This window comes from Neoarius graeffei, chromosome 17 (genome assembly GCF_027579695.1).
Source record: "Neoarius graeffei isolate fNeoGra1 chromosome 17, fNeoGra1.pri, whole genome shotgun sequence".
Taxonomy (NCBI): domain Eukaryota; kingdom Metazoa; phylum Chordata; class Actinopteri; order Siluriformes; family Ariidae; genus Neoarius; species Neoarius graeffei.
Genome location: NC_083585.1, coordinates 52,160,205 through 52,448,562, shown reverse-complemented (window position 1 = coordinate 52,448,562; position 288,358 = coordinate 52,160,205). Strand labels below are relative to the sequence as shown.

Sequence of the window (288,358 nt, the reverse complement as noted above, 5' to 3'; positions counted from 1 at the left end):
TGAACAAGTTGTGAACCAGCACCAGCACTGGCCCCGAACCAGCCCTGGAACTGAATTATAGCTCTAAATAAATACTGAAGTTTTTTTAAAGAATCCGTATAACTTTATTTGTACGCCCGTATACTACGTTTATTGAATCAAATCCATATAAAATACGGACATTCTGTATAGGTTGACATGTATGAGTTTATGAAATTTAAATGACTAGGCATACATAATCTCTCTGCCGCGTTTCATGAGATGCTACAACTCGGGTAAAATCGTTTTGCACAGATGAATGAAACAGCACGTGCTGTAAATGTGAAGCTATCATTGTGGACAGAACAATCCTCCTGGGCAAGTGAATGTCTGGATTTGTAGGAGGTCTGTAAAAATTGTGCATTGTCAAAGGAAATGTTTGTGATAGCTGCCTTTGACAAGCTTTAACGAGACTTGATGAACGTTCATCTGGGGATTTGCTGATTCCGCCATTCCTGTTAAGCATCTGTTTGATTCTGCATTACCACACTTTTCCACTGGGATTGCACGTTTTGTGGTTATGACTAATCACACAGACACGTTCACTGAGTTTTGATGAATTTGCCAACAGCTGTACTGGCAAGCGGATATTGAATTATCGAAATGATAATCAACAAATTATTTGGATTTGTTTCATAATTAGTCTCATGTTTAACTTGAGATTTTTGCATATTAAATTATTGCAGGCATTTTATAGCTGGGTTGTTTTTTAAGTGTGTAGCCTTTTCTGGTTTTGACCTCTGCCTTTGATTTTGAATGAGCTGAGCTGAACATGGATAGCTGTATTCTGAAAATGAAAAGGAAGGCTTATATTTAGGCTTCTATAAAATTACAAAATATTGCGATACAATAACAAGGCATGAATTAGAATTGACCATTACATATACACACATGGAAAACATTGGTCTGTATTAGTCTCAGGGATTCTTCCAAACACACACCCCCTATTGTCTCACAGTATAGTCATAGTGTCTGCATGATCAGTACACTGTAGTTTAAAACAGATGTCCATGTTTTATCAAAGGTTTCTTGGGAATCTTTTAAGTGAGAATTTTTCTCATTTAAAACACTGAAGTATCTCTCGTGTACACTCATGCATCATCCAATATGGCAATATCCAGTCCTTGCTCCTATTTATTACTTAGGGCTACTGTAGGTTCTGTATTTAAGAAATCAATTGATTTACAGATAATAGAGAAGAGCCATCTCTGACAGTCTGTCTGTAAAGTAAGTAAGTAAGTTTAATTTATATAGCACATTTAAAAACAGCAAGAACTGGCCAAAGTGCTGTACAGTGTCAAACTAAAAGACTAAAATTAAATAATAAAATGAACTAAAAGCGAGACATGGTCAAGCAGCAAGAATAAAATACATAAAATACAAAAAGCATTCCAACAGACAAGTGCAATAAAAAGGCTAGATAAAAAATAGGGATAAAAGAAAAAAAAACTAGGAGGCAAAGGCCAAGGAGTACAAATGTGTTTTGAGTCTGGATTTAAAAGTAGTAATTGTGGGAGCAGATCTGATGTCAGGAGGCAAACCATTCCAGAGACGTGGAGCTGCCACAGCAAAAGCATGGTCCCCTTTGTTTTTGAGGCGGGACCGGGCAACATGGAAGAGACCTTTGTCGGCAGATCTGAGGGACCTGGGTGCAGAGTAGTGCTGAAGCATGTCAGAGATGTACATAGGGGCCTGGCCGTGAAGTGACTTAAAAACCAAAAGTAGTATTTTAAATTGAATTCTAAAACAAATAGGAAGCCAGTGCAGAGAGGAGAGGACAGGGGTGATGTGTTCCTGCTTCTTTGTGCCTGTTAAAAGCCTAACAGCAGCATCCTGCACCAACTGCAGGCGAGCTAGCTGGGACTGGGGAGGCAAAAGTAAAGGGCGTTGCAGTAATCCAGCCGAGATGTTATGAAGGCATGGATAACTGTTTCCAGATCTTGAAAGGACAGTGAAGGCTTGAGCCGGGTGATCACCTCAGCTGATGGTAACTATTTTTAATGACAGTATTAATCTGTTTTTTAAAACACAAGTCAGACTCAAAGATAACCCCAAGGCTTTTAGCAGATGGCTTAACAAAGGAGGAGAGGTGAGATAGATTGTCAGTAACTGTGGGTATTGATTTAGAGGATCCAAAAATTACGACCTCGGTCTTGCTATCATTGAGTTGTAAGAAGTTGTTGGACATCCAATGCTTAATGGCCTCTATACAGTCTAGGAGAGATTGGGCAGACTCCTGTGTTGTTAATGGTAGATATAACCAGGGATGCACATAACTTTTTTAGTGAGTTACTCATATGAGTACCAGCAGATAGTGTTTGGTACTCACCTCATACGCGATAAGTCTTAAAAGTCCTCCTCACTGTCCTCCGCAGTGTCTCCTCCGTTGTCCTCCTCAGTGTCACCCCCACTGTCCTCTGCCTCAACTTCCTGTGTGGCAGATGATGCTGCTGCTGCAGACGCACCCCCTTGTCCTTGGTTGAGCCTCTGATTAGCTGTCTCCATCCACAGGTCAACAGCTGGCTTTGGGTCAAATGTCTCTGTGGTCTGCTTTGACAGGTGAATGTGCATCAGGGCTGAGAGACGAGCATGTGACAGACGGGATCTGTACTTGGTTTTTATTATGTTTAGATGTGAAAAACCTCTCTCACAAGCTGCACTGCTCAAAGGCAGTGTAAGAGACAGCTTAACCAGCTTATTGATGTTGGAGTAAGCATCCAGGTTACTTGGATTATTTACTATTTGGACTAAGTCATACACAGAAGATGCTCCCAGGCGTTTTGCTGCCTGCTTTAAGCGCATCCATTCTGTCAGAGTGATGTCTTTGTCAAGCTGCAGGGTGGCCTCATATTTTTGGAGAATGCTGCGAACTGTTGTGTTTCCAAAACTGTGGAGGTCTTGAATTTCCTGAGGCCATGTTGAAGGATCAAATATTAAGAAATTATCACATGACTTAAGGGAGTCATATATGGTTTCAAACTCCTCAATTAACCCCCTGAGTAAGTCTGTCTTGTCTCTGTCAGCATCAGCATTAGAAACAGTCTGTGCACTGTGGCCTTCGGCATCAAGCAGAAGTCTGAATTGCCCAATGGCCACCATGAGCTCGTCCTTACATTCTCCAATGGTCAGCTTTTCCTTCTGAAATCTGATTGATGTGGTCTTCAAAATGTTGCCAATGTCTAGCATGTGTGATAGAAAGCACCGAAAACGCTCTGTGCAGATATGCTGCAAGTCAGTGTTATGACTTGTAGCCAATTGCATTTTAATGGCTGGTAATAGTCTTGATATTTTTAACAGTACTTCATGACGCCATGCAGACCACCTGATATTATGAAACTTTCCCAATTTCACAAAGGAGATCCCATTTTCTTTGCATAGCTTCTGCAGTGCAGCTGTTTTTTTCGCGCCACCTTTCTGTAAATAAAACTGCAGCAGCTTGACCATAGACTGATTAAACGTCTTGCAGTATGGGACTTTGCGGTCAGCTGATTTTGCGCAATTCTCCAACGTGTGTGCAGTGCACAGAATGTGCACAAGAGAGTCTCCAATCGAAACTAGTCCTTTTAGTTTTGGCACAACACCGTTGTACACCCCGACGTTAACAGCTGCTCCGTCTGTGCACACAGCGACCAACTTTGTTGTCCAGTCATCCAAGCCTGCGTCGTGGAAAAGTTTCACAAGCCCATCTGTAATTGCCTGCGCGGTTCGGTCGGCACCCAATTCAATCAATCCGAGAAAGTCTGATGAAAACTCTCCATTGCTGGATACAGACACAGTGTAGACGATTTCCTGCTCAGTTTTTGTGATGTCCTCAGATCCGTCAAAAAGCAGTCCCCAAAATTCAGCAGCCTGCAAATTTGCTCTTAGCTCCCCACTGATGGTGTGAGCGATGCTCTGCATAATCCTTGTCCCCCCTTCACGGGAATGATCAGCAGCCCCGACATTTACTCCTAGCCGCTTCAGTAACGGAATATCCTCCGAAAATGACGACATAGGGCGTGTGTGTTTAGCTTTATGGAAAGCAAGGAGAAAAACATTAAAAAGGGCTTGCCTTTGTTCCTCAGTCAGCTTGTCTCTCCATCTGCTAAGTGGACGACTAGCTATTTCTTCTCGGCTAGCTTGTTTATTAGCAATGGCTTGCGCCACGTTAATGTGCTCCTTGCTCTTTTCGTGTTTGCTAAATAACGGATGGTTGAAATTCTTCGAGCCTTTATAAAACGCACCTGTTTTGTCTGCTAGCTGTGGATGTGCACGGCAAATCTTGCACCACATTTCAGTCCGCTCATCATTAGCCTCAAGCCACGGTACTTCTTGAAGCCACTTTTCGGGAAAAAGTCTTTTTTTCGTCTCTGGCTCCAGTTGCCGTTTCTTTGTTGGTGGCGAAACTCCAAAGAAACTGCTTACTGTTGTCTGTTTCTTTTTGGACATATTTGACTAGTTACCAACATTCAACATACACCAGCAACTTGAACAGTAATGTTTTTTTTTTCAGGAGGGATAGTCAGTACGCAAGAGCGCGGTAGTAATCCAAGTGGCATTACGCATTGCTTATTTTTGTCGCGCATGCGTACCTGCGTACCAGTTATGTGCACCCCTGGATATAACTGTGTGTCATCAGCGTAAAAGTGAAAAGAAACAAAGTGTTTATGGATAATGTCCCCTAGGGGGAGTATGTACAGGCAGAAGAGTATTGGCCCTAAAATTGATCCTTGGGGGACACCATAGGAGACCGGGGCAGAAGCAGATGAAGAATGACCGATGGAGACTGAGAAAGTTCTATATTGCAGATATGACTTAAACCAGAGTAGTGCTGTCCCTTTAATGCCCACCCACTCTTCAAGGCAGTTGAGGAGGATGTTATGATCCACGGTGTCAAAAGCTGCACTGAGATCCAGCAGGACCAGGACTGTAAAAGAAAGGAGAAAATAAATTTTTGAGTTGGACACTGCTCAGGGAACTGGGGAAGCTGTTTTTGTCTGACTTGAAAATAGCAAAAGAGGTGGCTGTGAAGATTCTCAGTCATCCAGGTCATATAATAGGAAACTGTGGGTGGTAAAAGAGAGCAACATTTACACAAGAACATTGTCATTCCCTACATTTCTGGTCTATCTGAGAAACTCAGGAGGATCTTCTACAAACACAACATTCCAGTACGTTTCAGACCCAGTAACACCCTGAAGCAGAAACTGGTCCATCCTAAGGACAGAATAGCCAGACACAAACGGGACAACATAGTGTATGCAATTCAGTGCAGTGAGGAATGCATGAACTCGCATATTGGGGAAACAAAACAACCACTTCACAGGCGCATGGCTCAACACAGGAGAGCCAGTTCCTCAGGCCAGGACTCTGCTGTCTATCTTCATCTTAACAACAAAGGACACTCATTTCAGGATTGCAATGTATGCATTCTAGCCAGAGAGAAGAAGAAAAAGAAGAAGAAACCTTTATTCGTCACATGCACACTTCAAGCACAGTGAAATTCATCCTCTGCATTTAACCCATCTGAAGCAGTGAACACACACACACACAGAGCAGTGGGCAGCCCAGAGCGCCCGGGGAGCAGTCAGGGGTTCGGTACCTTGCTCAAGGGCACCTCAGCCCAAGGCTGCCCCACATCAACCTAACTGCATGTTTTTGGATTGTGGGGGAAACCAGAGCACCCAGAGGAGTGCTCCAGAGAATCATTGGTATGAGCGAGGAGTTAAAGAAGCCATTTTTGTCAACCTGGAATGGCCATCACTGAACAGAGGTGGTGGTCTAAGACATCATTTATCAGCCACCTACAATGCAGTCCTTGGCACACTTCCCAGACAACTGAATGCACACCAAAACCCAGCTGTTTTCATTGACTCACAGGAAGACAGAGAGAACCAACGATCCTTTGATCACCCCAACGACTCTCTACGCCATTCACACCCAGCCCCCAGTGACCCACACCAACAGGATGACTTAACGACACCTTAGGATTACTTTTCATCCATGAGAGGATAAATACCTGATACTCCCTATTAGTCAGACAGAACTGAAGAAGCCTTTCGGATGAGAGGTGAAACGTCTTCAAGAATCTTCGAGCAAGTCCAGTTGCTCTCTTTTACCACCCACAGCAAAAGAGGTGGAAGTTTTGATCTGACAAGCTGAGCAAATGAGGAAAATATAATGGTCACCAATAGCCATGGACCAATGGTAAACCAGAGTTTAAACATAGGATTAGAGCAAGACGGAGAAAAACAATGGTTGGTTATGATTGGGGCAACAGTCGATAGTCTGTGTAAGCCAAACTGTGTTCAAAATTGAATCAATTATTTGATAGTATTCAAAATGATTGGGTTCTCAGGAGTGTTCTTGATGGTACAGGATAACTAGGATCAGATTAATGAGTGGGGCTAGTATTGTAAGGAGAACAGTTCCATACAGGCTCAATGAGGATAATCGTCTCCTGTGTGATTATTAACCCAGCTTACTGATGTTGTACTGGCAAAATGTAGGCAGTGCAAGGCTACTCTTGAGCTTCAGTAATTGGAGAAAAGCTCAACTACACTGTAAAAAATAGAATTACGCTTTGTTCAAGTAACTCCATATTCACAATTGAATGGACAAGAAAATATGAATAATTATTAACGAACAGAAAAATCCACATCAAACTGATAGGGTGCACCTCAATGATGTGTAAATATACAATAGTGAATAATCTGAATTGAAAATACATAAGGGCGGCACGGTGGTGTAGTGGTTAGCGCTGTCGCCTCACAGCAAGAAGGTCCGGGTTCGAGCCCCGTGGCCGGCGAGGGCCTTTCTGTGTGGAGTTTGCATGTTCTCCCCGTGTCTGCGTGGGTTTCCTCCGGGTGCTCCGGTTTCCCCCACAGTCCAAAGACATGCAGGTTAGGTTAACTGGTGACTCTAAATTGACCGTAGGTGTGAATGTGAGTGTGAATGGTTGTCTGTGATGACCTGGCGACTTGTCCAGGGTGTACCCCGCCTTTCGCCCGTAGTCAGCTGGGATAGGCTCCAGCTTGCCTGCGGCCCTGTAGAACGATAAAGCGGCTAGAGATAATGAGAATGAGATAATGAAAATGCATAATTGCCACAGGTGTTTATTCAGCGCATGCTCTTAATGACCAAGACATGAGGTTTCTTCTCCCAAATGCAAGGGCTGGGCAATGTGGTTCTCTCTCCGGTTGAAGTTGTGCAGGCCCATGTTCTGAACCAGCCAGTGTGTATTTAGGCTGTGCAGGGTCATGTTCTAAGTCAATCTGCATCTTAACAGTTAGAAGGGCCATGTCCCCCCCTTAAACATGAATGTTTTGACATGGATGTAGCTTGTGTTTCAGAGCAGCTAGATTAGAATGACAAGACACCCCAATTACAAGTGCACTTATTATTGCACTGTAGCTTGGCCTGTGAAACCAAGTTCAAGTACTGAAGGGCCATGTTTTGATTAAAGAAATGAAACCCCATGTAGCCTATTCATGCTTAAAAAGACGGAAAATAGATTGAACTCAGGGGGCATGCGCTGTAATTATACAAATACTTGATTTTGTTCAAAAGTGCTTATTGAAATAAAGTTTTTTAAAAAGTGTGAAGTTGGGGGTGTCATGGCTCAGGTGGATAAGGCACCATGCCATAAATCCGGGGACCTGGGTTTGATTCCAACCCGAGGTCATTTCTCAATCCCTCCTTGTCTCTCTCCCTCCCACTCATTTCCTGTCTCTACCCAATAAAGGTGAAAAAAGCCCCCCAAAAAGTGTGAAGTTTATTGTAAATTATTGAAGTTTTGTAATTGTGTAGAACAATGAACAAAGGCATGTATAGTTTAATGATAAATTGTGATAACCTCAATTGCCTTTTTGTACTACTGTGAATGCCACTGTTCAGCAAAAAGAGAAATCTATGTTGGCAGAATGAGGAATTGAAAATTGACTTAATTAAGAATTCTTAATAAAGATAACAGTGTTATCATAGTTTGGATTATCATGGGCACGTCGTTGGCAAAACATAAAATTCTTAATGAAGACGGTTGCCTTGAAATTTCAAGTATTCTCAACTATTCTTTTTTTACAGTGTAATATGTGTGCATGCTTGCTAAAGAAATGAGTCAACAAGGCAATTTAAAGAAGACAAGAAAGACGAATTGAGAAAGACTAGGATGTGTTGAAAAATGCATAAAATTGGGTGAGATGACCATTTTTATTAAGGGGATATAGAAAGTGTAGATCCTCTTGTGAGATCTGATTTTCATTTACCCAGTAAGCAAAGGAAATTTTGAGTAAACATGTCAATGAATGACTTGGCTACAGATACCCCGACATGCACAAAACTCTCTGTAGTCATTGAAAAAGGAAGTATTTAATTCATTCCATAAACAGCTTTCTAAACTGAGATTAAATATTTCTGGAGAAGCTGACTGTGGAGCCAGATAGCCTGTGACTCAAGAATAAGCAAATAATGGAACAATGAAAGGGGCGAGTCTGTACTGCAGTGGAGTGAAAGGGACATGAACTGCAAGCTGTTAGTGCAAACTGATGCAACAGGACCAAGATATAAAATTAGAACTGAATCCAAATTGGTTGAATGTTTAAAAAAAAAAGCCAAGCCAAGAAGCTTTTATTTGTCACACGTACACTCAAGCACAGACTTAAGCACACGGTAAAATTTAACCACTGCTTTTAACCCATCTGAAGCAGTGAACACATACATGCACACACAAGTGAGCAATGAGCACACATACATACCCGGAGCAGTGGGCAGCTATGCCACAGTGCCTGGGGAGCAGTTGTGGGTTAGGTGCCTCGCCCAAGGGCACTTCAGCCCAACCTCAGGCCATGGCTGCCCCATCTTAACCTAACTGTGTGTCTTTGAACAAATATTCCCATGATATCAAATGCCTTTTCAGCGTCTATGGATACCACCATTTCAGGAGAGTTGGAGCTAGGAAAAAAGAGACTGTTAAGCAGTCTTCTAATGTTAAAGAATGAATGCCCCCTCAGTTTAAACCTACTTAGTCAGGGAAGATTAAGAAGACATGACCTGCTCTTGACAGCCAGATAAAATGGCTAGGGTTAAAACATCAGCATTTAAGAGAGTGATGAGCATGTACCGTAGTTCCTGCAGAGGTGAGGGTGTATTTTATTCCCTTTTTGGGTTGTATGGAGATTGATGTATCCAACCTTCATGAAAAGCACTGTAGAATACTCTAGGTAACACTGGGGCCAGGGGAAGACAGAACATTTTATAAATCTCTACACTGACTCCCTCATGTCTCATTGACTTTCCTCGATTCTGGAAAACGCTAGTTGCTCAAGAGGGTTTAGGCCATCATATGCATCACAAAACTCTCTGTAGTCATTATAAAATGAATGTTTGTTTAATTCATTACATAAAAAAAGCTTTCCAAACTGATATTAAAGAGTCCTAGAGTAGCTGACTGTAGAGTAAACAGTCAAGTATTCAGAGGTGTAAAGTTTTGAATAGAAATTAGTGAAGATAATGTTTATCTCATTCAGGTCTGAAACCACACTGACTAATGATGATTAGATTCTAGGTATCAGTTTAACTGACTGCACATGCATGGTGTGCTAGATATTTGCCTGTTTTGATTATTTAAAAAAAAAAGGCACTGCTTGGTAATTAATACCAAGTCATGTTCTGAAGGGAGTTGTGGTTGCTTCTTCCAGAGAGTGGGGAAGGGTAAAGCCAATATTCAGCTATCTTGTTTCACAAAGTCATCTTGTTGACTCAGCCCTGCGATGGTCTGGCGACTTGTCCAGGGTGTACCCTGCCTCTCACCCATAGTCAGCTGGGATAGGCTCCAGCTTGCCTGTGACCCTGCACAGGATAAGCGGTTACAGATAATGGATGGATGGATGGATGGATGGATCTTGTTGACTCTTGCCCATTCTGCTTTTTTCATCTGTGAAACAAAAGATATAATCTGTCCACAGAGGTAGGATTTGAATACCTCCCATATGCTCCAAAGTATCTCGGGGTGCCATCAGTTTTGAAGAAGAATGTGATCTGGGGGCATGGTCTGAAATTGTTATGTGATGATACTCACAGGAATTGACAAAGCATCCCTATGAATGGTGAGCCCTCTTGCCAAATTGTAATACCACATACACTTACAATACAAGAGATATCCAGGGTGCAAATATATGATTCTTGTAAAGAATATACAGTATATCATTTTATATAGTGGTGTACATTACATTAATTTAGCAGACAATCTTAATCCAGAGTAACATACAATGTACCCAGTGCAGTTGGGGGTTAGTTGCCTTGCTCAAGGGCACGTCAGCCATTCCTGCTGGTTCAGGGAATTAAACCAGCAACTTTTTGGTCCCAAAGCTGCTTTTCTAACCTTTAGGCCATGGCTTCTCCATGTGGGCTGATGCCTTAATGAGCTTGGTGAGGTGGCTATTTAGGGAATATTGGGGAATGTAATTTTCTGAAATCTGATGTAATGTTGCCTGAGTAGAGTGTACAACAAGTGAACCCTGTACATTTCAGCCATAACCTCATTGTACTGGCCAGATTCTCAATGCTGTAGTCTTCATGGACTGCAGTTAAATGGTGATTGTACTATAGCTACCTTCTCCTCTTTCAGACATTGGAAAACCTTGTCTTTCAGCAGTGAAATTAGACAATGACAGCCCCAGGCCTCTCTGGCTCAGGTTTGGAGGTGAAGATCTGCTGACCCTAATCAAGTTCTGATGGAAATGACAACTCATCTTTCCCCAGCACCTCAGGAAAGAAAGCTGGAATGTAGGTACCCTCAATGGACTCTGTCAAACTAATGATATGAATGTTGTTCCTCCAGCTCTGGTTCCACAGTCCCGCAGTCATGGCTTTAAGCTTGGAGTTGCTGGTAGCCAGGGCCATGCAGAAACATTGCCTCAAGTGACTGCATGACTTCCATGGACACAATGTGATAAGCATGTTTGTCATTGTGGCTTGAGCATGGTCAAGTTTAGCCTCAAGCCATGTGATGGCCAACCTGAACTCTGCATAGTGGATTGTTAACATTTTTGTTGTTTATGGATGATTTCAGTGCCATTATACAGGGTATCTGAAACAACAAAAACAATAGGAATATGTTGAGCAAATATCCATCCATCCATTATCTGTAGCCAATTATCCTGTACAGGGTCGCAGGTAAGCTGGAGCCTATCCCAACTGACTATGGGCGAGAGACGGGGTACACCCTGGACAAGTCACCAGATCATCACAGGGCTGACACAGAGAGACAAACAACCATTCACACTCACATTCACACCTACGGTCAATTTAGAGCCACCAGTTAACCTAACCTGCATGTCTTTGGATTGTGGGGGAAACCGGAGCACCCAGAGGAAACCCACATGGGGACATGGGGAGAACATGCAAACTCCACACAGAAAGGCCCTTGTTGACTGCTGGGCTCGAACTCAGAACCTTCTTGCTGTGAAGCAACAGTGCTAACCACTACACCACTGTGCTGCCCGTTGAGCAAATATGTCAAGCCAAAAAATATTGAGCAAAATCCACAAAGACATGAGACAGTGCCTGAGAAAATGTGTAGAGCATAAGGTTGAACACAGGGAGCATGGTTTTAAATAACAAATACAAAATTAAATAGACTGTATTTAGTTTCCTGACTTTTCAGAAATCCTGTAGAGTAAGAAGGATTCAATGAATATGGAAGTATTGTGCAGTTCAAATTAAGCACATTAAAGCATAATTAAACTTAAACAGAAGCCTTATGATGATGTTCGTCCTCCGGGGTCGAAGATGACAATGACTTCAGTTTGGTGGGTGGAGGTTGTGGGTCCAGAGGTGACTGATGAGACCAATCTGGGCTTTGAAGGCACACCCACATTTCGGGTACACGTGGGTAGGTGCTGTAGTGGGGGTGGCGATAGTTCGAGCCTTCCATGCAGCTTGTTTCTTCTGGTTCTCTGTGATGCATTTCATGTCTGCTGCACATGCGCCACTGGTGAGCTTTGCTTGCCATGCTGGATAATCCTGAGCAAGTGACTCGCAGGAGTTGAGATTGATTTCTAGGGTTTTGAGGGATACTTTGAGATTATCCTTGAAGTGTTTCTTCTGCCCCCAGATAAGCGCTTGCCTTGGCACAGCTCTCCATATAAGAACTGTTTGGGCAGCTGACTTCCAAGAAGGGACAGAGCTGCGTCTTCTTACCGTGGAGGCTGAGGTCCTTTGATGTGTGTGTGATGAGATGCTGCACATATTTTATCACACTGTGGTGGCCGGTGTCCTCTTTTATGCTGCTGTGTGTTGGGGGTTCAGCTTGATGGACAAAAACACCAAGTGGCTGGACAAGCTGGTGAAAAAAGCCAGCTCGGTGCTTGGCAGGAGGCTGGACTCACTTAGAACTGTGGTGGAGAGGGGTACATTGAACAAACCGAAAGCTTTAATGGATAACAGCAGACACCCTCTCCACAGCCCCCTTGTTGAGCAGAGGAGCAGCAGTGGCAGGTGGCTCCTCTCACTGTGCTGCAGATCTGAGCGGTTCAGGAGGTCCTTTGTCCCCACTCCAATAAGACTTTTTAATGCCCTCTGACCCCCCCTTGCACTTTTTATCTATTTATTTATCATGTTGTTATCTTATTCATTTCCCCTATTTTTATTGTTATTTAATTGTTCTATTTATTGTAGTCTTTTTATGGTTATAACTGGTGGAAGATGATTTTTTTTCTTTTTTAATGAGCTGCTAGATATTTGAATTTCCCCTTGGGGATAAATAAAGTATTATCTGTTTGGCATCCTGACAACATGGCCAGTTCATCTGGCTTGGGCTTTCTGCAGAAGAGTGTTAATGCTGGGTAGTCCAGCCCATTTTGGGACCTCCGTGTCAGGGATTTTGTCCTGCCACTTGATATGAAAGAATTTATGGAAACAGGTCAAGCGGAAGTGACTGAGCTGCTTAGCAGGTCTGCTGTAGACAGTCCAGGCCTCACAGGTGTATTGCATGAGTGACTACTCAATACTCCATAAACTTTTAATGCAAATCAAGTATGAGAAATACAATTTAGACATTTATTTGTTACCATAACGACAGGCATCATCAGTTGGTGGACTACAGTCTGGATGCAGCTCCAACAAAGTATTGTATTTCAGTGGATCAAACTGGGTACTTGGAAAAAAAAATCTGTTGCAAGTTAGATCATCATATGAAAAAACCCAAGAAACAACACAAAACTGTAGTTCAGCAATTTATTTTTCTAAACATGAACCACCTCAGCATCTGTAACAGAGCCTGTGTTGGGGTTTATCCAATCACATGTGTTTATACAAATTATTTAACTGATTGCAGCTCATCAGACCATAGACGAGGTACAGGGTTTGTCATTATGTCCAAAAGGGGAGCATTACAGACTTTTACAACTTTTGTATTTATTTATTATTTTATTTAGCGGCTTAGCACACTGACAACACGGACTGTCGAAGGAAAAGCCAAGGACTAACACAGAGGGTGAACAGATGATTGAATTCTTCCTGCATCAAATTCACATCACATGCCTCATCTGGTCAGAGTTGATGACGCGAGTTAAAAGTGCAGTACAGAATACAAACACTTCAAATTGATGTGTGTTAAGGAAAGAAAGTTAAAGAAAGAGTACAATTTAAGCTTTTAATTCTAACTTTTCAAGCTATGAATGGTCTTGCACCAACTTATATACAGGTATGTAGCCTAGTTGAGGTAATGCATCCTAGTGCATACTCTTTATGTAGAAATAGTGATATCTTTCTTAAATCTGTTAATGCATGAACCAAGAGGACTCTTAGCGACAAGGCCTTTGCTGCTGCAGTGCCTAAATGTTTTAATGCTCTTCCTTGTGAAACCAGACACAAGAAGAATTGTGATAATTACAATTCTTTGGTTAGAATGTTTTTGTTTCGAGCTGCTTATGAATACAGTTTATATACTACAACATCATATTAATGTAGCATTATTATATTATATTTTATTATATCCACATTCACTGGATATGAGCAATCGCACACTCTGATTGGCTACTCTACTACTAGGATATCAGCTCATATACAGTACCATGAGTAGAGAAAAACAAAATGGCAGAGCACGTCAAGTCAGATGTATCACTTTGTTATCAAGTATTGCAAAGAAGCAGAAATAGCTAAAAGAATATAGTCCCCCCCCCCCCCCCCCATATCTGCTGTTCCTCACTCCAGCCCAGCTGGTGGTGCCAAACCACCAAAAATCTGAAAGAAGAAGAAGAAAATGGCGGACCCTGCTACTGAACCAACTGAGGACGAAATAAAAAGTCTACTTGAAAACAAAACAAAAAAAAAAAAAAATGGAATGAAAGTATTTGATGGTAATAATGCATCTTTTTTTTTTACTTTTCAAGAATTATTATGATAGCATTTTTCACAATTGCTCCTGTCATTTCACCAGTTTGTTTACATTCTAAGCAGAAATTATTTTGTCGGACGTTTTGTATAGGCGGCACAGTGGTGTAGTGGTTAGCGCTGTCGCCTCACAGCAAGAAGGTCCTGGGTTCGAGCCCTGTGGCCGGCGAGGGCCTTTCTGTGCGGAGTTTGCATGTTCTCCCCGTGTCCCCATGGGTTTCCTCCGGGTGCTCCGGTTTCCCCCACAGTCCAAAGACATGCAGGTTAGGTTAACTGGTGACTCTAAATTGACTGTAGGTGTGAATGTGAGTGTGAATGGTTGTCTGTGTCTACGGTATGTGTCAGCCCTGTGATGACCTGGCGACTTGTCCAGGGTGTACCCCGCCTTTCGCCCGTAGTCAGCTGGGATAGGCTCCAGCTTGCCTGCGACCCTGTAGAAGGATAAAGCGGCTACAGATAATGAGATGAGATGAGACGTTTTGTATAAAGTTTTTATTTATCGAATTTGCAAAAGGTAAAATAAAAACGCTCTGTTTCTCAAAATCCAGTGAATGTGGATAGAATAAAACAGTTATTCCACTCAATCTCATCATATATGGCTTATAGCAAACTCGACGCTACATGTCTTGTCAGCAATCAGCTCGTGTACAATTCAATTTTGTGGTATAACTGTTAATTATTTTATTATGAGCTATTTCTATCATATGCTGATTTTCTTTTATAGAAATATTTTATTAACTAATTTTACAACTGCAATATCTACATGATGATTACGATAAAAAAGTTTAGACAATAAGCAATATAAATGTGTTTTGCTTTCGATATTTTATGTTTTATGTACAGTAGGAATTCTTGTATATTTTTGTACAATAGACAATGCTTTGTAATTTAGCTATTTATTAAAGTCTGTAATGCACATTTGATCATATTTAAATGTTAATTTTTGTGAAATACGTATTTTATTATTATTATTATTATTATTATTATTATTATTATTATTATTATAAGTAGTAGTAGTAGTAGTAGTAGTTGTAGTAGTAGTAGTAGTGTTTTTTAATAGTCATAAACTAATCAGTAATAGTTTGGCATTAAAAAAAACAATTTGTCTCAATTTATTCATATTACACTGTAAAATATAATAAGTTGACTTTACTTAAAAAAAATATGCAAAGTCGTTGCCTCAAAAAAAGTCATTTATGTTGATTTAGATAAATTAGATTGGGTTAACTTATTTTTTGTGAGTTTGCAGTACTCAAATTAACTTAGATTAGTTTGATTACATTAACTTATTTATTTTGAGTTTGCAGTACTCACATAAACTTATATTAATTTGATTACATTAACTTATTTATTGTGAGTTTGCAGCACTCATCTTATATAATTTTGATTACATTAACTTATTTATTTTAAGTTTACAGTACTCAAATCAATGGTTTTCAGATATCTTTTTTCATAAATTTAACTTAATATTCATGAATTCCATTGATTTGAGTACTGTAAACTTAAAATAAATAAGTTAATGTAATCAAAATTATATAAGATGAGTACTGCAAACTCACAATAAATAAGTTAATGTAATCAAATTAATATAAGTTTATGTGAGTACTGCAAACTCAAAATAAATAAGTTAATGTAATCAAACTAATCTAAGTTAATTTGAGTACTGCAAACTCACAAAAAATAAGTTAACCCAATCTAATTTATCTAAATCAACATAAATGACTTTTTTTGAGGCAACGACTTTGCATATTTTTTTTAAGTAAAGTCAACTTATTATATTTTACAGTGTAGTTGCTCATCAGGACCAAAGAATTTTATATTACTGGACCTCTACAAACTTTAGTTAAATACTCCTGCCATAAACATTTATGTTCCTATGTAAATGATTTATTTTGAGATGGGAATTATAACAAATGTATGCACTGTTGAAAGTAAAATAAAAAGTAATAGATGGTTTATCCCAACCCCCAGATCCAAACCTCCCCACTTTATTTCCTTCTCCTTTTTTGGCCCCCAAAATACTTACATAATCCTTTGGACCCAAGGCAAACAAGAACTCGCTTGCCATGGCATGTCAGAGCAGGAAATCCCATACTGCCAAACAGGAGGTGATGCATACGATCCACCCCACAAAGGCTGTGTGTGGATGTGTGTCAATGTGGGTTTGTGTGCGTGTGTGGGCTGTTTCACAATCATGGTTGTCTTTTTGAATAACGCCAACTAACTCCTGCAACAAAGTCCTGTGTGTGTCTATATATATATATATATATATATATATATATATATATATATATATATATATAAAATGTGTGTGTGCTGGAGTTTCTTATACCTTATTTTACAGGGACACCCTACAGCTGTACCTACAGCACTAATGTCTTGTAAGTTCTTATAAATATGTCTGTAAGAATCAAATGCAGCTCAGTTTTGACCTTGTGGCCATTTCATTTAACTCTACTTTAATTATTGCACTTAGATTTTACTGTTTAAATTCAGAATTGCGTTTTTAGCATTAACTCAGTTTTACTTTGGGATGTATACAGCATTTTCATTCACAATAGAAAGATTTAAGTGGAGGTTACATTTTTTTGTCAACTAAATGCCTCTGACAGGATCCTTTGTCCATCAAAAATGTCCTGTCTGGAAAACACTCACCATATGATGAGGTTATAAATGATTTTTAAAGAAAACATTTGTCTCTTTTGAAGCAGAATACTCTGTTGCTGCTGCACAGTAAAAAAAAAAAAAAAAGGACTTGAAACAGATATGAGACACTTTTGCAGCAGAGCTTCACATGTGGTTGAAATGTGAGTCCGTCAAAGTATCATCTCCGGGAAACCACAAGTATCGTCACCACTTCAGTTGTTATTACAGTTACCACTGTGTACAAACATCGCTGCACAGAACTTGAAAATTTGTCCTTAAAATCACATCCATTTATGTGTTTTATTTTGTATGTTTTGCTCTTGTGGACTGTAAGAAAGTGGGTCAGTTTTAGAAATACACTCTATGCCGTCTTCCCACCACAAGTGCAACCCCAATTCCACAAAAAAAGTTGGGACACTGTGCAAACTGTAAATAAAAAACAGAATGCAATAATTTGCAAATCATGGAAACCCTATATTTCATTTAAAATAGCACAAAGACAACATATCAAATGCTGAAACTGAAAAATTTTATTGTTTTGTTTTTTTTTTAATTATGTGCTCATTTTGAATTTGATGTCAGCCAATCCGCTTTCTGCACATATTAAAACTGCATGGCTCTGTAGTAAAAGAGTCCGGGTGCTAAACTGGCCTGCCTGCAGTCCAAACATGTCTCCCATTTAAAACATTTGGCACATATGGCAAAGGAGACCCCGAACTGTTGAGCAACTGAAATTGTATATCAGACAAGAATGGGGCAACGTTTCTCTTTCAAAACTATAACTCCTCAATTCGTCTTCTCAGTTCCCAAATGTTTACAGTGTTGTTTAAAGTAGAGGTGATGCAACACAGTGGTAAACATGCCCCTGTTCCAACTTTTTTGAAACTTCTTGCTGACATCAAATTCAAAATGAGCATTTTATTTTTCAAAAAACAATAACACTTTCTCAGTTTCAACATTTGATCTGTTGTCTTTGTAGTATTTTCAATTAAATATAGGGTTTTCATGATTTGCAAATGTTCACATTATGTTTTGATTTATGTTTTACACAGTGCCCAAACCTTTTTAGAATTGGGGTTGTAACATGCCCAGTATATGGCCTGTTGCGCTGAAATTCTGCACAGTTCATTTCCATCTCAAAAGGTTATTATTGGCAGCAGAGAAACACAAGAATCTGAGGTTTGAGTTTTGGATTATTGTGGAAACGTACCCTGATTGTGAAACAGCCTGTGTATCTGTGCAATATTTGGAGAGCAGTTTGAGCTTTGGAAGAGGGACGCAGACAGAAGCTGGCTAGCTGCAGCTGCACGGAAACAGAACTAATCCTTTATATGTGTTACTTTCGCCTCTGAGGTTTATGCTGGCATCATTTATCCTGTACGGAAGTGTATTGCTGCTGTGCCAGAAAAATAAAAAACGGAGCATTATCTTGTTGTAAGGCAAAAAAGTTTACATTTTTCATCTTGTTTTAACAAGATATTTTCACATTATTACACACGACATATAAATTTATCACGTTATAACAAGAAACATCTCATCTCATTATCTCTAGCCGCTTTATCCTTCTACAGGGTCGGAGGCAAGCTGGAGCCTATCCCAGCTGACTACGGGCGAAAGGCGGGGTACACCCTGGACAAGTCGCCAGGTCATCACAGGGCTGACACATAGACACAGACAACCATTCACACTCACATTCACACCTACGGTCAATTTAGAGTCACCAGTTAACCTAACCTGCATGTCTTTGGACTGTGGGGGAAACCGGAGCACCCGGAGGAAACCCACGCGGACACGGGGAGAACATGCAAACTCCACACAGAAAGGCCCTCGCCGGCCACGGGGCTCGAACCCGGACCTTCTTGCTGTGAGGCGACAGCGCTAACCGCTACACCACCGTGCCGCCCAACAAGAAACATTTCACATTATAACAATAAACTATTTATCTTGTTACAACATGATAAATTATTGCTATAACATGATCACTTCTCTTGGAAAACAGGACATTTTTCACATGGTAACAAGATCATTTCTGTTGTTTGGCTATAAAGCTCATGTCTGAGGAAACAGTGTGTGTGTATGGAGAACCGATATACAAGGAATATGGCTCATTTACACAATTTGATGAAGTTCTACTTTATGTTTGGGTTGAGACATGGTGAGATTCTACTGTTATTAGTGATGCAGTGCCTAGTTGTTATTAGTATCCATCCATCCATCCATCCATCCATCCATCCATCCTTCCATTTTCTTCTGCTTATCTGAGGACGGGTCGTGGTGGCAGCAGGTTAATCAGGGTATTCCAGGCGTCCCTCACCCCAGCAACGCATTCCAGTTCCTCCTGGGGGATCCAAAGGTGAGATATATAATCTCTCCAGCATGTTCTGGGTTTACCCCAAGGTATCCTCTCAGTTGGACATGCCCGGAAAACCTCCAAAGGAAGGCGCCCAGGAGGCATCCTAATCAGATGCCTGAACCACCTCAGCTGACTCCTTACAACATGAAGAAGCATCAACTCTACTCCGAGATCCCTCTGGATGTCTGAGCTCCTCACCCTATCTCTAAGGATGAGCCCAGCTACCCTACGGAAAAAGCTCATTTCAGCCACTTGTATCCGTGATCTCATTCTTTCAGTCACTACCCAAAGCTCATGACCATAGGTGAGGGTTGGAGCATACCGTAGATTGACTGACTGGTAAATCAAAAGCTTTGGCTTCCAGCTCAGCTCCCTCTTCACCACAATGGACTGGTACAACACCCACATTACTGCTGACCCCACCCCAATCCGCCTGTCCAACTCACGTTCCATTTTACCATCACTCATGAACATGACCCCAAGATACTTGAATTCCTTCACTTGGGGCAGCAACTCACTCCTAACCTGGAGGGACCACTGGAGGTGCCAGGGGTGGATGAGATTCACCCTGAGATGCTGAAGGCTCTGGATATTGTCAGGCTGTTATTACTATGTGTAAGATAAATAGTATATTGTTATAATGAGAAGTTTCTTGTTATAACGTGAAAGAATACACTATCAGAAAAGAGGTACAGTAGGAATCCATTTCTGTCCCCCAAGGTACAATCTACACTAATGTACCCTCCAGGGCTCATTTCTGGACTTCAAGGTAACCATGTGTACCTTTTTAGAACCAAAAAGATACATATATATTCCCAAGCAGTATATAAAGGGTACAAATAAGTACCTTAGAGGGCAATGCCCCAGCAACAAGCCATTGTACCCCTAAAGGTACAGTAATGTACTTTATTTTCTGAGAGTGTCGTATGAAAATATCTTGTAATCACAATAAACTTTTCACATTACAATGCTATCGGCATGTTAGAAATACAATATCCATCTGGAATCCTGATTATTCATTGATTTTAATCCATGAAAAGGACTAGATAAATGTTTCCCATGGTTCGAATCTAAAGTCAGCAAACTCCTTTTAGTTACAATACAACAAAATTCCTGATAAAGGTTAAAAACCTTTATAACTCACTGAGGGAGGACAGCGATCATAAAAAGGATCATTTTCTGTCTTGTGCCTGAGAGACTCTGGCTTCCAGCTTGTCTCTAATATATGTGAAAGGAGGGAAAAAAGGAAAAAAAAAACATGTTCATGATTAAAATGGCAAATACGTTAATGAAATTGTTTATTGTATACCTTGTATGAAATTGTTTTAACTGCTTTTGAATTATTATTTTTTAAACATAGGCTGTTCAGTGAGTCTTTTGCTCACAGTTCTCTTTTTTTTCTGATGTAAATCATGAAAGTGAAATATTTACAGAAACAAAAATAATCCTAAGGCTCTACAAGACATGGCGTAGTACTTTTTTGGTGAATATCACAACCGGATGATTTGAAGTTGACCTCACATTCCCTCACACCTGGACTGGAGACAGCTTGAGTAATAGGCTGCTTTTCTGTTTTACCCATGTTCCTCTTCCCTGGAACAGCATTCCTCTTTTCACTTAATGGGCCTCATGTGGCACAATGGACACAAACAAATTTATCTTCAAAGTGTTCGCAGGAATGTTTACCGAGCACTCCTTGGTTTGTGTACATGTATGGTTAAGGAGATTCACTCTTGTGAATATTCCTGATCGGCTTCAAAGTGTATAAATGCCAGTGATTTATAGGTGGTATACAGTATATAAGCCGATGGATTGCGCTTATAAATTTAAATAGCTTAATGATTTGAAAGGAAACAATCCCAAACAAATCCATACTTTAGTCACAGACAAACACATAGGAGTCGGTGAATTAGAACCAAGAAACGGCACCATATAAAGTCAAGACCTGAGTATACTCAGTGCAGTGATCGAGTCTGTACTGCGGATTGTATGAAGATAAAGACAACTTTGCAATCTTACCAGCACTCCGAGGTTTCATTTCAGCTGTTGCGCATGATGCAGGTGTGCGGATACAAGTTCATGACTAAACCACTTGGTGGAAATTCTGGTGAAAAGTTTTAGTTCAGTTCGCTGGAAAACATTCATACGAACCTAATTCAAATGCTGTTTGTAAATGAGGTCCAGTTTTTCCACTGCAGTTAACGTTCTGCTCATGACTTTTTTCTTTTTTTTTTGGAAAACCATGTAATATGTTCCATCAGTGACATCTCATCTCATCTCATTATCTGTAGCTGCTTTATCCTTCTACAGGGTCGCAGGCAAGCTGGAGCCTATCCCAGCTGACTACGGGCGAAAGGCGGGGTACACCCTGGACAAGTCGCCGGGTCATCACAGGGCTGACACATAGACACAGACAACCATTCACACTCACATTCACACCTACGGTCAATTTAGAGTCACCAGTTAACCTAACCGGCATGTCTTTGGACTGTGGGGGAAACCGGAGCACCCGGAGGAAACCCACGCGGACACGGGGAGAACATGCAAACTCCACACAGAAAGGCCCTCGCCGGCCCCGGGGCTCGAACCCAGGACCTTCCTGCTGTGAGGCGACAGCTCTAACCACTACACCACCGTGCCGCCCACCATCAGTGACATTATTAAACATAATCCATGTATGGTGTTTAAAGTAAGTGTACGCACACATACACTTGTGTTCAGAAAATGATTGCTTAAAGGAGAACTGAAGGCAAATTCTTTATTATCAAAATTCTATTTATCTCATTTTATTAAATATCGGAATGCATTTTTGATCGCTATTTTGTCACTGCTATAGCAAGTTACAGTATGAGTGTTTGAAATATGCTCTGTAATATATCAGTCCATATGGCAAAGCAATGGCCGTAAACGAGATTCGCTGAGACCTGTGCGAGACATCGTAGGACGGAAGTAAAACGTACAGTGGAAATCAAAGCGACCGACATCTGCCAACGTTGTCAAAAGACGCGCACGCCCTCTTTCGAATGCTGACGTAATCAAGCCGGAAGTTTTGTTTGTTTTGATGGCAATCAGGAAAGTTTGAAAAAAGTCGGCAGTAATCGTCATTTAAACTCATTTTTGTGCAATATTTCATTTGGAAAACAGTTTTCAAAATGGCGGCACTGACACCTGGCTGACACTTCATGTTTCGAAGTCTTGCACAAGTCTCGTGAAGATCGCGTGGATAAGCGACGCCTGCCGTGGACCAAACCAACTAAATTCAACACGGCTAAAAACCAAATAGGCCGATAAGTATAATATTTAATTGCGATTAGTTGCCAATACGAGTCACGATATAAGGTTACTAAAACCGAAAACATAATTGAATAACACGTTAATTAAGAAATAAAGCAAGTTTAAAAATGACTTCAGTTCCCCTTTAATAGTAAACTGAACATGAGCATACATGCCACTTAAAGACCTGCTTAAAATGAAACCAATAAATCAGAATATTTATTTGCCAAGTACAAGACGTTCCAGGATTTATTAGTGCATAATACATGCTCATTATTAACTATTATTCTATCTACATTCACTGGATAGGAGCAATCGCATGCTCTGATTGGCTACTCTACTACTAGGATATCAGCTCATGTACCGTGAGTAGAGAAAAACAAAATGGTGGACCCTGTTACTGAACCCACCCAGGATGAAATAAAAACTCTACTCGAAAACAAACCACCCCCAAATACAAAAAAGCAGCAAAATATGGAATAAAAGTATTTGATGGTAAGAACGCATCTTTTATTTTTTATTTTTCAAGAATTATTATTATCATCACATTTTTCAAAAATTGCTTCCGTCAATTTGCCGGTTTGTTTACATTCTTCGTCTTTAAGCATTAAAATTTGTTGATTTTTTTTTTTTAAGACTGGTTCAAAAGCTCAAAGAAGTTTGAAAATTACAGAACTGTAATGTCCAAGGAAGAATTAAATAAACGTCTAAAGCTATTCTATACCTTGACAGCACGACAGCAAGACGGCACTTTCTACAAAAAACAAAACAAAACACCTAAAGTCAATTCATGCTGCCGTCGATAGGTTTTTAAGAAGTCCGTCTAAGCGGAAATTATTTTGTTGGACATTTTGTAGAAAGTTTTTATTTATTGAATTTGCAAAAAATAAAAATGCTTTTTCTCAAAATCCAGTGAATGTGGATAGAATAAAACAGTTATTCCACTCAATATCATGTACGACTTAATTTCATGGAATAATTGTTAATTGTAATATTAGGGTATACACACACTGGCCACTTTAATAGAAACTTGTTCTTGATTCTAAGATTCCTGTTCTTGGCTGCAGGAGTGGAACCCAATGTGGTCTTCTGCTGTTGTATGCTGAGATGCTTTTCTGCTCACCACAGTTGTAAAGAGTTGCTATGAGTTACTATATACTTCCTGTCAGCTTGAACCAATCTGGTAATTTTCCTCTGACCTCTCTTATCAACAAGGCATTTGTTTCCACCCACAGAACTGTCACTGCTTGCTCAGTCTTTTTTGTTTTTCGCACCATTCTGTGTAAAATCTATAGAGACTGTTGTGTGTGAAACCCCAGGAGATCAGCAGTTTCTGAAATACTCAAACCAGTCCATCTGGCTCAAACCAACACCCATGCCACAGTGAAAGAAAGTCACACTTTGAGATCACAATTTTTCCCATTCTGATGTTTGAACACTGAACATTAACTGAAGCTCTTGATTTGTATCTGTAGGATTTGATGCATTGTGCTGCTGTCGAGGGATTTCGATAACTGCATAAAACAGCAGGTGTACGTATGGGTGTTCTTCATAAAGTGGCCGGTGAGTGTATACATATAAAGTAAAAGAACAAAAGATCAGTGAAATAATTCCTTGTTTAGTTTGCGTTTATAAATACAAAAGAACCTGCTGCTCCGAAGAGCAGAACCTGAACCAGTGCAGAGTGAAAAAGTGATATATTAGTAAAACTTTGTCAATAATAATACATTTTTAAATACACTGCGAAAAAAAAATAGTACTGCTCAGGTCAAATACAGGGCTTAAAGTTTTCAGCATCATGAAAACTTTAAGCCCTATATTTAAGCCTGATTTGAGGCTGTAGCTGTTTTATCCCCTTCGGACACAAGGAAAATTGCTATGGAACGTCATGTGTTCAGTTGAACACGGTGTCCATGTTTCCCCCTGGACCACTTTTCACGCTCAGAATTTTAAAATCACATATTACGATAGATTGTATCCTGGGAAAACTGCTGATAGAACACTGCTCCCTCACCCACCCACCCACCCACCCATTGTCATTCCTGCATGTTGATTTTTTTTATAGGATAGTTTCTCTGGGGTGAGTCATCTCATGCTCGGTGCCAAACTTGAAAAAAAGCTGGACACCACATCTATCTGTGGCTCCTGATGCTGCTGTCTCTCTCTCTCTCTCTCTCTCTCATTTCCTCTCTTGTTTTTCTCCACTCAGGTCCCATGGCTGTCGATACTCTCTTCCCAAGTCTTGGATTTGACACCATGGCTAACTAGAAGAGCTGTCCTCCTTCGCTGCCTCTGCACTGTCGCTTTCCCAGTCTGTCTGAGTGCTGTCCTCATCCTCAATTTCATCTTTGTCTTCATCCTGAGCTTCATCATCCACCTGAATATCACTATCCAACCTGTTGAAAGTAGACTATGTGACTGTGCAGCTATTAAATTTCACCCTGTTGTGCATTTGCAGATATAAGCTAACGTTACCTTCACTTTGTCATGGAAGAGTTCAAGAAGGACATTGGTTCCACATATTTCTACTCCAATTTCTTGCTGGCCCACTGTCTACTTCTACCCTGTTCCTCTCTCTTGTTATGGACGGATGTGTCTCACGAGTCATTATACAAAACGAGGCAAATTAATAGCTGTCTAGAGCACAATTATTGCATTACATTAATGGCATTTAGCAGATGCTCTTATCCAGAGCGACATACAATATATCCAGAGTAGCTTGCTTGCTCAAGGGCACTTCAGCCATTCCTGCTGGTCCAGGGAATCGAACCAGTGACCTTTTGGGCCCAAAGCTGCCTCTCTAACCATTAAAGCCCAGTCCCACAATACCAGTAACTATAAGTAAATTGTTCCCCTGCAGTTTATGTGGTTGATGGTCACACCAGACTGCTAACGACACCTATAGCCCAGGCCTGGGTTTATCTGTATCGCTGAGATTGATTCTGGACCTGATCTGATAAAACATCTGACCAATCAGGTAACTGTTTACATGTGATGTTTTCTGAGCATGTGCTATTTTCCCCAGGCATCTTTGTACATCCTTGTTGCATCATGAAGGAGAAGCTGATAATAGACATGTCGAAGAATCTCATGCTTTATGACAAAAAGCACAAGATGTACAAAGATACAGCCAAAAAGGAAGATGTACTGTATGGAGTGGGTATGACCATACTGTATACGTATCTTTAAACTTTAAGTATATCTCCTTTTCTTCTTCTTTTGGCTTTGCCTTCTGTGCAAGATGAGCACCAGAAGCAGTTCTTCTTTGCTGTCACTGTCAGCCATTGTGTGCTGCTGAGTGCACTGGGTGTGCACACAAACAGCATACAACTACTACGTTTTCCCATGAAAACTAACAACCACGTATATTTATTTCTCTGAGTGGCAGGACCAACTGATATTATAGTTGTGGTGTGATTGCTCCAGACTGGAACTAAAATCAGGCATCGGGATAGTTATAGCTGTAGTTATACAGTGGTGCTTGAAAGTTTGTGAACCCTTTAGAATTTTCTATATTTCTGCATAATTATGACCTAAAACATCATCAGATTTTCACACAAGTCCTAAAAGTAGATAAAGAGAACCCAGTTAAACAAATGAAACAAAAATATTATACTTGGTCATTTATTTATTGAGGAAAATGATCCAATATTACATATCTGCGAGTGGCAAAAGTATGTGAACCTTTGCTTTCAGTATCTGGTGTGACCCCCTTGCGCAGCAATAACTGCAACTAAACGTTTCCGGTAACTGTTGATCAGTCCTGCACACTGGCTTGGAGGAATTTTAGCCCATTCCTCCGTACAGAACAGCTTCAATTCTGGGATGTTGGTGGGTTTCCTCACATGAACTGCTCGCTTCAGGTCCTTCCACAACATTTCAATTGGATTAAGGTCAGGGCTTTGACTTGGCCATTCCAAAACATTAACTTTATTCTTCTTTAACCATTCTTTGGTAGAACAACTTGTGTGCTTAGGGTCATTGTCTTGCTGCATGACCCACCTTCTCTGAGATTCAGTTCATGGACAGATGTCCTGACATTTTCCTTTAGAATTTGCTGGTATAATTCAGAATTCATTGTTCCATCAATGATGGCAAGCCGTCCTGGCCCAGATGCAGCAAAACAGGCCTGAACCATGATACTACCACCACCATGTTTTACAGATGAGATAAGGTTCTTATGCTGGAATGCAGTGTCTTCCTTTCTCCAAACATAACGCTTCTCATTTAAACCAAAAAGTTCTATTTTGGTCTCGTCCGCACACAAAACATTTTTCCAATAGCCTTCTGGCTTGTCCACGTGATCTTTAGCAAACTGCAGACGAGCAGCAATGTTCTTTTTGGAGAGCAGTGGCTTTCTCCTTGCAACTCTGCCATGCACACCATTGTTGTTCAGTGTTCTCCTGATGGTGGACTCATGAACATGAACATTAGCCAATGTGAGAGAGGCCTTCAGTTGCTTAGAAGTTACCCTGAGGTCCTTTGTGACCTCGCCAACTATTACACGCCTTGCTCTTGGAGCAATCTTTGTTGGTCGACCACTCCTGGGGAGGGTAACACTGGTCTTGAATTTCCTCCATTTATACACAATCTGTCTGACTGTGGATTGGTGGAGTCCAAACTCTTTAGAGATGGTTTTGTAACCTTTTCCAGCCTGATGAGCATCAACAACGCTTTTTCTGAGGTCCTCATCCCATTGATTGAAAACACCTGACTCTAATTTCACCTTCAAATTAACTGCTAATCCTAGAGGTTCACATACTTTTGCCACTCACAGATATGTAATATTGGATCATTTTCCTCAATAAATAAATGACCAAGTATAATATTTTTATCTCATTTGTTTAATTGGGTTCTCTTTATCTACTTTTAGGACTTGTGTGAAAATCTGATGATGTTTTAGGTCGTATTTATGCAGAAATATAGAAAATTCTAAAGGGTCCACAAACTTTCAAGCACCACTGTAGGTATAGTTATAGAGTTCTCTGTGTTGTGGGGCCAGGCCCTTAGGCCATCGCTTCCCATATCTTTCAATCACTACTGTCTAATCTTTCCTACATCCTTTGTTTTGCAGTTAGTACCTACCATCCTTAGATCCAAGCTGTTCTGCAATCACCTGCCACAATCTATTTTTCAATTCCGCATCTCGTCTTTACATTGTTTTTGGTGTGAAGCGCTTTGTTTGGGGAGATGAAGTAAATCAGTTTATCAGATGCCATTTTGGATAATGATGTTGGCATGGATGGGGGCTCTGAGTGGTCGAACAACCCTCTAAAATCTTTTGATGGATGTGGAAAAAATGCAGAAAATTGAATCTGAAAACTTTAATAACACTAAGTTTTGGAGTTGGTGTGTAAAATGATTGACTCAATATGAGGTCATATTTTCACAATCTGAAATGAAAAATATGGATTTCATGTCCAAAGTCCTTGAACAGGTTGCGAGATCACTCAGCATACTGACTCACAAAAGTTACTGCTCACTCTTGCTGCACGCACATGACCGGGCCGCATGCAACACGTTCATTCGCAACAGGAACAGTCTTGGAACGTTTGAATCATACATTGTATCCAGATGGGTGCAAATGTTTACACGTCCTGGGGATTCTGGGAGAAAAAAGGCAGATGTATTGTACTGAATAAAATCCCCAATGTTGAATTAGCACTTTGAGTGTTGAGATAATTCAGTTGCACATTAATTTAACACTGCAGTTACTGTGTAGCTCTATTTTACAGCTTATCTACAAATACCGTACAATTGAAATTGACATTCAAATTAAAACTGAAGTATTCTTGTGACTTTCCAAAACGTTCTCAGAGGTTAGAGGCTGTTATAGAGCTAGGATTTGCACAGCATTATAAGAGGGAGGAAGCCATGGCTTAAAGGTTAGAGAAGCAACTTTAGGATGAAAAGGCTGCTGGTTCAATTCCCTAAATCAGCAGGATTGGCTGAAATGCCCTTAAGCAAGGCACTTAACCCCCAACTGCTCCCCAGACTGCCCTGAGTATGTTGTACATCACTCTGGATAAGAGCATCTGCTAAATGCCATTAATGTAATGTCAGAGAATGTTTCTATGACATTTTTAAAAGGGAGATTCAAACATCTAAACTGATATCAATTTGATAATTTTTACTCTTAAAATGCATCATTTGGTGCTTGTGATAATGTTAAAACATCTGTGAGACTTTTTTTATGGCTCATAGATAAGTAATTCCATACAAACATCAAACATAACTTGGAAAAATAAAGTTGTGAGCAGAGGAACAAACCAAATTTGAAATGATCATTCGTATCTGCACTGAATATATCATAAGCTCTTGTTAAGTTACAGAGAAAATTGCATCGTTCATTGATCAGATATATACCGGTTCAGACATGTGACATTCATAACCTTTTTCTTCATGATGTATTCCCAAAACACATGTATTTTTCAAATGTATGGTTATTGCTGTTGGCTCTCTTGCGTCTTCGTAGACGATCTTGCTGCTTGTAGATGAACGACATGCACATTCGTCCAATGTTGGAGTGGCATAGGTGACTGCATTTGCAACAGGGGAAGACTGGCTCGAATGATGTTGAGGAGGAGGCAGCTCTGACCTTCCTGTGTTGTCTCATTGTTTCGTGGTTACTATGATGTTGTTTCTTGTATGCTGAGGCTCCCCTGTAGACCATTGCACTCCATTTGCTCCTGTCTTTAGCCATTCCCTCCCATGCGTCAAGGTTGATCTGGAGGTTCTTCACTGTGTCCTTGCACACATCTTTGTAGCGTGGTTTAAGGTGTCCTTGATTATGTTGTCCTCCAGAAAGAGCACCAAACAGAAGCTGCTTGGGGATGTGAGTGTCCTCCATTCTACTGACATGGCCCAGCCATCTCATTCTTTTCTTGCTCAGGATGGTAGGAATAGAGGACTGGCAAGCCATTTCAAGCACTCCGATGTTAGGCGCATGGTCCTGCCACTTGATGCCAGAGATTTTGTGTAGGCAGCAAAGATAGAAGGTGTTCAGCTTGTGTTCTTGGCTCTTGTATGTTCATCTCATTATCTCTAGCCGCTTTATCCTTCTACAGGGTCGCAGGCAAGCTGGAGCCTATCCCAGCTGACTATGGGCGAAAGGCGGGGTACACCCTGGACAAGTCGCCAGGTCATCACAGGGCTGACACATAGACACAGACAACTATTCACACTCACATTCACACCTACGGTCAATTTAGAGTCACCAGTTAACCTAACCTGCATGTTTTTGGACTGTGGGGGAAACCGGAGCACCCGGAGGAAACCCACGCGGACACGGGGAGAACATGCAAACTCCGCACAGAAAGGCCCTCGCCGGCCCCGGGGCTCGAACCCAGGACCTTCTTGCTGTGAGGCGACAGCGCTAACCACTACACCACCGTGCCGCCGGCTCTTGTATGTGGTCCATGTATCTGATGCATAGAGAAGGGCACTCAACACACATGCCTCATAAATCTGGATTCTGGTCTTTGTGGTAAGGTATTTGTTCTGCCACACTCATTTCGTCAGCTTGCTGAAAGTAGTGGCTGCTTTGCCAATCCTGCAGTTGATCTCCTCATCCAGAGACACAGAGGAGGTGACTGTAGATCCCAAGTAACAGAACTTATCTATGTTGTCGAGAGGCTTGTTGTTGAGTGCTATTGGCTCTGGGTCGCTGATTGTACCTTGGTGGAGCACAACGGTTTTCTTAACACTCACAACCAGGTAGAAGGCCTTGCAGGTTTCATTCAGGCTGTTGATCATCTCCTGGAGGATGTTGGGGTCGTGTGTAATGAGTGCGGCATCGTCTGCAAACAGCAGGTCGTGAAGCGTCAACTGTCTCACCTTGGTTTTGGCTTTGAGTTGAGCAAGATTAAACAAGGAGCCGTCAGTCCTCCAATGTAGAAGAACATCCCCTCGAGAGTCCTGGAATGCTGTTTCCAACAGGACCGCGAAGTAAATGCCAAAGAGGGTAGGTGCCAGTACGCATCCCTGCTTAACCCCACTTCTAATTTCGAAGGCCTCTGATCTTGCTTTATTGAATTGGATAGTGGCTTGCACCCCATCATGGAGGGAGGATATTAGCTTCAGCAGGTTTGGGGGACACCCAACAGCTCTGAGGACCTTGTATAATCCAGATCTGCTAACCATATCAAACACCTTAGTTAGGTCTACAAAGGCAATGTGGAGGGTCTTTTGCTGCTCCTGGCACTTTTCTTGTAACTGTCTTAAGGAGAAGATCATGTCAGTTGTTGAACATTTAGCACAAAAACCACACTGACTTTCGGGCAACACTCTCTCAGCTAACTGTTACAATCCTCTAAGGATGGCACGTGCAACGGCTTTGCCTGCGATGCTCAGTAGAGAGATCCCTTGGTGGTTATTGCAGTCTCCTTTATCGCCCTTCTGCTTGTAGAGAGTAATGATATTGGCGTCCTTCATAGCTGATGGCACTGATCCTTCTTGCCAGCACAGAATCAGAAGTTGATGTAAGTGTGGCAGGATGGCTGCTTTGTTCAGTTTAAACAATTCAGCAGGTATGGCATCAGTACCTGGGGCTTTGCCGCATGTGAGTTGGTCAATTGCTTTGCTCAGCTCCTCTATGGTTGGCACGGTATCAAGTTCAGACATCTCTGGGAAAGAGATCAGTGGTACGTGGTCTTCAGAATGGCGTTCCACTGAGTAGAGGTCCGAGTAGTGTTCTACCCAGTGCTCTAATGGCTTCTTCTTGTCCACTATGAGTTCACCAGTTTTAGACTTGATGGGAGCCACTTTGCTCTTGCTTGGTCCAACAGCAACCTTGATCTTTTCAAACATTGTATAAAACACATTTATTTTTTCAAATGTATGGTTATATGGTATATAATTTTCATATACATACATAGGGTGCTATATTAAACATCACAGGACTACAAATCTACATCTAATAAAGTGCAAGAGTGCAGCGAGTGCAAACATTGCAGACTATAAACTACACACAACATAACATGCAAACAACAAGGACAGTGCAAAAATGACAACTAGCACATACAGACAGTACAGTGCCAATCAGTACCTTTTACTGTGTGGCAGTGGGGGCGTGGTCAAGCATCGGTCTGTGACAGGAGGGCGGAGTCAGGGAAGGTAAGTGGCAGAATCACTACACCTGTCGTTAATTAATGTGTTTATGTGTCTTCCCAGTGACCGCACCCTATTTAAGGAGAGAGAGAGAGAGCAGAGGGAGCTCTCTCCTGAACCAGATGACTGATGTGTGTGTGTGTGTGTGTGTGTGTCTGAGTGTGTGTGAGAGTGAACATAGATGCTGAAAAGCTGAATAAACGCGAGTTTTGTGAACTCAGCTCTGTCCTGCCGTCCTTCTGTGCTCCAACCACCTACACGAACTATCACAGTGGTGCCGGAACCTGGGACGAGCACAGAAGAGAACAGCCCCATGGAGTCCACCCCCTTCGCCGACCTGATCCACGCCCTCACCACAGCCCAACAGAGCCAGCACCAGGCGCTGCTCGCCCTCCGAAAGGAGCAAGAACAACAGTTCGAGGCCCTGGTGCTGGCGCAACAGGAAGATCGTCGGGTGTTCCGGCACCTCCTCGCGTCAGTGGGGTCCACCATCTCCACTGCCGCAGGCTCTTCCCCCCTCACCCTCACGAAGATGGGCCCGCAGGACGACCCCGAGGCCTTCCTCACGCTCTTTGAGCAGGTAGCAGAGACCTCAGGGTGGCCAGTGGAACAGCACGCGGCGCGCCTCCTCCCCCTGCTAACGGGAGAGGCGCAGCTGGCCGCGCTACAGCTCCCTGCCGACCGCTGGCTAGCCTACGCGGACCTTCGCCGGGCCGTCCTCCAGTGGGTGGGACACACCCCTGAGCAACAACGTCAGCGCTTTCGCGCTCTGCGCTTGGAGGAAGTCGGCCGGCCGTTCGTGTTCGGCCAGCAACTCCAGGACGCCTGCTGGCAGTGGTTGAGGGACGACAACCGCGATGCCGAGGGACTCATCGACCAGGTGGTACTGGTGCAGTTCGTCGCGCACTTACCAGCGGGAACCGCAGAGTGGGTCCAGTGCCACCGCCCAGCGTCGCTGGATCAGGCAATCAAGCTGGCGGAGGACCATTTGGCGGCTGTCCCGACGGCAGGACAGCAGACGATCTCTTCTCTTCTCTCCTCTCTCTCTCTCTCTCTCTTCCTCCTGTGTCTCCTCCTTGCCCCATTCCCCCACCACAGAGGCGGGGGCCGGCGCCACCTCAGCCAGCCCGCCGCACCTGTGGTGCCCTCCCGTGTCTCCCTTCTGCATCTGTCTCTCCCCCCCCCCTCAGGTGAGTGAGCCCCAGAGCACTAGTGCAGAGAGGAAGCCCGGGCCGGTTTGCTGGCGCTGCGGGGAGCCGGGCCACCTCCAACAGCAGTGCTCGGTAATGGAGGTGGGCGCGGTGGTTCGGATCCCCGACGCGCCAGGAGCCGCCCTCGATCGGGCCGGAGCGTATCGCATACCGGTGAGTATCCAAGGGGATACATATCAGGCGTTGGTGGATTCTGGCTGTAATCAGACCTCAATCCACCAAAGCCTGGTGCAAGACGAGGCATTGGGGGGAACACAATTGGTGAAGGTGTTGTGTGTGCACGGGGATGTTCACAACTACCCTCTAGTAGTGATGGGAATTTCGGCTCTTTTTCGTGAGCCGGCTCTTTTCGCTCTTCTTACTATAAGGAGCCGGCTCATTCGGCTCCCAAACGGCTCCTGAGATTTTATTTTTGATCTAATTGCTGCAATTAACTAGTTAATTAATTACATTATTATTTATATTTTATCAATAGGATGTTTTCCATTTTATTTTTTAGTTTTTGTAGCCATTGTAAAGCTTTGTAAAGTATAGCAGTGTAACAATGTTCTAGCTATAGAAATAAAACTTACTTACCAATTAATAAATTATTTTCTCACAAACATAATGCAAAACTGTGTTATATTACCAATATAAAATACACAGAAGACATCAACTGTTTATCCTTTATGGCTTTATTTCACACTCGACCTTGAACAAAATGCCACAAAATAAATTATGAAGTATAAATCAGGCCTAAGAAACTATGAAGCAAAGTTGGAAATTATTTTAACAAACACAGAACAATGTGCAACAAAATCTCATCTCATCTCATTATCTCTAGCCGCTTTATCCTTCTACAGGGTCGCAGGCAAGCTGGAGCCTATCCCAGCTGACTACGGGCGAAAGGCGGGGTACACCCTGGACAAGTCGCCAGGTCATCACAGGGCTGACACATAGACACAGACAACCATTCACACTCACACCTACGGTCAATTTAGAGTCACCAGTTAACCTAACCTGCATGTCTTTGGACTGTGGGGGAAACCGGAGCACCCGGAGGAAACCCACGCGGACACGGGGAGAACATGCAAACTCCGCACAGAAAGGCCCTCGCCGGCCCCGGGGCTCGAACCCAGGACCTTCTTGCTGTGAGGCGACAGCGCTAACCACTACACCACCGTGCCGCCGTGCAACAAAATATTTTATTAAATAAAATATTAAATAAAATATTAAATAAGTATATAAAATAAGTATAAAAAGTATAAAGTACAATGAACAAAGAAGTAAAAATTACAAAGATGTGTCAATAACAAAAAACTATTTACATTAAGGCTGCACAAACTCCCAGAATAAGTCTTTAGTGGAGATTGGCATTGAGGAAAACCAAGTGTCTCAGCTTGGAAGGGCTGATTCTATTTCTCCTCTCAGTTATAATCTGTCCTGCTTTTGAAAAGATCCTCTCTGAGGGGACAGATGTTGCCACTATACACATCCTCCGTGCCATCACGTGTGTAAGCCATGGATAGAGTGCAGCCTTGGTCTCCCACCAGCTTAGTGGGTCTGCGTTTCGCTGTAACAGGGGCTCCTCAAGATAGGACCATACTTCCATTATGGAATCTGCCGTGGGATTCCTGTTTGCAGTGTCTCCACTGGCCCGCTCTTCAAAAAACCTCCACACAGCAGATGCTGACTCCTCCGGCACATCCTCTGCTGCTTCTTCTCCCTCTTGGCCCCCTTGTAGTGACCTGGGATGAAGTTCAGGGCACACGTGTAACTTGAGATGAGAGGAGACAGTCAGTGCGTTTACATGCACATAGAGAGAATTGAATTTCTGCCGTTGCTCAACTGAAATCGAAGTTCAAAATGCCATGTATACACCTTAATTCGGCTGAAATTGAACCGAACTTGATTTCTCGGAATCGAGCTACACGACCTAGATTATGCGATTTCTGCCGAGCTACTTAGTGCATGTACCGGTATACCCTATTGAGCTACGTATTCGAGCTACTTACTTCAGCACTGCCCCTTCCGGAAGTGACGAGTGACGAGACCACAAGGGAAACACAACAGCCTCGGTCGGCATGACAACGAATCATGACAACGGCATGAATCTTTTCTTTTTGTGGCATTGTTTGCACTGTTAAAATTTAGCTCACTTACTGTATCATCAAATACATCTGTACAGCTGTTGCATAGCTGTGAATTGTGTACATAAACAAGTCACTGTATTTGTGTGTGTGTGTATATATATATATATATATATATGTCCAACATCTGAAGAATGTCAATAAAAGCAAAACAATTGAACTTTTTGTGTGTTTATTAAGACATAAGTTAAATTGTAAGCAAATAAAAAATATTTTTTTGTAAGCAAAAAATGGACTTTAGAAAAATATTATTGTGCAAAATAAGTTGTCTTACAAAACAGTGGAGTGGTCTGCGCCAGACAGTTTGTAGCCATACAGTCTGTTAGAGCAAGCCTAACAGCTTGAACACGGAACTGCCAGTGTTGCCAGATTGGGGGTTTTAAGTGCATTTTAGCGGATATGAACATGTTTTGGGCTGGAATACATCAGCAGTATCTGGCAACACTATAGCTCTTCTTCATGACGACAACCAGAAGTGTACCAACACGATGGGGCGTGTAGCGCCACGTGTGGCTCGGGTGCACAATGCACCTTGCACAATAGCCCGATTTCACTTGTGCATGTAGGATTGGATTTCTCTGGCACCCCTGCTGGGACCCTTTGATCGATTACCGACAGCAGCTCGATTTGGACGTGCATGTAAACGTACTGATAGAGGCTCCTGAAATGGGAGGGGGGCTGGGCTGAGTGGCACCTTGAGCGCATGTAAAAAGAGAAAAAAGTGCCGCACTCTGCTCCACCAGTAATGAGAAGCCGCTGGAACAGCAAATATGCTCCTGTTATAATGACTGCTGTCTCGTTGTATACCGCAGATTAATCTGGCCATGCCAAGGCAGTTGCTGACCGAACCTGTCAATTTATGAGCGACAATTTATATCATGAGCTTTAGGAACTCACGGCAACAAAACAATGATCATGGTTGTCAAATAGACAACCATCCTTCAGCTGAGCTGAACTCTCTCTCTCTCTCTCTCTCTCTCTGTCTCTCTCTCTCTCTGAGGCACCTAAGGACAAAAAACTAATTCGGCTCCCCAACTTGGCTCCCACCGAAGAGCCAACTCCCGTCGTTCACTTCAAAGAGCCGGCTCTTTGAACTGGATTGTTCGCAACCGACACATCACTACCCTCTAGTGTCGGTCCACATTTTTTTTCGAGGGGAAAAATTTATAGTGAAGGTGGCGGTTAATCCTCGCCTTACCCACTCTCTAATTTTGGGGACTGATTGGCCGGGATTTCAGGACTTAATGACACATTTAGTGAAGAGTGGGTCCTGCCATCAGTTAACAGGGGGAGGTCCCAGTGTCGCATTGGCGGGAGCAGCTGTCACAGAGCCGTCTACGTCAGCTCCGCGTCAGAGTTAGGAGCCGCCGGCTCCTCCTCTCTCTGTTGGAGAATCCCTCGCGGATTTTCCATTAGAGCAGTCGCGAGACGAGACTCTGCGGCATGCGTTTGACCAAGTGAGAGTAATAGATGGTCAAATGCTCCAGCCAAACGCCACCCCGTCCTTCCCCTACTTCGCGATTATGAAGGATAGATTATACCGAGTGACACAGGACACTCAGACTAAAGAGCAAGTCACTCAGCTTTTAATTCCAAAGAGCCGCCAGGAATTGGTATTCCAGGTGGCTCACTTTAATCCCATGGCTGGACACTTAGGGCAGGATAAAACACTAGCCCGAATAATGGCCCAGTTCTATTGGCCAGGGATTCGTGGCGATGTCCGTAAGTGGTGTACAGCGTGCCATGAATGCCAGTTAGTCAATCCAGTGGCCATTCCAAAAGCACCTTTGCGCCCTCTACCGTTAATCGAGACCCCGTTCGAAAGAATTGGGATGGATCTCATCGGGCCATTAGATCGGTCAACACAAGGGTACCACTTTATATTAGTTCTAGTGGACTATGCAACGCGATACCCGGAAGCAGTGCCTCTTCGCAATATCTCAGCACGCAGTATTGCGGAGGCACTCTTCCGCGTTATCTCCTGAGTTGGAATCCCGAAAGAGATTCTGACTGACCAAGGCACCTCGTTTATGTCACGTACACTGAACGAACTGTATGGGTTGTTGGGTATTAAGCCGATACGCACCAGCGTGTATCACCCACAAACTGACGGCTTAGTTGAACGGTTCAATTGCACCCTCAAGAACATAATTAAAAAATTCGTAAGTGAGGACGCACATAATTGGGATAAATGGCTCGAACCCTTGCTCTTTGCAGTGCGAGAGGTCCCCCAAGCCTCCACGGGGTTCTCCCCGTTTGAATTGTTATACGGGCATAAGCCGCACAGCATTCTAGATGTGCTGCGGGAAAATTGGGAGGAGGGACCTTCACCAAGTAAAAATGAAATCCAATACGTTATTGACCTGCGCGCAAAACTCCACACACTCACGCACCTAACTCAGGAGAATTTGCGGCAGGCTCAAGAACGACAGACCCGCCTGTACGACAAGGGTACGTGCCTTAGGGAGTTCGCACTGGGAGATAAAGTACTCGTACTGTTGCCCACATCGAGCTCCAAATTAGTCGCCAAGTGGCAAGGACCCTTTGAGGTCAAACGGCGAGTCGGGGACGTTGACTATGAGGTGAGGCAAACGGATAGGGGTGGGGCGCTACAGGTTTACCACCTCAACCTGCTCAAACTCTGGAATGAGGAGGTCCCCGTGGCGTTGGTGTCGGTGGTTCCGGAGAAGGCGGAGCTGGGGCCGGAGGTTCAAAAAGGAACATTGGCATCGTGTACCTCTCCGGCCCCCTGTGGAGACCACCTCTCCCCGACCCAACTCACGGAGGTTGCCCAGTTGCAGACCGAGTTTTCGGATGTGTTCTCGCCCCTGCCCGGCCGCACCAACCTCATAGAGCACCACATTGAGACGCCCCTGGGGGTGGTAGTGCGTAGCCGCCCTTACAGGTTACCCGAGCACAAGAAAAAAGTAGTTCGGGAAGAACTCGAGGCCATGCTCGAAATGGGCATCGTCGAGGAGTCCCACAGTGACTGGAGCAGCCCAGTGGTCTTGGTACCCAAGGCCGATGGGTCGGTCCGGTTCTGTGTGGACTATAGAAAAGTCAACGAGGTGTCTAAATTCGATGCGTACCCAATGCCTCGTATTGATGAGTTGCTCGATCGGCTAGGCACGGCTCGTTTTTACTCGACACTGGATTTAACAAAGGGTTATTGGCAGATCCCCTTGACTCCATTATCCCGGGAAAAAACGGCCTTTTCCACACCGTTTGGCTTACACCAATTCGTCACACTTCCTTTTGGGCTGTTTGGGGCGCCTGCTATGTTTCAGCGGCTGATGGACAGGGTCCTCCGCCCCCACGCCACCTATGCAGCTGCCTACCTCGACGACATTATTATCTATAGTAATGACTGACCCAGGCACCTCGAACATCTGAGGGCCGTCATTAGGTCGCTGAGGCAAGCGGGTCTCACAGCCAACCCGAAGAAGTGTGCGATTGGGCGGGTGGAAGTACGGTATCTGGGCTTCCACTTGGGCAATGGGCAGGTGCGTCCCCAAATTAACAAGACAGCAGCAATTGTGGCCTGCCCGAGGCCCAAGACCAAAAAGGGGGTGAGACAGTTCCTGGGGCTGGCTGGCTATTATCATAGGTTTATACCTAATTATTCGGACGTCACCAGCCCGCTGACTGATCTGACTAAAAAGGGGGCACCAGATCCGGTCCAGTGGATGGAGCAATGCCAGCGGGCTTTTTCTAAGGTAAAGGCTGCACTGTGTGGGGGGCCACTTTTACACTCCCCTGACTTTTCTCTCCCCTTTATGTTGCAGACAGATGCGTCAGACAGAGGGCTGGGGGCCGTTTTGTCCCAGGAGGTGGGGGGGGGGAATCGCCCAGTCCTATACATCAGTCGCAAGCTGTTGGTGCGTGAGGGGCGCTACAGCACCATTGAGAAAGAGTGCCTGGCGATCAAGTGGGTGGTCCTCGCCCTCCGTTACTACCTGCTGGGACGCCCTTTCACCCTCTGTTCAGACCACGCGCCCCTCCAGTGGCTCCACCGCATGAAGGATGCCAACGCGCGGATCACCCGTTGGTATCTGGCACTCCAACCCTTTAACTTCAAGGTGATCCACAGGCCGGGGGCGCAGATGGTCGTGGCGGACTTCCTTTCCCATCGGGGGGGGGGAGTCGGCTGCAGGCTGGACGGCCGCCCGGCCTGAGTTGGGCGGTGGGGGTATGTGGCAGCGGGGGCGTGGTCAAGCATCGGTCTGTGACAGGAGGGCGGAGTCAGGGAAGGTAAGTGGCAGAATCACTACACCTGTCGTTAATTAATGTGTTTATGTGTCTTCCCAGTGACCGCACCCTATTTAAGGAGAGAGAACGAGAGCAGAGGGAGCTCTCTCCCGAACCAGACGACTGATGTATGTGCGTGTGTCTGAGTGTGTGTGAGAGTGAACATAGACGCTGAAAAGCTGAATAAACGCGAGTTTTGTGAACTCAGCTCTGTCCTGCCGTCCTTCTGTGCTCCACCCACCTACACGAACTATCACATACTGTTAATGTGCGGAAAGTTGAGTGTGCGTTTTGAGGTAGTATATGTAAATAAAATAAATAAATGTAAACCTTGTGTATGTGAGAAGCATTGTAAACATTGTAAAACGTGATGGTGCATTGTTCTTCATTGTGCAAAGACTGCAGTGGGAGTGGTGTGATCAACAGTCTGCGTGTATCAGGCCAGTCCCTCAGAGTTGAGGAGTCTGATAACATGTGGAAAGAAACTGTTACAGAGTCCGGCTGTGAAGGCCCGAATGCTTCGGTACCTTTTTCCAGATAACAGGAGGATGAAGAGATTGTGTGAGGGGTGTGTGGGGTTGACCACGATGCTGATAGCTTTCTGGATGCAGCGTGTGGTGTAAATGTCCCTGATGGAGGGAAGAGATACTCCAGTGATCTTCTCAGCTGTCATTCAACTCTCTTCCATGTTCTACATATGATACATAAAATGTACAGAGTTTAGTCTCCCAGAAAGGTTTGTCGCTTTGATGTCACATCCATAATGCTGATTAATGTGATGATTCTATGTATTTGAAAGGAGTTTTGAAGATTTGTCCGCACTGTCTTCGAGAGGTTAAATGATGACATGAAACGGTGATGTAATTTCCGGTTGAGTGTACAACATGCACGTTTGACTGGTGCTTCTCACCAGTGGTTTTGTTTTGTTGACTTTTCACTACTGTTTTTTTTTTTCTTCCTCCTGTAAAGCAAGCTCAGGCTATTGAAAGGTGCTATAGAAATGTAACCACCACCACCTTCTTCTTCTTCTTCTTCTTCTTCTTCTTACTGCATGGTGGTGCAGCGGTTAGCCCTGTTGCCTCACAGCAAGAAGGTTCTGGGTTTGAATCCAGCAGCTGACAGGGGCCTTTCTGTGTGGAGTTTGTATGTTCTCTCTGTGTCTGCATGGGTTTCCTCTGGGTGCTCTGGTTTCCCCCACAGTTCAAAGACATGCAGGTTAGGTAAAATACCAAGCCACTGGGGTTGCACAAGCCAGTGCTTACTTAGTGCTGGTCCCAAGCATGGATAGATTGGGGAGGATTGTGTCAGGAAGGCCATCCAGTGTAAAAGCTATACCAAATGGATCACAAATTGGATGATCTGCTGTGGTGACCCCAAACGGGAGCAGCTCAATGATGAAGCTTATTATTATTATTATTATTATTATTATTATTATTATTATTATTATTGAATGACAGCATCTGCAAGTTGACTGATTGCTTGTGGTAAACATGTCTCTGTGTGAGACACTGTTATTCAGTGTGAGTGTGTGCAAATATCACATCCTCAGCCCTGGGATTTCCATGGTTTAAAATACATTTCTTTGTCTTCATTTTGTTAAAAGACTGTACAGACTTTTAAACTCAACTATAAAATAAAAATGATCACAGTTGTCTCCTGTTTGGCTTCACATCCTGTCCTGGGTTCAGCTTTTTCATGATCCTGATAATAATTTACACCTGTGTTTCATGTGCGTCAGTGTAATTACCCTAATCATGACGCAGTGTTTCAGGTACAAATACTACTTTGTTTCTACACAGTTGTTCGCACCTGCTTGAGTTAAACTTAATTTGGACTTTTTTTTCCATGCTATACAGTACAGTATAAATCCATCCATTACCTCTAGCCGCTTTATCCTGTTCTACAGGGTCGCAGGCAAGCTGGAGCCTATCCCAGCTGACTACGGGTGAAAGGCGGGGTACACCCTGGACAAGTCGCCAGGTCATCACAGGGCTGACACATAGACAACCATTCACACTCACATTCACACCTACGGTCAATTTAGAGCCACCAGTTAACCTAACCTGCATGTCTTTGGACTGTGGGGGAAACCGGAGCACCCGGAGAAAACCCACGCGGACACGGGGAGAACATGCAAACTCCACACAGAAAGGCCCTCGCTAGCCGCTGGGCTCGAACCCAGGACCTTCTTGCTGTGAGGCGATAATGCTAACCCCTACACCACTGTGCTGCCCATCAGTACAGTATAAAACTCTAGTTAATTATCCCTATGATATTATACAGCAGAAAGAATGTTAAATATATTTATTGTACTTTTTTTTAATTGTGCACAGTTTTGCTGTCTGAGTGCCTAAAGAAAGTGTGTGACTATTTTTGCTGATTAATGATAATTAAATTCAGATATTAATTAAAATATAATTTTAAAGTCAAATTCGAGGTAGTGCTAACAGCTCATAAATGATTTGGCCTGCTGTTTGAGTGCTGAAAGAAATTAAATAATTAACAGTTATTCCATGAAATCGAGTCGTACATGAGCTGATAGCTGACGAGGCGCATAGCACCGAGTTCACTATAAGTTATGTATGATGAGATTGAGTGTAATAACTGTTTTATTCTATCCACATTCACTGGATTTTGAGAAACAGGGCATTTTTATTGTTACTTTTTGCAAATTCAATAAATAAAAACTTTACAAAAAACATCCGACAAAATAATTTCTGCTTAGAATGTAAACAAACTGGTGAAATGACAGGAGCAATTTGTGGAAAATGCTATAATAATAATTCTTGAAAAATAAAAATATATATACGTTCTGACCATCAAATACTTTTATTCGTTATTTTGTTGCTGTTTTTTTTTGTATGTTTTGGGTTTCTTCTTCTTCTTCTTTAGGGTTGTTTTGGCAGTTGGCAAACCAACTTAAAGGTGCATTACTGCCACCAGCTGGGCTGGAGTGTTGAATAGGCGATATTGGGAGGGAGAAAAACAAACTATATTCTTTTAGCTATTTCTGTTTCTTTTAAATACTTGATAATTTGGGGGGTTGTTTTTTAGTAGTTTTTATTTTGTCCTCAGTTAATGCAGCAACATGCTCCACCATTTTGTTTTTTTTTCTACTCATGGTATATGAGCTGATATCCTAGTAGTAGTGTAGCCAATCAGAGTGCACAATTGCTCATATCCAGTGAATGTGGGTAGAATAAAACAGAATATCATGATATCCATTATATAGACCATGAACGAAAAAATTGTTTTGCTTTCTTAATCCTGAAGCATAACTTCAAAATAATGAAGTCTCATCTTGATAAACTTGTTTCAGATTTCAGGATCATTTTGATGTATTGACATTAGATTCAAAACTGCCATCTTTATCACATCATCACCCAGGAATTGAATAAGCGACTTGTTTTAAGATTTTTATGAGCAAAATTCTAATCTTATATGTCTTCAATGAAGGGCGGCATGGTGGTGTAGTGGTTAGCACTGTCGCCTCACAGCAAGAAGGTCCGGGTTCAAGCCCCGTGGCCGGCGAGGGCCTTTCTGTGCGGAGTTTGCATGTTCTCCCCGTGTCTGCATGGGTTTCCTCCGGGTGCTCCGGTTTCCCCCAAAGACATGCAGGTTAGGTTAACTGGTGACTCTAAATTGACCGTAGGTGTGAATGGTTGTCTGTGTCTATGTGTCAGCCCTGTGATGACCTGGTGACTTGTCCAGGGTGTACCCTGCCTTTTGCCCGTAGTCAGCTGGGATAGGCTCCAGCTTGCCTGTGACCCTGTAGAACAGGATAAAGCGGCTAGAGATGATGAGATGTCTTCAATGACATGTATTTTGCAATTGCAGGATTTATATCAGCTGACTAAAAGTAGAATATTATATTTTTAACCTTTTTTTGCATTATGTAAATCTGAAATTCTAGCTTCTTTCTCAATGCATGTGACACTCAGTGGCACTTCAGTCATGAGAGAACGCTGTCTTTAACTCATTGGAAGAAATACACACTTTATACAAACCATGTGTGTGGCTGCATTTCTCAACAACAACAAGCTGACAGGCAAAATCCTAGAACGACAAAATGAGTCAGAGAGCACATAAAAACCTGACGCCTTGCCATTCAAGAGAAATGCACAAGAAAACACTTCATTTTTTTTTTTTTTTTAATACACACTGCCAAGCTATTCAGTGATGAAGCGCTGACAGACATCTGCAGTTGGCAGCTGGAATACAGGAGGTTTTTGTTTTGGAAGTGAGATCATCACAGAATGTGTGCATATCAGCTAATGCACACAAAATACCCACTAAAGTCAAGGGGTTTTAATTCATTTATTTATTTTTTTCCATTCGGTTTTCTGTTATTTTTTTAGATGTTTCTGTATGTCTTGAATATTTCCATGCCTCCATATAAAATCCAGCCAAAAATGTCCTTTGGGCATGATGAGAACTCGATGGAAAAGTAGGATTAGTGTGGATAATAATAAAAAATAAAAATAGTTTCTATTAAAGTAAAATTCCACCCTGAACCACTTGAATATAAATCTTTATACTTAATACCATTTTCAGTAGCATCCAAGATCTATGTAATGACTGGTATTACCAAGATTCACTTAATCCTTTTTTGGTTTGCATTTCTTTCATTGATGTGTGTGTGTGTGTGTGTGTGTATTTATACTTTTGGTTAACATTTCCCTACATTAGACACAATGTTGTTTGAATACCTACTGATAGTGGTGCACGAGGATTTTGCTCATTGCTTTATCTCTACATAAAGAGAGCAATTTAACGTCACTTTAGTCCTTTAGTTTGTCCAACTCTCTCACCTCATCATCTGTACATTGTGATTAAACATCCATCCATCCACCAACCTGTAGCTGCTTATCCTGTGTAGGGTCACAGGCAAGCTGGAGCCTATCCCAGCTGACTGTGGGCGAGAGGCGGGGTACACCCTGCACAAGTCGCCAGGCCATCGCAGGTGATTAAACATATCAGCTTCCAAAACTTAACCCTTAGAACCGTTAGATGGATGCAGATTGCTTCCAAATTCACATCCCAACAAAGTCTTGGTGGTATTATTCATGAAGTCTTCATCACAGCAAGATGGAGTATGTATCCCTTAAAATGGCTTGACTTGACTTGTCTGATGGGCACTTGTCTATGGGGGAAGTCATGGTCGAATGGTTAGTGAAGCAGCTTTGGGACCAAAAGGTTGCTGGTTTGATTCCCTGGACCAGCAAGAATGGCTAAAGTGCCCTTGAGCAAGGCATCTAACCTCCAACTGTTCCCCAGGCTGCTCTGGGTATGTTGTACAGTGCTCTGGATAAGAGTGTCTGATAAATGCCTTCAATGTAATGTTGTTAAGAAAAATACTTTTGAATTAACATCATAGTTACAATCAGCTGTGTCCATCTCTACACACATCACTTTTGTTAGAATTACTCATGAACTCATCACTGTAATGATGCTAGTAAGATATGTACAGTACTTGGACACACTAAATTAATCAGGTTGTCAAAACAGATCAAACTTCTGCAAAGTAATATCTTTACTACAACACCAGTTCCAAAAAAGTTAGGACACTGTGTAAAACATAAATGAAAACAGAATGTGAAGACTTCCAAATCGTGGAAGCTCTATATTTCATTGAAAATAGTACAAAGACAACATATCAAATGTTGAAACAGAAATGCTATTGGTTTTTGAAATGTATGCTCATTTTGAATTTGATGTCAGCAACAAGTTTCAGAAAAGTTGGAACAGGGGCAACAAAAGACTGAAAAAGTTGTGTAATGCTTAAAAAAACTAATTTGGTTAATTGGCAACAGATGACTAACATGATTGGGTATAAAAAAGAGCATCCCAAAGAGGTGGAGTCTCTCAGAAGTAAAGATGGGGAGGGGTTCACTGCTCTGTGAAAGACTGCATGGGCAAACAGTACAACAATTTAAGAATAACATTCCTCAATGTAAAATTGCAAAGAATTTGGGGATCACATCATCTATGGTACATAGTATCATTAAAAGATTCAGAGAATCTGGAGAAATCTCTGTATGCAAGAGACAAGGCTGATATTGGATGCCTGTGATCTTCAGGCCCTCAGGAGACAGTGCATTAAAAGCAGATATGTGTCTGTAGTGGAAATCGTTGTATGGGCTCAGGAACACTTCAGAAAACCATCGTCTGTGAAAACAGTTCATTACTGCATCCACAAACGCAAGTTAAAACCAGATATAAACAATGTCCAGAAACATCACCACCTTCTCTGGGCCCGAGCTCTTTTATGATGGACTGAGGCAAAGTGGAAAATTGTCCTGAGGTCTGAAGACTCAAAAATAGAAATTCTTTTTAGAAATCATGGACATCATTTCCTTCAGGTTAAAGAGGAGAGGGACCATCCGGCTTATCAGTGCACAGTTCAAAAGCCAGCACCTGTGATGGTATGAGGGGGCATTAGTGCACATGACATGGGTAGCTTGTACATCTGGGAAGGCATCATTAATGCTGAATGATATATACACATTTCAGAGCAACATGCTGCCATCCAGACAAAATCTTTTTCAAGGAAGGCCTTCCTTCTTTCAGCAAGACAATGCCAAACTGCTTTTTGCACATACTAAAACTGCATGGCTCCGTAGTAAAAGAGTAAGGGTGCTAAACTGGCCTGCCTGCAGTCTAGACCTGTCTCCCATTTAAAACATTTGGCATATTATGAAGCGCAAAATATGACCAAGGAGACCGTAAACTGTTGAGCAACTGAAATTGTATATCAGGCAAGAATGGGACAACATTTCTCTTTCAAAACTACAGCAATTGCTCTCATCATTTCCCAAATGTTTACAGTGTTGTTAAAAATAGAGGTGATGCAACATAGTGGTAAACAGAATCAGAATTACTTTTTATCCCCCGAGGGAAATTCAAAATTGCAACCAAGCTTCTGAATCAAGGAAGAAGTAAATATGTCTAAAAATAGAAGATAAAATAGTCCTTAAAAGGAATAAATAAAAATAAAATAAATTTAAATAAGTTCAATAACATGCCCTGTCTTAAATTTTTTGAACTGTGTTGCTGACATCAAATTCAAAATGAGCATATATTTTTCAAAAAACAATAAAATTTATCAGCTTCAACATTTGAAATGTTGTCTTTGTACTATTTTTTAATGAAATATAGAGTTTCCATGATTTTCAAATTATCACATTCTGTTTTTATTTACAGTTTACACAACATCCTAACTTTTTTGGAATTGGGGTTGTGGTTTCTTCACCCATTTTCACCCTCCTGATTCTTGGTTGGGGCGGCACGGTGGTGTAGTGGTTAGCGCTGTCACCTCACAGCAAGAAGGTCCGGGTTCGAGCCCTGTGGCCGGCGAGGGCCTTTCTGTGCGGAGTTTGCATGTTCTCCCCGTGTCCGCGTGGGTTTCCTCTGGGTGCTCCGGTTTCCCCCACAGTCCAAAGACATGCAGGTTAGGTTAACTGGTGACTCTAAATTGACCGTAGGTGTGAATGTGAGTGTGAATGGTTGTCTGTGTCTATGTGTCAGCCCTGTGATGACCTGGCAACTTGTCCAGGGTGTACCCCGCCTTTCGCCCGTAGTCAGCTGGGATAGGCTCCAGCTTGTCTGCGACCCTGTAGAAGGATAAAGTGGCTAGAGATAATGAGATGGGATGAGATGATTCTTGGTTGAATAAATAACAAAGTCTGTATTGCTTCTAATTGTACTGCATATCTAACAGAAGAATGTATCCTTTCCAGTGATATGAGGTGTTTCTTTGTTTCTCAGTAAATCAAACCACAACCTTTTTTTTTTCTCTGTTAGTCACTAAGCACATAATAAATTACTAAGCCATAAAATATCCCACCATCAGTGCTCTGATATGACCAGATTTCAAACAATATCTCCTACATAATGTTGAAAAAATATTTCTATTGTCAGTATTTTATGGTGAGATTCATATAAAAATATAATAATTTTATAAGGCACAATCCTTTTTCCATTGATATAAAGATTAATATAAAAATATGCAAGTATTATCATATCATATCAAATGATAGAAGATCTGGACAAGTTAAATAGACTTTTAATGACCAAGATAAGAGCTAAAATGTAAAGGTTGTGAAATCACCATGAAACTAGCCTAGGGTTCATTGGGAGTAAACTTTCATACTAATACCTCTATGCCATTGCACATGTTATCTCATAGATCACCATCTCTCCTGCAACTCAGCGCCACAGAGCTGCACTGCTTTCTGGAACTATGAGTCAGTGGTGATTTTAGGCTATTTTTAGGGGTGCTCAAGCACCCCTAAAAATTTTCTTAGCACCCCTAAAAATAAGTAGCCTGATTCAAATTTTGCCTCCTGATGGCCGCACCCGTGCTTCTCTGTCAGATTACTCGCGGCGTCTTTGTCACACAGATAGCATACGCATATCACATGAAACTGCACACTCCAAATCATAGGTCCAAATGGACCAATAAAATCTATTCCTCCTCCTTGCATGAATCAGAGCCTCTTCTGATTGGTTTGGGCGTCCGCGCAATTGCCTGATTGTTTATTCAAATGGACGCTACTGCAGAGTGCAGGCGTTAGTCAGTGCATCTGTGTGTAGTTGTCAACAACGCAGTGAGATGTAAAGATATGGCTATACTGTAGGAGTTGTGATTACATTACATTAAAATACAGATGCAATAGTAGTGTTCCCTGTAGACAATTATAAAAACAAAATCCCATTTATTACTGAGACCATTTTTGTGCACAACTGGGCAATGTTAACGTCGTTACAGAATTGGCCACCTAGCTCACCAACCGAATTTTAAGAAGTTAGACTATGTAGATAACGTTAGCTTATCTAGTGTTCACATTGGATGATCATTGTTTCATGTAAGCTAGGTCATTTACACTACCGTTCAAAAGTTTGGGGTCACCCAGACAATTTTGTGTTTTCCATGAAAAGTCACACTTTTATTTACCACCATAAGTTGTAAAATGAATAGAAAATATAGTTGTGGCAGTGGGGGCGTGGTCAAGCACCGGTCTGTGACAGGAGGGCGGAGTCAGGGAAGGTAAGTGGCAGATTCACTTCACCTGAGAGCAATTAACCTGTGTTTGTGTGTCTTCCCAGGGACCGCGCCCTATTTAGGGAGGGAGAGCGAGAGCAGAGGAGATCTCTCCCGAACCAGACACCTGATGTGTGTGTGTGCCTGCGTTAAACCTATTGTGTTCCCTGAAAAGTGGAACAATAAAACTGTTTGTTGAACCTGATCTCTGTCCTGCCGTCCTCTGTGCTCCACCCACACCTAGGGAAAGCTACAGTGGTGCCGAAACCCGGGAAATGGAGCACCAACCCAGCAGCCCCATGGAATCCTCCCCGTTCACCGACCTGGTCCACGCCCTCGCCACGGCTCAGCGAAGCCAGCACCAGGCGCTCGTCACACTCCGAAAGGAACAAGAGCGGCGCTTCGATGCCCTGGTGCTGGCCCAGCAAGAAGATCGCAAGGCGTTCCGGCGTCTCCTCGCGTCGGCGGGGCCCACCAGCGCTCCGGCCGCGGGCCCGTCTCCCCTCACCTTAACTAAGATGGGCCCGCAGGATGACCCCGAGGCTTTCTTCACGTTATTCGAGCAGGTCGCTGAAGCCTCGGGGTGGCCGATGGAGCAGCGCGCGGCGCGCCTCCTCCCCCTCCTGACGGGAGAGGCGCAGCTGGCTGCACTACAGCTCCCCGCCGATCGCCGGCTGGCCTACGCCGACCTTCGCCGGGCTGTCCTTCAGCGCGTGGGGCGCACGCCGGAGCAGCAGCGCCAGCGCTTCCGCGCGCTGCGGATGGAGGAAGTCGGCAGCCCGTTCGCGTTCGGCCAGCAGCTCCGGGACGCCTGCTGGCGGTGGCTGAGGGCCGAAGATCGCGACGCCGAGGGAATCGTCGATCAGGTGGTACTGGAACAGTTCATCGCCTGCTTACCAGCAGGAGCCGCGGAGTGGGTCCAGTGCCACCGCCCGGCGTCGCTGGATCAGGCAGTCAAGCTGGCGGAGGATCATCTGGCGGCTGTCTCGGCGGCAGGACAGCAGATGTCGACATCTCTTCTCTCCTCTTCTCTTTCTCTCTCTCTCCCCTCCTTCTGTGTCCCGTCCTCGCCCCATTCCCCCACCGCGGAGGCGGGGGCCGGCACCACCCCTGCCGGCCCGCCGCACCCGCGGTGCCCTCCCTTTTCTCCCTTCTGTGTCTGTCTCTCCCCCACCTCAGGTGAGTGAGCCCCAGAGCACCGGTGCAGAGGGGAAGCCCGGGCCGGTTTGCTGGCGCTGCGGGGAACCGGACCACCTTCAACAGCAGTGCACAGCAATGGAAGTGGGCGCAGTGGTTCGGATCCCCGATGCGCCAGAGGCCGCCCTCGATCGGGCCGGAGCGTATCGCATACCGGTGAGTATCCAAGGGGCTACATATCAGGCATTGGTGGATTCTGGTTGTAATCAGACCTCAATTCGCCAAAGCCTGGTTCAAAACGAGGCATTGGGGGGAGCACAAGGGGTGAAGGTTTTGTGTGTGCACGGGGATGTTCACAGCTACCCTTTGGTGTCGGTCCATATTATTTTCAGAGGGGAAAAATTTATAGTGAAGGCGGCGGTTAATCCTCGCCTTACCCACTCGTTAATTTTGGGGACTGATTGGCCGGGATTTCGGGGTTTAATGACGCGCCTAGTAGAGAGTGGGTCCTGCCAGTTGACAGGGGGAGGTCCCAGTGTCGTTTTGGCGGGAGCAGCTGTCGCGGAGCCGTCTACGTCATCTCCGCGTCAGGGTGAGGAGCCACCGGCTCCTCCTCTCTCTATTGGGGAATCCCTCGCGGATTTCCCATTAGAGCAGTCGCGAGACGAGACTCTGCGGCATGCGTTTGACCAAGTGAGAGTAATCGATGGTCAAACGCTCCCGCCGAACGCCACCCCGTCCTTCCCCTACTTCGCGATTATGAAGGATAGGTTATACCGAGTGACGCAGGACACTCAAACTAAAGAGCGAGTCACGCAGCTTTTGATTCCAAAGAGCCGCCGGGAATTGGTATTCCAGGCGGCTCACTTTAATCCCATGGCTGGACACTTAGGGCAGGATAAAACACTAGCCCGAATAATGGCCCGATTCTATTGGCCGGGGATTCGCGGCGATGTCCGTAGGTGGTGTACGGCATGCCGCGAATGCCAGTTAGTAAATCCAGCGGCCATTCCAAAAGCGCCATTGCGCCCTCTACCGTTAATCGAGACCCCGTTTGAAAGAATTGGGATGGATCTCGTCGGGCCATTAGATCGGTCAGCACGAGGGTACCGCTTTATATTAGTTCTAGTGGACTATGCAACGTGATACCCGGAAGCAGTGCCTCTGCGCAATATCTCAGCACGCAGTATTGCAGAGGCACTCTTCCACGTCATCTCCCGAGTTGGAATCCCGAAAGAGATTCTGACTGATCAAGGCACTACGTTTATGTCACGAACACTACGCGAACTGTATGGGTTATTGGGTATTAAGCCGATCCGCACCAGTGTATATCACCCACAAACGGACGGTTTAGTAGAACGGTTCAACCGCACCCTCAAAAATATCATTAAAAAATTCGTAAGTGAGGACGCACGTAATTGGGATAAGTGGCTCGAACCCTTGCTGTTCTCAGTGCGAGAGGTCCCTCAAGCCTCCACGGGGTTCTCCCCGTTCGAATTATTATATGGGCGTAAGCCGCGCGGCATCCTGGACGTGCTGCGGGAAAATTGGGAGGAGGGACCTTCACAAAGTAAGAATGAAATTCAGTACGTTATGGACCTGCGCGCAAAACTCCACACGCTCACCCACCTAACTCAGGAGAATTTGCGGCAGGCCCAGGAACGGCAAGCCCGCCTGTACAACAAGGGTACGCGCCTTAGAGAGTTCACACCGGGAGATAAAGTACTCGTACTCTTGCCCACGTCGAGCTCCAAATTAATCGCCAAGTGGCAAGGACCCTTTGAGGTCACACGGCGAGTCGGGGACGTCGACTATGAGGTGAGGCGAACAGACAGGGGTGGGGCGCTACAGATTTACCACCTCAATCTGCTCAAACTCTGGAACGAGGAGGTCCCCGTGGCGTTGGTGTCGGTAGTTCCGGAGAAGGCGGAGCTGGGGCCGGAGGTTCAAAAAGGGAATTTGGCATCACGTACCTCTCCGGTCCCCTGTGGAGACCACCTCTCCCCGACCCAACTCACGGAGGTCGCCCAGTTGCAGGCCGAGTTTTCGGATGTGTTCTCGCCCCTGCCCGGTCGCACTAACCTCATAGAACACCACATAGAGACACCCCCGGGGGTGGTAGTGCGTAGCCGCCCTTATAGACTACCCGAACACAAAAAAAAGGTGGTTCGGGAAGAACTTCAGGCCATGCTCGAAATGGGCATCGTCGAGGAGTCCCACAGCGACTGGAGCAGCCCGGTGGTCTTGGTTCCCAAGGCCGACGGCTCGGTCCGGTTCTGTGTGGACTATAGAAAAGTCAACGCGGTGTCTAAATTCGACGCGTACCCAATGCCTCGTATTGATGAGCTGCTCGATCGACTAGGCACGGCTCGCTTTTACTCGACACTGGATTTAACGAAGGGATATTGGCAGATCCCCTTGACTCCATTATCCCGGGAGAAAACGGCCTTTTCCACACCGTTCGGCTTACACCAGTTCGTCACACTTCCGTTTGGGCTGTTTGGGGCGCCCGCTACGTTTCAGCGGCTGATGGACCGGGTCCTCCGGCCCCACGCCACCTATGCGGCAGCCTACCTGGACGACATTATCGTTTATAGTAACGACTGGCAGCGGCACCTGCAACACCTGAGGGCCGTCCTTAGGTCGCTGAGACGGGCGGGACTCACGGCCAACCCAAAGAAGTGTGCGATTGGGCGGGTGGAAGTACGGTATCTGGGCTTCCACTTGGGCAACGGGCAGGTGCGTCCCCAAATTAACAAGACAGCAGCAATTGCGGCCTGCCCGAGGCCCAAGACCAAAAAGGGGGTGAGACAGTTCCTGGGGCTGGCTGGCTACTATCGTAGGTTTATACCTAATTATTTGGACGTCACCAGCCCGCTGACTGACCTCACTAAAAAGGGGGCGCCAGATCCGGTCCAGTGGACGGAGCAGTGCCAGCGGGCTTTCTCTGAGGTAAAGGCTGCACTGTGTGGGGGGCCACTTTTACACTCCCCTGACTTCTCTCTCCCTTTTATATTACAGACGGATGCGTCGGACAGAGGGCTGGGGGCCGTTTTGTCCCAGCAGGTGGAGGGGGAGGATCGCCCGGTCCTATACATCAGCCGGAAGCTGTCAGTGCGTGAGGGGCGCTACAGCACGATTGAGAAGGAGTGCCTGGCGATCAAATGGGCGGTCCTCGCCCTCCGGTACTACCTGCTGGGGCGCTCTTTCACCCTCTGTTCGGACCACGCGCCCCTCCAGTGGCTCCACCGCATGAAAGATGCCAACGCGCGGATCACCTGTTGGTATCTGGCGCTCCAACCCTTTAATTTCAAGGTGGTCCACAGGCCGGGGGCGCAGATGGTCGTGGCGGACTTCCTCTCCCGTCAAGGGGGGGGGGGAGTCGGCTGCGGGCCGGACGGCTGCCCGGCCTGAGTCGGGCGGTGGGGGTATGTGGCAGTGGGGGCGTGGTCAAGCACCGGTCTGTGACAGGAGGGCGGAGTCAGGGAAGGTAAGTGGCAGATTCACTTCACCTGAGAGCAATTAACCTGTGTTTGTGTGTCTTCCCAGGGACCGCGCCCTATTTAGGGAGGGAGAGCGAGAGCAGAGGAGATCTCTCCCGAACCAGACACCTGATGTGTGTGTGTGCCTGCGTTAAACCTATTGTGTTCCCTGAAAAGTGGAACAATAAAACTGTTTGTTGAACCTGATCTCTGTCCTGCCGTCCTCTGTGCTCCACCCACACCTAGGGAAAGCTACAATAGTCAAGACATTTTTTCTGGCCATTTTGAGCATTTAATCGACCCCACAAATGTGATGCTCCAGAAACTCAATCTGCTCAAAGGAAGGTCAGTTTTATAGCTTCTCTAAAGAGCTCAACTGTTTTCAGCTGTGCTAACATGATTGTACAAGGGTTTTCTAATCATCCATTAGCCTTCTGAGGCAATGAGCAAACACATTGTACCATTAGAACACTGGAGTGAGAGTTGCTGGAAATGGGCCTCTATACACCTATGGAGATATTGCACCAAAAACCAGACATTTGCAGCTAGAATAGTCATTTACCACATTAGCAATGTATAGAGTGGATTTCTGATTAGTTTAAAGTGATCTTCATTGAAAAGAACAGTGCTTTTCTTTCAAAAATAAGGACATTTCAAAGTGACCCCAAACTTTTGAACGGTAGTGTAGGTGACAATGTGGTTGGGCTATCATGTATTTATATGTTTCAGACAGATGTCAAAGTTTGCCTACTTTATGATACAGCTTCATACAGTAGGCTATTTTAAAAAGTTACCCTTCTTAGCCTAAGGATAGAGAGGGAATTAGTTGTAACACTGTGATAGCCTACAACATTCTAATGGCCCAGGTTGATTAAACTAGTGCCTTCTGAGGCCCATGTTCCTAGCCATCTATAGCACAGGAGAATGAAAATACAGGAGATTTTCCCACAGATGGAGAGGTCAATACAGTATGATCCAGGTCAATTTGTATCTCAGGTCTTATTTGAAAGGCAAATAGCCTACCTTGGTCAAAAAATGCCTGGTTCATTATGTATATAGACCTACCCCATGGATAATGTACTGAAACACTGGGAAAATCTGACCCATAAATGTCTGCTTTTCCATAGATGGACATACGTTCTTTTTTTAAGAGAATAGTACAGTCACGTTCAGGTGAGAAATTAATCCTACTAAGCACTTTACCATAGTCAAAAGAATGGTGAAGATAATGTTGATTACCATAGTCTCTGTAGATGAATTCTAACATTAGGCTACTTTTTTGATAGCACAAGGAGGAGAGGATGATAGAGAGGGGGGGAAGGAGAGAGAATATGATGAACCAGGTGAGAAAAATAATGGTAGCCTATTTAAGATAGCCTTTTGCCCATAATTATTGGGTCAGACTTGACTTTTGTTTTGCGTCTAAAACCGCACTTGCACTATGAACCTGCCATGCTGTTGACACTGTCTGTAGATTCTTACCAAGACCTTACATTTGCTGCATTTACTTCACGTTTTATTTATTTGAAGATGACTAGTAGCTCACCACAAAATGTTTGTATGTGTGCAAAGAGGAAGAGAGGATGGAGAGAGAGAGGGAGAGCAAAGAGCACAGGTGGAGAATAGAGATCTTGCACGTGACGTCACATCCGCTCCAGATTGTAAGCAGTCGCCATTTTGTCGGTCAAATGCCATATTTCCGCCGTCTTTCCAACACTGACTTTGTTTTTTTTTTCGCCCAAATCTTCAAATATTACCGTGCCACAATGCCGGAGAGTTGTATGGCATATAAATGCCACAACAGGAGAGGTCAGAAATCGGGAAGAAAGTTTCATAGGCTGCCATGGGACCCTGACAGGCGTGCAAAGTGGATTGCTGCTATCGGCCAAGCCGCTGCAAACAACAAGAACAAGGCATGGGAACCGACTGGAAAGAACGATCACTGGCGCCTGTGCAGTGACCATTTCATCTCAGGTTCGCCATGTATTTATTTCAGTATATCCATGTGGTTATTTGCAACATAAGTTTATGACTTGCTCTAATAAAAAATTCCGGGAAGTGGGAACCTGAGAAAAGGCTTGGGGCGGGGTGGATTGGGTCTTTAGTGGTGTGACAATCAATGTAAAAGCAAAAGAAATTTAAACTGGACAAATACGTTTTTATTTCATAAAGCAGGTATACCATTTATACAGTAATAGTGATAGACTACTGATACTTGATCTAACTGATAATATAAAATATTCAACCATAATCGGCTGGTCAGTGCTATACTAGATACTACTGATATATCTAGTATCAGCACTAGTACTCAATACTTAAGTGACTTACCCGTCCAATGAGGATTGTTATTTTCTTGTTTACAAGACGCCACATCTGAGGGGGGCTGACAAATCCTGAATTTCTGTAAAGATAACTGTCCAGAGATTTATAAGCACGCAGTGCTTCACCACTGAACAGCGAGGGAAAGTTTATGAGGTAATTATACACGTCTGGGTATTCCACCTCTGGCAGTTCAATATCCACTGACACGGTCGTGAAAACTACGTCCGGTAAGCCATAAGGGTCACTAATCCGTAGGTCGTTTATTTTAGACATATATCTAATTATCTGTTCATTAGAAAAATGAGCCGTGTAGTCCGTCGGTTGAAATTTATCCATTTTGTACATAAGTGCAGCAGTATTCAGCGGTGTTTTTTACAGACAAAATGGTGGCTGTGTACTTTCCGGTCACGTGACTGCAAGATCTCTATAGAGAGAGAGAGGACGAGGAGAGGGAGCAAGACCTGGAAGCAGAGCGAGAACAACAGGGAGAGTACAGTGAAGGTGAAAGGCAGCAGACCAGAGAGGTGCATGGAGAAACAGAACTACAAGAGCAGGCTGGAGAGTCTACAGACACCACTTTAGATTTAGGTAACAGGGAGAGTGGTCCTAAACAAGTAAAGCTGCCCCAGTACCCACAAGGTCTGTTTGGCACACAAAAGAGAGCCTTTCAATATAACTGGTTCCAGAGCTACAACTGGCTTGAATACTCCTATAGAAGGAATGCTGCATTCTGCTATGGTTGTAGGGTGTTTGGTAGGAATTTGTAAAAGGATGTATTTGTGACTGATGGGGTCAAAAATTGGAGGAAGGTGCTGAACTTGTTTCAGAAACATGAAACCACTCAGTCTCACAAAGACAATATAGTTTGCTGGCAAAGCTATCAAGCTAGTCTGTTAAAAGGCAGTGTTGTGCAGCAAATAGAGAGGGCATGTTCCTCTGAGATAAATGAGAGAAGGGAGTACTTGAAACGTGTTGTGGCAGTGACCTGCATGCTGGGTAAACAAGGTATTCCATTCAGAGGTCACGATGAATCATCTGAAAGCCACAACAAAGGGATTTTCTTGGCACGCATAGAACTTCTGAAACAGTTTGACCCTTTCATGCAAAGTTACACTCCTCCATCAAATACTATGTATCCTTCATCTGCTAGTCAGAATGAAATGATAGTGTTGTTCAGAGGAGGTAACTGCAGCTGTTGTAAGCAAGATGAAGGAGTCAAAGATGTATGCCATTATGGCTGATTGTGGCAGCGGGGGCGTGGTCAAGCGCCGGTCTGTGACAGGAGGGCGGAGTTGGGGAAGGTAAGTGGCAGAATTGCTACACCTGAGTGTAATTAACCTGTGTTTTGTGTGTGTTCTCCCCAGTAAACCGGGAAAGGGAAAGCGGAAGGGAGCTTCTTCCCCGGCAGAGACGACAGTGTGTGTGTGTGTGCGTGTCTCTGCCTATTTGGTTTAAATATTGTTAGACTGAAAAGTTCGGCAATAAAGCCTTCTGAGAACCTTGATCTCTGTCCTGCCGTCCTCTGTGCTCCACCCACACGCTATTCGCGCTACACTGATGAAGCCAGAGATGGAAAAGCGGAGCAGCTGTCACTCTGTGTTAGGTATGTTTCAGGGGATATAGTGAGAGAAAGGTTCCTAGCCCTTACAGAATTGACAAGTTTCGATGCTGCATCCATAACCACCACAATTGAGGATCAGTTGACAGTAAAAGGCATTGATGACTTGAAATGTGTGGCCCAAACCTATGATGGGGCGGCAGTCATGAGTGGGGCAGTGGGGGGTGTCCAGGCCCATTTTCGAAAGAAGAAGAAGAAGAAACCTTTATTCGTAACATGCATACTTCAAGCACAGTGAAATTCATCCTCTGCATTTAACCCATCTGAAGCAGTGAACACAGGCACACACTCAGAGCAGTGGGCAGCCACACCAGAGCGCCCGGGGAGCAGTCAGGGGTCAGGTACCTTGCTCAAGGGCACCTCAGCCCAAGGCCGCCCCACGTCAACCTAACTGCATGTCTTTGGATTGTGGGGGAAACCGGAGCACCCAGAGGAAACCCATGCAGACACGGGGAGAACATGCAAACTCCACACAGAAAGGCCTTTGCTGGCCACTGGGTTCGAACCCGGAACCTTGAAGAAGCACCCTGAAGCAATTTATGTGCATTGTTATGCCCATGAATTAAACCTTGTCTTATGTCACACATGCAGAGCCATTTCTGAGGCTAAAGAGTTTTTTGACATGCTGGAAAGTGTCCACTCTTTTTTTCAGTGTCTTACTTGTGAACCACCACAAGTTTGCAGACACACAAAAAAAGCTAGGGTTGCAGCCAAGTCAACTCGTCCAGTTGTCAAACACACGTTGGGCATGCCAACTTCATTCAGTGAATGCAGTACTTGACAACTTCCCTGCCATCATTGAATGCCTACTTGCCATCAACACACCTTTAGCAGTGGGACTGAGAGCAAAACTCTCTAAATTCTCATCAGTATATTTGCTGTTTGTTTTCCACTCTCTCCTGTCTGTAACAGCATGTTCACACATGTATCTGCAGAAAGAGACCATTGATCTTGCCCAAGCTGTGGAATACAAAAACGCAGTGATTGATTCCCTTAAGGAGAAACGCAGTGATGCCACTGATGCAGATCTTCATGCCAGAGCTATGGCCTTATGTGAGGCTAATGAGATATCCGTCCCAGATCCATCATCTAACCAGAAGCATACGGTAAGACAAAGCGAATGGAGGAATGTTGTTGAGTCTGCTTGTGGGGCAGGCAGTGAGGCTAGTGGTTCTTCAAAGTCAGAAGACCTTAAACAGCAGTTACTATTTCCTTGCTTGGATAGAATGGTAGCATAACTGGAAAAGCATTTTTCTGATGTTGGTGAGGAACTGCTCAATGGAATTCATGCATGCAGTCCAAAATCAGACCAATTCTTGTCTGAGCCACATTTGTCAGCACTAGCACTTCACTATCACATTGACCTTAAGTCAGAGGAGGTGATGATAGCCAAGAACTTTTTTTAGGCACAAGAGAGAGGCTAGTGATGTTGAGGACCTACTGACTGTGTACAACCTACTGGATGCTGACATGTTCCCTTCTCTTAAAGCTACTGTTCAGGCTGCTTTAACCATTCCTGTTAGCAGCTGTAGTTGCGAGAGGTCTTTCAGTGCCTTGCGTCGTCTCTGTACCTGGCTCAGGAGAACCATGGGGCAAAACAGACTCCATCATTTGGCTGTGATGTCAATTGAGAAGGAGCTACTTGACAGCATCAGTTATGAAAATGTGATTGATAGATTTGCCAGCTTTGAAGTGAGACGACACAGCTTAGTTCACCCAAAGTAGACGGGATGATTTGCTTAGTAAGCCAGAAGAAGAGAGGTTAGGTTTTGGTGTGGTATGTGTGGTATCATTATTATTATTATTATTATTATTATCTTTGACATCATGATTCAGTGTCTGTTTTAGAGTGTGAAGAATAAGTGGTTAATAGATATGCCACCCTTAAGGTGAGGCAACACAATTCACTTTTTTTTTCTCCCAAAGTTAGATGTTGTAAGTTGTATGCAAAAAGAATAGGGGAGATTTTGGTTTGAGATAGACCAGTATTTTTGACTTTGATTGATTGTTATTTGTTATTTATTGACCTTTCTGGCTTTATTACATCTCATCTCGTTATCTGTAGCCGCTTTATCCTGTTCTACAGGGTCGCAGGCAAGCTGGAGCCTATCCCAGCTGACTACGGGCGAGAGGCGGGGTACACCCTGGACAAGTCGCCAGGTCATCACAGGGCTGACACATAGACACAGACAACCATTCACACTCACATTCACACCTACGGTCAATTTAGAGTCACCAGTTAACCTAACCTGCATGTCTTTGGGGGAAACCGGAGCAAACCCACACAGACAACATGCAAACTCCACACAGAAGGGCCCACGCCGGCCACGGGGCTCGAACCCGGACCTTCTTGCTGTGAGGCGACAGCGCTAACCACTACACCACCGTGCCGCCGGCTTTATTACATGTTTTGCAAAACATAAGATGATTGTAAAAATATAAGTGATTGTATAGGCTACGTGATTTTGGCTTACCATTAAAGCAGTGGTGATTTTAGGCTATTTTTAGGGGTGCTTTAATGATTAAAGGTAGTTCTCTTAGATGAAAGGTGTTTTGGTCATATAATTGAATAATGAGGATATGCAATGATAAATTTCCCCCACCTGCTTCAGAGGAATTATTGCATTTGAGTTTTTGTATGAGTATAGGTTGACTTACTGTACAGTGAACCAACTACAACTAGCAACTAAGACAAAGAGCCGAGTGGTCCTTGGGTCAAGTTTTTCCTTACCACTTTACCACCACCACATTTCATCAGAGTATTAACACCCAGAAACTGACACAATGTTTTCTCATGCAGTAGGCCTATTACTCTTACTTACTTTGACATGACTAGCCTTGTCAGTTTATAATAAGCCTATTAATTCACTTTTGGAGAATGATGATGCATTCTCAACCATTACTATCATACACCCATTACCATTAGCCTAACCATTACTACAGTATCATACAGGTTTTACCAAACATTCTAGGTCTTATCTAGTGAAAACATTTAAATCTGCATGACAGTGCTTGTGGATGGGTAGATATTGTAGCTTGTTGGGCGAGCTTTTGTTTAAAAATTTGTCGATTCTAGAAATCTTAAATCTGGACTAAAAATGGAAAGCCTGTTGTTCAAGCCAGGAGCCACTGTCAACACTGGGGGCTGAGCACCACTAAAGGTCAGAACCTAGAATCGCCCCTGCTATGAGTTCAGCATTTTCTGACTCCATGACTTCTGTGCTGGATTTATCATTAATATGACAGTCAACGTCTCTGGAAAGTGGTAAGTGAGAAAAGATGCTCTGACAGCAATGCATGTATACACTTACTGGCCACTTTATTAGAAATGCCCATGCATCCACCTGCTGTTTTATGCAGTTCTCAAATCAGCCAATCCCTTGACAGCAGCACAATGCATAAGATCATACAGATACAAATGAAGAGCTTCAATTAACGTTCACAACGTTCAAACATCAGAATGGGAAAAATTGTGATCTCAAAGTGTGGCTTTCGCTGTGGCATGGGTGTCAGTTTGAGCCAGATGGACTGGTTTGAGTATTTCAGAAACTGCTGATCTTCTGGGGTTTCCACACACAACAGTCTCTAGAGTTTACACAGAATGGTGTGTGTGGCAGCGGGGGTGTGGCCAAGTGTCGGTCTGTGAATGGAGGGCGGAGTCAGGGAAGGTGAGTGGTTGAATCGCTACACCTGTTGTCAATTAACGTGCGTTTGTGTGTCTCTTGTAGTGACGGCGCCCCATAAAAGGAGTGAGAGGAATAGAGGAAGGGAGATTTTGGACCAGAACACGATGGTGTGTGTGTGTGTGTGTGTGTGTGTGTGTGTGTGTGTGTGTGTGTGTAATATGAATGTCCGTGTATGTCTCAACGTAAAGATTTGTGCTGAAAAGCCAATTAAATCAAGTTCGAAGCTAATAACAGCCTGCCGTACTTCTGTGCTCCACCCGCATCCGGGCAGATTCTACAGTGGTGCCGAAACCCGGGAGTGCAGAAGGGAACAACCCCATGGAGTCCTCGCCATTTAAAGATCTCATCCATGCCTTCGCCACAGCACAGCAGAACCAGCATCAAGCGCTGATTGCTCTCTGAAAGGAGCAGGAACAACAATTCGAAGCCTTGATGCTAGCCCAACAAGAAGACCACCAGGTGTTCCGGCACCTGCTTGTGTCAGCGGGATCCACAACTGCCACCAGAGCGGACCCTCCCCACCTCACCTTAAAGATGGGTCTGCATGATGATCCAGAAGCCTTTCTCGCGCTCTTTGAGCAAGCAGTGGAGGCATGGGGTTGGCCAGTCGATCAGCGCGCAACGCACCTCCTCCCCCTGCTGACTGGCAAGGCGCAGCTTGCCGCGCTGCAGCTCCCCTCTAACAGCCGGCTCGTATACGCGGACCTCAGAAGAGCCATCCTCCAGCATGTCAGCCACTCCCCGGAGCAACAGCGGCAGTGCTTCCGCTCGCTGCGCTTGGAGGAGGTCAGCCATTCGCGTTTGGCCAACAACTCCGGGATGCCTGCCAGCGGTGGCTGAGGGCAGATGATTGCGATGCCAAGGGAATTATCGACCTGGTAACACTAAAACAATTCATCGCGCGACTTCCGGAACAAACAACGAAGTGGGTCCAGTGTCATCGCCCGGCGTCGCTGGATCAAGCCATCGAGCTGGCAGAGGACCACATGGCGGCAGTTCCAATGGCAGGAAGATGTGCTTCTCCTTCTCCTCTTGCCTCTCTCTCTCCCTCTGCTTCCTGTCCTTGCCCCGTTCCCCCACCGTGGAGGCGGGGGCCAGCTCCCCCCCAGCCGGCCCGACGCACCTATGGTGTCCTCCTGTTTTCCCCTTCCTTGTCTGTGTCTTCTCCCCCCAGGTGAGTGATGTCCATAACACCAGTGCAGAGGGAGAGCCTGGGCCGGTGTGCTGGTGCTGTGGGGAGCCGGAACATCTCCAAAATCAGTGCTCCGCGATGGAGTTGGGCGCGGTGGTCCGGGTCCCCAATGCGCCAGAAACCGCCCTCAATCGGGCCGGAGCATATCATATACTGGTAAGTGTCCAAGGGGATACGTACCAGGCCTTGGTGGATTCCAGCTGTAACCAGACCTCAATCCACCAAAGTCTGGTGCAAGGTGAGGCATTGGGGAGAGCACAGGTGGTGAAGGTGTGTGCATGGGGATGTTCACAACTACCCTTTAGTGTCCATCCACATTCTATTTCAGGGAGAAAAGCATAGTGTAAAGGCGGTGGTTACCCTCGTGTCACCCACTCGCTGATTTTGGGGACTGATTGGCCAGGATTTAAGGAGTTAATGACACACATAGTAAGAAGTGGGTCCTGCAGTAATCCGTCTTGGGAAGACCACGGACTAGCATTGGCAGGAGAAGCTGTCACAGAGCCGTCTACATCAGCACCGCGTCAGGGCAATACGAGGAGTGAGGAGCACCTCGCCCCTCCACCCTCTCTCGGGGATTCCCTTGAGGATTTCCCATTAGAGCAGTCGCGAGACAAGACTCTGCGGCATGCCTTTGACCAAGTGAGAGTAATCGATGGTCAAATTCTCCAGCCAAATGCAATGCCGGCCTTACCCTACTTTTCTATTATCAAGGATAGGTTATACCGAGTGACACAGGACACTCAAACTGGTGAAAAGATAACACAGTTATTAATCCCAAAGAGCCACCGGGAACCCATATTCCAGGTGGCTCACTTTAGTCCCATGGCCGGACACTTAGGGCAGGACAAAACACTAGCCCAAATAATGGCCCAGTTCTATTGGCCAAGAAAGGGAAAGAGAAAGGGAGCACCAGATCCGGTCCAGTGGACAGAGCAATGCCAACAGGCTTTCTCTAGGGTAAAGGCTGCACTGTGTAGGGGCCACTTTTGCACTCCCCTGACTTCTCCCTCCCCATTATTTTGCAGACATGCATCGGACAGAGGGCTGGGGGCCGTTCTGTCCCAGAAGGTGGAGGGGGAGGAATGTCCGGTGCTGTACATTAGCCAGAAGCTGTTAATGCGTGAAGCCGGTACAGCACGATAGAGAAAGAGTGCCTAGCCATCAAGTGGGTGGTCCTCGCCCTCCGGTACTACCTACTGGGATGCGCTTTCACCCTCTGTTTGGACCATGCGCCCCTCCAGTGGCTCCACCGCATGAAGGATGCCAACGTGCGGATCACCCGTTGGTATCTCACCCTCCAGCCATTCAAATTCGAGGTGGTCCGCAGGCCGGGGGCGCAGATGGTGGTGGTGGACTTCCTGTCCTGTCGGGGGGGGGGGGAGTCCGCTGCAGGCCGGATGGCTCCCCTGCCTGAGTCAGGTGGTGGGGTTATGTGGCAGCGGGGGCGTGGCCGAGCGTCGGTCTATGAATGGAGGGCAGAGTCAGGGAAGGTGAGTGGTCGAATTGCTACATCTGTTGTCAATTAATGTGTGTTTGTGTGTCTCTTGTAGTGACGGCGCCCTATAAAAGGAGTGAGAGGAATAGAAGAAGGGGGATTTTGGACCAGAACACGACGGTGTGTGTGTGTGTGTGTGTGTGAATGTCTGTGTAGCGTATGTCTCAACATAAAGATTTGTGCTGAAAAGCCAATTAACCCTTTGATGCAAAACATGGGTCAAAAGTGACCCGGCTGAGTTTTTATCTTTGCAATAAATTAATTCCATCATTCAGTATTCAAGGTATTCCTCAATTAACTTGTTTTTGATCATCATACATCCTTATTTTATTTTTTCCTTTCTTACTTTTTGAATAAAAACCCTTTTTGTATCACTACCCTTCTAATGCACAACATGGGTCAAAAACGACCTGCATTCATTTTCCAGGTTATTTCATGTATGGCTGAGTGTTTCTATGATATAGTTTTGAAATAAATTCATTTTGTCATTTACTTTTCCAAATATGCAGTAAATATCTTGTTTTTGTTTAGCACAAATCATCATTTTTATTTTTCCTTTCTTAAGTTATGAACAAGCACAGCTTTTGTAATTCTACATCAAGTTTACACACATGGGTCAGAACCAACCCGCATGCATTTACTCCAGCGTTTGGTGGGAACTGTGAATTGTGCTTGTGTCAGACATTTCACAGCTCAGCACAGCGCCCTTTGCCCATCTAATACATGGAAGTAATGTTTTTCAATTGTTCTAACATTACCTTAGAAAAAAAACTGATGATGTTTAGGTTCCCTTGAGAGTGAGTAGATTACTTGTCAGAAAGTTACAAGTAATTACTATTACCGTATTTTTCGGACTATAAGTCGCACTTTTTTTCATGGTTCGGCTGGCAATGCGACTTAAACTCCGGTGCGACGTATATATGTTTTTGTTTTGTTTTTTCACCGCGGAATAACTGGAGCTGATGCCGAGTCTGACGACAGCCACGCAGAAGAAGAGGAAACGGCGCTTCATCTGCTGCTGGAGTTGGCAGAGTTGTTGAGAAGCGACACCGAGGATGAGGAATTCAATGGATTTGCTGATTTGGAGTGAAATCATCAGCTTGATAAACTTGATTGACCTGTGTTTTATTATTAATGATAGGCCTATAGTTATTTAAATAAGTTATGTAGTGATTTTAGGCAGTGCTTAATTTGTGAAGTGGGAGGTCCCAGAACGCAGGAGGTGGGTGGGTCCGGCGACTCAAAAAAAAAAAAAAGGCGGGGGATGGTTTATCTCCCATTATCTCTAGCCGCTTTATCCTTCTACAGGGTCGCAGGCAAGCTGGAGCCTATCCCAGCTGACTACGGGCGAAAGGCGGGGTACACCCTGGACAAGTCGCCAGGTCATCACAGGGCTGACACATAGACACAGACAACCATTCACACTCACATTCACACCTACGGTCAATTTAGAGTCACCAGTTAACCTAACCTGCATGTCTTTGGACTGTGGGGGAAACCGGAGCACCCGGAGGAAACCCACGCGGACACGGGGAGAACATGCAGACTCCACACAGAAAGGCCCTCGCCGGCCCCGGGGCTCGAACCCGGACCTTCTTGCTGTGAGGCGACAGCGCTAACCACTACACCACCGTGCCGCCCGGGGGATGGTTTACTATAACTTAAAGCACATGCGCTTATTGTGTGTGTAAAATAATAATAATAATATCAGACATTATGATCTTAGAAAACGCTTTAGTGACAAACAGTTACAGACAGTAATATGTCGTGATATTATATTATAAAATATTAATTTTTATTAGTCTATATATTAAATTATATATTACATTTATCTTCTAAAATAACAGACTGTACTCATCACAACCGGTTTATTTCACCATTGGAGATCAGATCACACAAGACATGAGTTAACTGACTCATTTTAAGGATTTAAGTAGGGGATTTAAAAGCGGTTGTTGTTTTTTTTTTTTCACTAGACGGTTGTTTTTACTACCGTACCTGTCTTTGGAGATGATATACCTATAGCCTACTTGATTTGATGAAATAAAATTCGACAAAAATGAAGAATGACACTCCTCGATGATGACTACAGCTTTAATAACACAGATGAAAGAGCCATGGGGCGATAATAAGCCCTACCGGTAAAAATAATCTAAAAGCAAACTGATTAATGCATCAGTAATAGGCTACTAATATTAGTTATAATAATAATATAGGCTATTAGTAATAACGATAGTGATAGTATTAAAGATAGTAGTAGATATTTAAAATAATCAGACTAGGGTACTTACAGGGCAAAGGGCGCGTTATCACTGCTCAGCTGTTCGTTTATTAAATAAACAATGCAGTCGCGCAGTAACCACACGCCGCTTATCAGATACAATCACAGATTCTATGGATAGAATAACCCTTCAAAAAAGTGCGACTTATAGTCCGGTGCGACGTATATATGTTTTTTTCGTCTTCATAATGCATTTTTTGGCTGATGCGACTTAAACTCCGGAGCGACGTATAGTCCGGAAAATACGGTAGCTACCGAGCTGTTGACATATTCTACTTTAGTTAGCTAATTTTATTGTAGTTGGCTTAGCGAACTACATAGTTAATAAATAAATAACTGGCCCCATTCACTGCTACAGTAATTACTTGAAAAAAAATATTATTATAGTATTAAGACATTTAATTTTAAATCACATTTGGATGACCCATGTGTAGTAATATAAAAAGTATTTTTGTTCATAAAGTAGGAAAGAAAAAAATAAATTAATGATTTGTGGTAATTAAAAACAAGATATTTAAAGAATACTTGGAATATTCAATCATAAAATAAATTTATTTCAAAAGATAGAGCAAAGAAAAACTCAGTCAGCATGAAATAACCTGGAAAATGAATGCGGGTCATTTTTGACCCATGCAGTGCATTAGAAGGGGTGTGCATATGTTTTGCATCAAAGGGTTAAACCGAGTTTGAAGCTAATAACAGCCTGCCGTAATTCTGTGCTCCACCCACATCTGGGCAGATTCTACAGTGTGAAAAACAAAAAAACATTGAGTGAGCAGTGACAGTTCTGTGGGTGGAAACAAACATCTTGTTGATAAGAGAGTTCAGAGGAAAATGGCCAGAATGGTTCGAGCTGCCAGGTAGGATTTAGTAACTCATAGCAACTCTTTACAACCGTGGTGAGCAGAAAAGCATCTCAGCATGCAACAGCAGAAGATTTTATTGGGTCCCACTCCAAGAACAGGAAACTTAAAGGAACAGTCCACTGTATTTCCATAATGAAATATGCTCTTATCTGAATTGAGACGAGCTGCTCCGTACCTATCCGAGCTTTGCGCGACCTCCCAGTCAGTCAGACACAGTCAGACGCGCTGTCACTCCTGTTAGCAATGTAGCTAGGCTCAGTATGGCCAATGGTATTTTTTGGGGCTGTAGTTACAGTAGATGCGACCAAACTCTTCCGCGTTTTTCCTGTTTACATAGGTTTATATGACCAGTGACATGAAACAAAGTTCAGTTACACAAATTGAAACGTAGCGATTTTCTATGCTATGGAAAGTCCGCACTATAATGACAGGCGTACTAACACCTTCTGCGCACTTCGGCAGCGCATTGATACAGAGCTCAGATATCGATGCGCTGCCGAAGCGCGCAGAAGGTGTTAGTACGCCTGTCATTATAGTGCGGACTTTCCATAGCATAGAAAATCGCTACGTTTCAATTTGTGTAACTGAACTTTGTTTCATATCACTGGTCATATAAACCTATGTAAACAGGAAAAACGCGGAAGAGTTTGGTCGCATCTAACTACAGCCCCAAAAAATACCATTGGCCATGCTGAGCCTAGCTACATTGCTAACAGGAGTGACAGCGCGTCTGACTGCGTCTGACTGACTGGGAGGTCGTGCAAAGCTCGGATAGGTACGGAGCAGCTCGTCTCAATTCAGATAAGAGCATATTTCATAATGGAAATACGGTGGACTGTTCCTTTAAATTGATGATACATGGGGCAATTTTTTTGGGCAATGTTCCTGGACAATTGTGCTTCGACACTTTCCCATTGAGATTGGGCAACATAATTTCTATCCGAACAATTTTGATTGTTTTGGGCAACTTTTTAAGATCATCCAAATCAGAGTGCTAGCAGTGAATCACATGACCACCTGAGAGCTTCTAAAGTTTTTACAAAGATGGCAGCATCTCAATGGCAGTGGAGTGAAGAAAAAGAAAGACAACATATCTTTTTATGCCGGGAAGTTATGTGTAAATCCAAAGTTGTGAATTTACCTAATCAAATGCTTAGAAAACCAACAGACGTCTATTTTTATGTGCTCAGGTTAGAATTAAGACATCGATTTATTTTTTTCAGCTAAGTGTAAGCTGCCATTAGCTAACCATAGAGATTAAATGGGATTTAGCTACCTAGCAGTTGTTTTTGCTAACATAGTTAGCTGAAAGTTATTGCTAGCTATAGGGATAATGTTAGCTCTCTTGCATCAAGTTAAAAGTCATTGGCAGCTCATGATTTTTTTTTTTTTTTTGTGAGTTGCTCTTATCTGATTGGTTGTTGCTAATTGTCTCTTGCCCGAATTAGTTGCCCTGTGTCTCACCTGGTCACCCATTGCTGGCAACATTAAAGTTGCCCCGTGTATCATCACCTTGAGAATCAAGAACAAGTTCCTATTAAAATGTATATCCTTTCTGTTACATTTGAGATTGAATTATTTGTCCTTTTAAGCATCATTGAAACTGTTCTAGGACTATCCTCATGTGACATTGGAGTGGCACACAACCCCTAACTACTCACAACAATTACGAAAATTCAGCTCCAGAGAAACAAATTAGCACCAGATTCACAAATATTTCAATAAAAATGCATATATATTTATTGTATTTAAGAATAGGATTTTCTTTCGAGTGCCTTTCAAGTGCTCGCCTCAAACCTGAACATGAGAAAAAAAGCACTGCTTTTTTATGATACGAGCGTCTTTTTTTTTCTTCAATTCTGTAGAATGTGACTTAGTAATCACCAACTCCAGCTGTGCGTCAAATAACAAAGAATCAAAAGCCTTTTCAGTTTAACGATGATTCTGAAAAGCTCATAATTTTTGTTTATCAGTGTGCTGGTTCATTGGCAAAGCGGTTTTATCTGGCAGAGAGCGCGCTTCTAAATATTCTTGAAGGCATGACTGTAAACCTTAATCATATCCATATGATTCTGATTATAATACACCACTGTGGTCCAAGAACTATAAGGCCTGCAAATTAGCTTTTGTTTTTATATCATACTTTGAAAGCACGGCTGAAGTAAAGCCTGAAAAAGTGCAATGTGCAATAAGAAGAGGTTTAATGTGTAAAATTATACATCATACTCAGACATCTGGGCGGCACAGTGGTGAAGTGGTTATCGCTGTCGCCTCACAGCAAGAAGGTCCGGGTTCGAGCCCCGTGGCCGGCGAGGGCCTTTCTCTGCGGAGTTTGCATGTTCTCCCCGTGTCCACGTGGGTTTCCTCCGGGTGCTCCGGTTTCCCCCACAGTCCAAAGACATGCAGGTTAGGTTAACTGGTGACTCTAAATTGATCGTAGGTGTGAGTGTGAATGGTTGTCTGTGTCTATGTGTCGGCCCTGTGATGACCTGGCGACTTGTCCAGGGTGTACCCCGCCTTTCGCCCGTAGTCAGCTGGGATAGGCTCCAGCTTGCCTGCGACCCTGTAGAACAGGATAAAGTGGCTAGAGATAATGAGATGAGATGAGACTCAGACATCTGATATAAATAAAAACACAAAATAATGTTGCCTTTTCCTATATTGATGGATTGATCAAATTGATTGATAAAGGATCCATCAAATACTGAAAAAATTACAATTTGTACCACTCATCTTGGATAATCCACCATAACCACAAGCATCTGTTCTCTTCTATAAGTTCAAAATGACAAATATGTGTCTTCATAGCTCAGTAATGAATTCAAGACAGACAAATTATTCTTCCAAAGGAAAATGAATGTTCTTCCAAGTAAGGATGAACAAAACATACTCCAGAATGTATGCTGTAATTAATTCTAGGTTACTCATTTGGATGGAGTTGTTGTTTGTTTGGGGTTTTTTTTTTTTTTAAACTACATTCACAGCACTGTTTTCAGAGTCCTCTGGCAGGTTTGTATTGAATAAAGCTTCTTATTTCACTATACTGCAAATGAAAATGACGTTATTACTATCAAACTGCCAAAGCTTGGCGTGTCTACGCTCAAAGGATTCATCAGATATGATGTCTTGGATAGGATCTGTGTGCTGAAGAAACAGCACAAACATCTTAGCTCAGTGCTGAAATCTCCAGAGGTTGAATCTATGACTTGTTAAAAAATATTTTATTCATTTTTCATTTCGTTTTTATATAACCGTCCTGTAATCTATCGAACAGGAGACAATCGGATTTTCAACAGTCACTACAGTAATTAATCAGTTTAAAAAATATTCAGTTCGGTCTGGTATTTCTCTCCCTGAGGTTCTTTCACCGAGATGTCTGGTTTCCTTCAGCTTCAAAAAAACATGGTGTGTGTGTGGAGGGGGCTCTGCAATGTACTGGCATCCATCCAGGGTGTATTCTGTCCTCATGCCCTGGGTCTACTGCACCTCTGATCAGGATAAAGTACTTCCTGAAAATTAATGAATGATTGGTTCCTGTAGAAGGAATACAGACATGCAATACTTGCCAGCACGGTGGTGTACTAGTTAGCACTGTCGCCTCACAGCAAGAAGGTTCTGGGTTCGAGCCCAATGGCCGACGGGGGCCTTTCTGTGTGGAGTTTGCATGTTCTCACCATGTCTGCATGGGTTTCCTCCAGGTGCTCCGGTTTCCCCCACAGTTCAAAGACAAGCAGTTAGGTTAATATGGAACGGCCTTGGACTGAAGTGCCCTTGAGCAAGGAACCTAACCCAGGCGCTGTAGCATAGCTACCCACTGCTCTGGGTATGTCTGTGTTCACTGCTTCAGATGGGTTAAATGCAGAGGAGGAATTTCACTGTGCTTAAGTCTGTGCTTGAGTGTATGTGTGATAAATAAAGACGACTTCTTGTCTGGGCGGCACGGTGGTGTAGTGGTTAGCGCTGTCGCCTCACAGCAAGAAGGTCCTGGGTTCGAGCCCCGGGGCCGGCGAGGGCCTTTCTGTGTGGAGTTTGCATGTTCTCCCCGTGTCCGTGTGGGTTTCCTCCGGGTGCTCCGGTTTCCCCCACAGTCCAAAGACATGCAGGTTAGGTTAACTGGTGACTCTAAATTGACCGTAGGTGTGAATGTGAGTGTGAATGGTTGTCTGTGTCTATGTGTCAGCCCTGTGATGACCTGGCGACTTGTCCAGGGTGTACCCCGCCTTTCGCCCGTAGTCAGCTGGGATAGGCTCCAGCTTGCCTGCGACCCTGTAGAAGGATAAAGCGGCTAGAGATAATGAGATGAGATGAGATGAGACTTCTTGTCTTGCTTCTTGTTCTTGTTTCTCTCCACACGTGGCCTAAAGGTTAGAGAAGCAACCTTGGGCCCAAATGGTCACCAGTTCAATTGCCAGGACTGGTAGGAAAAATGTGAGGGGAGTTGAGTGAATGAACAGCACTTTCCCCACCCTCTGTATCATGGCAGAAGTGGTCTTGAGCAAGGCACCTAACCCCCAACTGCTTCCCGGGTACTGTAGAAGAAGAAAAACAACTTTATTTATCGCATGTACACTTAAGCACTGTGGAATTCCTCTCTGCATTTAACCATTCTGAAGCAGTGAACACACACACACATGTGAGCAAATGAGCATACACACATACCCAGAGTAGTGGGCAGTTATGCTACAGCGCCCAGGGAGCAGTTGGAGGTTAGGTGTCTTGCTCAAGGGCACTTTAGCCTAAGGCCACCCTATGTTAGCCTAACCGCATGTCTTTGGACTGTGGGAGAAACTGGAGCACCCGGAGGAAACCCACGTAGACACAAGGAGATCATGCAAACTCCACACAGAAAGGCTTCCGCCGGCCCCTGGGCCGCTTGAACCCAGAACCTTCTTGCTGTGAGGCAGTGCTAACCACTACAGCACTGCGCTGCCCCACGGATAATGTAGATACCCACTGCTCTGGGTGTGTGTGTGCTCACTGCTCACTTGTGTGTGCATGCATGTGTACACTGCATCAGATGGGTTAAATGTAGAGGAGGAATTTCGCTGTGCTTGAGTGTATGTGTGATACATAAAGGCTTCTTCTTCTTCTCAGCTTTCTACAGTTTGTATAATTATGTTAAATTTGAACATTTTGGATACCCAACACATAAAACACACCTTATTCTCATGATAGAGCATTCAACTTCACTCAGTTCCTCCATAATAGGAGTTTTTACCTTACAGGCATTTAGCAGATGCTCTTATCCAGAGCACCATCCAACATACCCAGAGCAGCCTGGGGAGCAGTTAGGGGTTAGGTGCCTTGCTTAAGGACACTTCAGCCATTCCTGCTGGTCCAGGGACTTGAACCAGTGACCGTTTGTTTCCAAAGATGTTTCTCTAACCATTAGGCCATGGTTTTTGTTTGTTCATTTTTACTGTACCCTCAATGTCTGGTTGCAAAAGTAAAAATGTTCCTTCTACTAGTTCATTGTTCTGGGAAAACACTCCATCACAGGGCACCATACATAAACACATTCACACACTTATTCATCCCGAGGGGTAAATGTAGCATAGCCAATGCACCAGCATGCATGTTTTTTACAAGATAACTGGAGAACACTAAGAAAACCCACACAGACATGACGAGAACATGCAAAACTAAATACAGAGAATAACCTAAGGTCAGGGCGGCACGGTGGTGTAGTGGTTAGCGCTGTCGCCTCACAGCAAGAAGATCTGGGTTCGAGCCCCGTGGCCGGCGAGGGCCTTTCTGTGCGGAGTTTGCATGTTCTCCCCGTGTCCGCGTGGGTTTCCTCTGGGTGCTCCGGTTTCCCCCACAGTCCAAAGACATGCAGGTTAGGTTAACTGGTGACTCTAAATTGACCGTAGGTGTGAATGTGAGTGTGAATGGTTGTCTGTGTCTATGTGTCAGCCCTGTGATGACCTGGCGACTTGTCCAGGGTGTACCCCGCCTTTCGCCCATAGTCAGCTGGGATAGGCTCCAGCTTGCCTGCGACCCTGTAGAAGGATAAAGCGGCTAGAGATAATGAGATGAGATGAGAACCTAAGGTCAGGATTGAACTGGGGAACCTGCACTCTTTACCCCCACTGCATTACTATTACGCTGCCCATAACTAACAATTAGATTGAGTTTTTTTTTTTTAATGAAAACTATGAATAATCGGAGTGTATGCTGATATACAAGCATACATTCTATGAATTCAGACCAGCTCACGGCTTATTTTCAGCTCTTTCCTTTAAATTAAAGGCATACTGTTTGTCACGAGAGCACCATCCAACATACCCAGAGCAGCCTGGGGAGCAGTTAGGTGCCTTGCTTAAGGACACTTCAGCCATTCCTGCTGGTCCAGGGACTTGAACCAGTGACTGTTTGTTTCCAAAGATGCAAAGAAGTGTCCTTAAGCAAGGCACCTAACCCCTAACTGCTCCCCAGGCTGCTCTGGGTATGTTGGATGGTGCTCTGGATAAGAGCATCTGCTAAATGCCTGTAAGGTAAAAACTCCTATTATGGAGGAACTGAGTGAAGTTGAATGCTCTATCATGAGAATAAGGTGTGTTTTATGTGTTGGGTATCCAAAATGTTCAAATTTAACATAATTATACAAACTGTAGAAAGCTGAGAAGAAGAAGAAGCCTTTATTTATCACACATACACTCAAGCACAGCGAAATTCCTCCTCTACATTTAACCCATCTGATGCAGTGAGCACACACACACCCAGAGCAGTGGGTATCTACATTATCCGTGGGGCAGCGCAGTGTTGTAGTGGTTAGCACTGCCTCACAGCAAGAAGGTTCTGGGTTCAAGCGGCCCAGGGGCCGACGGAAGCCTTTCTGTGTGGCGTTTGCATGATCTCCTTGTGTCTACGTGGGTTTCCTCCGGGTGCTCCTATTATGGAGGAACTGAGTGAAGTTGAATGCTCTACCATGAGAATAAGGTGTGTTTTATGTGTTGGGTATCCAAAATGTTCAAATTTAACATAATTATACAAACTGTAGAAAGCTGAGAAGAAGAAGAAGCCTTTATTTTAATAGAATTGTAACATAACCACATAAGCAGTGTCTTGAATCAAATGGGAGTTAACCTTGGCTCCAGATTCAGAACATACTTTCCTAACCTAATCATATATCATCTGCTACATCTATATTTATTTCTATCTGAATGCGTACACAGGTGCTATTAACTGATGACAGAAATAAAGCATTTCAGGTCCTCGTCATTTTGCTCTTCTTCACTTTTCTAACATTTATTACCCAGTAAGTGCTGAAAACCTGACGCATCATCATATCCAGCTTTAACCTCAGGACATACCTTCTGTCTTAGCAGGTCATCAAAGTGTATAGGTCTTAGTGTGAACTCCAGAAGACATGGGAATCTGAAATGTATAATGATATTTAAGCACCAGTAAGCCCTAGGAGTGCAATTTTAGAAAACTTCTACTCCATTCTGATGATTTACTTAGTTGACCAATCATGTGTCAGAATGCATAACATCATGCAGATACAAATCAAAAGCTTCAGGAAACATTTACATCAAACATCAGAATTGGGACAAAAATCCAACTGGTTAAGGCTGGCAGGGAGGTCACAAACTGTCAGTTGTCAGAACACTCTACGAACGTACAGCAATCATAACCGATCCCACAGAACGTGCAACAGAAGAACAACATATATGGCAAGCTTTGATCACATGTCAATATCCACCATGGGCCATACACAAAGGCGCACAACAAATGAAAACAAAAGAAAAGACACAGACGAAAAAAGGAAGAAAACAGACAACCCAAAAACAAGAAAGCAAAGCAGTAGTGACTCTACCGTATGTCAGAGGAGTTACAGAACGAATCCAAAGAGCCATGAAAAAACAATATATAAACACCCGTGAAACCACACACCAAACTACGACAGCTACTAGTTCACCCTAAGGACAAAATCGACCAACACAATAAATGCAATGTCATATATGAAATACCATGCCAGTCATGCAATAAAACCTACATTGGGGAGACAGGAAGGAGTTTTAGCATATGAAAAAAGGAACATAAAAAGGAATGTGAAAAAGAAACAGAACAGAGACAAACAAGAGCAAAAAAAGATAAAGCCACGCAAGAGAACCTCAAATCAGCAATAACAGACCACTGCAGAAGGGAAAATCATATAATGGACTGGGACAATGCTCAAATCATACAACAAGAGAACAACAGATACCACCGTTGGATTAAGGAGTCAGTAGAAATCAGAAAGCGTAGCCCAGGAACAATAAACAGGGATGAGGGGGCATACATGCTCTCCCACACCTGGAGCGCCATCCTGAGGGGGCAACACTGACAGCGGGAGGCGTGACCGACCTGTCAATGTTAACAGGGAGGGCACACCTCCGTAACATCAGCTGATTACAAAAGCACGTCACACACCAACATCCGGGTGACCCTCTGATGAAGACGGAAGTTACACCATCGAAACATGTCAGGTAAAGGAAAAAACTTTTACATGTCTGTAACAAAAGAAAACTAATGACTAGATTGACGAATGGATCAATTCATTCATAGACTGATAAACGGACTGTTGATTTACTGGCCTTCGAACTACATACAGTATGAAGTGTTACCTACACTCTCAGAAAATAAAGTAAATTATTATACATACAGACTATGAGTTGGCCCTAGAGTGTCCACCTCTCGATCGGGAGATCGGGAGTTCTACTCATGGTCATACCAAAGACCATCATAACAATGGTACCTACTGCCGTCTGGCAAGACACACTGCAATACAGATGCGAGTGGGGAGTCAAACTCTTGTGGTTACCAGAGGACTAGCTCCCCACTGTAACCCTAGCTATATAATAGGCGAGAGGCCGAGGGCTATGAAAACGGGGATCGGCGCTGCCCTATGCGCCACATGGTGTGGGAAAGACTTTTTTGATTATACATACAGGACACTTTTTTGATGGAATAAAAGCATGTGTTCTATTCCCTTCTAGTGGGTTTCATTCATTTGGTTTGATAGCATGCAATATTGTTAGCATATCACTTATCCTACATGTATTACATCACTCTACCCAATGGAGAATGAGCATTGAATATGGTTTATAATATTGCATGGTTGGCAAGACAACATGATGTCACATATCGGAGAAGTAAAACTTCTGCGCTAGTGAGTGACTGTGACAATTTGTAAGCAAACATGGCCGCCAGGTTTGCTTCGTTAAATACAGAAGATTTTGAGAGAATTTTGAAAGAGAAAGACGCATTGAACACCCAAAAGGAATGTATAATAATAATAATAATAATAATAATATTGGCTGGCTTTTTTTCATGGTCTATCAGATATACCATCGTTGACTTGTTCAGTATCATGCTAGCTGAATGGGATATATCTGATATACCACTCAATGCCAGCCAATCTTATTTAAATATTATATGGGACAAGCTACTTCCGGTAAAATCGTGCACTCCGATTGGTTCCTTGGCAGGCAGAATTTTCCTGTCATGCTTGTGGGCAATTACAGGCTTTCTTTCCAAGGTGCCTGCTTTCAGTGTTGCAAAAAACCTAAAACAAAACGACAAAAAAAGACTAACTGGAACTCAAAACAGAATCAAAAATGCCTGAAACACAAAATACAAACAAGAGTCACTGAGTTATTAAGAAATGCATAATAAAGAGTATTTAGAAACTGATTATGGCTAACAGAAATTCAGTTTTGAAACCGCTAGCCAGTTATTCTGCTTGCGTGACTCAACTACATTCCAAATATGACGTGACTGAAAGCAGTGTCATGCCTCATTATAATGACCATCTATTTTAAGCTTAGAAAAAAAGGCATATAATAAACTCTTTATTAACCTCACTTACTCGGTCTTTACGGGAAAATATCAGACCTCGGCCCTTGCCTATGGTTCGATCCAAACTGTCAAGACTTCGATCTAATATTCTCTCATAAAAACCTCACACTCATTTAATAAGTAGTTATTATTGTACCTTTAGGGTACAACAGCTTGTCATTTGAGCAGTACCCTTTAAGGTACTGATTTGTACACTTTATATCCTGCTTGGGAACATATATGTACCTTTTTGGCCCTAAAAGTGTACACATATTTACCTCGAGGCCCAATGATGAGCCCTAAGTGGGTACATTAATGTAGGTTGTACCTTGGGGAACAGAAATGAACTCCTACTGTACCCCTCTTTCTAACAGTGTATGTGTGTGAAGGTGTTTCAACTCCCATAATTACTGATATAATTAATAGATGTTTCATACTAAACATGCTTGTTTGTTTCCTAAATTATGAAAAAAATGTCAAATGAAATACATTTGGGATTGTAAGAACAAATGAGCCACCCAAGAAGGCTGGCCTAGTGCCACCTGCATGATTCACTAATTTACCAGGAACTTCTGGATAAATTGTCTGCCAGAAATCCTCTGTTAGGCCATCGCTCCTGTGGAGAGCGGCCCCATGTGGACAGTTGGGGGTTGTACCTGGAGGATGCTCTGGACTCTTGCAGTGGTGCTTTTGTGGCTGGGGACTGCAGTTGACTTGCTGACTTTGGGACTGCAGTTGTCATGAACGGTTTTGCGCTCGGGTTTCTGTCGGTGAGGGGTTTATAGCATCAACAAAGCTGACTTTGTTAGGACTGTTAATGTTATAGTCATGTTGTCTGTTGTTGCCTGGATGGGGATGGGTTCCCTTTTGAGTCTGGTTCCTCTCAAGCTTTCTTCCTCGTGTCATCTGAGGGAGTTTTTCCTTGCCACCGTTGCCACAGGTGTGCTCATTGGGGATAGATTAGGGATAAAATTAGCTCATATTTTTAAGTCGTTCAAATTCTGTAAAGCTGCTTTGCGACAGTGTTTATTGTGAAAAGCGCTATACAAATAAACTTGACTTGACTTGTTAGGTCTGTTTCAGCCATATGGCAATGATGATAATTCTCCAAAGACATGCAGTTAGGTTAACATGGGGCAGCCTTGGGCTGAAGTGCCCTTGAGCAAGGTACTTAACCCCTGACTGCTCCCTGGGCGCTGTACTGTGGCTGCCCACTGCTTTGGGTGTGTGTGTGTGTGTGTGTGTGTGTGTTCGTGTTCACTGCTTCAGATGGGTTAAATGCAGAGGATGAATCTCACTGTGCTTGAAGTGTGCATGTGACAAATAAAGGCTTCTTCTTCTTCTTTTGTCCCTGGATCGTCTTGAAGAAAAAATAAATATTATCACCAGATGGCTGACTTATTCTTCATTATCAATACAGATTGAAGTGAGAACCCAGATGTTGGCCAGAACATGTTTTCTTTTGTTAGTAAACACCAATAAAGCATACCATGACTCTTACATGATTCATGGAAATAATCAATAGATTTTTTTTTCTACTCAAAGACCTAACAGGATGACACATCTCCGAAACATTTTCCAGAACAAAATCCTGATTCCAATAAAGACAAAATGTGTTACTCTGGTTGTGCTGAGGCTAACACGCTGTGGAAATCAAATTTATACCAACATATAGCATGGAGATATGTTGATACTGTGTTTTCATGACCAATATAGCACCTAGGATGTGATGTGAAGTCATTGATAAAGTGTCTTGCACAAGTATTCATCCCCCTTTCATGTTTGTCCTGATTTGTTGCAATACAAGCTGGAATTAAAATGGATTTTTTGGGGGTTATTATCATTTGATTTACCCGGCATGCCTACCACTATAAAGATGAAAATTGTTGTTTTATTCTGACACAAACAATAATTAAGATGAAAAAGGAACAGCTCGCCCCATCGATGGCAGGCCATGCGACCACGTCATGGTTGGTGAACACTGTCTGGATGTGGTGGATTCCTTTTGCTATCTAGGAGATACCATCTGTTTGGTGGTAGCTGTGAGGTTGCCACAATCATTAGGGTGAGAGCCACCTGGGGCAAATTCAGGGAGCTGCTGCCTATACTGTCTTGCAAGAGCTTGTCATTTCAAACATGGGGTAGGGTGTATGGTAGCTGTTTTAGGAGTGCCATGCTGTACGCCAGTGAGTGCTGGGCCCCTAGGAAGATCAACATGGCAAGGCAGAAGAGAAATGAGTGGGTGATGCTAAGGTGGATGTGTGGTGTCAAACCTGATGATGTTACTAGTGTGAGTGACCTACGCGCAAGGCTCGAGATGGTTGACCTCGTGACTGCTATCAGATGTAAGCGGCTGTGATGGTTTGGACATGTAGAAAGGACTGAGAGCTGTATTAACACCATAAGGAACATCCAGGTTGATGGGCAGAAAAGAAGGGGTAGGCCACGCAAAACATGGTGCAAAGTTGTCACAAACAACCCAAAGGTGGCCAACCTCACTGTAAATGACACAAGCGACCAAACAGCATGGAAAATGAGGGTGAAAGCCTATCATGCAACATCATACCTGCCGGCTGGTGGAAACTGATGTTAATGGATAGTGAGTGAGTGAGTGAGTGAGTGAGTGAGTGAGTGAGTGAGTGAGTGAGTGAGTGAGTGAGTGAGTGAGTGAAAAAACAGAAATCTGGAGTCTGCATGGGTATTCACCCCCTTTCATATGAAACCCCTAAATAAGAGCTGGTCCAACCAATTCACTTTATAAGTCACATATTTAGTTGATCAAGATCCACCTGTGTGCAATCAAAGTGTCACATGATCTGTCACATGATGTCTGTATAAATAAACCTGTTCTGGAAGGACCCTGACTCTGCAACACTACTAAGCAAGTAACATGAAAACCAAGGAGCACTCCAAACAGGTCAGAGACAAAGTTGTGGAGAAGTATATATCAGGATTGGGTTATAAAAAATATCCCAAACTTTAAATATCCCACAGAGCACCATTAAATCCATTATAGCAAAAGGGAAATAACATGGCACCACTACAAACCTAACAAGAGAAGGCCACTCACCAAAACTCATAGACCAGGCAAGGAGGGCATTAATCAGAGATGCAACAAAGACACCAATCATAACACCTAAGGAGCTGCAAAGGTCCACAGCAGAGATGGGAGTATCTGTCCATAGGACTACTTTAAGCCGTACACTCTACATAGCAGGGCTTTATGGAAAAGTGGCCAGAAAAAAGCCATTGCTTAAGAAAGCACATTTGGAGTTTGCCCAACAGCATGTGGCAGACTCCCCAAATACATGGGAGAAGATTCTCTGGTCAAATGAGACTAAAATTAATCTTTTTGGCCATCATAGGAAATGCCATGTGTGGCGCAAACCCAACACCCTGAGAACACCATTCCTACAGTGAAGCATGGTGGTGGCAGCATCATGCTGTGGGGATATTTTTCATCTGTAGGGACAGCAAAGCTGTTCAGAACATTTAACTGTCTTGGAATGGCCTAATCAAAGCCCAGACCTCAATCCAATTGAGAATCTGTGGCATAACTTGAAGATTGCTGGACACCAATGCAACCCATCTAACTTGAAGGAGTTGGAGCAGTTTTGCCTTGAGGAATGAGCAAAAATCTCAGTGCCTAGATGTGCTTAGTTAATAGAGACATACCCCAAGAGACTTGCAGCTGTAATTGCAGCAAAAGGTGGCTTTACAAAGTATTGACTTTGGGGTGTGTGAATACCTATGCACACTCCAGATTTCTGTTTTTTTCATCTTAATTATTGTTTGTGTCACAATAAAACATCAATTTTTACTTTTAAAGTTGTAGACATGTTATGTAAATCAAATGGTGCTAAGCCCCCCCAAAATTCATTTTAATTCCAGCTTGTAATGCAACAAAACAGGACAAACACCAAGGGAGATGAATACTTTTGCAAGACACTGTAGCCAGGTACTGGATGTTAAGAGTAGCTGATGTAAACATACTCATTCGCCTGAATTTAGTCAGATGAAAAAGAGATATATCTTCAAGTCAGCATGAACAATGGAGAAACCCGATATCTGTATGAACCTCGGAAAAAGGATTATCTGCATCTGGGAAACGATTTCAGCAGCGAATCAGCAGATGACACTAATGATAAAATCAGTGGTGCTTTGCAAGCACAAATGTAGGAAGGCAGGTCAAAGTGTTTGACAGCTATCTGGTGCCGATGTGCAAAGTGTGCCAAGTGAAAAACTGAAATTGAACGTGTTTGTTGTAAAGAGCACAAACTTTTATGTGATATAATGCAGGCACAGTCACTGAACTGTTTCACAGATAAACCCAGTTTGGAAACGTATGTCACACAAAAGCCTGCATTGGAAATGGACTGTATACAGATCCTGTTAGCCAGGCATGTGAGAGGGTCAGCACCAGATGGAGAACTCACAAATTGGTAAACAGCCTATTTTATATGTAGAAACTCAGTGTGTGCACGTTTATGTACAGTGGTGCTTGAAAGTTTGTGAACCCTTTAGAATTTTCGATATTTCTGCATAAATATGACCTAAAACATCATCAGATTTTCACACAAGTCCTAAAAGTAAATCAAGAGAACCCAGTTAAACAAATGAGACAGAAATATTATACTTGGTCATTTATGTATTGAGGAAAATGATCCAATATTACATATCTGTGAGTGGCAAAAGTATGTGAACCTCTAGCATTAGCAGGTAATTTGAAGGTGAAATTAGAGTCCGGTGTTTTCAATCAATGGGATGACAATCAGGTGTGAGTGGGCACCCGGTTTTATTTAAAGAACAGGGATCTATCAAAGTCTGATCTTCACAACACATGTTTGTGGAAGTGTATCATGGCACGAACAAAGGAGATTTCTGAGGACCTCAGAAAAAGCGTTGTTGATGCTCATCAGGCTGGAAAAGGTTACAAAAACATCTCTAAAGAGTTTGGACTCCACCAATCCACAGTCAGACAGATTGTGTACAAATGGAGGAAATTCAAGACCATTGTTACCCTCCCCAGGAGATCACTCTTGGAGATTACTCCAAGAGCAAGGCATGTAATAGTCACAAAGGACCCCAGGGTAACTTCTAAGCAACTGAAGGCCTCTCTCACATTGGCTAATGTTTATGTTCATGAGTCCACCATCAGGAGAACACTGAACAACAATGGTGTGCATGGCAGGGTTGCAAGGAGAAAGCCACTGCTCTCCAAAAAGAACATTGCTGTTTGTCTGCAGTTTGCTAAAGATCACGGGGACAAGCCAGAAGGCTATTGAAAAGTGTTTTGTGGATGGATGAGACCAAAATAGAACTTTTTGGTTTAAATGAGAAGCGTTATGTTTGGAGAAAGGAAAACACTGCATTCCAGCATGAGAACCTTATCCCATCTGTGAAACATGGTGGTGGTAGTATCATGGTTTGGGCCTGTTTTGCTGCATCTGGGCCAGGACGGCTTGCCATCATTGATGGAACAATGAATTCTGAACTATACCAGCGAATCCTAAAGGAAAATGTCAGGACATCTGTCCATGAACTGAATCTCATGAGAAGGTGGGTCATGCAGCAAGACAACGACCCTAAGCACACAAGTCGTTCTACCAAAGAATGATTAAAGAAGAATAAAGTTAATGTTTTGGAATGGCCAAGTCAAAGTCCTGACCTTAATCCAATGGAAATGTTGTGGAAGGACCTGAAACGAGCAGTTCATGTGAGGAAACCCACCAACATCCCAGAGTTGAAGCTGTTCTGTACGGAGGAATGGGCTAAAATTCTTCCAAGCCAGTGTGCAGGACTGATCAACAGTTACCGGAAACATTTAGTTGCAGTTATTGCTGCACAAGGGGGTCACACCAGATACTGAAAGCAAAGGTTCACATACTTTTGCCACTCACAGATATGTAATATTGGATCATTTTCCTCAATAAATAAATGACCAAGTCTAATATTTTTATCTCATTTGTTTAACTGGGTTCTCTTTATCTACTTTTAGGACTTGTGTGAAAATCTGATGTTTTAGGTCATAATTATGCAGAAATATAGAAAATTCTAAAGGGTTCACAAACTTTCAAGCACCACTGTATATGTGTGCATCCATACGAGCTATTAAGCCTGTGTGTGTGTGTGTGTGGGGGGGGGGGGGGGCATTGAGCATGTTTTGACTGCTTCAGACGGGTTGAATAAAGAGAAAGAACTTCACTGTGCTGTAATGTATATGTGACAAATAAAGGCTTCTGATTCTAAAAATCTCATCAGAAATTTTCTGTAGCCACGTGATTTTTACTGGCAACAAAATATGCAAATCAACAGACTTCACTTTTATAAAATCGGAATCTCACTTGGCTAGATAATGCATATGCAGTCCTGATACAGATACTAGTAGACAATGTACACTGACATAGCAATTAAATTCTTGCCGTCTACAAATATTGCTTTTCTCAGTGTATAAAAACAAACAAAAGCATGTCACATAAAATACAAGGAAAAATATGTTTTAGGAAAAAAAAAACACTGAGTAGTCAGCAATGTAGCGTTTATAGGCAGCGAAAGGCTCCCAAAGGCTGAGTATGAGTCTGCTCGCTGTTTACTTGTGTGTTAGAGAGAGAGATAGAGTGAGAGTGTTCACTACTTCAGTGACCGGGCTTATTTTTACAGCCAAATGCTTGACACTCAGGCATCTTTAGAGTTGTTTACAACAATGTAGAAGTGATATATCCAGGCCCGCCGACAGGGGGGGACAAACGGGTATGTTGTCCCGGGCCCAGGAATGGGGAGGGCCCAGAACTGGGCTCTCATGAAGTTGCGATTATTTTATTTCATTTCAAAATGTGTTGATTTGGGGGAGAAATGTGCTATATTTGCATTCGATAAATGATTTCTAGATCTTTTGCCTTTATTGTCTTTGAAAAAGGCGTCAAGAACCCCCTACCACCCCTAATGCAAAAATGGTTTGGTCTGACTCTTTGATTAAGGGGAAAAAACGACATCGTTCGATCATAGCGCTTCGACAATCAGCGTGCGTGCCATTTGCCAACATGCACAAGTCAGGAGCACAGAAAAGAAAAGAAAAGAGAAAAAGAGAGGAAGAAACCAAGAGACTCAGGGGCTCACTGCATAAATATTTAAAAAAAGATTCGGATGATGCAGCAGGTACTAGCAAAGGCAGTGGGGCAGCTGAGCCAGGTAAGACCAGTGTTGGGCACGTTACTTTCAAAAAGTAATTAGTTATAGTTACTAGTTACTTTTCCCAAAAAGTAACTGAGTTAGTAACGGAGTTACTTTGTCATAAAAGTAACTAATTACCAGGGAAAGTAATTATTCCGTTACATTTTGTTCCCCCTCAAAAAAAAAATCAAATTCAATTAGTGTAATCATAATAAAAGTGAATGTTAAATGTGTTTAATGACTGAAATGGACACTTAACAGAACCAATTAGTAACGTTATCTACACTATATTAATATTTTTGTGGGACAATGTGAGATAAGACATCCATCAAATGTAATATATTTTTGTAGTTATTAAAATTATGTTACTAATTACTGGCCACTGACGAGGATAAACGCTTTGTTCCTCGACATAATGTGCATTGCACGTAAACACTCTTGCCTTTTATTTCAAGTAATGAAAAATAATGGCTGTATTTCCAATGTGAAAGCGCAGTGCTGGGCTGACCGCTCGCCATCGCTGTGTCTTCCGATTGAAAGAGCGTGCAGTAGGCGTGGCCTACCTACGTATGTTGTCCAAATCTACTCTGATTGGCTGACTGTGCCGTTGTCTCGTGTCTCCCCGCCCCACACGAAAGCAGAGTAAAGAAAGGCTGAACGAGCAGTGTGCCAGATGAGAACAGCTTTAATAAAGTAACGCATAGTATTTTATTGTAAGTAATGGGAACGGCGTTATAACGATGTAAAAAGTAATTAGTTAGATTACTCGTTACTAAAAAAAGTAACGCCGTTAGTAACGCCGTTTATTTCTAACGCCTTTATTCCCATCACTGGGTAAGACACAGCCAACTTTTTCCAGCCCCGTAAAGTAACCCCAACCAAGGCACGCGCGGCACGCAATTCATGTTACAAACGATGGGAGAGCAAGTCACACTGAACACCATATCAAATGCACAGGGCATTGAATCATTTCATAACCACAACGGCTTAATAACATTGTGTTTCATATATCTGATTGAAGCTAAGAATATTCACATTAGCCCGCAATCATATCCCGCCGTTTCTCGAGCGGTGTGTTCTTCTCTGCTTTTCACACTGGACAGTACGCACGCACGCACAACAAAAGTCCGGCGCATTGCATTTCACACCTGAATAGTTGCAGACTAAGGAAATGTTAAAATGTTAAAACTGTAAAAATGGTGAAATGCTAAAATGAAATGGTTGTTGACCGGTTGAATGGTTTTTGAATACCTGCCATTTAAGGGTTGGAGTGAGTAGAGACTGGGATAAGAGAGGTGGGTGGGTGTTTGTGTGTTGGCCCGGGGGGGGCCCATTCAGAGCATTTTGTCCCGGGCCCAGCCAAAGCTGTCAGCGGCCCTGGATATATCCACTAGAATTCAGCCTCGGTAAGTCAAGTAGTGTGTAAGTGATGCCACAATCTCAGATTCTCTCACGTAATTTGTACTCAGAGAACAATATTTAAACCTCAAGGAGAGTATGATGGCCAAGGGTACCCAGGAACATTGTCTCATCTCATCTCATTATCTCTAGCCGCTTTATCCTTCTACAGGGTCGCAGGCAAGCTGGAGCCTATCCCAGCTGACTACGGGCGAAAGGCGGGGTACACCCTGGACAAGTCGCCAGGTCATCACAGGGCTGACACATAGACACAGACAACCATTCACACTCACATTCACACCTACGCTCAATTTAGAGTCACCAGTTAACCTAACCTGCATGTCTTTGGACTGTGGGGGAAACCGGAGCACCCGGAGGAAACCCACGCGGACACGGGGAGAACATGCAAACTCCACACAGAAAGGCCCTCGCCGGCCCCGGGGCTCGAACCCAGGACCTTCTTGCTGTGAGGCGACAGCGCTAACCACTACACCACCGTGCCACCCAGGAACATTGTCTTTCTTTTAAAATAAAATCTGTACCTGGTATACAGGTACAAATATGAACAAGTTAACACTCAAACATGTCTTACATGGACATTATCTGTCAGTATAAAAGGTTTTTGTGTTTTGTTAATCTTTAACCTTGTTCCATGATGCCTTGCACTCTGACCTTCATAGCTTCCTAACAAGCTAATATAGTCAATTCTCTGTAGTTGTAAGTGTGTATATATATAATATTAGAATGCTATGATAAAAGGGAAGCAACGGTAATTGAAATAACCACTCTTTACAACCCTGCTGAGCAGAAAAGCATCTCAGAACACACAACACTTTGAACCTTGAGGGGGAACAGGCTACAACAGTTGAAGACCACATCAGGTTCCACTCCTGTCAGCCAAGAGCAGGAACCTCAGGCTACAGTGGGCACAGGATCACCAAAACTGGACAGTTGATGGTGGGAAAAAGTTTTTGACTAGCAATATCTGGATTACTCAAATGGATACGATAACAGGATACTATGACATTTTGTGTCCAAATAATGTCCTTACCTGATTTCAAGAAATCTGGTAAAGACGACTGGATTTTACTCCAATAATTTATTAATCAGCATAGGCATCCATTAACCGTTTGGAAAGCATAAATACTGGAAAAAAGTACACTGTTAAATCAAACATATGGAAAAGCTATCAACTATTGTAACTACGATATAAACTGCTTTGTACTAATAGCGGAGTTGCTAAATTGCTCTTTATGGAATTGGAGCCGGCGGTTACAGAGCACTTCCAGGGGTTTGGTACAAGACGTTTCGAATAATTACTTCAGTGATTTTGAACACTGGGTGGTTTGTACACATCTTCAGAAGTGGAATAAAGTCTGTAAATATTCTTGCCTACTGAAAATGAGCTCCAGCTGTATTGTGTCTGAGCGACCACAACTAAGGCATGGTTTAAATAAGCAGATAATTAGTAAAGTGCAAGCAAAGGAAGAAAAAAGACTTTTGTCAGCAGAATGTACAGAAGTTCATCATCCAGGAACTGGAGAGATTAACCACCTATAGTATTAAATTAACATTTAGATTTATTCATATACATTTACAAATGGGCGGCACGGTGGTGTAGTGGTTAGCGCTGTCGCCTCACAGCAAGAAGGTCCTGGGTTCGAGCCCCGTGGCTGGCGAGGGCCTTTCTGTGTGGAGTTTGCATGTTCTCCCCGTGTCCGCGTGGGTTTCCTCCGGGTACTCCGGTTTCCCCCACAGTCCAAAGACATGCAGGTTAGGTTAACTGGTGACTCTAAATTGACCGTAGGTGTGAATGTGAGTGTGAATGGTTGTCTGTGTCTATGTGTCAGCCCTGTGATGACCTGGCGACTTGTCCAGGGTGTACCCCGCCTTTCGCCCGTAGTCAGCTGGGATAGGCTCCAGCTTGCCTGTGACCCTGTAGAAGGATAAAGTGGCTAGAGATAATGAGATGAGATGAGACATTTACAAATGAGAACTGGGGTCAAATCTCTCGTATTTCAGGCATTAAACAAGATACCAGTAATTTGAGGTTTAACCATGCAGAAGCCATTGGAAGATAAGAAGTGTAGCAAGGTAGTATAAACATTACTCAAATTTTAACATCATGAAATAACCAGGTTTATGAATATGCATTTTGGAAAGGTCTCCCTCAGCGTACTTGGCCCCCTCCCTTCCCCTGGTCAACTGGTGTAAAAAAAAAAAAAAAAAAAAAGGTTGACATGGTGCAAATGGTTGAAAAACACCTACGGTCAGTTGTATTCACCCCTTTTCTTTCGATTGTGTTTACCTGTTTTGTACTGTATTCATGTGCTTATTGATAGCATGGCGTTTCTTTCTTATTGCAAAGTTGCCTTGATTGCGCCTTCTGAGCCTCATTTCACATTTTCTATTTTCTCTTGTTTTGGCCCATTTATATCACTCACATTTTGTACATGACTGTGATTTACTTTGCCTGCTTGTGCACTGACCCCAGCTTTGACTTCAGTGATTCCTGGCTTGCCCTCAGTATCCTTCACACACTCATTTCCACAGAAGAGTCCATTATCAAGTTCCTCTGAAATTGTTTCACATCCCTGATAATGCATCATGAGAAACAGATTGAACTCTTGGGTTGGCAGGATTCCTTTGTGAGTCAGTGCTTCAGAGGAAGCAATGCAAAAAAAGGCAGAAATAGCTAGTGGATGGGAATCAGCATTGACTAAAATTTGGAGGAAAGTGGGATAAACAACTCCCCAAGGCCCCTCCAAAAATAGAGTAAAAGAAGCAAACAAGATACTTACCCAACTAATGCCATCTTCACTGGTTAACTATCCAGAATGACATGCCACATCTGTAACCATGAAGCTAACGCAGCTGCTCATAAGAGGTTAACCACACTCGCTGGTCACCTTATTAGGAATGCCTACCCACCTGCTGTTTTATGCAGTTCTCTAATCAGCCGATCCCTTAAGGGGCGGTCACACAGCACTCCGCATCTATATCACATACAAAAAGATACAAAAATCTGGTGGACGTGGTCGTAAGTGCTAATTTTTGGTCAATTTTGGCTTTGCCGTGCTTTGTACGGGGTATGGCCGTTGGCGGCTGTTTCACTGCTGCAGCACTGCCTAAGCACAGCTAACCAAGTCCAGCCACACACCCAGATGTTCCGTACCACCCTCCTCCTCCTCCTTCTTCTTCTCTCAGCAAGGATATGTTGAGCCTGTATCAGTTGGTTCTGTTGGTGCTGGAGCATTAAGATGAGGACATCACAGCGTTGAGGGTTCATGTTCACCCCTTGACATCTAGACTGCAAGTGCCGAGGTCTCAGAAAATTACGGTATTTATACATGCCGCAAATCAGAAGTGATGCAGAAGTGATTAGACAGTGATCAATCGAATTTAGAACTTGTTTGAGACGTCGTTTAACGGGCTTAGACAGTGCTATGTACGCGGAAAAATCCATTTCTCAGTGATAAGCCGCTAAACACACGCTATATCCCGTGATACCAACGCGTAACACCCGTCCGATGACCGTGCTCTGCCCGTGATAGACCGCCAAACTTTCGCGTCTTACCACGTCTCCCCAAGTTTTAATAACGGCCGGGACACTGATTATCACGTGTTTTTCACGTGTGTTGCACGTCTTTACCACGTGTGCCGGCCGTGGTTGTCCGCGGTCTAAAGTTTTGAGCAGTCCAAAACTTTTTGCCGCGTCCGACGCCGTTCCGATTTTCCCCTGCGTCCTGTCACGTCTGTATATCGACTGTAACACGTCTTAACTTCGACATCAACACGAACAACATCGTCTGCTTCACGGGAGAGCACTTTTTGACGGGTTTTGGCCGTGATAAAGCCGTAAAGCGCTGTGTGACCGGGCCTTTAAGAGCAGCACAATGCATAAAATCATACAGATACAAATCAAGAGCTTCATTAATGTTCACAATGTTCAAACATCAAAATGGGAAAAATTGTGATCTCAAAGTGTGACTTTCTTTCACTGTGGCATGGGTTTGAGCCAGATGGACTGGTTTATTTGAGTGTTTCAGAAACTGCTGATCTCCTGGGGTTTACACACATGCCCCTTTTCCACCAAAGCAGTTCCAGGGCTGGTTCGGGGCCAGTGCTTAGTTTGGAACCGGGCTTTCTGTTTCCACTGACAAAGAACTGGCTCTGGGGCCAGAAAAAACAGTTCCAGGCTAGCACCAACTCTCTGCTGGGCCAGAGGAAAGAACCGCTTACATCAGCGGGGGGGGGGGGGGGGGGGGGGGTGTTAAGACCAACAACAATAACAAGACCGCAAAAGATCGCCATTTTTAAGCGATGAGAAGCAGCAGTTGTACAAAAACGAAGTCTCATCTCATCTCATTATCTGTAGCCGCTTTATCCTGTTCTACAGGGTCGCAGGCAAGCTGGAGCCTATCCCAGCTGACTACGGGCGAAAGGCGGGGTACACCCTGGACAAGTCGCCAGGTCATCACAGGGCTGACACATAGACACAGACAACCATTCACACACTCACATTCACACCTACGGTCAATTTAGAGTCACCAGTTAACCTAACCTGCATGTCTTTGGACTGTGGGGGAAACCGGAGCACTCGGAGGAAACCCATGCGGACACGGGGAGAACATGCAAACTCCACACAGAAAGGCCCTCGCCGGCCCCGGGGCTCAAACCCGGACCTTCTTGCTGTGAGGCGACAGCACTAACCACTACACCACCGTGCCGCCCGAAACGCGAAGTCATCCATTATTATTGTTGTTGTTGTTGCTGCTGCTGCTTCCGTGTTGTTTTTGCTTCGATATTCGTGCCAAGGTTTATGCAAACGTAGCGACGTAACTGACGTATACAGCGACGTAATGATGTGGCTTCCCTTAGCACCGCGAGCTATGGAAAAGCAAACTGGTTCTCAGCTGGCTCGCAAGTTGAACGAGTTGTGAACCAGCCCTGGAACTGATTTGGTGGAAAAGGGGTAACAGTGGTGCAAAAAGCAAAAAAAAAAAAAAACATTGAGTGAGTGGGTGACAGTTCTGTGGGTGGAAACAAATGCCTTGCTGATAAGAGAGGTCAAAGGAAAATGGCCAGATTGGTTCGAGCTGACAGGAAGTATATAGCAACTCTTTACAACCATGGTGAGCAGAAAAGCATCTCAACATGCAACAGCAGAAGACCACATTGGGTTCCACTCCTGCAGCCAAGAACAGGAATCTTAGAATCAAGAACAAGTTTCTTTTAAAGTGGCCAGTGAGTGTATAACCACACAAGCCAAAGAGTAAATCTTAAACCACTCATTACTGGGCATGTGGTGCACTACATATAGTGTAAAGGCTATGATTCATTCCATATGCAGTGCGTTTCTATATGCCAAGTGGAGAATTTGGTCATTTGGAATTATGAAATACAAACTGGAGTGGCACGGTGGTGTAGTGGTTAGCACTGTCGCCGCACAGCAAGAAGGTCCTGGGTTTTATCCCAGTGGCCAATGGGGGCCTTTCTGTTTGGAGTTTGCATGTTCTCCCTGTGTCTGCGTGGGTTTCCTCCGGGTGCTCCGGTTTCCCCCACAGTCCAGAAACATGCAGGTTAGGCTAACTGGTGGCTCTAAATTGGCCGTAGGTGTGAATGTGAGTGTGAATGGTTGTTTGTCTCTATGTATTAGCTCTGTGATCATCTGGTGATTTGTCCAGGGTGTACCCTGCCTCTAGCCCATAGTCAGCTTGCCCACGACCCTGCACAGGATAAGTGGTTATGGATAATGGATGGATGGAAATACAAAATCAGTAGCATCTATCTATCTATCTATTTTTTTTTTTATTTGCCTGCATGCACCATTCTCCCACGTTCACCAATTTCTAAAGTAATGTATGCACAGTATCCTGTATACCAAATCACCTTTTTGTACTGTCACTCCTGCACACCTTGGCCCATGCATCAGATAGACTCTCGGGCGTGGTCCGGACAGCGCACGTGCCAAGCAGACTCTTGCACGTGTGCCGTAAATGACTCACACCTACACAGGATTAAGGCGCAATCAGCACACCTGTATAAAGACTGTGAAAGCACACTCACTTTGCAAAGTATTGAGTTGCATTGTTGACACTTTACTAAGCTGTGCTTGCATATTGTTTCTCCTGGTTTCCTGATCCCTGATTTCCTGTTTCTCATCTTTGATTCTGCCGAGTCTACAATAGCCTGTTTGTGCCTCGCCCGACCTATTGCCTGTTTCACTGTTTTACGATTTAGCCTGCCGTTCTGGATTGTTTGATTGTTGTCACTTTTATCAATAAAACTCTTATGCACATACACCCGACTCCTACCCATCCCTGATAGCATACTTCTCCCATCTGACATGTACCTTTCAGTGAATAATACAATGATAGCGGAGTTCATTCAGATGATTGGTCAGGCTCAGAAAATGCATTTGGATTGATCACATTTGGACTATCTGAAAGAAAATTGAAAGAAAATGTCCCCTCTCTGATTAGTATGTGGGGAAAGTGTGACGGTGTAAATACAATTTGGCATAGAAATGAGTTTGTATGCTGGCTGATGCTTCTTAATTAGCCAACGTAATTGTATCCACACATTATGCAAGTAGCATCATCAGTGCTTCCAAACTTACACTTTTTATGCCATGGTGTTCTCAAAATATTGGATCCAAACTATTTAAATGTTCTGCCGATAATTTAAATAACGTTCTACCTAAATATAGAACTTTTTTGAGTTCTGAAATATTCATCATCAGAACATAGTAGGTGCCTTGCAAAAGTATTCATCCCCCTTGGTGGTTGTCCTGTTTTGTTGCATTACAAGCTGGAATTAAAATTGATTTTGAGGGCTTAGCACCATTTGATTTACACAACATGCCTACAGTTTTAAAGATAAAAATTGTTGTTTTATTGATGACACAAAAAATAATTAAGATTAAAAAAAACAGAAATCTGGAGTGTGCATAGACATTGACCCCCCAAAGTCAATACTTTGTAGAGCTACCTTTTGCTGCAATTACAGCTGCAAATCTCTTGGGATAAATCTCTATTAGCTTAGCACATCTAGCCACTGGGATTTTTGTCCATTCCTCAAGGCAAAACTGCTCTAACTCCTTCGAGTTAGATGGGTTGCGTTGGTGTACAGCAATCTTCAAGTTATGTCACAGATTCTCAATTGGATTGAGGTATGGGCTTTGATTAGGCCATTCCAAGACATTTAAATGTTTCCCTTTAAACCACTCCAGTATAGCTTTAGCAATACGTTTAGGGTCATTGTCCTGCTGGAATGTGAATCTTCATCTGAGTCTCAAACCTCTGGCTGACTCAAACAGGTTTTCGTCCAGAATTGCCCTGTATTTAGTGCCATCCATATTTCCTTCAGTCCTGACCAGCTTTCCTGTCCCTACAGATGAAAAATATCCCCACAGCATGATGCTGCCACCACCATACTTCACTGTAGGAATGGTGTTCTCAGGGTGTTGGCTTTGCGCCACACATGGCATTTCCCATGATGGCCAAAAAGACCAATTTTAGTGTCATTTGACCAGAGAATCCTCTTCCATGTTTTTGGGGAGTCTGCCACATGCTGTTGGAGTCTTAAGCAATTCCTTTTTTCTGGCCACTCTTCCATAAAGCCCCATTCTGTGGAGTGTATGGCTTAAAGTGGTCCTATGGACAGATACTCCCATCTCCGCAGTGGATCTTTGCAGCTCCTTCAGTGTTATCTTTGGTGTCTTTGTTGCATCTCTGTTTAATGTCTTTGCCTGGTCTGTGAGTTTTGGTGGGCGGGGCCTTCTCTTGTCAGGTTTGTAGTGGTGCCATATTCTTTCCATTTTGCTATAATGGATTTAATGGTGCTCTGTGGGATAGTCAAAGTTTGGGATATTTTTTATAACCCAGCCCTGAGCTATACTTCTCCACAACTTTGTCACGATGCGCTGCAGAGTCTTGCAGCAGGACACAGTGCAGGCGCCATACCATATGGTGATGCAGCTGGTCAGGATGTTCTCAATGGTGCCTCTGTAGAAAGTGTGCATGATGGGGGCCGGGGCTCTTGCTCTCCTCAGTTTGCGGAGGAAGTACAGACGCTGTTGGGCTTTTTTGGCCAGTGATGCGGTGTTGTTGCTCCAGGACAGGTCTTCAGAGATGTGCACACCCAGAAAAAAAAAAAATTATATATATATATATATATATATATATATATATATATATATATATATATATATATATATAATTTATTGTATAATATATTGTATTGTATAATATATTGTATTTATTATTGAGTTCATACAGTTATCAGCATATATATATATATATATATATATATATATATATATATATATATATATATATATATGCTGATAACTGTATGAACTCAATAATAAATACAATATTTTATATTGTATATAATGAGTTGTGATTTCTTCTTACCATAGCCAACAAGTCTGTAAAGGCATCACTGGTGACATCTTAACAGTCCATTAGGGGTAATTTAGTGTAGCTGGTCCACCTTCTACCATGATTAATGAACAAATGTAATGTAACTAAAGGTTGAATACTACCAAGATCATGACTACCAGTGACAGGACATGCAAGAACCAAATACCATCAGAACAAGAGCACATGGTAAGTGCTATGATTGCAGTGAAGGTGTGGGTAATGGTGGTAGATAGCATTGTGTCCTTATTGGGCTGGGGAATAAGTCACAGATGTTAGTTTTCAGGCTAGGTGAAGTTCTGGGAAATGGAGTTTGTTACACAGGAACCCAAGTTCAGGCTCGAACTGGCAGACTTGCCAAAGGAATAATGCATAGTCCTGCACTGTAAAAAAAAAATCCCGTAGTTTTTATGGAAAAAAAACTGGCAGTTGGGGTTACCAGAATAATTCCGTAAAATATACAGCAAAACAGTAATTGCTTTTACTGCATAACATGTACATTTTACAGTTTAAACCAGCAAATATAACAGAAGTCCAGTGTGTTATATGCTGGTTTAAACTGCAAAATGTACATGTTATTCGGTAAAAGCAATTACTGTTTTGCTGTATATTTTATGGAATTGTTCTGGTAACCACAGCTGCCAGCTTTTTTTTTCCGTTAAAAAAACAACAACTGTATGGCTATTAAACATATTATTTCAGTAATTTTAGGTCCATTTGTTGTTTATTGTACATCAAAACCAATTTGATTTCACTAAAAAATAAACATTATTTTACTGCGAAATCACCATTATTAAATAGGACTACTATACTGGAATAGAAATCAAGGCATGTCACAGATATTCTGTTAACCACACAGACTTTATTGTAATAAACAATGAAAAAACAAAGCCCAACTTTTGTTCACCACAAGGCTGCCACAGAACCGTCATAGATAGGTATTATCTTAAGAACATTCATTCATTCATTTTGGTTCACTCAGAATCAAACATGTTCACACAGCATCAGAATCAAACATGCTTCGTGTGTGTGAGAGAGTATATGTCTGTGTTAGAGTGAGTCTGTGTGTGTGTGTGTGTGTGTGTGTGTGTGTGTGTGTGTGTGTAGATGTGAACATATGAGTGCATGTGGGGTAGCATGTGAGTGAGAGGATTGCCAAACGTGTGTGTATGTGTGTGTGTGTGAGAGAGCATGTCTCTCTCTCTCTCACACACACACACACACACACAGAGTGTTTGTCTAAGTCTGTGTATGCATGTTTGTACATGTGTGTGTGTATATGTATGTGTGTGTGTAATGCATGTTTTTGTGTATGTATGTGTCTGTACGTATGTATGTATGTTTGTGGGCGGATGAGAGAGAGAGAGAGAGAGAGAGAGAGAGAGGATCATTGAACAGTCTTACTGTGAGCACCATTCATGGTCAGACAGGTCTTGTATCAGTGTCAGAACTTTTGGGTTCACATGGAGGCGGGATTTGCTGGTCTTCTCCACCTTGGTCCCCTTCTCCGGATTGATGGAAAAGAAACATCTGGAGAACAGTGACAAACAAGAGAAAGAAAACCAGACTGTTAAAAGCACAAAGGCTTCATCAAAAAAATAAAAAATAAAAAATAATTAAAAATGCAAAAAATCTGCTCATTAACCATTTCCTCAACACCCAACAGCAAATTATACAAACTATAAAGTCAGTATATTTACTAAGGTTTATGCCAAATAACTAAGTTATTTTTTAATAATTTAATGATAAAAAAATAACCTCTGTAAGAACTCCAGCGTGGATCCGAGAGCTGCTGGATAGTGGATTGTGGCAGCGGGGGCGTGGTCAAGCGCCGGTCTGTGACAGGAGGGCGGAGTCAGGGAAGGTAAGTGGCAGAATCACTACACCTGACGGCAATTAACCTGTGTTTGTGTGTGTCTTCCCAGTGACCGCGCCCTATTTAAGTAGGGAGAGCAAGAGCAGAGGAGCTGATCCCCGAACTAGACGCCGGTTGTGTGTGTGTCTGTTTGGTGTTCAGATTGTTCACTGAAAAGTGTGGCAATAAAGCCTATTTTGAACCTGATCTCTGTCCTGCCGTCCTCTGTGCTCCACCCACGCATACTGAACTGCCACAGTGGTGCCAAAACCCGGGAAATTGGCGCGCAGCAGCTGATCAGCCCCATGGAGTCCTCCCCAATCACCGACCTGGTCCACACCCTTGCCATGGCCCAGCAAAGCCAGCACCAGGCGCTAGTCACCCTCCAAAAGGAACAAGAGCAGCGCTTCGAGGCCCTGGTGCTGGCCCAGCAAGAAGATCGAGAGGCGTTCCGGCACCTCCTCAAGTCGGCGGGGTCCACCAGCGCTCCCACCACAGGCCCGTCCCCCCTCACCCTAACCAAGATGGGTCCGCAGGATGACCCCGAGGCATTTATCATGCTCTTCGGGCAAGTAGCAGAGGCCTCGGGGTGGTCGATGGAGCAGCGCGCGGAGCACCTCCTCCCCCTGCTAATGGGAGAGGTGCAGCTGGCCGCGCTACAGCTCCCCGCTGACCACCGGCTGGCCTACGCGGACCTCCGCCGGGCCGTCCTCCAGTGTGTGGGGCGCACCCCAGAGCAGCAGCACCAGCGCTTCCGTGCTTTGCGCTTGGAGGAAGTCAGCTGGCCGTTCGCGTTTGGCCAGCAACTCCGGGACGCCTGCTGGTGGTGGCTGAGGGCCAACAACTGTGACGCCGAGGGAATCATCAACCAGGTGGTGCTGGAGCAGTTCATCGCGTGCCTGCCAACAGGAACCGCGGAGTGGGTCCAGTGCCACCGCCCGGCGTCGTTGGATCAGGCCATCGAGCTGGCGGAGGACCATTTGGCGGCTGTTCCGGTGGCAGGACAGCAGACAGCCTCTTCTCTTCTCTCCTCTTCTCTCTCTCTCTCTCTCTCCCTCTCTCTCCCCCTCCTCCTGTGTCCCGTCCTCGCCCCATTCCCCCACCGCGGAGGCGGGGGCCGGCACCTCCCCAGCCGGCCCGCCGCACCCGCGGTGCCCTCCCATTTCTCCTTTCTGTGTCTGTCTCTCTCCCCCCTCAGGTGAGTGAGCCCCAGAACACCGGTGCAGAGAGGAAGCCCGGGCCGGTTTGCTGGCGCTGCGGGGAACCGGGCCACCTCCAACAGCAGTGCACGGCAATGGAGGTGGGCGCGGTGGTTCGGATCCCCGACGTGCCAGGAGCCGCCCTCGATCTGGCTGGAGCGTATCGCATACCGGTGAGTATTCAAGGGGATACATATTAGGCGTTGGTGGATTCTGGTTGTAATCAGACCTCAATTCACCAAAGCCTGGTGCAAAACGAGGCATTGGGGGGAGCACAGGGGGTGAAGGTGTTGTTTGTGCATGGGGACGTTCACAGCTACCCTTTGGTGTCTGTCCACATTTTTTTCCGAGGGGAAAAATTTATAGTGAAGGCGGCGGTTAATCCTCGCCTTACTCACTCTTTAATTTTGGGGACTGATTGGCCGGGATTTCGGGATTTAATGACACACTTAGTAAAGAGTGGGTCCTGCCATTTAACAGGGGCAGGTCCCAGTGTCGCTTTGGCGGGAGCAGCTGTCACAGAGCCGTCTACATCATCTCCGCGTCAGAGTGAGAAGCTGCCGGCCCCTCCTCTCTCTGTTGGGGAATCCCTCGCAGATTTCCCATTAAAGCAGTCGCGAGACGAGACTCTGAGGCATGCATTTGACCAAGTGAGAATAATCGATAGTCAAACGCTCCAGCCGAACACCACCCCATCCTTCCCCTACTTCGTGATTATGAAGGACAGGTTATACCGAGTGACGCAGGACACTCAAACTAAAGAGCGAGTCATGCAACTTTTAATTCCGAAGAGCCGCCGGGAATTGGTATTCCAGGCGGCTCACTTTAATCCTATGGCTGGACACTTAGGGCAGGATAAGACACTAGCCCGAATAATGGCCCGATCCTATTGGCCGGGGATTCGCGGCGATGTTCGTAGGTGGTGTACGGCGTGCTGCGAATGCCAGTTAGTAAATCCAGCGGCCATTCCAAAAGCGCCTTTGTGCCCTCTACCATTAATCGAGACCCCGTTCGAAAGGATTGGGATGGATCTTGTCGGGCCATTAGATCGGTCAGCACGAGGGTACCGCTTTATATTAGTTCTGGTGGACTATGCAACGTGATACCCGGAAGCAGTGCCCCTGCGCAATATCTCAGCACGCAGTATTGCGGAGGCGCTCTTCCGCGTTATCTCCCAAGTTGGAATCTCGAAAGAGATTCTGACGGATCAAGGCACCACGTTTATGTCACAGACACTGCGTGAACTGTATGGGTTATTGGGGATTAAGCCGATCCGCACCAGCGTACATCACCCACAAATGGACAGTTTAGTGGAACGGCCCAATCGCACCCTCAAGAATATCATTAAAAAATTTGTAAGTGAGGACGCACATAATTGGGATAAGTGGCTCGAGCCCTTGTTGTTTTTAGTGCGAGAGGTCCCCCAAGCCTCCACGGGGTTCTCCCCATTCAAATTATTATATGGGCGTAAGCCGTGCAGCATTCTAGACGTGCTGCGGGAAAATTGGGAGGAGGGACCTTCACAAAGTAAAAACGAGATTCAATACGTTATGGACCTGCGCGCAAAACTCCACACGCTCACCCACCTAACCCAGGAGAATTTGTGGCAGGCCCAAGAACGGCAAGCCCGCCTGTACAACAAGGGTACGCGCCTTAGGGAGTTCACACTGGGAGATAAGGTACTCGTACTGTTGCCCACATCGAGCGCCAAATTGCTTGCCAAGTGGCAAGGACCCTTTGAGGTCACACGGCGAGTCGGGAACATCGACTACGAGGTGAGGTGAACGGACAGGGGTGGGGCGCTACAGATTTACCACCTCAATCTGCTTAAACTCTGGAATGAGGAGGTCCCCGTGGCATTGGTGTCGGTGGTTCCGGAGAAGGCGGAGCTGGGGCCGGAGGTTCAAAAAGGGGCATTGGCATCACATACCTCTCCGGTCCCCTGTGGAGACCACCTCTCCCCGACCCAACTCACGGAGGTCGCCCAGTTGCAGACCGAGTTTTCAGACATGTTCTCGCCCCTGCCTGGTCGCACCGACCTCATAGAGCACCACATTGAGATGCCCCCAGGGGTGGTAGTGCATAGCCGCCCTTACAGGCTACCCGAACACAAAAAAAAAAAGTGGTTCGGGAAGAACTCGAGGCCATGCTCGAAATGGGCATCGTCGAGGAGTCCCATAGTGACTGGAGCAGCCCGGTGGTCTTGGTACCCAAGGCCGACGGGTCGGTCCAGTTCTGTGTGGATTATAGAAAAGTCAACGCGGTGTCTAAATTCGACGCATACCCAATGCCTCGTATTGATGAGTTGCTCGATCGACTCAGCACTGCTCGCTTTTATTCGACACTGGATTTGACAAAGGGATATTGGCAGATCCCCTTGACTCCACTATCCCGAGAAAAAAAAAATGGCCTTTTCCACACCGTTTGGTTTACACCAATTCGTCACACTTCCGTTTGGGCTGTTTGGGGCGCCCGCTACGTTTCAGCGGCTGATGGACAGAGTCCTCCGCCCCCACGCCACTTATGCGGCCGCTTATCTAGATGATATCATCATCTATAGTAATGACTGGCCAAGGCACCTCGAACATCTGAGGGCCGTCCTTAGGTCGCTGAGGCAAGCGGGGTTCACAGCCAACCCAAAGAAGTGTGCGATTGGGCGGGTGGAAGTACGATATCTGGGCTTCCACTTGGGCAATGGGCAGGTGTGTCCCCAAATTAATAAGACGGCAGCAATTGCGGCCTGCCTGAGGCCCAAGACCAAAAAGGGGGTGAGACAGTTCCTGGGGCTGGCTGGCTATTACCATAGGTTTATACCTAATTATTCGGATGTCACCAGCCCGCTGACTGATCTCACTAAAAAGGGGGCACCAGATCCAGTCCAGTGGACAGAGCAATGCCAGTGGGCTTTTTCTGAGGTAAAGGCTACACTGTGTGGGGGGCCACTTTTACACTCCCCTGACTTTTCTCTCCCCTTTGTGTTGCAGACCGATGTGTCGGACAGAGGGCTGGGGGCGGTTTTATCCCAGGAGGTGGAGGGGGAGGACCGCCCCGTCCTCTACATCAGTAGGAAGCTGTCAGTGCGTGAGGGGCGCTACAGCACCATAGAAAAAGAGTGTCTGGCGATCAAGTGGGTGGTCCTCGCCCTCCGTTACTACCTGCTGGGGCGCCCTTTCACCCTCTGTTCGGACCACGCGCCCCTCCAATGGCTCCACCGCATGAAAGATGCCAACGCGTGGATCACCCATTGGTATCTGGCACTCCAACCCTTCAATTTTAAGGTGGTCCACAGGCCGGGGGCGCAGATGGTCGTGGCGGACTTCCTCTCCCGTCGGGGGGGAGTTGGCTGCAGGCCGGACAGCCGCCCGGCCTGAGTCGGGCGGTGGGGGTATGTGGCAGCGGGGGCGTGGTCAAGTGCCGGTCTGTGACAGGAGGGTGGAGTCAGGGAAGGTAAGTGGCAGAATCACTACACCTGACGGCAATTAACCTGTGTTTGTGTGTGTCTTCCCAGTGACCGTGCCCTATTTAGGTAGGGAGAGCGAGAGCAGAGGAGCTGATCCCCGAACTAGATGCCGGTTGTGTGTGTGTCTGTTTGGTGTTCAGATTGTTCACTGAAAAGTGTGGCAATAAAGCCTATTTTGAACCTGATCTCTGTCCTGCCGTCCTCTGTGCTCCACCCACGCATACTGAACTGCCACATGGATATTGAAGATATAGAAGCTGCCAAACATCAGACACAGGGCCGGTATGAATGTTGTGATACTGGGCTGTACAATCATTCGGTCCATACTCAGCATCCATCTCGTCGCCGAGAAGCACAATTGTCCTACAAAAACAAATACAATTAACAACAAAAAGGTGAGAGGACAATGGATGTGGGTGTGTTTGTGAGACAGAGTTTGGCATGTGTATGCATGTGTGAGAGAGCAACATGGTCAACTTACCACAGACAACAATGGTTGGTGTCAAGGGAACTTGGTCCATCTGCACCTCCTCCGCCAGGGATGTGTCTTCCACGTATGTGAACATCACGTCTTCCTTCTCGTCGAAGTAAGACAACAGGAGCAACACCATCTCCAACACATCATCTGATGGCCCTGTGTGCTCTCTCCTCATCAGCTGAATCTTGGTAAAAGCTTGGACTAGCCTCTTTGACTTGTTCACAGCAACTGTTTTCAAGTAATTTAAGAGTCGTTCCCCCTTTAGGTCCAAATTCCTAACAAATGTCTCTTTAAGACTAACTCCAGTGAGCTCTTCAAAGTGAACAGCCATGCCTATCTCATCAAACAAAAATGGCCAGTCTTCCAGTAAGTATTTGATTTCTTTTCCGTTGTTGACCTCTTTGCGGTGGGTGTAGAATGTCAACCTGGTGAGCTCTTTAACCACATCCTGGTTTGGGGTATTTTGTTTAGACAGGCTTTTCAGTTCATCTCTGCTCTGCTGTTGGCTCTCTGCAGTCTCCCCAAGGGGCATGCACTTCATTTCCCATTTGATGCAACCATAGGTATCCTGAATTGGAGCTCTTTTTTCAGCAGGCATTTCATCCGTGTCAGACTCTGTTTGCAGTTTTCTTTTTCTTGTTTTTGGTGTTGTGGAGCGTTTTGCATTTTCAATTTTATTTTGGAGCTGTTTTACAAGGGAATGGTACCCTGACCCAATTGTGTCCCCTTCAATGACATCCTGCAGCGATTTGGGATATGTAGCCACTATTTTTTTGGCCACAACAGTGGTGTGCCTTTTACTTATGTGCGATGACTTCTGCATCATTTCGTGTACCACAATCCTCACCATCTCCCTCCTCATCTGTGGACTTGGACGCTTCCCTCTCCCTAAGGACTGGGTCAATTCTTCTGGAAACTTCTTCCATGGAATGTCAAAAGTATCCGCCCAGTCAACATCTGGGCTGTGAGAGGTGCTGGAAGAGGTTGATATTGGTGAGAGAGACTGATACCCCTTTTCCACCAAATCAGTTCCAGGGCTGGTTCGGGGCCAGTGCTGGTGCTGGTTCACAACTCGTTCAACTTGCGAGCCAACTGAAAACCAGTTTGCTTTTCCATCGCTCGCGGTGCTAAGAGAAGGCACGTCATTACGTCGCTGTATACGTCAGTTACGTCGTTGTATATGTCATTACGTCACTGTATACGTCAGTTACGTCGCTACGCTTGCATAAACCTTGGTGCGAATATCGAAGCAAAAACACCGCGGAAGAAGCAGCAGCAGCAGCAGCAACAACAACAATAATAAAGGATGACTTCGCGTTTGTACAGCTGCTGCTTCTCGTCGCTTAAAAATGGCGATCTTTTGCGGTCTTGTTATTGTTGGTCTTAACAACTCCGCCCCCCGCTGACGTAAGCGGTTCTTTCCTCTGGCCCAGCAGAGAGTTGGTGCTAGCCTGGAACTGGTTTTTCTGGCCCCAGAGCCAGTTCTTTGTCAGTGGACACAGAAAACCCGGTTCCAAACTAAGCACTGGCCCCGAACCAGCCCTGGAACTGCTTTGGTGGAAAAGGGGCATGAGAGGATGAAGAAGGTCCTGTGAGACTGGGGGCAGAGATGAAGCACCGTCCTGGATGCTGAATGAACTGTTGCTATACTGGGTAGTATCCTGGCCTTTAAAATACACACAAACACACACAAGATTATTAGGGACATATACATTTCAGATCAATCTTATATTCCTTTTACAGCTGACTGCATCATACTTACATTTTACCTTCCATGCAGCCACACCTGTCCGTGCTTGAATGGGCCTTAATGTTGACAATAAATCTGCCTCTGTTATACTGTATACTTCAAGTCAGAGTATGTCTCTACCCCCTGTGCTAACAGTGTTTCCACTAACATGTCTTCTGCCACATCACATAGGTCAGGCAGGACCTCAAGGATGGCATCTTGTAGAAATGCCATTTCTGCATGATAGGGAAAAGAAAAAAAAATCATACATTTAGCTCAGATTTCTAGCAAGCATATTAACTATATACATAAGTGGGATACCTGCCATTATACCTATAACAAGTCATGCCTTACTGGTTGACGCAGTGTGTCTGATAGCATGCTGTAGATATACATTCTATCTACAGTACAGTGTGTGTGGAACTTCACTGTGACAATACACTGTGCTTTAATGGAATGACTCAGTGCCCATTGATGATGTATGACTTTAAGGGATAAAAATCTACCAAATTAGTGATGTTAAGGCAAAGCAACTGTGCAGTCAGTTTTGTTAGAGTACGGGTGATATTCATTGTGATACTCCGATGTTTGCATGTCCAACACAAAATAAACAGTTGCATTATGTTGGATTAAAACGACAACTAGCTCTCCAAACTCCATGGACTCCTCATTTTTTGTAACGAGGAAATCTCCCTTCTTATATGATGTGCCTTTATACTGGATGTCTGTGGAGACACATGTCATTTTCTGAAAAGCCAAAATCAGTAACAGCGTGCCTAATTGCATCACTGTAAAGGCTTGGGACAAAAGTACAACTGTTTTTCACCTGTAACAACTGACTGCATCCTAGTCCAGCCGATAGATATGCCTGAAACATTTGATGTCTTTCAGATAAAGTGAGACAGATGTTTTTAAAGTTTTTCAAATACCTTGCGCACCTTTTGAAATAGGCATGCTTGCTTTCAAACCGCATTGTCCATAATCTGATAAGTGGGCCAAATTTTAGAATTAGTGCGGGATAATGCCACAAGTAATGATGTTTCGGCTTTAGTTGACTCTCAGGAAACAAGCCCTTTCTTGAATCCAATTAGTCTTGGATTGTGATCTCAAGACAAGCTACCTGTGGCATGGAAATCTTCTGAGCACAAACCAAATCCACAACATCTTTAAGCTGTAGCGTTAACTGCCACACATCATCTGGATCTTACACCTTATCACCAATCAGCACAGGCAGCAACCTCAAAAAATTCCAATTTTGCACAGCCTGACCAGAGTTTGCATGCATCAGGGTTGACACTGCATGGCTTTGTGAGGGCATCAGATCCTCATCTCATCTCATCTCATCTCATTATCTCTAGCCGCTTTATCCTTCTACAGGGTCGCAGGCAAGCTGGAGCCTATCCCAGCTGACTACGGGCGAAAGGCGGGGTACACCCTGGACAAGTCGCCAGGTCATCACAGGGCTGACACATAGACACAGACAACCATTCACACTCACATTCACACCTACGGTCAATTTAGAGTCACCAGTTAACCTAACCTGCATGTCTTTGGACTGTGGGGGAAACCGGAGCACCCGGAGGAAACCCACGCGGACACGGGGAGAACATGCAAACTCCACACAGAAAGGCCCTCGCTGGCCCTGGGGCTCGAACCCAGGACCTTCTTGCTGTGAGGCGACAGCGCTAACCACTACACCACCGTGCCGCCCACATCAGATCCTTTGTATTTGAATTGTTTGATTCGCCGATTCAAAATTGAGTATGTAAACCATTTCTTTGTTTTTATGAAATACTTCAGGAAGAGTGCAACATCATAGGATACAACACCCTCAAAGAAGTCATGGCCCAAGCAAGGTGGAAGACCCGGCTGACATACATGAAAGGATTCCAAGTTATTGAAAACGGAATTTACCTTAATTCCTTTGACGTCTCGGATGCCTTCTGCTTGTAGGTGTCCAAGAGCTGCCTTGTAATTCTCTGGTTTGCGCTGTGGACCACAAACATGTGGGTCATCATGAAACTCACGTCGAGTAATTTCACAGTATCTGCAAAAGTACTGAGATTGACTAAAGTTTTCTGTAAACCCTCCAATACTGTGTGATCCCAAATTGTCACCAGCAACACAATACAAAGCCCCTTTGACTGTTTCACCACCAACAGTAATCCCATTTCCTTCCAGATCTTTTAAATCCTGTAACAACTCTGAAAAGATCTTACCAGGCCCAAAGTGTTTTACATCATTCTCACCACATAGTAAGACAAGGGACATGTGATCAGTGTTGGACCTCACATGAACAGGTAAGTTAGCAACAGAAAAGTAGACTGCAACAAGTTTGTGGTTTTTCTTTGCTGAGCCAAGAGGATTTGTGATTTCAAACGCATCCTGGTACAGAATCAGCTTAAGACACTGGATTTTCTTTGAAGAACTTGTTTGACTTGCAGATTTTTCCATCTTTTATATCACAAAGCACATCTGTATCTGAGTCACAAGACTGTTGCGGCATTGCATTTTTCCATAATTCTGATTCTAATAAGTTGGCCAATGTCTGCTTCACTGGAATGTAATAAGCAAACCTCTGTGTCAAATTTTCATCACCTTCCTAATGCGACCCTTGTAGGTTCTATGTACCGGAACATGCTTTTGAATGTCTGTGCTCTTGAATATATTGACCTCAGTGGGCCCTGGTGAGAGTTGGAGAAGAGATCTGAATCCCTCACACAGGCTGCAACTTTATCAATAGCATCATCTGTCAGACTCTTCCTCTCTCAAAAGTGTATGCAGTTTACTTAATATGTATTCCTGTCCCATTTCATGCACATTTTACATTTCTTCAACAATTATTTGTATGGTTGAAGCTGGAAGGAGAAGCTGGCCTTGCAACTTAAGATAGAACATGCACATATTTCTAAGAAAAGTCTCATCTCATCTCATTATCTCTAGCTGCTTTATCCTGTTCTACAGGGTTGCAGGCAAGCTGGAGCCCATCCCAGCTGACTACGGGCGAAAGGTGGGGTACACCCTGGACAAGTCGCCAGGTCATCACAGGGCTGACACATAGACACAGACAACCATTCACACTCACATTCACACCTACGCTCAATTTAGAGTCACCAGTTAACCTAACCTGCATGTCTTTGGACTGTGGGGGAAACCGGAGCACCCAGAGGAAACCCACGTGGACACGGGGAGAACATTCAAACTCCGCACAGAAAGGCCCTTGCCGGCCACAGGGCTCAAACCCGGACCTTCTTGCTGTGAGGCGACAGCACTAACCACTACACCACCGTGCCGCCCCTTGTAAGAAAAGTCTCGTTCAAATTCTAAAGCAAATCATCATTTGGCGCATCATCAGGGGCTAGATTCTGGGAGGCATCATGAAATGCAGCATCAGAGGACTGCGGTGTAACCTCTTTATAGATTTCACTGATGGTACTATCTGAACACTCCCTATGTTTCCTGGACATGTGAGCAGTAAAGGATGACTTTAAAGTAAATGTACTTTTGCAGCCTTTTACTGGACATGCCACAGGTCTCCCCTCCACAAGATGTTCTTTTAAGTGGGACAGAAGTTCTTTAACGGTCTGAAATTGGTGCGCACACAGTGGAATAGCACAAGCAAAATTTGAAACAATGGCTGATGTACCACAATCAGAAAGAACAGAAAGCGCGGGCGCATTGTGGTTGTGATAGAAATGACCCTTAAATGCTGAATATGTACAAAATGTCTGCTTGCAACCGGCGGATTCACATTTAAAAACACAACGGGGTTCATTCCTATGGATTCTACAGTGCAGTACATAACCTTTCAAACTTGCAAAATTTCGGTTGCAAAAACGGCAGACAACCATTTTAGCTAGTGCTAAACTCTCACATAACACCCAAAAGAATAGCTAACATTACCTCACCCAACTGACAAACACATATTTAAAAAACGTTGTACCTAAAAGGCAATACAGACTTACCACGCTATATAAGCAGGTAATATGGACAGACATTAATGTCTGTCCTCGTAGCACTTAATTTTCTATCAAGATTGTATAAAGTGTTGTAAACACCACGATGAGAAGAGATTTCTTGCTGAGGGCGCGCTGAAACAAAGTAGGCTCGCGGATCAGAACGTACGTTATGCGTAGTCGAACACATCCGGGATTTTACTTGTCTCACCTTGGCAACGAGTCAACGTTCATTTACCCAGCGTGTTTTGTTTGAACATTCCCCCTAAAATCATTGCTAAAACAATCCAAATACTGCTCACCTTTGAGATAAAAAATAACAGGCTAAATAAATGTTAGAAATAGGCAACATTGAAGTGGCAGTCTTTCTTGCAGCATTTTGGAAACCATGCATGTTTTTATTTAAGTCTACAGAATTGAATTGTAATTTTAACACAATATTATTGCCATTTAATATGTATTGCACTGTATTGCAAAAAAACAGTGTTTGTATGTCACAATAACATCAATAGGTCTTTTCAACAAAGAAATTATGTTTAAAAAACATCATTTTCATGTGGATTTTACAGTTACATTTAGTTTAACATTTTACTAAATTACACTGTATATTAAACAATGTTTTGGTGTAATTCCCTTTACAGTTTTTTAATGTTATTTTTACGAACATGCTAGGAGGTGAGGGGTTGGGGTGGTCACTAATAAATATAGGAATGTTAACTATGTCCATATTTAAGGTTAGCTAACTCAATATATCTTCTCATCTCATTATCTCTAGCCACTTTATCCTGTTCTACAGGGTCGTAGGCAAGCTGGAGCCTATCCCAGCTGACTACGGGCGAAAGGTGGGGTACACCCTGGACAAGTCGCCAGGTCATCACAGGGCTGACACATACTGTAGACACAGACAACCATTCACACTCACATTCACACCTACGGTCAATTTAGAGTCACCAGTTAACCTAACCTGCATGTCTTTGGACTGTGGGGGAAACCGGAGCACCCGGAGGAAACCCATGCGGACACGGGGAGAACATGCAAACTCCACACAGAAAGGCCGTCGCTGGCCATGGGGCTCGAACCCGGACCTTCTTGCTGTGAGGTGACAGCGCTAACCACTACACCACCGTGCTGCCCCAATATACCTTAAGATATTTTATTTTACATAAACTATTTCAAAATTTTCTACATTTACCTTGACAGAAAGCAAAGCTGCATCTTTCAAGGAAGAAATTCAAGTGAGATGACAGCATTGACTGGGGTGAGGGTTTCAGGGGGTGCCAGTATAATATTAGAGGGTTCAAAACATCTAGTCTACTGTCAGTCATTCCAAATTCATTTGTAGATTGGCTTATTGGACTTTTTTATTGGGTGGTGTGGGGTGGGATAAAGGGGAGTGTTGGTGTTGGACAGAAGACTCTTTAAGCATATTATTGAGGGGATATCTTGTAACAGTGTACTCCAAAGTTAAAATGCAGAGTGTCTACGCAAAGTACGTTGAACTGGGGACCCTGAAGCTAAAGTTCAATTGTTGGACAAATTGTTAGTATCATGACGACTGTCACAATATTGAATGGGAGGTCTAAAAATCTACTACCCATCTGAAACTCAGCTTTACTGTCATGAATCTTTGAGCCTTGAGCACAAGGTCTCATTGTAAGCATGAAACTATTATACAAGCACATACAAACAGGCACTACAGTACAACGTGATGACAGAAAATATCATCTTGAAGTGCCAAGAGTTCTGCAGCTTCTTGTTGTTTTGCTCCAAGATATTGCAGTGTTGTAATTTTTTTTTTTTTTATCACCCAGTGGAGCAAATGGATCATCATATACAGCTTTTGCTTGGAGCCATGCTTACGTCTTAAGTTGTTGATAAGGATGTGAAAGATATAAAAAACAGAACAGGCAATTCATCCATCCATTCATTATATATGCCATTTTTCAGCGTTGAAGGGGATGCTGGAGCCAATTCCAGATGATATCAGGACTCGCCAATTTGGGACCAATTGCCAATTTGGAATAGGCATTTCAAATAAAAAAGCAGTATGATTAAAGGAGCTATATTTAAGAATTTTAGTTTCAAACATTGAAAATTATCAACAGAAAGTGAAGAAATAAGTTTTGACGTTATATCAAAGACGTCTATGTAGTATGAGTGAGTAATAATTCTGTGAGCGTGGTAGTGGTGGTGTTGGGATGATGTGTCTGGGGGAAGGGGGGTTAGGAGGGGGTGTATTTCCTTGTTTCTTACAATAGGGGTGGACACCCCAACTTTCTGATGATATGCTGTCCCCAATTAGTTTGGAGTGTGGAGTATGAATTCGACACATAGCTACACATAGCACATTTAAAGTTCTTCTATTCTATTTTGTTTGCTTTTTTCATGCATTTTTATTTACCTAGAATCATCAAAGTGTATAAATCTCTCCACATTTATGTATTAATCATCATTGCTTGGTTGCTGGGGCGGCACGGTGGTGTAGTGGTTAGCGCTGTCGCCTCACAGCAAGAAGGTCCGGGTTCGAGCCCCGTGGCCGGTGAGGGCCTTTCTGTGCGGAGTTTGCATGTTCTCCCCATGTCCGCGTGGGTTTCCTCCGGGTGCTCCTGTTTCCCCCACAGTCCAAAGACATGCAGGTTAGGTTAACTGGTGACTCTAAATTGAGCGTAGGTGTGAATGTGAGTGTGAATGGTTGTCTGTGTCTATGTGTCAGCCCTGTGATGACCTGGTGACTTGTCCAGGGTGTACCCCGCCTTTCGCCCGTAGTCAGCTGGGATAGGCTCCAGCTTGCCTGCGACCCTGTAGAACAGGATAAAGCAGCTACAGATAATGAGATGAGAAAAAGAATTTTCCCCGACACCCAATTATTTTTGTTTAGTGAACTGAAAGCTACCAAATTTGAATCACAGACTTCCAATTTTATTTTATTTTATTTTTCCCACATAGAACAATTAATGAATTTGGGGCCATGTGGCTCTAAATTCTCCGCTATTTTTTCCTGCTTCACCATGACCCAATTCAAGATACTATGTCATGCATCACATGGTGGGCTTTCCCCATTCATGCAAGGCATTGTGGGATACAAATTTGAAGCAGGAGAGAAAAATGGAGGATGTGAGTGTGCGAATGAAATGTGAAAGGTCAACTACAATAATGGAAATCGAGAAGAAAAGGTGTTATGTTGCGAAGGAAAGGAAACGCAGGACCAAACTAATAAATATCGGCGCTCAGTGAGCATCCCAGTGTGATCAGCTGTTTGTTTAGCGACAGAATGATGGAACTGTCAGTGCACGGTCAAAGGTAAACCTGTACATGGCAGTATTGCAACACTGTGGATGCCAGCTGATGTAAAACCCAAAAGAAGAAGGTAAACCTGCGCATGCGCACACGGACTTCCTCTGTCTGCTTGACTGCACAAAGCGAGTGATTTCATGCATGCTATTTGCTTTAATCCCCTCAAATTAAATAACTTCCCAGCTACAGAATGGCCTGGGGTTTTTTTAGATATTGCAGAAATAAACAGATCACAGTGACCAAATTTCAGAGGGAACCAAATTTCACCAATTTTACGAAATCGAAAGGCCGTCTAGCTTTAAGCTTCAATTGATATAAAAAACCTACACAGTCTCATAAAGTTGCAGTTTATTCTGATGTTAAAAATTAAGCTCAGATAAATCATGTCAGATCTTTCTCGCTTTTACTGTGATATGATGACCAACAAAAACCAAGTGAAAAACAAATAGAAACAAAACAGAATAAAAAAGTACTTAAAAAAAACCCAGTTGCATAAGTTTGTATATCCTTTCATATTGGAAACTGTGCTCAGGAAGAACTAATCACATTCAAGCACATGTTCAAAAGTAATGTTCATACTTAGAAAAAAAAATCCAAGCCCACCTAAATTTTGGCAAAATTTGTTATGGACTGATGAGACCAATGTAGATTTCTTTTTTTTTTTCAGTATAATGAAATATATGCTGCAAAAACAAGACAGAAGGAACATCACCCAAAGAACATCATACTCATGGTGAAGCATAGTGGTGGCAGCATCATACTATGGACCTGCTTATCTTCAGCTGGAATGGGATTATAGATAAGATAGAGGGATTTATATCCAGCTTAGATTATAAATTTATTTTGGCACAAATTTATTTTCACCTTCCAGCAAAGGAACAACCCAAAGCACAAATCCAAGCCAACAATAGAATAGCTTCAGATGATGATGATGGACACTTTGGGATGGCCCAGTCAAAGTCCCAATCTGAGTTCTATCAAAAACCTGTAAGGTTTTTAGACATGGGTGTATGGTGTGTCAACATTTTATATCCACTTTACATGAACCTGATTCAGACAGTGCAACTAAAATATTATCCATCCATTATCCATAACCGCTTATTCTGTTCAGGGTCACATGCAAGCTGGAGCCTATCCCATCTGACTACGGGCGAAAGGCGGGGTACATCCTGGACAAATCACCAGATCATCACAGGGCCGACACATGGAGACAAACAACCATTCACACTCACATTCAAACCTACAGTCAATTTAGAGTCACCAGTTAACCTAACCTGCATGTCTTTGGACTGTGGGGGAAACCGGAGCACCCGGAGGAAACCCACGCGGACACGGGGAGAACATGCAAACTCCGCACAGAAAGGCCCCCGTCAGCCGCTGGACTCAAACCCAGAACCTTCTTGCTGTGAGGTGACAGTGCTAACCACTACACCACCGTGCTGCCCAACTAAAATATTATACACCCCCCCAAAAAATAATAATAATAATAATAATTAAATTAAAAAAAAGATAGAAGGTAACTATGCAAAAATTGAACCAAGGAGTCTTTTTCTTTATTAAAATCTTGCAAACTTTTATTTATTTATTTTTCCAGAAACTAATATTGAAAATGAGCACCATAAAATCTTTTGCCATGCAGAAGTAAACCTCAACCCAACAAAATCTGGATTCATGTTCCATCGTGGTTTAAGGAGTTAGTTATATGCTCCAAAATATTCTCTGAAACAGATCCACTAAGAGAACAAACTGAATGGAATTTGACTTGCTTTTTTTTTTGTTAAACATGTTTAAAAAAATACACGTGTGTAATTTCCACATCTTGTCTTTGACTTTTTTCCTTATTGGACTGAGTGAAATTTCAGTAACAGTCTGTTCCAAATGTAACCATTTTCAAAATAAAAATGATTAAAAAAAAACAACAACAACAGCAACAAAACAAAAAACTCTATAAAATATGTACACACAGAGGGACAATTTAATATTAAATTTCCTCTTGGGATTAACAAACAATCACTGACTGTCAATATAATTTAATCTCTGTTTGCTTCAATCCAAGGTCTAATTGGACTCATCCGAAAGTATGTTCATAAGAGAGGCCACTTTTTTCTTTTTTTTTTAACAAGCAATTCCCTTAAACCCTTGATTTCTTTTCAAACACTGAAGGGTGCATTTGTTTTTCCCATCTCACTGAGTCTTGGTCATCCTGGTTCTCCTTCTGACTCCAGCTGGAAAACACAAATGGAGAAAATGACATAATCTCATTTCTTCATCTTGTATGTGCATTTGTGTGTCTGTGTGTGTGTTTAACCTAAATAATTAATGGGTGACTGATATTAAATATGATTTATGCGTCCTGTTCACAAGTAGACAAATATTCTTACAAACAGTTGACTGCATTTGGTCTGCCATTCATTAAAATACTGTAGCATTAAAACTCAGTTTCCAATGTTTTTGAAAATGTATGTTTTTGAAAGTGCTGACATCACAACGTCTGCTTGTGCAAACTCGTTGTGGTCTTGTGTGTGTTATATATATGTGAAGTTTATCATGGCTGTGGACCAGATTGTTAGTTTGTGGTCTTTATGCTTGGTTCACACATTGGCCTTGCAGTCTTGCATATGTACAGCGTATTAGGATACGTGGCAGTAAGAAAAGAACATCACAGCATCGCCAGCTTATGTAGCTAATACTCTAGGCTGCGTAACATGATCTCCTTGTATGCCAGGGTGTGGCATATTTTTAAATCTGCACTGAAAAATCCATAGTACATACATACTATGTAGTAGCTTTGATACATCACACTTATGTCACATGTACACCGTAAAAATGAAAGCTACGCAGCGGGAATGTTGCTCGAACACCTCTTATGCCATGTGAACACTTTAGTTGGCATGTGTCTTATAATGAAGGTGGCTCTGGGGCTGGCTGGGTGGATGTGGTTGATGTCTTCCCTCTTTCCTTGCCCTTCTTGGGTCCTGACTTCTTTGCTGGCATGATGCTTTCTTGACTGTGACGAATGACAACGAACGCAGCATAGGGCCCCCTTTTATACCCACCTGTGAATGCCACAGATACACCGCAGGTACGCAGCAGCAATGTCACACATTAGAATGAAACGCCACGCCAACTAAACGGTTACACCGCAGCAACGCATCATACGCCATGCATACGCCTCAGTACGCCATAACTTTACATCCTCTGAACCCCATACAAACCCCAGATATGCCACAGGAATGCCACAGGAACATCACACATACACCGTGTATGTCACAGGACTTTAATTTTGGACAAAATACGCCTCATTTCTTGGCGTTTGATCTACATGCCACTTACGTGGCAAGACACAAGACAGTGTGATAGTAGCCTCACGTCTTTATGATTAAATTTTGCTTTTGTTTTCATTCTCCACCTTCACGCAGAGGCACCAGGATATATGTACTGTACTGCTCCTGAATCCACAACTTAAACCATATTAGGAACAGAGATTTTAGATATGTCCATGCATTTCACTTTCTCTACTGACCTTCCTTTCCAGAGCGTCCTTCTCTCGCTCTTATGTCATCCTCTTCAAGAATAACATTAACAACGCTCACATCATTTTTGCAGATTTATGTGAGACGTATATTTGCAAAATATGCTGTTCATGTGGCTAGGGATATTTATTTATTTAATTAATTAAAAGAAGGTTTAAAAACTACATTTTTATCCATATATATATATATATATATATATATATATATATATAGAGAGAGAGAGAGAGAGAGAGATAGCCCTGTGATGACCTGGCGACTTGTCCAGGGTGTACCCCGCCTTTCGCCCGTAGTCAGCTGGGATAGGCTCCAGCTTGCCTGCAACCCTGTAGAACAGGATAAAGCGGCTACAGATAATGATATATATATATACACACACACATACATTTTATATATATATATATATATATATATATATATATATATATATATATATATATATATGTGTGTGTGTGTGTATTTGACCTATGACTTATGACCTTGATTGCACTTTTAAAACCTATAGCTCTCCAATGTCTTTGAAGACAAGATACACTCAACCAGATGTTTTTAATTAAGTATTAAGTTCGTAAGTGTAAAACCGCAACCTCCCGGGAATTTTTTTTCTTAGAATTACAAGAATTCGGAACATTATTCCTGATGAACTAAATTTAAACATGGACAGTCTTACAGTGGTGCTTGAAAGTTTGTGAACCCTTTAGAATTTTCTACATATCTGCATAAATATGACCTAAAACATCATCAGATTTTCACACAAGTCCTAAAAGTAGATAAAGAGAACCCAGTTAAACAAATGAGAGAAAAATATTATACTTGGTCATTTATTTATTGAGGCGGCACGGTGGTGTAGTGGTTAGCGCTGTCGCCTCACAGCAAGAAGGTCCGGGTTCGAGCCCCGTGGCCGGCGAGGGCCTTTCTGTGTGGAGTTTGCATGTTGTCCGCGTGGGTTTCCTCTGGGTGCTCCGGTTTCCCCCACAGTCCAAAGACATGCAGGTTAGGTTAACTGGTGACTCTAAATTGACCGTAGGTGTGAATGTGAGTGTGAATGGTTGTCTGTGTCTATGTGTCAGCCCTGTGATGACCTGGCGACTTGTCCAGGGTGTACCCCGCCTTTCGCCCGTAGTCAGCTGGGATAGGCTCCAGCTTGCCTGCGACCCTGTAGAACAGGATAAAGCGGCTAGAGATAATGAGATGAGATTTAATTATTGAGGAAAATGATCCAATATTACAGATCTGTGAGTGCCAAAAGTATGTGATCCTTTGCTTTCAGTATCTGGTGTGACCCCCTTGTGAAGCAATAACTGCAACTAAACGTTTCTGGTAACTGTTGATCAGTCCTGCACACCAGCTTGGAGGAATTTTAGCCCGTTCCTCCGTACAGAACAACTTCAACTCTGGGATGTTGGTGGGTTTCCTCACATGAACTGCTCGCTTCAGGTCCTTCCACAACATTTCCATTGGATTAAGTTCAGGAATTTGACTTGGCCATTCCAAAACATTAACTTTATTCTTCTTTAACCATTCTTTAGTAGAACGACTTGTGTGGTTAGGGTTGTTGTCTTGCTGCATGACCCACCTTCTCTTGAGATTCAGTTCATGGACAGATGTCCTGACATTTTCCTTTAGAATTTGCTGGTATAATTCAGAATTCATTGTTCCATCAATGATGGCAAGCCATCCTGGCCCAGATGCAGCAAAACAGGCCCAAACCATGATACTACCACCACCATGTTTCACAGATGGGATAAGGTTCTTATGCTAGAATGCAGTGGTTTCCTTTCTCCAAACATAACGCTTCTCATTTAAACCAAAAAGTTCTATTTTGGTCTCATCCATCCACAAAACACTTTCCAATAGCCTTCTGGCTTGTCCACGTGATCTTTAGCAAACTGCAGATGAGCAGCAATGTTCTTTTTGGAGAGCAGTGGCTTTCTCCTTGCAACCCTGCCATGCACACCATTGTTGTTCAGTGTTCTCCTGATGGTGGACTCATGAACATAAACATTAGCCAATGTGAGAGAGGCCTTCAGTTGCTTAGAAGTTACTCTGGGGTCCTTTGTGACCTCACCGACTATTACATGCCTTGCTCTTGGAGTGATCTTTGTTGGTCGACCACTCCTGGGGAGGGTAACAATGGTCTTGAATTTCCTCCATTTGTACACAATCTGTCTGAATGTGAATTGGTGGAGTCCAAACTCTTTAGAGATGGTTTTGTAACCTTTTCCAGCCTGATGAGCATCAACAATGCTTTTTCTGAGGTCCTCAGAAATCTCCTTTGTTCGTGCCATGATACACTTCCACAAACATGTGTTGTGAAGATCAGACTTTGATAGATCCCTGTTCTTTAAATAAAACAGGGTGCCCACTCACACCTGATTGTCATCCCATTGATTGAAAACACCGGACTCTAATTTCACCTTCAAATTAACTGCTAGAGGTTCACATACTTTTGCTACTCACATATATGTAATATTGGATCATTTTCCTCACTAAACAAATGACCAAGTCTAATATTTTGTTTCATTTGTTTAACTGGGTTCTCTTTATCTACTTTTAGGACTTGTGTGAAAATCTGATGATGTTTTAGGTCATATTTATGCAGAAATATAGAAAATTCTAAAGGGTTCACAAACTTTCAAGCACCACTGTAGCTCTTTTAAATTGACCATGTGGAATCTTTTTTTTGTTTGTTTTAAATAATTATGACTGTAACAACCCTTGTACTTTTAAATCTACATGTCTGAAATGTAATTTAGTCTGCAGTCTTGCACGTCCTGTCTTATGTTGTCAGTAGACTACTTTTGTTTATAATATACAGCTGTCCTCTTCATCTTCTTCTTACTTCAAGCTCAGACTGATCTTTTATCAACATAATTATCATACAGGAGCGGATCATAACAAATGACCAAGGTTCCTGCAGTTCACACGCCTTACTACATTTGTCATATTCTTCTCAAAATTCTGGCTGTTCCCAAGAGTGCAGTTTTTTGCCACAACTCAGTTCGAATTTCAACACCAACCTTTGAGATCCAATTTTGGATCTTTTATGGAACCACACCAAAGGCTCCAACAACAATTGGAATAACCTCTGCTTTATTCATTTCCCAAATCTGCTTTGTTTTGAATTTCAAAGGCTGGTATTTATCGTCCTTCTCGTCCTCCTTCTCTGTAACCCTGTCAGCTCCTGGTATTGCAATGTCAATCAAGAGGTAGTGCTTTCTTTCTTTATCTGCCAGTATCAGATCTGGTCTTCTTGCTGTGATATTCTCATCACATTGAATACTGAAGTCCCAAAGGAGCTTCACACTTGCATTTTCCAGCATTGCCTTAGGCTTGTGTTCGTACCATTTCTCAGATCTCTCCAGCCCAAGCTTCCTCCACAATTCCCAGTGTACAATGCATGCAACATTGTCGTGCCTCCGCTTGTACTTCTTCTGTGCTAAAATAGTACATGCACTAACTATGTGGGTCACAGTTTCCCCTGTTGCTAATAATAATAATAATAATTATTATTATTATTATTATTATTATTATTATTATTATAGAACTTGAAGTTATTTATTTTATTTTTCTCTTCTTTTTTTTACTTTTTAAGCTCTAAATTAGGATAGGTTTTTATTTATTTTTTTTATTTACACTACCGTTCAAAAGTTTGGGGTCACCCAGATAATTTTGTGTTTTCCATGAAAAGTCACACTTTTATTTACCACCATAAGTTGTAAAATGAATAGAAAATACAGTCAAGACATTTTTCTGGCCATTTTGAGCATTTAATCGACCCCACAAATGTGATGCTCCAGAAACTCAATCTGCTCAAAGGAAGGTCAGTTTTATAGCTTCTCTAAAGAGCTCAACTGTTTTCAGCTGTGCTAACATGATTGTACAAGGGTTTTCTAATCATCCATTAGCCTTCTGAGGCAATGAGCAAACACATTGTACCATTAGAACACTGGAGTGAGAGTTGCTGGAAATGGGCCTCTATACACCTATGGAGATATTGCACCAAAAACCAGACATTTGCAGCTAGAATAGTCATTTACCACATTAGCAATGGATAGAGTGGATTTCTGATTAGTTTAAAGTGATCTTCATTGAAAAGAACAGTGCTTTTCTTTCAAAAATAAGGACATTTCAAAGTGACCCCAAACTTTTGAACGGTAGTGTACATATTCAGATTTTTTTTCTTAACACAATTTTGTATTTTTATATAGTTTTATTGTATGTGTGTGTGTGTATATATATATATATATATATATATATATATATATATATATATATATATATATATATATAGCTAAATTTTAGATTATTAATGTACCTATGTACATGGGTCTGAGCTGTGCCTTTGTTGCATTTGCATGCTGCTTTTGAAGTTTGAAATAAATTATTATTATTATTTTAAAAATTAACACTGATATTAAAGATTTATTATTACAATTTTTTTTAAAGAATACTGTGGTGCCACAGTAATTGGCTACCACCTTTGTGATCACCCTGCCACATACTGTATGTGTGTGTGTGTATATATATATATATATATATATATATATATATATATATATATATATATATATATATATATATTTATTTATTTATTTATTGAAGTAGGCTGCTTGGTAACCAGCTAAACTTGTTATTAACCTTCTGAAAAAAGTCAAACTAAAAAAAAAACTATATCCCAAGGCCTTACCTGGGACATGCCTTCCTGACACTCGTCTTCCATCTGTAAACAAATAAATCCAGCGTTATCTCTTGTCCCACAATGCATGGTATACTGAACAAATCCACTGCAGTTCAGAAGAATCTCACCTTGAATGCCGTGGATAATTTTCTTAGCATCTGCGTCCAAATCTATGAACTCAGTATGGGGTCCTGTATAGAAATAAATCAGAGTTGATAAATACAATATTATGGATGAAAAGTTTTGCAGGTTGTCCATTGTAAAGGGGACTGGGAGGGAAATCTGAGAAAGGAAAGAACAAAAGACTCTTGGGAAACAGCACCAGGTCTTTTTAATTTCCAAACCCAAGAAAGAAACAAAATGTAGGATTTCAATTCATAGGAAGTTTAATACTTCTGAAGGGTTAAGATTCAGGTTTTGGGTCATAGTACCACCACTCTGCTACTTTCTTTTGGATCGAAACAAATTAAAATCACTATCTCTTGCTGTAATGCCTATGAATTGTCCATCAGATACGTAGCATTGCAGGAGGAGTGTTAAAGAAAGAATGAAGAGTTGTTAACCCCTTTAAGTCACAGCTTAGTATTCATGAATTGATCTCAAAGCATACTATACCGTTCAGTTGCACTATGAATTTTTGGTAACTGCAGTAAAACTAAGGAAAGTAGTTATTTATGAGAGAGAGGCAAAATTGCATCTCTGCACACTGGGATTTTAAGGGGTTGATGGTAAAAGTTTATAAGAGGAAAACAGCAGAAAGACAAGGTTGAAAGTTTTCTAGCTCTAGCCCCACTAAATGCATGCACTGACAAAGTTTTGCGAGGGACATCGCACTACCATTGTGCTCCGTATCACCAAAGCTGGAGAATAAGACCTCAGGACCTGTTGATGCAGAATATTGAGCATGGTTATTTGCGTCCACGTTCCCAAATCACACCAGAAGTGCTGAATGCTGATGTAGCAAAAGAATAAAGTCTTGGGTTTTGGATGGCCTAACCCGCTTAATCTTGGTTAACCAAAGTTAACCTTTCTATATTTTGAATAGTTATACAAGCGTAAATAAACAATTCAGAAACTTTGGGCCATTGTATGTTTTGACCAGGTCACCTTTTTTCCACCATTGTTCCACGATAAACTGATGTTTTATGTCTATTACACAAGGGCTTCGTTTATCAAGCTTGGTATGGACGACTTCCACAGGAAAATCCAATTTGGTTGTTCAAATGTTTGTATCCTACAAGACCTCCTGAGATTGTATGAATAAATTTCCATAAGACTGAAATCTTATATTTGCAATGAGTTATTCCAATTTTATGAAGGGATTACATTGCATTACTCATTAGATAAGACTAGCCATTCAGTTAGGACAGAAGTGATGGCACCCTATAAAAGGATTAAGAGTTAGTGTGTTTAAATGGGAGCCGACAAGCTGCAATGGCTGAGCCGCATTAGTAGAAGATTTGACATATGCGACACTTACGAGGCACCCTTTCACCATTTAGTCATCATTTTACCATTTCCATCTCTCTTCTGTATGCAGATTTATGGACACCACTTATCCTCAAATTGCAGTGCCATGAACATGCTTAGTAATTTACAAGTCATTGGCATTAATCAACATACTGTATACATGTTAGGAACAAACTAACTCTGGCAGTAATTTTTAGTTCAGTTTGGCTTGTGAAAATATCGTGAAAATAACATGCACCTTGTAGACCGATCAGCCATAACATTATGAGCGCTGACAGGTGAAGTGAATAACATTGATTATCTCATTACAGTGGCACCTGTCAAGGGGTGGGATATATTAGGCAGCAAGAGAACTTGAAGTTGATGTGTTGGAAGCAGGAAAAATGGGCAAGTGTAAGGAGATGAGTAACTTTGACAAGGGCCTAATTGTGATATCTAGATGACTAGGTCCATTTGAGCGTCTCCAAAACGGCACATCTTGTGGGGTGTTCCCTGTATGCAGTGGTTAGTGCTGACCAAAAATGGTCCAAGGAAGGCAACCGGTGAACCGGTGACAGGGTCATGGGTCTCGAAGGCTCATTGATTCGTATGGGGCACGAAGGCTAGCCCATATGGTCCAATCCCACAGAATAGCTACTGTAACACAAACTGCTGAAAAGGTTAATGCTGACAAAAACAGAAAGGTGTCAGGATTAAATTTTTCAGCAGTTTGTGCTACAGTTGTGCCTTCGAGACCCATGACCCTGTCACTGGTTGTCCTTCCTTGGACCACTTTTGGTAGGTATCCATATTATCTATATCTATATATACACTGTATATAATATACAGTACCAGTCAAAAGTTTGGAAACACCTTCAAATTCTGTTTTTTCTTTATTTTAATTAACTAAAAGACACTCCGTGTCTTAAAGTAATGACTGACTGTTATTTCTCTTTACTTAGTCGAGTGGTTCTTGACATAATATGGATTACTACAGTTGTCAAACAGGGCTATTTACTGTATTTTTATTATTTACTCTCTACTAGTTGATGGTGTCAAATGCATTAAGAAGGCAAGAAATTCCATTTTTGACAAGACACACCTGTTAATTGAGAAGCATTCCAGGTGACTACCTCATGAAGCTGGTTCAGATAATGCCAATAGTGTGCAAAGCTGTTATCAAGGTAAATAGTGACGACTTTGAAGAATCTAAAAGAGGAAACGTTGTTTTTTTAACACTTTTGTTTACCATATAATTCCATATGTTCCATATGTTATTTCATAGTTTTGATGAGTTCAGTACAATGAGTTCCTAGCCTAGTAAACTAGACCCACCCGCCTAGCGGCCAAAAATATTTTTTGCCTAGCGAATGGGTCTAGCCTCGCACCATATAAACAAAAACACCCCGGGCATCAAATCGTGCCCGCCAATCACAACGCAAGGTTTTTGTTTGGATTCTTTGGGCGGGCTTTTGCAGGAGTGATGACAAAGCTGCGCGACGCTGGAGAAAGTGCAACAGGGAAGATGGCTACGGCTAGTGAACAGCGCGCGTTTGACTCCGCTTTGGAATCAGTTTTAGAAGAATTAGACTTGGAGTTTTCGTTGAAACATGAGCAGGAAGAGGCTCTCCGCTCATTCCTTTTCAAGAAGGACGTTTTCGCTGTTTTGCCGACCGGCTATGGCAAAAGTCTGATCTACCAGCTGGCTCCGCTCGTAGCCAAAAGGATGGGGCTAGTTTGTGCAGTACGAAGAATTAATAAACAGCTTTGAAACATTACTTTTTGATTGTTTCTTATTTTCCCGTTATTTTAAATTTAAGGGAAATTATTTCACCAAACATCACTAAATAAAAACTCTCAAAAACAGTTTAAGCAAACCCTTGAAAAACACTTGGAAAAAAATGTGTATGTGGTACAGACTCCAAACTTGTGGTCGTTATCTCCAAACTTCTTAATATCTAGAACCTGTTTATTAATTAATACGCATTTTGAAAAATTATTTATTTCAAGGCCTCCCCCACTGCTTTCTGTCGCTCTGACTACATCACAGTCACTGTTGCGCTGATTGGTCAGAGCGTTGGCCTATACGCACAGAGACAGTTTGAAAGACAGCGGTTTGTTCCTCCTACCCGCTTCGGAAATGTCTACGGATCGAGGCCAGACTAAATATTCACATTTAGTCTGGCTTGCCAGGCTAATAAGTTCCTACAATGTAGGAAAAAAAATTAACAAATAAAAACATCGAATTTGAAGGTGTTTCCAAACTTTTGACTGGTACTGTATGTATATATGTGTGCTCTGATTGGCTACTCTACTACTTGACTATCAGCTCACACACCATGAGGAGAGAAAAACAAAATAGCGGAGTGTGTTATTCAACCAACCGAGGATGAAATAAACATTCTACTCCAAAACAAAACCCCCAAAAAGCAACAAAATATGGAATGAAAGTATTTGATGGTAAGAATGTATCTGTTTTGTTGTTTTTCAAGAATTATTATCTCATCTCATCTCATTATCTCTAGCCGCTTTATCCTGTCCTACAGGGTCGCAGGCAAGCTGGAGCCTATCCCAGCTGACTACGGGCGAAAGGCGGGGTACACCCTGGACAAGTCGCCAGGTCATCACAGGGCTGACACATAGACACAGACAACCATTCACACTCACATTCACACCTACGCTCAATTTAGAGTCACCAGTTAACCTAACCTGCATGTCTTTGGACTGTGGAGGAAACTGGAGCACCCGGAGGAAACCCACGCGGACACGGGGAGAACATGCAAACTCCGCACAGAAAGGCCCTCGCCGGCCACGGGGCTCGAACCCGGACCTTCTTGCTGTGAGGCGACAGCACTAACCACTACACCACCATGCCGCCCAGAATTATTATTATCTCATTTTTCACAAATTGTTACTGTCATTTCGCTGGTTTGTTTACATTCTAAGTGGAAATGATTTGGTCGGGCGTTTTGTATAAAGTTTTTATTTATCAGATTTGCAAAAAATAAAAATAAAAATGCTCTGTTTCTCAAAATCCAGTGAATGTGGATAGAATAAAACAGTTTTTCCAATTAATCTCGTCATACATGACTTATAGCCAACTCAGTGCTACACGCCTCGTTGGCTATCAGCTCATGTACGACTCGATTTCGTGGAATAACTGTTCATTATATATGGCAAACATTCTGTTATTTAATCACATAAAAATGGAACTTTACCTTTAATAACTCTGGTCAATTTGGTAGTAGCTGGCTCTTGTATGAGTCTTGTCACCTTGGCAATGCTTGGCTCTCTGTGAGTATCATGGGTCACTCCAGGAACTACAAAGATATCCATGTAAGTGACAAATAAGAACTTTAGATCGAATGCATACTTTGCTTTCATGCATGCTGCATTGATGATCACCAGAGGGCAATACCTGTGATGACTCTTTCTGAAAAAGAATAAAAATAAAGCACACTGAGAAAAGATTGAGCACATTGTCATATTAACCAACAGTTTAAATACAATGTGGTCCACTGATGGGATTTGTTTAATCGAACTTACTGATGAATGTCAATGGAATCTCGTGAAATCTGTGGCCTGATGAATACTGTGTAAAAGAAAAGGATATATTCATGAGTGATTCAAGGATTCGTACCTCACTTGGATATCATTAGCTTAAAGATCAACCTAAAAACAAATCCACAGCTTAGTGGTCATTGAACATCCTCTGTGTTTCTCAGAAATGATGTAAACAACACTAGCAGCTAGTCAGTACTTACTTCATACTCGTAGTATAATATACTGGATCTTTGAGGATAAGATCGAAGTCCTTTGTTTACAACCCACTGGAAATCAGTGGAATGACAGTCACTCAGGTAAGGCGTTTCACTGGAGGAATTTTAACTAATGGCACTACTCAAGTAGTGTTGCCTTAATGCTAGCTCTCTCTATGGGGGTCTGAGGGTATTTTCTGGCACTCTAATAATTTTGGCATGCTCTGGTTTTGTTGTCAATTTCAACAAATCTAAACAGTATTTTCAAAGTCATATGACTTTTTTTGTATTCAGCACAAGTTCAGCTACAATAATATCTATGTAGTATAAATGTCATGATTGTACTTTAAAAAATGACAGATAAATGAAGATGTTGTAGAAAGCAGTTTTAGAACTGTATTGGAATGTGTGAAAAAACATGACTTTACCCATTGTGTCGAACTGTTTTGATCACTTGAGGTGATTCTGTTCAGTTTTAGGAATGTGTCAAGCCCAAAAACTTAAATCTGCTCCACTGATTTGGACAATTAACTGGCCATCAAAAAATGTATGTTCCTACTGTTTTGGGATAAAGGGTTGGCAGTGGGAGGGGTATTCAATGAGAAGGGTAAAACATTTCCATTCCATTCAATGAGAAGAGTGAAAACCCCTCCCACTGCCCATTTTTAATCCAATCAGATTAACTCTTAATTCCATCAGGTCAAGTTGTTCGTGTCTTACTTGTTTTTAACAACTATAATATAGTCAATGTGCTCTAGAAGCAGGTAAAGGTTGTTTTATTTTGTAGTTACATGAGGAGTTAAGGGGCAGCACGGTGGTGTAGTGGTTAGCGCTGTCGCCTCACAGTAAAAAGGTCCTGGGTTCGAGCCCCGGGGCCGGCAAGGGCCTTTCTGTGTGGAGTTTGCATGTTCTCCCCGTGTCCGCGTGGGTTTCCTCCGGGTGCTCTGGTTTCCCCCACAGTCCAAAGACACGCAGGTTAGGTTAACTGGTGACTCTAAATTGACCGTAGGTGTGAATGTGAGTGTGAATGGTTGTCTGTGTCTATGTGTCAGCCCTGTGATGACCTGGCGACTTGTCCAGGGTGTACCCCGCCTTTCGCCCGTAGTCAGCTGGGATAGGCTCCAGCTTGCCTGCGACCCTGTAGGACAGGATAAAGCGGCTAGAGATAATGAGATGAGATATTCTGCAGCTTGATGTCTATGAATCTTATTGTTAATGCTTCATGATAATAAATGTGTTGAAATCATAAATTGTCGTTCACTTATTTTGTGCCAAATAACATTTTTGTGTGTGTGTAGGATTTGAGGCATGTTATTTTTTTTAACACAATGCGTGTAGCCAAGAACATAATGTCACAAATGAGCTTTACACATCTTTGTGTTAACCTTCCTGACACATACACGGTGTTTAAAATCATTCATACAGTCAACATGTCAAAATTAACACAACAAGCTTCTTCTTTCAGCTGCTCCTCTTAGGGGTAGCCACAGCAGATCATCAAGATCTGTATATTTGATTTGGTATAGGTTTTCCACCAGATGCCCTTCCTGACACAACCCTCCCCAGTCTGTCCAGATTTGGGATCAGCACTAAGTATGCACTGGATTGTGTAATCCAAGTGGTTGGGTATTTTGCCTAATCTGCATTGTCTTTGAACTGTGCGAGGAAACCCTTGCTGAAAGGCCCCCATCAGCTGTAAGATTCAAACCTGGAACCTTCTTGCTGTGAGGCAACAGTGCTAACCACTGCACCACCATGCCACCGAAATGAACACAACAAGCATTGTCCCAAAACTCACCCATTGATATGTAAGCATTTAATGCAGTTTGTGTCTATTTTACCATCCTTTCTAAGTGTGCATTCAGTGTTTTTCCTTTTACCCCCTACATTTTGGTACCTTGATGTGGATGTGCTTGACGAACCGTCCGAGCAGTGTGAATAATTCCTGGTTTCCAACAGGAACATCTGTCCAAAGATTTTTAGATGAAATGAGTTTTCGTTGAAGATTAAAAGCTAGTAAAGTATTTATGTTCATTTGAATGCTACTGTGGTTAGTATTACAGTATGTATTATAGCAAGAAGTATTACAGTCCATACCTTCAGGGTACAGAAGGCTGTTGGTGATGTGAATGACTCCATTTGTTGCCATGAGGTCGGACTTGGGAATAAGAACAGAGTTCACATGCAAGCCGTCTTTCCCCTGGAAGAAAGTATTAATTAAATCAGTGTAGGGCAGTAATTCACACTATTTTTTTTTTCCAAAACAAATATAAGAACATTGAAGATTTTCATCTAAACAGTGATCAATTCCATAGAAAGGTTTTAAACATTTTTACTGCACAAAATTCTTGGACTTACCCAAGCTTTCAACTCCTTCAGGAGCCTTCATCAGGGATGGAAAGTGATGTCACTTCCCATCCCTGATGAAGGCTCCTGAAGGAGTTGAAAGCTTGGGTAGGTCCAAGAGTTTTGTGACATCAAAAGTTTTAAAAACTTTCTATGAAACGTAAGAACCTTTTGTCCTTTTGTTGTGTTGTCGTTTTTTCAACAACCTTTACTAGATTACCTTACCTATTCTGAAATATTTGATGAGTTTCTTTGTTTAAACAAGGACACCATATTGCCCTGTAGGCTATTTCTCCCTAAAAAGTGTGGAAATCTTCTATTCATTCCTTTGAAACCCAAGAAAAGGATAAAAAGCTTTGCAAGTAGAAACAGTAGTCTACTGTAGTATGCTGTGTGAAATGGTTTTGGCATGTAAGTTCAAGCAATCCGCACCCACCCGTAAAACATACAGACCTGTTCAACTTTTGAACCTCATTCATTTAAAATAAATCTATTCATATGCCTTCAGAAGGGCTTGCAGAGTTAATACCAGGCTTTCAAATGTGTTTGGTGGCAGATATAATAGAAGCCTGTACCTGGACACGAAAGGCATGAATCAGTAAGGAAGGGACAGTCCGGGTATTTTAAACACTTACAAACAAGAACTTGAGGTGACTGCCTTGGAGAGATTTGAGCAGATTCGTAACTCTGGACTCCAAGCCTGCTCCAATGAAGATGTCTTTGGTGAAGTGGTAGAGTAGGATGGCTTTGAGGGCATTGGGATCACCTGATCATGGGAAAGCGTGATGAATGATGAGTGCATTAAATACAGTACCCTGGTCCTGTAGGACCCCTATCCTGAAGACATTTTTTTTTTCCCTGACACACCAGAAACATCTCAGGTTCTGCAGAACAATCATTGGAAACCACTGGAATAAAGACAGGATGCAGGAGAAAGAACATCTGAGTGATACATACTCTTCAGAATATGGATGTCGTGGTCAGAGAGTCCAGCAAAAGCCTCATCGCTTGGGGCAAACAGGGTGAAATGTCCCTCCTGCTTCAGCAAATCAGTCAGACCAGCTTCCTCCATCAAGGACAAAAAGATCCTGCAACCATGGAGATCACCAATTCAAATGGAGATGCCAATTCTCATTATTTATTTTGCTCTAAAATGCCTATTTAGAAGTAATGTAAATAATTTTGATGGATGGTCTTTGAAATGTCCATTTTTGGAAACTATACAGCACCCCCTAGTGTGACCTCCAAAGACAACACTTCTAGTAAAATTGCCTTGAGCCAGAGCCTTTTCTGAAATAATCCAGGCAACATGAGTCATCTCATCTCATTATCTCTAGCCGCTTTATCCTGTTCTACAGGGTTGCAGGCAAGCTGGAGCCTATCCCAGCTGACTACGGGCGAAAGGCGGGGTACACCCTGGACAAGTCGCCAGGTCATCACAGGGCTGACACATAGACACAGACAACCATTCACACTCACATTCACACCTACGGTCAATTTAGAGTCATTAGTTAACCTAACCTGCATGTCTTTGGACTGTGGGGGAAACCGGAGCACCCGGAGGAAACCCACGCGGACACGGGGAGAACATGCAAACTCCACACAGAAAGGCCCTCGCCGGCCACGGGGCTCGAACCCGGACCTTCTTGCTGTGAGGCGACAGCGCTAACCACTACACCACCGTGCCGCCAACATGAGTCATAGGCAAGTAAAGATGCTTCGTTGTTCCACATCATTTTATCCTCACAGAGTGTTTACTGGGGCTCTGTGTATACCAGTGAGCAGATATTTTACTGAAGCTGTCAGAATGTGAGAATAACTTGGTCAAATATTAAAAAGAAAGAAAGAAAGAAACCTGACTGACATAAAACCCCCTGGACCTATCTTTGAGATACCAAAATGTGATACACAACCTGAGATTTATCACTGAGATCATATTCTTTTCAAAAAGAAAAAGATGGATTGCCTGATGGATGCATATACTAGACAAAATTTTGGGCACACTTGCTCATTAAAGAGTTTCCTCCATTTCTCATATTTCATACTTTTTTCGAATTATGATAAAACCTTTAACACTATGTAACATATTTTAACAGTTATTCCACAAAATCGAGTCGTACATGAGCTGATAGCCGACGAGGCGTGTAGCACCGAGTCGGCTATAAACCATGTATGATGAGTTTGAGTGGAATAACTGTTTTATTCTATCCACATTCACTGGATTTTGAGAAACAGAGCATTTTTTTTTATTTTTTGCAAATTCTATAAATAAAACTTTATACAAAACGTCCAACAAAATTATTTCCACTTGGAATATAAACAAACCAGCGAAATGACAGGAGCAATTTGTGAAAAATGTTATAATAATAATGATTCTTGAAAAATAAAAGATATATGTTAATACCATCAAATACTTTTGTTCCGTATTTTGCTGCTTTTTTTGTTGTTGTATTTTTGGGGTTTTGTTTTTGAGGAGAGTTTTCATTTTGTCCTCGGTTGGTTCAGCAGCACGCGCCGCCATTTTGTTTTTCTCTACTCATGGTATATGAGCTGATAGCCTAGTTGTTGAGTAGCCAATCAGAGTGTGTGAATGCTCATATCCAGTGAATGTGGATAGAATAAATGGAATTATGCTGAAACCAGGTAAAGTAATAAATGAAAGTGTTTTTTTTTTTTCCTTTCAATTCTTAACAGTAATTGTGAACTCATAAAGCTGTGAACACCCTTGGCGTGTTTTCAGCAGCTTCCTGAGAAGTGTCATCCATTCTACATTTCTTGAAATTCCCAAATTTAAGAGGATGAGTTACACACATGTCCTTCAGATGGTATCCTGTCCAGGTCTGAAAGTTAAAGACTTTACTGGACTGAAATACAGGTCAGCGGCATGGTGGTGTAGTGGTTAGTGCTGTCGCCTCACAGCAAGAAGGTCTGGGTTCGAGCCCCGTGGCCGGCAAGGGCCTTTCTGTGCGGAGTTTGCATGTTCTCCCTGTGTCCGCGTGGGTTTCCTCCGGGTGCTCCGGTTTCCCCCACAGTCCAAAGACATGCAGGTTAGGTTAACTGGTGACTCTAAATTGACCGTAGGTGTGAATGTGAGTGTGAATGGTTGTCTGTGTCTATGTGTCAGCCCTGTGATGACCTGGTGACTTGTCCAGGGTGTACCCCGCCTTTCGCCCGTAGTCAGCTGGGATAGGCTCCAGCTTGCCTGTGACCCTGTAGAACAGGATAAAGCAGCTAGAGATAATGAGATGAGATGAGAAATACGGGTCTCAAACCCAAGTAAAGGTTTATCATTTTTGCAAGATGACGAAGCTTGGAGCACACAGCCATTTTGATGATTGGTATCTAAATTACAAACTGAATTGATTAGGCTTATGTCCAGTTCTCTGTGGCTACCCAATGAGGAAATCACACTTAGCTTGTCGTCATCACTGCCCAACCTGATCCAGGCTTGAGGCGAACCATGTTTAGTTGACTTGGCCAGAGTTGCAGCAGTAGGGTGGCCAGTTCTTTTCCGCCCATTCACTCACACACATTCACACCTACAGGTAATTTAGAGTAGCCAGTTAATCTGACTGCATGTCTTTGAACTGTAGGGGAAACCGGATTACCCGAAGGAAACCCACACAGACATGGGGAGAACATGCAAATTCCACACAGAAAGTGGCCATCAGCCACTGACCTCTCATCAGTTCGAACCCAGAACCTTCTTGCTGTGAGGCGACAGTGCTAACCACTGCACCACCGTGCCACCCCCACGCTTAGCTAACAAGCTTTTAAACATCTTTAGGCAATCTTTTTTTGCAGTTTTTACCACAGAAATTATTAAACATTACAATACAATAAACATCTTAGCAAGAGAAAATGTCTTAAATCCATTTTGCTAGTATTTCCAATTCTGAGGTCACAATAAACAAAATACATGATTATTCAACCTATTTCAGGACACATTTACTGATTTCAAGGGTTAAATTTTGTTATTCTATGAGCAAATCATTTTGCTTCTTTCTAGAAATAAGTGCTTCAAATTTCAAGCTTGAAATTCATTTTCAAAATATATATAGAACAGAATTATTATATTCTTATAACAGGAAATATTAGACAAATTTGTCTATATTCATGATATTTTAACTTGCTGAGATGTCATGGTTATTTATTTATTTATTTATGCATGCTTCAAGAACTGATAGCAGACAGTATATTCATTGCTTCTTAAAGTGCAGGTGCCAGAATATACTCGTATTATAGGTAGGAAATATGTGTATTTCTCAAAACCTCACAAAATGACCAGAAACTAGCCCTTAAACATGGGCATTGGAAAAGAGAGATGACTTTCATCCCTTTTCCCAGTCTTTGCACGGAAAATGACTTCACCATGGTGAGCATGTTTGTTCTTTGCTGTATCAGCAGTTCACCATGCACAGCCATTATCTACTCCATAACCATTTTTTCCCCTCTGAAACCCTGTACATAGTAGATGCTGTCTGGATTTTACTTTCCCTTTGTTTCACTTTGCCATACCTAATGTTCGTAGAAATTCATTACACTTAATTCTGATTACTTGCTTCCAAACACAATCTTGGCAGTTGTGGACTGTTAAACTCGCCCAATAAACCGCCACCCATGGACCTGCTTTCCATACTCATAACCTTGTTCTAAATCTCTCCCCATTTGGTATAAAAATTATGACCAGGGTGTCCATTGTTGCATGTATGAAGAAAGTTCTTTAAGTGGCTGTGTCCACTTTTGACTTTTGACTCCTAATGTAAATCCATCCATCCATCCATCCATCCATTATCTGTAACTGCTTATCCTGTGCAGGGTCACAGGTGAGCTGGAGCCTATCCCAGCTGACTATGGGCGAGAGGCAGTGTACACCCTGGACAAGTCACCAGATCATCACAAGGCCAACACATAGAGACAAACAGAGATAAATCACGATCAATTTAGAGTCACCAGTTAACCTAACCTGCATGTCTTTGGACTGTGGAGGAAACCGGAGCACCTGGAGGAAACCCACTCGGACACGGGGAGAACATGCAAACTTCACACGGAAGGGCCCTCATTGGCTGCTGGGCTCAAACCCAGGACCTTCTTGCTGTGAGGCGACAGTGCTAACCACTACACCACCATGTCGCCCTCTAATGTAAATCCTAACTAGATAAAGCACTGTATTGAATGTCTAAGGTTCTTACTTGAAGCCTCCATGATCAGTCAGTAATTTGAACATGCTGGATTCACTTGGTTTGATCAGAGTCTTCATGAGATGAAGAGCACCGTTCTGCCCCTCTTTGCTTCCTCGAATCAAGCAGGCATTCTCAATGCAGACAGCCTTAAAGACACATAAAGGATTTTTTTTTAATTATCCTGGAAGTACGTGACACTGTTTATTTCTTTAGTTGTTGTTCTTGCATTAGCAGCTGATGCAGTTAATATTGTGCTATTTTTGACACGATCGGCTGCTTGTTTTGGATGGTTAGTGCCATTTCCAATATTTCACCTAATTTGTCATAGATTATTGGTGATTTTATAAAGAACGCAATTTTTTTATGTTTATAATGAAGTTAAATTGAGGTTCACCTGGAACAAGTCCAGGTTGGTTTCTGCAACCACTGAATTCAACTCAACCCACAAATTTCACATCTTTTCAAACAAGCCAAAAAAGTGAGGTGTTTTTTTTTTTTTCCTTTCAGCTAGTGTGCTGTGGATGGTGTAGCTGTAGATACTCACGGTACGGTAGACGAACACCCGGAGGAACTTTCCTCCCAGAGTCTCCAGACGTTGGCCATTAAATAGCTGACTCAATAAAATCTTTTTCTTCAGGATGTGGTTTTCCAGAATGATTCTCAGGTCACTATGGTCCATGGACATTATCTCCTCTATGGCAAACATCAGCAAGAAGAAGGACTGAGTTCCAGGAAATGCATTTCACTCTACTGTGACACTCTTATATGATGTACTAGTACATGGTCTTCTGCATCTTCATCATTCTTTAGAATAATTTTGGCTTTTGGAAAAATACAGGGGTTGGGATTGGAATTAGTGACTACACCTTTTTTCTAATTATTTAATTTGCATGAATTTGAATTTATGTATTTATTTTAAAATCTGCATTACGATTGGCATGGATTCTTTAGTCCTACAGGATTTTTTTTTTATTCAATTATATTTTTCAAAATGGCTCTGCATTTATTTTCCAGTACAAAACTTATTCGCCATGGTCCTTTTCTCTGTGTGACCCAAAGTATCCTAGACACAATTTTTCATAAGTCACCTCATATTTGTTCCCCAGTTAATCAGGAAGTCATGGATTACAGCTTGAACGTTCCTACACACTCCAATCAACTCACACATGTACAATTTAAATGGGAAACATGCTTCAGTTAGATTGTGTTCACTATAATTTCCGATAATAGTACCACATGTGCTCTTTGTTGAAAATAATTATTTCTTGATGAGGGATATGTTTTTCTCTGAATAAATTTATTTGAATTAAAGGTTGGATTTTTCTCATTTTTTTCAGTGTGAGGTGAACTGACTTCAGCAAAAGGTGGATTTTTTTTCTTACTACTCATCTTTACGAGGGGTCCTCATCCTCATCATGGGCTGTTTCGCAATCGTGGTTTCTTTTTGGAAAAACACCAGCTAGCTCTTGCAACTAGGTCCAGTATATATTATATATACAGTATATATATATACTGTATATATAATATATACTGCAACTAGGTCCAGTATATATTATATATACAGTGTATATATATATATATATATATACTGTATATATAATATATACTGGACCTAGTTGCAGGAGCTAGCTGGTAAGGTAGAAGAAACTCCAGCATATATGCTGGAGTTTCTTCTACCTTATTTTACAGGGACACACCTACAGCTCTACCTACAGCACTAATGTCTCTTATAAGTTCTTATAAATATGTTTAAGAGTCAGATACAGGCTCAGTTTTGACCTTGTGGTCATTTCATTGCATTCTACTTTAATTATTGCACTTAGAGTTTACTGGTTAAATTCAGAATTGTATTTTTTAGCACTAACTCGGTTTTACTTTGGGACGTATACTATACATTCATTCACAATAGAAAGATATTTAAGTGGAAGTTACAGTTTTTTGTAAACTAAATGCCTCTGACAGGATCCTTTGTCCGTCAAAAATGTCCTCTCGGGAAATCACTCACCATATGATGAGGTTGTAAATTATTTGTTTTTAAGAAAATATGTGTCTCTTTTGAATCAGAATACTCTGTTTTTGCTGTACAGTAAAAAAAACAAGACTTGAAACAGATGTGAGACACTTTTGCAGCGGAGCTTCACATATGGTTGAAATGTGAGCCTGTCAAAAAGTGTCCTCTCTGGAAAACCACAAGGATTATGGTCACCACTTCAGTTGTGATTACAGTTACGACCGTGTACAAACCGCTGCACAGAACTTGAAAATTTGTCCTGAAAATCACTCAACAGTTTTCCACTTTGTATCCCTTACTCTTGTCGACTATAAGAAAGGTGGTCAAATTTAGAAATACACCATGTATATGCCGTCTTCTCACCACAAGTAACATGCCCAGTATATATGATCTGTTGCTCTGAAATTCTGCGCAGTTCATTTCCATCTCAAAAGGTCATTTTTGGCAGCAGAGAAACAAACAAATAAAAATCTGAGGTTTGATTTTTGGACTATTGCAGACCCGAAACGTACACCCTGATTGTGAAACAGCCCATATCATTCCCTTTAACATCATAAAAACTATTGGTAATGAAGCAATAGTTTTCCATATCCATACAGAAATAAAAATGTACACATTTGATGTTTCATAAGCAGCAGCAATGTGAGTGAAAGAGAAAAATAGCATGTGCGAAGAATGAGACAGTAAAATTGAAAGAGAACATTGAACCAATAATTCAGTGAAGAAAAGACAGAGGACATGTTCGAATCCTGCCAAAAGTGACTGCGGCATCAGGAATTCATTTTGTGTAACATACCATTGAAGGCTATATTGTGGGGAGCCAGAAGTGTGTACTCAGCCTTCGGTCTCATGGCTGCTGACAGACCCAGCTCTGACACCATATCCCCAAAGGTGGACTCTGAATGGCCAATCAGCTCCAACACCTGTTTAGCTTGTAAGAGAAAGTGCCAACTGGGATGTTCAGAATTTAGTTTATGATGCATTCTCAGAGTGTGGTGGTTAGTTCTCAAATCATTTGAATAAAAATTCAAACAAGATATATAAGCTGCAGCTAACCTGAGTTTGGCATGAGCACCCGGTCAATCAGGTGGATAACTCCATTACTGGTGACAATGTCCTTCTTGTGCACCATCTTGACACCATTAACGGTAATGCTGTCTCCATCACAGCCAATTTCGATGTTGCTGCCCTCCACAGTCTCATGCGAGGTGCCACTCATGATGGCCTCTGAGCACTGGACTGAGTCCAAGAGGTGGTAATTGAACACGGCTGTGGAAGAGATGGCACTTTTAGTATTTTGTTATTGCTGTCAACCAGTTAATGGCTATTAGGGATGTAACTGAATAAAAATGTGTTATTTAGCATGAACAGATAAATGTGTACTAAACAGATACAAATACAGATATGAATAAAAGGCACACTATTCACTGGTTTGCCAGAAACATTACTCAGACTTCTGTTTTTACTTTTACATGGGTACGAGGGAGCAGTCACTTTTCTCACATATCAAGTTGAGACGAATCAAGAACTTGAGTGATCTGAAGCTGAGGAACGGTCAGAGTCAGAATTCACACACCATACTGACAGCGCTGACATTCTCATCTCATCTCATTATCTGTAGCCACTTTATCCTGTCCTACAGGGTCGCAGGCAAGCTGGAGCCTATCCCAGCTGACTACGGGCGAAAGGCGGGGTACACCCTGGACAAGTCGCCAGGTCATCACAGGGCTGACACATAGACACAGACAACCATTCACACTCACATTCACACCTACGGTCAATTTAGAGTCGCCAGTTAACCTAACCTGCATGTCTTTGGACTGTGGGGGAAACCGGAGCACCCGGAGGAAACCCACGCGGACACGGGGAGAACATGCAAACTCCGCACAGAAAGGCCCTCGCCGGCCACGGGGCTCGAACCCGGACCTTCTTGCTGTGAGGCGACAGCGCTAACCACTACACCACCGTGCCGCCCGCGCTGACATTCTACATGTTATTTTATTTATTTTTTAAATTTAATTTAATTTTTTCCCCAGTGGTTTATAGTGTTTCCAAGGGAATAGTGGTAACGTTCGTGTGTACTTAATAATAATAATAATAATAATTCAGGTTTAGACCACACCCACTTTGAGCTGAAATTCGAACAGAACCAAGTGGTGATGTGTTGCACACTTACTTGGAAGCATCGTGGACTGTTTCTAGTAGTCCTCTGCTAGATATTTTCTCTACCTTGTAATGTTTTCTTTCCACAAACAAACCACCCAAAACTCACTATGATGTAATTCATATCTCTTCCAGGCAGTAAATGCACCAAATGATGAACCCAAGGCTCCCTAGGAACCCTTGGATCCCTTGACAGTAAGCTTGTCAACAACTCCACACCATTCATCCTCAAGTGGAGGACACTTTCAAAGGACTAACATTGGAATATTTGAAATGCAATAATCGAGACACTGCCAAGTTTTCATGGATTGTAAAACAAGCAGCTGTTTCCTGCTCCACTGAACTTGGCCCTGTGCAGAGATTGCTTTACTCACTTAGCATCTTTTGATCTTTCTCTAATGCCTGCAGTTTACATTGGAGCTATGCTAGGAGGAAAAAAAAAAAAGTCCACTATTTGGACCACGAACATTTCTTTGGACCCTCTCCCCATTGAAAGACAACACATTAAGTGATTAGTATTTCAAGAGAAAACATTTCTTTACACGTCCAACAGTTAAAGAAATAGTTCTGAAGTCCAATGCAAATAAGTAACTATGTATGAGCATAGTTCTCACCAAGGTGCTTCAAATAAAACAATAACTCAATCTAATTGTCAGTGTAGGCTTAAATGTGGTTTCGCTGCTGTTTGCCAACTGTCTGAGAATTCCCACTGCACAGAACTTGGTTCACTCAAATCAGCAAACATGTCCTGTGGGAGTCATCATATGGTTTTCCTTGGACTTGCACTTCATTAAAAAATGGAAGAAAGTGTCACATTTTGCAAAGGCTGAAATCTAGATGCAGACTCAACATTTTGTCTTTTGTTCTCCAAGCTTTGTTTGAGAAAATACTTCCAAGGATGTAAAAGACGTGGATCACCAATTTACCTTGGAGGGAACTTTTGCTGTTCATGAGTCTGTCCTTTACTTCTTTCTCTAGATGATGAAAGGCCTCATTGGTGGGAGCAAACAGAGTGAAGTGGCCAGGCTTGCCCATCTTCTCCAACAGACCAGCTTTGGATGCCACAGTCTGAAACAAAGCCAAAGACATAAATATCCATATTACTGCTAAATATGGAACAATATCAAATTTTAGACAATATAATAAGATCTTTGCTGAAAGGGTTCATCACTGGTTTTCTGGATAGTCAGTGATTGAAGCTTTCTAAATCGGGACTCCATGGAACCAACATGGTAAAGACATTGTTGTAAAAGTATAATGTCGAGCATTATCAGTCCATCCACCAAACTCTTCTCTTCAAACTCTTCTCAAACTAATTCTCTAAGAGTATTATATGTATATATTATATGGACACAAGTGTTTAACTGGGAAATACACCACTTGTATTTTTCGTACGAGCTCCATCCGGGACATGGAGAACCAAAACTGTGACATAAATCTCAATATGTCACTTATGAGGAAATCAATGAATTGTTTTGATAAATTTGGGTAATATTTGTTTGTGGATGTGTCTATATAATAAAAATAAAATCATATGTTGGCTTGAAGATATGAAGTTTATCTTCTCATGTTGAAAAACTTGCAGTTTTTCAGACGAAATAGTTTGTGGATCTGAGTGACATATTTAAATAATATTGGCTGGATTTTTCTCATGTATATCAGATATAGTCCATTCAGCTAGCATGATATTGAATGAGTTGAAGACAAGTTCAGTATCATGATAGCTGAATGGAACATATCTGATATATCATGGCCAAAAAACAGCCAATATTATTTATTATTATTATTATTATTATTATTATTATTATTATTATTATTATTATACATTCCTTTCAGGTGTTCAACGCGTCTTTCTCTTTCAAAATTCTCTCATAATCTTCCGTATTTAACGAAGCACACCTGGCAGCCATGCTTATTTACAAATTGTCACGGTTGCTCGCTAGCGTGGAAGTTTTACGTCTCCAGCATGTGACATCACGTTGTCTTGACCACCATGCAATATTGTAAACCATATTCAATGCTGGGCGGCACGGTGGTGGAGTGGTTAGCGCTGTCGCCTCACAGCAAGAAGGTCCGGGTTCGAGCCCCGTGGCCGGCGAGGGCCTTTCTGTGCGGAGTTTGCATGTTCTCCCCGTGTCCGCGTGGGTTTCCTCCGGGTGCTCCGGTTTCCCCCACAGTCCAAAGACATGCAGGTTAGGTTAACTGGCGACTCTAAATTGACCGTAGGTGTAAATGTGAGTGTGAATGGTTGTCTGTGTCTATGTGTCAGCCCTGTGATGACCTGGCGACTTGTCCAGGGTGTACCCCGCCTTTCGCCCGTACTCAGCTGGGATAGGCTCCAGCTTGCCTGCGACCCTGTAGAACAGGATAAAGCGGCTAGAGATAATGAGATGAGATGAGATGAGATGAGATATTCAATGCTCATTCTCCATTGGGTAGAGTGACATAATACACATAGGATAAGCGATATGCTAACAATATTGCATGCTATCAAACCAAATGAATGAAACCCGCTAGAAGGGAATAGAACACGTTTTTATTCCATTGAAAAAGTGTCCGGTATGTATAATTATCCTGATATTTCACTCTGATAATGTCACTCCTAGTGTTTTTCTACTGACTGGACATGCATTGTCAAAATGGCGAACCAGTTCAAAATTAAAATTCTTTTGATTAAGTTGCATTATTATTTTGTGTATGTGTGTGTGTGGATGTGTCCATATAATATGAAGAACATTACATGGTATGAACTTTATCTTCTCATGTTGAAAAATATATCATTTGTTCGCTTCACTCATGCATGACATATACATTCACCACTCAAAGATAAACTTCACATCTTCGTGCAACCATGTTATATCCTAGATAGATAGATAGATAGATAGATAGATAGATAGATAGATAGATAGATAGATAGATAGATAGATAGATAGATAGATAGATAGATGTTTCTGCTGATTATGATGAACAAACCATCACTCACGTTCAGAGTAGACAGCTCATCCTCAATATCCAGCACATCCCGAATGGTGTTGCTCACAGTAGTGATAACACGATCGATGACATGCACCACTCCATTGGTGGCCACCTGGTTTCCATGAATGATCCGGGCACAGTTGACCGTAACCACCTTAACAACAGGGGGAGGGAAAAAAACCACTTCATTCTCTATATATACTGAACAAATTAACAAATTTACTTTGTCATATCTTTAAAAAACTTTTTAAAGAACTCCCACTCTCAAAAGCACCTACCCCATTGGGATAGTGATTGATGTGAAGAGTAAGGTCATTGTACATTGACTTGAGGATGAGTCCATTCTTCAGGTCTTTGGTGAGGAAGCGCTTGTCAGCCATGTGGTAGTGCAGAGCATTGTACAGCTCGATATTGACATTGCTCACCAAAGCACCCCTCACTTCCTGGAGAGCAGAAAAGATATCACTGTTAAGAAAACACATTGATAACAGTTCATATTTTGGCTTGATGTCAACCTACCAACGGAATAAACTGGGATATTTAAGGATTTTAATTAAATTCAGAACATGTCAAACTGAAGGAACTAGCTACTATACATTGCCAACTGGATCTCATCTTTGTAAGAGACAAGTCTGGTAAATTATGATGTGTTATAAGTGTGTGTGTGTGTGTGGATATAAAGTGTACACACCCCTTAAAATGATAGGTTTTTCTGCTGTAAAAAAAAATGAGACCATGATAAATAAGTTCAAAACTTTTCCCACCTTTAATGTGACCTATAACCTGTACAATTCAATTGAAAAACAAACAAATCTGTTCGGGGAGAAAACATAAAAAAAAAAAAACATACAATAAGCTGGTTGTGTAAGTGTGCACACCCTTAAATTAATACTTTGTTGAAGCACCTTTTGATTTAATTACAGCATTCAGTCTTTTTGGGTCGGAGTCGATCAGCCTGCCACATCTAGACTTGGCAATATTTGCCCACTCTTCCTTGCAAAAGCGCTCCAAATCTGTCAGATTGCAAGGGCATCTCTTGTGCACAGCCCTCTTCAGGTCACCCCACGGATTTTTAATTGGATTTAGGTCTGGGCTCTGGCTGGGCCGTTCTAAAACTTTAATCGTCTTCTGGTGAAGCCATTCTTTTGCTGATTTCGATGTATGCTTGGGATCAGAATCATGCTGAAAGATGAAATTCCTCTTCATCTTCAGCTTTCTAGCAGACACCTGAAGGTTTTGGGCCAAAATTGACTGGTATTTAGAACTGTTCACAATTCCCTCCAACCCTGTTCCAGCTGAAGAAAAACAACCCCAAAACATGATGCTGCCACCACCATGCTTCACCGTGGGTATGGTGTTCTTTTGGTGATGCGCAGTGTTGTTTTTGCGCCAAACATACCTTTTGGAATTGTGGCCAAAAAGTTCAACCTTGGTTTCATCAGACCATAACACATTTTCCCACATGCTTTTGGGAGAGTTGATGTGGTTTTTTTTTGCAAAATTTAGCCAGGCCTGGATGTTTTTCTTTGCAAGAAAAGGCTTCCATCTTGCAACCCGTCCTCATGGTCCAGACATATGGAGAATACAGGAGATTGTTGTCACATGTAGTACATAACCAGTACTTGCCAGAAATTCCTGCAGCTCCTTCAGTGTTGCTGTCGGCCTCTCGGCAGCCTCCCTGACCAGTTTTCGTCTTGTCTTTTCATCAATTTTGGAGGGACGTCCATTTCTCGGTAATGTCACTGTTGTCTCATATTTTCTCCACTTCTTGATGACGGTCTTCACTGTGCTCCATGGTACGGTATATCTAACGCTGTAGTTTTTTTTGTCCCCTTCTCCTGACTGATACCTTTCAACAATGAGATCCCTTTGATGCTTTGTAAGCTCTCTGTGAACCCTGGCTTTTGCTGGAGGACGCAACTGAGTCAAGGTCTGAACTTTGGAGTTAATCAGAGTCATTTTAATTGATGGCAGGTGTGAACCCAAAAAGACTGAATGCTGTTATTAAATCAAAAGGTGCTTCAACAAAGTATTAGTTTAAGGGCGTGCACACTTATGCAACCAGCTTATTGTACATTTTTTATTTATTATGATTTTCCCCCTAACAGATTTGTTTGTTTTTCAATTGAATTGTACAGGTTGTAGGTCACGTTAAAGGTGGGAAAAGTTTTGAAATTATTTATCGTCTCATTTTTTTACATCAGAAAAACCTATCATTTTAACGGGGTGTGTACACCTTTTTATATCCACTGTGTATGTATGAATAAATAATTTATGTGACTCTTAAACAGAAGTTTGTAAAATAGGAAATATACTGCTAATACCACATCTAAAAGATCCCAAGCTTCGTTACTGGGGGCAAAAAAGGTGTAAGATCCCACTCCTTCAATCTCCTCCTTCAGTTTGGACAAGCTTGAGTACTCCTGTGTGGTGATTGCATTCACTAAGCCAAGGGTGCCGTACACATGGTCAATAGGAACAGCTGTGGAGGAAAATGGGTGTATATCCATTACAACACTATTTCTTCACATTGGCCAGTCTCATGTCTTTCCCGAGAATAATGAAATCATATACATGAATACATGTGCACTAATTTGTAATAATTTTAGAAGCTCGTCCCAAGTAAGGAATAAACAGTTGGTAACACCACAGTGAATTGTTTTCCATTGGAAAATAACAGCATGCACTAAAGTGGTTTATTTCTCTTGTACCATGGAAATTTGCCAATGACAGTCTATTAAAGAATGGCACAATGCACTTTTTTTTGCCACTTATCATCACATTACTGTTGGGGAACACCTACTGTATGAGACAAGTTAGGTTGTGTTGTCATTTGTGTTATAGCAGCTATAAACAGTCATTCCCTCACCAGGCTCTGAAAATGACTCTGTGGCGGAAAATTTACTGGCTGTTACAAATGTGCTGATACCTGATACTCCTTCCATAAATGTTATGCAAACCTCTCAGGACAGAAAACTTTAATCATACATTTTTGTTTGGTAAATAACACATTTTGTGTTAGTTTTTATACTTGTATGGAGTACCTGCCATCTTAATGAGCTAACACTACGATCTTAGACCTAGCACTACTGCCATTGTAAATAATCAACACCTTCTAACTGGTCAGATTCAACAATTTAACAGTGGCATAAGCAGGATCCTTACAGGCGAAGGCATTCTGTGTATTGATATCAAATAAAACTACTCACCAGCAGGACAGCCAGGCAGATCTCCCAGCTTCGTGTATCCTGGACAGCACTCATAGACAACTTGACTACAAAAGAAGAAAAAAGGCACTTTAATGGAAGCGTAACTTCCGTCCTGTACACCCATCACAAAAGAGCAACAAGACCTAAACCGTAATTCCATTACATTACAGGCCATATAAACTAGCTGACCATTTTTGGATGCTTCAGCATGTTTCATGGTCCTGACAATACTGTATGTCGATCATCAACTCCCTATATAATTATATAAACATGGCATGTGGCTCTGTGGTTTGAGCAAGAGTGCCACACTATTATTACATTTCCACAACATTCTTAACAGTTCTCTGAAGCAAAATATTTAGCCCACTCCAGCATTTTGGCCCATGTGATTAGCAACATTTTTTTTTTTTTCCTGACTGTATACTGAAATCAAATTGCCAACCGAAGGAAACATTGGTTTTGAACTCAAGTTGTCAGTTAGACTGCCAGGTAAAGGATACACACACACACACACACACACACACACACACAATCTTAGACGTGAGTGTTTTACTGGTAAATATGCCATTCGTATTTTTCATACAAACTACATCCAGGACATGGAGAACGGAAACCATGACAACATGTCACTCGTGAGAAAATCGATGAATTGTTTTGATAAATTTGGGTACTTTTTGTTTGCGAATGTGTCGATATGATAAAAAGAAAATCGCACATTGGCTTGAAGATGTGAAGTTTATCTTCTCGTGTTGAAAAATTTGCATTTTTCATATGAAATACATCACAGATCTGAGTGACACATTTAAATAATAATGGTTGGCATTGAGCGGTATATCAGATATATTCCATTCAGCTAGCATGATACTGAATGAGTCAAAGACGAGTAGCTGAATGGAATATATCTGATATACCATGAAAAAAGTTAGCCAATACCATTATCTCATCTCATCTCATTATCTGTAGCCGCTTTATCCTTCTACAGGGTCGCAGGCAAGCTGGAGCCTATCCCAGCTGACTACGGGCGAAAGGCGGGGTACACCCTGGACAAGTCGCCAGGTCATCACAGGGCTGACACATAGACACAGACAACCATTCACACTCACATTCACACCTACGCTCAATTTAGAGTCACCAGTTAACCTAACCTGCATGTCTTTGGACTGTGGGGGAAACCGGAGCACCCGGAGGAAACCCACACGGACATGGGGAGAACATGCAAACTCCACACAGAAAGGCCCTCACCGGCCACAGGGCTCGAACCCGGACCTTCTTGCTGTGAGGCGACAGCGCTAACCACTACACCACCGTGCCACCCTATTATTATTATATACACACACACTCTCTTTTCCAGTTTTTCGATGTCTGTTGGTATGTTTTTCTCTTGTAAATATGTGTGAAGAACATCTAAGGAAGTTTTGGTAGCCTTTCACGTGTTCAGCGTGTCTTTCTCTTTCCCGGCGAACAAAGAAATGCTTCTGCGCATGCACAGCAGAAAACGTTCTCATTGGAGATTCACATCAACTCCGACGTGTAACGTCATGTTGTCTTGACAACCATGCAATATCATAAACCATATTCAATGCTCATTCTCCATTGGGTAGAGTGATGTAATACACGTAGGATAAGCGATATTTTCGCAATATTGCATGCTATCGAACCAAATGAATGAAAACCGCTAGAAGGGAATAGAACACACGTTTTTATTCCATCGAAAAGCATCCTGTATGTATAATAATTCCTGATATTTCACTCTGATGACGTCACTCCCAGTGTTTTCCCACTGACTAGACACGTACTGCCAAAATCGCGAACTTGCGTGTGGGTTTTTGTTTTTTTGTGTGTGGATGTTTCTATATAATGTAAAAAACATTACACAGTGGCATGGATATATGAAGTCTATCTTCTTGTGTTGAAAATGTTCATTTCGCTCACTCGTGAATATGTTCACCACTTGAAGATTAACTTCATATTTTCGCGCAACCATGTAATATCTATAAATCATGACTATATAGATTATTATTATTATTATTATTATTATTATTATTATTGACAGTCCCTATAACTTTTGTGCCAAGCCTTATAGCAGCTATAAACCATCTTTTATTCTCTTGAAAGTAATTAGACAATTGTTTTTGTTTTTTTCTTTCTTTTTTTTACACAGTGAAAAAGCAACTTCTTGTGTTCCAGAGACACCAGAAAGTACAAATTTCACTAAATGTACAGTAACAGAAATGTTAATAATCCTTCAAAACGTCCCATAAATAACTCCTACGGGTAGCAGAAACCTTCACCATATCAATGCTTCTACTATGTTTTTTATTTGTTAAATAACCTGATTTTTAATATTTAGATTAGATTAGATTAGATTAGATTAGATTAGATTAGATTAGATTAGATTAGATTAGATTAGATTAGATAAAACTTTATTGATCCCTTTGGGAGGGTTCCCTCAGGGAAATTAAGATTCCAGCAGCATCATTACAGATAAACAGAGAAAAGAAATAGAGGAAAACTTCTAGATAAATTAAAATAAATTAAGTATTTACATATACAAATATAAAAAGAATAAGATATGGGGAAGAGAGGAGGGGGAAGGGGGAGGAGGAAAATTTAAAAAAGGGGGGAAGAAGGGGGGCGGCAGGAGAGATATTATTCACCTTATATACATCTAAGGTATATATTCACCTTAGATTATGTGAAGGTACACTATACAGGTCCCTGTGAATGAGTTATTACTATGGAAACATTAACATATGAGAACAAGTGCATTAACATAAACTTCCCATTTTTGTTACAGCCAGAACTACTGTTCAAGCTGCTGTTCGAGAAAATTATTCCCTACCTTCTGATTTAAGAGCTGTCTTTTAACTTCTGGTAGATGGATTTAGGCTATTTCTCTGATACCGAGTGTGTGTGTGTGTGTGTGTGTGTGTGTGTGTGTGTGTGTGTGTGTGTGTGTGTGTGTGTGTGTGCGCATAGGGGTTATAGGAGGTGATAGTTAGTTGGCTGCAGTTCTGGAAAGCCCCCACATCTGTAAATGATTCCATATGTTTCCTCAGCCTGGCTGTTGTAACACCTGGCGAGACGAAAGTATATAAATCAACCTGGGAAAAGCTCCATTCATGGCCTTTGTCTAAGAGACAAAGTGGAAACCATGGAGTGCTTTCATGAAGTACACTTATAATTAGCTGAGAAGAAATTAATTAGAAGTTCAAAGAGGAACCAGAGGCAACAGACAGGAATTGGGCACCATTTTTTTGGCTGGGAACAAGAGCACTGAGGTCATGGCAGAGTACTAGACTTGACTGTGGCAAGATCTTTGAAGCACAGCAATCATGGAGGAAGCGAGGAGGCTCAGTGGTGAGATCACTGCAATATCTGTTATACTTCTAGGCGACTAGCCAAAAGAAAACAAGATTGTCTCAAACATGTCTCCCATGCAAGGAGGAAGGCTTTGACTGCTGTTCTGGTAACCTTAAACACTTTTGCCACAGCTACAGTTAAGAGTTTCCTAATGCGTTTTATGAGATTTTTTTTTTTCTTGGTCAGTAATGGAACCAGTGGTTATTCTTAAATTAATGATGGAAAGTATTAAAATGAAATATTCTTGGGACAAGTCAAAATATTTAGGACGGAAGCAAATGGTTTGTGCATTTGTTCTTGGTTCGCTGGAACTGGAACCCACACTGTAATCTAAAGCTAGATATATTAACTCTTTCAGAAATGTAGGAACTCTCAAATAGGATGGTTGGTGACCTTTGAAGGCCAGTTGGAAAAATCTGAATGTAACATATCTTCAACTTAAAAAATCTCCAAAGGTATTTTTGGTAGCTAATAATCTTTAATTTTCCAACAAATCTTTAAGAACCCTGGAAGAACTTTTTTTTCCCCTCTTGGTAAGTGTGTGGTGGTTGGTTGGTTGGTTGGTGATCTACATTTTTTCCCCACATCTCTCTTGGGTTGAGCAAGTAGGGTTAAAGGCCTTGCCAAAGGGCCCAACAATGTGGGCAGCCCCCTGGTGGTGCTGGAGCTCAAACCTTGGATAAATGTGTAGAACAAACTCCAAATTATTTGTAGTTATTTTCATCTTAACACCAAGAACCTATCAGGTGTTAAAAAATCTAGCTAAACTCTTCTGGTTCTTGATGCAAACTTAGAAAAAGGGCTCTTAGCCTCCTGGAACCCTTTCTTATCAGTGGTAGAGTTTTACATAGGACCTTAAAGCATACCCCTAGAGGGACAACCAAGGAACCCTTAAGGGTTTTTGTACTTTAGTGGTTACCAACCTCCTAATAAAGAGTACCTTCTAGAAGGGTTAAGGGATCTAGCTTTATAAAAGGATTCTACTTTTAACTTTTTCTCAAAGAGAAACCTTGGGTTCTACTTCAAACTTCCAAGGATTTATCAAGAGGCGGAAAATGTTCTGGCGGCATGGTGGTGTAGTGGTTAGCACTGTCGCTTCACAGCAAGAGGGTTCTGGGTTCGAGCCCAGTGGCCAACAGGGTCCTTTCTATGTGGAGTTTGCATGTTCTCCCCGTGTTTGCGTGGGTTTCCTCCGGGTGCTCTGGTTTCCCCCACAGTCCAAAGACATGCAGGTTAGGTTAACCGGTGACTCTAAATTGACCGTAGGTGTGAATGGTTGTCTGTGTCTACTGTATGTGTCGGCCCTGTGATGACCTGGCAACTTGTCCAGGGTGTACCCCGCCTCTCGCCCATAGTCAGTTGGGATAGGCTCCAGCTTGCCTGCGACCCTGTAGAACAGGATAAAGTGGCTAGAAATAATGAGATGAGATGAGATTTTTGGGTGCTAGGATTAAGCTTTGTTTGAAGGTCTAATCTTAATAAAACTTAATAGCACTGCCTGAAGACCCTATGTTGCTAGGGCAAATATGTTAAACGAGGGATGAAGCTAAACTACAGAAACAGGAACCCTAAAGGTGCTGCTGTAGTTTTGTGAAAGCAAGCTGGATCATGGAAACTCATAGTGTTGAGCTCTGCATGAACTCTGCACATAAGGAGAATGTTCATAATTGGCTCACGGACACAGATGTGGTTATTTCCACTGTTAAACGAAGGGTTGCTGAGTCTACAGAAAAAGACCAGTGTAGAAACCGTAGAACATCTGAAGCTGACAAGAGCGTCTGGTCTGGCTGAGCTCCAAGTTTGAGGAGAGGCGCCAAGGCAAGACCAAGAACACTGGGAGAGCTGGTTCTTTGTGGCCAGATTGCTTCATGGCATGTGAGGCTGTCTCTCCAGCACCCCCTAACCCCCACACCCTCAACTTCCCCCCTCCTCCTCTTTTTTAACCATGGAAAAAGAAATGGAAACCAGAAGCATCACAGACTCAACATGACCCACTTCTGGGCCAAAAACCAGAACCGATCAAAGAGTCATCATGAGAAATTGTCATGAAGACTGGAACTTTGCTTTGCAGTAATCAATTTGACTATCTGTCTTGTTTTCATCATTTTGGAACAACTGGAGTTTTTGAGAAGTGAGAAGTTTTCCAATCTGCTCTATCAGCTTGCTTAGCTGTATCAGAGACATCTCCCAAACATCTACTCTGTAATATGAAGCCAACGCTAAGGTTGGATTCACATCTGTAGCTACCAGATGTACCGGATGATTTGCCTGTGGGTGGAAATTTAAGGTGAGCTGTTTGAACAAAGCCCCAATGCTCTAATCCAGTCATGTGGTATGTTTTAATCATTAGCAGCAACCCTTGTTCTCATTCCTCTCCACTTTATACTAATTAAGCCTTGTGAATGATATTAATTAACTTTTATCTTTTAAAATGCCTTCTGAGGTTTGTTAAAAGTCATGAATGCACTTGAACCTCCAGGTCTTTACAGCCTCACATGCCAGGACTGCAGTATGGAAACAATTGGTCTGCCAGAACTTTTAACCTCTGACCCCTGGAATGTCCCAGCAGACATATTTAACAGGCCCAAGGAGTTATAAAATGCCCCACTTACGCTTCCTTTCCACAGATGGTTCTTTGGTGCCAGTTACGGCAAGTACTGAAGTACTTCTTCTTGGTTCCTGACACTTGCTGGAGTGCACACACATTCGGGCTGAGCAGAAACACCAAGGGAAAGATGATATATTGAGTCAAACCACTATAAAAACATTGCATTCTAAAACATGTCATGTTTTATCTTTATAAGGTACAGGATTAAAATTATAAGCTGATGAATGGCTAGTGAATTTGGGAAATTAATACCATGCATCATGAAATAGTGCCATTAGAAAGGAGCATTAATGAAGTATGTAAACATCATATAATGGATGGAAATGCAAATGTGCAAAAGAAAAAAGTGCATATTCATCAATATTTTTATTAATGAATGTGCATGAAAATAAATGTAAGCACTTTTATGAAAAAACAAAAAACAAAACTTGAAAGTACTCTGTGGAAATCAGCCCATATATCTTACTAATGTTAGATTAAAAAAAAAAAAACTTAAGTACTTATTGGAAATCACTCCATATATCTTACTTATGTTAGATTTATTTAAAAAAAAAGAAAAAAGAAAGCGTCCAATTATTATTATTATTATTAATAATAATAATAATAATAATAATAATAATAATAATAATAATAATTCATAATAAACTTGAAAGTACTCTGTGAAAATCACTCCATATATCTTACTTATGTTAGATTAAAAAAAAACAAAAACTTAAGTACTCATTGGAAATCACTCCATATATCTTACTTATGTTAGATTTATTTTGAAAAAAGAAAGCGTCCAATTATTATTATTATTATTATTATTATTATTATTATTGCGACCCTGTAGAAGGATAAAGCGGCTAGAGATAATGAGATGAGATTATTATTATTATTATTATTATTATTATTATTAATGTTAATAATAAACTTGAAAGTACTCTGTGAAAATCACTCCATATATCTTACTTATGTTAGATTTATTTTAAAAAAAGAAAAAAGAAAGCGTCCAATTATTATTATTATTATTATTATTATTATTATTATTATTATTAATAATAATAATGTTAATAATAAACTTGAAAGTACTCTGTGAAAATCACTCCATATATCTTACTTATGTTAGATTTATTTAAAAAAGAAAAAAGAAAAAGCATCCAATTATTAATAATAATAATAATAATAATAATAATAATAATTTCTTACCCCTGCTTCTTTGCCCTTATGCGGCTGTGGGTCACGATTTTATCATAAGCAGAGGAATCTACCTGGTCAAAGGTAGAAAGCGCAAACAGTGCAAAGGCAGCTGCAAAAAGGAGCTTCATCCTGACACCTCCTTTAGAAGGAGCTCAGAGAGAGAAGTGGCTTCAGCCAGGAAAAGAGAAGCTTTTATAGTCTGGCTCGGAGCGACTCCACCAGCCTCCCCTGTTCTCCAGAGAGCCTTTTGGAGCTCACGCTCACCTTTGTGTTTCCAATATGTCATGCCCTGAGGATGGACTGACAGGAAAAAGCACAAGGGGTGGAGGTTGTCACAATTTTGACGTGATTTAGCCAAGAACTTTGGGGAAATTAATTGTTTTATTTGCTTTTTAAAATGTATTTTAAATAAACTAACTTGGATAAATTTAGCTGTAAATTTTTAATCTAACTTTTAATCTAATTTATCTAACTTGTTCTTAGTTTTCTTCTAATATTTCTACTTTTTTGTTGCTTGTTTGTTTGTTTAAACCCATTGGAAATGATTGCTCATAATTAAAAAGAGGTCGACATTCATTCCAAGAAATGCAAATGGATATTCATAATAACATGTTATGAACTGTTTGTGTTCCATCCATCTTTTTGTGGCCCACTGCAAAAGTAGTTCTCTCGATCTGCCAGCTTGGTACCATATCAGTCACACTGTTCATTTTTGCCAGGAAAATAGATGACATTTTTTTCCTCCCAAAGAAAATCTGTACATTTGGCACCACATTGTAACACCCCATGCAAATTTACAGCAGAAACAGGAGTAAACCTGACTCCTGTAAGTACAAAGCTGCGGAGGTTGGGAAGAAATCCTTGCTTAAGATAAAATCTGCTTACCAGATGTCAGTATGTGATGGAGAGAGGAGCTTGAGACTCTGAGAAGCATGAGGACAGAGGGTTGTAGGTGAGATGAAAGGCTTAAACTCGCGGCTCCATCTTGTGGCAAAGATTTGGTAAGGTTTCAAGCCACAAGCATGAGTGTTGAGGGAAAGAACGACAAAACCAAGTAGTATATGCTTTTTAATTTGAGCAAAAGAACTGTTGATCCATAAAAAGTTTTTTTTTATTTTTTTTAATACTTCATGTTATGTTTCACACATTTCATGGACTTTTCACATGTATTGGATGTGTTTATGCTTTTCTTTTTTTTCTTTTCATTTGTTATATGCGGGGCGGCACGGTGGCGTAGTGGTTAGCGCTGTCGCCTCACAGCAAGAAGGTCCTGGGTTCGAGCCCCGGGGCCGGCAAGGGCCTTTCTGTGCGGAGTTTGCATGTTCTTCCCGTGTCTGCGTGGGTTTCCTCCGGGTGCTAAGGTTTCCCCCACAGTCCAAAGACATGCAGGTTAGGTTAACTGGTGACTCTAAATTGACCGTAGGTGTGAATGTGAGTGTGAATGGTTGTCTGTGTCTATGTGTCAGCCCTGTGATGACCTGGCGACTTGTCCAGGGTGTACCCCGCCTTTCGCCCGTAGTCAGCTGGGATAGGCTCCAGCTTGCCTGCGACCCTGTAGAAGGATAAAGCGGCTAGAGATAATGAGATGAGAGAGATTTGTTATATGCAATTCATTTATTTTCATATACTTTCACATGATTTTTTGTTTGAATATTTTTAAAATTTATTATAATTTGATGTCAGGAGCGGCACAGTGTTAGAGTGGTGTGCACTGTAGCCTTAAAGCTAGACTGCCTTTCAGATTTTTCAAGTGTAGGTCATAAAAATAATTTTCCTCGACGCCTAATTATTTTGTTTAGTGGACTCAAAGCTACTGAATTTGAATCACAGACTTCCAATTTTATTAGTTTTGTTTAAAATAGAACAATTAATGAATTAAAGCCATGTGGCCCTAATTCTCCATTATTTTTTCCTGCTTCACCATGACGCAATACAAGATACTACATCATGCATCACATGGTGGGCTTTCCCCGTTGGCACAAGGCATTGTGGGATACAAATTTGAAACAGGAGAGAAAAATGGAGGATGTGTGTGCGAATGAAACATGAAAGACCGACTACAGTAACAGAAAGTGAGAAGAAAAGATGTTATGTTATATACGAAGGAAAGGAAACGCAGGACTAAACTAATAAATATCGGTGGTCAGCGAGCACCTCGGTGTGATCAGCTGTTCGTTTAGCGACAGAATGATGGAACTGTCAGTGTACCATCAAAGATAAACCTGTAGATGGCAGTAATGCAACACTGTAGATGCCAGCTGCCATAAAACACAAAACAAAAAAGAAGGTAAACCTGTGCATGCACACACACACGGACTTCCTCTGTCTGCTTGACTGCGCAAAGTGAGCGATTTCATGCACATTATTTGCTTTAATCCCCTCAAATTAAATAACTTCCCAGCCACAGAATGGCCTGATATTTTGTGAGATATTACAGAAATAAACGTATATCACAATAATGAAATTTCAGAGGGAACTAAATTTCACCGATTTTATGAAATCGAAAGGCCGTCTAGCTTTAAAGGAAGAAGGTTCTGAGTTCAAACCTTGACTGGGACCTTTCTGTGTGGAGTTTACATGTTCTCCCAGTGCTTGTATGGGTTTCCTCCCACAGTCCAAAGACATGTAGACATCTGGCTACTCTAAATTGTCCGTGAGTGTTAATGGCTGTTCGTCTGTGTGTTAGCCCTGCGAGAGACTGGAGCCCTGTCCAGGGTGAACCATACATCTTGCCCAAAGTTATATAGGATTGGCTCCAGCTCAACCCTGACAGATAAGTGGCATAGATAAAAGATGGTTGGATGATGTAGGGCAAGTGAATTTGTTCATTTTTGTATTTGTTTACTAATTATTAATTTAATTTCAAATGTTAAGATTTCAGTGCGGCACAGTGGTGGAGTGATTAGCACTGTCGCCTCACACCAAGAAGGTCCTGGGTTCGAGCCCAGCAGCCGACAAGGGCCTTTCTGTGCGGAGTTTGCATGTTCTCCCCGTGTCCGCGTGGGTTTCCTCCGGGTGCTCCGGTTTCCCCCACAGTCCAAAGACATGCAGGTTAGGTTAACTGGTGACTCTAAATTGACCGTAGGTGTGAATGTGAGTGTGAATGGTTGTCTGTGTCTATGTGTCAGCCCTGTGATGACCTGGCGACTTGTCCAGGGTGTACCCCGCCTTTCGCCCGTAGTCAGCTGGGATAGGCTCCGGCTTGCCTGCGACCCTGTAGAACAGGATAAAGCAGCTAGAGATAATGAGATGAGATGAGATTTTCTGATTTCTTTACATTGTGTTATTTGTTATGTTAAGCAAGAAAATATAGTGCATACATTTTTAATTTTCACTTTGTTTTACATCTTTTTTTAAAACATGATTCATGATTGATAGAGGGCATCAACCTGTATTTTTCATATTTAATTATTTTCAAGTTTTTGTTTCTTTTTTCCTTTTTATTAATACATTTCCATTATTATTCTCATCTCATCTCATTATCTGTAGCCGCTTTATCCTGTTCTACAGGGTCGCAGGCAAGCTGGAGCTTATCCCAGCTGACTACGGGCGAAAGGCGGGGTACACCCTGGACAAGTCGCCAGGTCATCACAGGGCTGACTCTATTATTATTATTATTATTATTATTATTATTATTATTATTATTATTCCACAAACGATTAATATTTTTCATAGTAGAATGTTTAATGTGTTTTTATTTTTTACTTGTGATTTTAGCACAAGATTAATTTATTTTCAATTATTATTATTATTATTATTATTATTATTATTATTGTTGTTGCTGTTGTTTCAAAAATGATTAATATTTTCTCAATTTAATGTTGAATGTGTTTTTTTCATGTGATTCTAGCAAATGATTCATTTATTTTCACTGCTTAATTGGCACGTGTTTATTAATTTCAAGATGTGTAAGACATGCACAGCATATTGAAATGCACCTTTATCACATTTCACTCAAATAATCACGTGACAACCATTAGAAATGTTTGTGATATTTCTGTATGGGATATAATAACAACCAGAAAACCCATTTTAGATTATTCTGTGGATATAAAACCTTGTAAAATATACCGTACGATGTGTGCTTGTATTTGAGACACTTGTTTCACCCAAGCTAACCTTTAGAGGAATGTTGCCAGCAAAACAGTGCAGCAGTTTCAAGACTCCTCGTAATGGAGACGTGTCTGATTTACAGCGAAATGATAGACTTGACAAAAGTGACTTATTTGTGGTTATCTGTCCCTTAGAAATGCATGTTTGAATATACAGTAAATGCACAATATGTATTGCTCAATCATTTGCAACTCTGGAGCTTTCACTCTTTCTTCTTTCCTATTCTTCATCTCTCTTTTTCTGTGCATTTCTCTTGGATTTTATGGCTGTTGGTCAGGAATGCAGCACTTATTCCATGTTATAGTCCATGTTATGGAGACTCCATAAAAGCCCTGACAGTAAATATCTACATGAGAGCAACTACTAGACAAACTTAAGCTCTTATAAGAGTCTGTTATTTGACATGGACAAAAAAAATACACAGGGAATGAATGGAAGAATAAATCTTGTGGAAAAGATCCTGCATATGTCCTACTGCATAATGTTCCCAATCATACTTTTCCTGGAAGACCTATGCATCAAACCCAAACTGTGGATTCCAGAAACACTGCAAATTGGTGAAAGGAGCATTTAATAAAGAAATGTTTGGTATCTGGCTCTGCTAGACATTTTCATGATGTTCCTCCATATTTCTTGAGAAAGGTTTTGACATTGATGGTATTGCAAAGCCAGGTCAATAAAAGGTGCTAATCTTCCAAATAGAGATGTTTATATGGTGCTGACAAGGTGGTTTTAGCAGCAACATTCAGCAGAACTTCACAAGAATATAACAGAACTGCTGTGTCAGTTAAAGCTAAACTGTACCGGTACATTAAAGGTATAAGATATATACATCTTGGTGAGAATGAAATGTCCCCATAAGGATAGGAACATCTGACAGTTTTGAGCTTTTGGGGACATTATTGAGCTGGTCAACTTTCAAAAAGGGAAGGTTGCATTGGCCAAACTTTGTGAATGAGATGGCAGGATTTGCCAAACCTTCTGAAGGAGAGGGCAGAATTGGTCAAACCTTCTGAAGGAGGGGGCAGAATTGGTCAAACCTTCCAAAGGAGAGGGCAGGATTGGCCAAACCTTCCAAAGGAGAGGGCAGGATTGGCCAAACCTTCCAAAGGAGAGGGCAGGATTGGCCAAGCCTTCCAAAGGAGAGGGCAGGATTGGCCAAACCTTCTGAAGGAGAGAGTAGAATTGGTGAAACCTTCTGAAGGAGAGGGCAGGATTGGCCAAACCTTCTGAAGGAGAGGGAAGAAGTCCTTGCAACCCTGCCATGCACACCATTGTTGTTCAGTATTCTCCTGATGGTGGACTCATGAACATTAACATTAGCCAATGTGAGAGAGGCCTTCAGTTGCTTAGAAGTTACCCTGGGGTCCTTTGTGACCTTGCCGACTATTACATACCTTGCTCTTGGAATGATCTTTGTTGGTCAACCACTCCTGGGGAGGGTAACAATGGTCTTGAATTTCCTCCATTTGTACACAAGCTGCCTGATTGTGGATTGGTGGAGTCCAAACTCTTTAGAGATGGTTTTGTAACCTTTTCCAGCCTGATGAGCATCAACAACGCTTTTTCTGAGGTCCTCAGAAATCTCCTTTGTTCGTGCCATGATACACTTCCACAAACATGTGTTGTGAAGATCAGACTTTGATAGATCCCTGTTCTTTAAATAAAACAGGGTGCCCACTCACACCTGATTGTCATCCCACTGATTGAAAACAACTGACTCTAATTTCACCTTCAAATTAACTGCTAATCCTAGAGGTTCACATACTTTTGCCACTCACATATTGGATCATTTTCCTCAATAAATAAATGACCAAGTATAATATTTTTGTCTCATTTGTTTAACTGGGTTCTCTTTATCTACTTTTAGGACTTGTGTGAAAATCTGATGATGTTTTAGATCATATTTATGCAGAAATACAGAAAATTCTAAAGGGTTCACAAACTTTCAAGCACCACTGTATTATGTGCCATTGCTCAGAATTCTGTCAGGAGCAAATGGGATTTGACAGAATTCCTTTGGGGGCAGGAAGGGTTGCTCAGAAACTTCTTGGGAGCAGGTGGGTTTGGTGAAACTTTGAGGGAGAGGGCAGAACCGACCAAACCTTTTGAGCTAGCAAGCAGGATTGTTCTGGATGTCTTCACATATGGCAGAATTGGTCTTAATTTATTTTGGAGTGGACAGGGTTGGTTAAACTTCCTGAGGAAATGGGCAGGATTGGTCAAACTTCCTTAGAGAGAGTAGGCAAGGATGGTCAAATTTCATCCTTCTGAAGGAGCAAGTGAGATTGGTCTTTTTTTTTAAGTTTGTGGGAGGGATGGGTCAAACTTATTGAGAGAGCATCAGAACTGGTAAACATTTCTTCTAGAACAGGTGAGATTGGTCAAATTCTCTGTGAGAGTAAGTAGGATTGGTCAATTTTCTGAGGGAATGGGTGAGATTCTTGCTCAGAATTCTTTTGAGAGTAGACATGAGTGGGGGTCCTGTACTTCTTCTTACAAAGCCCCACAGTTATGGAACAGCTTTCCAAGTAGTGTTCGGGACTCAGACACAGTCTCACTGTTTAAGTCTAGGCTGAAAACATATCTGTTTAGTCAAGCCTTTTGTTAATAGTTTTTATTTGGTAAAGGTGTATATCTGGACGGTTCTCAGGCATAGAGTGTTTTGGTAAACTGGGATGTATGGATGCTGTCATCCCCCACTCACTTGCTCACTTGAGTTTGTTGACAGTGTTGTGGCTGCTGCTTTATGTCCCGGGGCCCCTCATGCCTGTGCTACCTTCTGGCTCTCCCCTTTTAGTTATGCTGTCATAGTTAGTTTTGCCGAAGTCCCTGCTTGCACTCAGTGCAAAATGTATCCTGTTCTTACTCATTAGGTGACATTGGGCATACCTAACAACCAGTGTTCTCTCTCTCTCTCTCTCTCTCTCCCCCTTCCCTCTGTCTGTCCCTCTGAGTTGCATATTGATCCTGAGACACCAGTAAGATGCTTCTCTTCTGCTCCTCAGACCTGCCTGATCCATCCTGATGCCCTACTTCTGGCTGGAGTCTCATCACATCGCTCCTGTGGAGGATGGCCCTATATGGACAGTCGAAAGTCACACTTGGAAGACACTCTGGACTCTTACAGTCATACATTTATGTCTGAGGACTACAGTCAACTTGCTAACTTTAGGACTGCAGTTGACATGAACAGTTTTGCACTCAAGTTTCCATCAATGAACAGTTTATAACATCAACAAAACAGACTTCATGTTAAAACGATAATGAATTTCCCGGTTTCACAGTTATACTTCATGACTATATACCGTAGGACACTATTATAGAAACGAGTTATTTATAATCACGCTATCTGTTATCACCCAAATGAGGATGGGTTCCCTTTTGAGTCTGGTTCCTCTCGAGGTTTCTTCTTCATGTCGTCTGAGAGAGTTTTTCCTTGCCACTGTCGCCACAGGCTTGCTCATTGGGGATAAATTAGGAGCTCATGTTTAAAGTCTTTAAATTTCTGTAAAGCTGCTTTGCGACAATGTCTATTGTTAAAAGCGCTATACAAATAAACTTGACTTGACTTCTACTGTACATTAATGATCCACATTCTGCATTGCACGCCCTCCATTACAGAAAATACTTTTTTTTTAATACAGCTTCCACCAGGTGGTAGTAATTCTGTACAATTAGAGCAAGCTGAACCATAAAATACATGTACTGTATTGTTTTTTTTCTAAGTCGATAAAGGATCTGATGATATTTCCAACATGATTTTCCCTCAAAAAATTCTATTGCTTCCTTTTATAGTCTCATATGTTCTCAGTATTAACAGTGTAAGTGTGTGGTACAAACTTTTGTCCTGGTTTATTCTTTTTGCAAAATACCAAAACGTTCTAATAAAAGTGCACTGAATTATCTTACAGGGTCTAGAAATGAACATAAAACACCTCAACTGGATAATTATTTAGAGTAACAAAGCGGTATGTCGAAATATCCTCACCTAAAATCTCACTTGAATACCACATGTTTAAACAGGAAGATAAACTGTATAACATCTGGAGTACCTGAACTTTATTCAACCTAAAAAGGCAACAAGAAGAAAACTAACCCTCTTAAAACCTAGATCTTGGACACTGTAAAAGGAAGCGTTACCAAATATGGATCTTTGACTGTTTCTATGACTAGAGATTTATAGAAGGAAGAAGACTGTGTGTAATGTTTGAAACCTGAAAAAAAATGATCAGACTTAGAAAATAGATTAAATGATATACAACTTTGTTCATTATATTGTGCAATGTTTATTAGTTTCCATTGCGTATAATATGTAATGCACAACATACTAAACCCAGGTATAGTTCATAACGCTAAATGGTACTGTGTAGACGAACGTCCAGGTGTTATACAGTGCTATAGTTGCTTAGAGAACATGAACATAATAAATTAAGGGCACAAAAACAAATGAGTTTGATATATTCAGATATATTCAGACCTGTATTCAGAGTTCAGCACATGTAGTGAGGACTTAATACTGAAATTGTGCACAAATGTATTCAGAGCTCAGTATTTTATATATTTAGTATAAATATGGAGGTGATTATAGAAAATCGTGCATGCTGATTGGTTGAGAAATTCGGACTATTTCTCGATAATAACCTCGAGCGACTTGGCAAAATGGCAGCCAATCGCTTCATCACCGTAAGTGAGGAAGAATTACAAATGATGAAAGAAAACGCTGTTCCTAAAAGCACTAAAGATGCTATGAAGTTTGGTCTAAAACTATTCGAAGGTAAGGTGGAATTGTGATTTATTTTATCGATTTTAAAACAACGTATTTTATGTGACTCGGCACAGATAAGTGACACAAGTCTGCGCTGCACTGTTATTACATTTGCATGCTGCTTTTGAAGTTTGAAAAAAAAAAGATTTTAAAAAAAAAATAATCACCTGTGTATTTATACTAAAACAATTATCCATCTCAGACTCAGTGAATATGAACTACATATTAACTGAGTGCGAGGTCTTTACAGGAAAATATCAGACTGAGGTCTTGACAGTACGAACTGCGAGCTATATGTGAGATCCGGACAAAAAGACCTCGGTCTGATATTTTCTGTGGTTGGTTGAAGAGAGCAACTGGACTTGCTTGAAGATTCTTGAAAACATTTCGCCTCTCATCCTAAAGGCATCCTCAGTTCTGTCTGACTAATAGGGAGTATCCAGTATTTCATCCCAAAGTGCGTAGAAACATATCTGTGACGAATCTCAGTCATCCAGGTACATAGTAATCTGTGGTTTTACTCCAATTCTAAGGTCCCTTCACTGGTTTCCAGTAAGCTACAGAATTGACTTTAAAGCATTGCTGCTGGTATACAAATCTCTAAATGGTACAGGGCCCAATTACCTCTCTGATATGTTGCAGCGGCCTAACCCAATCAGATCTACCAGATCGCAGCAGAAAAATTTACTGTTAAAGCATGTTGTTAAAACAAAGTGTGGTGAAGCAGCTTTTAGCTACTATGCAGTACAGCTATGGAAGCAACTCCCAGAGGACATCAAAAATGCTCCTGCTGTTGGCAGCTTCAAATCTAGACTAAAGACCAAGCTGTTTTCAGATGCTTTCTGCTAAATTATTAATATTGCCATCTCTCCATGTTTTAAACTCTTTACTTTTACAGTCTCTCCATGTTTTAAATTTTACTTAACTTTTATTCTATTTTATTCTGCTGTTTTTTTAATTGAACTTTTATCTCATTTTATTATTTTATTTCTACTATTGTTTAATTCTTATTAATTTTCTTCCCCATTTATTTTATGTAATTTTATTTTCTATTGTTTACTGTTTTGCTTTTACTTCTGTAAAGCACACTGAACTGCCACTGTGTATGAAATGTGCTATATAAATAAACTTGCCTTGCCTTGGTTGGTTGAAGAGAGCAACTGGACTTGCTTGAAGATTCTTGAAAACGTTTCGCCTCTCATCCTAAAGGCATCCTCAGTTCTGTCTGACTAATAGGGAGTATCCAGTATTTATCCTCTCATGGATCATCATAGAATCCGAATCAGAATGCTGATGGCTGCATTGTAGGTGGCTGATAAAAGATCGTTCATTTTTGTCAACCTGGAACGACCATCATTGAACAGAGGTGGGTGTCTATGACATCTTTTATCAGCCACCTACAATGCAGCCATCAGCATTCTGATTCGGATTCTATGATGATCCATGAGAGGATAAATACTTAGACAGACAGAACTGAGGATGCCTTTAGGATGAGAGGCGAAACGTTTTCAAGAATCTTCAAGCAAGTCCAGTCGCTCTCTTCAACCAACCACAGATTACTATGTACCTGGATGACTGAGATTCGTCACAGATATGTCTGATATTTTCCCTTAAAGACAGAGCAAGCAAGGTTAATAAGGAGTTTATTATATGGCTTTTTTTTTATTTCTAAGATTAAAACAGACGGTCATTATAGTAATGAGGCCTGACACTGCTTTCAGTCATGTAATTTGTGTAATGTACAGTAGTTGAGTCATGCATGCAGAATAAATGGCTAGCACTTTCAAAACTGAATTTCAGTTAGCGGTTTCTGAATGCTCTTCGTTGCTCATTTCTTGAATAACTCGGTGACTCTTGTTTGTCTTTTGGTTGTTTTTGATCCTGTTTTGATTTCCAATTAATCTTTTTTTGTCATTTTGGTTTTGGGTTTGTTTTTTGCAACACCGAAAGCCAGCACCTTGGAAAGAAAGTCTGTAATCACCCACAGGCATTACGGGAAAATTCCGCCCGCCAAGGAACCAATCAGAGCGCACAATTTTACCGGAAGTAGCTCTTGCCATATAATAATGGTGAAAAATAACCTCAACTTCATCTCGGTTCTTATTCACTGATATGCACTTCACCTTTGGCGAAGAATTGTTAATTATAAATACCATCTTAAGCACTGCTCTGACAAGTTGCATGAGTTGAATTCATTTTACCCAAAATAGAGACATGTCTCAGGTGTTCAGAATGGTGCTTGTTCTTTTATTTTTCTTTTGTAAACAGCTAATGGAATCTAGTGCCACTGTTTACACTGAAAGTTGTGTTTTGACTTTGACTGTAATATGCACAAAAAGCTACACTCCTTTTAAATTGCATTTTATTAAATACAGTGGTGCTTGAAAGTTTGTGAACCCTTTAGAATTTTCTATATTTCTGCATAAATATGACCTAAAACATCTTCAGATTTTCACACAAGTCCTAAAAGTAGATAAAGAGAACCCAGTTAAACAAATGAGACAAAAATATTATACTTGGTCATTTATTTATTGAGGAAAATTATCCGATATTACATATCTGTGAGTGGCAAAAGTATGTGAACCTCTAGGATTAGCAGTTAATTTGAAGGTGAAATTAGAGTCAGGTGTTTTCAATCAATGGGATGACAATCAGGTGTGAGTGGGCACCCTGTTTTATTTAAAGAACAAGGATCTATCAAAGTCTGATCTTCACAACACATGTTTGTGGAAGTGTATCATGGCACGAACAAAGGAGATTCCTGAGGACCTCAGAAAAAGCGTTGTTGATGCTCATCAGGCTGGAAAAGGTTACAAAACCATCTCTAAAGAGTTTGGACTCCACCAATCCACAGTCAGACAGATTGTGTACAAATGGAGGAAATTCAAGACCATTGTTACCCTCCCCAGGAGTGGTCGACCAACAAAGATCACTCCAAGAGCGAGGTGTGTAATAGTCGGTGAGGTCACAAAGGAACCCAGGGTAACTTCTAAGCAACTGAAGGCCTCTCTCACATTGGCTAATGTTATTGTTCATGAGTCCACCATCAGGAGAACACTGAACAACAATGGTGTGCATGGCAGGGTTGCAAGGAGAAAGCCACTGCTCTCCAAAAAGAACATTGCTGCTCATCTGCAGTTTGCTAAAGATCACTTGGACAAGCCAGAAGGCTATTGGAAAAATGTTGTGTTGACGGATGAGACCAAAATAGAACTTTTTGGTTTAAATGAAAAGCATTATGTTTGGAGAAAGGAAAACACTGCATTCCAGCAAAAGAACCTATCCCATCTGTGAAACATGGTGGTGGTAGTATCATGGTTTGGGTCTGTTTTGCTGCATCTGGGCCAGGACGGCTTGTCATCATTGATGGAACAATGAATTCTGAATTATACCAGCGAACTCTAAAGGAAAATGTCAGGACATCTGTCCATGAACTGAATCTGAAGAGAAGGTGGGTCATGCAGCAAGACAATGACCCTAAGCACATAAGTCATTCTACCAAGGAATGGTTAAAGAAGAATAAAGTTAATGTTTTGGGATGGCCAAGTCAAAGTACTGACCTTGATCCAATCAAAATGTTGTGGAAGGACCTGAAGTGAGCAGTTCATGTGAGGAAACCCACCAACATCCCAAAGTTGAAGCTGTTCTGTACGGAGGAATGGGCTAAAATTCTTCTAAGGACTGATCAACAGTGACCGGAAATGTTTAGTTGCAGTTATTGCTGCACAAGGGGGTCACACCAGATACTGAATGCAAAGGTTCACATACTTTTGCCACTCACAGATATATAATATCGGATCATTTTCCTCAATAAATAAATGACCAAGTATAATATTTTTGTCTCATTTGTTTAACTGGGTTCTCTTTATCTACTTTTAGGACTTATGTGAAAATCTGATGATGTTTTAGGTCATATTTATGCAGAAATATATAAAATTCTAAAGGGTTCACAAACTTTCAAGCACCACTGTATATAAATCTGCAATTAGGAAATATATAACTGTATGACTGTATGAATTATGCAGCAGTTGCAGCATTTTAACTCCTAAATGTCCCACTTTCTGGTGTTGTGTATTTCAATGGACATCTTAGTAATGAGAACTTCGAGTTCATCATGCATATGAGTTTTTCTTTGTCATGTTTCTTTATTATTATTATTATTATTGTCTGTATACTACTGTGGCATCAAAGTATTATTTTATATTCTGGAATATTCTGGGTGGAAACCCAATTGATGAATTAAGATAAATATGCAAAGATGGCAAAAAATATGTACTTATTGACTAAGTGGGAGGGCTGGAAGGGAAAATATAAGAGCCACATATTTTCCTGTCTGGCCCAACCGAACTCGGTCAATAAGCATTTTACCATATGACCTGTACGGGCAACACTTCAGGATCACACACACCAAAATTGTTTTCTTCACAAAAATTCACATTATCTCCACCAGGGGCGGCACGGTGGTGTAGTGGTTAGCACTGTCGCCTCACAGCAAGAAGGTCCGGGTTCGAGCGCAGCGGCCGGCGAGGGGCTTTGCTTTCTGTGTGGAGTGTGCATGTTCTCCCTGTGTCCGCGTGGGTTTCCTCCGGGTGCTCCGGTTTCCCTCACAGTCCAAAGACATGCAGGTTAGGTTAACTGGTGACTCTAAATTGACCGTAGGTGTGAATGTGAGTGTGAATGGTTGTTTGTATCTATGTGTCAGCCCTGTGATGACCTGGTGGCTTATCCAGGGTGTACCCCGCCTCTCAGGGGTACACCCTGAGAGGCTCCAGCTTGCCTTTGACCCTGTAGAACAGGATAAGTGGCTCCAGATAATGGATGAATGGATGGATATCTCCACCAGCCAAGGCTTCTGTGGCATTTGGTTTGTTGCTGTTTCCATTTTTTTCTGGGGTCTCTGTGCTTGAAGTTCAGGACTTCCCTGGACTTTTTAAAGTCTTCGTCTTTCAGGATGTTTATCTTACTAGTGTTCTTGTCAAGGTAGCAGTGAATACTTTGCGAAAAGGAAAACAAAGTGTCAGGTTGGTAATCTAAATTTCCTTTTTGCTTCGCTTGTATATAGAGACCTACATAGCAAGCTGTCTAGCTCCTTAGAGGAGATGACTGTGATGTCTATTTCCTCTTTAACTTCAGCAAGAAATCTTTTGAAAACGTTCATGTTGTACTTAGTTGGTTTTTTATGGTGTTTTCTTCTTGTTGTCCTTGTATAAACAAGTGAATTTCTTCACTCGAAAGTACTTTTTTTTTTCCATTTCTTCGACAGTTTCAGCTTGGGGCGGCACGGTGGTGTAGTGGTTAGCGCTGTCGCCTCACAGCAAGAAGGTCCGGGTTCGAGCCCCGTGGCCGGCGAGGGCCTTTCTGTGTGGAGTTTGCATGTTCTCCCCGTGTCCGCGTGGGTTTCCTCCGGGTGCTCCGGTTTCCCCCACAGTCCAAAGACATGCAGGTTAGGTTAACTGGTGACTCTAAATTGACCGTAGGTGTGAATGTGAGTGTGAATGGTTGTCTGTGTCTATGTGTCAGCCCTGTGATGACCTGGCGACTTGTCCAGGGTGTACCCCGCCTTTCGCCCGTAGTCAGCTGGGATAGGCTCCAGCTTGCCTGCAACCCTGTAGAAGGATAAAGCGGCTAGAGATAATGAGATGAGATGAGTTTCAGCTTGTTCAGTTAGGTCTGTGTCTGAAATCATCTGGATAATAAAATTCACTTTCACTGTGCTCAGTTGTGTTGCTCATTTTTCAAAGTAACAATTCAGAGCAAAATGAAAATGGCGGAAGTGAGGGAAACGGGTCCGGGACCGCATACGGCTTTTTCCGGACTGGATTCAAAAATCCGTATCTGCCCAGTCACGTGACCTTTCCCAATGGTTTTATTAAGAGTGCGCATATGGGTCCGTACGGGTCATATGATAAACATGATTATCATGACTAGGACATGATAATTAAGGTCAGTCAACCTGAATGTATTGACATTTTACTTGGTGTTCTGGAAAATTCCATCAGACCTCATTGTAGCTGAATCCCAGAAATGGACAAAATAGAGGAAAAAAAATCTGCTTTTGACCAAATTGATTTTCAATGTCACTAATTTACTGGGACACCTCTACTTTAGGAAGCTATAAAATAATGAGGATTTATTTATTTATTTATTTATTAGGTTACTTTCTAACCTTTCATTGTTTGCCTTCCTACAAAGATCATGTTGTCGAAGTAACAAACGCAGCAGTAAAAACCATCAATCTGTATACAGTACATACTGTAATCTTGGGAAACGATCACATTTACACATCACCTTTATTTTTACCTTTCCTTCTTCTCAAGTGTGGTTCATTATATCTGTCTGAGCTGTCGCTTTGTTTTCCACTGCATCACATTTCAAAACGTGTGGAATGCTATCTGCTTTATCAGTTTGCTGATAAAGCTCAGTCAGTGCATTTACATGCACATCCAAATCGAGCTACTGTCGGTAATCGAGCTAAGGGTCCCAGCAGGGGTGCCAGAGAAATCCAATCCTACATGCACACAAGGAAATCGAGCTATTGTGTGAGGTACATTGTGCACCCGAGCCACAGGTGGCGCTACACGCCCCATCGTGTTGGTACACTTCCGGTTGTCGTCATGAAGAAGAGGAGCGAGTTCCACTTTACATTCACACCACATGTCATTGCCACCTGTTGGCTACAAACTGTCCTGCGCAGACCACTGTTTTGTAAGACAACTTATTTTGCACAATTGTACCGTATATTTTTCTAAAGTCCATTTTTTGCTTACGATTTAACTTATGTCTTAATAAACACACAAAGTTCAATTGTTTTTGTTTTTTGTCTCCTTGTTCCTCCTGACCTCTTCTGCTGCTTGCTACTACTACTGTTGTCATGCCGACCGAGGCTGTTGTGTTTCCCGCTTGTGGTCTCGTCACTCGTCACTTCCGGAAGGGAAGTAAGTAGCTCGACTACGTAGCTCGATAGGGTTACATGCACTAAGTAGCTCGGCTACAATCGCATAATCTAGGTCGCGTAGCTCGATTACGAGAAATCCAGTTCGTTTCGATTTCAGCCAAGCTAAGGTGTTTCCATGGCATTTAGAACTTCGATTTCAGTCGAGCTACGGCAGAAATTCGATTTTCTCTATGTGCATGTAAACGCACTCACTGTTTCTTTAAAAGGAGTGGTCTAGACACAACAGAATAATAATAAAAAAAAGTCTTGAAAGCTTGGCACAAGAAAAATCTGGCAACCCCCTTGGCATGACTCTTTGAAAGAAGTCAACTCTGAATATAGCTCTAACTGGGCATTGTGTTTGTCAAGTGTAAATGGTTTATATATTGTATCGAGGTTATAGTGGCAAGAAGCCATCAGGTAGGGAACAAGAGGCCATGTTGAGCCATTGCTAGGTGACGTAAGCTTGATGATGCTAAACTGCATGACGTTACATGAGAGATGGTTAAAAACAATTCAGTGTTAGTGCATGAAAAACTTCTTCAGCTGAATTTTTGACACTGTTCACCCAGTTAACTATTCAATGCTCAGAAGATGAAAAGCGACTAATGATAAGAAAAAAAGTCCTTTTTTACACACCCTAAACAAGAAAGGATGAACAGTGAAACTGAATGAAAAGTAAATGTATTGTTCCTGGATTGAACCGTCTGCTTTTGTTGTATTTGACTGAGCATGTTCCATCGTTTTGGCCCTGAATTTGAATGTGCTGAATATTCATTTTTCATTCATGAAGGACATTTGAAAAAATGCCACAGGCTTTGGTCTTTCCCTGAGACTTTAGATTAGAAGGACGTCCATTCTCAGACGTGTGCCAGCTCCAACTGTACCTCGCCTCGGCACATGAGCATGAGTAGCAGCCTGACTCTGACCTTAAAAGGTGATCTCGCTCATCATGCAACTTGTTTTCACGTTATGTGTCTGTTGGTGAAAGAGAGCAGATCTGATCTGTGGTCTCAGATGGAGCTGGCTCTCTTTCCACTCCCTCCTCAGACTGAGACTCATTCCCAATGTCTATATGTCTCTGAGCCAGTGAACGCTCACATTCGTCCTCCTTCGCACAATCAAATCGATCAATTTCTGATTCCTGGTCCTCTTCAAACACCGCATAGATATTTGTGTTGGAACAGTGATTTGTTTCTTGCTTAGAGCTTTGGAACACACCAAAGTCATTGGAAAGGTCATTCCTGTGCTTCTCTTTGGCAGAGGGTTCGGGCAAGGACATGATCGAGCCGTTGAGGAGGCTGCTCCGAGGCTCCAGCTCTGATCTCACCTCACATGTACTTGACTTGATCTTCAACTGGTGCAAACAGCCTGCATGTGAAGAAGCTGACATCCCTGATACCATTTTGGGCCTATGCATAGATGTCCGACTGCTCTTCAGCATTCCCAGCACCTCGTAGCGGAAACTGGAAATGTCCTGCTTCAGCTCCTGCAGGGGAACAAAATTGACTGGTGACCGTTTTGTGATGGTTTAGTCGTTCTTAGTGATTATCTACAGGCGATTATGCTTGCAATTAATTTGTGGCATTCAGGTTGGGTAATATGACAATATGATCACGATAATTACAGTGTCTTGCAAAAGTATTCATCCCCTTTGGTGTTTGTCCTATTTAGTCGCATTACAAACTGGAATTAAAAGGGATTTTCGGAGGGTTAGCACCATTTGATTTACGCAACATGCCGACCACTTTAAAGGTGAAAATTGTTGTTTTATTGTGACGCAAATAATAATTAAGATGCAAAAACTGAAATCTGGAGTGTGCATAGGTATTCACCCCCCCCCCCCCCACACACACACAAAAAGGTCAATACTTTGTAGAGCCACCTTTTACTGCAATTACAGCTACAAGTCTCTTGGGGGTATGTCTCTATTAGCTAAGCGCATCTAGCCACTGGGATTTTTGCCCATTCCTCAAGGCAAAATTGCTCCAACTCCTTCAAGTTAGATGGGCTGTGTTGATGGACAGCAATCTTCAAGTTATACCACAGATTCTCAGTTGGATTGAGGTCTGGGCTTTGACTCGGCCATTCCAAGACATTTAAATGTTTCCCTTTAAACCACTCCAGTGCAGCTTTAGCAGTATGTTTTGGGTCATTGTCCTGCTGGAACGTGAACCTTCATCCGAGTCTCAAACCCTTGGTTGAATCAAACAGGTTTTCCTCCAGAATTGCCCTGTATTTAGTGCCATCCGTCTTTCCTTCAGTCCTGACCAGCTTTCCTGTCCCTGCAGATGAAAAACATCCCCACAGTGTAATGCTGCCACCACCATGCTTCACTGTAGGGATTGTGTTCTCAGGGTGTTGGGTTTGCACCACACATGGCATTTCTCATGATGGTCAAAAAGTTCAATTTAGTCTCATCTGATGAGAGAATCTTCTTCCATGTGTTTGGGGAGTCTGCCACATGCTGTTGGGCAAACTCTAAACATGTTTTCTTAAGCAATGGCTTTTTTCTGGCCACTCTTCCATAAAGCCCCACTCCGTGGAGTGCACAGCTTAAAGTGGTCCTATGGACAGATACTCCCATCTCTGCTGTGGATCTTTGCAGCTCCTTCAGTGTTTATCTTTGGTGTCTTTGTTGCATCTCTGATTAATGCCCTCCTTGCCTGGTCTGTGAGTTTTGGTGGGCAGGACCTTCTGTTGTCAGGTTTGTAGTGGTGCCATATTCTTTCCATTTTGCTATAATGGATTTAATGGTGCTCCCTGGGATATTCAAAGTTTGGGATATTTTTTATAACCCAACTCTGATCTATACTTCTCCACAATGTTTGGAGGCTCCTTGGTTTTCATGTTGCTTGCTTAGTAGTGTTGCAGAGTCAGGGTTCTTCCAGAACAGGTTGATTGATACAGACATCATGTGACAGATCATGTGACACTTTGATTGCACACAGGTGGATCTTAATCAACTAATTATGGGACTGATGAAGTGAATTGGTTGGACCGGGTCTTATTTAGGAGTTTCATATGAAAGGGGGTGAATACCTATGCACACTGCAGATTTCTGTTTCATCATCTTAATTATTGTTTGTGTCACAGTAAAACAACAATTTGCACCTTGAAAGTGGTCGGCATGTTGTGTAAATCAAATGGTGCTAGCCCTCCAAAAATCCATTTTAATTCCAGCTTGTAATGCGACAAAACAGGACAAACACCAAGGGGGATGAATACTTTTGCAAGCCACTGTACATCACAATATGCTTGTCTTTAAAAAGTTTAATAATATTGGAATCAGCATATTTGTTGTAAAAATGTTATATGGAATCTGAAATATTGCAAAATGTCATTTTTCTACAGAATCTTTTATTTTTCCCTCTTGTTTTCCACGATTAAATAATTTTAGGTTTTTAAATGCAACAAACTGTTTTGCTAGAAGTTGGTTATCAAACCTATATCATGTGATCTGTGTAAACCAGAGAGGAAATAAAGGAAATAATTATAAAAAAAAAAGAATATGAAAGCTTGTGTAATCTCTTTCCTGCTTTCAGCTTACTTCAATGCCAGTGATTAAGCACAACAGAGAACCCACTAGAAGCCTCAGTGCTTCGAGATTGCACAATTTACCATTGAGCGATGCCAAGTTATTATTGATCGGCTCTGCTACAGTATTTCTTAAGTACTTGGTTCAATCCACTGGAAAACTTTGCTGAATCTGCATCTGGACTGCTGTCTGCTAGTTGGCAACCCTAGCATTTAACATACTGCATTTTGACACCTCAGCTTTAAGAACCCATAAATATACAGTGCCAGTCAAAAGTTTGGACACCCTTCTAATTGTAATTCAGTGGTTAATTCTTTATTCTAATTCATTCAAATACACTTCATATTGGGCGGCACGGTGGTGTAGTGGTTAGCGCTGTCGCCTCACAGCAAGAAGGTCCAGGTTCGAGCCCCGTGGCCGGCGAGGGCCTTTCTGTGCGGAGTTTGCATGTTCTCCCCGTGTCCGCGTGGGTTTCCTCCGGGTGCTCCGGTTTCCCCCACAGTCCAAAGACATGCAGGTTAGGTTAACTGGTGACTCTAAATTGAGCGTAGGTGTGAATGTGAGTGTGAATGGTTGTCTGTGTCTATGTGTCAGCCCTGTGATGACCTGGCAACTTGTCCAGGGTGTACCCCGCCTTTCGCCCGTAGTCAGCTGGGATAGGCTCCAGCTTGCCTGCGACCCTGTAGAACAGGATAAAGCGGCTACAGATAATGAGATGAGATGAGACACTTCATATTTTAAAGTAATGATGGATGTTGTTTCTCTGGCTAAAACAGAATGGTGTCAGCATTAACTTTTTCAGAAGTTTGTGCTACAGTAGCTCTTCTGTGGAACTGGAACATATGAGTTAGCCTTCATGCTCCATGCGAATCAATGAGCCTTCAGCACCCATGACCTTGTCGCTGGTTTACTGGTTGTCCTTCCTTGGACCACTTTTGGTCGGTACTAACCACTGCATACAGGGAACACCCCACAAGATTTTGGAGCCATTTTGGAGCTGCTCAGACCCAGTCATTTCGCCATCACAATTTAGCCCTTGTCAAAGTGGCTTAGATCCGTATGCTTGCCCATTTTTCCTGCTTTCAAGACATCAACTTCAAGAACTGACTGTTCTCTTGCTGCCTAATATATCCCACCCCTTGACAAGCGCCATTGTAATGAGATAATCAATGTTATTCTATCCACATTCACTGGATATGAGCAATTGCGCACTCTGATTGGCTACTCTACTACTCGGCTATCAGCTCATATACCGTGAGTAGAGAAAAACAAAATGGTGGCGCGTGTTGCTGAAGCAACTGAGGACTAAATAAAAACTCTACTTGAACCCCCCACCCCAACCCCAGAAATAAATAAATTAATTAAATAAAAGCAACAGCATATGGAATGAAAGTATTTGATGGTAAGAACATATCTTTTCTTCCCCCCAATAATTTTTTAATTATTTTTTTTTCAAGAATTGTTATTAAGTTTGAAAATTACACAACTGAAATGTCCAAAGAAGAATTCAATAAATGTCTAAAGCTATTCTATACCTCGACACAACAGCAAGGCGGCACTTTCTACAAAACAACAACACTAAAGTCAATTCGTACAGCCATAGATAGGTTTTTAAGAAGTCCGTCTAAGTGGAAATGACTTTGTCGGACGTTTTGTACAAAGTTTTTATTTATTGGATTTGCAAAAAAAACAAAATAAATAAAAATAAAAATGCTCTGTTTCTCAAAATCCAGTGAATGTGGATAGAATAAAACAGTTATTCCACTTAAATTCGTCGTTAATTATTCACTTCATCTCTCAGTGGTTTTAATAGTATGGCTGATTGGTGTATATAGAAGCACATTATGAAGCTTTACCATGTGAATATTTGCTCAGGTTGCTGCAGATATATTTTTCAAACACCACATGAATTTCAGAAAAGAAGCAAAAAGAGATGATTCCTAATGAGAGTGCTTTTATTAAGCTACTTACATTTATATAAGTTCTTTTTATTACTTTTATTAGGGGAAGCCATGGAGAAACAGCCTTGCCGGTTGTTGGACCAGCAGGAATGGATTAAGTGCCCTTGAGCAAGGCACTTGACCTTGAGCAAGGCACTTCCCCAACTGCTCCCCAGGCTGCTCTGGGTATGTTGTACGTCGCTCTAGATAAGAGCGTCTGCTAAATGCCTGTAATGTAATGTAATGTCCATCCATCCATTATCTGTAGCCGCTTATCCTGTTCTACAGGGTCGCAGGCAAGCTGGAGCCTATCCCAGCTGACTACGGGCGAAAGGCGGGGACAAGTTGCCAGGTCATCGCAGGGCTGACACATAGGCCAAGTTTACATTAGACCATATCTGTCTCGTTTTCTTCGCGGATGCACTGTCCGTTTACATTAAAACGCCTGGAAACGCCGGGAAACGGGAATCCGCCAGGGTCCACGTATTCAATCCAGATCGTGTCTGGTCCGGTGCTGTGTAAACATTGAGAATACGCGGATACGCTGTGCTGAGCTCTAGCTGGCGTCGTCATTGGACAACGTCACTGTGACATCCACCTTCCTGATTCGCTGGCGTTGGTCATGTGACGCGACTGCTGAAAAACGGCGCGGACTTCCGCCTTGTATCACCTTTCATTAAAGAGTATAAAAGTATGAAAATACTGCAAATACTGATGCAAATACTGCCCATTGTGTAGTTATGATTGTCTTTAGGCTTGCCATCCTTCCACTTGCAAGTGGTAAGTGACGCGCATGCCCGATATGCACTGGGATCACACACACAGCGGCTCAGTCCCGAATCACTGCTCGTGCGCTTCACTCACGCGCTCTGTGAGCTGCGCAGGGCCGGAGTGCGCACCCTCCAGAGGGCACTCGCTGTTCAGGGCGGAGTGATTTGGAGCGCAGGATGCCTGCGGAGCCGAGCGTATCCGTGTATTGGTGTTGCTGTGTGCACGCGAATCGTGTATTGGCGTTGCTGTGTGCACGCTAATCATTTTAAAAACGTTAATCTGATGATCCGCTGATACGGTCTAATGTAAACCCCACCATAGAGACAAACACTCACATTCACACCTACGGTCAATTTAGAGCCACCAATTAGCCTAACCTGCATGGCTTTGGACTGTGGGGGAAACCGGAGCACCCGGAGGAAACCCACGCGGACACGGGGAGAACATGCAAACTCCGCACAGAAAGGCCTTCGCCAGCCGCTGGGCTCGAACCCAGGACCTTCTTGCTGTGAGGCTACTGTGCTAACCACTACACCTCGTAATGTAATGTCATGTCATGTCATGTAATTACCTTGAAATTTTCTTCTGTGAGTCCTTCTTCTTTCTTGGCATCTCTGATCATCGCTGCTACGTATCTTTTCACCAGGTTTCTCAGAACCTCCTGCACAAATAATGCCACACAAGCAAAAAAAAAAAAGTTATTCACAGCCAGATCAACCACAACACCTATCGTTGTGATTGTAGTGTTGTTTAACAAACCTGGTATTGGTGACTGAGTCTTACTTTTTCAGCAGCTCTTCTCTAAAAATAAAAAATAAAAAAGTTCAAAAGAGATTTGGTGCACGTTTTCCATTTACATCTGTTATGGAATGAAAATTGGATGGCGTAGTTTTTAATAGAAGGTGTTTCATCACTCCTGACAGAAACTGACAACTGGTTATTTACAATCAGCTCACACCCGCGTTTTCCTAAAGAGGAGTCACAGTGCAGCTGTCAACCATTTTTTAGTGAAAAGTGCATGAAAAGTGATTTGTCTGGCATTTTCTTATCAGTTTTGAAAAACACAAATGTAGATACGCAAATACAAGAACTCAAACTCGGATCTAGCTTAAAGCCCCTTGTATTCAGTCCTAACGTTAACGTACAGCATCGAACGACTGTTATGTAAGGTCACTTAAGGATGCAAAGTTGATTTATTACTTACACTCATTGGCATTAAAGTCTGACAGCAGATTGATAAAACGTCATGATACAAATGATTAATAATGTACAGCACAAGAGATGTTCAATCTATCAAAACCATCTCGAGCGTATTCCAGTTTCAATTACTTTACTTCAAAAAGATATTCGGCTCACCCCGAGTGCTCCAAAGGTCTCTGTGTTCCTCAACCTTCTTCTGAAAATGTGAATATTAATCCAGTTAATGAGGTACCACACAGATTTGGGGCTGGGGATGATGTTGAACGGTGGTGGCAGTGTACCTCCTTCTTCAAAATAACTCATCCACAACTTAGTCCTGGCAAATTTCCACTCAATGTCAGCATGATCCTATAGTAAATAAAGACTGTTGTAAATCATCCTGGAGAACGCTCATCCAATACGAACTCAGCTCATTCAATGGAAGTAGGTAATAAGTCAAGGCAATAAAACCAGTATTTGAGACAGGGCCGGCTATAGCACTTACTGCAATGTGCTGATACGAGTTGTTCATCATGGCGATGAGCATATTGAGGAGCACCACAAGAGAGATGATGTTATACGTGCCAAACATTGTGGCTCCTACAAACTCCGTGAACTTGTGGTCGGCTTGAACGTTGGTCACGTACAGATTGATCAGGCCGAATATGGACCAGAACAAAGACTGCAATGTTTCAAATAACCTATAAGCAGATAAAGCAATTATGATCAAACAAATACAGTACGTAAGGTTTGATTTGAAAGAACACGCTATTTAGCATTGTTCAGTAAAGTCCAAATTGTACATGCATTAAGCTTTATTCATTATGGCCTCCAGGAGATTAACATGAACCTGGATATGTGATACCCAAAAATGACTAAAAATAAAGTTTAAATGTCTAAAAGTATTTGAAAATACTGATGAAATTAATTTAGTTATGTTTTCATGTTATATACTAACTCTGGGCGGCACGGTGGTGTAGTGGTTAGCGTTGTCGCCTCACAGCAAGAAGGTCCGGGTTCGAGCCGCGTGGCCGGCGAGGGCCTTTCTGTGCGGAGTTTGCATGTTCTCCCCGTGTCCGTGTGGGTTTCCTCCGGGTGCTCCGGTTTCCCCCACAGTCCAAAGACATGCAGGTTAGGTTAACTGGTGACTCTAAATTGGCCGTAGGTGTGAATGTGAGTGTGAATGGTTGTCTGTGTCTATGTGTCAGCCCTGTGATGACCTGGCGACTTGTCCAGGGTGTACCCCGCCTTTCGCCCGTAGTCAGCTGGGATAGGCTCCAGCTTGCCTGCGACCCTGTAGAACAAGATAAAGCGGCTAGAGATAATGAGATGAGATGAGATACTAACTCTTAATAATAAATGGACACGAGTGTTTTACGAGGAAATACACCACTTGTATTTTTCATACGAGCTACACCCGGGACATGGAGAACCAAAACCGTGACACATCTCTATATGTCACTCGTGAGGAAACTGATGAATTGTTGTGATAAATTTGAGTGCTTTTTGTTTGTGAATGTGTCGATATAATAAAAAGAAAATCGCACGTTGGTTTAAAGAAATGAAGTTTATCTTCTCGTGTAGAAAAGTTCAAATTTTTCATATGAAATACGTCGCGGATCTGAGTGACATATTAAAATAATATTGGTTGGCTTTTTTTTGTGGTATATCAGATATATTCCATTCAGCTAGCATGATACTGAACAAGTTGAAGATGAGTTGCTGAATGGAATATAACCGATATACCATGAAAAAAAGCCAGTCAATATGATTATTATAATACATACACATTCCTTTCAGGTGTTCAACGCGTCTTTCTCTTTCAAAATTCTCCCAGAATCTTCTGTTTTGAACGAAGCAAACCTGGCAGCCATGTTTGTTTACAAATTGTTCCAGTCGTTCGCTAGCGTGGAAGTTTTACGTCTCCGACATGTGACGTCATGTTGTCTTGACAACCATGCAATATCGTAAACCATATTCAACGCTCGTTCTCCATTTGGTAGAGTGACGTAGTACACATAGGATAAGCAATATGCTAACAATATTGCATGCTATCAAACCAAACGAATGAAACCCGCTAGAAGGGAATAGAACACGTTTTTATTCCATCGAAAAAGTGTCCTGTATGTATAATAATTCCTGACAGTTCACGCCGATGACGGCACTCCCAGTGTTTTCCTGTTGACAAGATGTGCGTTGTCAAAATGGTGAACTGGTTCAAAATTTAAATTCTTTTGATTAACTCGCATATTTTTTGTGGATGTGTCCAATAAAGAACATCACACAGTGGTGCAAAGGCATGAAGTTTATCTTCTCGGGATGAAAACATTTTCACTTGTTCTCTTCACTCACTTGTAAATATGCTCACCACTCGAAGATAAACTTCATATCTCCGCACAGCCGTGTAATGTCCTCCATTTATGTATCTAAAACTATAAGGAGAGATTAGTTTATTAAACAACTACGCCATTTGCCTGAACCCATCATTCAGTCTCTGTAAGTTTGATGATCATATGCATGACTAATTCTACAAAATTTGCTAATGAATTAATCAGTTGCAGTAAATTATCACATAAATAAATAAGTATAATTTTTTTTCGCGGTCCGGTTTCCATCAAATCCTGCACTCTGATTGGCTGGTGAGCGGGTCTGTATCCTATGGTACGGACCCCAGTTATGGACCCCTGGCAACTCGCTCGTTCACAACAACAAACATAGTCGCATTTTTTGTCAACATTTATCTTTTTTTTAAATAAGATTTATTTATAAGATTATCAAAAATCTTATAAATTTTTGCCAGCATTTCTCAGGAGAATAGCATTAATTTTACAGCATGGATAGCGATAACGACAGTCTTCACAGCGAAAGCGAGTTTTACTACCCTGAGGAAGAAGAAATAAAAGAAAACATTTCAGGAGAAAGCTAAAAACCTGTAACTGTTGCTAACGCCGAGCAAAACATGGCTGAATCCTGAATGACTCCTATTTGTATAAATAGGGGACTACATAGGCGGCAAAATGTAGTTTTTTTTTTTTCCTGCCATGGAAGTGCACTTGTATACCGAGGAGGAAGCCATTTGCATTACAGCCGTGAATGAGGATTCAAAATGGCGGCTCGGCTCGGTTTTCCCTTTCGGGCGCTCTCGTTTTCTGTTAGAATTTGGGAAAGAAAAAAATAAATATATTATTTACCAGCTTAAGGTCGGTCCGTATGGTGAAATACCGTGACCTCAGCCTTGAATACTGACCTCGGCCCAGAGGGCCTCGCTCAGTACTTTCAAGACCTCGGTCACGGTATTTCACCATACGGACCTCCCAGCTGCTAAATAACATATATATATTTACCATTAGCTAGAATTTGAATTCATGTGCATCCAATTTTATTTCAGGATTCTATACAAGTCTAACCTGGCATGAGCAAATAGAACAAGCTAACGATTTGATTTTTGATGCCTTTTGTGACTTTATGAACGATGTCCGTGTACCACCACAGGGAACCTGATTGTAATTGCAAGGCAACGTATCTCATAAACATTTGACCACTGGAGAACAAAATTTGTACCTTTATTTCCGTAAGATAGATGGGTTTTTATCCAGCACTTATTTTGAATTTGCTTTTTAAAAAATAATGTGGGATTATTTACTAACACATTTTATGGGAAATATTCATGACAGTTTCATATAAAACTAGTTAAAACAGGTTTATTAGTCCAACAGCTTGTTGGACATTTAATAGTTTCTGTCATGTAAGGGCAATAGATTTTTGATGGCTTTTGAGACCGTACAACGGCCGTACACACGAACGACGTCTGTGTACCACCACAGGGAACCCGATCATAAATGGAAGGCAACGTATCTCATAAACACTTGATCACCGGACAATGAAATTCGCATCTTTATTTCCATAAGATAGACGGGATTTTATCCAGCGCTTATTTTTAATTTGCTTTTTATTAAAAAATAAATAAGTAAATAACATGGGATTATTTACTAACACATTTTATGGGAAATATTCATGACAGTTTCATATAAAACTAATTAAAACAGGTTTATTAGTCCTACTAGATTGTTAGTTTGCAGATGTAACCAGATGACTGTTTGACATCAAGTTTGAAATATGAAGATTGCAGCTCAAACCCTCAGAGCTGATACGGTACACTGCATTCAGCTGTGGAGGATGTTTTCCAGTATTTTTTTCCCCTTGAAGGTTTTTATCTGACTGTTTTTTTTTTCATAGTGGGCAATATATCTTTGCATTGTATGCTCTCTTTTTTTTTTACCTGAACGATTTCTTACTCTGCACTCTTGTGTAAACATAATTATTGTACAGTTCAACAGCAATTATGAGCATCTTTCCTGAGTTGTAGATAATCTAAACCTACCGCGGATCGATATCGATTAGTTCTTATGTGCGATAATATTGGATGGTAACTCTATAGTAATGCTGTAACGTGAAAGTGCTGGTTCACTGCTGTCCACCAGGCACCCAGCAGAGTCACACCATAATAAGTGTCGTGGTGTGGTTTCTGGTGCATGGTATGAGGTGTCAAAGAAAGGAATAAATATTTATTCGTAACTGTAATGCTCATTATTATCTCACTATTGGTTTAACTGTCACAAGACAATGCAGCGACTTATTGATGTGAAATACACGACACTACACAATTCGATGGGTCATTCATGGTGCGATAATATTATTATTCTATTCAAGTTGATTTTGCACCCTTGCAAATATTTTGCTCACACACTCATCAGGAGCTCTACTTTTAGGTAGTGACAAAATATATATCTATATTATTTTAAAGTAGAACTTTGATCATCACTAGTCCTCGTGTAGAAGAATCATCAATAAACCATGATTCAATAAGACTGATCTATACACATCTGATTTGGACTTTACTCGACAAAGAACAATGTGTTCTTTAAAATAAAACGTAACCACCAACTTCAGTTCATGCATTTGTTATTCTTGAGTTGAATAGTTTAACGAACGTTGAGAAAGCGTTGTTCTGCTTTTCACAGCGGATGCCCTTGCATTTTTCAATGCCATCGGTGTTGTAGTAGAAGTAGAGCTGGTTGAGGCCGTTGGCGAAGGCCACCAGCACCAGGCAGTAGATGAAAAGGAACTTGAGGATGTCTAACAGCATTCGGCCCAGGGAGATCTGCAGAGGGCCTAGGTGAGAATTGGCGGTGAAGAGAGAGATGAGGCGCAGAGAGCTGAAGATGTTAGCGATGGCGAACACAGCCTCGGCCACTAGCGTTGGATGCCACATTTCCCAGCATTCCCTGGGTTTCATTTTTTCATTGTACTGTCATGGAACAGAAAGGCTTGTGAATGGTCTCATCATCATCATCATCATCAGTACAACACCAATTCCATAAATTTGGGACGCTGTGTAAAACGTAAATAAAAAAACAGAATGACAATTTGCAAATCTTGGAAACCTTACATTTCATTGAAAATAGTACAAAGACTACATATCAAATGTTGAAACTGAGAAATTTTGTTTTTTGAAAAATATGTGCTCATTTTGAATTTGATGTCAGCAACACGTTTCAGAAAAGTTGGAACAGGGAAAACAAAAGACTGAAAAAGTTGTCATGCAAAAAATAAAAATAAAAAAACTAATTTGGTTAATTGGCAACAGCTCAGTAACATGATTGGGTATAAAAAGAGCATCCCAGAGAGGCGGAGTCTCTCAGAAGTAAAGATGGGGAGGGGTTCACTGCTCTGTGAAAGACTGCATGGGCAAACAGTGCAACAATTTAAGAATAACATTCCTCACTGTAAAATTGCAAAGAATTTGGGGATCACATCATCTATGGTACATAATATCATTAAAAGGTTCAGAGAATCTGGGGAAATCTCTGTATGCAAGAGACAAGGCTGAAAACTGACATTGGATGCCTGTGATTTTCAGGCTCTCAGCTGACACTGCATTAAAAGCAGACACGTGTCTGTAGTGGAAATCACTGTATGGGCTCAGGAACACTTCAGGAAACCATCGTCTGTGAAAACAGTTCATTACTGCATCCACAAATGCAAATTAAAACCAGACATAAACAATATCCAGAAACATCGCCACCTTCTCGGGGCCCGAGCTCTTTTACGATGGACTGAGGCGAAGTGGAAAATTGTCCAGTGGTCTGACGAATCAAAAGTAGATTTTTTTTTTTTCGGAATCATGGGCACCACGTCCTCCAGGCTAAAGAGGAGAGGGATCATCTGGCTTATCAGTGCACAGTTCAAAAGCCAGTATCTGTGATGGTATGAGGGTGCATTAGTGCACATGACATGGGTAGCTTGTACATCTGGGAAGGCATCATTAATGCTGAATGATATATACACATTTCAGAGCAATATGCTGCCATCCAGACAAAATCTTTTTCAGGGAAGGCCTTCCTTCTTTCAGCAAGAAAATGCCAAACCACTTTCTGCACATATTAAAACTGCATGGCTCTGTAGTAAAAGAGTGCAGGTGCTAAACTGGCCTGCCTGCAGTTCAGACCTGTCTCCCATTTAAAACATTTGGTGCATTATGAAGCGCAAACTACAACAAAGGAGACCCCGAACTGTTGAGAAACTGAAACTGTATATCAGGTAAAAATGGGACAGCATTTCTCTTTCAAAACTACAGCAGTTGCTCTCCTCAGTTCCCAAACATTTACAGAGTGTTGTTAAAAGTAGAGGTGAGGTAACACAGTGGTAAACATGCCCCGTCCCAACTTTTTTTGAAACGTATTCAAAATGAGCATATATTTTTCAAAAAACAACAAAATTTCTCAGTTTCAACATTCGATATGTTGTCTTTGTACTATTTTCAATGAAATATAGGGTTTCCATGATTTGCAAGTTCTCACATTCTGTTTTTAATTTGAGTTTACACAGCGTCCCAACTTTTTTTGGAATTGGATTTGTGTTTGTAATAAATAAGATGTAGATTTTCTGATTACAGTCAGTCTTATTCTGAACTTTCAATTTAAAACCTTAAAACATTTGAACCATTGACAGTGTAAACATCTGCTTGAATATAAATAAGCTTTCAGTATTCTACACACTCTCAGAGAAAATCAGGTACTAGACTGAACCTTTCCTTGTTGCCAGAGTGGTTCTTGATCTTTTGTACCTATTAATGTGTATATTTCACCTGGAAAAAGTGAATCTAATGTACTATTGATTGTACCACTGAGGTTATGACCCTACTGACAACTAACTAGCTAACAGTACAATTTAGTACACTTTTTTCTGAGAGTGCAAGCTCTCACCAGACAGCAACATTTAGGGATTTGGTTGAATTCAGGCACATAAAGGTCATAATATGTGCTTTTAAAAAAAACAGACCAAAGATAAGCATCCATATTTATCGTTTTCATGGCAAGGGAACACTGTACATTACTATTCCCTGAACATTCACTCAGTGAAAATGTGAATTTAATTGCATTTAATCTATAGCTTAAAGCTAGTCGGCCTTTCGATTTCATAAAATTGGAGAAATTTATTTCCCTTTGAAATTTGGTCATTGTGATAGATGTGTATTAGTTTCTATAATATCTCACAAAATATCAGGCCATTCTGTGGCTGGGAAGTTGTTTAATTTGAGGGGATTCCTGAGCAAATAATGTGTATGAAATAATTCGCTTCGCACAGTCAAGCAGACAGAGGAAGTCCGTGTGTGTGCGCCTACACAGATTTACCTTGAACATGCACTGACAGTTCCATCATTCTGTCGCTAAATGAACAGCTGATCACACCGAGGTACTCGCTGACCGCCGATATTTATCAGTTTCGTCCTGCATTTCCTTTCCTTCGTATATAACATAACGTCTTTTCTTCTCGCTTTCCGTTACTGTAGTCGGTCTTTCATGTTTCATTCGCACACTCACGTCCTCCATTTTTCTCTCCTGTTTCAAATTTGTATCCAACAATGCCTTGTGCGAACGGGGAAAGCCCACCATGTGATGCATGACGTACAGTAGTATCTTGCATTGCGTCATGGTGAAGCAGGAAAAAATACCGGAGGATTTAGGGCCATGTGGCTTTAATTCATGAATTGTTCTATTTTAAAAAAAATAATAAAATTGGAAGTCTGTGATTCGAATTCAGTAGCTTTGGCTCCACTAAACAAGAATAGTTGGGTGTCGGGGAAAATTCTTTTTATGAATTCCACTTGAAAAATCTGAAAGGCAGTCTAGCTTTAAACAGTTTCATTATTTTGTTAGTTTTGTTTACTATGCAATGTCATTATTTTGTGAATGTTACTTATGTTGTATCAATGCTGAGGTTTGTGGTTTGTTCACATGAACTAATGAGCATGATAATGACAGTTAAGAGAACCTTAATAGAAAATGTTACCCAAGGCCATTTGAAGTCTGTGCTCCCAATGCAATAAACCTTATTTGCTTCACAGCTAGTGTTTCAAGTCAGGCCAAAATCAGTCTAGTTGTACACAAGTTCTGATTTATTTCATGCAGGCTGAGTTGCGGTTGTGTCCTGGCATCCTGATTCAGATGAGCTCATGGCCGTATGTAGGCCAGATAAATGTGGTAAGTTTGGGCCGCCACTGGGCCATCACTCATTTGCTATCTGGGTCACTAGTCTTCCCAGCATTGGTTATGATTATTGTAACAAAACATACCTTGATGTATGCGACTATCTTCAGTGAAATGGTTGCCAAGTAGAGAGAGTTCATAACAAAATCCATAAGGTTCCACCAGTCGTGGATGTAATCCTGTAACCCACCGTCCCACATCTGCTTGATCTCCGTCCATATGAAACCTATTGGAAAATCCAACCAGTTTGATACATTAGGTGTGTGTGTGTGTGGTGTGTGTGTAAAAGGCATATCACTTACAGTGGGGCAAAAAAGTATTTAGTTAGTCACCAATTGTGCAAGTTCTCCCACTTAAAAAGATGTGAGAGGCCTGTAATTTTCATCATAGGTACACTTCAACTATGAGAGACAGAATGAGAAAAAAAAATCCAGAAAATCACACTGTCTGATTTTTAAAGAATTTATTTGCAAATTATGGTGGAAAATAAGTATTTAGTCAATAACAAAAGTTCATCTCAATACTTTGTTATATACCCTTTGTTGGCAATGACAGAGGTCAAACGTTTTCTGTAAGTCTTCACAAGGTTTTCACACACTGTTGCTGGTATTTTGGCCCATTCCTCCATGCAGATCTCCTCTAGAGCAGTGATGTTTTGGGGCTGTCGCTGGGCAACACGGACTTTCAACTCCCTCCAAAGATTTTCTATGGGGTTGAGATCTGGAGACTGGCTAGGCCACTCCAGGACCTTGAAATGCTTCTTACGAAGCCACTCCTTCGTTGCCCAGGCGGTGTGTTTGGGATCACGGTCATGCTGAAAGACCCAGCCACATTTCATCTTCAATGCCCTTGCTGATGGAAGGAGGTTTTCACTCAAAATCTCATGATACATGGCCCCATTCATTCTTTCCTTTACATGGATCAGTCGTCCTGGTCCCTTTGCAGAAAAACAGCCCCAAAGCATGATGTTTCCACCCCCGTGCTTCACAGTAGGTATGGTGTTCTTTGGATGCAACTCAGCATTCTTTCTCCTCCAAACACGACAAGTTGAGTTTTTACCAAAAAGTTATATTTTGGTTTCATCTGACCATATGACATTCTCCCAATCCTCTTCTGGATCATCCAAATGCTCTCTAGCAAACTTCAGACGGGCCTGGACATGTACTGGTTTAAGCAGGGGGCACTGCAGGATTTGAGTCCCTGGTGGCGTAGTGTGTTACTGATGGTAGCCTTTGTTACTTTGGTCCCAGCTCTCTGCAGGTCATTCACTAGGTCCCCCCGTGTGGTTCTGGGATTTTTGCTCACCGTTCTTGTGATCATTTTGACCCCACGGGGTGAGATCTTGCATGGAGCCCCAGATCGAGGGAGATTATCAGTGGTCTTGTATGTCTTCCATTTTCTAATAATTGCTCCCACAGTTGATTTCTTCACACCAAGCTGCTTACCTATTGCAGATTCAGTCTTCCCAGCCTGGTGCAGATTTTGTTTCTGGTGTCCTTTGACAGCTCTTTGGTCTTGGCCATAGTGGAGTTTGGAGTGTGACTGTTTGAGGTTGTGGACAGGTGTCTTTTATACTGATAACGAGTTCAAACAGGTGCCATTAATACAGGTAACGAGTGGAGGACAGAGGAGCCTCTTAAGGAAGAAGTTACAGGTCTGTGAGAGCCAGAAATCTTGCTTGTTTGTAGGTGACCAAATACTTATTTTACCGAGCAATTTACCAATTAATTCATTAAAAATCCTACAATGTGATTTCCTGGATTCTTTCCCCCCATTCTGTCTCTCATAGTTGAAGTGTACCTATGATGAAAATTACAGGCCTCTCTCATCTTTTTAAGTGGGAGAACTTGCACAATTGGTGGCTGACTAAATACTTTTTTGCCCCACCGTACATTCATATATCTGAACAAATGGTTTCCATAGTAAGTAAATCCGAACCCCTTTGAAAGACATTTTTGTTTATAAGGCTTGAAAATTATAAATTAGAAAACAAAGGCTTTCTGTCATAACTCAAAGATTCAGGATGCTGTCCAAAGAATAAGCTAAAGTGGATGAACTGTCAGCTTCAGGTTTTTAATGCAACAAAGCAGCAAAATCCATGGAGATCTTGAATTTGTACTTCTAGGGTTAAATGAACACTTATGCTGTGTCCAAAATCACTCACTACTCAGTATATAGTGGACTATATCGCGAGCTCGCCATTTTGTAGTGCTGTCCGAATGTATAGTGAGAATTATTATTATTACAAACTATATAGTGGACTCAAAGTATCCCACAACGCATCGTGAAAAGTAGTTAGTGTACAACCGATGGTCCGATGAAAGACAAATAAAATACAAGAATAAAAGTTACAGTACAGACCGAGGAATGAATCAAAAGCCTCAAACTTGATTGAATAAAAGGCAGCAGCAAAGAAGAAAAAGTATTCAGCCTTGATTTGAAAGAACTGAAAGATGCAGCACACACAAAATAATTTGTATTGATTAATGTGGGAAATTATACGCTCAGTATAATATGGATTTATCACAAAAATACATGCATGTATTTATTATTTTGAAAACCCACCAGCCGACTGATCTGGCACATTTTAAGTGTGTGACAGTAATGATGTAAATAGTGGCGTGGCGGAGTAGTGTCCGAAAGTGTTTCTTCATTTTACCAATGAGCTCACTATATACCGGTAGTCCTCTATATAGTAATTCCCTATTTTGTGAGTAGGGAGTCGTGAACAAGTGAGCGATTTCAGACACAGCTTTAGTCATTTTTGTTCTAGTAATACAAGCAAAAAAGGCACAAGATTGAGCCATTGGTGAGTATGGATTTGAAATAATCGTGGTATTTCTGTGATTGTGATGGATATAAAATTATCCAAATGTGTTGTACCAGTCAAAAGTTTGTACACCCCTACTCATTCATAGGATTTTCTGTATTTTGTATTTTCTACATTTTACAACAAAAGTGAAGACATTAAAACTATGAAATAACATCTGGAACATATATGGAATTATGTGGTAAAAAAAACAAATGTAAAAAAAAAAAACTAAATATGTTTCATATTTTAGATTCGGGGCGGCACGGTGGTGTAGTGGTTAGCGCTGTCGCCTCACAGCAAGAAGGTCCTGGGTTCGAACCCCGGGTCCGGCGAGGGCCTTTCTGTGTGGAGTTTGCATGTTCTCCCCGTGTCCGCGTGGGTTTCCTCCGGGTGCTCCGGTTTCCCCCACAGTCCAAAGACATGCAGGTTAGGTTAACTGGTGGCTCTAAATTGACCGTAGGTGTGAATGTGAGTGTGAATGGTTGTCTGTGTCTATGTGTCAGCCCTGTGATGACCTGGCGACTTGTCCAGGGTGTACCCCGCCTTTCGCCCGTAGTCAGCTGGGATAGGCTCCAGCTTGCCTGCGACCCTGTAGAAGGATAAAGCGGCTAGAGATAATGAGATGAGATGAGATTTTAGATTCGTCAAAGTATCCAGCATCCAGTATCCCTTGATGACGCTTTGCACACTATTAGCATTATCTTAACCAGCTTCATGAGGTCATCACCTGGAACGCTTTTCAGTGAACAGGTGCCTTGTCAAAAGTTAACTAGTGGATGGGTTTCTTGCCTTCTTAATATGTTTGAGATCAAACAGTAAATAGTAAATCATAAAAATACAATAAATAACCCTATTCAAGGGGCGGCACGGTGGTGTAGTGGTTAGCACTGTCGTCTCACAGCAAGAAAGTCCTGGGTTCGAGCCCCGTGGCCGGCGAGGGCCTTTCTGTGCAGAGTTTGCATGTTCTCCCCGTGTCTGTGTGGGTTTCCTCCGGGTGCTCCGGTTTCCCCCACAGTCCAAAGACATGCAGGTTAGGTTAACTGGTGACTCTAAATTGACCGTAGGTGTGAATGTGAGTGGGAATGGTTGTCTGTGTCTATGTGTCAGCCCTGTGATGACCTGGCGATTTGTCCAGGGTGCACCCCGCCTTTCGCCCGTAGTCAGCTGGGATAGGCTCCAGCTTGCCTGCGACCCTGTAGGACAGGATAAGCAGCTACAGATAATGGATGGATGGATAGGCCTATTCAACACCACAACTGCAGTAATCCATATTATTCTATCCACATTCACCGGATATGAGCAATCATGCACTCTGATTGGCTACTCTACTACTAGGATATCAGCTCATATACCGTGAATAGACAAAATCACAATGGTGGAACGTGTTGCTGAACCAATTGAGGATGAAATAAAAACTCTCCTCGAAAACATACCCCCCCAAAAGCAACAAAATATGTAATGAAAGTACTTTATGGTAAGAATGTCTCTCTTTTTTTTTTTTCAAGAATTATTATTATCGCATTTTTCACAAATTGCTCCTGTCATTTCGCTGGTTTGTTTACATTCTAACTGGAAATTATTTTGTCAGACATTTTGTATAAAGTTTTATTTATCAAATTTGCAAAAAATAAAAATGCTCTGTTTCTCAAAATCCAGTGAATAGATAGAATAAAACAGTTATTCCACTCAATCTCAACCCGGTGCTGTGCGCCTCGTCGGCTATCAGCTCATGTACGACTCAATTTCGTGGAGAGACTGCTAAATGCATGTTGATGAATGCCAATCAGCTGTTCCCAAGCGCATTCACAGCACATCTGATTTATATTTTGTGATGTCCACAAAACTCCATAAAAGGCGAATCTCATAGAAAGAAGAAAAATAAAAAGATGGCTAATTGGTGAAAGAGCGCCTCCTAAGCTTGGAGTGTGCTAAAACTTTCAGTAACGAGGTTCAGCCGTCACAGGATGCCAGCTACCGTAGACACACGCTGTCTCTTCCTTGGTTTATACGGTGCCATTACTTTTGTTCCAACTGAATGGTTTGTCTTATTTGCCTTAAATTATGGATTGTGTCGTTCAAGTCATTATGAAACACACGAGGTTCAGCAAATCTTGACTGCATTTGTGCGTACGATTGAAATATTGAAATAAGAGATTTGAACTTGTCAATGCAATCTGTATTTAAAATTGCAGCGAGTTACTCATGACGTTGATCTGATTCCCAGCTGATCAGCTGATGTTCAAGCGAGTTCATGAATTTACAGAAACTCAGAAGCTCTCATAGGAAAGGAATGGGGTTTTTTTTCCCCCCAACTTGCTGAATTTCCAGGAATACCACAGTCATTGTGTAAATGCTCTGGCAAATGATTTACAAATCAGTTCATTCTTATTCAGCCTGATAAATGAGACACAATGTTTTTAAACGATGTGTCTAATGGTTTGTAAGAGCTCTTGGCTGAAGATCTTTTAGTGAAAGAGATTATGAGTAAGATTTTCTGATCTCTTATCACACTTTCACACTGCAAAGCCATTATGCAGTGATAAATAAGACTTCTTTTTGCATTGGCTCATCAGTCTCGCTTTTGTCGTTTTCTGATAGTTTATATTATCAAACTGTTAATTATGTCAAGAACCGCTCAGCTAAGTAAAGAGAAACGACATCCATCATTACTTTAAGACATGAAGTGTATTTTAATTCTTAAAAATAAAGAAAAACCACTGAATCAGAAGGACTGTCCAAACTTTTGACTGGTACTGTATGTCAAATAAATGTGCAAAGGAACTAATGTAAGGTTCTGGCTCTATGTTTTTTTTTTCTTCATTTTTATTCTTTTAGAATAACTATGAAGAAAATAATAATAATAATAATAATAATCTCATCTCATTATCTGTAGCCACTTTATCCTGTTCTACAGGGTCGCAGGCGAGCTGGAGCCTATCCCAGCTGACTATGGGCGAAAGGCGGGGTACACCCTGGACAAGTCGCCAGGTCATCACAGGGCTGACACATAGACACAGACAACCATTCACACTCACATTCACACCTACGGTCAATTTAGAGTCACCAGTTAACCTAACCTGCATGTCTTTGGACTGTGGGGGAAACCGGAGCACCCAGAGGAAACCCACGCGGACACGGGGAGAACATGCAAACTCCGCACAGAAAGGCCCTCGCCGGCCAGGGGGCTCGAACCCGGACCTTCTTGCTGTGAGGCGACAGCGCTAACCACTACGCCACTGTGCCTCCTAATAATAATAATAATAATAACGTAAATAGATTATGTAGTGATCAAGAAACATGTTCAATAAATCAAAACTATTTTCGATTTTAAAGTTATTAACAGTATTTCCTGATAAAGCTTTGGACACTTTTGGCATCTTCTCAACCAAAAAAAAAAATATTTTAGGGATAAAATTGGCTCATGTCTTGGGTCATTCAGATTCTGTAAAGCTGCTTTGGGACAATGTCTGTTGTTAAAAGCGCTGTACAGACAGACTTGACTTGACTTGACCTTAAGTAAAATCAACTTTTTTGATATGCATTTAGATTTAGAAATATATATATTTAGAAATCAATACATCTGTATAATAAGCAGCAAAGTTTGTTTGTTTGTCTTGAGTTAATGTCGCCATTTCTCGACAGATTTTCACCAAATTTGGCAAGCAGGTCTGGGGATGACGCGGAATTTTGCAGATACAAACAAAATTCATGTACAGGCCCCAGGGAGGTCCCTGGGGGGCACAACATCCACCCACCCCCTCTCTCAATGCCTTTCCCGTTACCTTTATCAACACAAACTCTCGACAGATCTTCACTAAACTTGGAATGTAGGCACAGGAGATAGCCTTTGACAGAACTCAGAAAGTCCATATTTGGGCCCTGGGGGTCCCTGGGTGGTGGATGTTTGTTTTTTTGTTTGTCTTGGGTTAACATCACCATTTCTCGATGGACCTTTACCAAATTTGACATGGAAGTCTGGGGGCAACCCAGAATTTTGCAAAACCCAGGCAACGCCGGGTAACCTGCTAGTACTAAAACAGTAAATTAATAAATAAATAACATTATTTGCATAGGATTTCAACCATAAGCCTTTATTAAAACTTTAAAAATGTATTCAATCTATTCAACTTCATTCAGGGCATTTCAACAAATGAAACTGAATTTGTTTCAGCTAAATGACATGAGTCCAACATTGGATGATCAAGATACTAAGGATGAAGCCTTACCTAGAACCCACGGCAGGATCATCCACTCCACAGTGGTGGGCTTGGGGCCTTGGCGCGTGGGGTCTGGGGGAACGATGTGCTGTGAGGCCAGCAGGAGGAGGAAGAGGAAGCTCAGGTAGGATGCCGTATGGCAGATGAACTTGATGAAGGGTTTGCGGATGAAGAGGCCAATGCGGCTTTTAGGTGCCACCAGGTAGCAGATGGAGAGGAGGGGGAAAAGGAGGCCGATGAAGATGCATGTGATGAACTTTCCAGCCCAGTGGCGCCTCCTCCAGCCTGGGAACTCATCATACCAGCGTGAAGCCAGGAGCTGCTGACAGTTCGGCTGGGCCACAAACTGACCAACACAGAAGGAGAGGAGAACAGTAACACACTGATCTACTTGTACACTTCTTACATTCGCTGCTGTAATGAGGATGGACCGTTTTTGTTGATGCAAAAGCTACAGGTGGCCTGAAACTTTTTACAGTGCAAAAAAAATGGGTTACAGTCAGTACATCTGCAGCTATGAAGTGTATGTGGTCCAGGGGGTTGGGTGGATTAAGGTACCTTTGGGTTCTACTTGGAAACTTTTCCAGGGGGAAAAAAAAGATGAACCTAATAGGATGCTTGACTGATTGATTGATTGATTTTGAATATGAGTGGTAGAGTTTTAAAAATGTATTAAATTAGAAGGGCCAGACTCATCAATTATAATCGGGATTTTTGTTTCTCTTTTGTTTGTGTGTATGAGAATACTTTCAGTAAATGCATTTGAAATAATTATTTGTTTTTAAATATTCGTGCTTCTTTAATTAATTAAATTCTGGGGTGCTAAATTTGATTAACAGTACTAGTCGAAAGTTTGGATGCACTTACTCATTATTACAAATCAATAAGTGTATCCAAGCTTTTGACTGGTACTAAATTTTTATATATTATATGCACACAAGAGGGTGGCACGGTGGTGTAGTGGTTAGCGCTGTCGCCCCACAGCAAGAAGGTCCTGGGTTCGAGCCCCGGGGCCGGCGAGGGCCTTTCTGTGTGGAGTTTGCATGTTCTCCCCGTGTCCGCGTGGGTTTCCTCCGGGTGCTCCGGTTTCCCCCACAGTCCAAAGACATGCAGGTTAGGTTAACTGGCGACTCTAAATTGACCGTAGGTGTGAATGTGAGTGTGAATGGTTGTCTGTGTCTATGTGTCAGCCCTGTGATGACCTGGCGACTTGTCCAGGGTGTACCCCGCCTTTCGCCCGTAGTCAGCTGGGATAGGCTCCAGCTTGCCTGCGACCCTGTAGAACAGGATAAAGCGGCTAGAGATAATGAGATGAGATATGCACACAAGTGTATTACTGGGAAATACACCACTCGTATTTTTCATATGAGCTACATCTGGAACATTTGAGATTGAAAAACTGTGACATACAGTGCCTTGCAAAAGTATTCATACCCCTTGAACTTTTTCACATTTTTCCACCTTACAACCACAAACTTAAAAGTTTTTTATTGAGGTTTTATGTGATAGACCAACACAGAGTAGCACATAATTGTGAAGTGAAACGAAAATGATAAATGGTCTTCAAAATTTTAAACAAATAAAAAGCTGAAAAATGTGATGTGCATTAGTATTCAGCCCCCCTGCGTCAATACTTTGTAGAGCCACCTTTTGCTGCAATTACAGCTGCAAGTCTTTTGTGGTATGTCTCTACCAGCTTTGCACATCTAGACACTGAAATTTTTGCCCATTCTTCTTTGCAAAATAGCTCAAGCTCAGCCAGATTGGATGGAGAGCGTCTGTGACAGCAATTTTCAAGTCTTGCCACAGATGCTCAATGGGATTTAGGTCTGGACTTTGACTGGGCCATTCTAACACATGAATATTCTTTGATCTAAACCATTCCATTGTAGCTCTGGCTGTATGTTTAGGGTCATTGTCTTGCTGGAAGGTGAATCTCCTTCCCAGTCTCAAGTCTTTTGCAGCCTCCAACAGGTTTTCTTCCAGGATTGCCCTGTATTTAGCTCCCTCCATCTTCCCATCAACTCTGACCAGCTTCCCTGTCCCTGCTGAAGAAAAGCATCCCCATAGCATGATGCTGCCACCACCATGTTTCACAGTGGGGATGGTGTGTGCAGGGTGATGGGCAGTGTTAGTTTTCCGCCACACATAGCACTTTGCATTTAGGCCAAAAAGTTCAACTTTGGTCTCATCTGACCAAAGCACCTTCTTCCACATGTTTGCTGTGTCCCCTACATGGCTTCTTATGCCTGTCTTTCAACAATGGCTTTCTTCTTGCCACTCTTCCAAAAAGGCCAGATTTGTGGAGTGTACGACTTATAGTTGTCCTGTGCACAGATTCTCCCACCTGAGCTGTGGATTTCTGCAGCTCCTCCAGAGTGATCATGGGCCTCTTGGCTGCTTCTCTGACCAGTGCGCTCCTTGCTCGCTCTGTCAGTTTAGGTGGACAGCCATGTCTTGGTAGGTTTGCAGTTGTGCCATACTTTTTCCATTTTTGAATGATGGATTGAACAGTGCTTCTTCAGATGTTCAGAGCTTGGGATATTTTTTTATAACCTAACCCTGCTTTAAACTTCTCCAGAACCCTGACCTGTCTGGTGAGTTCTTTGGTCTTCATGATGCTGTTTGTTCTTCAGTGTTCTCTAACAAACCACGGTCTGATAATGGCAAGAAGACACTGGGAGACATTTCAGAAAATGGATCAGTCTTGAGGTTTGATCAATTAAAAGACAGACACACAATCCTGGCCAAACAATTTTCTAGGTACTTCCAGTTATGGATCCGCCATTTCCACTCTCAAACAGTCTCAATACTGTGGTGTAAGCTCCTCTTTAGAACAAATATCCATTAATAGTGAGGACACAGCCAAATTAGTGACATGATTTGATGCACCAGTCTCCAGGAGTGTGAAAGAACATGCAGCTGAAATGAAAACCAAACAGGAGAATGATGGTGTTGAAACTGAAAATAAAGAGTGGGAGGATATGTGTCTCGCCGTGTCCAGCTGATTTACTACTAAGAGAGCAAAGGAACTTCATCTCATCTCATTATCTCTAGCCGCTTTATCCTGTTCTACAGGGTCGCAGGCAAGCTGGAGCCTATCCCAGCTGACTACGGGTGAAAGGCGGGGTACACCCTGGACAAGTCGCCAGGTCATCACAGGGCTGACACATAGACACAGACAACCATTCACACTCACATTCACACCTACGGTCAATTTAGAGTCACCAGTTAACCTAACCTGCATGTCTTTGGACTGTGGGGGAAACCGGAGCACCCGGAGGAAACCCACGCGGATACGGGGAGAACATGCAAACTCCGCACAGAAAGGCCCTCGCTGGCCACGGGGCTCGAACCCGGACCTTCTTGCTGTGAGGCGACAGCGCTAAGCACTACACCACCGTGCCGCCCAGAACACGTTTTTATTCCATTGAAAAAGTGTCCTGTATGTATAATAATTAGTAATATTATATGGAAACAAGTGTATTACTGGGAAATACACCACTCATATTTTTCATATGAGCTACATCTGGGACACCGAGATTGAAAAACAGTAACGTTAATCTCTACATGTCATTTGCGAGGAAATCAATGAATTGTTTTGATAAATGTGGGTACTTTTTTTGTGAATGTGTCGATATAATAAAAAGAAAATCACACGTTGGCTTGAAGATATGAAGTTTATCTTCTCAGGTTGAAAAACTCGCATTTTTTTATACGAAATACATCACAGATCTGAGTGACATAGTTCTGGATATTTCACTCCGATGACGTCACTCCCAGTGTTTTTCCGTATGTTGTCAAAACGGTGAACTACTTCAAAATTAAAATTATTTTGATTAACTTGCATTTTTTTCATGGATGTGTCTATATAATTTAGAGAACATTACATGGTGGCACGAAGATATGAAGTTTATCATCTCGTGATGAAAAATATTTCACTCATTCACTTCACTCACTCATGAATACATTCACCACTCGAAGATAAACTTCATATTTTCACGCAACCATGTAATATCCTCTATTATTCTATCCACATTCACTAGATATGAGCAATCGCGTGCTCTGATTGGCTACTCTACTAGTAGGATATCAGCTCATATACCGTCTCATCTCATCTCATTATCTCTAACTGCTTTATCCTGTTCTACAGGGTCACAGGCAAGCTGGAGCCTATCCCAGCTGACTACGGGCGAAAGGCGGGGTACACCCTGGACAAGTCGCCAGGTCATCACAGGGCTGACACATAGACACAGACAACCATTCACACTCACATTCACACCTACGCTCAATTTAGAGTCACCAGTTAACCTAACCTGCATGTCTTTGGACTGTGGGGGAAACCGGAGCACCCGGAGGAAACCCACGCGGACACGGGGAGAACATGCAAACTCCACACAGAAAGGCCCTCGCCGGCCCCGGGGCTCGAACCCGGACCTTCTTGCTGTGAGGCGACAGCGCTAACCACTACACCACCGTGCCGCCCCTCATATACCGTGAATAGAGAAAAACAAAATGGAGCGTGTTGCTGAACCAACTGAGGATGAAACAATAGCTATCCTCAAAAACAAAACCCCCCAAAATACAAAAAAGCAGCAAAATATGGAATAAAAGTATTTGATGGTAAGAATATATCCTTTTTTTAATTTTTCAAGAATTATTATTAGAGCATTTTTCACAAATTGGTCCTGTCATTCCACCAGTTTGTTTACATTCTAAGCGGAAATTATTTTGTCAGACATTTTGTATAAAGTTTTTATTTTTATTGTTTCTCAAAATCCAGTGAATGTGGATAGAATAAAACAGTTATTACACTCAATCTCGTCGTACATGGATTATAGCCAACCCGGTGCTACGCGCCTCATCAGCGATCAGCTCATGTACGACTCGATTTTGTGGAATAACTGTTAAATGTATGTTGATAAATGCCAATCAGCCGTTCCCAAACGCATTCACAGCACAGCTGATTTATAGTTTGTGATGGCCACAAAACTCCATAAAAGGCGAAGATCACAGAAAGAAGAAAAACAAAAACGGTTAATTGGTGAAAGAGCGCCTCCTAAGCTTGGAGTGTGCTAAAACTTTCAGCAATGAGGTTCAGCCGTCGCAGGATGCCAGCTACCGTAGACACACGTTGTCTCTTCCTTGGTTTATATGGTGCCATTACTTTTGTTCCAAGTGAATGGTTCGTCTTATTTGCCTTAAATTATGGATTGTGTCGTTCAAGTCATTATGAAACACACGAGGTTCAGCAAATCTTGACTGCATTTGTGCGTACGATTGAAATATTGAAATAAGAGATTTGAACTTGTCAATGCAATCTGTATTTAAAATTGCAGCGAGTTACTCATGACGTTGATCTGATTCCCAGCTGATCAGCTGATGTTCAAGCGAGTTCATGAATTTACAGAAACTCAGAGGCTCTCAGGGGGCGGCATTGTGGTGTAGTGGTTAGCGCTGTCGCCTCACAGCAAGAAGGTCCGGGTTCGAGCCCCGTGGCCGGCGAGGGCCTTTCTGTGCGGAGTTTGCATGTTCTCCCTGTGTCTGTGTGGGTTTCCTCCGGGTGCTCCGGTTTCCCCCACAGTCCAAAGACATGCAGGTTAGGTTAACTGGTGACTCTAAATTGACCGTAGGTGTGAATGTGAGTGTGAATGGTTGTCTGTGTCTATTGCCGCTTTTCCACTACCAATGCGGCTGAGTTGGGCTGAGTCGAGCTGAGTGGGGCTGTTGGAGTTGCATTTCGACTACAACTGCGCTGAACCGTGCTGGCTGGAAGTGGGTGGACACATTGGGTGGAGTTAGCGAAAGTGGGTGGACGTCACGTGATGTCGTTCGGCGGCGCAAACAGTGACATCAGTGATCTTTTAAGCGGTAGTCTCACGACCCGGAGAGTAAACAATAAACATGGAGGACATGGAGTCGTTAGTGTTGCTGGTCTTGGTGCTGTGGCTTGTAGTCACCGACAACGCCAACAGATACTGGCAAGAGCGTATAGATGAGACGAAGCGCATAAGGCTTCATAATTCTCGTAATTCTCCTTCTTCCGGGTTTACGGTGTTGACAGATCCCAGCGTGCTCGCGGGGCGTGTGTGGGCATGTGAGGACACTCCTCCTCACTAATCAGTGCACAGGGGAGTGTCTCCTCACGCCCCTAGCCCCACTCGGCTCGGTTTGGCTTGCTTCAGCCCCACTCCAAAACCGTGCGAGTTTTGGGGGCTAAGCAGGGCCGAAGCGAGCTGAGTCGTGCTGTTCTTAGATAGTCGAAACGTGAGCCGTGTCGGGCTGAAGTGAGCTGAAGCGAGCTGAAGTGAGCTGAAAAAGGGTAGTGGAAAAGGGCCATATGTGTCAGCCCTGTGATGACCTGGCGACTTGTCCAGGGTGTACCCCACCTTTCGCCCGTAGTCAGCTGGGATAGGCTCCAGCTTGCCTGCGACCCTGTAGAACAGGATAAAGCGGCTAGAGATAATGAGAATGGGATGAGAAGCTCTCATAGGAAAGGAATGTTTTGTTTTGTTTTTTTTTTCCCCCAACTTGCTGAATTTCCACGAATACCGTACCACAGTCATTGTGTAAATGCTCTGGCAAATGATTTACAAATCAATTCATTCTTATTCAGCCTGATAAATGAGACACAATGTTTTTAAACGATTTGTCTAATGGTTTCTAAGAGCTCTTGGCTGAAGAGATTGAGTATGATTTTCTGATCCCTTGTCACACTTTCACACTTCAAAGCTATTATACAGTGATAAATAAGCCTTCTTTTTGCATTTGCTCATCAGTCTCGCTTTTGTCGTTTTCTGATAGTTTCTATTATCAAACTGTAACTAAACAATCCTACAATGGAAATTTTAAGTCCTACTTAAGTGGCTGCATCATATGAAACGATGGCGTGTCTTTTTAGATGGGGAAAAAAGCATCCATGCACACACTCTCCCTCTTTCCAGAGAAGTAGCTGAGGTGACGTACTGTAAGGAAGTGTTTATTTCTGAATCAGACCCATGAGTCCAGGCCCACGTCATCCAGCAGTAATCAGGGCTGATGGAGAACACTTAAAAGCGTGTTAGCTTTGACCCCATTATCCAGAGAACAACTGGCTCAGGTCTAACGAGGAATCATTCGGTATAATTTACTTAGGCTCCAATTCACTTCTCCTGGATTGAGCAGCAGCTCAGTTAATGACTAGAGATCAGTCTCAAAGGAGAAGGGATAAAAAGACATGAGGACCAAACGGAAGGGGGTTTTTACATTTCCTTTTCCGAAGATCATGCCAACTTTGGGGGAAAAAAATATGCATAGTTTCTTTTTAGTCATGCAAATTAAGCGGTCACTCCTTCAAAATGTCTTTTGATGGTGGAAGTAAGATGGCAAGGTGACTTCAGCAGAATGTCAGCCGTAATTGCCGAGACTCAGCAGGGTTGAAGGGCAAAATGAATCAGAGCAGAACTGAAACAGACAGACAGACAGACAGACCTCCTGCCTACCAGTCCATTATCACTTCATCACAAGTCTTCTCTAACGTTATTATGCACAGGCCATGTTGTTGGGCACTCCTGTTTGAGACAGAAAGCAACTTTACCACAAAAACCCAAGTGGACGAGATATCTTTTTTCAGATGTATCCTAAGCAGCGGTAAGAAAATATTGAGGCAGAAGTCTTTTGTCATGCTAGTTAAGAGTGTATACATCCGCCAAGCCACATATTTGGCTTTACGTCAAAAGCAAATCAACTGTTCCTTGGCCCATGGCCCACCTTTCCTCATAATTTCATCAAAATCCATTCACTGCTTTTTAAGTTGCACTGGGAACAGGCAAGCAAACAGAGATGAAAACATAACCTCCTCCAACAAAGCTGGCGGAGGTTATAAGCAGCTCCTCCAATTTTTTGTTTTTTTAATGACCAAATAGACCACAGTCCTGCTTTCTTGATTTCTACTGACTCGCAAAACTGTGGCTGATAAATTCGCTCACCAAGCTAAAGGGTCGTCAGCTGGTTGATCCCACTCCTGATGCAGACACAGCAAAGGCCAGTGGTTTTTCAGTGGTTCAGACCAAACCGTTCAAAAAAAACACAAACAAAGTAATTACCGTAAGCAATATTGCACAAGTAAGGTTGTGGTTAATTAAGTTATTCCACGAAATCTCATCGTACATGAGCTGATAGCCGATGAGGCGCATAGCACCGGGTAAGCAAGGTACGATGAGACTGAGTGGAATAACTGTTTTATTCTATCCACATTCACTGGATTTTGAGAAACAGAGCATTTTTATTTTTTGCAAATTCGATAAATGAAAACTTCATACAAAACGTCCGGCAAAATCATTTCCGCTTAGAATGTAAACAAACCGGTGAAATGACAGAAGCAATTTGTGAAAAATGTGATCATAATGATTATTGAAAAATAAAAAAGATATGATCTTACCATGAAATACTTTCGTTCCATATTTTGTTGCTTTCTTTTGGTTTTTTTGGGTTTTGTTTTCGAGTAGAGTTTTTATTTCGTCCTCGGTGGGTTCAGCAACACGCGCCGCCATTTTGTTTTTCTCTACTCACGGTATATGAGCTGATACCCTAGTACTATTGTATCCAATCAGAGTGTGTGATTGCTCATATCCAGTGAATGTGGATAGAATAAACAGGTATATATGTGAGTAGAAAGAAATCAGCATTACCAAAACTTGTGTTAATATTGCATAAATCTTTTGTTGGGTTCGGCCTATGAAAATGGAGAAGCCATGGCCTAATGGTTAGAGAAGCAGCTTTGGGACCAAAAGGTCTCCAGTTTGATTCCCTGGACCAGCAGGAATGGCTGAAGTGCCTTTGAGCAAGGCACCTAACCCCCAACTGCCCCCCAGGCTGCTCTGGGTATGTTGTATGTCACTTTGGATAAGAGAGTCTGCTAAATGCTGTTAATGTAATGTAGTGTCAAATATTCACTATCAACTAAAAAGATGATAAATGAGACACTGCTCACAGCGGCCTCAGCCGAGTCGCATGCCTGGAGCCCCAATCCTGACGATCAGCCATGCAGTTGGCTAGCTCAGCAGTACTGGCTGCAGCCACGTCCCTTTTCAGGGTGTTGATCCTTGGGGTCAAGGATCTCTGGAGGAGTAGTACCTTTCTAGGTGGCCTTGATACATCTGGCGTCCCAGTCTGGTCTCCCCATATCCAGCATCATGTGACGGGCAAAACACGGTCAATATTCCAGCAAGCGGCCGCACCATCTAGCCTCTCACATGATGAAGGCCGTCCATACTGGCTGTCTGCGCCGCCTCTAATGTCACAGAATCATGGCAGATCAACCCTGATAAAAAATCCCAACACTCAGTTGGATAGTGGTGGTGTGTGGAGTTGCGACCCCATCACCTCACCCTTTTTTTGCATTGTAAAATTACATGCTATGGAAGGTTCAACAGACACCAAGCTGATAAAAAAATAATACATGAGGCTAACTATCTAAGGCTGTTGGGTTACACCACCATGATCATTGTGGCTTTCTATTCTGTAGTAAAAACATTGCAACAAACCTTATGATGCAGCCTCACATTAACTGCCAAAATCCTTCCAGAAAGAGAACCAATTCATGCACACAACAATTGCTTACTGCTTCCAAAAACGCTGACTCCGTGGCCTCAGCGAAAAAAATTCCCAATACTCAGGAAGAAAAAGCAAGCCTTTGCACAATGAAAGCCAAACCCTGGATAAAATGGGTTATAATTAAGTGGCCTGTTGAAGAAAATTATTTCTGGCATAATAGCTAAAGCAGCGGCACGGTGGTATAGTGGTTAGCGCTGTCGCCTCACAGCAAGAAGGTCCTGGGTTCGAGCCCCGTGGCCGGCGAGGGCCTTTCTGTGTGGAGTTTGCATGTTCTCCCCGTGTCCGCGTGGGTTTCCTCCGGGTGCTCCGGTTTCCCCCACAGTCCAAAGACATGCAGGTTAGGTTAACTGGTGACTCTAAATTGACCGTAGGTGTGAATGGGAGTGTGAATGGTTGTCTGTGTCTATGTGTCAGCCCTGTGATGACCTGGCGACTTGTCCAGGGTGTACCCCGCCTTTCGCCCGTAGTCAGCTGGGATAGGCTCCAGCTTGCCTGCGACCCTGTAGAACAGGATAAAGCGGCTAGAGATAATGAGATAATAGCTAAAGCACAAGTCCACATCTATATGGATATTTATGAAAACATAGGATTTCCTTTGTGGTTTCGATTCCTGCCTGCATAAAACTATCTTTTTTTGGGGGAGGGGGGTCCCTGAAAACAAAGCTTTTTAAAAACATTTCCAAAATATTGCAACTCTGTATATTCCTATATGTGTGGATGGGGTCTCAGTCAAAAGTTTAGTCTCAAAAGTTTTTCCACTTTTTAAAACATTTATGCAGCTATCCAGTGACTTTTAATGTGTTGGCAAAATTAAAACTAACACTACCACTTTACATAACATTCATCATAGTGCAGGATTATATTACTCGAGTCCGACTCATGCCCTACTTTTAAGGACTCGTGACTCGACTCGGACTTGAGCACTGATGACTCAGACTTGGACTCTGACTCGTACATTAACTGCATTTGGACTCGGAAAATGGAGATGAGGACTTGGATTTTTTCTTTATGTTTCTGGTAACATGCCATAATAATTTGGCATAAGATGTTGATATCTATATTAATTCTGTACTAATTTTGTGTCAGTGTCACATCTGTGCGCCTTGTCGCGTGCCAAGCAGACCCTCGTGCGCTGCTAACGACTCGCACCTGCACAGGATTAAGGCGCAATCAGCGCGTCTATATAAAATCTATGAAAACACACTTACTTTGCGAAGTATTGAGTTGCTTTGCTGACACATTACCAAGCCTTATTTCCTTGTTTGGTTTCCTGATCCCTGATTTCCTGTTTCTCATCTTTGATTCTGCCGAGTCTATGATAGCCTGTTTGTGCCTCGCTCGACCAATTGCCTGTTTCACTGTTTTATGATTTTGCCTGCCGTTCTGGATTGTTTACCATCTTCACTTGTATTAATAAACACACCTTCTGCACTTACATCCGTCTCCCAACCATCTCTGACAGAATACTTCACACTCCTTGATAAAGAGAAGCACATTCACCTGTTCATACGTCATGTTCAGGAACAAACTAATGTTAATGGCGCTAAAACAGCCACCGCCAAATGGTGCGGTTGGAGTCTTGGACTCGACTCGGATCAATACTGGACTTGACTTGAAATGTTTTTAATGACTTGGACTTGACTTAGACTTGAACACTAGGGACTCGAGACTGGACTCAGACTCAAGGTTTAGTGACTCAACTACAACACTGTCATATGACTACATAACGTCTGTCACGTCAACCCCATCTGTAAACCCCCAAATCTTCCAAATGACTACTTTTCCATACCCATCATGCTTTGCACCTTGGGGGGTAACCAGGCACTATATTTGTTTACTAAGTCAGATAATCTCAGCCATTTCTTCGAATTCACATGGGGGAAAATGACTTTTCCTGATTTAAAGTTTTATAGAATACGTAAAGAAGCTAAGCATCGAAAAGCGTGCTTAGACAGAATTCAGTGTCAAAATGTTACACCGGCAGACAGCACGTGACTGTGTTCTGCACACTTCAGTGGTGGAGTAAAGTCTGATGATCCAAGTCACAAAGCCTACAACCCGTCTGTATTTGTGTTTAGTCATAAAAAGTGCAAAAAACAAGGACAAGTCAAAGAACTGAAAAGGACGACTTTATTGAAGGGTCAACTCCCAAAACAAAGCGCAAACGATGCAGTGTCAGTAAGCTTACATGTTCTTCTCCTTTTAGTGTTTATGTAGGGAGCTCGAATGTAGGGGAGAGTGGGGAGGAGTGAGCCGGTTTTTTTTTTTTTTTGGACCCCTAGCCAAAATAAAAGGGCCGAAGTTAAAATGATCCTATGCAAATGAAAGGTATTCAGAGTAGTTGCAACACGAACCAAGTTGTACAACTAATCGTACAACCATCAGTTCTACAGATGGGAGAAAAAGCCTGTTAATTTTATGGCTCACTCCTCCCGATCTAAGGGAGGTGTGAACCACCCCATGGGGAGGACTGGACCACTGGCTTGAAATCATGAACAAATGACATTTGTCATGAAATACAAACTTTTATTTGAACTGTAACAAATGAAACGTATTAAAAAAAACAAATCAGACTGTAAAACTTGTAAAACAGTAAAGATATCAAAAAAATCTAAAATCTTAACATTTTTGTAGTTTGGTGCCATTCTTGCTTCCTCCAGGCCATGTTTTCTAGCATTGTCTACATAGCGTCTGAGGGTAGCACGTGGTATACCGGTTTGCTTTGCAACAGCACGGATACTTTCAGATCCTTCAAGAACACGTTTTGTAGCCCGTAACATGTCAGCAGCTGGCGTTGATCCAAACTTTTCCCTCTTTTTCTTGTACTGGAATGGCATGGTACCTTTTGGGAGTGACTGAAATGCAAGGAAATCCCATCACAATCAAATTAAAAGCGTTTCAATTTTGGGTGATAGTTTAGAGAAAATTTGATCTTGATTAACAGGCAATATTGTTGCCCGGAGAGAAGAGATTTAACAATGGTAAGGGTTGGTAGGATTATTGGTAATCTGTGGATTATAGCCCCATACCTTAATTACATGTAAAAGTATTAGTACGGTAATGTATCACCATGACACAAGATTAGTTAAGGGAGGAGTGGGCCTAGGCTCACTCCTCCCATGCACTGTGTGGCTCACTCCTCCCAAAACGACCCGCCATTGCTTCTGATGTCGACCTACATTTGAACGGAAGGATGTGGCCCAGGTTATGTCATCACACAATACCATAGTACATGCCTAATAAACAACAACAATAACAATGTGATTGTTATCTTGGTTTATTAGACAATAGGATGAAAAAACATGTTAAGTGAAATATTTACTTACTACCTTGAATTTTAGACTTTTGTTCTCCTATTGTGAGCAGGGTGCCAGGCTTCCATCCACTGTGGGTTGAAGTCAGGGGAATTCCCTGGTGACTTCATATGACAAGTTAACTGGGATAAACCCTGGCTAAATTTAGAAAAATTTTAAGTGGTTCACTTCTCCCCATGGCTCACCCCTTACGAAAATTAACCATGGTTTATAGTTATTCATGGTTTTTTGGGTAACCATGAAAACCATGGTTCATCTCATCTCATTATCTCTAGCCGCTTTATCCTTCTACAGGGTTGCAGGCAAGCTGGAGCCTATCCCAGCTGACTACGGGCGAAAGGCGGGGTACACCCTGGACAAGTCGCCAGGTCATCACAGGGCTGACACATAGACACAGACAACCATTCACACTCACATCTATGGTCAATTTAGAGTCACCAGTTAACCTAACCTGCATGTCTTTGGACTGTGGGGGAAACCGGAGCACCCGGAGGAAACCCACGCGGACACGGGGAGAACATGCAAACTCCGCACAGAAAGGCCCTCGCCGGCCCCGGGGCTCGAACCCAGGACCTTCTTGCTGTGAGGCGACAGCGCTAACCACTACACCACCGTGCCGCCCACCATGGTTCATGACTATTATTATTATTTTTTATTATTTCATGACTAGTATTTTTAGAGTGTATTATTATTGTTGTTGTTTAGGATGTACTATATGCATTTTACCTCAATGTTCACTTAAATTTTTAGGTTCTAAGTAAATGTTAATGTATCTGGGCTGTTAATCGAGATCCTTCTCTACAGCATTGACTGTTGGACGAAAGCATGGTAATGCTACAGTTAGTGCATCCTTTTAAAAACCATACTATCCCTTTTTAAACTAATTTCATAGTTACTATGACCTATTACATATACAACTATGATGCTACCACAGCTACTGCAGTACTATGGATAAACCACAGTAATATTATGGTTGGTTCATAGTACTTAGAATCACCATGAAATACCATAGTAGATCCATGGTTACTACCATGGATGAACCATAGTAATACTATGGTTGGTTCATAGTACTTAGAATCACCATGAGATACCATGGTAGAATCATGGTTACTACATAAAAACCATGGTAAAACCATAGTAAACCATGGTAGATTTTCGTAAGGGACTCCTCCCCACTCTCCCCTAGTATTTGACCCTGTAGTCCTAACAGCTTCCTCGAACAGCCCAAAGATTGTCGTAATCTGGTAGCGTATGAGCTCGACGAAAATCAGAGTGAAGGAAATCAAAATCAACTTAAACATTAAAAATTAATTTGGCAGTTCTGCTGTGTTTACAGTACTGACTTGACTGTGTGATTTCCTTGCTTGTGTTCCCATGCACAAAGCGTTTTGTATTTTCTTACGGCTTTCTCGTCGTAACCAGCACCCAGCAAAAACCATTTCACTGTCGATTCTTCTATGATCAGCATCGATCTTTCTCAGCTCTTCTGCCGATCTTTTAACTTCTGCAGGTCAGTAAATGTTGGAACACCCATGTTTACAGACAAAGAAGGCTGCTGACTCACTGTCACCCGAAGTCAAGATGTTCAAAGTGTTCGATACAATACGATATTTACAAGCGCTTTTTTACCGATTGATTTCTCAAAGTCCACAGTAAAGACTTTGCAGAGTTCTTTAAGCTTTGGTTTCATTAGTTTTGACACTTCTTTGAAGGTTTTAGCGAGATTTAAATTTGAAAGATTACTGTCAGTGTGCGATGCCATGTTGTTTTACAGTAGTTTGTTTATATTTTGGTTACCCTTCCAAGGTGCAAAGCATTATGGGTAATGTGAATGTAGTCAGTACAAGGTTTATCACCTGATCTGTCACATGACCCATTACCTCGAGTGGTCATAAAATACAGACCTTTGTAGAATGTTGCTATCGAAAGAAATGTTTGCTGTAAGCCATTTCCAACAAAAAAAAAAAAAAAAATCTTGAAAGTGCTATGACTCAAATAATATCCAGGGATATAATTTACCTGGATAGTGATGGTCTTTCTGTAACAGGCAGTGAATGGTGCTTTGAGATTTGTTTATGTGATATTTATACGCACCGATCAGCCATAACATCCAAACCACTGACAGGTGACGTGAATACCATTGATTATCTCATTACATTGGGACCTGTCAAGGGGTGGGATATATTAGGCAGCAAGAGAGCAGTCAGTTCTTGAAGTTGACGTGTTGTAAGCAGGAAAAATGGGCAAGTATAAGAATCTGAGTGACTCTGACAAGGGCCAAATTGTGATGGCGAGATGACTGGGTCCATTTGAGCATCTCCAAAATGGCACATCTTGTGTGGTGTTCCCGGTATGATACAGTGGTTAGTACTGACCAAAAGTGGTCCAAGGAAGGACAACCAGTGAACCAGCGACAGGGTCATGGGTATTGAAGGCTCATTGATTCGCATGGGGCATGAAGGCTAGCCCACATGGTCCAATCCCACAAAAGAGCTACAGTAGCACAAACTGCTGGAAAAGTTAATGCTGGTGAAAACAGACCATGGAACCGTCTACAGTTGTGGTCAGAAGTTTACATACGGTGACATGAATGTCATCTTGGATATGAATGTCATGGCAATATTTGGTCTTTCAGTAATTTCTTTGAACTGTTCTTTTTCTGTGGCAGAATGTGCAGCATACATCTTTAATTTAAAAAAAACTATAATTTGGTGCACAAGTTTTAATTTTCTTTGGGTTTTCTGAAATCAACACAGGGTCAAAATTATACATACAGGGTCAAAAATTTACATACGCTCACTTAGATTGTTAATTCAGAGGTGCTGAAACTTCCAAAATGTCTCTTATCTTGCCAAGGCCAAGGTCTCTTAACTTCCTGTTAGCGATCATGATTGACTACAGCTGGTAGCTTCTCTGTGCCTTCATAAAAAGGGTTTGTTTACAGCACTCATTGGATTGACCAACACACAGTAAAATGGTAAATCCAAGGAGCTCAGTGCAGATCTGAGAAAGAGGATCACAGATATAAACAACTCCGGAATGTCTCTTGGAGCCATTTCTAAACAACTGCAAATTCCAAGATCAGTTCAAACAATTGTATCCAAGTTATTGTGAGGTGTAGTCACTTTGCCAAGCCACTTTGCTTCAAGAAAACCCAAACTGTCACCCTCAGCTGAAGGGAAATCGGTTTGGATGGTCAGGAACAACCTGGGAACCACCACAGCACAGTCCTGCCATGAACTGGAAGCTGATGGATCACTGTCTACAGTTCAGATCACCATGGACTAAGAGGCTGCTATCCAAGAAATAACCCCCTGCTCCAAAATTCACACCTTCAAGCTTAACTAAAGTTTGAAGCTAACCACATGGACAAAGAAAAAGCCTTCTGGAGGAAAGCTGTATGGTCAGATGAGACAAAGATTGAGTTGTTTGGCCACAATGACCACCATGTACAGAGGGACACTGTACCAGCTGGTGGTGGTGGTGGTGGTAGGATCATCACGCTCTGGGGCTGTTTTGCTGCCAGTGGAACTGGTTCATTGCACAAAGTGGATGAAATAATGAAGGAGGACTACCTCAGAATTCTTCAGCATAAACCATCAGAAACTTGTAGTGGGGCTGTTTAGCTCTTATTATCAGAAGAATTGTGCACAAAATGAAAAAAGCATGAAACTTTCAGAGTTTGTTCTTGAAGGCATAAGCTTTAATTTGAGACGTGGAGGCATTCTCAGTTTGACCTCTGGGGTCAGCTAGAGGTCACTGACCTCCATGATGGCACATTTCTATGCATGAAATTAGAAAAGGCTGTATTTTAACACCTAAATGTGATGTAAATATAAAATAAATGTGTTTTTCCATGTTACTGGGCATGAAAAAATCATATATAATACTGATATTCCTCTTAGGGGTAACTTCAGGGGTCAGGTAGAGGTCATTGACCTTTGAAATTTGAAGTTTCTATGCATGACATTCTAGACGGGTGTATCTTAGGATCTAAATGTGATAGAAATGTGAAATTAATGTGTATTTCCTTGTTTCTGACCATGAGAAACCCATTTTTAATACTGGTATTACTCTTACAGGTCATCTCTGGGGTCAGCTAGAGCTCACTGACCTCCAGCATAATGCATATCTATGCACGAAATTAGAAACGGGTGTATCAGGTTCTAAATGTGATAGAAATGTAAACTAAATGTGTATTTCCATGTTTCTGGCCATGGTAAACTAATTTCTAATACTGATATCATTTTTATAAGTCACCTCTGAGGTCAGCTAGAGGTCACTGACCTCCACGATAATGCATGTCTAAGCATGAAATTAGAAACAATCTATCTTTGGATTAAAATGTGAAATACTGTAAATGTAAAGTAAATATATGATTCCATGTTTCTGGACATGACACAACTCATTTCTGATAAGTAAAACATCTCCAGTGGTCACAAACTATGTCAGAAGCTGAACACAGTTGCCCCATTTCCATTGATAATTTCAAAGTGAGTGATGTTTTGGAGCATTTGCTCTCATTTGCACTAGAGTTGAAGAATACAGTATATTGTAGTTTAATTTTCAGTCATTTTAATGTTGGACATTGATAGGGCAATTCTAAATTCACAAGAATAACTATATGTCAGTCTAGCAGAGGTAGAGATTCAACGGAATTTTCATGTTCATGTTTTGTGTGTAGCCCATTATTTTCCCGCGGTTCAGAGTGGGGCAAGATCACTGGAAAACATCCCCCCTACACAAGATGCTTTGAGGCAACACATAAAAAGAGCAATGTACCAGGCTAATATATGGAACCTTGCTTTGGTTTCTCAACCATGTTTGCCCAGTCCATCAGACTGGGGATGGATTGACACCGATGCTGGATGGCAGCCACTTTGGACAACACTCCCTGAAGCTTCACAGGCTTGCTATGAACTTGTGCACTGTGGTTGCAAAAAGGGTTGTACTGGGCACTGTAGATGTAAAAAGGCAGCCTTAAAGTGCACAGCACTGTGCACATGCTCTGGTGACTGCAGCGACTAAATCAGTGTTCTGTAGTTACAATTTGTAGGCCAACATTGTAATCCCCAAAGGTCAAGGCCCTTAGAATAAATGTAGATACTATAAGTGATTTTAAAATGTTCTTTATGGAACCTGTTCAACTGTTTACATTGCATTTAGAGTTTTGATTGTAGTTCAAGTTTTTGATTAGTTAAAGTTTATAACTTCTGACAAGTTGAAGTATATTTCTGTCATGTTCATATTCATATGGAATTGTTTCTTACAATCCAAAACACATGAGATTTTTATATAGATTTATCAAAATGTGGGATGTTTCCCAACCTTGCCTGTTCTCCATGATGTTGACCTCTCAGAATGATATCAGGATCAAAAATGGGTTTCTCATGTACAGAATCATAGAAATACAAATTTAGTTTACATTTCTATCACATTTAGAACCTGAGGTACACCCGTTTCTAATTTTATGCATAGAAATGCATTATGCTGGAGGTCAGTGACCTCTAGCTGACCCCAGAGATGACCTGTAAGAGTAATATCAGTATCAAAAATGGGTTTCTCATGGTCAGAAACAAGGAAATACACATTAACTTCACATTTCTATCACATTTAGATCCTAAGATACACCCGTCTAGAATTTCATGCATAGAAACTTCAAATTTCAAAGGTCAATGACCTCTACCTGACCCCTGAAGTTACACCTAAGAGGAATATCAGTATTATATGTGATTTTTTTCATGTCCAGGCACATGGAAAAACACATTTATTTTACATTTACATCACATTTAGATGTTAAGATACAGCCTTTTCTAATTTCATGCATAGAAATGTGATATCATGGAGGTCAATGACCTCTAGCTGACCCCAGAGGTCAAACCGAGAATGCCTCCACGTCTCAAATTAAAGCTTATGCCTTCAAGAACAAACCCTGAAAGTTTCATGCTTTTTTTCATTTTGTGCACAATTGTTATGCTTAACAGGCCCACTATTGAAAACAACTTGGGACTTACAACAGGACAATGAACCTAAACACGCATCAGAGCTGGTTGTGGAGGATAAAGCAGGCTAACATTAAGCTTAAAACAAGTCCTGACTTCAACCCTATTGGAAATATATGGACCATGCTTATAAGTTGAGTCCATGCCAAGAAATTAAAAAAAAAAATTTATTGAACTCTACCAATTCTACCATGAAGAGTCGTGAAATATCCAACCAGAATTCTGCCAGAAGCTTGTTCATGGCAAATAAAAATGTTTGGTCAAGGTGAATCTTGCAAAGAGACATCTTACCCAAATATTAGGAGTGCTGTATGTATATTTTTGACCCTGTGTTGATTTCAGAAAACCCAAAGAAAATTAAAACTGGTGCACCAAATTCTAGTGTGTTTTTTTTTAATGAAAGCTGTATGCTGTACAATCATTCTGCCATAGAAAAAGAACAGTTCAAAGAAATTACTGAAAGCTCAAATATTGCCATGACATTCATATCCAAGATGACATTCATGTCACTGTATGTAAACTTCTGACCACAACTGTATGTTCCTTCAGCTGATCAGTGAGAAACGATTCTACCTCTAATAGGTAGGAATCATTCTTCTTTCTGTACAGCCCCATGGATTTTAAAATCCTGAGAGTGCACATACTTCTTACAGTGTCATCCACCATGTTGAATAACAGCAGAATATCGGCGTGTCTCATCCCAAGCATGAAATAGAACTTGATTAAATCTTGTAAATGAGCCATATTACCCAGTTTATTCTCCACGCACCTCATTCAAACCATGGATTCAAACACGAGCTTAAAATTATTGCGTTATAATGCGATCCCAAATTATCAGATTATAATGTGAAATGTTTCACATAATAACATGAAAATATATTGTTATAACAATAAACGTTTCACGTTATACATGATACTGATTTTTTTTTTTTTTGCTGTGGCAGCAATATACTTCCATAATATATATACTGTACTACTGTCTGATTATTAGCTCATCCGGCCGACAGGCAATGAGCTTGTGTCATCATGTGTTGTCCATTGTCCATCCGTGCTCGTCCACATTTCACAAAAATCGCTTTTTCTCTCTCAGTTCTTCACTGATTTTTATTCTTTTTGTCATGAAGGTAGGTCTGCCTGGGGTGCATATAGCTTCTACCCAAAGTTGCATAATTGCAATTAATAATGAAGAGATGGAGTAATTAAAGCTAGACGGCCTTTCAATTTCATAAAATCAGTGAAATGTCGTTGTCTATGAAATTTGGTCATTGTGATATATATGTTTATTTCTGCAATATCTCAAAAAACAGGCCATTCTGTGGCTGGGAAGTTATTTAATTTGACGGGATTCCTGAGCAGGCGGCACGGTGGTGCAGTGGTTAGCGCTGTCGCCTCACAGCAAGAAGGTCCTGGGTTCGAGCCCCGTGGCCGGCGAGGGCCTTTCTGTGCGGAGTTTGCATGTTCTCCCCGTGTCCGCGTGGGTTTCCTCCGGGTGCTCCGGTTTCCCCCACAGTCCAAAGACATGCAGGTTAGGTTAACTGGTGACTCTAAATTGACCGTAGGTGTGAATGTGAGTGTGAATGGTTGTCTGTGTCTATGTGTCGGCCCTGTGATGACCTGGCGACTTGTCCAGGGTGTACCCCGCCTTTCGCCCGTAGTCAGCTGGGATAGGCTCCAGCTTGCCTGCGACCCTGTAGAACAGGATAAAGCGGCTACAGATAATGAGATGAGATGAGATGAGATGGGATTCCTGAGCAAATAATGTGCATGAAATCGCTCGCTTCGTGCAGTCAAGCAGACAGAGGAAGTCCATGTGCGAATGCACAGGTTTACCTTCTTCTTCTTTTCCTTCTTCTTTTGAGTTTTACGGCAGCTGGCATCCAGTGTTGCATTACTGCCATCTACAGGTTTACCTTGACCGCGCACTGACAGTTACATCATTCTGTCGCCAAACGAACAGCTGATCACATCGATGGAACTCCATCTCTGTGTCTTACAAAAAGTGGATCATTATTTGATTTTTTTTTGTGCTATTAATTGACTTTTAGGGTATGGAAAGGCAAGGATTCCTTTCTTTAAAATTCAACGATTTTTGTATGTAAAGCACATAAATCTTGTCAAACACAGAATTTTGCTAGGACTTTTTTTTTAAATCTGAATGCTTGGTGCATGTCATTGGATTCTGTGATGCTTTACAGATGAACATGCCTTCAATCCATCATGCGAGAGGATGGAGCCAATTACTCAAACTTCTACAGAATGCTCATAGCCATTTTTCCAGAGTAACTGAGTGGTGCTGTCACTCTTCTTTTTAACTTAACCCAATCTTCCTCAGTTTATTCAGTGTCAAGCCACACTTGTGAGCTCAGTCTCTGCTATCACGTAACATTTGCTCATTTGGCTGATGCTTCTATCCAAAGTGACATGACTTACAAATGAGACAGGATATAACTGAGCAGTTGTAAGTTAAAGGTCTTGCTCAAGGATCCAACAGAGATAGCTAGAAATGGCTGGGATTTGAACTCATAACCTTCTGAGCAGTATCCCAGAGCCTTAACTACTGAGCCACCACTTCCCAGAATGAGTAATGTGAAAAGGTCTGTGCGTTCTCCAAGACACTTTAAAGCGACCTTTGCATCTTTTAGAGTTCATTGCAGGTCATGATGAACACTTCTGAAGATTTCTACAGTAACTGTCTGTTTTATACAGTACATCAACCAATGATGATGGTTGTAATTGGATAGTATCTTTCTGACTGGCAGGGGAAAGGATGATGTTGATGTCCCTCCTTTTTGTCAAGAAAGCATGGACAGTTATTAGCTATCCAGCTGACAGGCAATGAGTTTATGCCATCATGTGTTGTCCATCGTCCATCTGTGGTTGTCCACAATTCATGAAAATTGCTTTTTCTCTCTCAGTTCTTCAATGATTTTTATTCTTTTTGGCAGGAAGGTAGGTCTGCCTGGGGTACATGTACTATAGCTTCTACCCAAATTTGCATAATTGCAATTAATAATGATGATATGGAGTAATTAAGCCCTAACGAGCAGTTTCCACACAAACCGCTTCTTCTCCTTCAATTCTTCACCGATTTTGATTCTTTCTGGCATGAAGGTAGGGGTACCTAGGGTGTGTATAACTTCTACACAGATTTGCTTAATTACAATTATTAATGAAGTTATGGATTAATTAAGCCTTAATGAACAGTTCAACAAAAATAATTTATTCTCAGCCAATTCCTCACCATTTTGGATTCTTTCTGGCAAACAGGTCGGTATTCTTAGGGTGGATATCACTTCTACAGTATATATAGCTTGCATATAGTGTATATAGCTTGCAACATTTACTGTGCAAGATGGCCCACTTTAAATCGTTCCTTCTGGACTAGACAGAGCCGGAGTGAGCTACGTCGTCACTGATGGTCTCGTTGCATCTCACGCTGTAGGATTCTGTCCTTGCACAGAAATATAACATCCTCTGCTGACGCAATTTAACACAATTCTGACTTAACATTCAATTCATAAGGCTCCAACAAAACTAAGATGCTTTTGTTTAAATGTCATGCAAATCCAGTATGTTTCGTAAAATAATGCAGTGCCCACAAACTCCTGACCTGTACTATTCCAAGATTTCTGCACAAAAGCCATTGATAACACACCACATCCAGAATATATTAACGAGAAAGTTCCAGTCTTGAGAACTAACAGGCCTTGCATAAAATCAAAGACAATTACACCAGGTTGTGTGAAAAATGCAGAGAAGTATTACATGTGTCAATCGTGTCGCGGTACTGATTGAATCGCAAAGAATTATCTCCTTTTAATCTAATATGAGTCACACATCTCATTTCAAGCCGACCTAATTAGGGCTGCTAATCTCAGGATCTAATTAGCACATGGAGTGGGAGATGGGTTCTAACAAGCCCAGTGAAACAGGGTTGTCAATCCAAGAACAATTCTCAAGCGAATAACAATTGCAATAACCATATCAGTGCTAATATAGGGGGTTTGTGTGACTTTTACGAGTGATAAAGGCTTTATCTTTTCAATTTCTTGTGTCTGTAGACAGAATTTAAGTCAGTTAAATATTCATTCACATTCATTCATGGTAGCATTTAAATCGGTCGATGAATCTATCAGTAGGCTTGACTAATTGATCAGTAGATTTTACTGAAAACAATATTATATGCTCTGTATAATACAACCCCGATTCCAAAAAAGTTGGGACAAAGTACAAATTGTAAATAAAAATGGAATGCAATGATGTGGAAGTTTCAAAATTCCATATTTTATTCAGAATAGAACATAGATGACATATCAAATGTTTAAACTGAGAAAATGTATCATTTAAAGAGAAAAATTAGGTGATTTTTAAATTTCATGACAACAACGCATCTCAAAAAAGTTGGGACAAGGCCATGTTTACCACTGTGAGACATCCCCTTTTCTCTTTACAACAGTCTGTAAACGTCTGGGGACTGAGGAGACAAGTTGCTCAAGTTTAGGGATAGGAATGTTAACCCATTCTTGTCTAATGTAGGATTCTAGTTGCTCAACTGTCTTAGGTCTTTTTTGTCGTATCTTCCGTTTTATGATGCGCCAAATGTTTTCTATGGGTGAAAGATCTGGACTGCAGGCTGGCCAGTTCAGTACCCGGACCCTTCTTCTACGCAGCCATGATGCTGTAATTGATGCAGTATGTGGTTTGGCATTGTCATGTTGGAAAATGCAAGGTCTTCCCTGAAAGAGACGTCGTCTGGATGGGAGCATATGTTGCTCTAGAACCTGGATATACCTTTCAGCATTGATGGTGTCTTTCCAGATGTGTAAGCTGCCCATGCCACACGCACTAATGCAACCCCATACCATCAGAGATGCAGGCTTCTGAACTGAGCGCTGATAACAACTTGGATCGTCCTTCTCCTCTTTAGTCCAAATGACATGGTGTCCCTGATTTCCATAAAGAACTTCAAATTTTGATTCGTCTGACCACAGAACAGTTTTCCATTTTGTCACAGTCCATTTTAAATGAGCCTTGGCCCAGAGAAGACGTCTGCGCTTCTGGATCATGTTTAGATACGGCTTCTTCTCTGAACTATAGAGATTTAGCTGGCAACTGCAGATGGCACGGTGAATTGTGTTCACAGATAATGTTCTCTGGAAATATTCCTGAGCCCATTTTGTGATTTCCAATACAGAAGCATGCCTGTATGTGATGCAGTGCCGTCTAAGGGCCCGAAGATCACGGGCACCCAGTATGGTTTTCTGGCCTTGACCCTTACGCACAGAGATTCTTCCAGATTCTCTGAATCTTTTGATGATATTATGCACTGTAGATGATGATATGTTCAAACTCTTTGCAATTTTACACTGTTGAACTCTTTCTGATATTGCTCCGCTATTTGTCAGCGCAGAATTAGGGGGATTGGTGATCCTCTTCCCATCTTTACTTCTGAGAGCCGCTGTCACTCCAAGATGCTCTTTTTATATCCAGTCATGTTAATGACCTATTGCCAATTGACCTAATGAGTTGCAATTTGGTCCTCCAGCTGTTCCTTTTTTGTACCTTTAACTTTTCCAGCCTCTTATTGCCCCTGTCCCAACTTTTTTTGAGATGTGTTGCTGTCATGAAATTTCAAATGAGCCAATATTTGGCATGAAATTTCAAAATGTCTCACTTTCGACATTTGATATGTTGTCTATGTTCTATTGTGAATACAATATCAGTTTTTGAGATTTGTAAATTATTGCATTCCGTTTTTATTTACAATTTGTTCTTTGTCCAAACTTTTTTGGAATCGGGGTTGTACATAGGTTTATAATTATGGCAAAAACTGGTTTCAAAATGATCAACCAGCCCACAGTTGAGGCTGTGATGCCCCTCATACTGAGAATATCAGATTTGAATCCTGCAATGTTTTGGAAAAACTGATCACGGAAAACTACACCATTTCAAACTCTTTCATATTCTTAAATTGGTACGTGTGAACTCTTCTCTTCCATTCACATTGTTTGCAATATGCCTCAAATCCATACTGCTGATGAAACATCAATGTTGTCTTCCTACAACAAAATTCATCTATGGCCAAGTTGTAACCTCCCTGCAGAGGCAACATGTGTTGGGTTAATATACTCTCACCGGCCCCTTTATTAGGAACACCCATCCGCCTGTTGTTTTATGCAGTTCTCTAATCAGCCAATCCCTCGACAGCAGCACAATGCATCAAATCATTCATCCATCCATCCATTATCTGTAGCCACCTGTCCTGTGCAGGATAGCTGGAGCCTATCCCTGCTGACTATGGGCAAGAGGCAGGGTACACCCTGGACAAGTCGCCAGGTCATTGCAGGGCTAACACTGCATCAAATCCTACAGATACAAATCAAGAGCTTCAGTTAATGTTCACAATGTTCAAGCATCAGAATGGGAAAAATTGTGATCTCAAAGTGTGACTTTCTTTCACTGTGGTATGGGTGTTGGTTTGAGCCAGATGGACTGGTTTGAGTATTTCAGAAACTGCTGATCTCCTGGGATTTTCACACACAACAGTCTCTAGAGTTTACACAGAATGGTGTGAAAAACAAACAAACAAACAAACAAACAAACAAAAAAACATTGAGTGACTGAGCGACAGTTCTGTGGGTGGAAACAAATGCTTTGTTGATCAGAGAGCTCAGAGGAAAATGGACAGTGGTGGGTTTCCCAAAAGCCTCTTAACACTAAGAGCATCTTAACAAGGAGGGAGTGTGTTCATTGTGCTCACTCACAATTTCGCCTAAGAACACTGTCATGAATAAAGAATGGTATCAAAACATCCTCCAAGAGCAACTTCTCCCAACGATCCAATTTGGTGACGAACAATGCTTTTTCCAGCATGATGGAGCACCATGTCACAAGGCAAAAGTGATAACTAAGTGGCTCAGGGAACAAAAGATTTAAATTTTGGGGCCATGGCCAGGAAGTCCCAAGATCTTAATCCCATCGAGAGCCTGTGGTCAATCCTCAAAAAGCAGGTGGACAAACAAAAACCCAAAAAACTGTGATGAACTCCAAGCACTGATTATGCAAGAATGGGTTGCCATCAGTCAGGATTTGGCCCAGAAGCTGATATCCAGCATGCCAGGGCATGCTGAATTACAGGAGTCTTGAAAAAGAAGTGTCAACACTGTAAACATTGACTCTTTGCATAAACTTGATATATTTGTTAATAAGTCTTTGAAACTTATGAAATGCTTATAACTGTACTTCAGTGTCCCATAGAAACATCTGACAAAAAGATCTAAAAACACTGAAGCAGTAAACTTTGTGAAAACCAAAATTTGTGTCAGTCTCAAAACTTTTGGCCAAGCAACTCATATCAACTCTTTACAACCGTGGTGGGCAGAAAAGCTTCTCAGCATTGGGTTCCACTCCTGCAGCCAAGAACAGGAATCTTAGAATCAAGAACAAGTCCCTATTAAAGTGGCCAGTGAGTGTATCTTGGTACTGGTAGAATTTATGTTGCTGTTCATCTTGACAAATGCCTCAAGACCATCTGAAAACCAAAGCTTCGGTGATCCACCACTGCGTTTTACTTGGTGGGAGCTTTTCTTTGCATGGTGTTTCCTTTGTAGAGTTCCTAATCATGCTGATGAGGTTTAGGTGTCACTGGACCATGGTACACAATTGTGAACAAACTGTGGATTTTATAGTTTCTTCCAAGGAAAGGCTTCTTTTATGCAACTCTTCCAAACAACTTGCTGCTATGGAGGTGAGATTTAACAAAGCAATAAGAAACCCGAATTCAAGCATAACACTGTACAGTATTTATCATAGGTAAGGGTTTTCTTAGGCTTAACACAAAACTTGTATAAAATGCCAACATAAGTTGGATTCACATGCTGCAGTTCCATAATTCCATCAAATGCAAAAGCAGTACAGCCACAATCTTTGAATTAAACTAGACTATTTCACAAACAACTACTAAGGCCCTGTTCATACCAGACATTAAAATGCATCGCAGGTGATCTGATCATAAAGGGTCGGAGGTAAGTACAGGTGTGAGCAGGGTCCTAAGTGTCTCAGAGACGCATTGTGGTCCAGTCAGAGGTGCTTTGGGATGCATATGACCACATAACATTTGTTGTGTGCAAGCAAAAACATCTCGAGCTTCTTTCAAAATTTCATCTCCCATGCAATCCATTTCATCATGCAACCAAAGAGTATGAACATGAGATAGATGTACATGTGCGTGAGATCGGATTTGCAGGACACTTCTGCCTGAAAACAAATCCAGTGCATAAAGACTGAAGGAATAAAAGTGCATGGCACCCTTCATTCAGTGGAAATTATGTATGAAATCCAATTGTATCAGTTGGATAATATGCCAGAAGGTGGTCTGAACTGTACTGGAAGAAGTCGTTACTGGAGATGCTTTCAAAATGTACACTCTCAGAAAACAAAGTACATTGTTGTACCTTTAGGGGTACAACAACTTGTCACTGGGGCAGTACCCTCTAAGGTACTTATTTCCGTGCGCATTCTGGCTGTCGCTTCTCACCGGAGCTTTTTATTTTAATTTCTCTCCTTTTTTGTGTGTGTTTGTGTAGTTTGATGTTTGTTTTTGTTTGAGTGTTTTTGTCTGCCAGTTGTGGTGTAGCTCCAGACCCAGTTTTGGGCGTCGGTTCCTTCCAGGCCTTGGTTCGCCGTGGGTGATGCCTGTTCTCCTAGCTATGGACTGCAGCGAGCTCGTTTCTCATTTTAACATCGTAGTTGTCCAGCGCTCTATGCAGCAGTGCTTTAGTGCTTGGCGTGATGTTCCGAGCAATGTTGCTCGGTGGCATTGTGGCGGCTGTGCAGGCGGTTTGGGACATACCAGAGCTCTGTGTGGCGGTGTGTCTGTGCTCGCTGTGTGGATCCATGGCATGGTGTTTCGAGTGATGTTGCCCGCTGGTGTCACGGCAGCTGTGCTGGCGGTGTGGGACTTGTTTTCGTGCGCCTTTTGGTGGGACTGTGGCTGCTACACCATTGGAATGACATTCTGACCTCTATTTGGTGGACTTTTTTTTCTATAATTGTAAAGTGACCTTTGGTTTTGAGAAAGGTGCTATTATTGTTATTATTTTTATTTATTTATTTGTACCCTGTAGATACTGCTTGGGAACATTTATGTACCTTTTTGCCCCTCAAAGTTGCACATAGTTACCGTAAGGACCAATAATGTGCCCTAGGGGGTACATTCATGTAGACTGTACCTTGGGGAACAGAAATGGACTCTTACTGTACCCCTATTTCTAAAAGTGTAGGTGTAAAAGGCAATGCATTTTAGTTGTCCAGTTGTGATCGGATCAATCAAGATGGATGTGAATACCAGATGTGAACAGGGCCTGAGTCACTCCAAGTCATATACCAAGTACCATACGTGGAAACTGATTGGACATAGAGATGCCAACTAGGATGAGACCATCAATGATGGCGTAGCTCACTCTGGCCTCATCTAGTCCAGAAGGAATGATCTAAAGTGGGCCACCTTGTGCAGTTCTACTTTCAACCAGTCCAGCTCAAATATTTGAGAGTAGAACTGCACAAGGTGGTCCACTTTAGATCGTTCCTTCTGGACTAGACGGGAATGGAATGGGTAGAAGTTATATGCACCCTAGGTACCCCTACCTTCATGCCGGAAAGAATAAAAATCGGTGAAGAATTGAGGGAGAAGAAGCGATTTGTGTGGATCATTAGGGATTTATTAATTACTCCAAATCTTCATTATTAATTGCAATTATGCAAATTTGGTTAGAAGCTCTACGCACCCCAGGCAGACCTACCTTCCTGCCAAAAAGAATAAAAATCAGTGAAGAACTGAGAGAGAAGAAGCAATTTTTGTGAAATGTGGACGACACCGGACGGACGACGGACGGACAACACATGATGGCATAAACTCATCACCTGTCAGACGGATGAGCTAGTAATAAAATACACCCATGGTCAAGAAATAATTTCATTTATTATGAACGATATTAACACGAGTGTGAATGGTTGTCTGTGTCTATGTGTTAGCCCTGCGATAACCTGGCGACTTGTCCAGGGTGTACCCCGCCTCTCGCCCATAGTCAGCTGGGATAGGCTCCTGTAGGACAGGATAAGCGGCTACAGATAATGGATGGATGGATGAACGATATTTGCTGTAAAAAGTTATTCTATTTCCTATTTTTAAATGGTAACAGTGTAATGGTTTAATTGGTTTCTAATCTGCCACATTAGTACAGTACAATTGTGTTGCTGTCATATGTGCGTATAGCAAATATTTTACCACGGCTTATGACTTGGTTGCGATAAACAGATTTTCCAACTAAAACTAGCCATTTTTATATTAGTTAATTTCAGAGGTGGATAGTAACGAAGTATATTTACTTGAGTACTGTACTTAAGTACACTTTTTGAGTATTTGTACTTTACTTGAGTATTTTTTTAGAACCTTATGACTTTAACTTCACTACATTTGAAAGACAAATATCATACTTTTTACTCCACTACATTTCTATCAAGGTCCTTGTTACTCGTTACTATGAAGCAGCTTTGAAAGTGGATAGTTTTTCTTTTCTTTTCTAAAACGTGATGGTTTTTTTGCAAGTGACACTGAGACAGTCCATCAGTAATCACTAGGGTCACGTCACGTCCATAGACTGGATACAATCAAGTTCAGTGATTTCTCAGCAGCGTTATTTAATACGATCAGTTGATGGCAGAATGGAAGGAGGCGGTTCTTCTGTGGAATGCATGCACTCATAGCTATACCTAGAATCTATGCTTGAGTTTTCTGAAAGGATTAAAGATTCGTTTCGTTTTAAATGTTTGCTTTGTTTGCCGAAAACGAACCACATCACGGCCTACAAAAACTCGCCATCCAACCTGCGGGAGCATATTGAGGTACATAAACGTTTTATTCCAAGAGAAAGCTTGCAACGAAGTTGTTTGTGCTTTTAGAGCTAGTGATAACGTTGCAATAGCTATGCAGTCTGGTTAGTCAAATGACTTTCTATGGATTTGCCTACCAAGTAGCCCTAGCCTTGTCCATGGCTAATGTTTACACATAGCTAGTTAACTTGGACACTGTTAGTTAGCATATAAAAATAGAGTTACGCTAACATGAATAACGTTAACTTATCTGAAGTCCTTTCAGAAATATGTTTTAGCATAATCTTGCTAAATAAACAGAATGTAGAAATCTTTCTTTTCTAGTAGCGTTAGCTGCATTGTGGCAATAATGCATCGGTGCATTGACAGAAAATGTATTAATACTTAAGTATTTTTAAAAGCAAGTACTTCAGTACTTTAATTTAAGTAAAAATTTGACTGTACAATTTTCACCTGTATCAGAGTAACTTTTGACCAGTGGGATCTGTACTTTGACTTAAGTAATGAAGTTGGGTACTTTATACACCTCTGGTTAATTTTTCTTAAACTTAATGAGCGAACTTACATAATTACTGGAGTTATGTATTTTATCAACTTTCCCTCAGGCTGGGATCTTTATATCCATTTATTAGCAAGGCAAGGAAACGTTTGCAATTATTATATTTCATTACATATTATAGAGGCATTATTATCTCATCTCATCTCATTATCTCTAGCCGCTTTATCCTGTTCTACAGGGTCGCAGGCAAGCTGGAGCCTATCCCAGCTGACTACGGGCGAAAGGCGGGGTACACCCTGGACAAGTCGCCAGGTCATCACAGGGCTGACACATAGACACAGACAACCATTCACACTCACATTCACACCTACGGTCAATTTAGAGTCACCAGTTAACCTAACCTGCATGTCTTTGGACTGTGGGGGAAACCGGAGCACCCGGAGGAAACCCACGCGGACACGGGGAGAACATGCAAACTCCACACAGAAAGGCCCTCGCCGGCCACGGGGCTCGAACCCGGACCTTCTTGCTGTGAGGTGACAGCGCTACCCACTACACCACCGTGCCGCCGGCATTATTATTATTATTATTATTTTGTTGCTGTTTTGTTTTTCAAAAAATCATCACACAATCATTGTGTGGTCATGCGTTCTAACTGATAGCTATTAAAAGAGTTAATGACCGTTGCTTTTGTAAGTTTCTGAGACATGACATGAAGAATAATTGAATTGGATGATGGCCAGAAAAGAAAGCCCTGCTTTACAATAATAAATGTTCATGTTATGGTTCATTTTATACATCAGTCCCATCACACTCAAAAATACGACAACAAATAACTGAACTGTGTGTGTAGTTCCTCATAAAGCCCTGTTCATTCTGTTACTAAGGACACACAACCTGTGCTGTTTCTATTTTTAGCCCCTTTTACCTCTTCAATGCACCAGAATTACATAAGATCCATCCATGTTTGTTGCCTTTTTTTCCCCAAGTATGCAGTGTATACTTGCATAAGCATTGCATTAATATTCACCCCTGGGGTAATACTTAGGTTGAAGCTCTTTGGGTTGCGATTGCATCTAGAAGACTTCTGGGATACGTTTTGATCAGCTTTGTACCGTACATCTGGATGCTGGTATTTTTTGCCCATTCGTCTTGGCAGTCATTCTTTAAGCTCCGTTAGACTGGATGGAGACCACTAGTGAACAGTGATTTATTTTTCAAGTCTTGCCACAGATTCTCAATCAGGCAGACGTTGTCCTGTTGGAAGATGATTCTGCACCTGTCTAAATTATTTTCACCAGAATAAGCTTTCCTCTAGAATCAGAAGTCAGGTACTGATGATAAATAAGAAAGCCTGGTGCGCAGTCAGAGTTCTCGGTCATCCTAAACATGTTCAGTGGGGTTGAGGTCAGGGCTCAGGCCACTCAAGTTCTTCCACATCAACCTTGGCAAAATACGTTTTTATACACATTGCTTTGTGTACAGGTTTTGTTTAATCTCATGATGAAATGTTTGGGCCCTTCAGTTCTTGTGAAAGGACTTCTTAAAGCTACAGTATACAATGACATTCTAGACAATTATGAGTTATGGGCCCACATATAGTGTGAGTGTGATGGTCAGGTTCAGATACTTTTGGCCATATAATGTATCTTGCCCTCAACCTTGACCAGTTTCCCATTCCCTGCTGATTGGGGGGGGGGGGAGACATCCCCACAACATAATGCTACCAGTACCATACTTCACTGTATGGAGGGTGTTATTAGGGAAATGACCAATGCTTGAATTATGGCAAACACAGTACTTAGTGGCCGCCATTCAGCTAGTTATGTCACTTCTGAAAGCAACTAGTGGCAACAGAAATAATTCAAGGATTTCATCAGAAGGGGATGTTGCATTCCTCACAACCTTTTGGGTGATTTTTTTGGTATTTGTAAATAATTTTGCAAGCTATATTAACTATCTGTTTCATTTCAGCATTATGGGCTATATTGTATAGATTTATGACATATAATCCCAATTAGGGCGGCACGGTGGTGTAGTGGTTAGCGCTGTCGCCTCACAGCAAGAAGGTCCTGGGTTCGAGCCCCGTGGCCGGCGAGGGCCTTTCTGTGTGGAGTTTGCATGTTCTCCCCGTGTCCGCGTGGGTTTCCTCCGGGTGCTCCGGTTTCCCCCACAGTCCAAAGACATGCAGGTTAGGTTAACTGGTGACTCTAAATTGACCGTAGGTGTGAATGTGAGTGTGAATGGTTGTCTGTGTCTATGTGTCAGCCCTGTGATGACCTGGCGACTTGTCCAGGGTGTACCCCGCCTTTCGCCCGTAGTCAGCTGGGATAGGCTCCAGCTTGCCTGCGACCCTGTAGAACAGGATAAAGCGGCTAGAGATAATGAGATGAGATGAGATAATCCCAATTAAGTTCATTACATTACAGGCATTTAGCAGACGCTCATATCCCCTTCGGATAATAACGTGTACAACTGTACACATGAAGTTCCATAACATTTTTCCTTGTGTCCAAAGGGATTATCCAGAGCGATGTAGAATAAGGGGGTACATGACATAGTGTTTCTGAAGCAGACAGGGTTAAGGGTCTTGCTCAAGGGCCCAACAGTGGCAGCTTGAACCCATGACCTTCAGATCAGTAACTCGGAGCATAAATTTTTGTGCCACCACTGGCCCCGTTTCAGTTCCAGGTTGCATCACGACAAAACAGAAGTTCAAGGGGGTGAATACTTATGCAAGGCATTATAATCTGCACGTCATTTTCTTCAGATACATTTTCTTCCAGACTCTGTAATTGATTTGGACTGACTCTGTAGCACACTGAGAGTTCAGACTTGGTGTTTCGGGATAATGACTGTTCTTTTCACAGCAAGAAAAAAAGACAATAGGCGAGTTAGGTGAAATATCAAAATACACTTTCTGTTCAGTTCTTTAAAAAAAAAGGATTCATCGTTATACATCCATTTATTATTGTGTATTTAAAATGTTACTAGAAAAGGAAAAAAAGATTTCAGAGTTTAAATTTTGGCATCGAGAGTAATACAGAATAAATTGGTTTCATCATTTCCAATAGTGGCCATTAGAGTAGCTTCTGGCAATTCCATTGCTGATCCATAACGTGATAATGTGAGAGGGTGTGTCCTCATGCGGAAATGAGTAGAAATTACTATCCTGGCTTCAGGGTTATTTCTGCACTGCTTCACAGCTACGTTTATGGACTATTACTGCCTGGCAGTGATTTAGAAAGCTAACATCATATCTGTCTGCACAGCCAGTCATGCATTGTGTGTTAAATATATTGATTGCAGTGTCAAATATAATTTCAGGCAGCAGTGACATTGCATTTTGTCCTGAAATAATCTGGATGGAAATGATGAATTTCCCATTCAAGCCTATTTATTTTTCACAGAATTATTTGTTGCAAATATATGATTACTGAGAAGACCTGCAGGGGTTTCATGCTCTGTCTTTGCATCTCTTGGGACTAGAACACATTGTTCCAGTTGGGGACCAAGCTCTCACTGTTGCCATGAGTTAATACAGAGCATCTCCTAAATATTTGTTCTGTTGATTTTACAAGGCAATTTGTTGAAGAGACTGGACTGTTTATGGCCCGGTCCCACAATACTGATATCTGTAACTATAACTACAACTATCACGATAACTATAAATAAATAATTCCCCTGCAGTTTAAGTGGTTGGTGCTCACACCAGACTGATAACGATACCTATAGCCCAGGCCTGGGTTTATCCGTATCCCTGAGATTGCTTCTGGAGCAATTTTTCCAGGTCTGGATCTGATCTGATAAAACATCTGACCATTCAGGTAACTGTTTACATGTGACATTGTCTGAGCGCGTGCTATTTTTCCCCGGGCATCTTTGTACATCCTTGTTGCATCATGAAGTCACGGAATACAGATTCACGGAAAATAAAAAATATAATACAAAGCACGGATCTTTTATTCGATATATGGATATGTGATTTTCTGTGAAATATCAATAGTAAATTAATAAAGTACACATATAAATGCATGTAAGATATTTTAATTATGAACTTCAGCAGTCCGACCATTTAATTGTTTAAGACTTCTTAATTTTTTATCTGTGATGCATCGTCTGTATGAAATCGGTAATCAATCTGTAATATACTGAAACGTCTGTGACCAATCCGTAAATTATTAACATCCATGATTTATCTGGATTAAAATCTGTAACCACTCCGTATTTTGTATCCTTTTCTATTGTATTTCCGTAGTCCGTGACCTATCCGTATTTTATCAACCACTGGAGTGTGTACATGGGTTGTTTTGAAGTCCAAGCTGTACAGTATGACCCGGAATAATGTGCTACTCCTTGGAAAAAAACTTCTTCCATGACTATTCCTAAGGCCCCGGTCACACCGCCCGAACTTTGCTGGAGCGTTCCTGGAGCGGTGAAAAAAATTCATCACCGCTCGTAACCGTTCATCACCGTTTAACAAAAGTTGGCCCCCGTTAAAGCAACGCCGTATACGCTCAGCCACCGCTGATGTTTCTCGAGGGGCCCTCCTACCGCTCCGAAAGTTTTGAGCTGCACAAAATATTGCGAGCGGTGAGGAGGGGGCAATTTTCCGCCCCGGCAAAGTTCACCCCCGCTCCACCAACGCCCAGTCAAAGTTTGGCACCGCTAGACGCAAGTTCGTGGACGCTTGGGTCCGCTAGGCCAACGCAGAAATCTTGAACGCTGGACCACCGCTGCTTCGTCAGCGTTGCCCGGGCAGGGATTAAACGTTGCACAAACTTCGGTGGAGCGGTTGTAAGCGTTTTACGAGTGGACACGGGGTTGCTGGAACGGTGTCGGGCGTTGAAGCAGCTATCCATGGCGGCGATGAACTTTGGTTTGGCGTTGGTATAGAGGTGTCGGAGCGGGACCAGAATTTGGCTATAAATACGGGGAGAAATGGACCAGGAGCTCATTTGGAATCGAGCTGCCGTTGAGTTCAGACCTCATCTATATCGAATTTGCTCAAAGTTACAGTAAAACTGTATCACCATGAATACTGAGAGACTTGCTATGATTGGTGCTAAACCAACTTTATACCCCCGCCGAGCCAAAGCCTGCATGCGCAGAACGCCGCTATACCAACGCTCGCATCACCGCTAAACCAACACTTGCTACCGCTAAACCAACGCTAAAGCAATGCCGGCTTCAGCGGTGCACCGCTAAGCCAACGCCTGTGTTTTCGATTTTTTTCCCATTTTGTGCGCGGTGACGAGCGTTGTCGAAATTCGGCCCCCCCTCCCTACCGTTCAAGGAACGCTCCAGCAAAGTTCGGGCGGTGTGACCGGGGCCTAAGTTGCATGCATTTATTTCCCTGAGTGTCAGGACCAAGCGATATTATAGTCGGGATTATAGTTGTGGTGTAATAATAATAATAATAATAATAATAAATTTTATTTGTAGCGCCTTTCAAGGTACCCAAGGACACTTTACAGTACAGAATGTTAAAATACTAGAATGTTAAAACAATAGCAAGATGGGTAATAAAACAATAAAAAATGCAGGTCAGTAATATATGTAAAAGGAAAAGAAACAAATAAAAATCAATAAGTACATGGTAAAAGGCATTGTATCATGATACAAAATAAAATCAGAGAAAGAAGCAAATTAAATAAAATAAAATAAATGGGATAAAATAATAAAATCAATAAGATATCATTGTGCAGGGAAAGCAAGGCTGAAGAGGTGAGTTTTGAGCGTGGATTTGAATGACGAAAGGGAAGTGCATTGTCTCAGTGAAAGTGGGAGGTTGTTCCAGAGTTTAGGGCTGGCAACACTAAATGCCCTGTCACCTATGGAGCGGAGGTTCGTGGAGGGGATAGACAAAAGAAGCGTGTCAGAGGAGCGTAAAGTGCGAGTGGGTAGGTATGGGTTAAAGAGACTAGTGAGGTATGTGGGTGCTAGGTTGTGTTGGGCCTTGTAGACAAGCAGGAGAATTTTGAATTGGATGCGATATTGAACAGGAAGCCAGTGTAATCGATGGAGGATGGGTGTTACGTGATGCCAAGGTCTGGTGTGTGTGAGTAGTCTAGCTGCAGAGTTTTGGATGTATTGTAATTTGTTGATAGATTTAGCCGGAAGACCAATGAGCAGGGCATTGCAATAATCAAGTCTAGAGTGTGACTGCTCCAGACTGGAACTAAATTCAGGCAGAGGTATACCGTAGTTCTAGTTCTAGTTAGAGGTATAGGTATAGTTATAGTTATCGGTTTTGTGGGACCAGGCCCTTAGGGCTGTTTTCAGTTGGTGTGAAACCAAAGACTTGGTCATCTTTTGCTTTCTACTCCCTGTTTTAAAGCATTAAGAACATTTTTATTGCCTAAGATTTGAGATGGCCAAGTCTACATTGATTAAACACACACACACAACATGGCTGCCATTTTCTATCATTACAAACTGGCTATTCTGATTGTTCATGAAGATAACATTATTCCCAAAGTTGAAGTAAAAAAAAAGTGTTGTTTTCCCCCCAATATTGTGTTCTTAAAGTACTTCACTGAAGCACCATCTTTAGTAAATGGTGCAATAGCTATACACCCTAAAGGGGCCGTTCACCAGCAGAGCATATGGCTTTGGCCAGGGGTCATCAATTCCAATCCTAGAGGGCTAAAATTGAGCATAGTTTGTTGAGTTCCTTGCTCAAAGACAAACGATTCAACTCACTAGTTAATTCCCCAACAGTACGGGTGCTTGAGAGAGAAAATCAACTGCCCTCAGGCACTGGAGCTAATGAGTCCTAACTTGGGAGAAATTAAAACTTCTGCAGTGTTCAGTCCACTTCTGAGAAAAGTTTTAGTAGAAATTTAGTTTAAAAAAAAAAAAAAGTTCTCAGAAACCAAAAATGTACTTGATAATACATTCTGTGTTTAAAGATCAGTTTGTTAAGATTAGTCAAAATTGATGTACATTAGGTCTCGAGAAGTTCAACACCAGAATGATTTCTTTTTTTGACTCTTTGAACCCGCCTCCTTTCGAACACAAAGCCACGCCCGCATAACCTGGCCAGGAAGTTAAATGAAAATTACATTTTATAAAAATTGCATCACTTTCAAGCATTGAGGTGAACTGTTTCTGACTTTGTTATTTACAGATTAGAAACATACTGTATCTAACATTGTTAATAGTGAACACTGTGACTGTAAACTATCCATTTATTCCTTCGTTTATTACAAAAGACAATTTATGTCATCTTGATTAAAACAACTTTTCATATACATTTAATAATAAAAACTAGCGATGTTATAAACTGATGTTTTGACGTCACTCACACCATCATCAGATTAAAATACACAGTGTTTAAGTACAACCCCGATTCCAAAAAAGTTGGGACAAAGTACAAATTGTAAATAAAAATGGAATGCAATAATTTACAAATCTCAAAAACTGATATTGTATTCACAATAGAACATAGACAACATATCAAATGTCAAAAGTGAGACATTTTGAAATTTCATGCCAAATATTGGCTCATTTGAAATTTCAGGACAGCAACACATCTCAAAAAAATTGGGACGGGGCAATAAGAGGCTGGAAAAGTTAAAGGTACAAAAAAAGGAACAGCTGGAGGACCAAATTGCAACTCATTAGGTCAATTGGCAATAGGTCATTAACATGACTGGGTATAAAAAGAGCATCTTGGAGTGGCAGCGGCTCTCAGAAGTAAAGATGGGAAGAGGATCACCAATCCCCCTAATTCTGCGCCGACAAATAGTGGAGCAATATCAGAAAGGAGTTCGACAGTGTAAAATTGTAAAGAGTTTGAACATATCATCATCTACAGTGCATAATATCATCAAAAGATTCAGAGAATCTGGAAGAATCTCTGTGCGTAAGGGTCAAGGCCGGAAAACCATACTGGGTGCCTGTGATCTTCTGGCCCTTAGACGGCACTGCGTCACATACAGGCATGCTTCTGTATTGGAAATCACAAAATGGGCTCAGGAATATTTCCAGAGAACATTATCTGTGAACACAATTCACCGTGCTATCCGCCGTTGCCAGCTAAAACTCTATAGTTCAAAGAAGAAGCCGTATCTAAACATGATCCAGAAGCGCAGACATCTTCTCTGGGCCAAGGCTCATTTAAAATGGACTGTGGCAAAGTGGAAAACTGCTCTGTGGTCAGACAAATCAAAATTTGAAGTTCTTTATGGAAATCAGGGACGCCGTGTCATTTGGACTAAAGAGGAGAAGGACGACCCAAGTTGTTATCAGCGCTCAGTTCAGAAGCCTGCATCTCTGATGGTATGGGGTTGCATTAGTGCGTGTGGCATGGACAGCTTACACATCTGGAAAGACACCATCAATGCTGAAAGGTATATCCAGGTTCTAGAGCAGCATATGCTCCCATCCAGACGACGTCTCTTTCAGGGAAGACCTTGCATTTTCCAACATGACAATGCCAAACCACATACTGCATCAATTACAGCATCATGGCTGCGTAGAAGAAGGGTCCGGGTACTGAACTGGCCAGCCTGCAGTCCAGATCTTTCACCCATAGAAAACATTTGGTGCATCATAAAACGGAAGATACAACAAAAAAGACCTAAGACAGTTGAGCAACTAGAATCCTACATTAGACAAGAATGGGTTAACATTCCTATCCCTAAACTTGAGCAACTTGTCTCCTCAGTCCCCAGACGTTTACAGACTGTTGTAAAGAGAAAAGGGGATGTCTCACAGTGGTAAACATGGCCTTGTCCCAACTTTTTTGAGATGTGTTGTTGTCATAAAATTTAAAATCACCTAATTTTTCTCTTTAAATGATACATTTTCTCAGTTTAAACATTTGATATGTCATCTATGTTCTATTCTGAATAAAATATGGAATTTTGAAACTTCCACATCATTGCATTCTGTTTTTATTTACAATTTGTACTTTGTCCCAACTTTTTTGGAATCGGGGTTGTAAGTGATTAAGAGTCAGTTCAAGTTTTTAGAAAGTCCCAGAAAACTCATTCATGTTAATTAATTAATTAATTAATTAATTAAGCTAATTAATACGTTTTTATTAAGACCCGGAAAAGCTCATTAATTCAACCATTAGTCAGTTCTGCTCCAGGATGGCACAGGAGTTAGGGTTATCAGCTGCTGCCAATCAAGCTTCTGATGACATGAAGACCATTCGATTTCCCTTGCCTTTTAAAGATCAGAAGGCGTCTGATATCGCTGGGTTTCATGTGACGTCACATCCGCCTCATTAGTTTTTAAAACTTTTAGCTGGTGGTTGACCAAAACTCAGTTGACAAAGCGTTTGTACGGAGAAGGTGTATTGCTCGCATGAAAAATGCCTTACGCTTGCGTTGTTTTAGGTTGTTTGAATCAATCAAACCAAGTTTAAAAGTTTCTTCAGGGTTCCCCGCAAACTAATAAAAAATGGTGAACGAACACAGGATTTCACAAAAAGACGTCGAGAAAAGTGGCTTCTCACTGAATCTCTCAATGAAATCGAAGGGAGCCGAGTCAAAGCACGCTCGAGTTTGCAATGATCACTTGGTGAATGGTTTGTATTTCCCTCTCAGCTCTGTCCTTTGTGTTTTCTAAGTACTTTTCTTGCTGTGTCGTTATTTTACGGCACTTTTTCAGTCACGAAGCGCTAAAGTCCCCAGCTGTTTCTGTGTTTACTCCTCACAAAGTCCATATGCATGAAGGTCGCAACAAAATTCTTCCCCAGCCGTACAGTTACAATGCGCCGTGATCACTTCTCCGTCTTGTTTAACTAAGATCCAGGTCTTTAAAGGGGTTTCTGATGATCTTTGTGAATGATTTACCTGAGAGATAAGAGCCAACACAAGTCAGAATCAAGTGAACTGTTGTTTGTTTGCACTTCAACTTGCAGCGCTTCGTTGTAAAGATGCGAACAAAAAGCTTAAAAAAATAACATACTTACACGGGCAAAAACAATACAGGATTCATTCAGCAGTGACTTGATAGCCAGGTTCTTTACCCAGCCACATACAAAAAAGTTGTAAGCCTCCATACTCTTCCATGCTTTCATCTGTTTTGCGGTGTAGAAGGACGTCTGCAACACCAGATAGTTCGAGATGTCGGGGAACTCGACTGAAGGGTAGTTTTCCAGATCGTATGACAAATCCTTCTTTCCCAGACTGTAGGGGTCGATTCCATTGCACATAGCAATCTTCTGAATATATCTAAAGCCAGCAGCGGCTTCTAGATTACGAGCATACTCTGATAAGTTATCACTAGTTGTTTGCACTACGGCAGCTGTTTAGACCACCAGCTATTTTACTTCCGGTAAAACCGCTAAGAAAAGTCACATGACTGAAACTCAGCAATGGTCAGAACACAGCTTGGATCTTTGAGTGCTCGACTTAACATTGCCTTACTTCCTGTTTACGTGAGCTGTAAAATTCAGGAGGAAGTCAAGTTACACGAAGCTAAACCAATGCTGGTTAGCCAACAGAATGTTGTTTATTTATCTAAGTGTGGTCTGTGTGATGCAGACTATATTGGCTACACCTACAGGCATCTATACCAACGAATTGAAGAACGTCGCCACTCAACCATTGGTAAACACTAAGACTGAGCAATCAGTTTACTATTCCACAAAAATGTACTGAGAAGCTGGACTGTTTGATTTACGAGATGTTGCTCATCCAAGCAAAAAAGCCAAAATTAAACATCCAATCTGATTCCGTACGTGCTAAGGATTTACTTGATGCACTCTCTTCGGACTTTATCAAAACTTGAACTGACTCTTAAACACTGTTTATTTTACTCCCATGATGATGTCATTGACGTCAAAACGTCAGTTTATAATATCGCTAGTTTTTATTGTTAAATTTATGTCATATCATGATATTTAAATTATCCACAGCAACTTATTGTCTTGTCATATTAACCAAACATTCTACTTCTATCTCCCGGGGCTAGAATTTTAGAACAATGCTCTAAACATGAAATTCACCCCATATTTCTAAGAATAAGAAGAGTAAAGAGTGCCTTCACTGTACTGTTTTCTTAGCTGGGTCACAGCTAGTTAAAATCATTAGTTAGTTAGGCTACGGTCACACTACAGCTCGCGATGCTTTGCAATGGGTTATCGATGGAAATGAGGCGTTTGGTGGCGATGCCTCCCTGAGCTTCAGGAAGTATTCCCAAACCTATCTGCATGCAGGGGTCGAAATTAACTTTTGAATGTACTTGCCCTCAGGGCAACCAACCCCAAAAATTTACTTGCCCGCATACATGTATCAGTTGCCCTACTTTTTTGCAGGTTGACTGGGTAAGTAATTTGCATAAAAAGCAATCTGGATGTATATTATAGAGTATGCAATAAAATATTTCAACTTGTTTTGCTATTGTTTGATTACTGATTGATAGAAATAAAGTTATAACACTCATACGTGTTTGGTGTTTATTTCATCATCTCATCTCATTATCTGTAGCCGCTTTATCCTGTTCTACAGGGTCACAGGCAAGCTGGAGCCTATCCCAGCTGACTACGGGCGAAAGGCGGGGTACACCCTGGACAAGTCTCCAGGTCATCACAGGGCTTATTTCATCATGATGAACAGTAAAACAACTAGGTATAACTACTAGTATCTTCTATTAAACATGTTAAACAGTCAGAAAACATCATGTCATCATGGTCAAGTGTAACTGATCAAATCAGAATTAAAAATCAGTCCAAAAAGACGCTTCGTTCGTTCTAGCCTACGTGACAGTGGCGCCTCGTGTGAATAATCATAATATCATGTAGCGCCATCTCGCGAATGGAAGCGTCAACTACCTCAATGAACCAAAGACAAGGACAAACGAAAGAGAAGACGGGAAAAATAAAGTTTTCGTTCTGTTTCTGTTAGGAATCACAACAACTTAATTTTTCTTGGTAAAATAGACATTCAAACACAGTTGTCCGACGGACAACTAGAGATAATTTTATTGTTGCCCGAGTATGAGAATGACTTGCCCATGTCCGTTGGTACATGCTTAATTTCGACCCATGGCGTGTATTCGTGTATGCTTAGTTTGCCAATGAAAACATCACCACCAAGTTTTTGGCCACTCATGAGGCAGAGATGCACCAAAAAACAATGCATGAAGCTCAGAGAACATTCGCCATGTGTTGCATGATTGGTGGCTACCAATTGTTCATCGCCGAGTATTCACAAACCCATCATGAGCTGTCATGTGACCGTAGCCTTAACTCCCACGCAGTACCATGAAGGTACTGCTAAATTGCTAACACTGACCGTGAAAGCTAGAATAGTCAAGAAAGTCTTTGTTGTTTTTTGTTATTGTTATTGTAATGAACTCTCATGAGCTTTAAAGCTGACTGCCATGTCTGATGTTGGCTAATTAGTATTACTATTTTCTGAGATTTTGCTATCATTATGTATATTTCTATGAAGGTACACTATATTGCCAAAAGTATTTGCTCACCTGCCTTGACTCACATATGAGCTTAAGTGACATCCCATTCCTAATCCATAGGGTTCAATATGACGTCGGTCCACCCTTTGCAGCTAGAACAGCTTCAACTCTTCTGGGAAGGCTGTCCACAAGGTTTAGGAGTGTGTTTATGGGAAATTTTGACCATTCTTCCAGAAGCGCATTTGTGAGGTCACACACTGATGTTGGACGTGAAGGCCTGGCTCTCAGTCTCCACTCTAATTCATCCTAAAGGTGTTCTATCGGGTTGAGGTCAGGACTCTGTGCAGGCCAGTCAAGTTCATCCACACCAGACTCTGTCATCCATGTCTTTATGGACTTTGCTTTGTGCACTGGTGCACAGTCATGTTGGAAGAGGAAGGGGCCAGCTCCAAACTGTAAAAACAGTCTGCATGCCTAGGTGCTTGATTTTATACACCTGTGGCCATGGAAGTGATTGGAACACCTTATTCCGATAATTTGGATGGGTGAGCAAATACTTTTGGCAATATAGTGTATTTCATGCATTACCTTACCTGGCTCTATATGGGGGGAGAAGGTACTCTCTTGATTTGGTCTGGAAAAACAAACATTCACATTCTAAGCCCTTTATACAGGTTGCATTTATATACGTGTCTTGGAGCAATGTTGCTAACTCTGCGTCCTGTTTTACCCCCTTCTCCATTAAATAAGTTTATTTATCATGGAAAATTACTACCAAAGGTTTATTCTCGCCAGGGCCGGAGTGGGCCCTGTTTTCAATCCGGGAGTTTAATTCACATTCAGGCCACTTTGAAATGGAGGAGGAATTTGAGTACATTAAAAAAGATAAAACAAATAACTGTTCTTTCGCAATGCTTTTTATTTGGTTTAAATTCAGGTAGTGACAATGTATGTTGTTCGTCGTTCTCTGCATTACTTTAAGGTTAATAAAACTTCCATTACGCGGTAGTTTAATGACCACAAACGTAATGCAGAGACCGACGAACGATTTCATCTAGTATGAGACGGGGCTCCACTTAAAATTGGATGGTGTGTGGCCGCGTGTCTAATCCGCAGATACATTTATCTGTGTCACCAACATGTCCCAAAGTTCCTTAGTGAAAATATTTGAAAACACATCCAAAGGACATGCATCTTCGGCCCGGGTGTGGGAATGAACTTTTACGTCGGGGGCGAAATCCAGCTGACTGCCACTCCAAATAGCAAAGCAGAGAGTTTAAGACGAATTTAAGACGAATTACACAATTTAAGACGAATTACACAACACATTTTTAGTCACATAGTCTTAAAATAACAAAAGCACCCATCTCGCGTGCATTTGAACCAATGCTTGTGCATTACATGCCGCATACGCCTCGAAAATAATGGCAAATCAACAATGCTGGGTACTCAGCAACCGGCAGATAAAGCGTGAGGGCGCATTAGGCAACTCAAAAATGGTTAAATGAAATGTAGGCTAAAGCAAGTGTTCGATTCTGCTTAGAATATTGGCATACGCATACACCTCTTCTAAGTTATATATTTAACAACAATTATTTAACATCAAATATGACTTCTAGGGTGGCGGCACGGTGGTGTAGTGGTTAGCGCTGTCGCCTCACAGCAAGAAGGTCCTGGGTTCGAGCCCCGGGGCCGGCGAGGGCCTTTCTGTGTGGAGTTTGCATGTTCTCCCCGTGTCCGCGTGGGTTTCCTCCGGGTGCTCCGGTTTCCCCCACAGTCCAAAGACATGCAGGTTAGGTTAACTGGTGACTCTAAATTGACCGTAGGTGTGAATGTGAGTGTGAATGGTTGTCTGTGTCTATGTGTCAGCCCTGTGATGACCTGGCGACTTGTCCAGGGTGTACCCCGCCTTTCGCCCGTAGTCAGCTGGGATAGGCTCCAGCTTGCCTGCGACCCTGTAGAAGGATAAAGCGGCTAGAGATAATGAATGAATGAATGAATGACTTCTAGGCCTATGTGTTCATAACCACAATGTGCGCACGCCTGTGGAAATGCACGGTGTGACAGCGAGATGAAATAGGCTGGATGAGGAAATAACGCGCAACGGCACACTTGGGACCTGTTCATCTAAAATTGTTAATAACTGGGATGTAAAGCAATGTCCGGTTCTTCTTAGAGTTAAGACATACACCACATCTATACCGTGTAAATTGCGAGATTTCACATGACATCAAAAAGCTGAATTGACATCGCAAACTATCGACACATTATAGGCCTAGCATAGACTGATAAAATCGACAAACAGGGTTATCATACTCCATATCTTTCGTAACCTACCAGCTGGTCTTGAGAACATATCTGTCAGTTTGGCACATTTTGCTGCCACCTCCTTCCTTTTTTTAAGCTTCGCCCTTTCGGTTCCACCTGGCCTCTTTCTGCCCTCCATCACTGACGCGCGCTGTTTCGCGCCAATGTTGTTTAAGTTCCCCGCAATACAGAGGAGGAGTCTTGGACCAAACCAACTGCAATAGAGGGGAGAGGAGAATTTCCTTATTTGGTAGCGCCTATTTAATCTGCTGCGATGCTGTCGGCGTCTGGGCTGCCACGTGAAAATGCAGAGTGCAGTTGAATTGATGATTAATGCAAGAATAAGATCAGTGACCAAAATTAGTGAAAATTATTTTCCCCATGCTCCAAGCAGGCCACAATTGCTGGTTTGGGCCGGGGATGGTCCCGGCTAAATATAGGGCCACCCCGGCATTGATTCTCGCTTAACTGCAGCTCTTGTCATTAGGTTTTATCTATGCACAGTGTTATTGTTGTTTGCTTATATAATTATCTGGCTCCGCTGGACATGTACTGGTTTCTGCCATGTGTTTTTTTTTTGTTGTTGTTGTTTTTCTTCTTCCCCAAACTGATTGAGATGATGGAAGAGTAAATGGGTGGTAAGGAGTGTTGATAAAACGACTAACAAGAGGCCTATGTAAACACAAACAAGCACAACGACCCATTATGCAATGTTCCAAATGGGTTTTCTTAACCACATAATACACATGCCCTGATGTAGTTGCTGAAACTTTTTTTTTTTAATCACGTTCTACATACAACCCCGATTCCAAAAAAGTTGGGACAAAGTACAAATTGTAAATAAAAACAGAATGCAATGATGTGGAAGTTTCAAAATTCCATATTTTATTCAGAATAGAACATAGATGACATATCAAATGTTTAAACTGAGAAAATGTATCATTTAAAGAGAAAAATTAGGTGATTTTAAATTTCATGACAACAACACCTCAAAAAAGTTGGGACAAGGCCATGTTTACCACTGTGAGACATCCCCTTTTCTCTTTACAACAGTCTGTAAACGTCTGGGGACTGAGGAGACAAGTTGCTCAAGTTTAGGGATAGGAATGTTAACCCATTCTTGTCTAATGTAGGATTCTAGTTGCTCAACTGTCTTAGGTCTTTTTTGTCGTATCTTCCGTTTTATGATGCGTCAAATGTTTTCTATGGGTGAAAGATCTGGACTGCAGGCTGGCCAGTTCAGTACCCGGACCCTTCTTCTACGCAGCCATGATGCTGTAATTGATGCAGTATGTGGTTTGGCATTGTCATGTTGGAAAATGCAAGGTCTTCCCTGAAAGAGACGTCGTCTGGATGGGAGCATATGTTGCTCTAGAACCTGGATATACCTTTCAGCATTGATGGTGTCTTTCCAGATGTGTAAGCTGCCCATGCCACACGCACTAATGCAACCCCATACCATCAGAGATGCAGGCTTCTGAACTGAGCGCTGATAACAACTCCGGTCGTCCTTCTCCTCTTTAGTCCGAATGACACGGCGTCCCTGATTTCCATAAAGAACTTCAAATTGTGATTCGTCTGACCACAGAACAGTTTTCCACTTTGCCACAGTCCATTTTAAATGAGCTTGGCCCAGAGAAGACGTCTGCGCTTCTGGATCATGTTTAGATACGGCTTCTTCTTTGAACTATAGAGTTTTAGCTGGCAACAGCGGATGGCACGGTGAATTGTGTTCACAGATAATGTTCTCTGGAAATATTCCTGAGCCCATTTTGTGATTTCCAATACAGAAGCATGCCTGTATGTGATGCAGTGCCGTCTAAGGGCCCGAAGATCACGGGCACCCAGTATGGTTTTCCGGCCTTGACCCTTACGCACAGAGATTCTTCCAGATTCTCTGAATCTTTTGATGATATTATGCACTGTAGATGATGATATGTTCAAACTCTTTGCAATTTTACACTGTCGAACTCCTTTCTGATATTGCTCCACTATTTGTCGGCACAGAATTAGGGGGATTGGTGATCATCTTCCCATCATTACTTCTGAGAGCCGCTGCCACTCCAAGATGCTCTTTTTATACCCAGTCATGTTAATGACCTATTGCCAACTGACCTAATAAGTTGCAATTTGGTCCTCCAGCTGTTCCTTTTTTGTACCTTTAACTTTTCCAGCCTCTTATTGCCCCTGTCCCAACTTTTTTGAGATGTGTTGCTGTCATGAAATTTCAAATGAGCCAATATTTGGCATGAAATTTCAAAATGTCTCGCTTTCGACATTTGATATGTTGTCTATGTTCTACTGTGAATACAATATCAGTTTTTGAGATTTGTAAATTATTGCATTCCATTTTTATTTACAGTTTGTACTTTGTCCCAACTTTTTTGGAATCGGGGTTGTAATTGCTAGTTTATTTGTACTAATAAGCAATAAAAAGACTATTTCTTCCATCATACAGAGGATGGACAGAGAAGAATCTCCATCATAATACTGTAGTTCCTTTACCCATTGAACAATACACTCGCTGGCCACTTTATTAGGAACACCCATGCATCACCTGCTGTTTGATGCAGGTTCTCTAATCAGCCGATCCCTCGACAGCAGCACACTGCATCAAATCATACAGATACAAATCAAGAGCTTCAGTTAATGTTCACAATGTTCAAACATCAGAATGGGACAAATTGTGATCTCAAAGCGTGACTTTCACTCTGGCATGGGTGTTCGTTTGAGCCAGATGGACTGGTTTATTTGAGTATTTCAGAAACTGCTGATATGGTGCTTGAAAGTTTGTGAACCTTTTAGAATTTTCTATATTTCTGCATAAATATGACCGAAAACATCATCAGATTTTCACACAAGTCCTTAAAGTAGATAAAGAGAACCCAGTTAAACAAATGAGACCAAAATATGACACTTGGTCATTTATTTATTGAGGAAAATGATCCAATATTACATATCTGTGAGTGGCAAAAGTATGTGAACCTCTAGGATTAGCAGTTAATTTGAAGGTGAAATTAGAGTCAGGTGTTTTCAATCAGTGGGATGACAATCAGGTGTGAGTGGGCGCCCTGTTTTATTTAAAGAACAGGGATCTATCAAAGTCTGATCTTCACAACACATGTTTGTGGAAGTGTATCATGGCGCGAACAAAGGAGATTTCTGAGGACCTCAGAAAAAGTGTTGTTGATGCTCATCAGGCTGGAAAAGGTTACAAAACCATCTCTAAAGAGTTTGGACTCCACCAATCCACAGTCAGACAGATTGTGTACAAATGGAGGAAATTCAAGACCATTGTTACCCTCCCCAGGAGTGGTCGACCAACAAAGATCACTCCAAGAGCAAGGCATGTAATAGTCAGTGAGGTCACAAAGGATGCCAGGGTAACTTCTAAGCAACTGAAGGCCTCTCTCACATTGGCTAATGTTAATGTTCATGAGTCCACCATCAGGAGGACACCGAACAACAATGGTGTGCATGGCAGGGTTGCAAAGAGAAAGCCACTGCTCTCCAAAAAGAACATTGCTGCTTGTCTGCAGTTTGTTAAAGATCATGTGGACAAGCCAGAAGGCTATTGGGGAAAAAAAATGTTTTGTAGATGGATGAGACCAAAATAGAACTTTTTGGTTTAAATTAGAAGCATTATATTTGGAGAAAAGAAAACACTGCATTCCCACATAAGAACGTTATCCCATCTGTGAAACATGGTGGTGGTAGTATCATGGTTTGGGCCTGTTTTGCTGCATCTGGGCCAGGGCAGCTTGCCATTATTGATGGAACAATGAATTCTGAATTATACCAGCGAATTCTAAAGGAAAACGTCAGGACATCTGTCCATGAACTGAATCTCAAGAGAAGGTGGGTCATGCAGCAAGACAACGACCCTAAGCACACAAGTCGTTCTACCAAAGAATGGTTAAAGAAGAATAAAGTTAATGTTTTGCAATGGCCAAGTCAAAGTCCTGACCTTAATCCAATCGAAATGTTGTGGAAGGACCTGAAGCGAGCAGTTCATGTGAGGAAACCCACTAACATCCCAGAGTTGAAGCTGTTCTGTATGGAGGAACGGGCTAAAATTCCTCCAAGCCGGTGTGCAGGACTGATCAACAGTTACCGCAAACGTTTAGTTGCAGCTATTGCTGCACAAGGGGATCACACCAGATACTGAAAACAAAGGTTCACATACTTTTGCCACTCACAGATATGTAATATTGGATAATTTTCTTCAATCAATCAATGACCAAGTATCATATTTTTGTCTCATTTGTTTAACTGGGTTCTCTTTATCTACTTTTAGGACTTGTGTGAAAGTCTGATGTTGTTTTAGGTCATATTTATGCAGAAATATAGAAAATTCTAAAGGGTTCACAAACTTTCAAGCACCACTGTAGTTTATCTGGCCTGCCATCAAAAAAAAAAAAAACATGACCAAAACATCGAACAGAACCGTGTGTGAGAGGACCAACCTCCATGACAAATTGTTTACAACAGGAAAATCAACAAAGGACTACATTTTGTTCCCCAAGGGAAGATCGACCCAAAACATCGATCAGAACTAGAATCGGATGATAAATGAGAGAGAAGATACAATTCCAGTCAGAAAAAAATGTATTAAGCTGACCTGATTACTAATTTGTTAGCAAAAAATTGACAATACAATGACCAAGTTTTGTACATTAGGTCTAGTTCTTTCAAATAAAACAATCAGAACAGAAATCCATTGAGAATTGAGGGAGGAGACACAATTTAACTGAAAATAAACAAAGTTGTAAACATTGTTTACAACAGGTAAATCAACAAACAAACAAACAAACAATTTTTGCTCCTCAAGGCAAGATCGACCAAAAACATCCATCAGAACCGGAATCGGATGGGAAATGAGAGAGGAGATACAATTATAGTCTGGAAAATTTGGTCTAATTCGTAACTTGTTTGCAAAAAAATTGACAAAAACAACAACCAAGTGATGAGAACGGAAATCCATGGAGAACTGACGGAGGAGATATGATTTAAGGCTGCTGGGCCATAGAAGGTTCACGCTGCACGCTGCATGTTGCACGCTGCACGCTACACGTTCACGTGAAGAACCGGACCCTGGGCCATTAAACTTCATGCTTGGATGTTCACGTGTTGCGTCTGTTCTACTTTGACCGAGTAACCAACAATATGGACTCTTCGGATGACGACGATTGCCTCATTCTGCTTTTACTGAGACAGAGGAAGAGAAAAAGGAACAGAATTTGGAGCCGAGAACACTTCCTTCTGAGAGAAACCCGTGGTGAATTTCACCGAACATTCTATAATCTGCTTGACAATCCCGATGAAGAACTATTTTTCAATTATACCATTCAATTATATTTTTTCTGAAGTTTTCCCCTGAAAGCATAGCGTTATCTCCCTAGACCCGTTCTGATTGGCTGGCGCGGCGGTGACCGCATGCATTGACTGGAATTTCCGTCTTCACGCCTAGAAAAAAGTGTGCATGTTCATTTCATGCTTCACGCGTGAAGTGTGCAGCGTGCAGCGTGCAACGTGAACGCCGTTCTATGGCCCAGAGCAAGTCATGCTACGTTTGTCCACTTTTCTTTACACGCGTGTAGCGTGCAGCATGCAGCGTGAACCTTCTATGGCCCAGCAGCCTAACTGAATTGTAGATGACGGACGCCACGCCATGGCAATAACTCATCGGCTTTATGGACAGATGAGCTAAAAATCACTGAGTGAGTGACAGTTCTGTGTGTGGAAGTGTCTTGTTGATAAGAGAGGCCAGAAGAAAATGGCCAGTTTGGTTCAAGCTGCCAGGAAGGATATAGTAACTCATATAATCACTCTTTACAACCGTGGTGAGCAGAAAAGCATCTCAGCATCCAACAGCAGAAGATCACATTAGGTTCCACTCCTGCAGCCAGAAACAGGGATCTCAGAGTCAAGAACAAGTTCCTGTTAAAGTGGCCGATGAGTGTAGGTTCTATAAAAGTGAGTGCTGAACGTAACGATGTGGTTTAAAAGAAACAGGATTCAAAAATTGCATAAATAAAGAAACAAAAATTGTCCCTAAAAGACCCTGGTATGATCACACATGGATTCAGACTCCACAGAGACATCAGTTTTCACAGCAATAAGTCACACAGTAATAAATCAGAAGAGACTGAAGGGAATAACTGCCCATGATGTGATCTCTCAGCCACTGAGGCACCTTAGAGCCACAACACTGCTTAAGAAAATGACCGTGTGCATTACTCATCACTCATACATCCCTTTTCCTAAGTGGACAAATTAATGAGCATTACTAAAAAATATCTTTAAAATCCTCTCGGCTAGGAAACATTATGTTGTAGAATTCGACAAGGATCATTGAGGGGTTTCCGCAGAGGGACCCAAAGAACATTTAATACTTCAGGATCCTTTTTTTTTTCTAATTTAAACTTTCTAATTGTTTTTGCTTTGTCAGCTCCGCTCTTGGTCAGCACGGTGGTGTAGTGGTTAGTGCTGTCGCCTCACAGCAAGAAGGTCCGGGTTCGAGCCCCGTGGCCGACGAGGGCCTTTCTGTGCGGAGTTTGCATGTTCTCAACGTGTCCGCATGGGTTTCCTCCGGGTGCTCCGGTTTCCCCCACAGTCCAAAGACATGCAGGTTAGGTTAACTGGTGACTCTAAATTGACCGTAGGTGTGAATGTGAGTGTGAATGGTTGTCTGTGTCTATGTGTCAGTCCTGTGATGACCTGGCGACTTGTCCAGGGTGTACCCCGCCTTTCGCCCGTAGTCAGCTGGGATAGGCTCCAGCTTGCCTGCGACCCTGTAGAACAGGATAAAGCGGCTAGAGATAATGAGATGAGATGAGTTCATTTGGAATGACCTGGGTTTGTTTTACTGGTTGGAAACATCTAAGCGACTACATACTACATTCAGTGCCTTCCATGATTATTGGCACCCCTTGTAAAGATTAATAAAAAGGATGAGGAAAGAATCCACCTTTTATTGAAGTCGCTTCATCTGACACTGAAAAAAATGAGAAAGATCCAACCTTTTAATTGAAATAAATTTGTTCAAAGGAAAACAAATCCCTCATCAGAAAATAATTATTTTCAAGAAAAACACATGCCCCACTATCATTTCCACCGGCTAGTGGGCTAGTGGTAGCGTGTCCGCCTTTTTATTGGGAGACCGTGAGTTCTATTCACGGTTGGGTCATACCAAAGACCATCATAAAAATGGTCCCTACTACCATCTGGCAAGGCACGCTGCAATACAGATGTGAGTGGGGAGTCAAACTCTCATGGTTACCAGAGGACTAGCCCCCCCACTGTAACCCTAGCTATGTAATACGCGAAAGGCCGAGGGCTGTGGAAACGGAAATCCTGTGTTGTGAGCTGAAGAGGCGAGAGCACAAGAATGGGCCGAGGACCCTTGATGATCTGGAGAGATTGTGTAAAGAGGAACGGTCTCAGATTCCCTGCTCTGTATCTCCAACCTTATAAAATGGGAGTGATTCAGTGCTGTTTTACTGGCAAAGGGAGGTTGTACAAAGTATTAAATTCAAAGGTGCCAAAAATAGTGGCATGTGTTTTGTTGAAAATAATCATTTCTTGATGAGGGATTTGTTTTCCTCTGAATAAATTTATTTCAATTAAAGGTTGGATTTTTCCAATTTTTTCAGTGCGAGATGATGCGACTTCACCAAAAGGTGGATTTTTCTCACCCATTTTGCTAATCTTTAGGACTTGTGTATGACCATAACCTTGAAAATAGCCATTCCTTACAAACTCATAAAGCACTATTGTGAAGTTACAAAAAAACAACAAGATTATAGCAGAAATACAGACATACTCAGTTCCTACAAGAAGGGACTCACCTCCTTCTGTCGGTATTTGATGGCCAGTTTAAGCCGAGCCAGTTCGTTGTTGCTTTCTTCATCCAGGAGGTTCAGGTCATCACGAAAGTTGAGGATAAGCTCCAATTCGCGTGAGGAACGTGTCTGGTCCAGCAGATCCTTTGCAAAGCACTTACACTGATGAGACAGCTCTTCATACTCAGCCTTGAACTCGTTCTCCACCTTACTGAGCTCTTGGAGTTCCCAGCTGAGCTGGAAGGCAGTCAGGAATGGGTCCTCGCTAGACAGTGCGATGAGTGACGGGCTTGCCAGGGCCTTGTAGATGTTAAGGCGTGAGCGTGAGTGGCGGAGACTGTCCACATCTGAGCTGGATACGCACTCAGAACAGTTGCAGCGCACCTCATGGGGCTGAGGCACTGACACACCTTTCTGCACCAGCATCTTAATAATCTCATAATTGTTTGTGTGGGCAGCGAGGATGATGGGCGTAATGTCAGGGGTGAATTCGGAGAACTGTTTGTCCAGCAGGATAGGAGGAACCTGGTTACAAATGAGAAAGACATGCAATATATGAAAACAGTTGAAGGATGAAACACAGAATTGGGTGTTTTAATGTAACTGCTTAATATGACCTAGAACATTTTGTACAATATCAATTTAAACATTAATTACTACTGAAAAACAAAATATCAAAATGTCTTCAGATTCATTTTTGGTAAAGACAAATGATAGAGTCCATCCATCCATCCATCCATCCATTATCTGTAGCCACTTATCCTGTGCAGGGTCGTGGGCAAGCTAGAGCCTATCCCAGCTGACTATGGGCGAGAGGTGAGGTACACCCTGGACAAGTCGCCAGGTCATTACAGGGCCGGCACATAGAGACACACTACCATTCACACCTACGGTCAATTTAGAGCCAACAATTCACCTGACCTGCATGTCTTTGGACTGGGGGGGAAACCGGAGCACCCAGAGGAAACCCACACAGACACGGGCAGAACATGCAAACTCCGCACAGAGAGGCCCTCGTCAGCCACTGGGCTCAAACCCAGGACCTTCTTGCTGTGAGGCAACAGTGCTAACCACTACACCACCGTGATAATTATAATTATTGAAAAATAAAACAGATTTGTTCTTACCATCAAATACTTTTATTCCATATTTTGTTACTTTTTATTTGTATTTTTGGGGATTTATTTTCGAGTAGAGGTCAACAGGGGCCTTTCTGTGTGGAGTTTGCATGTTCTCCTTGTGTCCGCATGGGTTTCCTCCGGGTGCTCCGTTTTCCCCCACAGTCCAAAGACATGCAGGTTAGGTTAACTGGTGACTCTAAATTGACCGTCAGTGTGAATGTGAGTGTGAATGGTTGTGTGTCTCTATGGTCCAGCCCTGTGATGACCTGGTGACTTGTCCAGGGTGTACCCCGCCTCTCGCCCATAGTCAACTGGGATAGGCTCCAGCTTGCCTGCAACCCTGTGCAGGATAAGTGGTTTTGGATGGATGGATGGATGGATGGATGGATGGATGTTGGGTTGTAGCTAACCAAACTATATTCTTTATGATCTACAATTATGATCCATGATTCCCAATCCCCGGCCATATGAGAGGGTTTCTTCCACCAAAGGTCTCTTCCTCCTTACCTCTATCATAAAGTGTTTTTCCTCATTACTGTCACCTTTGGTTCTTTGTAAAGCTGCTTTGGGATTTAGATTGCAGATCTAGCTTCTATTCTATTTATATATACACAAGATTTCATGTTTTTTATTTTTTTTTTCCTTTTTTTTTTTTTTTACTATGTTTTCAAAAGACTGCATGGAGACTCCAGATTACTTTTCATACTTTCTGCCAGATTTTGCTTCCAGGAATGAGTGCCCAAGGTCCCACCAAAATTTTCACACAAATAACTGCTGATCTGACTTTCACCATGATGCAGCTTTCTAGAGCAAATACAATGAAATAAATTGTAGTCTCAAATGTCATTTCACCTCTGGAATGCTTGTCAAATACAATTTCACCATCCAAGCGAATCAACATGAAGAGCCAGCATATACAGTAAACATTTGCCTGCTCATCCAAAACACTTGGACAAAATCTATAAGCAGGCTGATAAAATGTTGGTTGAGATATGCATGCTCCTAATATACAAATCAGGTCTGCGATGTGCTCGTAAAGTTAAAAGGTGCATGTTATTTAAATACTGCTGCACCCTCCAGCTGTTGCTGTCCACCATCTTGGCTCTAAAGGTTTCTCAGATGTGTGTAACATTTATAAAGTGTCATACATATGCATGTAAAGTTTCATAACACCATTCAGCCTCAGATATTCACCAACAGACATCTGCCGTTTCTCAGAAAGGTGAAAGTTTTGCAGACCAATCGTAAGAGGTATAACATGGACTCAAAGTCATGCTGAAGTGCTCTCCTTTGAGTGCACTTTGAAGTTTCCAAAAAAAAATTATTGAGATTCAAAACATGCACAAGTTTCTATGATATCATGCTCAGTCAGTGAAGGAAACTTATAGTCAGACTTGGTGGTTATGCTGAAATAACTCAGCCAGATTCAGCAATTTAAACCATATTCAAAAACATTCTAATAAAACTGAGAGTTCAAATCCAGTTGGTGACAAGCCATGCGTGTCCGAGAGTCCAAGAGAGAACAAGACTGTCAGTGACGGCGTAGCTCACTCCAGCCCCGTCTAGTTCAGAAGGAACGATCTAAAATTGGCCACCTTGCACAGTAAATGTTGCAAGCTACATGTATATACACTATATGCAAGCTTTATATAGAAGTTATATATACCCTAGGGATACCGACCTCATCTCATCTCATTATCTCTAGCTGCTTTATCCTGTTCTACAGGGTGGCAGGCAAGCTGGAGCCTATCCCAGCTGACTATGGGCAAAAGGCGGGGTACACCCTGGACAAGTCGCCAGGTCATCACAGGGCTGACACATAGACACAGACAACCATTCACACTTACGGTCAATTTAGAGTCACCAGTTAACCTAACCTGCATGTCTTTGGACTGTGGGGGAAACCGGAGTACCCGGAGGAAACCCACGTGGACACAGGGAGAATGTGCAAACTCCGCACAGAAAGGCCCTCGCCGGCCATGGGGCTCGAACCCGGACCTTCTTGCTGTGAGGAGACAGTGCTACCCACTACACCACCGTGCCACCAGGATACCGACCTATTTGCCAGAAAGAATCCAAAATGGTGAGGAATTGACTAAGAAGCGATCTTTGTTGAACTGTTCATTAAGGCTTAATTAGTCCATAACTTCATTAATAATTGTAATTAAGCAAATCTGGGTAGAAGTTATATGCACCCTAGGTGCCCCTGCCTTCATGCCAGAAAGAATCAAAATCAGTGAAGAATTGAGGGAGAAGAAGCGGTTTGTGTGGAAACTGCTCGTTAGGGCTTAATTAACCCATATACTCATTATTAATTGCAATTATGATAATTTGTGTAGAAGTCATATGCACCCCAGGCAGACCTACCTTCCTGCCAACAAGAATAAAAATCAGTGAAGAACTGTGAGAGAACAAGCAATTTTTGTGAAACGTGGATGACCACAGATAGTGGGGCTGTTAAGCTCTTATTATCAGAAGAATTGTGCACAAAATGAAAAAAGCATGAAACTTTCAGAGTTTGTTCTTGAAGGCATAAGCTTTAATTTGAGACGTGGAGGCATTCTCAGTTTGACCTCTGGGGTCAGCTAGAGGTCATTGACCTCCATGATGGCACATTTCTATGCATGAAATTAGAAAAGGCTGTATCTTAACATCTAAATGTGATGTAAATGTAAAATAAATGTGTTTTTCCATGTTACTGGGCATGAAAAAATCATATATAATACTGATATTCCTCTTAGGGGTAACTTCAGGGGTCAGGCAGAGGTCATTGACCTTTGAAATTTGAAGTTTCTATGCATGACATTCTAGACGGGTGTATCTTAGGATCTAAATGTGATAGAAATGTGAAATTAATGTGTATTTCCTTGTTTCTGACCATGAGAAACCCATTTTTAATACTGGTATTACTCTTACAGGTCATCTCTGGGGTCAGCTAGAGGTCACTGACCTCCAGCATAATGCATATCTATGCACGAAATTAGAAACGGGTGTATCTTAGGTTCTAAATGTGATAGAAATGTGAAATTAATGTGTATTTCCTTGTTTCTGACCATGAGAAACCCATTTTTAATACTGGTATTACTCTTACAGGTCATCTCTGGGGTCAGCTAGAGGTCACTGACCTCCAGCATAATGCATATCTATGCACGGAATTAGAAACGGGTGTATCTTAGGTTCTAAATGTGATAGAAATGTAAACTAAATGTGTATTTCCATGTTTCTGGCCATGATAAACTAATTTCTAATACTGATATCATTTTTATAAGTCACCTCTGAGGTCAGCTAGAGGTCACTGACCTCCACGATAATGCATTTCTAAGCATGAAATTAGAAACAATCTATCTTTGGATTAAAATGTGAAATACTGTAAATGTAAAGTAAATATATGATTCCATGTTTCTGGACATGACACAACTCATTTCTGATAAGTAAAACATCTCCAGTGGTCACAAACTATGTCAGAAGCTGAACACAGTTGCCCCATTTCCATTGATAATTTCAAAGTGAGTAATGTTTTGGAGCATTTGCTCTCATTTGCACTAGAGTTGAAGAATACAGTATATTGTAGTTTAATTTTCAGTCATTTTAATGTTGGACATTGATAGGGCAATTCTAAATTCACAGGAATAACTATATGTCAGTCTAGCAGAGGTAGAGATTCAACGGAATTTTCATGTTCATGTTTTGTGTGTAGCCCATTATTTTCCCGCGGTTCAGAGTGGGGCAAGGGGTGTGGTTTTCCCGCGCTTGGAACCTTCAAAACCTGTGTGCTGCTCTCTCTTTCTCACTCTCTCCCAACACTGTTCAGCAGCACAGGAAAATAAACAGTAGACTCAGTACACTGTGTGCACAATTATTAGGCAAGTTGTATTCCTGATGATTAATTTTATCGTTGAACAAATACAGTGCTCTCAGTCAATCCAAATTGTTAATAAACCTAAAACCAGAATGATTAACAAAGGAAAGGGGAGTTTAGGCCTTCTCAGGGGAATATACAAGTGTGCAGAATTATTAGGCAACATTTAGTGTGCAGAATTATTATGCAACTAAATGAAAAGCTTAAAGTTTCCCATCTCACTTGTTTATTTTAATTTTCAGTGTAACAAATAAACAACTCAGAATTAACAAATAAACACTTCTAGCATTTCAAAAATATTCAGTGACCAATATAGCCACCCTTCTTTTCAATAACTGCCATGAGCCTTCCATCCAGTCTGTTAGTTTTTTGATTTGTTGACGATCAACTTTTTGTGCAGGAGCAACCACGGCCTCCCAAATGCTATTCAGAGTGGTGTATTGTCTTCCCTCGCTGTAAATCTCATGCTTAAGAAGGGGCCACAAGTACTCAATAGGGTGTGGTGAGGAAGGGGGCCATGTCATTACTTTGTCATCTTTAAGGCCTTTGTGGGTTCGCCAAGCAGTGGAGTACTTGGGTCATGTGATGGTGCATTGTTCTGCATAACAATCATGGCCTTCTTGAATGATGCAGACTTCTTCCCATACCACTGCTTGAAGAATGTATCTTTTAGAAACTGGCAGTAGGTTTGGAAGTTGATGTTAAGTCCATCTTCAACCTGAAATGGTCAAACTAGCTCATCCTTAATAATAGCAGCCCATGCCATTGCCCCTCCACCACCTTGCTGGTGTCTGAGGCTACATCCACACGACAACGGCAACGAGATGTTATTTAAAAATATATCGCGTCCAAATGGGCAACAATCAGTAAAATATCAGGTCCATATGGCAACGCAACGCTTGCTGAAAACGATGCAATACACATGCCACACCTCTAGGGGCGCTGTAAGACGGTCCCTTCGGAGACACCAGAACAATAGAAGAAGTAACGACGCATGCGCATAAACTATTATGCGCGAGACTTCATATTAGCCACAAAGTCAGGAAAATCTGTTTGTAAAATTATAATGACCAAATACAATGAAAAGTATTTTTCCAGTCTCACCTGTGAAAGGTAATCCCATGTGATCTCGTTTGGACAGAAAACCTGTTGGTACAGTTAAACACAGCTAATCTTTATTCTCCGCTTTGACCTATCCAAAATGGCGGCGAGGATGACGTATGATTCTACGCGGAAGGCGGCGTCTTCAATGGTCCGGAATAAATTGAATGCTACACGTTGATGGATTAATTTGTTGTTTCTCACCTGTGAAAGGTAATCCCATATGATCTCGTTTGGACGGTAAATCTGTTGGTACAGTTAAACGCAGCTAATCTTTATTCTCCGCTTTGACCTCTCCAATATGGCGGCGAGGATGACGTATGATTCTACGCGGAAGGCGGCGTCTTCAATGGTCCGGAATAAATTGGATTAATTTGCTCCTCTACGCCCTTTTTGAGGAATGTATTGTCGGACTTAAATCAACATCTGAAGAGGTGAGATCGCTCCTTTTTTCCCCTATTTTTGCTGGCGGGATTGCACCATTACACAATAAATATTCACAGTGAAAATATTTTGTAAGCGCGTTTCATGAATCAAGTTATAGGATTTGTTGACAACTCGCATCGCAATGAGAAGATCATTGGCACTACTGGTGTTAAGAATCAGACCATTTCATAAATGAATATTTTGCTGTAGAGCTGCAGTGTTTGTACAATTGCATGTTTTTGCTTCACTATTACTGTCACTATTCTGCTTCTTGCATTACTACTGTGAACTAACACTGAACATAATAATAATAATAATAATAATAATAATCATAATAATAATAATAATATTATCCAAGCTCGTGTTTCACTCTCACTAGTGCTCTGTAAGGCTTTTTCCTGGTGATATTCGTTACACTTCTACCCGGCGTGAAGCACTCACAGTCATGTGGTTGTGATGTCATCGTAAACAAATCCGTTCTACTCATCCAGACGACTTCACAACGGCAACGTTGCCAGACCTTTCCACTCTGGAACCCGTTCTCAAAAAGATTGCGTTTTGGGCACCCAAAACGCCGGTGCCGTGTGGACGCCAGGCCTAAACGATAAGCAATTGTATCGGAGTCACCTGAATCCGTTGCCGTGTGGACAGGGCCTGAGTCAAAGTGCCCTGTGTCCATTAGTTATCCAGCTATGGGCCCATCCATCTGGTCTATCCAGAGTCACTCTCATTTCATCCGTCCATAAAACCTTTGGAAAATCTGTCTTCAGATATGTCTTGGCCCAATCTTGACATTTCAACTTGTGAGTCTTGTTTAGTGGTGGTCGTGTTTCAGCCTTCCTTACCTTGGCCATGTCTCTGAGCACAGAACACCTTGTCCTTCTGGACACTCCAGGTCGGTTGCAGTTCTAGAATATTGTGGCACTGGAGGATAATGGGTTCCTGGTAGCTTCATGTTTAATCCTTCTCAAGTCTTTTGCGGTTAATTTGTGTCTTTTCTTCTCCACACATTTTTTGCGACCCTGTTGACTATTTGCAACAAAACGTTTGATTGTTCTGTGCTCACATTTCTATAGCTTAGCTATTTCAAGAGTGCTGCATCCCTCTGATAGGCATTTTATAATTTTTGTCTTTTCAGTGTCTGTTAAATCTCTTTTTTGGCCCATTTTGCCTGAGATAAAGAAGCTACCTAATAATTATGCACACCTTAATATAGGGTATTAATTACTTTAGGTCACACCCTCCCTCATTACACAAATAAATACCACCTGAGAATGCTTAAATCCAATTAGCATTCAAGTGTATCTAGCTTGCGGTTGGAAAACATGCATAGAAATAATGGTAGGGTCAGAGTACTCACTTGCCTAATAATTGTGCACACAGTGTAGTACAAGTGCACCCTTGTGTGTTTTCTTTCCTTTCTTTAATAATATCAGTATTCTTTAGTAATATCAGTATCAAAAATGGGTTCTCATGGTCAGAAACAAGGAAATACACATTAACTTCACATTTCTATCACATTTAGATCCTAAGATACACCCGTCTAGAATTTCATGCATAGAAACTTCAAATTTCAAAGGTCAATGACCTCTACCTGACCCCTGAAGTTACACCTAAGAGGAAAATCAGTATTATATGTGATTTTTTCATGTCCAGGCACATGGAAAAACACATTTATTTTACATTTACATCACATTTAGATGTTAAGATACAGCCTTTTCTAATTTCATGCATAGAAATGTGATATCATGGAGGTCAATGACCTCTAGCTGACCCCAGAGGTCAAACTGAGAATGCCTCCACGTCTCAAATTAAAGCTTATGCCTTCAAGAACAAACCCTGAAAGTTTCATGCTTTTTTCATTTTGTGCACAATTGTTATGCTTAACAGGCCCACTAAGACGGACGATGGACAACACGTAATGGCATAAAGTCATCGCCTGTCAGCTGGATGAGCTAATAACCGTTCATGCTTTCTAGACAAAAAGGATGGACATCAACATCATCCTTTCCCCTGCCAGTCAGAAAGATACTATCCAATTACAATCATCATCATTGGTTGATGTACTGTATAAAACAGACAGTTACTGTAGAAATCTTCAGAAGTGTTCATCATGACCTGCAATGAACTCTAAAAGATGCAAAGGTCGCTTTAAAGTGTCTTGGAGAACGCACAGACCGTTTCACATTGCTCATTCTACAACCCCGATTCCAAAAAAGTTGGGACAAAGTACAAATTGTAAATAAAAATGGAATGCAATGATGTGGAAGTTTCAAAATTCCATATTTTATTCAGAATAGAACATGGATGACATATCAAATGTTTAAACTGAGAAAATGTATCATTTAAAGAGAAAAATTAGGTGATTTTAAATTTCATGACAACAACACATCTCAAAAAAGTTGGGACAAGGCCATGTTTCCCACTGTGAGACATCCCCTTTTCTCTTTACAACAGTCTGTAAACGTCTGGGGACTGAGGAGACAAGTTGCTCAAGTTTAGGGATAGGAATGTTAACCCATTCTTGTCTAATGTAGGATTCTAGTTGCTCAACTGTCTTAGGTCTTTTTTGTCGTATCTTCCGTTTTATGATGCGCCAAATGTTTTCTATGGGTGAAAGATCTGGACTGCAGGCTGGCCAGTTCAGTACCCGGACCCTTCTTCTACACAGCCATGATGCTGTAATTGATGCAGTATGTGGTTTGGCATTGTCATGTTGGAAAATGCAAGGTCTTCCCTGAAAGAGACGTCGTCTGGATGGGAGCATATGTTGCTCTAGAACCTGGATATACCTTTCAGCATTGATGGTGTCTTTTCAGATGTGTAAGCTGCCCACGCCACACGCACTAATGCAACCCCATACCATCAGAGATGCAGGCTTCTGAACTGAGCGCTGATAACAACTTGGGTCGTCCTTCTCCTCTTTAGTCCGAATGACACGGCATCCCTGATTTCCATAAAGAACTTCAAATTTTGATTCGTCTGACCACAGAACAGTTTTCCACTTTGACACAGTCCATTTTAAATGAGCCTTGGCCCAGAGAAGACGTCTGCGCTTCTGGATCATGTTTAGATACGGCTTCTTCTTTGAACTATAGAGTTTTAGCTGGCAACGGCGGATGGCACGGTGAATTGTGTTCACAGATAATGTTCCCTGGAAATATTCCTGAGCCCATTTTGTGATTTCCAATACAGAAGCATGCCTGTATGTGATGCAGTGCTGTCTAAGGGCCCGAAGATCACAGGCACCCAGTATGGTTTTCCAGCCTTGACCCTTACGCACAGAGATTCTTCCAGATTCTCTGAATCTTTTGATGATACTATGCCCTGTAGATGATGATATGTTCAAACTCTTTGCAATTTTACACTGTTGAACTCCTTTCTGATATTGCTCCACTATTTGTCGGCGCAGAATTAGGGGGATTGGTGATCCTCTTCCCATCTTTACTTCTGAGAGCCGCTGCTACTCCAAGATGCTCTTTTTATACCCAGTCATGTTAATGACCTATTGCCAATTGACCTAATGAGTTGCAATTTGGTCCTCCAGCTGTTCCTTTTTTGTACCTTTAACTTTTCCAGCCTCTTATTGCCCCTGTCCCAACTTTTTTGAGATGTGTTGCTGTCATGAAATTTCAAAGGAGCCAATATTTGGCATGAAATTTCAAAATGTCTCACTTTTTTAGACAACTGATATGTTGTCTATGTTCTATTGTGAATACAATATCAGTTTTTGAGATTTGTAAATTATTGCATTCTGTTTTTATTTACAATTTGTACTTTGTCCCAACTTTTTTGGAATTGGGGTTGTAGGAAGTGGTGGCTCAGTAGTTAAGGCTCTGGGAGACTGCTCAGAAGGTTATGAGTTCAAATCCCAGCCGTTTCTAGCTATCTCTGTTGGATCCTTGAGCAAGACCTTTAATTTACAACTGCTCAGTTATATCCTGTCTCATTTGTAAGTCATGTCACTTTGGATAGAAGCATCAGCCAAATGAGCAAATGTTACGTGATAACAGAGACTGAGCTCACAAGTGTGGCTTGACACTGAATAAACTGAGGAAGATTGGGTTAAGTTAAAAAGAAGAGTGACAGCACCACTCAGTTACTCTGGAAAAATGGCTATGAGCATTCTGTAGAAGTTTGAGTAATTGGCTCCATCCTCTCGCATGATGGATTGAAGGCATGTTCGTCTGTAAAGCATCACAGAATCCAATGACATGCACCAAGCATTCAGATAAAAAAAAAAGTCCTAGCAAAATTCTGTGTTTGACAAGATTTATGTGCTTTACATACAAAAATCGTTGAATTTTAAAGAAAGGAATCCTTGCCTTTTCCATACCCTAAAAGTCAATTAATAGCACAAAAAAAAAAAAAAATCAAATAGTGATCCACTTTTGCAAGACACAGAAATGGAGTTCCATAAATACAACATTAGAACAACTGTAAATGAAAACAGAGGAGACTGATGAACAGAATAGTTTGGAAAGTGTGTGTAGGAGACACGTTATGAATGCATGCGCATGTCAGAACCCCCAAGAGAGCATGATTGTGAATTTGAAAGACAAGTAGTGATTAGCACATCCCTCTGCAATATCCATCCTGAAGCTGAAGCTGTGGAATAACACAGAGAGATGAGGACAAGCTAGCTGCAAAAAGCACAATATAATGATAAGTCTTTCCAGACTGGCATGACCAAGCATGCTGAAAAATTAAGCAAGTCGTTAAGTCAGCATTATATTCTTGAAGTTTTATAGGGGTTTTTTTGTTTGTTTTTTGTTTTTGTTGTTGTTCCTCACTTTGTGGCTGGGGAAGCCATGGCCTAATGTTTAAATAAGAAACTTTAGGACCAAAAGGTTGCTGGTTCAAATCCCTGGACCAGCCGAAATGGCTGAAGTGCACTTGAGCAAGGCGCCTAACCCCCAACTGCTCCCCAGGCCGCTCTGGATAAGAGCATCTGCTAAATGTAACTTACGCTACGTTCACACTGCAAGGCTTAATGCTCAATTCCGATTTTTTTGTGAAATCCGATTTTTTTGTGAGGTCGTTCACATTAACAAATATATGCGACTTGTATGTGATCCTCAGTATGAACGAAAAGCGACCTAAAAGTGTTCCGCATGCGCATTGCAGGATACGACGACATCACACGCAGTGAGCATGGCCAGTGTTTACGGAAGTAAAACCGCCCGGTTGCGGTATGACCCATCCAATCTAGCTTGAATAGCTGTATCCCCCCAAATGGAAATCAGCTCCCTAACCTCTGCGTCCTTCCACTGAGAAGATTCAGAACCTTCACAGCCCGAAGCGTCCCTCGCATTGATGTCATGCGCAGGGGCGCAGATACGTTTTTGGAACTGGGGGGGACAAAAAACTGGGGGGGGGGGACAAAGCTGCCAGCAAACCAACCCCAACCCCGATATGCCTGTCAAACTTGTTGTGGGTTACCATAGCAACCAAGCTCGAGCTCGCAACCTGTGCAGTCTGCGCAGCTCAACCAACCGAATATCAGTCTTTGTTTTATGTGAGTTGTTGCAACTATGTATACACTGCTGTGCACCTCAATAAACTGAATGGTAATTAGTCTTTTGATTTTTCCGTGAGGTTTGCCTTATGCAAAGAAAGACAGCATAGACGTTTTTTCCTCCCTATAAGTGGGGGGGACCGAACGAGGTGAATTTAAATCTGGGTGGGACAAGTCCCACCCTCTATCTGCACCTGTGATTATGTGCCATGTTGTTGTAGCTTTTTTTGAGAGACCCGCCGCCTACTTCAGTGCAGAATAGTGACGTTTGTGGCTTGTTGATGACGTGTAAGTCTGATGAATGCGACCTGGTGGTTCAGACTGAAGTTGCATATGAAAAGAGCGGATAGGAATCGGAATTAGGACCACATATCCAAACGGCCTGGGTCGGATTTGAAAAAATCGGATCTGTGTCGTTCATATGGTCAATAAAAGATCGGATACAGGTCACATATGGGCGAAAAGATCGGATTTGAGTCACTTCAGCCTGCAGTGTGAACGTAGCCATAGTGTATTTATTAATCCAAATCCAGAAAAATCAGTCCACTTGTGAAATACCTCAGGAGGCTGGGAGGTAATGACGCTTTCAAAATCTTCCAGATTTAACCCTTTGATGCAAAACATGGGTCAAAAGTGACCCGGCTGAGTTTTTATCTTCTATATCTTTGCAATAAATTAATTCCATCATTCAGTATTCAAGGTATTCCTCAATTAACTTGTTTTTGATCATCATACATCCTTATTTTATTTTTTCCTTTCTTACTTTTTGAATAAAAACCCTTTTTGTATCACTACCCTTCTAATGCACAACATGGGTCAAAAACGACCTGCATTCATTTTCCAGGTTATTTCATGTATGGCTGAGTGTTTCTATGATATACTTTTGAAATAAATTCATTTTGTCATTTACTTTTCCAAATATGCAGTAAATATCTTGTTTTTGTTTAGCACAAATCATTATTTTTATTTTTCCTTTCTTAAGTTATGAACAAGCACAGCTTTTGTAATTCTACATCAAGTTTACACGCATGGGTCAGAACCGACCCGCATGCATTTACTCCAGCGTTTGGTGGGAACTGTGAATTGTGCTTGTGTCAGACATTTCACAGCTCAGCACAGCGCCCTTTGCCCATCTAATACATGTAAGTAATGTTTTTCAATTGTTCTAACATTACCTTAGAAAAAAATTGATTATGTTTAGGTTACCTTGAGAGTGAGTAGATTACTTGTCAGAAAGTTACAAGTAATTACTATTAGCTACCGAGCTGTTGACATATTCTACTTTAGTTAGCTAATTTTATTGTAGTTGGCTTAGCTAACTACATAGTTAATAAATAAATAACTGGCCCCATTCACTGCTAAAGTAATTACTTGAAACAAATTATTATTATTATTATAGTATTAAGACATTTAATTTTAAATCACACTTGGATGACCCATGTGTAGTAACATAAAAAGTATTTTTGTTCATAAAGTAGGAAAGAAAAAATTAAATTAATGATTTGTGGTAATTAAAAACAAGATACAGTGGGGCAAAAAAGTATTTAGTCAGTCGCCAGTTGTGCAAGTTCTCCCACTTAAAAAGATGAGAGGCCTGTAATTTTCATCATAGGTATACCTCAACTATGAGAGACAAAATGAGAAAAAAAAATACAGAAAATCACATTGTCTGATTTTTAAAGAATTTATTTGCAAATTATGGTGGAAAATAAGTATTTGGTCAATAACAAAAGTTCATCTCAATACTTTGTTATATACCCTTTGTTGGCAATGACAGAGGTCAAACGTTTTCTGTAAGTCTTCACAAGGTTTTCACACACTGTTGCTGGTATTTTGGCCCATTCCTCCATGCAGATCTCCTCTAGAGCAGTGATGTTTTGGGGCTGTCGCTGGGCAGAACGGACTTTCAACTCCCTCCAAAGATTTTCTATGGGGTTGAGATCTGGAGACTGGCTAGGCCACTCCAGGACCTCGAAATGCTTCTTACGAAGCCACTCCTTCGTTGCCCGGGCAGTGTGTTTGGGATCATTGTCATGCTGAAAGACCCAGCCACATTTCATCTTCAATGCCCTTGCTGATGGAAGGAGGTTTTCACTCAAAATCTCATGATACATGGCCCCATTCATTCTTTCCTTTACACGGATCAGTCGTCCTGGTCCCTTTGCAGAAAAACAGCCCCAAAGCATGATGTTTCCACCCCCATGCTTCACAGTAGGTATGGTGTTCTTTGGATGCAACTCAGCATTCTTTCTCCTCCAAACATGACAAGTTGAGTTTTTACCAAAAAGTTCTATTTTGGTTTCATCTGACCATATGACATTCTCCCAATCCTCTTCTGGATCATCCAAATGCTCTCTAGCAAACTTCAGACGGGCCTGGACATGCACTGGCTTAAGCAGGGGGACACGTCTGGCACTGCAGGATTTGAGTCCCTGGTGGCGTAGTGTGTTACTGATGGTAGCCTTTGTTACTTTGGTCCCAGCTCTCTGCAGGTCATTCACTAGGTCCCCCCGTGTGGTTCTGGGATTTTTGCTCACCGTTCTTGTGATCATTTTGACCCCACGGGGTGAGATCTTGCATGAAGCCCCAGATTGAGGGAGATTATCAGTGGTCTTATATGTCTTCCATTTTCTAATAATTGCTCCCACAGTTGATTTCTTCACACCAAGCTGCTTGCCTATTGCAGATTCAGCCTTCCCAGCCTGGTGCAGGTCTACAATTTTGTTTCTGGTCTCCTTTGACAGCTCTTTGGTCTTGGCCATAGTGGAGTTTGGAGTGTGACTGTTTGAGGTTGTGGACAGGTGTCTTTTATACTGATAACGAGTTCAAACAGGTGCCATTAATACAGGTAACGAGTGGAGGACAGAGGAGCCTCTTAAAGAAGAAGTTACAGGTCTGTGAGAGCCAGAAATCTTGCTTGTTTGTAGGTGACCAAATACTTATTTTACAGAGGAATTTACCAATTAATTCATTAAAAATCCTACAATGTGATTTCCTGGATTCTTTCCCCCCATTCTGTCTCTCATAGTTGAAGTGTACCTATGATGAAAATTACAGGCCTCTCTCATCTTTTTAAGTGGGAGAACTTGCACAATTGGTGGCTGACTAAATACTTTTTTGCCCCACTGTATTTAAAGAATACTTGGAATATTCAATCATAAAATAAATTGATTTCAAAAGATAGAGCAAAGAAAAACTCAGTCAGCATGAAATAACCTGGAAAATGAATGCGGGTCATTTTTGACCCATGTAGTGCATTAGAAGGGGTGTGCATATGTTTTGCATCAAAGGGTTAACAAAGCAAACCTGACGGCCATGTTTGTTTACAAATTGTCACAGTTGCTCGCCAGCATGGAAGTTTTATGCCTCTGACGTGTGACATCATGTTGTCTTGACAACCGTGTAATATCGTAAACCGTATTCAGCACTCATTCTTCATTGGGTAGAGTGACGTAATAAGCGATATGCTAACAATATTGCATGCTATCAAACCGAATGAATGAAACCTGCTAGAAGGGAATAGAATAACTGTGTAATATCCTCTATGTAATGATGTTAAGTGGCATGAAATAAAGTTCCTGTGAAGAGGAATTTCCCAGAAAATGAAAATCCATGTGATATCAGACAGACAAAAATTACACCATGTGGAATTTCTGTTTCTAGGAAATACCTCCTAATGCAAACTTTACTTCAACTTCTTCAATTTCAATCCAACATAGGAATATAATACCAAAACTGAGTATTAAATATAAATCTACAATAAACATAATATATAATAATCTTACTTAAACTGGTCAAATTGGCGGCCCTGGGCAAGAAGGCGATCCAAATCCAATGGGTCAGTTGATCATGGAAATAAGTATAAAATGTAATATTTAGTGAAGGAATCATTATTTTATCTGAATTATAGAAGGTTTATTGGCATTTAGTAAGTGTTTACCAGCTTGAGACATAGACTGTTTGTTAGGTCAAGAAATACACAAATCATCTCACCATGTCACACGACAATCATTATGTTCATCAGTATCTGCCCACTACTGAAAAATAAATAATAAAAAACACCAATGAAACAAAAACTAAATAAATAAATAAATTTAAAAAAAAAACCTCCCATCTACCAATCTGTCTGCTTGTGATTTATAGACATGTTAATTTTGGTGATTTGCATTTCAAAAGGTCATGAGAATAGCAGTGGGATGGGATCCAACTGAGACACGGTGCTAGTGAACCACAGTTTGCATCACATCTGCAGTCTTTCTAAATCACCAGTGGTTCAGTGGTTCAGTGGTCCTCCCTTCCTTACTGTCCAATTTCTCAGAATCACTCACTCGGATCTTGTCTAACTTCCAGAGAAGTCAAACCCAATCAGAATAAAGAACTGTGAATGATCATGGGAGGAATTATGCTCGGAAAAACAATGCATCCAGACCTGCTCTACATCACCAATGCATTATTCTGTGATTTAATCTTTTAATCTGAGGCATGAGAGCAAACTGAGAGTTAGTCAGTGAGGAAATGGACATATTTGGCACTGCGGATGATGTGTAGCTGATAGAATAGATATTGGTGGTGGTGGAGAACACTCGGTCATTGTAGTAACTGACAAGAAAGATCATAATGCTTTTGTGTTTATATATCAAAAGAGATCAGCACAGCGTTTGAGAGGTATTAGAAATAAGCACGCAAAAAGAAAAAATCCTCCATGAAATGTATCATTAAATGTATGCAGAAATGTAATAACTCTTACATTAATTGTCCATCTGCATGTGTGTTCATTTCTCACAGTAAGTGTATATGCAGCACTGGAGAGTTTATGTATAATGAGAAGTGAATCTTTACAGTACAAATGAAATTTTAATAATTTAAGACAGCGGTTTCCAATATTTGATTGATTGATTGATTATTTCTTTTTGCCAGCTGAACCCCTTCAGCTTAAATTAAATGCCTGCCAGTGTTAAAGCTAGATGGCCTTTTGATTTCATAAAATCGGTGAAATTTAGTTCCCTCTGAAATTTAGTCATTGTGATACACACTATATTGCCAAACGTATTTGCTCACCTGCCTTGACTCACATATGAGCTTAAGTGACACCCCATTCCTAATCCATAGGGTTCAATATGACGTCGGTCCACCCTTTGCAGCTAGAACAGCTTCAACTCTTCTGGGAAGGCTGTCCACAAGGTTTAGGAGTGTGTTTATGGGAAATTTTGACCATTCTTCCAGAAGCGCATTTGTGAGGTCACACACTGATGTTGGACGAGAAGGCCTGGCTCTCAGTCTCCGCTCTAATTCATCCCAAAGGTGTTCTATCGGGTTGAGGTCAGGACTCTGTGCAGGCCAGTCAAGTTCATCCACACCAGACTCTGTCATCCATGTCTTTATGGACTTTGCTTTGTGCACTGGTGCACAGTCATGTTGGAAGAGGAAGGGGCCAGCTCCAAACTGTAAAAACAGTCTGCATGCCTAGGTGCTTGATTTTATACACCTGTGGCCATGGAACTGATTGGAACACCTGATTCCAATAATTTGGATGGGTGAGCAAATACTTTTGGCAATATAGTGTATGTTAATTTATTTCTGTAATATCTCACAAAATATCAGACCATTCTGTGGCTGGGAAGTTATTTAATTTGAGGGGATTAAAGCAAATAACGTGCATGAAATCGCTCGCTTCGTGCAGGCAAGCAGATAGAGGAAGTCCGTGTGTGTGTGTGTGTGCATGCACAGATTCACCTTTGAACATGCACTGACAGTTCCATCATTCTGTCGCTAAACGAACAGCTGATCACACCGAGGTGCTCGCCGAGCGGCGATATTTATCAGTTTGGTCCTGCGTTTCCTTTCCTTCATATATAACATAACGTCTTTTCTTCTCACTTTCCGTTACTGTAGTCGGTCTTTCACGTTTCATTCACACACTCGCGTCCTCCATTTTTCTCTCCTGTTTCAAATTTGTATCCCACAATGCCTTGCGCGAACGGGGAAAGCCCACCATGTGATGTATGATGTAGTATCTTGTATTGGGTCATGGTGAAGCAGGAAAAAATAGCAGAGAATTAAGGCCACGTGGCTTTAATTCATTAATTGTTCTATTAAATAATAATAATAATAATAATAATAATAATAATAATAATAATAATAAAGTTGGAAGTCTGTGATTCGAATCCAGTAGCTTTTGGTTGAGTAAACAAAAATAATTGGGCATCAGGGAAAATTATTTTTATGACCTACACTTAAAAAATCTGAAAGGCAGTCTACCTTTAAGTTAAGCATTTACTTGTTGAAAACTTTTTTTTTTTTTAACTCATCTGCTTTTATTGCACATGGCACGGTGATGAAGTGGTTAGCACTGTTGTGTCCCAGCAAGAAGGTTTTGGGTTCAAACCTTGCAGCCGACTGTTCTCTCCATGCTTGAGTGGGCTTCCTCCTACAGTCCAACCAAGGCATATGGATTCGATCAACCAGCTCCTCAAAATTGCCCATAGGTGTGAATAAGAGTGTGAATAGTTGTTAGCCCTGCAATAGATTGGCGACTTGCCCAGGGTGTACCAGGCCTCTTGCCCAAAGTCAGCTGGGACTGGATCCAACTTCCCCCCACAACTCTGATGGATAAGTGGTGTAGATAATGGATGGCTAGATGGATGTTATTTAACTGTTAAATGATTATTGATGTTTAATGATTGATGCTTTAATCCTTCTTGAAGCAATCAACTGGTTTTGTTGCTTCTTTGTTCCCAAATTGTCTTTTTAACTGTCTGATTTCATGCTTTTAATGAAACCATGATGGAACTTTTGTTGTCTGATTTGTGCTTGGATCTTCTGCCCATTTTCTTCGGTTTTAAGGCACTGTAGTGATAATATTTATGAAATAATGTTATGATTTGTTATATGATTGTTATTAGTTGTGTTTAAATGCATATGGGAATCTCGGATTACTCCCTCACTAACTTTGGCTTTAGTTCAGACACTGATGGTTCAAAAACAAACAAATACTATAGGTGGTATTACTAATTTATATTAAACACCTGGTTGTTGTTGTTGTTGTTGTTGTTGTTGTTGTTGTTGTTTAAAAAATATGATTTAAAAAAAATATTACTATGAACATGCCATTCTGAATGGTAGTGTTCTGTTTGAAAAAAAATATTTAGTTTCTGATTGTATATTAGTTTACTTTTTAATCCTTCAGAAACCAACATTCTGAAAGTTTAAAAAGTGAACACCTCAAAAGTTAACGTTAAGGTTTAATAATGTACCTTCAATTTGGAAAAGCTGTAACTTAAACGCTCAAAAAGTTCCAAGGAGCGGCCTAGACGGGCGTGGATTGATGACATCACAGAATGGACAGACATGACCCTTCACCAGATGATGGAGAATAGAGGGCAGTCGTAAACATCAGAAAATTAAGCACCAATGGGGTTTTCAAGCCCATGGACTATTGATGATGATGAAGAAACGTCCAAAATACATACACTTGAGGGTTCCATGCTGAAGTGATAAGCACTTGTATCTTGAAATGTCCAGTATATACATAATGTGTATAATTGCATAAAAAAGGGTGTAGTTTATTACTATAGGCTTATATATTAATAATAATAATAATAATAATAATAATAATAATTATTATTATTATTATTATTATTATTATTATTATTATTATTATCCATCCATCCATTATCTGTAGCTGCTTAACCTGTACAGGGTCACAGGCGAGCTGGAGCCTATCCCAGCTGACTATGGGCGAGAGGCGGGGTACACCCTGGACAAGTCACCAGGTCATCGCAGGGCTGAGACATAGAGACAAACAACCATTCACATTCACATCTACGGTCAATTTAGAGCCACCAATTATCCTAACCTGCATGTCTTTGAACTGTGGGGGAAACCTAATGAAGATATGGAGTAATCAATCCCTAATGAGCAGTTTCCACACAAATGGCTTCTTCTCCATCAGTTCTTCACCGATTTTGATTCTTTCTGGCATGAAGGTAGGGTTACATAGGGTGCATATAACTTCTACCCAGATTTGATTTCTCACAGGGCGTGACGTAACAAAGGCCACTGGGATTTGGTGCAAAATATCACACAAGTGTGACAGTCAAAGTGTTCAGAAGAACTGTAGCTGGTTCTACAAGATGCTCAGTAAAACCTACAGCTCATTTCCTTATAAAATGCACCTGAGAGTACTATTTTTATTCTTTTAAGCAAAGGGGTTTCTTCTTCTTGAGTGTCCTGCCTGATGGCAGGTCCAAGTTTCTAGGGAAGAATTACAGTTGTGGTTTCCCATTGCCTTCTACTGGGTTATTTATAGATGTTTACTCCTCTTGTAGCATAGACTGGCCTAATAAAATATCGAATAAAGCACTATATGAACGGACAGGTCAATGCGACATCATGACACAAGTTAAAAGGAAAAGATGGAAATGGTTAGGACATGTGATACGCAAAGATCCAGAGAATATAACAAGACAAGCTTTGAAGTGGACACCTGATGACGGAAAGAGGAAGGTCAAAAGAGACCTGGAGGCGTACCATCGAGAAAGAATTCAAGAGCATCCAAAAGACCTGGGGAGAGATCGAAAAGAAAGCAAAGAACAGAGAAGACTGGAAAATCTTGGTGGAGGCGCTACTGTATGTGCCACCTAGGCACAATGGCGAAGGAGAGAGAGACTCCTCTCAACCATTGGGCATTTTCGAGTAGCCAGTTAACCCAACTGCATGTCTTTGGACTCTGGGGGAAACCAGAGCACCTAAAGGAAACCCACACAAACACAAGGAGTACGTGCAAACTCCAGCTCGAACCCAGAACCTTCTTGCTGTGAAGCAACAGATGGCGCTAACCACAACACCACCGTGCTGCCCAAGCAAAGGGTCGTGTCACACCAATCAATGGATCTTTAATCCACAGAATTTCTTTACACGTTTAACGTATATCAAGGGCGCAGATGGCACTGGGGACAGGGGGGACATGTCCCCCCCAGATTTATAGTGACCCCATCTGTCCCCCCACCCACCCACCGTCCCTACGTAAGGCGACAAACATAGGTAGAAAAAGTGAGGCTTAATGTTCCGTTAGTTAGGCTAACTTATATTGCAGCACAAAGTTGAAATGGCAGCAGCAGTAGCCTTGTCTGTGATCAATCCACATTACACCGATTCAAGAAGGGGAAAGCCTGGAGCAGATCCTTGCAGAGTTGGGAAAGCAAGGTGTTCAATTTTCCACATAATTTTCGGTTAATAACACTGCACAGCTCATCCATTTGATAGCAACGGTGTTTCTGCTACGACTAATGGTGCGTTCAGTTGTACTCATAAGTTGGAAGTTTGAAGTCAGAAAAGCATTGAAATCTAGCATCTACCAGCATAAACGTTGGGGTTTTGGTTTCATTTCATTAACTGTCCATTTTTTTCGAATTCCATGTTCCATGATGTCCCAGTTTTTAAACTGGGAAGCGGCGGAGAGATGATTTTGGGACCTACTGAGTCTGCTTCTAGACGGTAAATTTGTTTGGCTGCAGAGGGAAAATTTTTTTTTTCGATCAATTTTGTTTATTGGAAAAAGATACTTTTTATTTTTATTTGTGTGAATCTGTTGTTCAAGTGTTTATACTTCTGTTTTCATACACATTTTATGTTTCTAATCATTTACATGAAGGCACGAGTGTGAATCATTTCAATTTTATTTTATTATTAATTTTTGGACAGGCGGCACGGTGGTGTAGTGGTTAGCGCTGTCGCCTCACAGCAAGAAGGTCCGGGTTCGAGCCCCGGGGCCGGCGAGGGCCTTTCTGTGTGGAGTTTGCATGTTCTCCCCGTGTCCGCGTGGGTTTCCTCCGGGTGCTCCGGTTTCCCCCACAGTCCAAAGACATGCAGGTTAGGTTAACTGGTGACTCTAAATTGACCGTAGGTGTGAATGTGAGTGTGAATGGTTGTCTGTGTCTATGTGTCAGCCCTGTGATGACCTGGCGACTTGTCCAGGGTGTACCCCACCTTTCGCCCGTAGTCAGCTGGGATAGGCTCCAGCTTGCCTGCGACCCTGTAGAAGGATAAAGCGGCTAGAGATAATGAGATGAGATGAGAGATTTTTGGACATTCCCTTTTTGTTAAAGGTTACAGTTAAAGTTTCTGTGATGAGATTCTTCATCCTGCTGAGATCAGTAAATGTTTAAATAAAACATGCAGAAGACATGAGCGTGATTAACATACCAGACGAATAACAATTTGATCATGTATGGCTAGTGTTGACCAGGCCTTTGTCTACCAATGTTCATTCAGTTAGAAAACTCAAAATTCTAATGTATATTGAAGCTTCAGTGTATATATATATATATATATATATATATATATATATATATATATATATAGAGAGAGAGAGAGAGAGAGAGAGAGAGAGAGAGAGAGAGTGATTCCACGCTTATGGGTACTGAAATGGGGACATGAACTTATTTTTAAAAATTCAACTAAAACCATTTCTTTTTTTACCATCAGGTCACAAAACATGTAATCTTTAATGAATGATATGTTAAAAGATAACTTTAATTTTCTGAGATGTAATAAAAACATATTTATATGCCAAAGTCAAGCCTATGAGTTCCAAGATGATGTCTGTTCCATTACTTCTGTTACGATTGTCCATCTCGCGTCTGTTACAAATTAATTACAATCTAGCTATATACCATGTTAATCTTATTGAAAGAATGTGTATGTTTATTCTACTACACATGTTTATTAATTATATTTGCTAAAACATCCCCTTCCTATGTTTCCAAAAGTAATTCTACATTGTTAAAATTGAGAATCTATATGTCCACAACACTTCTGTTACGTTCTGACTTTGGCATATAAATATGTTTTTATTACATCTCAGAAAATTAAAGTTATCTTTTAACATATCATTCATTAAAGATTACATGTTTTGTGACCTGATGGTAAAAAAAAGAAATGGTTTTAGGTGAATTTTTAAAAATAAGTTAATGTCCCCATTTCAGTACCCATAAGCATGGAATCACTCATTATATACCGGTATATATATATATATATATATATATATATATATATATATATATATATATATATATATATATCCCATTTCAAAAATCCTATCTGCGCCCCTGCTGTATATTAGGATATACGGAGTGGAGTAGTTTATTTGTTGAAGATGAGCTGTAACTTGACAGGTTGGAGATATACAGACCATTACTGATACTGAAATGAATAGGATCATTTCTGAGAGTGTAGTCATGGTGCCAATCAATAATGCTGAAAGAAAGTTTCAAAGTGAAGGGAATGGAAGTGAAGTGGATTTCCTGACCTGTTTCTCTCCACTGGGCTTTTTGTGGTTGAGCAGCAGCTCCACAGCCCCAACTACCTCCTTGCGGATGGCGTGGAGGAGCGCGTCCCCGACATGCACGTCGTGCGCCAGCAGGAGCTCCACCATCTCCAGGTTCTCGTTCTCGATGGCGATGAGCAGCGCGGTGCGTCCCAGCGGGTCCACGCAGTTCACGTTGATCTTGAAGTAGATCTCGGCCTCCTGCAGGGCGCGCTTCACGCTGCCGTAGTCGCCCTTCTCCACGGCGCTCAGGTACGCCTTCTCCTGCGCCGACAGCTCCGGCTCGGCGCGCACCACGCGCAAACGGATGCGGTCGCGGAGCGAAGGGAACGCGTTCCCTCCTCCTCCTCCTCCTCCTCTACCGCCACCGTTCCCGCCGCCTCTGCCGTAGTAGAGCTGCGACATCGCAACCGGTCAGCTCGGGATCATGAGCATCTGAGGAAACGGACAGGGGGAGGAGGATGAGGAGTAGTAGTAGTGGTGGTGATGATGGTGCTCAGATAAACACCCGGCTGAGAACGCAGCAGCGCATGAGGCACGGAAATAACATCCACCCATTCGGTTTAATGTCGTTACGCAGAGTGGAGACTTCTTGGCGCATCGTGTCTCTTTCCTGCACACAATCAAAAAGATCAAGCAAAAGAGTTCAGAACCCTGCTGAGTTAACCCAACATCTCATCTTGCTCTCTAAGAGCATTATATCACCATCAATTAAATAAAACACATGTCTAATTGGGTTCATTAGTTCCATGAGTGCACTCGGGAAAGGCAAACATTACCATGGAAACACACCTCATTGCCTCGGGTTAAATAAACAGCACTGAAGTTCATTAAACTCCCCTTGAAGCTCGAACCTCCCCAAACCTCATGAATGCACATGTTCCACCTCCTCCCCAAAGTGCACACATCCATCCATCCATCCATCCATCCATTCATCCATAACCGCTTATCCTGTTCTACAGGGTCGCAGGCAAGCTGGAGCCTATCCCATCTGACTATGGGTGAGAGGCGTGGTACACCCTGGACAAGTCGCTAGGTCATCGCAGGGCTGACACAACCTCATCTCATCTCATCTCATTATCTGTAGCCGCTTTATCCTGTTCTACAGGGTCGCAGGCAAGCTGGAGCCTATCCCAGCTGACTACGGGCGAAAGGCGGGGTACACCCTGGACAAGTCGCCAGGTCATCACAGGGCTGACACATAGACACAGACAATCATTCACACTCACATTCACACCTACGGTCAATTTAGAGTCACCAGTTAACCTAACCTGCATGTCTTTGGACTGTGGGGGAAACCGGAGCACCCGGAGGAAACCCACGCGGACACGGGGAGAACATGCAAACTCCACACAGAAAGGCCCTCGCCGGCCACGGGGCTCGAACCCGGACCTTCTTGCTGTGAGGCGACAGCGCTAACCACTACACCACCATGCCGCCCCGCTGACACAACCATTCACACTCAAATTAGAGCCACCAGTTCCACGGGCGCAGATAGAGGGGGGGACGGGGGGATTCGTCCCACCCAGATTTAAATTCACCTCGTTCGGTCCCCCCCACTTATAGGGAGGAAAAAACGTCTATGCTGTCTTTCTTTGCATAAGGCAAACCTCACGGAAAAATCAAAAGACTAATTACCATTCGGTTTATTGAGGTGCACAGCAGTACATTTTTTTTGATTGATTTATTTCACAATAGAAACATATACATAACATGTGAACATATAAATATAAATATTGCGGAGGATAACACAAAAAGTAAAAATACTTATTTCCATTGTGGTCCTCGAAATACATATACATAGTTGCAACTGCGCAGACTGCACAGGTTACGAGCTCGAGCTTGGTTGCTTTGGTTACCCACAACAAGTTTGACAGGCATATCGGGGACAGCTCCTCCTAGTTCAGGACCCCAACACGGCATGATGAAGGGTGCCAAAAGGCAGAAAACGATTGCATCGTTTTTTCTAAAAACAACGACTGTAAGTAAACTGTGCCTTACTTTATCATATCACCTTGCAATTTTTTGATAGTCTGTTCAAAGTAATGTCGTAGTGAAAGTAAAATCGTACGGAGTAGAGAAGCCTTTCTGGTAGCCTCCTTCTTTCGGTGGTAGCCTGTAGATACAGTGCTCAGAAGGCAGTTTTAATGTTTAATCTGGCGTTCCCTGCCATAATTTCAGCGAGCATATTGTTTCATAAGGAAACTTTGCGAAGAGTTGTTGACTGACTGCCGCTCACGCAACACACAGGCATAGTTAGAAAGTCAGGATGCACTGGTTTACACTTTACACACACACACGTAGCCCAGCCTCTCGCTATGGTTAACAGTTGGAACTTAGCGGTTTTAAAACTAGTTTTGCAGTTTTGCAATTTCTGTGCGTGATGATAATGTGTAAACTTTGGATTTCCATAGGCTATGTTAAAATGTTATCATTGTCCTGGCCTGCAGGTAGTTCCTGGTGATGGCAGTGAGGGAGGTGAAATAACATGTATACACACTACCGTTCAAAAGTTTGGGGTCACCCAGACAATTTTGTGTTTTCCATGAAAAGTCACACTTTTATTTACCACCATAAGTTGTAAAATGAATAGAAAATATAGTCAAGACATTTTTCTGGCCATTTCGAGCATTTAATCGACCCCACAAATGTGATGCTCCAGAAACTCAATCTGCTCAAAGGAAGGTCAGTTTTATAGCTTCTCTAAAGAGCTCAACTGTTTTCAGCTGTGCTAACATGATTGTACAAGGGTTTTCTAATCATCCATTAGCCTTCTGAGGCAATGAGCAAACACATTGTACCATTAGAACACTGGAGTGAGAGTTGCTGGAAATGGGCCTCTATACACCTATGGAGATATTGCACCAAAAACCAGACATTTGCAGCTAGAATAGTCATTTACCACATTAGCAATGTATAGAGTGGATTTCTGATTAGTTTAAAGTGATCTTCATTGAAAAGAACAGTGCTTTTCTTTCAAAAATAAGGACATTTGAAAGTGCCCCCAAACTTTTGAACGGTAGTGTGTATATATATATATATATATATATATATATATATATATATATATATATATATATATACACACACATATATATTACACACAAAATGGAATCATTTGCTGACAGCTCAGTCCACCCCAGTTCAAAAATCCTATCTGCGCCCCTGACCAGTTCGCCTAACCTATATGTCTTTGGACTCTGAGGAGAAAGAGCACCCAGAGGAAACTCCATACAGACAAGCCCTCGTCAGCCACTGGGCTCGAACCCAGAACCTTCTTGCTGCGAAGCGACAGGACTAACCACTACACCACCGTGCTGCCAAAGTATACACACTCAGGGGCAAAAAAACCACTGTGCCTTTGCTTGTCAGTGTCATAGTGTCACCAATGGAGCATCGTCTGTGTCTTTAAACAGGAAATTTGCCTGAGTAAAACTTACACACATTGAAGAACATTTTACTCCACGCCAGATAACATTTCATCGCTCTCTAAAAAGAAAAAAAGAGTAAAAGTTACTCTTTTGATCGAGCTGTTTTTTTTTCTTTTTCCCAGTGTCAATTCTCCTTAATTCATCCATCCATTATCTGTAACTGCTTGTCCTGTTCTACAGGGTCGCAGGCAAGCTGGAGCCTATCCCAGCTGACTACGGGCCAAAGGCGGGGTACACCCTGGACAAGTCGCCAGGTCATCATAGGGCTGACACATAGACACAGACAACCATTCACATCTACAGTCAATTTAGAGTCACCAGTTAACCTAACCTGCATGTCTTTGGACTGTGGGGGAAACCGGAGCACCCGGAGGAAACCCACGCGGACACTGGGAGAACATGCAAACTCCACACAGAAAGGCCCTCGCCGGCCACGGGGCTCGAACCCGGACCTTCTTGCTGTGAGGCGACAGCGCTAACCACTACACCACCATGTCGCCAAAGTGTACACACTCGGGCAAAAACAAACACTGTACCTTTGGTTGTCAGTGTCATAGTGTCACCAATGGAGCATTTTCTGTGTCTTTAAACAGGAAATTTGCCTGAGTAAAATTTATTCACATTGAAGAACATTTTACTCTACGCCAGATAACATTTGGTCGCTCTCTAAACAGAAAAAAAGAGTAAAAGTTACTCTTTTGATCGAGCTTTTTTTTCCAGTCAATTCTCCTTAATTCAGTGTTAATATTTTACTTTTTGTGGTGGTGGTGGTGGTATTTGGGGGCGGCATGGTGGTGTAAGTGGTTAGTACTGTTGCCTCACAGCAAGAAGGTCCTGGGTTTGAGCCCAGCAGCCGACGGGGGTCTTTCTGTGTGGAGTTTGTATGTTCTCCCCGTGTCTGTGTGGGTTTGCTCCGGTTTCCCCTATAGTTCAAAGACATGCAGGTTAGGCTAATTGTTGGCTCTAAATTGTCCATAGGTGTGTGAATGCTTGAGAGGAGAAAACCTCTATAATAATCCAGTAGAAGGCAACGGGAAACCGCTACTGTAATGTTCCCTGGACACTTGGATGGCTGAAGCCATCAGAGCGGCCACATCACTGTAGTGATATGCCAAAATGGATGGAGTTCATTAAACTCCCCATTAAATGTAAACCTCCCCAAATCTCATGAATACACCTGTTCCACCTCCTTCCCAAAGCATACACACTCAAGGGCAAAAACAAACACTGTGCCTTTGCTTGTCAGTGTCATCGTGTCACAAATGGAGCATCTTCTGTGTCTTTAAACAGGAAATTTGCCTGAGTAAAATTTACTCACATTGAAGAACATTTTACTCTACGCCAGATAACATTTGGTCGCTCTCTAAAAAGAAAAAAAAAATTAAAAGTTACTCTTTTGAATGAGCTGTTTTTTTTTTTCTTCCCCAGAGTCAATTCTCCTCAATTCAGTGTTAATATTTAATCTTTATTTTGGTATCTGATTCTATTCAGTGTGTCTTGAAATGAACTCTTGTACTATTTTACTCAGTTCAGAGCCACAATCAACTCTGTTACTCTGTTTCTCCCAGTCCAACTCCACTTTTTACTCTCTAAACTCACAATAGAGCAAAATTAACTATTTTTTGTGGAAAATACTTTTAACTCCGGAAAAATCACTCAGTCATTTTTATTCTAAGAGATAATCAGTGGTACGAGTGATCCTAGATCACACCTACCTTCACATTACCATGCAAACAATAAACTTTATCTCCAAATGTATCCCATCACACCCATATGGTTCTTCCTCAAACTGTTGCCACAAAATTCAAAGCACACACTCGCCTCGAATGTCTTTGTATCCTGTAGCGTTACAATTTCACTTCACTGGAACTAAGTGCTCCAATCCAAACCTGTTCCAGTATCACAATGTTCCTGTGAACATCATGAGCTCCAAGAAGACACGGTTTGCCAAGGATGGAGTGGAAGAACTCAAATGTCCTGCACCCCAGACTACCTCATGCGACATCAGTATCTGAGCTCACTAATGCTCTTGTAGCTGATTGAGCACAAATCCCCACAGCCACACTGCATAATTTAGTGGAATGCCTTCCCAGAAGAGCGGAGGTTATTATACTGGCAACGTGGGACGAAATCTGGAATGGGATGTTCAACACACACACACGGGTGTGATGTCCACAACCATACATAGTAAAGAGGTTTGAACTGAAGTCAACATGTGACATCATGGGAATGAGCGAGCATGGGAAAAAGAGTTATTCATGGGATGAAATCACATCTGAAAAATTACAAAAAAAATATTGTTTCTTTTTGTTTCATGTTTGTTTCTTACACATGACAAATGAACATGTGAAAATAAAATAATATGTGTGACAGATGCCATGTGAAAAGGAACAAATCTTGAAAAATCATGCATAATAAAATGCAGACATGGGTGCAGATCCCGGGGGGGGCATGACTCCCCCCCCCCCAATTTCTGAAAAACATTAATTGTCCCCCCCAATAAAAATCCCCTAAATTATTCAAAATTGTACAAACAAATGTATTTTCAGACAAATGATTCCCTGTGCAGTACTTTTTGAATGATGTGGCGAGCCTCTACAAAGTTGTGATTTATGGTTGCATGCATACGGGCAAAAAAAAAAAAAAATCACTTTTGTGCCCCCCCCCCAATCCTGACATCGAATCTGTACCCCTGAACACAGAGTAAAAAGACATGCACTGTATGTTAAAAAAATTATAATAAATCGGTCAACAATCACATATTAATTGTAAAAAAAAAAAAAACTTTTGAAAATATTCACAGGTGAGGTTCATGTAACTTTTCTGTGAGGGTTTCAAAATTGAGCTTACACTGTGTTAAAATGCTGAGTATAAATAAATAAATCAGTAACAATATCATCAGCAATTTAGAAACTGCAGTTACACTGAAGTTTGCAGAATTTATTATTCTATCTAAATTCACTGGATATGAGCAATCGCGTGCTCTGATCGGCTCCTCTACGACAAGTATATCATCTCATATACTGTGAGTAGAGAAAAACAAAATAGCAGTGCGTGTTGCTGAACCAAAACTCTACTTGAAAACAAAACCCAAAAAAATACAAAAAAAGCAACAAAATACGGAATGAAAGTATTTGATGGTAAGAACATATATTGTATTATTTTTCAAGAATAAGTATTATTATCATCATCACATTTTCCACAAATTACGACTGTCATTTCACCAGTTTGTTTACATTCTAAGTGGAAATGATTTTGTCGGATGTTTTGTATAAAGTTTTTATTTATCAAATTTGCAAAAATAAAAAATAAAAATAAAAATGTTCTGTTTCTCAAAATCCAGTGACTGTGGATAGAATAAAACAGTTATTCCACTCAATCTCATCATACATGGCTTATAGCCAACTCAGTGCTACGCGCCTCATCAGCTATCAGCTCATGTACGACTCGATTTTGTGGAATAACTGGTAATTATTCTCTTCTTAAGTTATAGAGTTTTGAGTTCCTCGTCAATTAAGCTAACCGAAGAAACACTGAAAGGAGAAAAACATGACCTTCTCTGCTTTACTTTAGACAACCATGATGCTGGGTCAGTGGTTCCAAGGGGGTGTTTTATTTATTTATTTATTTATTTATTTATCTTTTTTATATATATATATATATATATATATATATATATATATATATATATATATATATATATATACAGTTACAGTGGCAGAAATCACACACCACCATTATCAAACTTATTCTATTTATTATTCAGTTCTGGTCACGTGAAACGAACAAGTTAAATCCAAAATGTGACTAACTCAGAAGTCTTTATACTTGGGCAGAACGTGTTCTGTTGGTGGAAAGTTCTGGAAGAAGAAGTCCTATGACTTAATAAACGGACAAAATATTATTGTGCACAATTAAAAAATGCTCATAAAATAAATCCTGTCCTGAGACCATGACACCATGCTTACATAACAGATGCGAGAATTTCATTGTCCAGTAACTTGCCATGCAGGCTGATATAGTATTCTGAGGAAATCAAGTTGTGCCATAATCAGATTTGAAAGTTCATTCCTGGAACAGGCTGACTGATTTACAGTGGACTAACACTCACCGGCCACTTTAATAGGAACTTGTTCTTGATTCTAAGATCCCTGTTCTTGGCTTTAGGAGTGGAACCCAATGTGATCTTCTGCTGTAGTGTGTTGAGATGCTTTTCTGCTCACCACAGTTGTAAAGAGTTGCTATGAGTTACTATATCCTTCCTGGCAGCTCGAACCAATCTGTCCATTTTCCTCTGACCTCTCTTATCAACAAGGTGTTTGTTTCAACCCACAGAACTGTTTTTTTTTTTCACACCATTCTGTGTAAACTCTCGAGACTGTTGTGTGTGAAACCCCAGGAGATCAGCAGTTTCTGAAATACTCAAATAAACCAGTCCATCTGGCTCAAACCAACACCCATACCACAGTGAAAGAAAGTTACACTTTGAGATCACAGTTTTTCCCATTCTGATGTTTGAACATTGTGAACATTAACTGAAGCTCTTGATTTGTATCGGTGTGATTTGATGCACTGGGCTGCTGTTGAAGAATCAGCTGATTAGAGAACCTGCATAAAACAGCAGGTGGATGGGTGTACCTAATAAAGTGCCCATTGAGTGTATATCGACGTGAAGGGACAATTGATATCGGTGTTGCTCCGCCATCATTTGGCTTCTTTCCTGCTGTCACTGTGACTCAGACCTTGGGTTCGTCCCAGTATGGAACGAGGACAATTTACAGTCACTGAACCCTTCAAATGGAACACTTTCTACACCTGCTCTTGCATACAGTTATCCAATCAGCCAATCATGTAGTTGTGGCATAATGCATAAAATCATGCAGATATAGGGCAGTTACTTTTCAGATCAAACATCATCTCATCTCATCTCATTATCTCTAGCCGCTTTATCCTTCTACAGGGTCGCAGGCAAGCTGGAGCCTATCCCAGCTGACTACGGGCGAAAGGCGGGGTACACCCTGGACAAGTCGCCAGGTCATCACAGGGCTGACACATAGACACAGACAACCATTCACACTCACATTCACACCTACAGTCAATTTAGAGTCACCAGTCAACCTAATCTGCATGTCTTTGGACTGTGGGGGAAACCGGAGCACCCGGAGGAAACCCACGCGGACACGGGGAGAACATGCAAACTCCACACAGAAAGGCCCTCGACGGCCCCGGGGCTCGAACCCAGGACCTTCTTGCTGTGAGGCGACAGCGCTAACCACTACACCACCGTGCCGCCATCAAACATCATAAAAGACAAAAATCTAATCATAATGAATTTAAACATGGCTTGACTGCTGGTACCAGATGGGTTGGTTTGAGTATTTCAGAAACTGCTAATTTTCATGCACCACAATCTCTAGAACTTACACAGAATGATACAAAACCATCCGGTGAGCGACAGTTCTGTGGGCAGAAATGCATCGCTGATCAGAGAGGTCAGAGGACAACGGCCAGGCTGGTTTGAGCTGACGTGAAATCTACAGTAAATGAAATAATCACTCTTTGCATCTGTGGTGAGCAGAAAAGTATAACAGAACACACGAGACGCCAAACCTGGTTTCAGATGGGCTACAACAACGGAAGGCCATATCAGGTTCCAATCCTGTCAGCCAGGAAGAGGAATCTGAGGTGACAGTGGGCACAGGATCACTAATACTGGGCAGTTGGAGATCCATCCATCCATTATCTGTAGCCGCTTATCCTGTACAGGGTCGCAGGCAAGCTGGAGCCTATCCCAGCTGACTACGGGCGAAAGGCGGGGTACACCCTGGACAAGTCGCCAGGTCATCACAGGGCTGACACATAGACACAGACAACCATTCACACTCACATTCACACCTACGGTCAATTTAGAGTCACCAGTTAACCTAACCTGCATGTCTTTGGACTGTGGGGGAAACCGGAGCACCCGGAGGAAACCCACGTGGACACGGGGAGAACATGCAAACTCCACACAGAAAGGCCCTCGTCAGCCACTGGGCTTGAACCCAGGACTTTCTTGCTGTGAGGCGACAGCGCTAACCATTACACCATAAAATCATATTTACCTCAGTGAGTAAATGTTTTCCATTTACCTCAGTTTAGCTTAAATGGAATAAATAAGCCGCATCATGTCTGCATTTTGAACTGGAACTCTCAGGCTGATGTGATCCACAAATAAGGGAAACATGTTCATTATAAACAGAAGATTAAATTGTGAGAGGAAGATTTGTGTAAATTAGAGTTGCCTCAATTTAATGGCATCATAATGACACCTCTATGATAGCACATGTCCATTCAGTATGTGATAATATTTGCTGATCATTTGGGGGGGAAAAAAAAGACAATGAGCACCATTGAGTGCTAATATCACTTTGACCACTGGATTGAGAATTCAGCATCACTGTGGGAAAATAATTATTAACAGAATCACTATAGGCGGCATGGTGGTGTAGTGGTTAGCGCTGTCGCCTCACAGCAAGAAGGTCCGGGTTCGAGCCCCGTGGCCGGCAAGGGCCTTTCTGTGCGGAGTTTGCATGTTCTCCCCGTGTCTGCGTGGGTTTCCTCCGGGTGCTCCGGTTTCCCCCACAGTCCAAAGACATGCAGGTTAGGTTAACTGGTGACTCTAAATTGAGCGTAGGTGTGAATGTGAGTGTGAATGGTTGTCTGTGTCTATGTGTCAGCCCTGTGATGACCTGGCGACTTGTCCAGGGTGTACCCCACCTTTCGCCCGTAGTCAGCTGGGATAGGCTCCAGCTTGCTTGCGACCCTGTAGAAGGATAAAGCGGCTAGAGATAATGGGATGAGATGAGAATCACTATACGTAATGTCCATGACATGTTTTATTACATAGACACAAGTGTTTTACTGGGAAATACGCTACTTGTATTTTTTATACGCGCTCCATCCGGGACATGGAGGACCAAAACCGTGACATAAATCTCAAGATGTCACTTGTGAGGAAATCGATGAATTGTTTTGATAAATTTGGGGACTTTTTGTTTGTGAATGTGTCGATATAATAAAAAGAAAATCACACGTTGGCTTGAAGATATGAAGTTTGTCTTGTGTTGAAAAAGCTCACATTTTTCATACAAAATACATTGCGGATCTGAGTGACATATTTAAATAATATTAGCTGGCTTTTTTTCGTGGTATATCAGATATATTCCATTCAGCTAGCATGATATTGAACGAGTTGAAGACGAGTAGCTGAATGGAATATATCTGATATACCATGAAAAAAAACAGCCAATATTAATATTATTACACATTCCTTTCGGGTGTTCGACGCGTCTTTCTCTTTCAAAATTCTCTCAAAATCTTCAGTATTTAACAAATTAAACTTGGCGGCCATGGTTGTTTACAAATTGTCCCAGTCGCTCGCTAGTGCGGAAGTTTTATGTCTCCGACGTGTGACGTCAAGTTGTCTTGACAACCATGCAATATCGTAAACCATATTCAACACTCATTCTCCATTGGGTAGAGTGACGTAATACATGTAGGATAAGCGATATGCTAACAATACTGCATGCTATCAAACCAAATGATGAAACCCGTTAGAAGGGAACAGAACACAAGTTTTTATTCCATTGAAAAAGTGTCCTATATGTATAACACAGCACAAAAGATCATCGGCTGCCCTCTACCTCCCTTGTCCACCATCTACAACTCCCGGTTCCTAGGCAGGGCAAAGAGCATCATAAAAGACTATACACACCCTGGCTTCCACCTCTTCGACCTGTTGCCCTCTGGCAGGCGTTACAGGGCCATACCAGCCAAAACAAACAGACTCGGGGACAGTTTCTTTCCAAGAGCTGTCACAATACTCAACTCAGGTTTGCACTGAGGAACTGTCATGCTTGAACACCACTGACAAGGTCACCATCACCACAATGCTGCTAACCACTTGATCTCAAACCTAGTCTCTTCTTGTCAGACTGTAAATTGTCATATTTGCACTGTAAATGTCACAAGACTGTCATATCGCACTATCATATCAAGTCAGTTCATCTGTTCTTAGACATCCTCTTCCTTTGTCATTTTAAGTACTGTAAACTGTCATATTTGCACTGTTAATATCATAGCTATCTGTAAACTGTCTTATTGCACTATCATACCAAGTCAGATCATCTGTTTTTTAGTTGCCTACATACTGAAAATAGGTGTCTGTACATGCCAATGCTACCTCTACCACTTGATGCAGCTAGTCACTTTATTCTCAATCTCAACCCTGTTACTGCTATGCACCTGTGTTCCTTCAGGGACTTGCACAAGTTTATGTATAGTTGTCAGTAGTTTTTTTTTAGTAGTAGTTTTATATTAGTTTTATTATACATATTTTCCTTTGTGGCGGCACGGTGGTGTAGTGGTTAGCGCTGTCGCCTCACAGCAAGAAGGTCCGGGTTCGAGCCCTGTGGCCGGCAAGGGCCTTTCTGTGCGGAGTTTGTATGTTGTCCGCGTGGGTTTCCTCCGGGTGCTCCAGTTTCCCCCACAGTCCAAAGACATGCAGGTTAGGTTAACTGGTGACTCTAAATTGACCGTAGGTGTGAATGTGAGTGTGAATGGTTGTCTGTGTCTATGTGTCAGTCCTGTGATGACCTGGTGACTTGTCCAGGGTGTACCCCGCCTTTCGCCCGTAGTCAGCTGAGAGAGGCTCCAGTTTGCCTGCGACCATGTAGAAGGATAAAGCGGCTAGAGATAATGAGATGAGAATGAGATTTTCCTATGTTTATTTTAGTATTTATGTGTGCACTTTTTGGTGAAGCTTTAAATCTCATTGTACTTGTATAATGACAATAAAGGCTTTCTATTCTATTTTCTATTCTATTCTAATAATCACCAGTATTTCACTCCGACGACGTCACTCCAAGTGTTTTTCTGCTGACGTTGTCAAAATGGCGAATCGGTTCAAAATTAAAACTCTTTTGATTAACTTGAATATTTTTTTTTCTCGATGTGTCCATATAATATAAAGAACATTACACAATGGTGTGAAGATATGAGGTTTATGCGTGTAATATCCTCTATATACAGAGGTGGACAGTAATGAAGTACACTTACTTGAGTACTGTACTTAAGTACACTTTTTGATTATCTGTACTTTACTTAAGTTTTTTTTTTTTGGAAACTCATGACTTTAACTTTACTACATTTGAAAGACAAATATCGTACTTTTCACTCCTACATTTCTATCAAGGTCCTCATTACTCATTACTATAAAACAGCTTTGAAAGTGGATGTTTTTTCTTTTCTTTTCTAAAACGTGATTTTTTTTTCGCAGTTGACATCACTAGGGTCACGTCACATCCATAGACTGGATAAAATCAAGTTCAAGAATTTCTCAGCAGCGTTATTTGAACACGATCAGCTGATGGCAGAATGGAAGGAGGCAGTTCTTCTGCGGAATGCTCTGGGAAAAGGATTAAAGATGCATTTCATTTTAAATGTTTGCTTTGTTTGCCTAAAACAAATCACATCATGGCCTCCAAAAACTTGCTGTCCAACCTGCAGAAGCATATGTAAATGTATCTAAACATTTTATTCCAAGAGAAAGCTTGCAATGAAGTTGTGTGTGCTTTTAGAGCTAGCGATGGCATTGCAATAGCTATGCAGTCTGGTTAGTCAAATGACTTTCTATGGATTTGCCCACCAAGTTGCCATCGCCTTGTCCACGGCTAACGTTAAAGGATATGGGACATGAAACATAAAAGCACGCTATATCAGTTTCTTTCCATTAAAAATATGAATTAATTGCATCAACAAATACAAAGTCATCTATTAAATTCAGCAAAATCGTTATATTCGTGATGATTATATGGCATTTCTGCTCGACTTCCGATATGCATTTTTTGCAACCGGAAGAGCCGCTGTCACGTGATCATACGTCACAAAAACTTTCGGGCACAGCACAAGCGGGTAGATGAATGGAGAAGTGGATGACAAGAAAATTGTTTTTATAGTCTTTAACGTACATTGGACATCATGGTGTATTGTACTGCTTATGGTTGCAATAATTCCAATGGGAAATGCCCTGGAGTAAGTTTTTTTTCATTCCCCAAGGACCCGAAGCTGAGGAAAGTGTGCGCTCACCTGCGCATGCGCAGTAGGCTTCGCGCATGTGCAGTAGGCTTGGTAGGACAACTTTACAGAACACCTGTTGAAAAAACTTTGCACCTACTGTTTCCCACAAACTGTATTCGGACCATTTCACTGAGGATTCTTTCAACATTAATACTCAGGTACTGAGCGATATTAATTCATGAAACAGGAAGCATAAGGATGAGAAAAAAAAAAACAGTTCAAATCGGGAAGCCGCGCACACCTGCGCCAGGCTGCACAAATGCGCGCAGCTTCCCGACCCAAACCGCCTCTCTCTCATCCTTACACTTCATGCCTCATGCTCCATGAACCAACATCGCTATTTTTATTTTTTAAATCGGATCTGCGCAATTCAGCCGTGAAAAAGGCGGCATCCGCCGAAAGGCGCGCTGTTTGCATCCCTGCACGGAGGCCAGGGGACAGGGCAGGAATATTTTTGTTGATATGAGTGATCCGGTGCGATTTCGCGACCCCCCTGTTGAAGACCTCTGCGCTAAGCGACTGAAAGTCGAGATAAGGATTAGTATTATAATTTTGGGTGTATCAATTATTGATTATCATAATTCTGACTCGTTTCGCCATTTTGAATGTTTTCATCTCGGACTCTGGAAGCATTGTATCTCAATCAATCTCGAAAAATATCAGCAAAAAAAAACTAGCTTGCAACGGACTTTAGCTAGATCTATGATGAACTTTCAATGTATGATACAAAAATAATACTTCTTTCAACAGATCATTAGCCTTTGAGCAGAATTGTTTTTAACTTACCAGGAAGTGTTATCGAGCCGACCGCTTTCAGTTTCATGGGGACTGAATGAACTCTCACTCTCAGAATCATCTGACCCGTCAGAGTAAAGACAAGATCCATGTTCATGTGAATTTCCAGCTATCGGTTCGAATTGATAGGGTCTAACTTCACATCTCTGTGAAACATCGGGAATATCACTGTCGATGGTGTCCATTTCGGTAACCTATTTACATTAGATTCCCAAGCGCTGGCTCTTTGGAAAGTTTTTGTGACGTCACGGGTCACGTGACCACCTAGCTCATTAACGAATCCTTGTTTTACGCTGATGTATAGAAAAACTTGAATAATGTGATGATTTTCACATTTTTGACGCCCTGCAGTGACTTAGATGGCATTTCTTATGTCCTTTATACATAATTATACCCAGAAAAAAATCCATGTCCCATATCCTTTAACACATAGCTAGTTAACGTGAACAATGTTAGTTAGCATGTAAAAACGGAGTTATGCTAACATGAATAACGTTAACTTATCTGAAGTCATTTCAGAAATATGCTTTAGCATAATCTTGCCAAATAAACAGAATGTAGAAATCTTTCTTTTCTAGTAGCGTTAGCTACCCAATATGATTTCAAGTTTGAAAAGAGTTTGCTAGCATGTCAGGTGGAGCTTCACTGACTAGCTAACTTAACGTTAAACCACCATGATGGCACAGCATGCGTTCATTTTGTGAATTCACATTTCTGTCTTTGGTAAAATTAACATTGTAGTTTTTGTGACCTTGCATAATTACTATAGCTACTACTTTTTTCTTTTTCTTTTTTTTTACCAGTTGCGAAAGAGAAAAACTAGCGAGCATCTTATTGATGATTCTGCTTGGTTGTAAGTTGTGTTTCATTTTGTAACATTCTACCAGGTGTTTATTCTACAGGTTTTACAAGCTAGTCAATAAATCCAGTAGGTTGCTTCAGAGGCATTAGGTTTTGTAAGCGTTATGGCAATAATACAACAATGTGTCGACAGAAAATGTACTTTTAATACTTAAGTATTTTTAAAAGCAAGTACTTCGGTACTTTAACTTAAGGTGGGGTTTACATTAGACCATATCAGCGGATCATCAGATTAATGTTTTTAAAAACGATTCGCGTGCACACAGCAACGCCAATACACGGATACGCTAATCACATGACTAATTCGGCACGTAAGTTGAAATGTGTCAGTGCGGCTCATCGCTTCCTCCTCAGCGACTGCGCTCCAAATCACTCCGCCCTGAACAGCGAGTGCCCTCTGGAGGGTGCGCACTCCGGCCCTGCGCAGCTCACATAGCGCGCGAGTGAAGCGCACGAGCAGTGATTCGGGACTGAGCCGCTGTGCGCAAGTCACTTACCACTTGCAAGTGGAAGGATGGCAAGCCTAAAGACCATCATAACTACACAATGGGCAGTATTTGCATCAGTATTTGCAGTATTTTCATACTTTTATACTCTTTAATGAAAGGTGATACAAGGCAGAAGTCCGCGCCGTTTTTCAGCAGTCACATCACATGACCAACGCCAGCGAATCAGGAAGGTGGATGTCACAGTGACGTTGTCCAATGACGACGCCAGCTAGAGCTCAGCACAGCGTATCCGCGTATTCTCAATGTTTACACAGCACTGGATCAGACACGATCTGGATTGAATACGTGGACCCTGGCGGATTCCCGTTTCCCGGCGTTTCCAGGCGGTTTAATGTAAACGGACAGTGCATCCGCGAAGAAAACGAGACAGATACGGTCTAATGTAAACTTGGCCTAAGTAAAAATTTGACTGTACAACTTTCACTTGTATCGGAGTAACATTTGTCCAGTGGGATCTGTACTTGGACTTCAGTAATGAAGTTGGGTACTTTGTCCACCTCTGTCTATATACCACTAATACCAAAGTTTCTGTTTCCTTTATATAACAGACCAGCCCTGATTTTTTTTTATTTTAATGTTTAAACATGCACATGCACTATACAAAGTGTAGTTGAGTTTGTTTGGCATTTCACGATAAAACACATTATAAACATTAGTTATCATACTATATGTTAAGTCTGGAATAAAACACCATGTGGTGTGCTGTTATAGGAAAATAATCAGTGACAAGGTGATGTGATGCAGCTTCATACGGTATGAAGCAGTGTTAGTCTTACCAGCCTGAAGTTCATTACTCTTGAAATAGATCATCATTATAGGTTTTATTCTTCTTACATCACAGTAACTTTCCAACAATTACAATTTTTATTTATTTATAAAGGAACATGCCCGACGTTTTATCCATTTACTGTATAGTTACTGTGTATGTATCATAGTGGGACATCTACAAAAAAGTTAGCTCCTATAATCACAGTCATGCCATTACCAGCCAGGCTTTCCTATGTCATTAAGCTTGTCATGTTATAGAGAAAGATTTTCATCACTGAAGAGAACAGCGCTGTGTTATACGTTAAACATAGTAACATAATTATAATGGTATTAGTTCTTGCCTGAGGCATCATTCCAGCTTTGCATCTACAAATAAGCAAGCGAACAGAACATCCATGATTAAGGAGATGCAATGACATTAGGATGAAATGTATATACTAGTTATACACAATTTATTAATTTGTAAGTATGTTAAAAGGCTGTTACAGGATTTCTACACAGCCTACAGTGGTGCTTGAAAGTTTGCGAACCCTTTAGAATTTTCTATATTTCTGCATAAATATGGCCTAAAACATCATCAGATTTTCACACAAGTCCTAAATGTAGATAAAGAGAACCCAGTTAAACAAATGAGACAAAAATATTATACTTGGTCATTTATTTATTGAGGAAAATGATCCAATATTACATATCTGTGAGTGGCAAAAGTATGTGAACCTCTAGGATTAGCAGGTAATTTGAAGGTGAAATTAGAGTCAGGTGTTTTCAATCAATGGGATGACAATCAGGTGTGAGTGGGCACCCTGTTTTATTTAAAGAACAGGGATCTATCAAAGTCTGATCTTCACAACACATGTTTGTGGAAGTGTATCATGGCACAAACAAAGGAGATTTCTGAGGACCTCAGAAAAAGCGTTGTTGATGCTCATCAGGCTGGAAAAGGTTACAAAACCATCTCTAAAGAGTTTGGACTCCACCAATCCACAGTCAGACAGATTGTGTACAAATGGAAGAAATTCAAGACCATTGTTACCCTCCCCAGGAGTGGTCGACCAACAAAGATCACTCCAAGAGCAAGGCGTGTAATAGTCGGTGAGGTCACAAAGGACCCCAGGGTAACTTCTAAGCAACTGAAGGCCTCCCTCACATTGACTAATGTTAATGTTCATGAGTCCACCATCAGGAGAACACTGAATAACAATGGTGTGCATGGCAGGGTTGCAAGGATTAAGCCACTGCTCTCCAAAAAGAACATTGCTGCTCATCTGCAGTTTGCTAAAGATCACGTGGACAAGCCAGAAGGCTATTAGAAAAATGTTTTGTGGATGGATGAGACCAAAATAGAACTTTTGGTTTAAATGAGAAGCATTATGTTTGGAGAAAGGAAAGCACTGCATTCCAGCATAAGAACCTTATCCCATCTGTGAAACATGGTGGTGGTAGTATCATGGTTTGGGCCTGTTTTGTTGCATCTGGGCCAGGATGGCTTGCCATCATCAATGGAACAATGAATTCTGAATTATACCAGCGAATTCTAAAGGAAAATGTTTGGACATCTGTCCATGAACTGAATCTCAAGAGAAGGTGGGTCATGCAGCAAGACAATGACCCTAAACACACAATTCGTTCTACCAAAGAATGGCTAAAGAAGAATAAAGTTAATGTTTTGGAATGGCCAAGTGAAATCGGAATGTTGTGGAAGGACCTGAAGCGAGCAGTTCATGTGAGGAAACCCACCAACATCCCAGAGTTGAAGCTGTTCTGTATGGAGGAATGGGCTAAAATTCCTCCAAGCCGGTGTGCAGGACTGATCAACTGTTACCGGAAATGCTTAGTTGCAGTTATTGCTGCACAAGAGGGTCACACCAGATACTGAAAGCAAAGGTTCACATACTTTTGCCACTCACAGGTATGTAATATTGGATCATTTTCCTCAATAAATAAATGACCAAGTATAATATTTTTGTCTCATTTGTTTAACTGGATTCTCTTTATCTACTTTTAGGACTTGTGTGAAAATCTGATGATATTTTAGGTCATATTTATGCAGAAATTAAAGGGTTCACAAAATTTCAAGCACCACTGTATAAGTGAGTACTGGTCTCTTTCTCCTTAATGTCTTTCCTGTTAATGGATTAGCTCCTCATTGATTTATTATTTTTTTTTCTTGAGATACAGCACTACAATAGAAAATAGAAACAGGAAATCCATCCAGTTCAGGAGCAGCGCCTGTTGCTGTTGTCATTATCGCTGTTGCTGGCTCATTGAGCTGAGCATGCTGTTAGGACAAGGAGTAATAGTACCAGACTACCAAGGCTTCCATTATCCTCGACTTGTAAGTGACGTCGAAGCAAAATGAAGAGTTTGGTTCCAAAACATGATAAACGCCAAATTTGAAAAATTGAAACCCCTGGCACCAAACAATCAGCAATTATTATATCTTACTCGTGCCATATTCAGTTTTCACCAAAACATGATATCTGCCATTGATTTACACACTGCATTACAGCTTTTCATTCCAAAACGCAACAAGCACCATCACCGATTTTTCTCAAAACCAGACATATCCATTTGGCCAATCAGAGGCTGCCACTGGTGTGATGTTTTCAAAGATGGCTGTGCCCATGAATTAGGAAATAGCTTCATCACTTTTCACATTTATTGGACAATTTCACGCTGAATTATGAATAATTTCGATAAAATAATCTCAAAAAATAAAATAATCTATAAAATAAAATAATCTGTCATGAAAGAACACGGTTAAATGCACTTTAAATAGAAAGGGATATGTAGCATTTTGGGGGGAAATGCAGTGGCGTGGATATGGATATGTGGACAAAAAATAATTATTTGGTTCAGTTAAAAGCTGTTAATTAGTTCTGGATTTCATTTTTGGAGTTTATTATCATTAAAGAGTTAATCAATAAATTTTAAAACAGTATAGAGTAGCTTTCCTTTTATCACTTCCTGTAATCAGAAAAAGTGATTTTTCTCGAAACAATGGAATTGGATATGTAGCGTTTTGGAACCATACTCTTTAAATGTTGGTGGATATACAACACGGGCGATTGCTCTAAGACAACGAGGGAGGCTCAGCCTCCTCTAAAAATGACAAACATCGTGTAGGATGAATTGCGCTAGGCTTATGTTATAGCCGACCTTATAACATTGCTATTTCAGATCCAGAATCATAGAAATATATGTGCTCAACCCAACTACAGTGCGAAATCATTCCCTTATAACTTTCCCCAGTTCGCCTAATGTGTGCGTGAGTTTTTCCCCCTCGTGACAGCGCGATGCAGCCCAGCCTCAGTGGATTGGGAGCTATGTGCTTGTCAATCTCAAAATGCAAGACGATTATTGGACAAATACTGCGAAAACGCCCGCCCACGGAGTCTCACGGACTCCCAGCCTCAGTGGACTTCAATGGCATTTGGGAGCTATGCGCTTTTCAATCTCAAAATGCAAGACGGTTATTGGACAAATACTGCGAAAATGCCCGCCCACGGACTCCGAGTCTCACATGGGAGGGACATGGCAGTTTCCACGAGGAGACTGGTGATTGGTGAAAGCGGCCGGATATTTTCTTTGATTGACAGCTTGTTTCAACTATAGACAGGCAGCGGTACAGTGTTGCCAGATTGGGCGGTTTTAAGTGCATTTTGGCGGGTTTTGAACATATTTTGGGCTGGATAACGTCAGCAGTATCTGGCAACATCAGTTCAGTCCCATGCGTAGTCGCAAGTGCTGTGGTGTATTGTAAGAGATCGGCTTACATTTCGATTTCATTCATTACATACGGTTTCTACCAGCTTTTTTAGTTTGTATATATTTTCATTGTAAATAAAGTGTAAATATAGTGTTGTCAAGTTTGCTATCTTAGTTCCAGAAATGTCGTTTATTTGAGTGACTGAACTTGAACTTGAGGGGGCTAGTCAGCTAGCAAGAAAGCTGCGCATGGATGCCAAGCATTGCTGATTTAATTTTGGCGAAGCCATTTGCCAGTCTTCCTTTCAAGGAAAAAATTAAAATTAAAGAGCAGGGTAGACCAACGCCTCAAATTGACTTGGTGAAAAAGGTAGGGAATAATACTCGTTCTTTTCAGCTCTCCTGGTACGAGAAAGTGAATTGGCTAACAGCAAGTGACCCACATCAACAACAGTAAATAGGCTACTTTAGTAATATGTCATGGATGGACCAAAAATATAGAATCTATTTAAAATGTTTATCTCATCTCATTATCTCTAGCCGCTTTATCCTGTTCTACAGGGTCGCAGGCAAGCTGGAGCCTATCCCAGCTGACTACGGGCGAAAGGTGGGGTACACCATGGACAAGTCGCCAGGTCATCACAGGGCTGACACATAGACACAGACAACCATTCACACTCACATTCACACCTACGGTCAATTTAGAGTCACCAGTTAACCTAACCTGCATGTCTTTGGACTGTGGGGGAAACCGGAGCACCCGGAGGAAACCCACGCGGACACGAGGAGAACATGCAAACTCCACACAGAAAGGCCCTCGCCGGCCACGGGGCTCGAACCCGGACCTTCTTGCTGTGAGGCGACAGCGCTAACCACTACACCACCGTGCCGCCTGACCGTGGAATGTTCCAATTTTTTAGAATTCCGTCGGTGATTCGGAAAGAGGGCTAGGAAACTCTGAGGCTTAATATGGAGAGGACACGAGCACGGCTGAACAACATCGGCAGGGCTGATCTAATAGAGGCGAAAACCAAAACAGCTCTTGTTTGCATTTTATCTCAGGTGAGATTTAAAAGCTTTCTCGATAATATCATGGAAGAATTTTATTTTGTGTTGCTAGAATTTTGCTATAAAATGAGCATTCTCTTGTCATGTTAAACTTGGTCATTGTTATAATTTTAACACGTGTATTACCATTTCGCTTCTAGGAGCGCCAGCAAAATTATACGGTAGAAACAATCCAGACTGGGAACCCACTCAGAAAATGGGCTATGTTTCGTCCAAGGTCGGACTTGATTCTTCAGCAGCCAAACCAGATAGAATGTGATATCTGGGTACTCGATGGTCCATAGAAGCTTCTTATGTTCAGAAAAGTCTGACTTTTTAAAATAATATGGGTCAAAACCACACATATCTATCTTCTCTTTGTATCGAATCTTCACTCGACCGTTCAAATCGTGGTAATACTGAGAAAATTCAGCATTGTCGACAGGCACGCTTTCAGCGGCTGCCGTCCCAGTTCCTTTGTATATCCACCATCATGGTGGACGCTCATGATGTAGTACATTTTGATCACGTGGCTGCAAGTCATCTATAGATGTGTTTCAAGTGAATGTTTTTTTTAATCCATTCTATTCTAAATACTTGGAAATTTGGGCGTTTTTCAATTTAGTTTGTCATTGCCGCAAATTTGGTGTTAAATTCCATTTGTAGTGGCGTTACAAAATCTTTAAAAGTATTACATTTACCTGAACAATACCATCAGACATTCTTAGATTGGATAAAAGGCAGGAAGAGAAAGAACCTTCGACACTCACATGTTGGAAATGTCACTGACTCATGAAATTACACCAAGCAATCTTTTCAACCTCTTACTGCTTTAAGAATATACAATTACAGCTCCAGAAACTTTTACACTGACTTAAATTGCTTTAGCTTCATTACAGAAGGTGATGTGTAGACACCTTAGACAAGTGCTCATTTGCATAGGGAATGCTGAATAAATTAAAATGTTCGGCTTGATGCGGCAAACTGCTTTGAAGACCTTCTGTTGCCTAGACTACTCTTGTTCTTGGTACAATGAACAATATGTCGAGAAATGAACAGGTGGCAGCAAATCTGGAGAAAATGACACCTCGGGCTGGAGCCTCAGGTGCAACAGTCCATTTCTTCACACTTTACCCTGATCAAAGAGAAAAAGAAAACAAAAAATGAGGCTTGTAGTGGATTTGAAGAATGGTTGATACTCTATTTCATTTATTGGCCCAGGAAACCCACATGAACACCGAGAGAAGATGCAAAACACCACCCAGATGGTGACTTTCTTACCTTCTTTGTGTTTACCAAAAATGATTCAAATCAAGCTCTTCAATTTGAATTCAATTACACTTCCTATTAACCTTCAAGAACCTGCCAGTAAATTCAAATTTACACTCCAAACTCCAGTACAACTACATTACATCCCACTTCTTCATAGTTTTACAGTGGATACTAAAATGTTCATCGGTGTCAAAGAATAACATGCTTCTATACGAAAAACCTCAATGATATACAACCTGGCTTCACAATTACAAATTCGTAACAACTCACATAATTCATATTAAAGGATAGGAAGGGTAAAAATTACACAAGCGATTTCTAAAGTGGCAGGTGACCATTCATTTTCTATGTACCATAATGTATGTACACAATGTGGAGCTCCGATTTTAGTAACAGCAGCAAGCGGTATCTGAAATAAGATTTTTTTTTTCAATTCCATACAAATTTAGAATGAAAGTGAGAAATTCAAGCCAATGGTTTGAATGATTCCTCTGAAAAATCCTATAAGATAATTAACAGTTATTCCACAAAATCGAGTTGTACATGAGCTGATAGCCGACGAGATGCGTAGCACCAAGCCGGCTATTAGCCATGTATGACAAGATTGAGTGGAATAACTGTTTTATTCTATCTACATACACTGGATTTTGAGAAACAGAGCATTTCCATTTTTTTTATTTTTTGCAAATTCAATAAATAAAAACTTTGTACAAAACGTCCTTTAGACAAAATAATTTCCGCTTAGAATGTAAACAAACTGGGGAAATGACAGTCGCAATTGAGGGAGTCAAGGTGGAGGCTGTGGATTCCTACAAGTGCCTTGGGCTGTGGCTGGACAGCAAGCTGGACTGGACTTACAACACCAACCACCTGTACAGGAAGGGACAGAGCAGGCTGTACTTCCTGAGGAGGCTGTACTTCCTTTAACATCTGCAGGAAACTCCTGTGGATGTTCTATCAGTCTGTGGTCGCCAGTGTCCTGTTTTACACTGTGGTGTGCTGGGGGGGCAGCACATCCAAGAAGGACACATCCAGGCTGGACAAACTGATCAGGTGGGCCGGCTTTGTGGTCGGCATGAAGCTGGACTCTCTGGAGACGGTGGCAGAGAAGAGATCTATGGACAAAATACTGAACATCATGGGCGATGCCAGTCACCCTCTGCACACCGTCATCAGCAACCAGAGGAGCCTGTTCAGTGACAGAATGCTCCTTCCCAAGTGCAAGACTAACAGACTTAAAAACTCCTTTGTCCCTCACGCCATCAGACTGTACAACTCCTCTCTGGAGGGGAGGAGGGGGAACAGGAGGACAGGAAGGAGCAGTAGCCAAGCCTAACAATAAACAATACTGGACAATGTGCGATATAATGTGCAATACCTCTTCCATTGGCCCTTTCCCCCCCTCTTCCCCATATCTTATTCTTATTCTTTTTTATATTTGTATATGCAAATACCTAATTTAATTTATCTAAAAGTTTTTTTCTCTATTTCTATTCTCTGTTTATGTTGTAATGTTGCTACTGGAATTTTAATTTCCCTGAGGAAACCCACCCAAAGGGATCAATAAAGTTCTATCTAATCTAATCTAATTTATGAAAAATGTGATGATAATAATAATACTTGAAAAATAAAAAAGATACATTCTTTCCATCAAATACTTTCATTCCATAGTTTGTTGCTTTTTTGTATTTTTGGGGGTTTTGTTTTCAAGTAGAGTTTTTATTTTGTCCTCAGTTGGTTCAGCAACACTTTCCGCCATTTTGTTTTCTCTACACACTGTATACAGGTATGTGCTGATATCCTGATAGTAGAGTAGCCAATCATTGTGCGTGATTGCTCATATCCAGTGAATGTGGATAGAATAAGAGAAGATATTCCTTTATTAATCCCCATGAGGGGAAATTCAGGTGTTGCAGCAGCTCAAATACAGAGTAAAATATAGATAAATGGAGGTTAAGTTTTAAAAAATTCTAAAATATCTCATCTCATCTCATTATCTCTAGCCGCTTTATCCTATTCTAAAATATATATTTAAAAATTAATTAATTAACAACGTTTATTCTGTTCTGCACTCATGAACTTTGTTTCTGTTTCTGGTCTGAGGCACAAAAAAAACATATTTTAACTAGAAGGGAACTCAGTAGAGCCCAAAACCCTGCCAAGCTACATATTATCAACATCAAATTCAAATCACTTGAACCTAGGATAATACTAAAGATGTCCACCAAATTTCAGCAAAATCCATTCACTAGTTTTTGAGCTACATTGGAAACAGACAAAAAAAAAAAATCCTGGAGCCACATATATATCTGGATCCTGAATCTGCATACATCTCTGGATTTGCACCAAAATCTAATCAACTGTTCCTTGGCCCATGGCTCACCTTTCCACCAAATTTCATCCAAATCCATTCCTTTTTGAGTTACATTGTTAAAAGCCAAACGAACAGAGGTGAAAACATAACCTCCTCCAACAAAGTTGGTTGAGGTAAAAAAGTTATAGCCTTGGTTTCATCTTATTCTGTCATAAATGTCCTCTTATTAAATGTGTCTAGAAACATTACAAGGAAAAATATAGCTTTGGAGGACGTACCAGAACCAGTACCATTTCTGGGGCCTCTTCTGAGTGTAGTCTCTTCTGGCTAGCATGTTTTGCGAACCTGTCAACAAAGCCTTGCCTTTAAATCAGTGGGGTTCTTGCACTCAGGGCTATTACATATTTTTTTCATTTTGAAATAGTGTGAACCTCACATCTCCAGTAGCACTGTTTATGTTTGGCAGCACAGCCAGACAGCAACGTCTAACGTGTTGTTGCTGTCTTCTTTTTTTTTTTCTCCCAGTCTTACAATAAAGTCATAGTGTTGGCCTAATTTTAGCTTGAGTGCTTGCTTCTATTAATAGGTATCTTTTTACCTTCATAGCTGTTCATGTCTGATGAAGCATTCAGTCTGTCACCCTTTTCCCCAGCTTACTAAAAGGAGCTTTGCAAGTGTTTTTACATACAGTATATGATGAATAGTATAAATTTACCGGAACTCCTGCAGACACCGGGTGTAAACTAGTGCCACTGACATTTTACTGTAGTTGACGAGCAGGAAGGATAAGTGTTTGTTCATTGTAAA

At 41.8% G+C, this 288,358-nt stretch overlaps 2 protein-coding genes across 3 annotated transcripts; both read right to left on the bottom strand.

Annotated features, from left to right (window-relative positions):
* Positions 1–110,817: 110,817 nt before the first annotated feature.
* Positions 110,818–147,918, bottom strand: postnb (periostin, osteoblast specific factor b). Of its 2 annotated transcripts, XM_060897722.1 has the most exons (22): positions 147,737–147,918; positions 146,553–146,651; positions 140,578–140,642; positions 139,693–139,850; positions 137,647–137,811; positions 137,376–137,522; positions 135,319–135,460; positions 133,286–133,498; positions 133,026–133,160; positions 130,763–130,911; positions 130,228–130,364; positions 125,993–126,123; positions 125,671–125,801; positions 124,787–124,889; positions 124,587–124,654; positions 122,478–122,523; positions 122,350–122,364; positions 122,150–122,251; positions 118,320–118,364; positions 117,611–117,673; positions 117,492–117,524; positions 110,818–111,496 (listed from the first exon to the last, which is right to left on the bottom strand). In XM_060897722.1, exons 1-22 carry the CDS (start codon positions 147,853–147,855, stop codon positions 111,456–111,458), a joined length of 2,307 nt encoding a protein of 768 aa, XP_060753705.1. In that variant the 5' UTR covers positions 147,856–147,918; the 3' UTR covers positions 110,818–111,455. The 2 variants fall into 2 exon arrangements, with proteins under 2 accessions (XP_060753705.1, XP_060753706.1); XM_060897723.1 differs by lacking the exon at positions 118,320–118,364 and having other exon boundaries at positions 147,737–147,917.
* A 14,874-nt stretch (positions 147,919–162,792) lies between these two features.
* trpc4b (transient receptor potential cation channel, subfamily C, member 4b) lies at positions 162,793–263,305 on the bottom strand. Its single transcript, XM_060897721.1, has 10 exons — positions 262,710–263,305; positions 239,383–239,901; positions 186,558–186,894; positions 179,606–179,745; positions 175,962–176,278; positions 171,476–171,671; positions 171,148–171,339; positions 170,551–170,592; positions 170,363–170,452; positions 162,793–165,031 (listed from the first exon to the last, which is right to left on the bottom strand). The coding sequence occupies exons 1-10, from the start codon at positions 263,130–263,132 to the stop codon at positions 164,513–164,515; spliced, it is 2,775 nt and encodes a 924-aa protein (XP_060753704.1). The 5' UTR covers positions 263,133–263,305; the 3' UTR covers positions 162,793–164,512.
* Positions 263,306–288,358: the final 25,053 nt, after the last annotated feature.

Coding starts and splice junctions, on each gene's coding strand:
- postnb (XM_060897722.1), bottom strand. CDS start 147,855: ATGAAGCTCCTTTTTGCAGCTGCCTTTGCACTGTTTGCGCTTTCTACC. Junction 133,499..135,318: donor CAGCAAAAGTTCCCTCCAAG/GTAAATTGGTGA, acceptor TCTCTTCCACAG/CCGTGTTCAATTACCACCTC. Junction 126,124..130,227: donor ACTGATCATGGAGGCTTCAA/GTAAGAACCTTA, acceptor CCATGGTTGCAG/GATCTTTTTGTCCTTGATGG.
- trpc4b (XM_060897721.1), bottom strand. CDS start 263,132: ATGTCGCAGCTCTACTACGGCAGAGGCGGCGGGAACGGTGGCGGTAGA. Junction 239,902..262,709: donor AGCCCAGTGGAGAGAAACAG/GTCAGGAAATCC, acceptor ATTTGTAACCAG/GTTCCTCCTATCCTGCTGGA. Junction 171,672..175,961: donor CAGAACAACGCTTTCTCAAC/GTTCGTTAAACT, acceptor ATCTGCTTATAG/GTTATTTGAAACATTGCAGT.